Below are 233,555 nucleotides of genomic sequence, written 5' to 3'. Positions count from 1 at the left end.
TTCTATATTGACCCTATTATTACATTTGGAAAAAAATAACTAAAAAAAAAAAATCCAGTGTATATTTCAAGTGCTGTTTTGCTTATCAAGTGAGGGGACTGGAATCCTTAGTACACAGGTTTAAAGTATAAGTGGCAAGTGAGGAAACGGAGGCCCTCTGAATAAACTTCAAATGGGTATTCTGGAGTTACAACAGTTTATATAATACAGTTCAGATCAGAAGTAAAAATAAAGACATTCTGAGTTCACCAAACCATGAAATTTCCTCTTCCTGCTGGACCAGTTATTTTAGTTTGTTAAAGTCGCTGGGATGCAAATAGCTTTTTAAAAAGGAATTTATTAAGTTGCAAGTGCACAGTTCTAAGACTGTGAAAATGTCCAAATTAAGACACCAACAAGAGGTTACCTTCACTTAAGAAAGGCTGATGCCATCTGGAACACCTCTGTCAGCTAAGAAGGTACGTAGCTGGCATCTACTGAGCCTTTGGTTTCTGCACATCTGTCAGCTGGGAAGTCATATGGCGACTTTGTTTTCATTGCTAGCTTTCTCTCCTGGCTTCTCATTTCATAAAGATTCCCTGGGGGTGTTTTCCTTCTGCATTTCCAAAGGTCTGTGGCTGTGTGGGCACTAAAGCTTTTTTCAAAATGGTTCCCTCTTAAAGGACTCCAGTAAGCAACCACACCTTGAAGGGGTGGAGACACATCCCCATGGAAACCGCCTAATCAAAAGGCCCCACCCAACATTTAGTGAGGCAAAATAAGCCAGAAACAAAAGAGCAAATACTGTATGATCTCATTTAGAAAATACTTACAAAAAAACTAGGGCCTAGACTGTAAGCTGTTATCAGAGTCACATTTAGTTTGGAGTGGTAATTGATATTTCTGGATTTTGAGGGACTGGATTATATATGTATAACATGATATTTAGAGAGAAAAAGCCCATCAGATCAGAATTAAGGTAATTCAGAATACAGGGGTAAGGAAGACATTGCCTGTATTTTAGAACTTTACCTATTCTTTGAGACCAAAAAAGAGAAAGGTTTATTTTGTCCAGAACCTAAATTTTCAGTAGCATATAATCTAACTCATCGTGTCTGGATAGGTCATTTAAACAATACAAAAACAAGGCGCCCAGAATAAGAATGAGGGCCTTTAATCTTGTATAGCTTAATGTAACACCTGGATACATCCCAGAGTATATTAAGCAGATAATCAAAAAATATTGGCTAAGTCCCTTGAGGGATAGGGGAAACAATATGTAACTATTGAACTTTACCACGGGGGAAACTCCAGATACTGTGTCATACATTAAGAACACTCAAATCAATAGACTAATTCCTTGAACTTGAGGCTTGTTCTTGTGAAGCTTATGTATGTAGTGGAGAAGCTTAACCTACCTATAGATATGCCTAAGGGTCACCTCTGGAGGACCTCTTTTGTTGCTCAGATGTGGCCGTTCTTTCTCTACGCCCAACTCTGCAAGTGAAACCATTGTCCTCCCCCCTACATGGGTCATGACATCTAGGGATGAACGTTTCCCTGGTGGCTTGGGAGATGATTCCCAGGGAAGAATCCAGGCCTAGCATCGTGGGATCAACAATGCCATCCTGACCAAAAGGGGTAAAAGAAGTGTAACAAGGTATCAATGGTTGAGAGAGTTCAGATAGAGTCCAGAGGCTACTCTGGAAGTCACTCTCATACAAGCTTCAATGAGACATTGCTACCTATCATAATTTGCCAAACCATGACCAAAACCATTCCTGTCAATCCTAAAGGACACCTAGGGCAATATATATAAGATTCTACAAGGATTCCATACACTAGGATAACTTTCCAGAAACCTACAACCTCCAGATGGGTCCCTGGACCAGATAAGTCTTTAAATCTAGAGGGCCCAGCCTCTCCAGAACATCAGATAGTTTCATCTCCCTACCCCATGTTATTGATAGCCCCTTCCAACATGAAAAAGTTAGAATGGCCATAGCCCAAATACTCATACAGAGTGGGATAGAAAGATCAAAAGTGATAGTAGCGTTATACAGAGAAGGTAGGGTTTAACAAATGAATATGATTGCTGAATCCTTAAATTGATATTTCTTTTAGTCTCCAGTATCTTAGAGCAACTAGAAGTAAACACCTAAAATTGTGGAATTGTAGCCCATACCAAACCCTGAAATCTGTTCTCCAGCTAATTGTTGTGCTGTGCTTTGAAATTTATTGCTTTTTTTTATATATATGTTATTTTTCACAGAAAAAAATCGATTGTAATGATAAAAAAAAAATTTATTCTTTCTAGCCTCCTATGTTCTGGAGTAGCTAGAAGGAAAAATCTGAGATGATGGTATGGTAGCCCATGACAAACTGGGAACTGTCCGTAGCTGTTGTTGAAGAGTGCTTTGAAAATTTCTGCTTTTTTCTTTCTTTGCTTTGTATATATGTTATATTAAACAATAAGAAAAGTTTTAAAAAATGAAGGCATGAAGAAACTCAGCAAGTCCAAAGAAGGACATGACATTTGGAAAAGTAATAGTGGCTTTGCCAAGTGGAAATTGTCCTTCTGCATGCTCCAAGGTTGTAATCTCTTGGAAGTAGCTAATTAAATGGGGAGAGTAATTGTGTATTTAGAATAATCTTTCCTTGTTCTTTGCCTCTCGATACCGACTTCTTGGTCCCTCCTCTATTTCATGCATCCTCTCAGACAATACTGTCACCTGGGATAACGAAGCACCTATTTGTGAGAGTAACTTGAAATATTACTTCCTATTACCTTTTCAACAGATACTAAATTTCCCTTGGAGTTATGAAATTCTTGATTGAATTCCTTTTGTGAATTTTCTTCTTCAGATAGCTAAAGATCTGTAATGTTCTAAAAAAAATCCATAATATTCCCAGCAGCTGTTTCCTTAATTTCTTCATTATCCCAGGATATGCCTTTCCTGAACCCGAGCACTTAGATTCATAAAAGCCCTTTAATCTTATTTTAACTTCAGTTGACCTGGAATTATGTTGGTTCTACCATCGCCAGGATAACAAGCATTCTACTTGGCAAAGTAATGAAAATATTTAAAAGTGATACTCTCCAAGATTAGTGAAGCTGTGGAGGAATGACTTACAGCTCATGAAAGTGAAAAACAAACCCTATTGAATGGCACTATGTACTAGGAACCTCAAAAATGCGCATATATTTTGACCCAAATCTTTGAATTTATACTTAGAAAATAAATGCATGTTTTTGCAAGGTGTTTACTATAAAATTTTTGTTGCAACTTTCTTTATAATAGTAAAAATGCGTAAATAATCTAAATGTATACATGTCTCAGACATGGTTTGGAAATAATCTACTGGAAGGAAAGAAACATGTTGAAAATGACTCTAAAGAATTCCTAAGGGGCGGGCCTCGGTGGCTCAGCAGGCAGAGTTCTCACCTGCCCTGCCGGAGATCCTACTCCATATTATTATTATTTTTTTTTTTGGTTGTTTCTAGGCTCTGTAGCCTTTTTTTTTTTTTATATAGTTTTTTTTATTAATTAAAAAAAGAATTAACAAAACAATTAGAAATCATTCCATTCTACATGTACAATCAGTAATTCTTAATAACATCACATAGTTGCATATTCATCATTTCTTAGTACATTTGCATCGATTTAGAAAAAGAAATAAAAAGACAACAGAATAAGAATTAAAACATTAATAGAAAGAAAAAAAAAAACAAACCCCTATACCTCACATGCAGCTTCATTCAGTGTTTTAACATAATTGCATTACAATTGGGTAGTATTGTGCTGTCCATTTCTGAGTTTTTATATCCAGTCCCGTTGTACAGTCTGTATCCCTTCAGCTCCAATTACCCCTTCTCTTTTTTTTTTTTTTTTAATTAACGGAAAAAAAGAAATTAACCCAACATTTAGATATCATACCATTCTACATATGCAATCAGTAATTCTTAACATCATCACATAGATGCATGATCATCAATTCTTAGTACATTTGCATCGGTTTAGAAGAACTAGCAACATAACCGAAAAAGATATAGAATGTTAATATAGAGACAAAAATAAAAGTAATAATAGTAAAGTCAAAACAAAACAAAACAAAACAAAACAAAAACCAATAGCTCAGATGCAGCTTCATTCAGTGTTTTAACAAGATTACTTTACAATTAGGTATTATTGTGCTGTCCATTTTTGAGTTTTTGTATCTAGTCCTGTTGCACAGTCTGTATCCCTTCAACTCCAATTGGCCATTATCTTACCCTGTTTCTACCTCCTGCTGGACTCTGTTACCAATGACATATTCCAAATTTATTCTCGAATGTCTGTTCACATCAGTGGGACCATACAGTATTTGTCCTTTAGTTTTTGGCTAGACTCACTCAGCATAATGTTCTCTAGGTCCATCCATGTTATTACATGCTTCATAAGTTTATCCTGTCTTAAAGCTGCATAGTATTCCATCGTATGTATATACCACAGTTTGTTTAGCCACTCTTCAGTTGATGGAGATTTCGGCTGTTTCCATCTCTTTGGAATTGTAAATAACGCTGCTATAAACATTGGTGTGCAAATGTCCGTTTGTGTCTTTGCCCTTAAGTCCTTTGAGTAGATTCCCAGCAATGGTATTGCTGGGTCGTATGGCAATTCTATATTCAGCTTTTTGAGGAACCGCCAAACTGCCTTCCACAGTGGTTGCACCATTTGACATTCCCACCAACAGTGGATAAGTGTGCCTCTTTCTCCACATCCTCTCCAGCACTTGTCATGTTCTGTTTTGTTGATAATGGCCATTCTGGTGGGTGTGAGATGATATCTCATTGTGGTTTTGATTTGCATTTCTCTAATGGCCAGGGACATTGAGCATCTCTTCATGTGCCTTTTGACCATTTGTATTTCCTCTTCTGATAGGTGTCTGTTCAAGTCTTTTTCCCATTTTGTAATTGGGTTGGCTGTCTTTTTGTTGTTGAGATGAACAATCTCTTTATAGATTCTGGATACTAGACCTTTATCTGATATATCATTTCCAAATATTGTCTCCCATTGTGTAGGCTGTCTTTCTACTTTCTTGATGAAGTTCTTTGATGCACAAAAGTGTTTAATTTTGAGGAGCTCCCATTTATTTATTTCCTTCTTTAGTGTTCTTGCTTTAGGTTTAAGGTCCATAAAACCGCCTCCAGTTGTAAGATCCATAAGATATCTCCCAACATTTTCCTCTAACTGGTTTATGGTCTTAGACCTAATGTTTAGATCTTTGATCCATTTTGAGTTAACTTTTGTATAGGGTGTGAGAGATGGGTCTTCTTTCATTCTTTTGCATATGGATATCCAGTTCTCTAGGCACCATTTATTGAAGAGACTGTTCTGTCCCAGGTGAGTTGGCTTGACTGCCTTATCAAAGATCAAATGTCCATAGATGAGAGGGTCTATATCTGAGCACTCTATTCGATTCCATTGGTCGATATATCTATCTTTATGCCAATACCATGTTGTTTTGACCACTGTGGCTTCATAATATGCCTTAAAGTCCGGCATCGCTAGACCTCCAGCTTCGTTTTTTTTCCTCAAGATGTTTTTAGCAATTTGGGGCACCCTGCCCTTCCAGATAAATTTGCTTATTGGTTTTTCTATTTCTGAAAAATAAGTTGTTGGGATTTTGATTGGTATTGCATTCAATCTGTAAATCAGTTTAGGTAGGATTGACATCTTAACTATATTTAGTCTTCCAATCCATGAACACGGTATGCCCTTCCATCTATTTAGGTCTTCTGTGATTTCTTTTAACAGTTTTTTGTAGTTTTCTTTATCTAGGTTTTTTGTCTCTTTAGTTAAATTTATTCCTAAGTATTTATTCTTTTAGTTGCAATTGTAAATGGGATTCGTTTCTTGATTTCCCCCTCAGCTTGTTCATTACTAGTGTATAGAAATGCTACAGATTTTTGAATGTTGATCTTGTAACCTGCTACTTTGCTGTACTCATTTATTAGCTCTAGTAGTTTTGTTGTGGATTTTTCCGGGTTTTTAACGTATAGTATCATATCATCTGCAAACAGTGATAGTTTTACTTCTTCCTTTCCAATTTTGATGCCTTGTATTTCTTTTTCTTGTCTAATTGCTCTGGCTAGAACCTCCAACACAATGTTGAATAATAGTGGTGATAGTGGACATCCTTGTCTTGTTCCTGATCTTAGGGGGAAAGTTTTCCGTTTTTCCCCATTGAGGATGATATTAGCTGTGGGTTTTTCATATATTCCCTCTATCATTTTAAGGAAGTTCCCTTGTATTCCTATCCTTTGAAGTGTTTTCAACAGGAAAGGATGTTGAATCTTGTCAAATGCCTTCTCTGCATCAATTGAGATGATCATGTGATTTTTCTGCTTTGATTTGTTGATATGGTGTATTACATTAATTGATTTTCTTATGTTGAACCATCCTTGCATACCTGGGATGAATCCTACTTGGTCATAATGTATAATTCTTTTAATGTATTGTTGGATTCGATTTGCTAGAATTTTGTTGAGGATTTTTGCATCTATATTCATTAGAGAGATTGGTCTGTAGTTTTCTTTTTTTGTAATATCTTTGCCTGGTTTTGGTATGAGGGTGATGTTGGCTTCATAGAATGAATTAGGTAGTTTTCCCTCCGCTTCGATTTTTTTGAAGAGTTTGAGGAGAATTGGTACTAATTCTTTCTGGAACGTTTGGTAGAATTCACATGTGAAGCCATCTGGTCCTGGACTTTTCTTTTTAGGAAGCTTTTGAATGACAATTCAATTTCTTTACTTGTGATTGGTTTGTTGAGGTCATCTATGTCTTCTTGAGTCAAAGTTGGTTGTTCATGTCTTTCCAGGAACCCGTCCATTTCATCTAAATTGTTGTATTTATTAGCGTAAAGTTGTTCATAGTATCCTGTTATTACCTCCTTTATTTCTGTGAGGTCAGTAGTTATGTCTCCTCTTCCATTTCTGATCTTATTTATTTGCATCCTCTCTCTTCTTCTTTTTGTCAATCTTGCTAAGGGCCCATCAATCTTATTGATTTTCTCATAGACCCAACTTCTGGTCTTATTGATTTTCTCTATTGTTTTCATGTTTTCAATTTCATTTATTTCTGCTCTGATCTTTGTTATTTCTTTCCTTTTGCTTGCTTTGGGATTAGTTTGCTGTTCTTTCTCCAGTTCTTCCAAGTGAACAGTTAATTCCTGCATTTTTGCCTTTTCTTCTTTTCTGATATAGGCATTTAGGGCAATAAATTTCCCTCTTAGCACTGCCTTTGCTGCATCCCATAAGTTTTGATATGTTGTGTTTTCATTTTCATTTGCCTCGAGGTATTTACTAATTTCTCTTGCAATTTCTTCTTTGACCCACTCGTTGTTTAAGAGTGTGTTGTTGAGCCTCCATGTATTTGTGAATTTTCTGGCATTCCGCCTATTATTGATTTCCAACTTCATTCCTTTATGATCCGAGAAAGTGTTGTGTATGATTTCAATCTTTTTAAATTTGTTAAGACTTGCTTTGTTGTGGCATAATTTTATTCTTGGCCTGGTAGCTTAGTCTTTTTCTCTCCCTCCCTCGCCATTTTGGCACATCCGGTTTTTCTAAACCCCTGAATTACAAGCCTCACCGGCGAATAGTGATGATGCAGCCTTGTCTCTTTAACCCTATTGGCCTTCTCCTTATTCCTCCACCTGCCCAGCATTCGCTGCTACACGCACACTCAGGAACAACATCTCTATGGTGCCTACAGACGTCACAGTCACTCATCTGTCCTCCCTGTGTGATTGGCTACCCTCCCCTGAAGTCCACGCCCTAACTCCGCCTCTCCTCAAACTGTATATAGTCCGGGGCTCACCGAGCCTCGAGGTCTTTAGCTACTGGCGGCCCTGGCATAAGCGTCTACCAACAATAAAGCTGCCTTGCTTCATGCCTTAATTGACTCGGCCTCCGGTCCTTCAGACCCACAGTGGTCCCCTGCGCGCGCGCCTCCGACCCAAACCCTCGAGCTCGAGCCCCCTCTGCGCCTGGCGGTTCTACTCCCTGAACCCCCTCGGCAGGAAGAGTGCACCCTCGCTAGCCTAGCGGGACCGGACTCGGCAGAGTCCCACCTCTCCCCGCACTTTGTGACCCAGCATATGGTCTATCTTTGAAAATGATCCATGAGCACTTGAGAAAAAGGTGTATCCTGCTATTGTGGGATTTAATGTCCTATAAATGTCTGTTAAGTCTAGCTCCTTTATAGTAATATTCAGATTCTCTATTTCTTTATTGATCCTCTGTCTAGATGTTCTGTCCATTGATGAGAGTGGGGAATTGAAGTCTCCAACTATTATGGTATTTGTGTCTATTTCCCTTTTCAGTGTTTGCAGTGTATTCCTCACGTATTTTGGGGCATTCTGGTTCGGTGCGTAAATATTTATGATTGTTATGTCTTCTTGTTTAATTGTTCCTTTTATTAGTATATAGTGTCCTTCTTTGTCTCTTTTAACTGTTTTACATTTGAAGTCTAACTTGTTGGATATTAGTATAGCCACTCCTGCTATTTTCTGGTTGTTATTTGCATGAAATATCTTTTCCCAACCTTTCACTTTCAACCTATGTTTATCTTTGGGTCTAAGATGTGTTTCCTGTAGACAGCATATAGAAGGATCCTGTTTTTTAATCCATTCTGCCATTCTATGTCTTTTGATTGGGGAATTCAGTCCATTAACATTTAGTGTTATTATTGTTAGGATAATATTTTCCTCTACCATTTTGTCTTTTGTATTATATATATCATATCTGACTTTCCTTCTTTCTACACTCTTTTCCATACCTCTCTCTTCTGTCTTTTCGGTTCTGACTCTAGTGCTCCCTTTAGTATTTCTTGCAGAGCTGGTCTCTTGGTCACAAATTCTCTCAGTGAGTTTTTGTCTGAGAATGTTTTAATTTCTCCCTCATTTTTGAAGGACAATTTTGCTGGATATAGGAGTCTTGGTTGGCAGTTTTTCTCTTTTAGTAATTTAAATATATCATCCCACTGTCTTCTAGCCTCCATGGTTTCTGCTGAGAAATCTATACATAGTCTTATTGGGTTTCCCTTGTATGTGATGGATTGTTTTTCTCTTGCTGCTTTCAAGATCCTCTCTTTCTCTTTGACCTCTGACATTCTAACTAGTAAGTGTCTTGGAGAACGCCTATTTGGGTCTAATCTCTTTGGGGTGCGCTGCACTTCTTGGATCTGTAATTTTAGGTCTTTCATAAGAGTTGGGAAATTTTCAGTGAAAATTTCTTCCATTAGTTTTTCTCCTCCTTTTCCCTTCTCTTCTCCTTCTGGGACACCCACAACACGTATATTTGTGCGGTTCATATTGTCCTTGAGTTCCCTGATACCCTGTTCAAATTTTTCCATTCTTTTCCCGATAGTTTCTGTTTGTTTTTGGAATTCAGATGTTCCATCCTCCAAATCACTAATTCTATCTTCTGTCTCTTTGAATCTATCATTGTAGGTATCCATTGTTTTTTCTATCTTTTCTACTTTGTCCTTCACTTCCATAAGTTCTGTGATTTGTTTTTTCAGTTTTTCTATTTCTTCTTTTTGTTCAGTCCATGTCTTCTTCATGTCCTCCCTCAATTTATCGATTTCGTTTTTGAAGAGGTTTTCCATTTCTGTTCGTATATTCAGCATTAGTTGTCTCAGCTCCTGTATCTCATTTGAACTATTGGTTTGTTCCTTTGACTGGGCCATATTTTCAATTATTTGAGCGTGATCCGTTATCTTCTGTTGGAGTCTGCGCATTTAGACAGATTTCCCTGGGTATTGGATCCAAAAGTTTGGAAGATTTTTCTGTGAAATCTCTGGGTTCTGTTTTTCTTATCCTGCCCAGTAGGTGGCGCTCGTGGCACACGTTTGTCTGCGGGTCCCACCAGTAAAAGGTGCTGTGGGACCTTTAACTTTGGAAAACTCTCGCCGTCCGGGAGGTTCGCTAGCCGAAGCGGCTTGGAAGAGTTCTAGCCGGCCCAGGGTCCGAACGCAGGGAGGGTTGCTGGCCGCCGTAGCCCGGGAAAGCGCCCGTCCGAATTTCCTAGTCGGCCCGGGCGACAAGCGTGGCGGGAGGGCGCCAGTGGCAGCGGCCCGCCTGGGAGAGTGCACGTTCCCGGGGAGTCACGGGTTTGGAAGGGGCCTCCCCCGCCCGTTACCGTTCTCCGCGGCCTGGGGATTTCCAATCCAATTCTCTCAGTTGGTCCGGGGGGCCGCGCGTGGTGTGGGCGCCAGCCGCCGCGTTTCAGGGGACCGCCTCTCCAATTCTCCCAGCCGGCCCGGGAAGGGGGAAGGGAGTTACTCCGGCCGCTTGCCACCCCGCCCGGTGAAGCCCGCGCGCCTCGGCGATCTCACCCGAGCGGCTTCTCTCAGCCAGCCAGCTGTTCCAGGATGGGGTACGCTGTCTTTTTTATCTCTGTTGTGGCTTTGGGCGCTGTTCTGTATCGTTTCTACTCCCCTAGTAGCTGTCCTGGAGAAGAAACTAAGATCCGCGCGTCTTACTAAGCCGCCATCTTCTCTGGAAGTCTCCCCTACCCCATATTATTGACAGCCCCTTCCAACATGAAAAAATTAGAATGGCCATAGCCCAAATACCCCTAAAGAAAGAGAGAAAGATCAAAGGTGACGGTGGAATTATATAGACAAGATCGGGTCTCATAAATTAGTATCTTTCTGAATCAGAATATTGATATCTCTTTTAGTTTCCAGTACCTTAGAGCAGTTAGAAATAAAACCTAAAATTATGGAATCGTAACTCATACCAAAGTCTGAAATCTGTTCTACAAGTAATTGTTGTGATGTACTTTGAAATTTATTGCTTTTTTGTATGTATGTTATTTTTCACAAAAAAAGTGAAGGAAAAGTATAATAGAGAAGATAGGATTTAACAAATGAGTATGACTGCTGAATCAATATGTTGATATTTCTTTTGGTCTCCACTGTCTCGAAGCAGCTAGAAGAAAACACGAAAAATCGTGAAACTGTTACCCATACCAAACTTTAAAATCTGTTGTATAACTACTTGTTTAAAATGTACTTGGAAATATATTGCTTTTTTGCATATATGTTATTTTTCACAATAAAAAAGTTAATAAAAAAACACCTTGTGACAGACACTCCCTTTATCCAGCATATGGGTAGATGAGTAATAAAATAAAGACATGCATAAAAAAATAATAAAAATTGATTGGGAATATGGGGGAAAATACCCTTATGTAAACTATAGACAGTAGTTATAGTACTACTTTAAAATCTTTCATCAATTATAACAAATATAGCTACTATTTTTAAAAGTTGCCAAAAAAAGATATCCTCTATAACAAATTTTCCACAGAATGTAAGAAAGTTGGTGGAGTGAATAGGAATCCTGTATTTTATGCGTCATTGTTTTGTAAACCCACTACTTCTGTAATTAAAAAGAATTAAATTCAAAGGAAAAAAATGGTTCCACCCACAATTGGGTGAGTCACATCCCCATGGGAACAACTTAGTAAAAAATATCCCACCAAACAGTATTGAATCAGGATTAAAGAACATGATTTTGGGGGGGTACACAACAGTTTCAAATTGGCACACCAGTAACTTTTTGTAATTCTTGACTCTAAGTGTGGAGGTGGTCTACAAAATAAACACCTTAATACCTTGGATTTAAAAATCCAGACTTTCCATGATGGCGCTTAACGGAAGGAGGGACAATTAAAATAGGGCAAGTGAACAGGAAACTCAATTAGGAGGAATTAGTATTTCACTTAACAATGATAGTTGTGAAGGAGTGTTACAGTAATGCTCTGTGGCTCAATGTCAGCACTGTTTGTGAAATCAATTTGCTGATATCCACAAAATAGAAATTAAAATTTTCCTATCCCCAGGCTTTCCAATAAGGATTTTTTTCCTCATGAGAAAATTAAAAAGATAGGAATAAAAATAAGATTAGTGAGTGGGTCACAGTGGCTCAGTGGCAGAGTTCTCGCCTGCCATGCCGGAGACCTCCTGGGTTCAGTTCCCGGTGCCTGCCCATGTAAAAAAAAAAAAAAAAATGACTAGTTTCAGGTCCTGAATTGAATTAATGGATGGTATTTCTTTCAGTCAGTGAAATTTCTGTGCCTGGGTTTCATCAAGCCTTTCTTTTCTAAAAAAAAAAAAAAATCCATTCTTAATATAATTGAAGACCCTCACATTGATTTCTTTAACTTATTTTGCTTTGACCCAACGGAGGTTCCAGTTGAAAGCGTCCAAGCCTCTTTTCCTTATGGACAAATTCCATAAGGTACAGATAGAGTTTTCTTGCCATGTCTCCTGTGCCCAGAGAGTTCAAGGATTTTAATAGTCAGTCTTAAATACTTGTTAAATCTTGAATGAAATAAATGAGTCTTTGTGTCCAGTACATTTAATAAGTTTCTGCCAATTTTCCCACTGCATGCATTTACCAAATGCTGGTGAGGTTCTGACAGATTTTGATTTTAATCACTTTAGACAACTAAGAAACAAAGTTGGCTTATCTCTACAAGGAATGGGCTGCATTTGTCTACACAGAAAACAGCCCCAAATCAAGCTGACTTGTGAAGTAGACCTACTGCTTATCCCTTAGCCTCAAGATTTCAGTAACTGATAGTTTGCACAGTGAACTCCCTGAGGGCCCAAATCAATCAAGAGTGAAGTAGGAGAGTAAAGACTGGTAGCTCCACCTGCCCACGAAGGGTCTTGTCCAACCGCCAAAAAGGAGGAGAAAAGGAGGGGGGATTTGCCTGTTTGGGGAGCTGTGTGATAGATTTCTGTAAGGCTTCCTGAACGCTGGTGGAGTGGAGGTTGGTATGTGGACATATCACTAAGCAAAGAGAAACTGCCTTCAAATACATCTACGACAGGATTCTTTGCCTTGTAAATGAGTGTGTTTCCGCTAGGCTTTTCAGAGGTGAATGTAGACCTCGGATGAGGTTCAGAGGGCTCTCAAGTATGGCCTGCCACCTTCATGGTGAGTCATTTCAGGTATTTGTGAAAACTTGAAATGGAAGCTAAACAATGAATAAATAAGCTGTGGTTTTGATGATGGCCCCGGGCAGCTGTGCTAACATCTTTTTGTCCCCATTAAGCACTTGCCACGAACTGACCTGCATGCTCACCTGTGCCTGACTGGCTTTCCTGTTACTGCGGTGTGCCACCCTACCCTGGGATTCTGAAACTTCTGGTGTAGAGAGAAGGGCATTTCTCAGAAGGAATGCAAATTCATTCTATTTCATCTTGGCTTTTGAAGGCTTCCAAAAGTTAATATATTTCCATAGTCCATATAAAGATTAGCAAAGACAGGCTTGCATTCCTTTCTCATTATAATGGTGGAGACAGAAAATTTCACTTTCATTTAAACGCCATGGATGTCACCCTCTCTCTCACTGCAAAGTGTGCAAAAAAGCAAACAAAACAAACAGAAAATGAGGATGTTAACGTGAGGAATTGGAGTGCGAATGACTCAGTTCCTGATTTTCAGATGAGGAATTCAAGACCAGAGGTTAACAGGGTTGCTCAATAATACAAATGAAGTGAGGTAATATAGTATTTTATTCAGAGTTAGCATATATAATATTTTGCATAGATAATGAATATAATAGGGGAAAAATCTCATGGATTTCTTAAAATAAGAAATATCAGATATTTGCCAATCATATTGTTCACAGACATACTAGATTCCCGGATGCAGGCGGACATGCAGTTTTCTTGTGATAAGGAATTTAAATTCCAATAGAGGTCAATCCCCAAGCATTTAATTTCTAGCCCTTTTTTAAAAACCCAAGAAATAATGGAGATTCATTAAGGATCCAGCCTAGCACAAATGCCTCCACAAAGTATGTTTTCACATATTCATGGGCTATATGTTCTTTGTCCCTTTTCTTTTGGATTTTGTACTTTAAATGTTTAAGAACTCTCCGAATAATGGGGTAATTACTCTTTATCTGAGGATAAATTGCAATTTTTCCCCTACTTTGTCCGTTGACTTTGCTTATACTCTTTCTTTGCAATCATTCATGATTTTAAATCGAAAGTCCTGTTGATGGTGGCCAGCTCATTCTTTATATAGGAGTCAAAGTAAACGTGGCAGAATATACTTTTAAAGCAAATATCAAAACCATTGTATTACACAGAAGTTATCAATAGTTGTGTACAACTCTATTATTAAATATCCAGAAAGAGTCTGGTATTTTCTAGAGTTCATTAGCATGGCCCATAACATTGTCCTTAACAAATTTTCAGTCTGTAAAGACTGACCCATTAAAGACTACTTATTAACCTGATGAACTCTTTAAAGTTGTGCTTCTTAAACTAATTTAAATTGTGTTTTGAAGCCATACAAAAGTAAGCTAGTTTCCTTTATTAAGACATTATTTTTATTTCCATTTTTAATATGCTTTTATTACAGAACATGATACAAAGTACTGGTACTTTGAAAACATAGCTTAAAAAAATATCCAGGGCATCATTTTTTCCCAGATATTTTTCTTAAGTAACCTTGGCCCCTTTTTCCCCCTAATTGTTTAATACATTTTTAGTAAACAGAATGATTCTCTTTTCCTAGAGCAACTAAAAACTAAGATAGCATATATTTCAGTCCAATCTGTTAAAAAGCAGTGGGCTCTGGTCTATAAAAGAAAGACACATGTGTGTGTGTGTATAAATAAACACATATGAAAAAAGATTGGCAGGAAATGAAAATATTAACAGTTGCCACTGAGCTGTATGATTATATGACTCATTTGTTTTTCATATCTTCCTGACTTTCCAACCTTCCTTAGCCCATTCCATATTATAAACATTTTAAAATATGGAAGAAAAATTACCAAATTCCAAACCAGAAATCCTAGAAGACACCTTCTTCTTTGGCAATCGAAACTATTTTCTGTATCCCAAGGCCAGTCCTTTGCATTGACTTTCAGTGCCAAGAAAGAGGAGGAGGAAGTGATGATGGTCATGCAAACTAAGTAGAGGCTCCGCTAGATACTCTGAAAGCTTCAGAGCTTCTCCAAGTGCAATTTGCATCTTGTGAAATCACTTCAAGGTATTTATGACTCAGCTCTTATTCTGTGGAAATAACATGGCTCCTCTCCAAACATCAATAAATGTGATATGTAAAGGAAAGACACTAAAATAATGGGATATTTGTATTCAGATGACAGCATGGTCAACAATGGAGCCATGTAGACTTTTATAAGCTGATAATCAGGATGTTAATATTACACATGAATTATACGTTCATAAGAAGAGTTTATTGTCCTCTGATGTTGTTGCTGTGTAGGGTACAAGAAAGTATGTGCAAATTCAGACATTGAGGAGACAAGATAACTTGACCTTTACTTACTGATTCTTTTGTCAAAGAAAAAATATCAAACTGGAGCAACTCAATAAAAATAGCCTCATTCAGAAAATATACATGTTTCTCTTTAACATACTAAACATTTATTTGACTCTCTTCTTCTGAACCATGGTAGTGGCAGGTACCAGAAATCAGGAACAAATACTCTAGGAGGACCAGATGGTTGGGTCAGGTTTCAGAAAGCATGTCATCCTCCCTAAATCACAGTCAAGGCTGAGTGGGGATAGTACAAGTGGAATCCCCCTTTCAAGGAATTCAGGTCCCAGTGACTAGAAAACAGGAGCAACCAAAACCATCCTACTACCTCACCTCTGTCTCAGTCATGCCACTGGCAGGGAGAGGCTGCTGAAATTAAAGGCGCTACATCACTTTAAGCTGATGGGAAACTGCAGGTAGACAAGCACCACATTCTGGGCAGGACAGGAAAAGCACAGAGTCTCACCTTCAGGGAAAAATGATGCCGGCTACTCTTTCCTCCTGAGATGTGGCCCTGTCTGGTCTGGGAAAGTCTGACCAGGGTCTATAATACCTGAAGAGACCCTCCTCAAAAAAAAAAAAAAAAAGCTCCATATAGGCAGGGCAAGAAACAGGAAAACAAGAACTGAAAAATTCTGATCAGTTAAACAGAACCTGTGCTAGAGGTCTAGAATCAGTTGAACTGAATGCCAAAGAACAGATAGAGAACAAAGCCATCCAGCAAGTAAACCCTAGGTAAAAGAGTGAAAACAACTTCCAGAATAAACTGATTAAGGAAATCAAATGCCTAGATGCCAGCAAAAAAATAATGAGTCATACTAGGAAGATCAAAGATAAATCCCAGTCAAGGGAGCAAACCAACACTTCATATAAGATACAGGAGTTGAAACAACTAATTTAGGATATTCAAACAGACATGTAAAATTTCATTCAAAAGTCAGTGAGTTGAGGGAGGTTATAAAGAAGACATTGGGCAAGCATGAAGAACTTGAAAGTTTGTAAAACCAAATTGCAGAACTTATGGGAATGAAAGGCATAGTAGAAGAAATGAAAGAACAATCGAAACCTACAACAGTAGATTTGAAGAGGCAGAAGACAGGATTAGTGAACTAGAGGACTGGACAAATGTTCTAAAGTATGATTATGGTGATGAATACAAAATTATGTGATGATATTGTAAGCCATTGATTCTATACCATGTATGGACTATATGTAGGGAAGATTTGTCAGTAAAAGTATTTGAAAAAAAAAGATTGAGTGGGGGTGGCATATAGCTCAAGACATCCAAATGCTTCCTTGGATATGCTGCTATATCTCTTCTGTTTTCATGCCAGGGATCCAGTCCTTTTACCAATAAACAGACCCTCTGCTGAGGTCCACTAGCTCAGCTGACCCCAGATATTATCACCACCTGGATTCCTCATCCCCATCATTCTCTTTCTCTCTCACAAGACTTCCCAGTGTCATCTGTTGCTGCATCATCTCTGATGACGAACATTCTTATGTCCTTCCACACGCAGCAGCACCTTTGGATTCTGCCTCCTCACCTGTCTCACACCCTCTGCCCTTGTACTTAGCCTGGGTGAGTGGGGCTTAAACTTGGTACAATCTCTGACTCACGCCATGTCTACTAAATGTCACCACAAATGATTAACATTTTACATTATTTCCATGGAACACTAGTTAAAATTCCAATCTTGAAAAGAAAATTTCTTTTTTAATTTTGCTGCTTATTTATAGGTTGCTTCTTTTTTAAAAAAATACTTTTATTAATAAAACAACATGCAAACACACAAACATTCTTAACATACAAACATTCCATACATGGTATACAATTGGGGGCTCACAATATCATCACATAATTGTGTATTCATTACCATGATCATTTTTTGAACATTTGCATCACTCCAGAAAAAGAAATGGAAAACAAAAAAGAAAAACTCATGCATACCGTACCACTCACCCTTCCCTCTCATTAACCACTAGTATTTCTATCTACCCAACTTATTTTAACCTTTGTTCCCCCTATTATTTGTTTGTTTATTTTTTATCCATATTTTTTATTCATCTGTCCATACCTTAATTAAAAGGATATCAGACACAAGGTTTTCACAATCATACAGGAAAAGAAAATTTTAAGACACAATTCATTAAGAACTTTTACCTTTCTATTGAAAAACACAGTCAATAGGCAATGCACACAATTCAAGATATACTTTGAGACAAAGTAAGCATTTCTAAGAAGTCGAAGATAAACGAAATTTCGATAAGTTCATTCTCTCAAGTACTTACTGAGCACTTCTCATTTGCTTAGCGCTATGCTCAGACTTTTTGGGAAACTTAAAAAATGATCTCATTCACAGGAAGTTTATAATTTAGTGTGGGAAAGAAAGTACATATGAACATAACCCATGGCACTTTATAAGTGACGAATGAATGTTTGAGGAATGAATGACTAGGCAAGTGAACAGTTGCAACAGAACTGAATAGGCCAAAAAAAAAAACAGACGTGAGATGTTGCAAGGCTGTATGATTGAAATAAAATAATGGTATAGAATATTATAGGATATGTTTATAGAGAGCTTTTAATGATGGGTGAAGTGGTTGTCATTTGATGAAAGTAGCAGGATCTCAAGGTACAATTCTGAAAATATAAAGTAAAATGCAAGTTAACTTAAGAGTACTAACCACTGGATAAAGGTTATTACAGGCAATTTTTATATCTCTATATCTTCTTCAATATCTAGGTCTTCGATAATGAACACATATGTTATTCTTATAAGAAAACGTTTATTTTAAAAATCGTATAAACAGGAAGTGCTATGAGTTCCAAAGAGAGACATCACTTTAGGCTGGAGATGCTCAGGACAGCTTCTTGGAGAGTGAATTCTGAGCTGGGGTAGTGAAATTGAAATAGGAAGAAAGGTGGAAAAAGTGTTTCAGGCAAGTTGACTGGAGCAGTGAGGCTAAATCAGGTGTTATTTTAAGTATACTTGTAGAGTATTTTAAAAATGAACTCTTGTAAAGAGAACAGTCCTTACTATCTCCTATTATTTTGTCTGTTCTTCTTTGGTAGCAGCACAGTTGGCCTAGAATCAGTGTTACACACTTTTTCCATCATAGCATCCCAATTGTAGAGGAAAATGAATGCATCACCCCAAGGGCCTTGGAATCGTAATTTAAGGCAACCCAGAAAGTGTAGTGTTTGCCCATCTTATTTTATCTTAAAATCTCCTGCATTATTTGCATCCCACTCCCTTACGTATGTGTCTGTGTTAATACACAAATAAGGCTATTTTCCCTAACTAACAATTGGAACAACATTAGGAAAAATATCCTCCTAAGAAATCATGCCATTTTCATCCTGTGGCTTCCATCTCCCTTTGGTGCATTAATCATGCATCCCTAGGCATATGCAAGTGTGCATTTGAGAAGAATCAGGTAAGATGATCATTAAAGCTTCAAAAAATGTAATGACAATTCTGAACTTTCAGAAAGCAATGCAGGGCAGGCCACGGTGGCTCAGCAGGCAGAACTCTTGCCTGCTGTGCCCAAGACCTGGGTTTGATTCCCCATGCCCATGCAAAAAAAAAAAAAAAAAAAAGCAACGCAGAGTGTATTTGCTTCTGTAAAGAATATTAATAAAACAAGTTATAAAACAGAGGCAAAATATTAGGAAGTCAGATAATAAACAGAGGGCATTGTAACTTCATTTCTATTATGTGTGGAAATACATAATAACTTGTATTCTTCTGTTTAGAGAAATTTAAATTGCCTATATTTATATCATGGTTAACTTTAAAATGCCTCTCCTACCCCTCATCTTTTTCTGGGGCCCTTTCTACTGTCCTCTGTGGAATTTAGGATTTCTAATGTGTTTGTAGATATGAAATGCTAGATTTAGATCAATGCATATTTATATGAGAAAGAAGTTGGACATACAGAAAGTAACTTTCCTAACAAGTGTGGTGCTTTTGCATCTCCTTTCTACATGAAAGGTTCACGTCTTTCTAGAACATAACATGTTTTTGAAAATTCCCTGAGGGGCCTTTTTGATAGAAACTTTTAGGACTCCTGGGCATAGCCAAAGTAAGCAAAGGCCAGATGAATTGCTCTGTATGATTGAATTTAAAGAAGCCCAAGAGTCAAAATGAAGTACTCTGAGAATGCAACACGAATTCGAACAAAAGGGGAGGATATCTAATGAGCCTGGGAAAAGGGTGGTAAACCAGGACGTAAAGGAGAACTAGCCAGTGAGACCTTCAAGTATCAGATAGGACGAAGTTTGGTAAACTCTTTCTGGAAGGGGCCAGATAGTAAATATTTTTGGCTCTGCGGGCCATATGGTCTCTGGGTCTCAGCAGCAACCACTTAATTCTGTCATTGCAGCACAAAGCAATTTGTAAATGAATGGATATGGATGAGTTCCTGTAAAACTTTATTTACAGAAACAGGTGACCCACTGGATTTGACCCATAAGTCACAGTTTGAGGGCCCCGGGTATAGATGGTTACTTTTAGTTCAGTGATTTCTAAATTTCAGTTCTATGTTTTGTGCTGCTTTGGGTTGTGGTATAATTTCCCTTTTCACCCCCAACTCTTTAGGAAACATTTACTATGCAACAGCTTGTGGTGAGGCTATTTTGGGAAGGTGCAATGAAGGGCAAGTATGGTAGCAGACAGAAGTGGAGAGGGACAGAGGAAAGAGAGTAGACATAAGAGGCCAGGTGGAGTATAGAGGTAGAGAATTCAGTGAAAGTCAGAAATCAGCGGAAAAGGTCAAGCATGAGTCTCCACAGGATCTTTAAGAAATACTTGGAGACACTTGTTTTCCCTAAGCACATTTAAGGGAAGTTGGGGGACTTGGAGGCACACCCAGGTGGGACATGCTTGCGTTCCTCAAGAAAAAGAAAAGCTTACTTCTTCTCAAAGGTTCATACATAAGTACCCCCAAATATAGGAATACTTCAAAAAACACAAAAACAAAAAACAGAACTCTGTGCATAACACTAACAGAGCCACCACCCCAAATCATGAAATACCAATAAACTAAGAAAAAAAAAAAAAAGAGTTTCTAGCTCCTAAAGTATTTTTAAATATATTTAGTATAAATGATTCAGTTACACCTTGTGTAATATCATATTCAAATCCTGGTTCCATTTTTTGATATTTGAGTTATTGAAAACATTTTGAGCTTAATATGTGTATTAGATACCTGCTATTTTCTTGATTTGTTTTGCAGACTTTGCAGCTGAGCATGGCTCTCTTCTTGAGAGTTTAGATGAATAATCACTTCTTTAGGGTTTTCATTTGCATTATTGCTGATTGGCAGAAGAGAAAAAAATAGGAAAAATATCTTCAAACATACAAGTTTCAGTTGTGAACAAAAGTAGTCAGTTAATTTTCATTTTGTAATTTAGGATATAGTTTGCTACAAGTTCCTGATTTCTCTGCAAGATATCTAAAAGGATAAGCATACCAAAATCCTATCTTTCAATATGAAATAAAAACTTAGAGTAGAAAATAATACTAAAATCATTCTATATATTGCATCAGAAGTCTCTAAATTGTTTATAAACAAATTGTTTATAAACAAATTGTTTATAAACTGTGCCTTAAAACAACACATTTCATTATTTCTACAGTAATTTTGGTTAGTAAATACTATCTACCATGGCATTGCAACATGCTTCACAATATAATTTGCTTTGCACTGCAATCTTATACAAGGCTTCCTTTTCCCTCTAGCTTGCAAACATATCTTCTGTTTTATGTACAAGACAGTTAGGAGAGTAATTGTAGCTGTCATGAAGGTATAAAAAGTAAAAGGAGTATTTGGTCACTTTTTAATATTGATAATAGTCATGTGTAAATAAAAATAGTTAACATTTTATACATTAACTTAAAGCAAGACATTGTGTCAAGTGAGGTAGAAACTATCAATATACCCATTTGATAGGCAAGGAAAATGAGACCTAGGATAATTCTGGCTCAGGATCTCATAGCTAGTAAGAGACTGAACACACAGGTTTTATTGACAATAAAGCCCATGCTCTTCATTGATGCTGTTCACTGCCTGTGGGGCTACTTAATCAACACTCCTTTCACATAAATGAAATGATACATAATGCAATACCAATACCTTTAGATTTTAAGCGTGTTTTAAGTATTAGGGGTTTAAGACTGGAAATACAAAGAGCTGACTCACTTCACCACTTGCCACTACTTTGTCATTACTCACTTATTCTTTGCCTTCTCGAGGAAGTTAGAATGCAGCACTTGAAGCAAAGAGGAAGACTGTGAATCATTAGACAAAAATTGTCACAGGTTGAGATCCATGTATGAGGCAGAGTAGAGGGTTGCATAGCCAGGTGGTGTGAGCTTTGAAGGAAAGGTGATTAAGTGATTAGAGGAGTAATGTCTTGGGAGTATCTTGGGGTGAGGAAAATGTTCACCCCATCTCCCAATCTGGGAATTCACAGGGTGTGAGATAACAGGACCTCAGTGAATTTAGGTTGAATGAATGGGTTTCCAGTTCGTTAACTGTGGTTAACATGATCAGAGGAAAATACAGGAAACCTCTGAAAAGGATGGCCCTAACAGTTTTGTCATGTGAACTATCACACAAATGATGATTTTAAAGCTTTATCTGGCTATGAGACCAGAAGATTGTTTTGTATACGTAATTGGGAACTGGCTAGAGCCAGAGACAAGAGGCAACGTGTCGGGAATTGAATCATGTCCTCTACAAAAAGCATGGTCACATCCTAACCCCTAGTCCTGTGGTTGTGATCCCATTTGTAAATAGGACCTCTGGAGATGTTATCATTAGTTAAGATGTGCCCAGACGGAATGGCCTTAAACCAATGTAGCTGAGGTCCTTATAAGCAAAGGAAACTGGACACAGAAGAAAGCCATGGAGAGGAGCTGAAAGCTGGACGTCAGTGGAACCAGGAAGAGAAAGGAGAGAATATCACCATGTTTTGGGAAAAGCCAAGGAACCCAAGGATTACTGGCAGCCAGACTGCTACCAGCCTTGAGAGAGAGCAAGCCTTCTGGACTCTGAAACTATGAGTCAAAAAATTCTTGGCTTTAAGCCAACCCATTTTGTGATATTTGCCTCAGCAGGTGGGAAAGTAAGACACAGGGATAAATGGACTCTGAATGGAGATGTCTTAACAGCATTATTCTTCAGGAATCAAAGCATGGCTTAATCTAATTTAACATTTGTCACAAATTATTGAAATAGTAAATGCAAAGTGACATATAAAAAAGTACAGATAACAGCATTTTTTCCCTAGTGAAATGCCAAACTTGTGAGATTTAATCACAAGAAACACTTTCAAGTTTGTGTGGGTGGCAGGGAAGTTTTCATTAAATTTCAATGTGGGCAGATGCCTTTTTAGTAATTTTTTTTACGGTCTAATAACTCAGAAAAGGGTCAAATGAGAGGTTGCATACTGCTCTCTCAAGAAATACCAGTTCAATATGTCAAAGTAGTAAAGCAAATCTAATACAATATGAAAATCAAGAAAAAAAATATTGAAAGAGAAAGATGGGGACCAAGAGGGCAGACGGAATCATCAACAATGTGACGTCAGTCCACAACAAATGTGCTCACCAAGTTCAGTGTTCATATATTAGAACAATAAGCACCCTTGAAATCTCAGGTAAGTTTAGGATAAGTTAAAAATGTATTATTTAGCTTGGTAGGGAGTCGTAGCAGAATTCCATCAAAACCCTTTAGCCTCTGACCACCATACACCCCTGGAGGAGATCACTAACTGACCTCTGTGGATTCAGTCTCAGCATCCTTCCAACACAGCACCACAGACAGCGATGACCAGCAGATCCAAGTGAACCTTGCATGACCCACATTTGCTGTCTCAGTCCCTCTGCTGGCATTTGTGGCTGGCATTTCCCCTGCTAACGTCATTTGCTGACCACCGGGGGTTGCAGGGGTTCATTCCCACCCACCTTCCTCTCTAAACAGGGCATGCACAATTAATCTTCTTCATTTTAAAAAGCAGAAGCAGTCTGTAGATTTACTAAGAAACTGAAGATGTTCAAAAATAGAACACATACACAGAGAGAATGATCTCACCTCCTCAAGTATTTTGAAGACACTCCTGAATGACACCTGCCTTAGGCATCTTATTAACGCTCTATCTCCCCCACCCCCAGCATCCCGAGCCCTCTTATCCTGCTGTATTCCTTCTAGAGCCGTGTCCTCCCTTATTATATAACCAACTCATCGAAGTGTCTTATTAATTCTCTCTCTGTTGCCACTAGAATGCAAGCTCCATGAAGGCAGGGGTTTTTGTCTGTCAGCTTCATGACTGGATGCATAACAAGCCTTAGTAATGTCCCTGGCACAAAGAGGTGCCCTCAAAATATTTACTAAATACCACTTAAGGGAGATACCACAAAAGGAAACATTGTTTTTCTGAATTGTCTCCAGTATCAGAGATAGAATTCAGCCTGCATCCTTCCAGGCCTGGCGGAATTTGGGGTCTCCCAGAGAGTATGCCATCTCATTCTCTCGCGTGGCTTCCTTCTTTATTATGAGCACATTTATGCCCTTCTTGTGAGGAAAAGCCTAAGCTCTTGACAAAGAATAATCAGTCCTTCCCATGTAGGCACTCCTACTCAATTTATCAGCTTCACCCTCTCACTGAAGAATGGTACAATCAGCCCAATTACTTCTACGTTTTAAGTTTACTATCTCCCCAGTTTTAGTCTTGCATTATTCCTATGATGAAAAAAAATGACACTTGTGTGAATAATGATATACTCATTATCCCAAGAAGTGAAACAGGCTAAAAGCAGAACTTTAAAAAATGTTCTATAGTGGGCGGGCAACAGTGGCTCAGTGGCAGAGTTCTTGTCTGCCATGCCGGAGACCTACGTTCGATTCCCGTGCCTGCCCGTGCAAAAAAAGAAAAAAAAAAAGTTCTAGACTGGATTACTTGGATGTTTGGAAGGTTTATCTCCCTCACCTTTGAGACTGTAATTTCTCCTCCAGGCCACATTCCTGATTGCTAACCCTCAGAGAGAGAATGCCATGGGCATTACACTTTCACAGAATGTGGAAAGAAACAAGAGATATGTTTTAAGAGATGGGAAACAGGAAAAAGTAGTATATGACTTGAGGTTATTGCAATAAGACAGGAAGACCCAAACAACCATTTCTAAGGAAATAATTTTTATTACATTTTTATTGAGTGTTGTTTATGCCTGAGGATGACTAATAGGAGGAAATTAGGCTTAATTATGTGGGCAAAAGAAACTAGTTGTCAGATTTGGGAATTTGACCCTCCAGTTGACTAACTAGGAATAGGCCATAGAAGATAAGAGATGAAGTACTGGGAGACAGAATGAAGGAGATCATCTCGACCGTCTCCAAGAGAAAGAGAGAACCATTTGCCCTGGATGGCTTTAACCAGAGACTGGTACAGAAGTAGAAAATGAGAAGTCCTAGCCTTAGTTAAAATAATTTTTAAAAAAATCCCCAAATTATAGTGGTTCTTAATGAGAAACCTTAAGGAGAAAAACTTATCAGTATAAATACTTCTGCTAACATAAAGTACCAGGCTCATTACTTTTTCTTTCCGTAATGAAGAAGGGCAAAGAATGTCCACACATCAAGCCATAAAATATAGAGAACGTGAATTAGGGAGGATAAAGATTTAACTTAAATTTTAGTATCTACTAATTCTTTTTTTATCATGAAATTGAGCCCCTAACTAGCCTATTTATGAAAAGTTCTATTGTGAGCATCTACTTTTTACAAAGTTCACAGTCATCCCCTGTGAAATATCAAAACTTCAATTACGGTAAGCCTTATTGAAGAAAACTGCATTTGTTTGGAACGTTTGCTATAGACAACTGTTCCTTTAAAGTGCTAAGCTCAGTTTTGCAGGGGGCTAGACTTTGCTCCCACTGATAACATGTATCTCACTGACCTGACCTCAGTGATATTGCTATAATTAAGCCAACCAGAACAAAAGCTGCGCAGTTCTCTTCCCAGTGAAAATGGTTAGACCTTAACCATTGCATGTTTACGACACAAATTGTGTTTATAAATGATTACTCTTTTAATACCCAATGCAAGGTCTCAAATCTCCCATACTGGCAGCCTATGCTATAAGTGCCAGTGGGTCACACAGTCTCACTTTTAGTGCTACGATCGAGTCTGGGTGTAGAGGTCCATGCCTGGAATGTCTCAGCAAAGCTGGGATATCAACCCCCACTCAATGCCTTTTAAAAATTTCTTTCCTCCTACTTTTTCTTTGTGCAAAAGTCCCTTTTTAAAATTCTAAGGGTTTTTTTTGTGTGTGTGTTTTTAACTCTTTTATTTTATTAGAGACTTTTATAGAAAAATCATGCATAAAATACAGAGCTCCCATATCCACCCTATTGTTCATACCTTGCATTAGTGTGGTACATGTGCTACAATTCATAAAAAGAACACTTTTTATAACTGTACTATTTAACTGTAGTACAAGGCTGACTTTAGGGTTCACATGAAATACAGCCCTATGTTTGTTTTTTTCTGCATGGACAGGTACCGGGACTCAAACCTGGGTCTCTGGCAGTCCTATACTTAAAAAAAAAAAAGTTTATTCTAATAACATGTACACAATCTAAAAATTCCCCCTTTGACCACTGTGGTAGTTAGATTCAGCTGTCAACTTGGCCAGGTGAAGGCACCTAGTTCTGTTGCTGTGGACATGAGCCAATGGTAGGTGAATCTCATCTGTTGCTAATTACATCTGCAGTCGGTTACGAGGTGTGTCTGCTGCAATGAGTGACGTTTGACTTAATTGGCTTGTGCTTAAATGAGAGAACGCAATGTAGCACAGTTTAAGCAGCTCGGCATTCCTCATCTCAGCACTCGCAGCTCAGCCCAGGCCCTTGGAGATGCAGAAAGAAGTCACCCCGGGGAAAGTTGTTGGAACCCAGGGGCCTGGAGAGAAGACCAGCAGAGACCATCCTGTGCCTGCCACATAAGAAAGAACCTCAGTGGAAAGTTAGCTGCCTTTCCTCTGAAGAACCAACAAAATAAATCCCCTTTTATTAAAAGCCAATCCGTCTCTGGTGTGTTGCATTCCGGCAGCTAGCAAACTAGAACAACCACATTCAGATATATAATTCCATGCTGTTAATTACATTCACAATGTTTGGTAATGATAATAGCACAACATTGTGAACATAAGTTTTTTTCTTTAAGCTTTCTTATTATCATATGTATTTCTTTTCCTGGGAATCCTTCTCTACCATAATGTATGTCAAGAGCTCTCTTTATAAGAATTAATACATCTTTTTTACGCTGTAAAGCCTGGCCCCGTAGCCTCTGGCTAGAAGGCCCCCACCCAAACTAAAACCCGTAAACATCCAGGCATACAGCTGTTCAAACTCAGCCAATCAGGACCTGCCCTGACAAACAAAGGACCCTCACTGCACACGGCCTGTAGCTATGCCCACTGCACACGGCCCGTAGCTATGCCCCCAGCCCTAAAGCACGCAAAACTCCTAACCTACCACAGGAGGCCCCGTAGTCATCGTCAGCACCCCCCACTAGCTAGCCTATATCTAGCCCCACCGCCCCTAGTGGGGCGCGACTTCCCCGGCCCACACCCTGAGCACCCAGACCTGGGAACCTCGCCCCGGGACAATAAACTTTTTAAACTTGGACTCAGTTTCTCTGATTTCTCAGCCGGCTACCGTTTAAAACCTGACATACGCAATAGTTGATTTTGTTCTTTTTTTTTTTTAACTTCCCTTTTGCTTCTAAGAGGAGACAGGTACAGATATAAACATTTTCTAGGAGGACAATGGCTGAACTTACCCTTTCTTGTACTTTACAATTATCCAACAGGGAACAATGATGGATAAAATAATGAAGAACATGCCAAAGAAAATGCCTAGGTGGTAAAACAAGGAAATTAAATGCAAGGAAAATATAGCCTAGAGATTTAAGTTCTCTTAACATCTAGTCTCACTAGAGGTGCCAATGAGTTTTTTTAAATGCAGTTATCAATTCTGCATTTAAAAAACAACCTCCCACAGATTTATCTTTCAGGATTTTCCTCTATTCCAGGTTTAAACTAGAGCATTAGTTGTTTCTTATTTTAAAATATTTTTATTGAGATATCTTCATGCACCATATATTCCATCCAAAGTATACAATCAATGGCTCATGATATCATCACATAGTTGTGTATTCATCATCATGATCATTTTCAGAACATTTGCATCATTCCAGAGAAAGAAATAAAAGACAAAAGAAAAAAACCCATACATCCCATACCCTTTACCCCTCCCTGCTAGTGACCACTAGTATTGCATATACCCATTTTTTTAACCCCTTATTACCCCCTATTAGTTTTTAATTTTTTTGTCCTGATTTTTTCTCATCTATCCTTACCCTGGGTAAAGGGAGCAGGGTAAGGGTAGATGAGCAAAAATGTGAAATCACACACATTATAAAAACTATATACTTATACAATCATTTTCAAGAATCAAGACCATTGGAACACAGTCCAACAGTTTCGGGTATTTCCCTCTAACCACTCCAACATACCATAAATTAGGAAGGGATATCTATATAATGCATAGGAATAATCCCAGGATAACCTCTCATCTCTATTTGAAATCTCTTAGCCACTGAAACTTTATTTTCTCTCATTTCTGTCTTTGCCTTTTGGTCAAGAAGGCTGTCTCAGTTCCATGATGCTGGGGCCCAGCTCATCCCCGAAAGTCATGTCCCATATATTTCCAGAGACATTTACATCCCTGGGAGTCAGGTTCTGTATAGGGTGAGGGCAGTGAGTTCACCTGCCTAGTTGGCTTAGAGAGAGAGAGGCCACATATGAGCAACAAAAGAGGCTCTCTGGGGGTGGCTCTTAGGCATAATTATAAGTGACTTAGCTTCTCTTTTGCAGGAATAAGTTTCATAGGGGCCAACCCCAAGATCGAGGGCTCAATCTATTAAATTGGTTGTCCCCACTGCTTGTGAGAGTACTAGAAATTCTCCAAATGGGAAAGTTGAATATTTCCTCTTTTCTCCCCACTCCCCCAAGGGAACATTGCAAATACTTTTTATTCTCTGCTCACATTATTCTGGGATATATTGGGGCATCACCTATCCAAACCAACAAGCTCTCACACCCTGTTCAAGATTCTATGCATTATGGTGTTCAAATAAAGTGACCATACAAGTTATGGAGCATTAGTTTTACCATCACAGAATTTTGGGTAAGGGATGAGCTGAGGAGCTTGGCAACCTGTAGTCCAACAGCATCCTTTCAACAAGTGGATGAGAACCAGTACTGGGCTCCAGCTCTCCATGGGTGCCCTCTCATGAAACACTTCAGTGACAGGTTATTCTAGATACAGATCTACTAATGCCCTTTGAGGCAGTCTCTATCACAAAGCCACTCCTACTACATGGGTAGATAACAAAAAAGTTCCTGAAAACTGGTCTTTGGGGCCTTCCATTTGTGCAAATGGACACAACCACCATCTGAAGTATCTTCCCAGGTCATAAACCAAAGAGGAAGGATCATTCTCCAGTCACATTTAAATAAAGAATTTTTGACTCTGAAGAATAATCATTCTTTCATAATGGTTCAGAGATAATAAAGAAACTGCCTTAAAGAATTGCCACTCTTAAAGAATACATCCAGGTATACCAGTTTCACCACACCCCAGCCTCCACTTATCATTATTTTCTTTCTCATTGAATTTGCAATATAAGATATTTTGATCTCTTATTTTTACATCTTGTTTACACTAAGTGAATACTTACTGTTCGATGCTCGAGTTCCCCAGAAAACCCTTAAAAAAACTTACCAAGTAGGAGAGCATCACGTGAGGCTAAAAAGAAAACAAAAGCCACAGAAAATTAGTCTGATGTGGCCAGCCAGAGCTCTGAGCCAAAGGCAATTCATCCTTTTTAAAAAAGCACAGTCTAATTTTTGTCAAATATAACAAACCATTGTTTCACATACACAGTCTTATCTTGTGCAATCAATGAACCCTGATTTTTCTTTTTTAAGTTAATATTTTTGTCATAAAAATACTATAACACAGCAGAAATTCTATGAAGCAGAACAAAAGAAAAATATTACCATAATCCCAAAACCCTAAAAAATTTTGGTATGTTCCCTTCTTAGACATTTCTCATGCATCTAAGTTTTAAATATTATATAAATTTTTGCTCCCCTCACTTTCTTGATCTTCTTTTGTGAGACTAGTTCACAAAAGTCTCCACGACTTTTCTAAGATACATGGAATTTTTTCACTTCTGTCCATTACCTCGGTGAGCACAATGCAGCCTCAACAGAAAAGCAGGAAAATGCATAAACTATTTTAGAATTCAGGGTTGGGAGAAAAGAAGCTCCTAGTTTTTGACCCTGGTACATAAATATATGGAAATTGTTTAACCTCTCTAGAACTGAATAAACAATAATAAAATAAAAGAACAAGGTATTACGTTTTACTCATTAAATTAAAGACAATGAAAAGTTTATATGTGAACACCCAATAAAAACTTTTTTATTTTTTTAAATAAAAAGTATGCCAAAATTTTTTTGACGCATATGCCAAATTCGACTGAAGCTTGTGAGAGAGCGAGTCTGGGTGGAAGAGATTGAAAACAGGTGCTGGGAAAGCAGCTGCTCTAATGAAAGGAACCCTGGAGAACAACAATGAGTAAAATGGATTTTAGGACATTTTTATGAGTGTCACATAGTATAATTATTCTCTAAATCTCTAAGAGATTCCAAAAAGACTTCTCTTAGTCTTTATATCTTTCCTGGAGTTGAACTTATTTTTCTTGCATGCAAACCATATTTGCCAGTTTGGGGGCAGCACTGTTAAATGGGGCGACATGTGTTAATCGTTGTGGCCCGTTCTGGTGGCAAGGGGGATATCAGGGTCTCCCTCCCTTGACTCTGTAAGGAAGATGCTGCCATGTGGAAGGGAAACTGAGGTTTGCCAACAGATCCCTACCTGGTGATCCCTTGATTTGGACAATTTCTCAGCCTCAAAGCCAGAAGCTTTTAAGCTAATAAATTCCCACTGTTAAAGCCAATTCATTTCATGGTATCTGCTTTGAGCAGCTTTAGCAAACTAAAACAATCATCTTCCCCCTTCCCATGGATTTATAACTCGCATATTATATCTGTATGATCCTTATATTGTTATTTATAATATTTATTTTACTGGTATCTATTTTGTTCCACTTATTTATATGTCTATCCTTGTGCTATTACAAATTGATACATGTGTTATGACTTTATGTTTTGTTTTATTATCTGGTAGGATTGATCCTCCAATTACTTGGATTTTCCATCACTCAAAGCTAGATATTCAGAATTCTCTTAAGGCATTCTGCCAGTTAGCCAATGATGTTTTTGCCAAAGAAGTGAATATAATTTGATATTAAAAGGTGCCAAGTTTATAATTCAGAAATGTTATTTGTGAATTAGATTAGTTAACATATTTAAGGAATTAACTGAAAAAATCAATCTTGAACAAACTTAGCATATAACTACATATTATAAATGAGTCCTAAGAGCTGAAGGTAGGAAGTCTAGCACTAACTTGGACTAAGAAAGATTATTCACAATTATTTTACTCACTCATCCCTTATGAATGCAAACTCACTCTTTAGGGTTTTGTATCTTATACACCCTTGAGTGGCCAGAAGAGGGCTCAACATCACTTGCTTTCTTAGCTGCTGTATCCAGCTGTATCAGCATAAAACCCTGTAGCATTCAACAGTGAGGGAGATGAGATAACTGCTCCCTGCAGCTTGGACTCATGCTGCAACATTTCTTGAAGGCCTACTCTATCTGATGTGCTTCTGACCTTTTATGCTTCATGGGCCTTAAACAAATCATTTCTGCTTGATGCATGTAACAACAGAGTGATATAGACGAGAAGGGTGCAGAGCGGGTTCTGAGGAGAGATGGATGGAGCAAGCAGTATGAGGAAGCAAGGCTTGCCTGAATCTCCTTGCCACTGTTTTTTCCAGGAGAGTTAAGGGTTCATTGTATTTTCCTTGGCCCTTAGCACATAACCACAAACACTACGGTGTACTTGATGCCCGTGAGGATCAATGAATGAATAGTCTATGTGACAGCGTAGGCCCTACCTTCCTTGCTCTTGCACTTACATGATTTACAAGTGGCCAGGGGAGGGTCCCATCTGCCATCCTTTTGGCACTGGCTCTGAAAACTGCCTTCCAGAGTATACCCATCTTCACACTCCAAAGTAACATTTTCTCCATAGTGATATACTTTTGAAGTCTCCAGCTTATTCCGGATTCTGTTCATAAACTCTGGGAGGCTACATTTTACCTCTGAAATTAGAAAACCAGAAGACAATTGGTGTTTTATTGTTAACTGTTAGTTGAAAAAGCCTTAATGGAAAGATCCCAAATCTACTTTGCCCTCAACAAAGACGGAAGATGTTTTCAATGAAGAATTATTGACATCCCCTAATATCTTATGATTTAAAAATCTCTGACTTTGATTAATCGTGTAAAATAAGGAATATGGAATGAGCTGCACAGCTACTTTTTTTGTGTGTGCTGTATGGCAGGGTCACATTTCATTATTTTTCCATGTGAGTATCCCATTATTGCAGCACCATTTGTTGAAGTTTTGTTTGTTTGTTTGTTTTGCTTGTTAGTTTTTGGGGAAGTGCGTGGACAGGGAATCAAACGGGTCTCCTGCATGGCAGGCAAGAATTCTTGCACCCCCAAAATACTTTTAAATTATTAACAACTCTGCACTGGAAAATTGTAGAAACTTTAGAATTTGGACAAACATGTTCTAGCCCTGGATCCACTTGGGCTTAACCATAAGCAAACAGGAATATTTTGTTCATGCACTCTAGACATTCAACACATATTGGTATTTTGCCTCTTGTTTGAATACACGTTTCTGGTCCATTTCTATACGTGGAACAAATAAGTTAGTAAATCATGATTCTGAATTTAAATTGATGTTTTTTTTCCTCTATTTAACTTACTTCATCCCTCTTAACTCTTCCCTTGTTTTGTTTTCTTTTTCTGCCCAGCCATCAACATCTCCTTTTCAGTTATAGTAGTTGTAATAGCCTCAAAATTATTCTAAAATTTTTTTTTCCTTTATAAGAACTGACACAGTAAGGTGGTATTTCTCAAAGTATGGTATGTGGTCTTCCTACATCAGAGTCTTTTTCAAAATAAACTTCTAGATCCCACCTCAAGATACCAGAATCAGAATCCACGGGGATAGAGCTTTGGAATCTGTCTTTTTAACAGGGTTCTTGTGTGAGATTTTAAAAATTCTGAAGACGAGTGTCACTCTATAAAGCACCTTTGAACAGGACAGTTATTAAGGCAAAATGAATTTTACATAAATGAGAAGGAAGCAGTTGCCCAAAAGATAGAATATTACCCTTTTATTTTCAGGACATGAACTATCACAGTCTTAATTCATACTAATAAATTTTGCAATATTCTCTGAATCTTCACACTTTATATCACTAAAGCAAAAAGAGATGAGCTTTCAGATGTCTGCAGAGTCGCGGGAATATTTTGGGCCTTCCATTCTTGCCAATAAATAAAAAGTCACCGACCCTCCCCGGGATGGGCCTCATTTTCTATATCTCTAAAATGGGACGGTAAGGGTGACGGTAGGATTTCTGAGGCCCTCAGGACCAGGCGAGCCCTATGGTCCTGTGAGCAGGGCAGCCCTGGGACTAACTGCTCCCTAACATGAAACGGGGGGGCGGAGGGGGCTCTGAAGGCCCTCCTACCTCATCCCTGCCCTTAGCCGAGGATTTCTAAGAAGAAAAAAAAAAGACTAGAAAACAAAAAAACAAAAAGAAAAATAATTTACCTTATGGTCTTGTAAAGTCGAAAGAACCACATTTGAAAAGGAGACAGTGGTTAAAGCCTGGCTGAGACCCAGTCCTTGTCCCTGCAGACCACGTGACCTGGACTGGCTGCTGTAACTCTGTGGTCTCAGCTTCCCACTCTGGGAATCCCACTAATAATAATTCCGCCTCAGAGGATCCTTTTGAGGACAGACACAAGTAACTTTTCTAAAGACCTCAGTAACCTGCCTGGTCATAGCATATGATTTCTAATTCCTGTTTTGCAGCTGTTTAGAATATTGCCAACAAAGATTTTTAAATCACGTGTCATTTTTGCACACAAAGATAGGAATAAAGGAAATAATTCCTGGAGACTCCTTTTCTGGAACAAATTAAACTCCCACCCTTGGTCATGGGGATTACAAGGAAGTTTCAAATTCAGGACTTCCATCAATTAATTGCTCTCGAGCTTTTTTTTGCTCATGTTTGGTAGGTAAGGCACTGCCTCACTTCAGGCTTCAATTTTCCTGGCCAACAAAGTGTGCTTCTAGTCTCATGTTTACCTTTCAAGGATATTTGGGATGATTACCTATGGCCCTGTATGGTGCTTTAAAGCTGAAATATCCTATTAGTTCAAAGCCAGTAAAGCAATTAAATTGGTGTTTGATATCTGTTGCCTTACCGGAAATTCTGTTGTTTCTTTCTGTTATCAGGTAGAGTTAAGGATCCTTGAGCGGATTTCCTTTCTACTTCCTCTTCTGCTTTTCTCCCCCACCCCACCCCATTCAAAATTGTTTTCCTGTCCTTTCAGAAACTGATCCCTCAGCTATGGTAGTCTCAATTTTTTATAACATTAATTTCGCAAGAATAAAAATATCAAAAAAACAAGGCACCTTTGCAGTAATGACCAAATTGGCTCCAGGTTCCCTGGTCTGTACAGAAAATGAAGGGCTTTCCCACCAACAGGTAGCCAGGGTCACAAATGTAGTTGACTGTCATCCCAGGAAGATATGGAGATGCACTTCCAATGTAGCGTCCATTGGGGATCTTGGGAGGGTGTGGGCATGCTGGGAACAAGTCCCCACACAAACACATGAAAGGACATTGAATGAAACATTGAAGCATGAACAAACCAGCACATGCAATAATATCTCTGGCTCTTAGAGGCACATGAAGACCTATGGCAAGCAGGTCCCAGGCCACTAACTGCTAACTGATTGGTGGAAAGGCTGATTCTTTACACTCAACCTCAGTCTTTGCTAATGGTCCTCTGCATTCTCTACTAGAAGACTGTATCATCCGGGGGTACCACAGGGATGTATGAGCTGCCAATTCAGTGCTGTTGTTACCTCGGTGGAGGATGAAGCTCAGGTGGACAATCAGACACAAAGGAGCCTCTGACTGTCAGGTACTGCCATTTAAAGGACAATCTTAAACTCCACCTCTCCAGAGCGTACTGAGTTCCCTTTGCCAAGGTTAAGGTGAAGGGTTGATAAAGTGCATTGTTACCTGAGAATATTGTACAGAAAACATTCTCTACAAAATCTGAAACTCACTGATTCTAGTCACTCCCTACCTGCTTCCCTCCTCACCGTCCTCCCGTCCTCCCCCAGCAGAAAGAATCATCTGCAAACTACCAGGTGGACATACACTGGTACATCTAGTACCTGTCTGTCATCCACTCGACAGGTAGTTCTCTGACATTTATAACAAACCATGTTTGCAAGCAAAATGACCATCATTATAGAAGCAGAAAGGTTCTTGCCTAGATATTCTGACTCAGGTAGAATAGGAGGAAATAAGCACTGACCAACAGAAACAGAAAGTTCACAGCGAGGGGCAGGGCTGCTCCAAATCCCGTTCCCTTGACTGTCACTTGTGCAGTGGATGGTGTGCTCCCCAATGAGGTTGAAGGTCATCCCTTGGTCCGGGTGGGGGTCACATGTGTAAGATATTTCTTTTCCGTAGGGAACGTCTTCCAGAGGATTTCCTGAGTGTTTCCCATTAAGGATAGCCGGGGGACTTGGACAAATTATTTCTAGAATGGAAACGAGAGCTTTGAGTTCCACCAGAGTTTTAACTAAGATGATTATACAGTAATGGTGTCCTGTGACTGGTATGGGAATTGATTTTTTTTTTCTGTTAGAAAGACTATAACTAAGGTGGGTAGAATTTAAATATGCAAGGCTTTTGCTGAGACAGAACTAACTGAGGTGAGCCCTAAATTTACAGTTTAAGACACTCAACAGTCCTGGATCTTTCAGATAACTAAGTTGTTAACCATTTTGGAAGGTGATTAATTGGTTTATTCAACAAGCATGTAACAACTTTATGTTAGGCACCATAAGACTCCTAGACTGAAAACGAGGTCAAAGACAGATAGGGGGCCATTATCAACAAAACAGAAAATGACAAGTGCTGGAGAGGATGCGGAGAAAGAGGCACACTTATCCACTGTTGGTGGGAATGTCAAATGGTGCAACCACTGTGGAAGGCAGTTTGGCGGTTCCTTAAAAAGCTGAATATAGAATTGCCATACGACCCAGCAATACCATTGCTACGTATCTACTCAAAGGACTTAAGGGCAAAGACACAAACAGACATTTGCACACCAGTGTTTATAGCAGCATTATTTACAATTGCAAAGAGATGGAAACAGCCAAAATGTCCATCAACAGACGAGTGGCTAAACAAACTGTGGAATATACATACGATGGAATATTATGCAGCTTTAAGACAGAATAAACTTATGAAGCATGTAATAACATGGATGGACCTAGAGAACATTATGCTGAGTGAGACTAGCCAAAAACTAAAGGACAAATACTGTATGGTCCTACTGATGTGAACCGACATTCGAGAATAAACTTGGAATATGTCATTGGTAACAGAGTCCAGCAGGAGTTAGAAACAGGGTAAGATAATGGGTAATTGGAGCTGAAGGGATACAGACTGTGCAACAGGACTAGATACAAAAACTCAAAAATGGACAGCACAATAATACCTAATTGTAAAGTAATCGTGTTAAAACACTGAATGAAGCTGCATCTGAGCTATAGGTTTTTGTTTTTGTTTTTTTTGTCTGTCTGTTTGTCTGTTTGTCTTTTTTTTCTTTTTCCTTTTCTTTTTTTTACTATCATTATTATTTTTATTTTTTCCTCTATATTAACATTCTATATCTTTTTCTGTTGTTTTGCTAGTTCTTTTCCTAAATCGATGCAAATGTACTAAGAAATGATGATCATGCATCTATGTGATGATGTTAAGAATTACTGATTGCATATGTAGAATGGAATGATTTTTAAATGTTGGGTTAATTTCTTTTTTTTTCTTTAATTAAAAAAAAAAAAGACAGATAGGGTTTTTCAGCCCTCAAAGATCCTAAGTTCCATGGAAATTACTGAGAAGTTTCTTAAACATGTACTATTATCTTCAACAGATGTCAATGTTTCTTGATGACTCAAGGCATTATCATCAGAAACACTGCCAGATATTGAATAGTATCATCAGAATACATTTGTAACTAGAGGACTCTTTATACCCAGATTAAATGACTCCAGAATATCTTTTTTTTTTCCCCTCAGTCTTTCCTTTCTTCCAAACTCTCAGCTGTCATTATTTTTTCTTTATTTTTTAATGTATTTATGGAGCAGTTTCCTCCCTAAAATTAGTTTGATAATTCTAATCTGATGTGTATGTAGGAATAGGTATCCAAGCTTTTGTGTGTGTAAACAAAATGAGAGCCTTAATATGTTAAACATGGTTGACCTCTCATGTCTGGATTTTATCTTTCTGTTTGTATTTACTCCAAGTTTATTTATGTTTATTTTCAGCTTCATGTGTCTATGGAAGATTGGACTTCTTGGATATCTGAGTTTCATAATACTTATTGAATGTTCATATAAACATTTTATCATAATGCTCAACATTAGATATTCAGATTGATTTCCAGCAAAGTATTTTAACAAAATCCAAACTAAAATGAGCTTTTTCTCCTAATCATCAGGAGAAAGGACTTAATAAAAAGTCTTTCATTCTTTTCATACACAAAGTGGGATAAATCAGTAGTGTTCTGGTATATAGAACACTTACTTTTACCTATTAATTTCTGAGTCTTGATAAGTTTTATTTAAGTGGGTGGCTTGGAAATTTAAGGTGCCTCGTTTGTTTCAAACATTGGCTCACCACCACTACCACTGCCACTCCACCCCTTTCCCCAGCAACATAATAATTTATCCTATCACTCCATTTTACCTTCCCAGTAGCACTTATCACTATTTAATATGCCATTTTATGCATTCTAAGTGTTTATTTCCATATTTATTTCCTTGTTCATTGTCTGTCTGTGCAACTAGAAAGCAGACTCCATGAAAGCAAGATGCATATTTCCGATTCATTACACTTTGCCGAGAGACTGGCATGAGAAACCCTTCCTTAGTCAGTACTACGGACTAGATAACAGACTGAATAAATCGCTTACGTATGTGAGGGGATAGAAAGGCAGAAAATTTAGAGTTTACTCTTTGATGGCAACTCTAAAAAAAAAAGAGAGAGAATAATAAAATCTGGTGCACCTTCATGTCATCTAGATTCTCCCCACCGATTCTGCACAAAATTCACCACCTCCATTAAACTAGTAGCTAGCAGATTGGGAGCAAAACGCTTGCTGTACAAGACCTTTCTTGAAATTCTTCCAACAAAAACTGTATTTGTATATGCTAGTTAAATAAACAAAGATGCAGACAATAGGTGACCCCGTGTGGCAAAACACACTATAAAAAATATAGGGAGAGAGAGAGAGAGCGGGCAATGGTGGCTCGGTGGTAGAGTTCTCGCCTGACATGCCGGACACCCAGGTTCGGTTCCCGGTGCCTGCCCATGTAATAAAGCATATGGAGAGATATCTAGGCTCTTCAATTGTTCTTTCTACTCACGTTCACAGACAGGAACACTGCTGTTCCAAAGGGTTTCCATTCCAACCAAGACACAATGACTGACAGAATTGCCTTTCAATTGAAACCTTAAGGAAAAAAAGGAGTAGCGAATCAGCAAGCAATTCCCACCTTTCCTTCAATTCTTCACTGAGGCCTTTGCTCAGCATCCTCACCTCAGCTTCAAATACCATTCAGTCCTTCTGCTTGGGTCCAGCTAAAAGTCTTATTACATTAGGGACCAGAATCCAGGAGCTGGTGGAAACTCAGAGGCTTAAATTATTCTAAAGAATCATGGTGTCCTGTGACTGGCAAAGCAAGTGCCAGCCGTATGCTTAATTGTCCTACAGACACTATAGTTCAGCATCAATCACATAGGGGGCTGAACCCGAGCCAGACTTCTCTCCGGGCGCTTCGGAGGTCATTTTTGGCATCTCACTTAATTTTCATTAATGGCTCGTGAGGAACAATAGCTCTCCCAACTCGGCTGAGCAAAGCAGAGCACACCTGCAGAAAGAACAGGCATTGTTTTCTAGCCAGTACATTTGTAGCGGGACAAAAGGAGTCTCACAGAAGCAGAGTGGATCAGATGTTCTAGGAAAAGAAAGAAGAGTGAGGGGGTAGCCGCTTTGCAGAAAGCCACCCTGAGACATGCAGCTTATTGTGGAACCTGGTGTCCTGAATACTGCTGGTCATTATTGGTGGCAGATTTTGTGTAAATATCAGATTCCTTAGAACATATTGAAAATAATTGCTTTACTGCTCAATCTTGTTACCTCTCCTTGATGGATAGTACATGCCAAGACTGTTACATTCATATATGCACTAAATATACACCTTAAACAAGAACTCGGCCATTATGATGTCAATGTCAAAGCCCATTGCTGATATGCAGATAGATGATTTAGTCTTAGATTATGACTCCCACTATTGATTGTCTTTAAGTTTCCTGAAACAACCTTGCATGACACCACAGTGCAAACAATTTTTATCTTATACGTCAAATGTTTTCCTTGCAAGCCTTCCATAAAATTAAATTTTCCTGCCTCCGAATAACTATTTATCCATTCATTTCAGGTTCAAGTTCAGTGGCTGTATTTATGTCTGTACTTGGCATTGAGTTATACGTAGCATTTTCTCTACCTATTGATAGTGGTGCCACTGTGCCCTTATTTCAAAAATACCCTTCCAGAAGTTGATCTCCCTTGGAAGTTCTTTTCCACTTGACCAGTCCCCTTTGGGGAGTAGCCTTAAACCCTAGGAGTATCTCTTCTGGTACTCAATCCTTGTCTTCTTTTCCAGGTCACACTCACCCCTCATCACAGATGAAGGACACTTTGGCCCCAAGCTGGAGATTAGGGGAAGAGAGTACATGTCCATTAGGGAATTGATGCGGGAAGTCATCACATGAGTTCCCTAGGAGGAAAACAAAACAGGAATAAGACTGCTATGGGAGGTACAAAGAGTTTCATCTGCAAACAGATGAGCCTGTAAGTACCTTGACATCTGGGGGCTGCAGGGCTCCAGTCTCCCTGGGCTGTACAGTGCAGAGAAGCAGCGCCTCTGATGTCATAGCCGGGCTCACAGCTGTAGAAGACTTCCTGCCCAGGAAAAAAGTTGTCCTTGTCGCTTGGGATATGTTTACCGTGCAGGATTTCTGGAGGCGGCTGACACACTGGGGAAAGGACAGATCCAAATTGCTTGTTACTTATGGGGAAATATCTTTTGGTAAACCAGCCTGACAGGGAGTTAGAGAATCGTACTTATACAGTGCAGATGTTAGAAAATATCTAGTAGATAGTATCACTGTTTCACCGATGATGAAACTAAGGGTACACCAGCAAAATGGTTTACCTAAGATCCTTCAGTTAATAAATAGCAGGGCTGATTAGAACTGAGGTCTCTTCAACACCTTGTGTGTGTTTTTTCACTAAAATACGTTTCTAAGGCTACATGGAAGAAGGTTCCTTTTGCTTTTGGGTACTGGCCATCCAGTACGGGACTGTAGGTACTGCCGGCTTGTCTCTCCCGTACACTTCCTAGAAGGGCAGCCTTTCAGGCATCACCTTTCACACAACAACAAGGGATACCTTTGCCCAAGTCTCATCTAACAGGACCCCCCAACCTACCTTCCTGCACAGTCAGTCTCTCATGCACTGCCTTCGTCAGTTCCCCTGGGTTGCTCTTTTAATCGCTGCCAGGTCGAACCTTAAGCCTCCTCTCTGTCCCTGTGCACCAGCCCTGCTTCTTCCTATTCCTCTGCTAAGCCTCCATTGCAGCATTAGGCAAGAGAAATGATAGCACATACAATCCCCTAATAAAAGCTACACACTTTTTGTGAGAGATTGTATTGCTGAGAGCATATTTTGACTCAAATTTTGGCTAATACTATAGGCAGCCCAGTTGGTGTGTGCTCCAAATCAGAACCCATTTGAGAGAAAAATGAAAAAAAAATTGTTTTGTTTGGATTTGAGCAAGTCATTTCTCCTTTCCAGGTTTCAGGTTTTTCTGTAATAAGATGGGAGAATGGGAACAGAATGATTGCAATCTAAGGCCTTTTTAATCGGATGCTCTGATTTTGTCCCCACGGTTCGTTTGCCAACTGACTCCCTCTAGTGGTAGATACGTTATCATCACTATTATACATTATTGCTCATCATACATGTCATTACACATTTTCACTAGGCTCTCAGGAAGACTCTTGAATCCCAGGATTTGTCCTGATATTTATTATCTCGGTGACCTTTGAAAAGTTATTTAACATCCATAAGACTCAGTTCTGTCAATTAAAATGGGGATAAGAATATTTCCTGTCTCACACATTTGTTGTAAGTGTTAAATTAAACATGCATATAAAATGTGTTTATCACAGATGAGATGCAGGGTATACCACTACTTTTTTTTGTATGCTGTGCAGTGAGGGTCACATACATTGCATTTTTCCATGTGAATATCCTGTAATCACAGCACCATTTTGTTAAATGGATTTTTGTTGGTTGGTTTGTTTGTTTTGTTTTGTTTTGGGAGTGCATGAGTCTCCTGCATGGTGGGCGAGAGTTCCACCACTGAACTATCTATGCATCCAAACCATTACTTTTTTTTATTGTGAAAGTTAACATATATATAAAAACCAATAAATTTCAAAGCACACTGCAACATTTAGTTGTAGAACAGATTTCAGAGTATGTTAAGGGTTTCAGCTCCACAACTTTAGGGCTTTTTCCTCTGGCTGCTCCAAAGCACCATTTATAAAAAAAAAATAAAGATATTTCTTTATATTGATAAAAGAAATATCAATATAATGATTCAGCAGTTATACTCATTTGTTAAATCCTACCTCCTCTGTTATAACCTCACCTTCTTCTTTGATCTTTCTTCCAATATTTAGAGATATTTGGGATATGCCCATTATAACTTTTTCATGTTGGAAAGGGCTGTCGCTAATATGGGATAGGGGGATGGAACTAGTTGATGTTTTGGATAGGCTGCCCCCTTTGAGTTTCAGGACTTACCTGGTCTAGAAACCATCTGGAGGTTGTAGGTTTCTGCAAAGTAATCATAGTGCATGTAATCTTTGCAGAATCTTAAATAAAGCCCTAGGTGTTCTTTAGGATTGGCAGGAAGGGTTTTGGTTGGGGGTTGGCAAATCATGATAAATTGTAATATCTAGCTGAAGTCTGCATATGAGTAGCCTCCAGAATAGCCTCTCCATTCTTTTTGAACTCTCTCAGCCACTGATACCTTATTTGTTACAATTCTTTCCCCCCTTTTGGACAGGAAGGCATTGTCAATCCTATAGTGCTAGGGCCAGGTTCATCCCTGGGAGTCATATTCCATTGCCAGGGAGACTTTCACCCCTGGATGTCATGTCCCATGTAGGCTGGAAGGTAATGATTTCACTTGCAGAGGTGGGCTTAGAGAGGGAGAGGCCATATCTGAACAACAAAAGAGGTCCTCTGGAAGGAAATCTTAGGCATAACTATAGGTAGGCTAAGCTTCTTTGCTACATAAATAAGCTTATGAGAGCAAGCCTCAAGTTCAAGGGCCTGGCCTATTGATTTGGGTGTCCCTAATGTTCGAGACAGTATCAGGGATTTCCCTGGCAGTAAAGTTTAATAGTTCCAGATTTTTTCTCCCACCCCTCAAGGGACTTTGCCAATACTTTAAAATTATCTGCTCAACATACTCAGGGATGTATCTGGGCCTGATACATAATTACATACACTCATATAAGCTATACATAATTACAAACACTCATCCCATTCTGGGATCTCTGTTTGGGTTGTTTAAATGATCTGTCCAGACAGGTTGAGTTAGATTATGTGCTACAGAACCAAATCATACCTTTTTGACAATTACTGTTGTCAGAGATAATAATAAGAACAGATAATAGAACTAGTAGGTAAAAGATCATCGAGCTAGTCTCATGCTTTAGGGTATTTAGGCCAATTTCATAATCCTTCCACATGCCCACACTGACATCCACACACATTTCTTCCTTAACTCCAACAACTCCTGTCATCCATCAGCCCCTACTCCCCAGCAAAGTCTCAAGCAATCCAACTCACCCCTGGAGCAGCTTGGCAACTTGGGCACCCATCTGTTGTTGGCCTGGCATTGTACACTGCTGGACCCCTTTATGACAAAGCCAGGCTGGCAACGAAACCTCACAATCTCGTTTAAGAAAAATGAACTACTATTTCTTGATATCCTGATTCCATTTTCAACTTCGGGAGTTGTGCATTTATCAAGAGAAACACATCGAGGAGGAGGACTGCTCCATACGCCAAGGTGGTCATCTGTGTTGGTACAATATATCAACTGCTCTCCCTCGAGTTCAAACAGTTTTTCTCCATTCGCCCCAGTGTGGCACCGATAAATTACCACCATTCCATATCGAAAAGATTCTCCATTGCTGCTGTGGAAGTCTCCATTGGGTATGGCTGGAGGAGGCTTACAAGATATACCTAAGAAAACAGAGTGTAATAAAAAACAGCTAAATTTTTTTTACTATGAACTTAAATAAAATACAGTGAATCAAATGCCTTCCTAAACTGTAACTGATTACAATGATTTCCTTCTAATTGCTAATAATCACTTATTTTTACATAGTTGAAATTTAGGTATATATAATATGGGTTCTACCCATAATTATTTCATGTAAAAAAAAGCCATGCATTAATATATGCTACATACTTGTGATTTTAAGTGGATAATCTATGTTATTTTATTATAACTTGTTATTTACCTACTCCTGGCTTATTTTTTCTATTGATTATTAAATGACATTTTTGAAGGTTAAGGATGCTATCTCTGGCACTACTCATCAAGTAAAAGAGAGAAAACAAAAATAGAAAAGTTAAGGCCTGGGAAAAGAAATAATCACAGATTCAAGGGTGGTAAAATAAGCGGATGCTGCGTTCTATCATAGGATAAGAATTTAGAAAATTTTACCGTGTAGCTACACTTACACATACACACATACACACACAACCAATATTTAGTCAATTACAAGTTTATTGACCTTTAAACACTGTGCTGGTTTGAAAGGATGTCTGTATCCTAGAAAAGTCATGTTTTAATCCTAATCCCATATTGTAAAGGCAGCTGTTTCTTCTCATCCCTATTCAGTCCTGTGTGTCGGAAACTTTCATGAGATGATCTCCATGGAGATGTGACTCAATCAACTGTGGGTATTAAACTTAGGTGGAGATTAGATGGAGACATGTCTCCACCCATTCCAGGTAGATTTTTATTGGTTTTCTTGGAATCCTTTAAATGAAGAAGCACTTTAGAAAAAGCTGGAGAATGATGACAGCCAGGAGAAAGCTTCAGAACACCACAGAACCACGAAGCAGAGAGTCCACCAACCAGTGACCTTTGGAGATGGAGAAGGAAAACACCACCCAGGGAGCTTCATGAAACAAGAAGCCTGGAGAGGAAGCCAGCAGATGACGCCATGTTCACCATGTGCCCTTCCAGATGAGAGAGAAACCCTGAACATCATCAGCCTTCTTGACCCAAGGTATCTTTCCCTGGATGCCTTAGATTAGACATTTCTATAGACTTGTTTTAATTGGGACATTTTCTCAGCCTTAGAACTTCTGTAAACTAGCAACTTATTAAATTCTCCCTTTTTAAAAGCCATTCTGTTTCTGGTACATTGCATTCCAGCAGCTAGCAAACTAGAACAAAAAGAGTGGAAGTGAAAACAGATTTCCCAAAAGACAACTCCCTTAAAAAGATGCCAGAGCTAGCAATTTTTAATAGGTAATTGATAATTGCTTGGTAAGTTGAGTTTTTTCAGGGAGTATTTCTTAAATGGTAAGAGAGATACCTTGTGTAGCTTCTCATTCATTGCTTTGAAGTTTTGAAAACCAATGTTGTATTCTTTTTTATGACTATAATACAAATTCATTGTAGAAAATGTATAAAATATGGATAAGCAAAATAAAGAAAATGATAATGGTTCAGTGATGTGTTCTAACCACTTAAGGTACATCCTTTCAGGTAAGTATGTGTGCACCAATATCATATTTGGTAGTTGAATACACACACACACACAAACACTATCTATTTCCACTTGGCTGTGGTGTACCACACTCTAATTTTTCATGGTATCCTTTTTTTTTTTATTTTAAGCCTTCTATTTTGAAACATTTCCAAATTTATGGGACAGTTACAAAAATAATACAAACCCCATACAGAGAACTCCAACATCCCCCTATCCCCTTGTGCTGGTTTGAAGGGATTATATGTACTTTAGAAAAGCCATGTTTTAAACCTGATCCATCTTGTGGTGGCAGCCCTTTCTTTTCATCCCTATTCAGCACTGCAGGTTGGAAACTTGATTAGATTATCTCCACAGAGATGTGACACACCTGATTGTGGGTATTAACCTTTGATTAGAGGAAGACGTGACTCCACCCATTCCAGGTGAGTCTTGATTAGCTTACTGGGATTCTTTAAAACAGGAAACATTTTGGAGAGAGCCACGAGAACCGTGAGAGCCCATGCAGCCAGAGACCTTTGGAGATGAAGAAGGAAAATGACCCCGGGGGAGCTTCGTGAAACAAGAAGCCTGGAGAGAAAGCTAGCAGACATTGCCATGTGCCTTTCCAGTTGAGAGAGAAACCCTGAACATCACTGGCCTTCTTGAACCAAGGTACCTGGATGCCTTAGACTGGACATTTAATAGCTTTGCCTTAATTGGACATTTTCACAGCTTTAGAACTGTACACTTGCAACTTAATAAATTTCCCTTTTTAAAAGCTGTTCCGTTTCTGGTTCCATTACTTTTGGGATTCCAGCAGCTAGCAAACTAGAATACCCCTCAAATACCCAGCTTCACCAATTCCCACACTTTGTCACATTTGCTGTATCTATCATTTCATCCATCCATCCGTCAATCTATCAATACCTCTGTCTGTCTATCCATCTGTGCTGATTTGACTCTGTTATATATCCCCAGAAAAGCCTAGGTTCTCTTAATCCCTTCCTGTGGGGGCAGACCTATTGTTGAGTGGAACCTTTTACTTAGGTTATTTCTGTGGAGATGCAACCCTGCCCTTTCAAGGTGGGCCTTAATCCCCTTGCTGGAGTCCTTTATGAGAGGATAAAAGGCAGAGACATTTTGGAGAGAGCTCAGAGAAGCTAAGAGATAAGATATTCAGTTTGTCCTGGAGAAGCTAAGAAAGGAAAAGCCCTCAGGGAGCTAAGAGAGAAAGCCATTTGCAACCAGAACCCAGGAGAAAAATGCCCACAGAAACTCAGAGACATTTGGGAGAGAAGGACCAGCAGATGTTGTCATGTGACAGAGGAACCCTGGACGCCAACAGCCTTTCCTGAGAGAAGGTATCTTCCTCTTGATGCCTTAATTTGGACATTTTCATGACCTGTGTTCTTGAACACCTAATATTGCCATGTACGTTTTCTAAGAATAAGGATATTCACCTATGTATCCACCTTAAGTGCAGTTATCAACTTTAAGAAATTTAACATTGATATAAAGCTCAAAGTCGGTATTCCAAATTTTCCATATGTTCCAATAATGGCCTTTTGAACATCAGGCTCTGTTCACTTTTCTTCATTCTTTTTTCTTTCTGATCCTGAGGCTGGATAATTTCAGTTGTTTTGTCTTCAAGTACACTGATTCTTTCTTCTGCCAGGTCCAACCTGCTGTTGATTCCCTCCAGGAAATTTTCAATTTCTATTACTGTGATCTTTGGCTCTGTTTGGTTCTTTTTTTATGATTTCCATGCCTTTATGAACTTCTCTTTGTGCTCAGATATTGTTTTCCAGATTTCTTTTGGTCCTTTAAACATGTTTTCCCTTAGCTCTCTGAGCATATTGAAGGCTACTTTTGCAAAGTCTTTTTCAAGTCTAATCTTCCACGTTGATGGTTTCTAATGCTTTATTTTTCTGCTTTGCCTGGGCCATAGCTTCTGTTTCTATGTATGTCTTGTAGTCTTTTGTTGAAACCTGGACATTTTGATATTTTATATGTTATCACTCGAATTTAGACTCTGAGACATCTTTTCCTTAAGCTTATATCCAGCTGGTGTTTCGGAGATTTCCTTGAATGCCAGGAACTAACAAAGAAGAGAAGGAAGAAAAGAAAATATCTTTCCCAGTCTTTGCAGGTTGACCTACGGGAGTAACTCTCCTTCAGGGTGTTTCCAAACAATGCGTTTGGAGAATAGTTCAAGACCAAGGTTTAGGGGCCTTCCTGATCCTTTCCCTGCAGGGGTTTTGTCTTAGGGATGCACATGTGGGAATTCCCCTGTTTCTAGGAAACAGTTTCCCTACAGTTCAGACACTGCAGTTTATATCCTACAGCCAGCAATCCGTTACCCCAGGTATAAGCACAACTTCACTGTTCTCCTGCAGTGTTTTCTGTAGGAAAACTCCATGAGCCGCCTTCTAGATACAGGGCAAGTTCTGGTATAATGAGTCCCTCAGGCCACCACCACACAGTTGGGTCAGACACACATGCTCTCGGCCTGTGTACGAGGGTTGCTTTGCTCCCTCCAGTCTGGGGATCAGGGACCTGCACTGGGAACATTGGCCAGCTCTGTGCCGAGATGGTGAGGGGTGAGGGAGGGACCTTTCAGGGTGCCCAGATCCTATTGCTTTTTAAGTGGCCACCTTTGCCTTGATTTGATGTTTGCCCTGTTACTTCACTCCTTTAATTGTTTTTTTGAGTTTCGTGAAAGATGTTTCTGTCAGTACTTACAGGTTGTTCAAAGTTCTTGTGGGAGACAGAGACTAGAAGCACCTCACTCTGCCATCTTGGTCAGGGTGGGCCTCCCTCTTGTGATGTTTTTGATCCTTTCATAAAGTACTTATCATAGTCATTTTTAATAAGGCTTAGTTCTTACGTTTGCTTATTTTCAAATCATGCTGAATATCAGGTTGTTTAACATTTTCAACTATTGTAAATAATGTTGCATTGAGTGTCTTTTTAGAAAATCCCCAAATCATGGGAAAATTCCATCAATACCTTCTTGGGATAAGTTCATAGAAGTGGAATTGCTGGGTCAAACAGTAATTACATGGACATTTTTGTAAATTTTACTGTTGGCCTTCCAACCTTCCAGAATTTTATGCCCACTCATACTCCCATCAGCTTTATGTGCAATGCTGAATTCTTTAAACCATCAACTCTTTGCCATTTTGCAATCAGTTATTTGTCTATGTTTCTCAAGATTTTGGAGGTTCACTTTAAAGTATCATATAGAAAAGACAGAAGGTCAACTAATCAAGAACAAATGCAACTAAGAAGATGAGCCTGAAACAACTGTGAAAGAAGACCAGTTTAGAATGACAAGAAGTATGGGGAACTTGCTAAGGATTATAAAGCATTCCCTTTTGCTTATTGAGTAAGAACAATAAGGAAGCAAGTGGCCCATTTTTGGGGGGAAGTTGGCAAACAGACAGCTCTAATTTTCTCTATCATTAAAATATACAGGAAAGAATCAACTAGCAAAGTAGGAAAGTGGGCTATTTTAACTGAGTTCAAGCCCATAATTTCAAGTATTGCCTTCTAAGATAAAGGAAAATAGGAGAATCCTGTAGCACATGACTCCTATTTTTTAACTACCTGAGGACTACTCTGAACAACAAGGCATGGATTTACCTTCTGTAACTCCATGGATAAATCAGGACCAAATGGGGGGTTTATGGGGGAAAATATTTTCAACTCACTCTCACAGATGGGTACTTCCTTATCCCAAATGACATTATTTCCTGAGATGAGACACGTAGCAGAAGGGGAACCAATGAGTCGAAACCTAAAGGCAAAAAGTGAAAAATGATTATACTGTGCACGCATTTCTCATTTAAATCACCACTTAGAAAATAATAACAAGTAGACATTACAAATTACAGGACAGATTAAAATATGGAAGAACTGAGTAGGAAAAAGCCCCATCTCCATCTGCGAATTAGTCCTTGTTCCAAGGACAAGCTTAAATTCTTACCTCGTTAATCAGACTTTTCTCCATATTCTTTCCCGTTCCATCACAACGGAATGTATTTTCCTTATTCAATAGTGGACATTTTTGTACTTGTCTTTAGGAAGGTTTTTAGTCTATGTGTACTTTCATCCAGGAAATAAGCTCCTTGGTTATCAGGGAAGATGTCTTTTTGAAATATGTAATACCCTATAGCATCTAGCTTAGAACTTTCAAGTACTGGGTGCTCAAAAACAAACAACCAACCCAAAAACTCTTGAATGAAGGAATGAGGGAATGATGATCTTACCCTAAAGATTCAGTAAATGAAAGGCAGAGTAAGCCCACTCTGGCTTAAAATGGCTGGTCATCTTCCACTTTAAATGTGTAAGGCAGGAGTTCTTACCCACTGTGCCACAAAACCACTCGGAGGATGCCACAAAATTTGGAATAGTTAAGCATAATTTATTTTGTATTTACTAAGTAGCTATACTGTTAACTGGAGGAAATGTCACAATGAATGCTGAGCTAAACCAGTCATAAGACAGTGTCAAGTAGTGCTAAAGGTAATTCAAGTAGAGATTAAGGTGTATAATGCCTTGTCATATAATGCTGAGGTATTTACTTGAACAGTTGAGAACTGTGCCTCTTGGTTATATAAGACATGGGATCAGGCAGTAACAATTTGTGGCAGAGACTGTTGGTGGTCCCCAGAATCTAGTTTTCTCTTCTTCCTTAGTAACAGAAGCCTCTAGTTTTTTGTTTTTTTTTTTTAATTTTTAAACATAACAACAAAAATGGACATTCTTACCATATGATCATTCCATTCTTGGCATGTAATCAATATCTCACAATATCATCGCATAGTTGTATATTCATCACCACGATTACCTCTCAGAACATTTGCATCAATCCAGAAAAAGAAATAAAAAGAAAAAAATTCGTGCATACCATACCCCCTTCCCCTCACCGATCACCAGCATTTCAATCTACTAAATTTATTTAACATTTATTTCCCCTATTATTTATTTATTTTTAATCCATATGTTTTACTCATCTGTCAATAAGGTAGATAAAAGGAACAACAGATCCAAGGTCTTCACAATCACACAGTCACATTGTGAAAGCTATATCATTATTCAATCATCCTCAAGAAACACGGCTACTGGAACACAGCTCTACATTTTCAGGCAGTTCCCTCCAGCCTCTCCATTACACATTTACTAAAAAGGTGATATCTATATAATATGTAAGAATAACCTCCAAGATAACCTCTTGACTCTGTTTGAAATCTCTCAGTCATTGACACTTTATTTTGTCTTGTTTCACTCTTCCCTCTTTTGGTCTAGAAAGTTTTCTCAATCCCTTGATGCTGAGTCCCAGCTCATTCTAGGATTTCTGTCCCACGTTGCCAGGAAGGTCCACACCCCTGGGAGTCATGACCCACATGGAGGGGGGAAGGGCAGTGAGTTTGCTTGTCATGTTGGCTGGAGAGAGAGTCCACATCAGAGCAAGAAAAGAGGTTCTCTGGGGGTGACTCTTGGGCCTAATTTTAAGTAGGCTTAGCCTGTCCTTTGTGGGGTTAAGTTTCATATGAATAAACCCCAAGATTGGGGGCTCACATCCTAGTGGCTATGAATTGGTATCCCGTAATGATTTTGATTTCCATTTCCCTGATGGATAAGGATGTTGAATATTTTTTCTTGTGCTCTTTGTACATTTGCATTTTATTCAGATACTTTGCCTATTTTTTAATTACATTATTTTCATTGAAAAAAAAACAAAAAAAGATTGGGGGCTCAGCCTGTTGCTTTGGTTGTCCCCACTCCTCGTGAGAATATCAGGAATTCTCCATATGAGGAAGTTGAATTTCCCCTCTTCCTTGCCATTCCCACAAGGGGACTTTGCAAATTTTTTTTTATTCACTGTTCAAATCACTCTGGGATTTATCAGGGCATCACTCTGGACAAACCTACAAAATCTCATGCCCTACTCAAGATTCCGTGTACTTATGGTGTTCAATTAAGCTGTCCACATAGTTATATTAGAAAATGTACTGGTCAAAATATAAGTTTTGTACCAAATAAACATTTTTTTGTATAAGTACTTTTATTTCTCTAAATACAACTTCATAATACCACATTTCATTTCATTTTATTCAGTAATTCTCTATCCTCATGGCCTCAGAAGGAAATATTTTAGTTTTTTTAAAGAAAAGCTTTACATTTCTAAATATATATTGAATAAGGGAAAAGTGAGAACACTCTTTTTTGCTTCCCTCTAATTGTGTATTTAAAAGAAATTTTTTCCTTTATCAGAAAATTTATGGTTTACAGAACAATCGTATATAAAATACAGGATTCCCATATACCGCTCCTTCGCCAACACCTTGCCTTGTTGTGGAACAATTATTACAACTGATAATGGTACATTAAAAAAAATTTTTTTACTTTTTATTTATTTATTTTTTTAATTAATTAAAAAAAATTTTAAATACCAATAAACACCAAACAAACGCAAATATTCTTAACTTTCGATCATTCCGTTCTACATATATAATCAGTAATTCATAATATCATCACATAGTTGCATATTCACCATCATGATCATTTCTTGGAACATTTGCATCTATTCAGAAAAAAAAATAGAAAGAAAATAGAAAAAAATTCACATATACCATACCCCTTACCCCTCCCCTTCATTGATCACTAGCATTTCAATCTAAATTTATTTTAAAATTTGTTCCCCCTGTTATTTATTTTTATTCTACATGTTTTACTTGTCTGTTGATAAGGTAGATAAAAGGAGCATCAAAGTCCAAATAAACATTTTTTGCTTTAGTCTCACACATAAGTTAAAGTTTTAAAATATAGATTACCACCTATTTTTGACACCCTGCAGTATTGGTATTACTTTGTTCTTCCTCATGCAAAAACATTTTTTAATTTGTACATTTAGTCACTATCATTATACACTCTAGGCATTCCTAGATTATACCACCTCAGTCTTTATCGTCTATCTTTCCTTCTGATTTCATTTGTGCCCCCAGACCTCCTCCCTCTATCATTCTCACATTCAGCTTTTTTCAGTGTTCTAACAGTATTGTATTACAGTTAAGTAGCATTGTGCTATCCATTTCTGAATTTTTACAATCATTCCTGTTGTACAATCTGTATCCCTTCAGCTCCAATTACCTAATATCTACCTTATTTCTATCTCCTGATGGTCTCTATTCTTAACAACTTCTCCAAGTTCAATCACTAATGTTAGTTCATATCAGTGAGACCACACAGTATTTTTGTCCTTTTGTTTCTGGCTAATCACTCAGCATAATGTCCTTAAGGTCCATCCATGTTGATACATACTTCATAACTTTATTCTGTTTTATACCTGCATAATATTCCATCATATGTATATACCACAGCTTGTTTAGCCACTTGTATGTTGATGGACATTTTGGCTGTTTCCATCTCTTGGCAATTGTAAATAATGCTGCTATAAACATTGGTGTGCAAATGTCCATTTGTGTCCTTGCCCTCATGTCCTCTGAGTAGATACCTAGCAATGGTATTGCCGGGTCATATGGCAGTTTTATACTTAGCTTCCTGAGGAACCGCCCAACTGCCTTCCACAGTGGTTGTACCATTTGATATTCCCACCAAATGTGGATAAATGTGCCTCTTTCTTCACATCCTTTTCAGCACTTGTTGTTTTCCATTTTATTGATAATGGCCATTCTGGGGGGAGTGAGATGATATCTCTTTGTGGTTTTGATTTGCATTTCCCTAATAACCAGGGAAGTTGAGCATCTTTTCATGTGCCTTTTGGCCATTTGTATTTGCTCTTCTGAGAAGTGTCTGCTCATGTCTTTTGCCCATTTTGTAATTGAGTTGTCTATCTTTTTGTTGTTGAGTTGAACAATCTCTTTATATATTCTGGATACTAGACCTTTATCTGATATATTGTTTCCAAATACTGTTTCCCAATGTGTAGGCTGGCTTTTTACTTTCTTGATGAAGTTCTTTGGTGCACAAAGGTGTTTAATTTTGAGGAGTTCTCATTTCTTTCTTCAATGCTCGCGCTTTGGGTGTAAGGTCTAGGAAACTGCCTCCTATTATAAGATTTATAAGATATTTCCCTACATTTTCTTCTAAAAGTTTTATGGTCTTAGATCTAATGTTTAGGTCTTTGATCCATTTTGAGTTAATTTTTGTATAGGATGTGAGATATGGGTCTTCTTTCATTGTTTTGCATGTGGATATCCAGTTCTCTAGGCACCATTTACTGAAGAGACTGTTCTGTCCCAGGTGAGTTGGTTTGACTGCCTTATTAAAGATCAATTGTCCATAGATGAGAGGGTCTATATCTGAACACTCTATTCAATTCTGTTGGGCAGTATATCTATCTTTATGCCAGTACCATGCTGTTTTGACCACTGTAGCTTCATAATATGCCTTAAAGTCAGGTAGCATGAGACCTCTAACTTCATTTTTCTTTCTCAGGATATTTTTAGCCAATCGAGGCACACTGCCCTTCCAGATAAATTTGATTATTTGTTTTTCTATTTCTGAAAAGTAAGTTTTGGAGGTTTTAATTGGTATTGCATTGAATCTGTAAATCAATTTAGGTAGAATTGATATCTTAACTATATTTAGTCTTCCAATCCATGAACACGGTATGCTCTTCCATTTATTTAGGTCTTCTGTGATTTCTTTTAGCAATTTCTTGTAGTTTTTCTTTGTATAGGTCTTTTGTATCTTTAGTTAAATTTATTCCTAAATATTTTATTCTTTTGGTTGCAATTGTAAATGGAATTCTTTTCTTCATTTCCCCCTCAGATTGTTCATTTCTTTCCTTTTGCTTGCTTTGGGTTAGTTTGCTGTTCTTTCTCTAATTCTTCCAAGTGGACAGTTAATTCCTCGATTTTTGCTCTTTCTTCTTTTTTGATATAGGCATTTGGAGCAATAAATTTCCCTTATTAGCAATGCCTTTGCTGCATTGCATAAATTTTGATATGTTGTATTTTCATTTTCATTTCCCTTGAGATATTTATCGATTTCTCTTGTAAATTCTTTCTTGACCCACTGTTTGTTTTAAGGGTGTGTTGTTGAGCCTCCATATAGTTCTGAATTTTCTGACACTCTGCCTATTATTGATCTCCAACTTCATACCTTTATGATCTGAGAAAGTGTTTTGTATGATTTCAATCTTTTTAAATTTATTGAGATTTGTTTTGGTCTATTGAGATATACCAGCATATAGTCTATCCTTGAGAATGATCCATGAGCACTTGAGAAAAAGGTATATCCTGTTGTTGTGGGGTGTAATATTCTATAAATGTCTGTTAAGTCTAGCTCATTTATTGTATTCAAATTTTCTGTTTCTTTACTGATCCTCTGTCTAAATGTTCTGTCCAGTGATGAGAGTGGGGAATCGAAGTCTCCAACTCTTATGGTAGATGTGTCTATTTCTCTTTTCAGTGTTTGGCTCATGTATTTTGGAGCATTCTGGCTCGATGCATAAATATTTATGATTGTCATGTCTTCTTGTTGAATTGTTCCTTTTATTAATACATAGCCTTCTTCTTTGTCTCTTTTAACTGTTTTACATTTGAAGTCTAATTTAATTTGTTGGGTATTAATATAGCTACTCCTGCTCTTTTCTGATTGTTATTTGCATGAAATATCTTTTCCCAACCATGAACTTTCAACCTATGTTTATCCTTGGGTCTAAGGTGCATTTCCTATAGACAGCATATAGATGGATCCTATTTTTTTTATTCATTCTGCCAGTCTATGTCATTTGATTGGGGAGTTTAATCTATTAACATTTAGTGTAATTACTGTACATGTAGTACTTTCTTCTACCATTTTGCCTTTTGGATTTTATACGTCATATCTAATTTTTCTTTTTTTTTTTTTTTTTTACCTTTCCTGATAGTCTTCATTTCTACACTCTTCTGCACAGCTCTCTCTCCTGTCTTTTCCTATTTGTCTCTAGTGCTGTCTTTAGTATTTCTTGCAGAGCTAGTCTCTTGGTCACAAATTCTCTCAGTGATTTTTTTTGTCTGAAATGTTTTAATTTTCCCCTCATTTTTGAAGGGGGACAATTTTGCTGGATATAGAATTCTTGGTTGGCAGTTTTTCTCTTTTAGTAACTTAAATGTATCATCCCACACTGTCTTCTTGCCTCTGTGGTTTTTGCTGAGAAATCTATGCATAGTCTTATTGGGCTTCCCTTGTATGTGATGGATTGTTTTCCTCTTGCTGCTTTCAACAGTCTCTCTTTCTCTTTGATACCTGAAATTCTGATTAGTAAGTGTCCTGGAGAACATCTATTTGGATCTATTCTGTTTGGGGTACGCTGCACTTCTTGGATCTGTAATTTTAAGTCTTTCATAAGAGTTGGGAAATAGTCAGTGATAATTTCCTCCATTAGTTTTTCTCCTCCTTTTCCCTTCTCTTCTCCTTCTGGGACACCCACAACACGTATATTTGTGTGCTTTATATTGTCATCCAATTCCCTGAGTCCCTGCTCATATTTTTCCATTTTTTTCCCTGTATTTTCTTTTGCTTGTCAGATTTCAGATGCCCCATCCTCCAGTTCACTAATCCTATCTTCTGCCTCTTGAAATCTAACATTGTAGATTTTCATTGTTTCTTTCATCTCTTCTACAGTGCCTTTCATTTCTATAAGTTCTGTAATTTTTTTTAGGCTTTCAATTTCCTCTTTTTGTTCATTCTTTGCCTTCTTTATATCCTCCCTCAATCATTGATTTGATTTTTGATGAGGTTTTCCATGTCTGTTCAAACATTCTGAATTAATTGTTTAAACTCCTGTATCTCATTTGAATTGTTGGTTTGTTCCTTTGACTGGGCCATAACTTCAATATCCCTAGTATGATTTGTTACTTTTTGCTGGTGTCTAGGCATTTAATTTCCTTAATTAGTTTATTCTGGAGATTGTTTTCACTTTTTTTACCTAAGATTTTCTTGCTGGGTGACTTTGTTGTTTATCTGTTCTTTGACATTCAGTTCAGCTTATTCTAGACCTCTAGCTTAGGTTTTGTTTAACAGATTAGAATTTTTCAGTCCTTGTTTTCTTGTTTCTTGCACTGCCTATATGGTGCCTTTCCCCCTCCTCCTTATGTGGGTTTACTTAGGTATGATAGACTCCAGCCAGATTTTCCGAGACCTACCTGGCCTCCTCTCAGGAGGAAAGAGTCACCTGCATCAGTTTCCCTGAGGATGAGACCCAGCAGGTTGAAAGGCTTTTCTATGAAGCCTCTTGACTCGTTTTTCCTATCCTGCCAGGTATGTGGCACTTGTCTAACTGTGGATCCCACCAGCATAAGGTGATGTGATACCTTTAACTTTAGCAAACTCTCTGCTGGGTGTGTGGTTGAGACAGAGGAGAGGTTGTAGGCTGGCTTTAATAATCACTTTTCCAGATCCTGGGGTCTGAACTCCTTGAGGGAGGGAGTCCACCTGAGCTGGTTCCCACCCCTCTCCTGGAGAAGGCACAGGCTCCAGACAAACACTCAAAGAAGCTTAATACTGCCTATGCCTGGGGCGGTTGGAGCCTGAGAAGCCCTGCAGCTGAATCCAAAGAGAAGTCAAGCTGTAGAAACAAAGCCACAAAAAAGAGAAAGAAAAATCTTTTTCAGAGCAGGACCCCATTCCTCGGGTTTGCCAATCAAGAGTTTACGTTGGTACATTGCTCTGTGTATCTCCAAGAACCCCCCAGTTTTAACAAGGTCATTGACCAGCTGCAATAAAGGCTTCATTTCTCAGTTTCTCTTGTAGTTGGATATAGGCATTTGATTATGTCCTGCCCCGAGGGAGGAAAGTAGAGTGCCTTATGCAATTTCTGGAAAGTGTCTTTGAAGGTATGGCCATTTCCTTAGCTTCTTCTTCTTTTTGAGGAGGACAGAGTAGAAAAGCGGAATCAACCCAGCCGATGATCACGGAGCCGCCATATGAGCCCTGGACAGCCTACACCTGAGTTTTGTTTTTTTTTTTCTTTTTTTAATCTGAGAGAGAAGTGAACTACTGTTTTGTTTAAGGTCCTGTTATTTTGGTTTCCTTGTCTCTTACAGTTCAATCTGGTACAAACTGATATACAAACACCTCTGAAAATAGTGACACACACACAAAACTGTGATCAGGGTAATGACAGTTGAATCACTTTTATGTTTAGGTTGTAATTGACTTTTACTTAACTCTTAACGAATTTAGTGTTGGCCATTTTAAAATCCTTTCAAGTGTGCCACCAAAAAGTTTAATCTTCCAAATTTCCACGAACGTATAAGTTGAGAACTACTGGAGTAAGAAAAACAGATGACAATCCATCCACTACATTGTGGATCCTTTTGCCTGTCTTCTGTTGTAAATGTAAAAGTTGCCTGCCAGCACGAGATCAGGGATACCCTCTGACTTTTTACCTTACAATGGCTGCTCCTAAAGTGTATCACCATCTAACCTACAGCATTGGAGTAAAAATATGAAGCAGGTTGTAGCCCTCATAAGGCTGTAAATGACTGAATATTGTTGAAGATACTATGAGACACGGAAGTGGTACAGTCGTGATTGCACTGTTATTTTTTCCTGACTTGATTTCCTATTTCCCTGATGTCTTCTTTCTTTTTTTGTTTTTTTGCATGGGCAGGCACTGGGAATCAAACACAGGACTTCAGCTTGCCTGATGTTCTTTTATTGATGTTTATTCCTTAGTTCTCTAGGGCATTATAAATTGGGGTATCCCTGAAGCTAAACTATGGTCTAAGAGGATCCATGAAATTCCTCTCCTGATAAACAAAATACACACTGTGGAAAAGCATGCCTAGACACTGAAGATGCCATTAGGCAAGGAGCAGGGGTGGTAGAATGGAGTGCTGAGAAGTGGTAGCATTCTTGTCTTTTCCTTTTTTTCAGGAGACTTGAACTCTTTTAGAATGCTGGGAATCCATGGAGAAATGAAATAGTCTTAAAATTATTAAAGGTATCTCTCAGATTTGAATTTGTGTAAGGCCTTTTTTTTCTTAAGAAACTTAAAATTGAGTTTCTTCTGATTATAAAAGTTAACATATTCATTGTTTTGGAAGTCACATATAATTCAAAGATCAAAAAAGTCACTACCCATAATTCTGCTACTCATCATAGTTAATATTTTGATATGAATCCTTCCAGCCTTTTTTATTTGACAATACACACATCAGATGGGTTCAGTTATCTTTAGAAAGGGCAGTTGGTTAAACTAGATGCAAGTACTAATTTCACAGCTTTGAAAGAATTTGTAAAATATCCACCTACATTTGTCCAGAGTGATGCCTTGATAAATCCCAGAAAGATTTGAACAGTGAATAAAAAAGTATTAGCAAAGTCCCCCTGGGGGAATGGTGAGAAAGAGGGAATATTCAACTTCCCCAAGTGGAGAATTCTTGATATTCTCCCAAGCAGTGGGGACAACCAAAGCAACAGGCTGAGCCCACAATCTTGGGGTTTGTTCATATGAAACTTAACCCCACAAAGGATAGGTCAAGCCTACTTAAAATTAGGCCTAAGAGTCACCCCAAAGAGAACCTCTTTTGTTTGCTCTGATGTGGCCTCTCTCTCCAGCCAACACAATAAGCAAACTCACCACCCTCCCCCTGTCTATGTGGGATATAACTCCCAGGGGTGTGGACCTTCCTGGCAGCGTGGGACAGAAGTCTTAGAATGAGCTGAGACTCAGCATCAAGGGATTGAGAAAACTTTCTAGACCAAAAGGGGAAGAGCGAAAACACAAAGTGTCAATGGCTGAGAGATTCCAAACAGAGTTGAGAGGTTATTCTGGAGGTTATTCTTGCATATTATATAGATATCACCTTTTTAGTTAAGGTGTAATAGAGAGGCTGGAGGGAAGTGCCTGAAAATGTGGAGCTGTGTTCCAGTAGCCATGTTTGTTGAAGATGATTGTAGCCATGTTTCTTGAAGATGACTGTATAATGATACAGCTTTCACCATGTGTGATTGTGAAAACCTTGTGTCTGATGTTCCTTTTATCTACCTTATTGATAGATGAGTAAATCATATGGATTAAAAATAAATAAATAATAGGGGAAATAAATGTTAAAATAAATTTAGTAGATTGAAATGCTGGTAATTGGTGAGCGGGAGGGGAGGAAGTATGGTATACATGAATCTCTTTCTGTTGTCTTTTTATTTCTTTTTCTGAATTGATGCAAATGTTCTAAGAAATGATCATGATGACGCATATGCAACTATGTGATGATATTGTGAATTACTGATTATATATGTAGAATGGAATGATCATATGTGAAGAATGTTTGTTGTTTTTTTTTAAATTAATTTTAAAAATTAATTAAAAAATATATATCCACCTACGGCCACTACCCATATCATGATTTCCAAGTGCTTTGGGGGCTTATGTCCCCATATTTTTCTTTGTTTCTATGCCCTTATGTCCATATTGGCTGGTTCAGAGTTCTACCCACAATATTCAGCTGCACAGCCAAAGCGCTTTGTGGGTTTCTTTAAAAATTCATTAATATCCAAGTATTTCATGATTTTAGTAAGTTTACTAAAGATTTGGAGGGATCACATTTTGAAGAGTGTCTCTTATTGGTTCCTCTTTCTCTAAACCTCCCTCTCTGGAATCATATCTAAGGAATATTAATAATAAATACGCTCTCGACTTAACAGAATTGTTCTGCCTATAGTCAGCCCTTCAGGGTTCCAATTTTTTCCCCTAGTTGTTTCCCAAACAAATGCAGTTCCTTTCCTAAGAGAATGGATACAATTTAATCTTCTTTTAACCTTTACATATAGATATATTTTATACCAAAATAACTCATACTTTACATGGTTTTATAATCTCTAATAATTAGCATTATCTTGTGAACATTTCTTTCATGATTAAATATTACCCTATGATGTCAGTTTTAGTGGCTTGTGCATTGGTTATTACTTGGATAGTCCATAATCTATGCAACTAATTCCCTGTTGTTGCAAATTAAGGTGGTTTCTCATTTTGACTGTTAGAAATACCACTGCCTGCATATTCATGAAAAGAAAAGTAATGAAAAGTTCACTAACTTCAAGAGAAGACTTGAGGATTCAGATCTTAAGGGCTACACAAAGGGATAGGTTTATAGATTTGGGTCAGAGGCTTTTGGAATATATTACCAGATGACGACCCTTCACAAATCTTTAACCATCAGTGCCCTTTTCACTGAACCCATACTACTACTAGATTTCTGTCAATTTGCTAAATTAATAGGCAAAAATTGCATTCTATTTTTATTTTAATTTGTATTTCTCTTTTTACTAGTGAAGCTAAACTTTTTAATGTGTTTGAGTAATTCCATTTTTACTTTGGGACTTATATGTTCATGATTTTTTGCCATTTTTCTGCTTGGGTGTTTACTTTTTTATAATCATGTACAAGGGTTCATTTTGTATTTTTCTTCTGTCAGTTGGTTGCCTTTAAATTGTTTTTGTATGTAGAGAAGTTTTCAATATTTTTGTATAAAAATTTACCAATCTCGCCTATAACAGAAGTTTTCTTTAATGTATGTCAATAAAGGTCTCAAATCAGAAACATATTTGTCTGTATATTCATCTAGTTCTTTTACGGTTTTATTCCTAACATTTAATTTTAAATCTGTATGACTTTGTTTTAAGGCAAGGATCTAATTTATCTTTTCATATCGCTGCATACAAATGAACAATTGTAGTTTCCATGCCTTGAGATGCCATCTTTATTACTGCTAAATTCTTGGGAAAACTTGTATCTTTTACTTGGGCTCTGTATTTTGATCTGTGTCTATGTGGATCTGTGTCTCTAGTTTGCATGATATCAATTATTTTCTTTTTAAAATATATTTTAACATTACTTCTGTTTTAAAACATTTTTGGTTATAAAAGTCCCTCCTATTACTATTTCAGGAAATTTTGTTGATGACTTTCATGACATTTATAATCATCTTGTCAAAAAAGAATCCCATTGGAACTCTGATTGGGGTTACATTAAATTTACATATTAATCAAGAGATAGAATCACAAAAATTAAACCTTTTAAATAAAAATTTTATATTACGTTCTTTTTAAACTATGTCGCTATTATTGGCATTTTACCCTATTATATCCAGTTGGTTGCTATTTATATAGTGTAAGTAATCAATTTGAGGATTTATTTTTACTGGATATCATACTAATATCTCCAATTATTTCTGATAGTTTTTCAGAAGATTTTTAGGTGAACAATCACCTTCGAATAATAACTTTTTTCCTCCACACATATGTAATTTTTTTTAAGTATGCGAGGGTGTCATTGAATTAGTTTGAATTTCCAACTATTTTTGGAATAACCTCAGTTGTTCATTTTGCATTTTTAATTGTTTTTACTTAATATTTTGTTTAGATTAATGAGCTAAAGCTATAGTTTCTTTTTATTTGCAATCTTTGGCAAATTTTAGTACAGACAATTTTATCTTTATGCTCTGTAGCAGCTTAAATAATATTTGGATCATCTATTTCTGGAAGTTTAAAAGAAGTTACAAAAAGGGGCCATTTCCTTTCTGGAAGGCATTTCTGTCATGGTGGTTTTAAATATGTGCACAAATTCTTTGATACATCTCCCTTCCACCTCTTCCTTGAGTGTGGGGTGGACTTAGTGACTCAATTCTAACGAATAGACTAAAGTGGAAGTGTGGAGTGCATAGAAGGCACTCAGATGTTTTTACCTCTTTTTCAGATTGCTTATTAGGGAAGAGGCCAGCTGTGGTGTCCTAAGCAGTATTTGGGAGATCCACGTGGTAAGGAATCGGGATTTCCTGCCACAGCCATGTGAGTGAGCCTTCTTGGAGGTGGATCCACCAACCCCAATCAAGCCTTCAGATGCCAGTAGCTCCGGCCAGTATCCATGACTGCCACCGCATGAGAGATCCTGAGTCAGAAACAACCAGCTAAGCACTCAGGGTTTCCTGATAGTTGGAAATGGGTCAGATAATAACTTTGTTACTTTTATCAACCAAGTTTTGGGGAAAGTTGTTACACAGTAATAGATGGCTAATACATTCTTTGACTTGTCCAACTTATTCTTTTATATTGGGTTTATTAGGTGTTATACTTGTTTTTAAGTATATCCTGGTAAATAATATTTTTCCTATGAAACAGTGCACTTTGTGGATATTTTTAATTTATTAGGCTAGAGTTATGGAATAATATGTTTATAAAGTATAGAAACTCTTCAACATCTATGGTTATATTCCCTTCCTCATTCGTGTGCATTTCCAGATTTATTTTGTGAAACTACAACTGAGCAAGTTCTGTTTTAATTGGTTACTTTAAATAACCTGTTCCTAGATTTATTTCTTATTTCTGTTGTTTCCTTTTTGCTTATTCATTAATTTCCTTTCTTTATTAATTCCTTAGTTCAGCTTCCTTTTTATGCATATATTTTTAAACATTAAAAAATTCTCATGTAAAATGTTTTGTTCGTTTATTTGAAAAATCTCTGGTTAAAAGTATTGAAACTTTCTCTAAGAACAGTTTTGGCAACAGCATATTTGCATTAGCATTTAGAGTGAAAAAGTTAAAGTAGGTTTTAGCATTACAGATCTTTGAGCTAGACTGACATGTTCAAATTGCAACCAACCTAAACCTCTTTCGTGTGAATCTGGCAGATTAGGTAATCACTCTGTTTCAGTTTTCCCTTCTGCAAAATGGTGGCTATGCATAATTCTCACCTCAAAGGGACATTATAAAGAACAAGTAAGTTAATTCGTGTAAAAGCACTTAGAAATGGATTTGGGGCACATACACTCCATAATCATTAGCTATTGTTATTCTACACGTAATCTACATTGGCTGTTTTGATTTTCTCTTTGATCTAAGAATTGTGCATGAAGGTATTCTATTTTCCAAACCTTGAATCTTTTTATTTTTTATTAATTCCTAATTCAACTGAATTGTGATAAGAAAATATAGCCTTTTTATTTCTCCTATGTGCAAACTTGTTAAGGTATTCTCTATGGAGTAATATTGTATCAACTTTTATAAATTGTTCCTTTTAAAAAGTATACATTATCTATAGGGTACAGAGTTCAATACACACGTATCCAAGCAGCTTTATTTCTCAACATCCTATTTTTCGTACCCTTATATGCTCATTCTAAAGTCTCTGATAACTATTATGATTTTATCAATTTATGTTTTTCTTTTTAAAAAATCTGTGATTTGAATGATAACAGGAGTTGAAGTAAAATAATGCTCACAATCTCTTCATCTAACCAGGGTTTGACAAGCTAAAGCCAGCCAACTAAAAATGTCCCGCAGCACGTTTTTATAAGCAAAGTTTTATAGGAACAAGCCATACTCATTGATTTATGATTTGTCTAGGGATACTTTCACACTGCAACAGCAGGGTTGAGTAGTTGCAACAGAGAACCAATGGCCTATAAAACCAAAAATATTTACTATCCTGCTCTTGACAGAAAAATTTTGCTGAGCCCAGGTCAAAACAATCTCATTTGCTTATATTACCATCTATTCTTTGAGCACATGCTTATTTAACTTACACTTGCTTTAGTGTTTTAAAAACATAATTTCATCATCTGTGTTTATGCTTGGAATATCATGTTTGCTTTCTCACTTCCTCTCTCATCTCAAGTACCCTCAATTTTTCCAAGCTCATTTAAACACAGTTATGCATAGTATATCTCCTCCAAAAGTTATCATTGCTTTTCCAAAATGAGAACAAACACTATGTGCTTCTCTGGAAACTCTTATTGTTACTTAACGTTAAGTTATTGATACCCATCTAGGTCATTATATAAAGTCCTGACTAATTTTTTTTGACAAAATCATTAACATTGTATTTATCTTGCAATTTATTCAACCTATCCTTAATTGAAGGGCATCAAGATTGTTTGCTCTTTGGCCTTTTGTAAATAATATTGCAATAAAGAAAATTTTGTAATACTTTCCCAGAAGTCGAGTACTAAATCAGTTTGTGAGCATTCCATTTTTCTGGATGGTATTGAATTAGTTCTCTAAAGTCATTTCAATGAGCGATATATGATTTAATTTTTCCCCAAATTCTTACTTACACTTGTTTTACTCTCTTTGTTTTACCAATGTAATTATGAAAAAAATGAGATATTGCTGTTTTAATTTGGATTTCTCTATATAGTAGCAACATTCAGCACTTTTGATCAAACATTTAGTGGCCATTACCATTTTGTCTTGCCCTTGACTTTGCCTTCTCTATCCTTTCCTTCCCATTCATTGAATAGCCTGTGCATGTTCTTTGCTCCTTTTTATTGAGTTGTCTATCACTTATTTTCATGTGCTCTTAACTTTCCATCTATCTTAGCTAGTAACATGTTTTCTCTCAGTCTACCGTTTGTCCTGTTGATACAAGCTGTATTTTTGCATCCGAAAATTTGAATATGAGCTTTGGCGCTCCCATCTGTTTCTCTGTTGATACTCAGAATGAATGGCTGATCTGGTTGGCAAGGCAACCATCTTCTTTCTCCCTCAGCACTCCTTTCCTGGCCAGCCTGGAAGGTGAACCCAAGAAGCTATGTGTCTGGTCACAGTGGGATCCTTTTCCAGATGGTGGAAGACAAATCTTAATTAAGGGTATATGCTTTGCAGAGCTCTGTCTTTAAAACCCCTAAACAAGCCCTCTTCTCTCTTAGCATTTGCTTGCTCTATTTCCACCTGTTAATTAGCTGTAAAATGTCTCAGACAAAGAGAGAAGGGGCAAGTATTGGTTCACCCTAGTTTAAACCTGCTGGATCATAGGTAGAATAGGGTGAGACTAATAACCAAACACAGCTTTTTTTTTTTTTGCAGGAAGATTTAATCTCTATCTTTTCCCCTAGTTTTGCTGTGGCAGCTGGAAATTAGTACACATTTTAAAAATGGTCCCTCCAAGCTGAGGCAATGGCTTTCAGCATGGTTATCTATCCCAAGCAAAAGTCAAGAACAAGAAACCTATCAGTGCCCCAACTCTGTGTCCACTTCCATGGTTGTACTTCCCAGAGCTACTGTTTTATTTAGGAGTAGCCCTCCCAATCCCCTGCCTCAGAGTCCACCAACTCAACTATAGTACTTGCTAAGTATGTTTGTGTGAAAAGCTAACATTTTTCTTTTTACTTATTTGGTAAGCTAGTTCTTTTCATCTGGTGAATGTCTTACCAGGTTTCATGGGTACTATATTCAACAGGAACATGAGGCCCTCCCCTAGTTTATAATACAGATACAGACTCTTCCTTCTTTTTCATATTCTTTTGGTCATGTGTCTGTGTTCCAGCCACCATCTCCATCCAAAAGTCCTACTGCTGACTTATTTTTTTGGGGGGGTGGTGGTGGTGCATGCTCCAAGAATTGAACTGGGTCTCCCTCATGGAAGGTGAGCATTCTACCGCTGAACCACTCGTTTACCCTTTGTCCTTGTACTGCTGACTTTTAAAAGCACATGGTAATAGTCTAGTTCACCTGTGTAAGTCTGGGAGTTAGATGTGGTATTAGTGTCCTGGAACTCATAGTCAAGAGGTAGGGCTCCCAACTCACCCTTCATTACAAGAATAATTAATTGTTGATCCAAATTTGGTATCTGTGTTTATATGCACCATGCCATTGAAGGGCTCTCGAGGATTTCCACATGACTTTCCTAGGGGAAAGAAGCAGAATTTAAAGCTAGGTGTAGACTTCAATATCGTTGTTTATAAAGTTCAAATGCACACTTATATAGCATGCATAAACTTCTATATGCCTATATAGTTCTGATTGTTCTATAGAATTGATCACTTTGAGGAAACTCACTGTACAGCCTCAGAATCAAGCAGCTACAAAGCACTGATTAAAAAAAACACTGTCTCCCATATGCCTATATAGTGCTGATTGTTTATAGAATTGATCACTTTGAGGAAACTCACTCACTGTACAGCCTCAGAATCAAGCAGCTACAAAACACTGATTAAAAAAAAAAACACTGTGTCTCCCAATAAAGATCATTCATAGTTACAGAGTTGTGCTTTGCTCCCAGCAGCTTAAATTAAAGGCCTTAAAATTTGGCATTTCTCCCTTGTCTTTAGCTAAGGACAGTCACAGTTATCCACTTTGTGTGTGTGTGTGTGTGTGTGTGTGTGTGTGCTCTTGATTCATTCATTTCATGGTCTCAGCCAACAAGGATGACCTCCAGTGAATGGAAACTTTCCCTCTAACTCCTTTTGAACAAGCCATTCCAATGAAGTGAATATTTATTCCAGGTTCAGAGACTCCAAGTAAGAAAGGATGACCTACAAGAACACACTCTAAATACTCTGGGCGAACTTAGATGTCTTGACTCCAAAATTTCAACAAATTGAATCAGAGCCTCCAGATGTCTGACTGATCGAGAGGAGCTCCTAGTTCAGTTACTCACGTTTACACATGTTTTCGGCGCTTGTCCAGACCAAGCTTTCCAGGCAGGTGATGGAGAACAGCCTCCTGTAGTAGCCAGGCCGGCATTCATACTTCAGAGACGTCCCAATGGGAAACTCAGACTCTTCGGTCAGGGTTTCAGGCTTAGCAAAAGGAAACTGTTTGGGGGGTTTACAGTGACCTAAAGGCCAAGATCACAGGAATATCAAAATTAGCAAAGAGATTGCCACCCCCTCTGCTTTCTCTCAAATTAAGCTGGTAGGCCACAGAAATAGAGACTTAAAATAAAGGCAAAAAGATTTTCTTCTTCCAAAAGTTACTTTGGGATGGTGTGTTCCAACAACATCTACTAATCAGGAAATTTTTACTACGTGGAAGACCATTCAATGTTTTGGTCTTTCTTTTTTTTTATTTCACAAAGTGAGAGCTTTGTTCCTTGGTTTCATGTGTCCAGCCACCCATCAGGGTGCCTATGAGAATGAATCACTCACACCCTCAGTATTGGTCTTAATGCGCTCTTGTGTATTATGCATTTTACAATCTCTCTGTCTATTCTTCCCTAATCCTTTCTCAGTGGTGCCCACCATAAGCTGCCTGTCACTATAGCGTCAGCCTCTTCCTCTTCAGATGCTAAGCCTTACTTTTAAGAGCAAAGAGAAAACAGATTAAGCTATCAAAGAGCCTTCTCTAAGAAGCCACATCTTCTTTATGAGAGGGTTTATTGCTTTTTGAATATTTTCAGATTCTGAACTCAAATAACTCCTCTTTGGAGGAGAAAGCCTCCATCTGTTCATTCAATAGGCCTGAAATCTCACCAGATTGCAATATGAACTCCCCAGTTAAACGCTTTTCATCATGTGTAACTTTCCCCATTGGATTGTTCTTGCCTCTCAGGGCTCTCCTGCGGTTGATGTGATATCTAAGCCTGGTGCCACCTCCCCAAACTATGCCAGCTTCCATTCTTTGAAGACTTACAGCTGGGTCTATAAACTGGGAAATCCTCTCCAGTCCTTACGAAGAAATAGCTTCTTCCATTTTACACTCTTCCTTGGGTTGACCTTTCCTTGCTTCTTCTCACCCCCATAGAGTAAGAGTTCAAAGGCAAAGACAAATGGTCTTAAAGTACAAAAGACACATGTTACTTAGCACATTCAGCAGAAGACTAACTAAAGCCTTAGCTAACCAATATCCACTTTGCCAGGTTTGTCCTTTGCATGCCCGCCATGTACCTTTGAAAAACTTGTGGAGAGTATATATCAGTTACACTGGTATTGGTCAATCTTCATAGGCAGTTGTTTTCCTGTCATCCACACTGAATACACTATTCTTCCTGATTTACATTATCTACACCTTACTGTTCTCCCTTTCCCTCCCCCTACTCCTCCTACCCTGCGCTTTCCTTCCCATTCCACCAGCATCATTAGCATCTCACCAATTCAAAAACAGTATGGCACTGCTGGAACACATCTGTTTTAGCTATGCCATGTGCTCTCATCACTTTCACTTTTGACAAAGTTAAATTCACAAGCAAACACCACACTCCTAATAAATATAAAAGATCCTGTCTGGATATTCTGAACCATTTAAGCTATACAAGTGGGTACTGACCAATAGGAACAGAAAGTTCACAGCGAGGGGCAGGGCTGCTCCAAATCCCGTTCCCTTGACTGTCGCTTGTGCAGTGGATGGTGTGCTCCCCAATGAGATTGAAGGTCATCCCTTGGTCCGGGTGGGGGTCACACGTGTAAGATATTTCTTTTCCGTAGGGAACATCTTCCAGAGGATTTCCTGAGTGTTGGCCATTAAGGATAATAGGGGGACTTGGACAAAAGATTTCTAGAAAGAAGACAAGAGTTCTAAGTTCCATTCAAATATTAATCTGAGGTATTCTATAATAGTGGAGTGCTGTAACTGTGTGCCAACTAAACAATACCTTTTTTCTTAGGGAAAGTATGAACTGCAAAATTAACATATTTAGGCCTCTGCTGAGATGGAGCTAAACGAAACGACACCCAAATCAATGTCCATTACAAAAGTACAAAAGAAACTCAAGTATTCTAGATTCTTCATATAGTTAAGGTTTCTGGATGATTGAGAAATTACTTCTTTAAAATAAGTTTAAAATTTCTGTAAACTTATTAAGTGGAAAATCATCCATTCATTCAACAAGCTTATTTTTGAGCACCTACATTATGTCAGGCACTATTTTAGGCACAAGATAGAAATGATGGTTGACATTGAGGATCTTTGTCCTAGAGAACGTATAAAATATATTTATATGTTTACTTTAAGTCTACTGGTGATTTGATCTTCTCTAAGTGACTCAGAACTGTTATTCTGAAAATCAAAATGAATTATTATAATAATACTGTTACAATGAAATGAAACATAGTCTACACTCCTGGACATGCTCCCAAGGTCTCAAGCATGCTGTGCTTTCTGAGATTTTATTGATTATTACTTTTATTCCTCTTTCAGAAGAAACATTCATTTCTTACTTTGTACCTTTTTGAAACACCTCCTTACCCATTTTAATTCTACTGGGATTTGGTAAAAAGATACTGCAGATTGAAAGGATTATGAATACATTAATGACAGTCGAGCAGCTTAACTATTGTTTATATACTGTACTAAATGATTTTAGGTGTATCTATGAGTTTATGATAGTATTTTTTTCTTCTTTCACACTCCTAACTGTGTTACAGGGAGGTTAAGGTCATTCATTAGCACTTCCAAATATGCAAGCTATGTTTATCAAGTGCTGTTATAGAAATTCCAAATATGCAAGTTATGTTTATCAAGTATTTGTTAGAAAACATTTGTATTATAAACATGCATTTTTCCGAAGCAACACCCTCTTTATTTTAGTGAATAAATGAATGGACAGGCTAGACATATTAGCTGCGTTCTTGTATATAATTTACTATTTTTTCTGCCATCATGAAAGAAAAAAAAACTACCTTGATCCCACTTCCCTCTTCAGCTATAGTTTCATTTCTCTATTGTTTTTATATTGAAACTCCTCAAAAATGTTGCCTATGTTTGGTCATAATTGCTTCCCTTCCATTTTCCCTTGAACTCATTCCAATCAGTCTTTTGCCCCCAGCCTTCAAACGAAATGGTTTTCGTCAAGGTCATTCATTACCTCCGTGGCACTAAAGCCAATGACAAACTTTCTATCCTCATCTTATTTGACCTTTTCTGTGAAATTTAACCCACTTGATTGGCCTCCTCTTCTTAAAAGACTCTCTAGTTCAGTTCCAGGACATTTCATCTTCTAACTGTTCTCTTACCATAATGCCAGCTTCTTAGTGTTTCAATGTCCTTTGCTGATTCCTTCTATTCTTTACAACTTCTTAATGTTGGATTATCAGGCTTAGTACATAGATCTGGTCTCTATTCATACACACTCGCTAGGTGATTGCATTTAGTCTCATGCTTTCAAATAAACTAGAAACCTTGAAAACTTCTAAACATCTGTGTTTAGCCTAGGTCTTGCCCTAACTAAATATCTCCACTTGAATGGCTAATAGGAATGCCAAGCTTATATCTCAAACTGAACTTTTGATTGTCCCCTCATTCACAAACTTAACTGTCCCTCATTCTTCTTCATTTCAGTAAAAGGAAACTCTCCATCCTTACAGTTTCCCTAGCCAAAAACCTTGGAGTCACCCACAACTCGTTTTTGTTTGTTTGTTTTATAACTATATACCCAAACCATCAGCAGATCCTTTTATCTCTATCTTCAAAACATATTGAGAATTTGGTCACTTCTTATCATCTCCCTGACTGAAATCCTAATGAACATCTCTGATTAGATCATTTCAATAGCCTCTTAACCAATATCCCTAGCTGTACCTCTAGATTTGCAAGGCTATGCCTGTCTTTTGGGCCATCAGTTGCTTTTTAAACACCAATTCATGGCTCAGCCTCCCCAAGTGTAAGAGATGGGTCTCTGCACTGCCTTCATTGTGCCCACTTCATGGAAGTCATGGCAATTCCAGCATCCAAGCCCAACTTGACTAAATCTATGGGGGCTCTGGCTCCTTCTACCACTTCTTGGCTTAGATGAAGGGTCCTGTAGGAGGACATGGGTTCTGGCTTTTCCAGAGTTTATCCAGAGGGGCCAGGTAACATCTCTTGGTTGGGGCAAACAGAAGACAGGAGAGAGGGAGGATCCAACAGATGAATTGCTTGCTCGTTCTCTGCCCAATGGAGGTTTTGGTTCCATAGAGCTTCTCCAGAGATGTCCTATGTCAACCAAACAACCAGCTGTATTTTCTTGTGAAGCTTATAGCCATATCTCAGAAACACAATGCCTTTTATTAATTTGCTTTTCTTTCTTCCCTACCTCCCTTTTTATTCTCCTTTACTCTTGTTGCTTGGGATTGTACTTGTCAATAAAGCATTATAACTTAATCTGTGCCCCTGGAACTGTTTTCTGTTGAATCTGGAATTAAGATATGCTTCTTTTCAACTTAGTTCTCCCTAGAGTAGCCAGAGGGATACCATTAACAATGTTAGATCATGCTACTTTTCTACTCATAACACTCTGATGGCTTTACATCTTGCTCAGAATGAAAACTAAGTTCTTAAAGGATTGTGGGGTTGCTTTTCTTTTATCACCTCCTTCTACTCCTGTATTTTCTCACTCTGCACCAGCCCTATTAGCTTCCTAGAAAATATCATCAAAAGGTATTTCCCAGAAAATTCCAGGAACATTTCTGCCTTGGGGCCTCTGTACTTTCTGCTCCATCTGCAAGGAAAGTTCTCCTTCAATCGATTTGTGTTGGAATTAATTTACATCCATGCTCAAATGTTACTTTCTCAGTTAGGACTTCCTTGATCAGCTTATTTTAAGTGGAAACTTTATTCTTTCCCTGGCATTCCTTACCCCCCTCATGTAACATTTTTATTACATTATTCTATTTGTTATTTTTACGTAGAACTTAGTATTATTTGCGATTGCCTATGTGTTTACTTGCTTACTTGAGGTTGTTTGCTTGTTTTTTGGTCTTTGCCCCTGCACCAGAATATAAATTACATGAACACAGGGACCTGGTCTGCCTTGTTTACAGGAGTAATCCCAGCGCCCAGGATACACGGTGCTCAGAACATGTGTCAACAGAATGAGTCTATGAATGAGTTCATGCTTGAGGAAAGGTTAGGACAGTTAAATTGTGACAATTTCTTTTTGGAAGGAAAAAAAGAAAAAAATTGATATGACATCATGTCATAAATTTCTCAGCACCTTTGATACTTCTCCCCCTGTTTATAGCATAAAACATGCTTGATTATATTTACAGGATAGACCCGAAACAGCACAATGCTCAGAATTATTTCCCACGAAAACATTCTTTGTGACTTTTCCTACAAAGAGCTGTTTCTATCAAAAAGAGATAAACAAAGGGACAGACATTGGATAATTTTGTGGGGCAAAACATTCAGAACAGGAAAAAACTAGGAGAAAAATCCAGACCTTAACAGATACTTCTTCTACTCACGTTCGCACAGAGGAACACTGCTATTCCAAAGGCTTTTCATTCCGACCAAGACACAGTGACTAACAGAACTGCCCTTTAAACGGAACCTAAACAACAAAAACAGTGAATCCGTGAGTACACCATTTCTCTCGTCCCTTCATTGACAGGCTTCCAGCCTTCTGCTAAAATACAATTGAATTCCTAAAGTTAGAAGCCCAAGTCAAAACTCAGATTTTTGAGTTTTGAGTTCAAAACTTCTAGAAGCTCAGAAACAGAATCGTTTTGAAAAAAAGAAGAAAGGCAGTTTCCAGTGAGGGGCAAAACAATAATGATGGGCAAAGCTTGCAAATCAGACAGGCAATACACTGCCAACCTGAAGAGGCAGAAACAGACCAGCGCGTCCTTGGCCTGGTCCTGGCTGCCCTCTGAGAGACCCCTTTTCATTAGGAGCAGCCACGTTGTCCTTGACTGCAAAAGGCAGCATTTCCATCTTTCAGACAGTGGATCAGATGGAAACAGCTCCTGCTTTAGGTTGGCAAAGTGAAAAGCATTAGGAAAGATATCTGAGACTATCTTTGCCTCTAGAGTTGAAATGTTCCTGAATGAGACTTATGGTATCATGGTGGATTTCTGATGGGCAAAGCCAAATTACCTAGGAAAAAGACAAAAGGATGGTATCATGGTGGATTACTGATGGGTAAAGCCAGATTACCTAGGAAAAAGACAAAAGGGTGAGAAGAGAAGTTTCTTTGGATGAAATCATTCTAAAATGTCCAATGGCCTCCTGAATTGCCTTCCATACTTACTGTGGGGCTATTATTTGATGCTGTAAAGAATTCCTTGGAATCTATTGAGAACAACCGCCAAGTTGCCCATGCTTTTTACCTGCTATATGGAGCTGGAACATAATCCCATGACCATTTAAATTCAGATAAAGAGTTAATGATGTTACCAGAAACATAGCATTGGAGTTGTCATGCTCCCATCATCACAGCCTAACACTAATTAGAAAATATAAGGTTGGATTAAAAATTACTAATACTTACTCTTTTATTCCTATCCCAAATTTTACTACTGACTGATTTAAAAGTTTCTAGAAACAAATTTGTGTGTTATTTATCACATAAGAAACTTTCTCTTAAATATCAAACTTTTTAAACAATCCTTCCAGAATAGTTTTCTCTTCGTGCTTCCAAATGACTGTGCATACTCTTAATGTTCTCTCTATATATTCAAGACCTGTTGATATATTTCTGCTGTTCAGTATATTTAAAACTTTTTCCATTTTAACATGTGAATGGATCCATCTGTTTTTTGCCATACTTCTCAATTATTGTTTCAGATATTAGTCTCTTCTAGTGCTTCTTTTCCACTGTGCCAGCCCCCCTTTTTTTGATAAATCCCCAGTGCCCAGGATGCCAGCCACCAGCACTCAGTCCCTGCCCCTTATTCTGGGTCACACTCACCCCTCATCACAAATGAAGAACACTTTTGCCCCAAGATGGAGATTAGGAGGAGAGAGGACATGGCCATTAGGGAGTTGTTCCAGGAAGTCATCACATGATTTCCCTAGGAGAGAAAAAGCCAAAACAAAACAGGAATAAGACTGCCATGGGATGGACGAAGAGTTTCATCTGCAAACAAGATGAGCCTGTAAGCACCTTCACATCTGGGGGCAGCAGGGCTCCAGTCTCCCTGGGCTGTACAGTGCAGAGAAGCAGCTCCTCTGATGTCATAGCCGGGCTCACAGCTGTAGAAGACTTCTTGCCCAGGGGAAAAGTTGTCCTTGTTACTTGGGGTATGCTTACCATGCAGGATTTCTGGAGGTGGTTGACATACTGGGGAAAAGTCAGATCAATTAGAACCTAGTTCTTTCCATCACGAGATCTAAGATACATTCATTACTCTACAAGGCATGAGATCCTTATGCTACTGCAGGCTATCCAGTGGAGAGTTAATAGAACTGGTGAACTCCATTCTCATATTTCCTACAAAGGCAATCAATCCCAGTTCACAGTCTTGTCTTTCAGATGCAGATTGCCTGTGTCCAACTCTTATCTAACAAATGTCCCCTCACCTCTCTTATTGCCCTCTTATGACCAAAGTACAGTCAGATATCCATCTTTATCTGTTTTTCTCGCCAGCTGCTTTCAGTGGTAGCACAAGACTGATAGAGGATGTGGAAGAACTTTAACCTTTCTTTCTGTCCCTATGTTTTCAGTCATAACGTTTCCCAGTCTTCTGCCTAGCCAGCTATTCCAGCATAAGGAAAGAGGATAAGCCATTGAGAACAAAATCTCCTTAAAAAAAAAACAAAACAGTCCTTGTAATGAGAGGGCAAATGGCTTAAAGAGTATTGACTCAAATTCTGACCTCCTCCACACAGCTGTTTTGGTATATGCTCAGGATATCAGAACCCATTCGAATTTCAACCCAATCTTTACCTAATGAAAGATGTTTGCCATTGAGCAAGTTACTTTCACTCTCAACTTCAAATTCCTAATTACCAAATGTAGGAGGTGGACCAAAAAAGACAAACTCTGACATCTCTGTCACTATTCTGATACTATAATATCTGTCCTCATGGCCCATAAACCAATCATTCCCTAGATGGATAGATGCCCATAGAAGTATGCCAAGAACCAGAGCATTCAGGTTCTGGAATCTGACACACTTACCTTTTAATCCCTGGTTGGCCACTTAATAGCAGCTGACTTGAAAAATTTATATAACCTCTGAAAGGCCAAGCTAAGCTCTCTAATGGAAATAAGAGTAACCCTATTGCAAAGGGTTGTTGAAAAGAGTGAGATAAAACATTTAAACTGCTTATCACATGGCTGACCAAAGAGAAAGTACATGTCATTCTTTGATAGAGTTGAGAGATATTGGAGCTGGTACTTTGCCCTGAGAATTGCTCCTCATGAGACTAGCCTCCTTCCTTAGCGCTTATTTCTCAAAATGAAAACACATACACATACTTGCATGCACATGCACAAACCTCCCTTCTTAATTTCATGCTCCTTCCCATGGAAATCTACTCACACACACAGCCCACCACACATCCTTCCCCCAAAGCAAACGCTGACCTCCTGACCCACCAGCCACTCCCAGTTTGTGAGCTCCACCAAGCCTCAGGCACACTCACCCCTGGAGCAGCTGGGCAGCTCTGGCTCCCATCTGTTTTGGGCCTGGCATTGCACACTGCTGGGTCCTTTCATGACAAAGCCGGGCTGACACCTAAATCTCACCGTTTCTTTTAAGGAAAATAAGCTTTTATTCTCAGATACCATCATCCCATTTTCCACAATTGGAGGCGTGCATTTATTAGGTATAATACACTGAGGGGGAGGGCCACTCCACACGCCAACGTAATCATCTGTGCTGGTGCAATATATGGATGGCTCGCCCACGAGCTCAAACAGCTTCTCCCTTCTGGCTCCCAGATTGCAGCGATAGGTCACCGCCGTTCCGTATTGAAAATGTTCTCTGTTGGTACTAAAGAAATCTCCATTGGCGATCGCTGGGGGTGGCTTACAAGGAATAGCTGAGAAAAGGGAGAGCATATGAAACAATTTCTTAATTGGTAATTTATTAAAGTCACCCTTAGTTACGAATTTTGGCAATCAGTTAAAAAAATAACCAAATTACCAACAAGTAAATATTCACAACACGTTTGCTGTCTGCTAATTTTTGCTAACGTACAGACATCAAATGCAGATTAAGGAATCACACACAATATTCTGCTATTCTCAGTTGGCATTATTCCAATAAATCTGCCCCTATATTATCATAGTCCACGTATATCTCATTTTAAATGATCCTTTATGCTCTTTCATCATTGTTAATTCAGTTCACTCCATATAGAAAGGCATTTGGCATTGATCTATTAGTTATAAATATGGCATAGCATATAAAGTATAGCATCTTTATCAATTAGTAAAAAAATCATAATGCTCTAGCACAACTAATAAAAAAGAAATCACAAATATAAAATATCATGCAAGATAAACACAATAATCACAGTCACAAATAAAAGTAATAGAATCATGTGTCTTACTCAGAGCTAATAGTTTCAAAAATGAAGATGTTCAAGACGAAGAACCAATACCGACTCAAGGAAATGCAGAAAGTTTGAATAGCTCACTAATTTAGAAGTGAAAAATGTATTATAAATGCCAGTCCTAAAAAGATATGAGGCCAAGATTGTTTTACAAATGAATTTAATCCAATTTTCAAGTAACGGAGAGTTCCTAGGTACTTTAAACAATTCCAGAGCAGGTATACTTAAAAGTAGACAATGATTTATTTCTTTAAACCCTCAAGAAAATATTTTAAAAGGTGCATATTTATTGTAGGAAGTTTATAAAATATGGGCAAAAAATCAACTTTAAATCTATTATCTAGAAAGAACTGTTAATTATTTAAGGTATATTCTTTTACAAACACATACCACATACATATTTGTCTAAAATATTTTTGTTGACTGAATATTATTCTGGACTAAGTGTTTCCATTTGGAAGAGTTGCCTTTCCTGTTTGATGCATTATTGAATTTAGACCTTTATTTATTTTACCAGAACTCATGCCTTGTCCCTTTCAGTAGATTATTTCCAAAGCAGTTTGGGATATGCTCCACATTTAGATTATTTTGATTTTTTCATTATTACAGGCAATAAGGTTGCTAATACCTGTGGAGCATTATTCTTGCAAAAATCCATGTCGTTTTTTTAAAGAGTGAATCATAAGCCACAGCACTGACCAGTTAAGGGGTTTCATTCAATTGAAGTTTTTGGTATATATTGTACACTGTCCTTTTAGAAAGTTTGTTCACGCTTTTCATCCTACAAGCTGTGTTTGAAAATGTTGATTTCCTTACTCCATCACCAAACCCAATACGGTATTATTTTTACATTCTTAGTTAATTTTCAATCACTCATACGGATATGCTCCGCAAAGTGTAGGAAGCTCATCTTTGAAACAACTCGTAGAAATGATGGCAGGTTACTGTTCAGATCAAGAATAAGAAGGAATGGAGAGTTCCACCCCTTAAACATAAGCCATGTTAGCAAGGGTTAGCAGAGAGAAAGCAGGATTACTTTAATTAACTTTGTATTTGTTTACTCCACTAACTTGAATAATCTTTAATTTTGGAAGATTTTAACCAATATAGGGGGAAGTTGAGGTTCTGTTTCAAATGAGTCGATGACTATAGTTTCAAATAGATTATACCTTAGAGTAAAAGAAAAAAAGGAAGCCCTAGAAGTTTGGAGCCTTGCGAGCATTTCAAAGGACATGAGCATTTCTTCTAATACGAGAAAGATACTATTTCCAAGAGATGAAATTTATTCTCTGCAATTCACGGGGTCATCTTTAGGATCAGCTTGCATGATAGATTGGGAAAGAGATTTCAACTCACATTCACAAATCGGTGCCTCCTCATTCCACACGACAGTATTGCCTGAGAGGACGCAATCAGCAGATGCTGAACCGATGAGTCGATACCTAAAGGCAACAAATGAAAAATAATTATGCTGTACACATTCCCTCAACTTCTTTATAGCATGCATAGGTGTCAGTTCTGACAGACTGCTGTCTGGGAGAAGTTCCAGAACTAGCCTAAACATTGCTTATTTTATCTGATTTTTTCTTAGTTTTTTCCTTTCTTTTACTATCGAAAGAGATATTTCCTTTCTAATTCCTCATGACACACACTGATTTTTTTCTCTCTAGGCTTTGTTGTGGCCCCTGCCAGGCACCAAAACAAAACACCATATTTGTCTACCTGTTTGATAACTTTTGGTTTAATTTCTTTTATTTTCTCCCATGTTATTATTTCCATCTGTGGTGGTTTGGGGGCTATGTGCCCCAGAAAACATGTTCTTCATTTCAATCCCTACCTGTGGGTGGTGCCCCATTGTACATAGGACCTTTTGATGAGGCTGCTTCAGTTAAGGTGCGGCCCAACTCAGTCAGGATGGGTCTTAATCCTCTTCCTGGTTTCCTCGTTAAGCAGAATAAAATTCAGACCCAGAGAAAGCCACTGGAAGGCTTCAGAAGTCAATGGAACCAGAAAAGCAGGCGAGACCACCATGGGCATTGCCAGATGACAGAAAAAACCAGACTCAGAATGCCACAGTCTTCTGGGAGAAAGCACTGAATGGATGAAGCCTTGATTTTGGACTTTTCCTAACCTCAAAACCACGAGTTAAAAAAAATCCTATTATTTAAGCCAATCCATAGTATGGTATTTGTTTTAGCCACCAGGAAGGTGAAACACCATCTCTTTTTTTCCCTTTCACTCATTTGCATTTTCCTGATATACATAGATAATTATGCATTGTGACTGCTTATGTCATCTTTCTTTCGGCATGTGCCTTGTAAATACCATAAGATTTGATGCTTTCAATCCTATTTAGAAGCCTTTATTTTTCAACAGAGATTTTATTATTATTATTATTTATTTATTTTATTTCTTTTCCCCATCCCTCAAGAGACTTTGCCAATACTTTTTGATTATCTGCTTAAAATACTCTAGGATGTACCCAGGCATTATATTAATATATACAGGATTAAATGACCTCTTATTCTGGGCTCCCTGGATTTCAGTTGTTCAAAAGAGCCTATACAGATGGTTGAGTTAGATTATGTGCTACAGAAAATCTCATTTCTAGACTGGTAGTTAGTTTCAGGTGTCAACTTGGCCAGGTAAAGGTGTCTAGTTCTGTTGCTGTGGCCATGAGCCATTGGCATGTGAAGCTCATCTGTCGCTGATTGCTTCTGCAGCCAGCTAGGGGAAATGCCTGCTGCAATGAATGATGTTTGATTTAATTGGCTGGATGTTTAAATGAGCGAGCTTAACACAGCACAGCCTATGCAGCTCAGCATACCTCATCTCAGCAGTCTCAGCTCAGCCCAGACCTCTGGAGTTGCAGAAAGGAATCACCCCAGGGAAAGTTGTTGTAACCCACAAGCCTGAAGAGAAGGCCAGCAGAGATCCCTTTGTGCATTCCCGTGTAAGAGAGAACCTCAGATGAAAGTTAGCTGCCCTTCCTCTGAAGAGTTATATATTTTTAACTAAATAAATCCCCTTTCATTAAAAACCAATCCATCTCTGGTGTGTTGCACCTGGCAGCTTTGGCAGACTAAAACACAGTCCAAATAAATTTTTCTTTCTTTGGTCTCAAAGAGTATGTGGGATTCTAAAATACAGACACTGTCTTCCTTACCCCTGTGTTGTGAATTACTTTAACCCCAACTCTTTCAACAGAGTTTAAAACTCATACTTAACTGAAATAAATGGTATGTTTGATCTTGTTTTCGTCACCATCATTCCTTAGACCACTTCTTTCATTTATTTCATAATGTCCAGTGATTAAAATGTGGCAATGAATACAGCTGCATCTGCCCCAAATGTGCCAGGGCTTATTTATGGCAGTAGAGAGAGACACACATTCCTTGCTATTCACTTTTTGTTCCTCTCTTTTGGTTTAGCTCTTTTAGTTGTCCTTGGAATTTGGAAAATATATATCCTATTTTTGTTTCCTCAGAAATTTCATTCCATGTATGTGTGTGTTCAACATACATGCAGACATATGAAATTGCTTTTTTTTTCCAGATTTAGTGTCAAAAAATATACACTCTACCGATCTCATATGTAATATAAATCTAGCCTATTTTATTTACTGTATCCCATTTTTTAGTTTTATATATTCTATGACCTTAGAGATTATTCTTCTATTGTGATTATATTGCCAAATTTCATTTTGAAAAATTAGTTTTGCCATTGTATTTAGTTTCATAACTTTATTTAAAAAAATAATGGCCATGAATTTTTTTTAAACTAATGTCTTTGATCCCCAGACCATGTACCCCCCCAAACAAAAACAAAAACAAAACAAACAAAACTAGTGTCTTTCCTCATTGGTATTTCTTTTGTATTTTTAAACTCTTTTAAAATTACTTCTGCATCATCTGAGTTTCTCTGTCTTTCCCCAGGAACCATACCTAAGTGATGTTATTTCGGGGACCTTGCTTTAATGTACTGGTGGAGCCTTGTCATGTGAATATCTTGGCTCATTGGAAATGCTATTTTCTGTAATTTAGTGTTGAGAAGGAGAGATAGGATATCCAAATAAATAATTTCTTTTCTGGTATTATATTTTATTAATTTTGTTTCTGGATGATGGAATTTTTTTTTCCTATCCCTGAAATACAGAAATTTCTCTATGATGGCAAAGCCTTGTTCATTTTACCTTCTGTAATTTTTTGTTACATGTATTTTGAAGTATAATGCTGTCTTGCATAAATCTTCTCTTTCTCTCTCTCTGTTTATTTTTTAATGAATTCTGGAAGAATTTGGTAAATTCTACTTCTTACTTTTTGCTTTAATATTCTGCAATCTGCAATACGACTGTCATAGTTTTTTTTTTTTACAATTATGCTTTTTTATCCATATGCAAACTTTCCTGATGAATGGTTTCACAGATGTAGCATACACCTCGATTTTTAAAAAATATGAACAAAAAGTTTTTCTAAAAGTTTTCCCTATGTCCTGGCGGTAACTCTGTTTTGTAAGAGAAACTTCCTTCTGCTATGTTTTCCAGATTGGTCTCTTTCATATTCATTTCTTGTTACATCATAAATTCAATGCTTTCTCAGTTTTTTTTACTCTTGAGAAGTTTATTCTTATTTAGTAATGTAAGATGAAAAGGGTACAGAGAATTTAGAGAATGCATTTTTAAAATGCTTAGGCAACAAGAGAAAAGAAGACTTTAAACTCATTCTAATTTTACCTAGTTAGGTTGTAGGTACTATGGTTTGTGAGGTTTAGGGTGGGAAACACACAGGGACCTCAAGTGTCTTTTCAGTATTTTATGTAGCAGCCCAAATTTAGCTCATCATCTCTAACTGGCCAATTTGCTCATGTTTATAGGAAGATTGAGGCAGGGCCTTCACTGTGTGCTGAGTGAGGGTGGAACCTCTCCCTGCTCTGTGAGAACACTATGCAGAACGTTTTCAAAGGAGGCTGTTACCATTAAGATTTGTTCTCTCAAACAGCTGCTTCATGGCCCTCCTTTTCCCCCAGCAATGTCTACTCTGGATTGGGGCTGTTTGTGGGGTTTGACTACACTCTTCCCTCCACCTTGAACCTCAATTGATTTTCTTCCTTGGTGGGCCATTCCTTCCCATCTGGTCAATGCTTCACTTTTCTTGGATGCACTATCCTGGTTTCCAGCAATGGCACAGATTTTTTCTTAATCTTATCATACCTTTGTTTATTTCACTTGGGAACTAAATGCCAATGTTCAAACCCTTTAAAAGTAGGTAGCAACAGCCTAGATCTCCTTTCTGAGATGTGGATAGAAGGTTGTGGGACTCATGAATCAAGAGATGTTGCTGCCAACTCACCCTATATTACAAGAATAATTAATTGTAGATCCAAGCTGGACACCTGTGTTTATTTTCACCATGCCATTGATGGGGTCTGGAGGAATTCCACATGATTTACCTATGGGAAAGAAACAATTGTGGAGTCAGGTAAAGTAATCTGATCTTTGGGGAGTGCATGAGGTCCTGACCTGTCCTGACCCAACTGCAACTCCTGAAAAGCATGTACAGCTGTGGTGGTTTCAAGATTTTTCCACCTTGAATAATATCACCAGACAGCTTCAGGATCAGTTATCTGCTAAGCACCTCTTTAAAAAGACCTTTCCTCCAATCTATTTCATCTCCACTTTGCATCTGTCATCAAAAGGTAATGGTCAAGGGGGTTCATTGATAGTTCAATGGTAGAATTCTCACCTGCCGTGCAGGAGACCTGGGCACAGTTCCGGGCCCATTCACCAACACCAACACCCTCCCGCCAAAAAAGTGAACAAAATTCCCTGTGCTATATGTATCACATACCTGCCTCTATTTATGTGTATAGATATAGAAATGCATATATGTAGGGAGACATATAAAAAAAGTGTAATGTGTTGAGAAAGGGTTGTGGGAAGCTGGTGAAGTAGGTTGCTCCAGGACTCAGTTTTCCAACAAAATAACTATTAAACAGGTAAGAACTGTCTGAAACAACCATTTTGAAAATCTGGAGCCCAGAAGAACTCTGTACGGTATTCAGGAAACAGCAGGAGGAAGAGGCTGGTAATATAACAGTAAATAAGAATGAATTGCTTTCTCTCACAGCAGCTGCTGGTGCCTATCCCCCACTCTCTCCTCAGGCTGTCCTGGTGTCCAACCCTTGATGAGTTCACTGGTGACAGAAATCCCCTTCTCCAAGACCAGAGGTAGACAAGGCCAATTACTGATCACAGATTTTGATTAGTGAATTCAGATTACTGGGGGCCCATCTGTGAAGGCAGCTATTGTTTCAATCCATCTAGGAAAAAGGTGTTGGAAGCCATTGTTTCAACCCTCCCCTGACAAGCACAGTGGTGGTGGAGACTTAAAAACACTGTATCTCCTCAGGGCTGTGGGGGACAGTTAGTTGAAGGGATGCATTTGCTAGGCAGGTCAGGAACGCTCAGGAGCCATTTGAGAAGCTCTTGGCACCCTTTCTGATCACCTCCCCAAGGGACTTTGGAGCCAGTCTGTGCCTCCTTTGTTGGTCTCTGGCCTTGCCTTGGCTGGGAAAGACTGACTTGGGAAAGTCCTTTCTGCCATGTCCCTTAGCCCAGAAATTGCCATCATGTCTCAAAGCAAAAGCAGCTTGAGACAACAAAAGGAGTATAAGAAATTATAGAGGTAGACAGGCCAGGGCAAAGGTCTACCAGCTTCAAAAAGAGGAAGGTCTGTCTCCTGGGAAAGAGGGGGGAAAACCAAACCCCTGTAAATAGGGGAACTCCTAAACAACTAATAAGCAAAACCCAAGGACAAGACAGATGACCAGAAAGACAGGGAAAACCCTGCACACAATATTCACTTTGGACAGACCTTGCAGATAGGACGGCTGAAGTTCAAGAAAATCTCGGTCTTATCGCCAGCTGGTTGCAAAATCAAGAAATAGACAGCTCAGGGAATAAATTCCAAAGTTAACATCTTAAAATATTAAAATATACAGTGTGCAACAAAATATTGTAAGATAGACTAAGAAACAAGAAATGATGGTCCATCCAAAAGGAAGAGGACAAAATCTAAACAAAGCCTTTTGCAAAAGATCTTAAAAAACGCTCCAGGAGTTGAAGGAAAATACAGACAAACCATGATAGGATATAAGGAAAACAATGAATGTGCAATATGAGTCCTATTATAGAGATAGAAATTTAAAAATGAGTTGAAGACCACAATAACTAAATGAAAAACACCCAGGAGGGTTTCAAGAGCAGATGGAACTGGAAGAAGCAAGAACAGGTAAACATGAAGACAAGACACTTGAAATGTGTCATTCTGAGGAGCAGAAAGAGAAAAAGAAATATTAAAAGTGAAAATAGCCTAATTCACCTCAGGGATACAATCAAGCTCACCAATATATGCATTACGGGGGTCCCAGAAGGAGAGGAAAGAAAGAAAGGGGCAGAAGAAATATTCAAGGAATTAATGATAGAGAACTTCAAAAACTTAGCAAAAGATGTGAATATGCACATCCAAGACATCCAGTGAATACCAAATAGGATAAACATGAAGAAAAATACAACACATCATATATTGATCATACTGTTGAATGCAAAAGAAAAGGAGAGAGTTCTTAAAGCTGTAAGACAAAACGATGATTATATCCAAGGAATTCCCGATAGACTGTGAGTTCCAGCTTCTCATCAGAAACTATGGGACAAGAAGGGAGTGGGTCAAAATAATTGAACTGTTGAAAGAAAACAATTACCAAGCAAGAAGTTTATATTTGGGGAGACTTTCTTTGAAAAAATGAGGACAAGAATAAGACATTCCCAGATAAAAAACTTGAAAGGGTTATTCATCATTAGACCAGCCCTACAAGTAATGCTAAAGGGAGTTCTTCAGACTGCAAGGAAAGAGCATTAGACAGTGGTTCAATGTGGTACAAAGAAATAAAGGTCTGCGGTGAAGGTAACCATTTGGGTAGTTATCAATGCCAGTATTATTGTAGTGTATTGTTAGGTATGTAACTCTGTTCTTACTTCCTGCAGGGACTAAAAGGCAAATGCACAAAAAGTAATGACAAATCTGTATTTTTGGATATAAAATATAAAAAGATGTAAATGGTAACAAGTACAAAAAAAAAAAGGCGGGGAACAGGGTATATGTGTATGAAAGGAAAAGTATATGTGCATGCTATTGAAGTTAAGTTGGTATCAACTCAAATACGATCGTTATATATTTAGGATGTTAAATATTAATGTCATGGTAACCACAAGGAAAATAGATGAAAAATAAAGAGAAGGCACTCAATATGGGGCAACAAAGAAATAAACAAAAAAGTAAGCATTAATGGAAGAATTGAGGGAAAAAAACAGTATGACTCACAAAGACTAAATAGCAAAATGACAGAAGGGGTCGATTCAACAAGATGTAACAATTATAATATATATGCATCCAACAGCAGAGCCCCAAAATATGTAAAGCAAATACTGATAGATCTGAAGGGAGAAATTGATGATTCTATACTAGGAGACTTTAACCTACCACCCTGAGTAATAGATAGAACACCTGGTTGAGAAGACCAATAAGGAATCCCAAGACTTGAATGATACTCTAAACCAACTAGACCCAACAGACATGTATAGAACACATCACCCAGCAAAAACAGAATACACCTTCTTTTCAACTGCACATGGATGACTCTCCAGGATAGCCTGCAATGGAATGAATCTAGAACCAATATCAGAGAGAAATGGAAAATTCACAACTAGGGGAAATTAAGCAACATACTCTTAAATAACTAAAAGGTTAACAGGAAATCACAAGCAAATTTAGGAAATATTTTAAGATGAATTAAAATGAAAATACAACATTCCAAAACTTAGGGGATGCAGTGAAGACAGTACTGAAAGGGAAATTTATACTCCAAATGCTTACATTATGTGCTGGTTTGAAAGTATTTTGTACCCCAGAAAAGCCATGTTTTAATCTTGATTCAATCTTGTGGGGGTAGACGTTTCTTTTAATCCTGATTCAATATCATAGGTTGGAAACTTTTGATATGACTCCATCCATTCCAGGTGGGTCTTTTAAGCCTCAAACTAATTAAATTAAACATCACTCAGTGTGGAAGGCACTAGAATGGCTGCTATCAAAAGAAAAAAAATAAAAATAATAAAATAAAAAAATAGAAAATAATAAGGGTTGGATAGGATGTGGAGAAATAGGGACACTCATTCTTTATCATTGGCAATATAAAATGGTGCACCTGCTTTGGAAAACGATTTGGCTGTTCCCCAGAAAGCAAAGTTTAGAGCTGCCATATGATGCAACAATCCCACTACTTGGTTTATGCCCAAAATAATTGAAAGCAGGGACTCGAACAGATATATGCTCACCGGTGCTCATAGTGGCACTACTCACAATTTCCAAAAGATGGAAGCGACCCAAGTGTCCATAAACCAATGAATGGATAAATAAAATGTGGTATATACATACAACGGAATATTATTCAACTGTAAAAAAGGAATGAAGTCCTGATGCATGTGAAAACATGGATAAAATTTGAAAACATCATGTTGAGTCAAATAAATCAGACACCAAAGGGCAAATATTGTATGATCTCATTGATTTGAAATAATTAGAATAAACACACCTATAAAGTCAGAATCTAGAATATATGTTACCAGGGTACAGCATGGGGATAAGGAATATGAAGTTAAGAATTAACACGTACAGAATTCCTATTTGGAATGGTAGAAATGTTTTGGCAATAGATGATTGTGATGGTAGCACTACATTGTGAATGCAGTTAACATCATTGAAATACATTTCTGAATGTGACTAAGAGGGAAATGTTAGATTGTATATATAGTAGAAGAATAAAAATTTTTAAAAATCCATAGAACTACCTACACAAACAGTGGACCCAAAGTTAAACCATGTAGTTTAGTTAATGGTACAGTTATAAAACTATGTTATCCTCTATTGTAACAATGCAAAGTGTTGGCGGTGGCATGATGTATGAAAATCCTGTATTTTACGTGATTATTCTGTAAACCAAAAACTTTTAAAATAAAGGTGCAAAGGCCATTTATGACCTTCTATCTTACCCGTATATTTCAAAGTTCTCAAAACCAGGGGTTTTCTTCCCACATAGTTGTTCACAGAGTTTATATCTGTTCACAATTTTTTTTTCTTCCTAAGTCATTCATTATATACTTGTAGTTATTGAAGGAAGAGCCCTCCAGGGACTAGAGACTTTCCCACACATACATTTTAAACAGTCATTCTCATGAAATGAACATTTCAAACAATAATCAAGGATGTCCTGTGATACCAACTCTTATATTTACCTCCTGAACACTATTTATCAAACATAAGTTCCTTATCTCCAAATTTTGAAAGAATTGAATAAGATCCTACAAATGCTTTCACATGTTGACACAGAAATGCTTTAATGCAGGCTTACTCACGTTTACAGACACTGCCAGCACTTGACCAGACCAGATTTTCTAGACATGTGATAGAGAACGATCTCTTGATGTACCCAGGGAGGCATTCATACTTTAAAGATGTCCCAGTGGGAAACTTAGTCTCGTTGGTTTGGCTTTTTAGCTTAGCAAATGGAATATGATTTGGGGTGTCACAGTAACCTAGAGGCCAAGAAATTAGGAACATCAGAGTTAAAAAAAAAAATACCCAATGTCCTTTCCCTGTCTCTTTCTCTTGTTAGATTTGATGCCAGAACAAAATAAATTTTTTACTATGCAAAAATAATTTCTTTCCTTAGATGCCACCTTGGGGGTGAGGGGATTTCCATTAGCATATGCCCATTAGCAAATATACTCTCCGGCAGATGATTTTGCTATCTGGTCTTTCTGCTTGTATAATTCATTGGAACGATAGCTCCAATTCAATCTCTCTCTATTTTAAGGAGCTAGAAAGTGTGCCTATGACCAGTTTCCATCTTTCACACCTGGTCTCCCTGTGCTTCAGTGCATCAAAACTCCAAAGGAAGGGTGGGTAATAGTGGCTCAGTGGCAGAGTTCTCGCCTGCCATGCCGGAGACCAGGGTTTGATTCCTGGTGCCTGCCCATGTTAAAAAAAAACACAAAAAACCTCCAAAGGAAGGCTCACGAGTGTATGTGAAGAACTCAAGATTTTCTTTGGCACTGGGCAACAGCCACCACTTTCCTTAGTTTCATTCCTAAGCCAGCCATTTCAAAACGAGGAGAAAACAAATACCCATCTCCTTAAAACAAAAACAAACATAAACTAACTACAGTCCTCATTATTAGAAAACATTGTTGAATCAAGTTCTGGCTTCAATTCCATGCCCTTATGACCTATTAGGTTCAAGGAGTAAAAACTCAATTTGCATTCAAACAATATAAAATCGGAAAAATATATACACTTGCAAAAGTAGAAGTTATTTCCATTTAGTTTTGGCAATACTTTCTCTTTAAGCTTCCATTTCATGTATCTTCCACTTCCTTTCTAATTATCTGCCAAATAGTAAAGGCGATACTGGAGGTAATTCTGCACCCAGAGAATATTCCATAGAAAGATTTGCAAACCAATTTCTCGAATCTTGACATAATTGACTTTTCTAAATATAAAAACTTGATTTATATTTTTAAGATTTTTTTCACAGGAAATTTATCCATTTTTATTGCCTGTTTCCTTTATATCTTAGAGTTTGAATTTTGCCTCTACTTCAAAGCGTTCATATCATGACTAAAGTTACTATCACCAAATAACACCTGAATATGGTTGGAGGTCTCTGGACTAAAATCTAGCAGATAGAATTAGGGCTGTAGTTTCAAAACAAGGTTGTGATGAAAAGAAATCATTGAATGTAGGAGAAGACTGCTTCTCTCTGCTGAGTCAATAGGTCTGGACTGTTTCTGTGTTTGTAAAGAGGACATTGACAATTCTGATGTGCACGCTAAGTTGAAGCCATGGTAAAAGCCAGAAAAACTAACACGTGGGCATTCTTTTCCCTTGAGAATTGCTCTTCTCTCTCATAGTTCCTCAGTGATCATCGTGTTATGTCAGGACTATCATCTCTTCTACCATCTGTTTTCTGCTTTCTGTTGCTTCCCTATGGAAGGGTAGCTTAGGAAGGTAGATGTCTTAAGAAACCTCCAGACCTTATAAATAAACAGTCCTTTGTTCTGCACATTTTGCCTTGAGTTCATATTGCTTTGCCTTTTCTTTCCACCAAAGTGGGATAAAATTTGTGTGAAGTTAAGGGGCATGTCATCCCTATTTTAATTTAGAAATTAGCCCACGAAGGCTAAGGGAATCTTTGTGGTTTGTCTACAATGAAGCCCAATTTTCAAGAAGAATACAAGGTCATTCTCTGGCTAAATATGTAATTTATGTCAATTTTGCTAGGCTTTGTTCTTTGCTGGTCTGTGCTTCCATCCAAAATCTGTGGAAATAGAATAATTTATAATAACTAAGCTCCATAGGTATTTATTTTTTAATTCCTATGCTTTGCAAATATTTTCCTACTTTTTATAATTAATGACCTTTGCACCACCACCCCCACTGCCTCCTTTTCTTTTTACCCCTTCATCAGCAAAGGTCATCAGAATCTTTTATGTTGATGTTAAAGGCAATTTTTACTAGTTTGGGATTTTAATTGTGTCGACTGCACAAATAAACACCACAATGCAATTACAGAAATATGGAGAGTCTGGTTCTGATATGCGGAACTGATTTGGGATGTGAGGTATTGTGTCCTAACCTGGAAGTCCACAGCGAGGGGCAGGGCTGCTCCAAATCCCGTTCCCTTGACCATCACTTGTGCAGCGGATGGTACGCTCCCCAATGAGGATGAAGGTCATCCCTACATCTGGGTGGAGGTCACATGAGTACGTGACTTCTTTTCCAAAGGGAAAGACTTCCAGCATTGTTCCTGTATGTCTTCCATTACTTACAGTCGGAGGACTTGGGCAAAAGATTTCTGGAAAGAAGGTGAGAGCACTAAGTTCCACTGAAGGAGATTTCACCAGAGGAATTTTTTACAATATAGGGTGCTGTGATTGGTGCTACTTAAAAAACCCTAAGGAGCGGACAGTGTAAATGCATCAGGGCTCTGATGGAATGGGCTAAGTGAGTGAAATGAATTCTCAATCAAAGGATACTGCACAAATACAAAAGAAATTTGTGTATCCTGAAACCTTCAGTAGTTAAATCATTTGGCTGATAAAAACTTATGCTTTTAATTAATACAATTTCAAAGAAAAAAATAACCATTTTGTAATATATTTCATTCATTTATTCAATTTATATTAGTTGAGCATTTATTTTATTTCAGCCATTCATTGGAGCCCTGGAAATATAGTGATAAGCAGCATAGATAAAGTCTTTGTCCTCCAAGAAACTTACATTCTAGAGAAATATTTCTAAAATTTATTCCATGTATACTGGTTACCTTAAATAGATGAATCGTTTTCTTGATAACATTGATAATGATCATTGATATCAATCTTAACAATACTGCTATCACAATAAATTGAAACAAAAATAGGTTATCATAAAAACTCTAAACAGATTCAGAAAATTTTGCTTTTCAAAATATCTGGACCTGTTTATGGTTTATTTTCTGTCTTTACTTTCCATCAGGCTTCAAATTGTTACTTCTTTCTGATATCAGCTGTGGTTTAGAATAGTCCTTTTCTCACTTCCAACTGGCATTTCTGATGAAGTTGGGGATTTGGAAGAAGTTACTTCAACTGGCAAGAATTGTGTAAAATAAGGGACTGCTTGGATAGTCCAAGCAGTGACATTTCTAGTGCAGAATAACATGGAAGCAATTTATCAAGTTCCGTCAAGGACTATCGTGTTAATTGGATAGCAGAGTTCTATATACAAGTTAAGTTTCTTATCAAGTTTTAATATAAAAAGCATCACAAGATGTCTGAGTAGATTTTAGCAACATAACCATTTTAATAAAATTTGGTTGTATTAGAAAATATGTTTTCCAGTCTTTAGGTTTACTGATGAAGCAAAGTCCTATCTTCTATTGTGGAAAATACAAATAGGTAGACTAGGAGAAATCAGTAGTGACTCTATACATATTAGATATATTTATAAAATCTGCTTATTAATTTCTGATTCTGTCAGCATCATTTGTTTAGCTGCATGTTTTGAGAGTTTTTGGAGATTTAAACTGCCTATTCTATCTAATACTACTTTCTTCTTTATCTTCATGTCTGCATTTATACTGGTTTATTATCTCCACAGCATTTGATTTGTTTCATGTCCATCTTCTATTTGAATATAAAAAACATGGAGACAAGATATTAGCCCAACTTGTTCACTGCTGTATCTCCAGCACCTAAAATAACATCAGGCACATAGTATGTGCTCAATAAATAATTGCTGATTGAATGAATGCATATTTAATATTTATCAAATAAATAGAAAAATTATAGAGTGGTTATACATTGAGTGCAGAACAAAAATCAAAAAGAAAAAAAGAAAGGAAGGGAAGAAAGGGACAAAGAAAGGAAGGAAGGAGGGAAGAAGGAAAGTGGAAGAAAAATTTATCAAAGCTTCACATTATTTAATCTCTCAACCTAAAGACAAACTACCACAGGACATAACAAATTACAGACCCTGACCTGATGGGTCCCAAAACACATGATTCACACGCGGATTCATAATAAAGTACTATTACAATTAGCATTTCGAGATCAACAACTCAGATTAAACAACAGAAGAATCACAAAAAGAGAGACCATGAGTCAAAATACTAAACAGATTAAGGGGAGATATTGGACTCGAACTGTTATTCAAATAGTATTGAAATGTGATTCCTTCTACTCACGTTCACAGACAGGAACACTGCTGTTCCAAAGGGTTTCCATTCCAACCGAGACACAATGACTGACAGAACTGCCTTTTAATCGGAAACTAAAGAAAAAAATTTTAGGTGAGCTGCTTCAGCCACAATATCATTTAGTTCATAATTTGAGACCCATAAAAATCTCAGTGTTTTGAGGAACTGAAACCAGCAGGTGGCAATAGTGCTTGAGGTCACATCATTCTGAAAAAAAATCACAGCCTCTGGTGAGGGGTAATGTAGACTGGCAGAACGCTGTAAACGAACACAAACAGTCTCAGCTTGAGCTAAAGAAGGCAGCACTGGCAGAGCTACCATCTCCTTGACCCAAACCAAGAGAAGCGAATCTCTCACCGATCGTTTATGCATCGTCTTCACTGGAAACCCGGTCTTCTAATGCAACATCCTCCTAAGTCTGACTGTAGAGCAAGAAAGTTTGCTCCCAAGTGGATTTGAAAAGCAGAGAGTATCTGGCAGGAGAACAGAAATTTGTTCTTTTTGCCTCTCTATGTGTGATGGCTTTAAAGGAGCGTGTTGAGCTACTAAAGAGTGAAGTTGAATAATTTAGGGGAAAACGAAGGCAAACAAGAGGACTTTGGATGAAACCATCCAGAATTCTCAGCATATGGCATCCTGATGGCCTCTCACACCTCGTTGGTCCTTAACGGCTGCTAGTATTGGAGACTGTCAAGGATCCTTCAGAAACTTCAGGATCATTTGCTTGTTGCCCATCCTTGTTATCTTACACAAAGAGTCTTGCACACCTCAAAGATCATTGGTTTAAATAAACAAGATTTTAACTAAAACATTCATACCAGCCAATTGCATAGCCCATTCCTAATTAGATGATACATAATTGGATAAAAAGTGTTTATTCTTATTGTTTCACTCTTATTACAAATTTCACTATTGATTGTTTAAAAGATCTCCTGAAACAATTCATGAATAATCCTAGCTATTTATAAACTTTGTTACGTTTCAGATTTTTCAGGGACTCTTCAAATTACCCTGAATTCTTTCTGCTGGCAAAATATAATTTATCCTTTCACTTAATATATCACCTATATATTCATGACACGTAGTGCAGTTGACTTTGAACCTACCATTTAATATGTCCTAGTCTTTCCTTCATATATGATGTTATTAATTCCACCTGTTCTGTTTTCTTATTTCCCATACACACTCCCAAAAGATAATCTCCTTGATTATTATTATTTTTCTTTAACCATACCAGACTCCCCAGTTGGATAAGCTCATAATCCCAATTTCAGTGTGCAATGAGCCAGGTAAACTCACACTCACCCTTCATCACAAACAAAGGACACTTTTGCCCCAAGCTGGAGATTAGAAGGAGAAAGCACACGGCCATTAGGGAACTGTTCCGGGAAGAAGTCACATGATTTCACTGGAGGCAAAAACAAAACAGAAGGCATCATGCTTGCATTTGAAGAATAAAGACACAAGATACAAATTTCAAGTTAGATGAAAGTTCTAGGCACCTTGACATCTGGGGGCCGCAGGGCTCCAGTCTCCCTGGGCTGTACAGTGCAGAGAAGCAGCTCCTCTGATGTCATAGCTGGGCTCACAGCTGTAGAAGACTTCCTGCCCAGGGAAAAAGTTGTCCTTGTCGCTTGGGGTATGTTTACCGTGTAGGATTTCTGGAGGTGGCTGACACACTGGGGAAAGAGGACCAAAGTACTATTAATTGTGGAAAAATGACTTTCCTCAATGCTAAACTGGCCAGAGGAATCTCAGTATAGGGTCTATACGTAAGAAAAATAGCCTCTATTATTGATGAGAAAACTGAACGGAGAGAGAAAGGGAAGCATCTTGCCAATAGTCATATAGCTGGGACATTGCAGAAATGTGACTGGAACTGAGGTGTCCTCAGTTTTTTCATTTGATTTCATCTAAAACAAATTCTTAAAGTTCATCTAAAACAAGTTCCTTCTAGAATGTTTTCCTTATCTTTCCTTATCACCCAGTACACAATCATTAGGACTGATGAATTCTTATGCCTTTATATTTACTTTTTAGAAAGGCATCACCAATGTACAGTTCTACCTTTTAGGCAATAAGGACTGCCAGCACCCAAGTCTCATCTGATGGATTCCCCAACACCTGTCACACTCTGGGGTGCAACAAACAGACTACATACATCTATTCTCAATTCCTTTCAATCTCTCTCTCAGTGACCACCTGGCATGGGTTGGTGGAGAGATGAGTCACCTCTTTACATTCTATATAGCAAGATACTCTTTAGTCATTCATTTCATTCCAGTGAGATGGGCAACCAAATGAAATCTTCTAAAAATCTGATAATCATCATATAATGAGAGTCCATACTGCATATTGTAACTTAGTCTTTGGCTATTACTTTATAAAGTTGGTTTCAGGGAATCATAACTCATTTGACTCCTAACTAAATTATATAAAACTGTAGTAAATTGAAAAATCATTTGTGTTTCACTTTTAGCAACTCAGTATCCCTCTCAGGTTATCAGTTTTCTTGATTATAAAATGGGGGAGTTAAACAAGAATAAATGACCCCTTTAAGGATGTTGTAAATACTATGATGCTATAATATCTATTTTCAGGGCTCCTCACCCATTGTCTCTCTTGACTAATAAGTGCACTGTGATGGGATATTTAAGTGTGTTGCTGGTTAAATTTCTGCTGACTCCCAGCTTCACCCTTCTGTAATCTCCAATGCTGATAGGGCTGGAAGGCTACAAACTACAATTCTTTGTTGTTCTTGCCAGCCGGGTTCTGGCTATGTTCTGCCAAATCAAAAGTCAAGAAGGTGACAAGAGCTGTTCTATTTCTAAAAGCACCTCAGGTAGTGGCAGTGTTGGCAGCAGCCAACTTCAATTCTAGCAATGTCAGTGACTCTGGCTCCAACAATGTCAGCTGCAGATGGCAGTGGTGATGGCTGCAGCGGCATTAGGAGCAGTTGAGGATGTGCACGTCGGAGACAGGGACTGGCAGTGTTAGCAGTGACTATAGATTCCTATGCTCAGTAGTCACAGCCCTCTCTGGTCTCTGGTATCATTGCCTTCTTCCTTTTGCTCCTCCTGCCTTCCATCTTTCTAAACTATTACTGCATGAAGCCCATCACTTCTGGAAATATCTACAGTGCTTTTTATTTCGTGACTGGACACTGACAAGAGCCATGGCTTTGGAGGCAGATAGGCCTGGGTTCCATCTTCAGTCTGCAACTTAGAAGCTGTTTAATCTTGAACAGGTTACCTAACTTCTCTAAGTCTCAAGTTTCTCTGTAAAAATGGATAAGAATAGTAACTATCTCATAAATTTATTTTCAGGATTAAATGCCTGCAAAGCTTTTAACATATCACCTTACTAGAGAAATCACCTACTATGTATTAGCAATGATTATGCTCATGGATAACTGATAGATGACAGAGGCAGTGCTATGTTCATCTTTCCTTGCCCACATTTAGCTTTGCTTCTCAATTTGCACACATATGCACACCCATGCCCACAAATGGACACCTTGATTTCATGTTCCTTCCCATGGAAATCTACTCACACACACAGCCCACCACACATCCTTCCCCCAAAGCAAACGCTGACCTCCTGACCCACCAGCCACTCCCAGTTTGTGAGCTCCACCAAAGCCTCAGGCACACTCACCCCTGGAGCAGCTGGGCAGCTCTGGCTCCCATCTGTTTTGGGCCTGGCATTGCACACTGCTGGGTCCTTTCATGACAAAGCCGGGCTGACATCTAAATCTCACCGTTTCTTTTAAGGAAAATAAGCTTTTATTCTCAGATACCATCATCCCATTTTCAACAATTGGAGGCGTGCATTTATTAGGTATAATACACTGAGGGGGAGGGCCACTCCACACGCCAACATAATCATCTGTGCTGGTGCAATATATGGATGGCTCGCCCACGAGCTCAAACAGCTTCTCCCTTCTGGCTCCCAGATTGCAGCGATAGGTCACCGCCGTTCCGTATTGAAAATGGTCTCTGTTGGTACCAAAGAAATCTCCATTGGCGATCGCTGGGGGTGGCATACAAGGAATAGCTGAGAAAAGGGAGAGCATGTTACATAACAGTGTATTTAAACAACAAGGGGAAAGAATCCAATGAGTCACTAAACTGCAAGTATTTTTATATCCATTATTTACTTGTAATCTTTGCTAATATGCAGAATGGTTTTTAAAAAGTTGGGCATATATACATTATATATAATATACAAATACGCCCATTTTTATGCGCAATATAGCTTATATTCTACCTTCAGTGCTTATATTATTTCCTGTAAATATACATTCATTAATACAATACACATTCTTTTCATTTCAAATAGCTCTTTTATCATATTATAATAACATTGTTTACACTTTCCCCTACTCTTTTCCATTCATTTCTCATTATTAACTGAGTATAGATTCTTAGAAAATGAAAATCATATGCTAAAAGAAAAACTGTTAGAGAAGATACAAATACATAGTTTTAGGAACTAGAAATGGAGTATAGTCACACATGTATGAGAATATTTATGAAATTGATATCTACTGCATGTTAAGTATTTTGAAAGTCTAGATGACATGAATGGAAATATAAATTACCAATGTTCAATTAAGAAGATACAGAAAGCTAGAATGAGACAAGAAAGTTGTAAAAAAATTAGTTTACAGTTGTTATAAAGAAAATTTCACAAATAAGTTCTATCAAACTTTCAAGTTACAGATACTTTCAAATGTAATTTCAAAACGTGTAAAAGATAGAATGCTTACCAACTCATTTTATCTATCCCTACCAGTGTTCAACTTTATACTGGTAGTCCTAGCCAGTTTAGTAAATTAAGAAAAATGGAAATTAGAAGGATTTATAATTACAGGGTGGTTTTGTACAGTGTTCAAGGGGACTTAAGGTCATTTACCAGAGTTTGGATATTAAAAAATATGTAGGATTAGTGATAGAAATGAAAATATAGATCTAGATCTAGATCTAGATCTAGATGTTTCAATAAAATGAAATCTTGCCACACAAGCTGTTTTGTCATCTGATTTTTTCATATAAAATATATATAAATTATATAAACATCTTTATGTATCAAGTGCTTCTCTTTGATATTTGTGTGTGTGTGTGTGTGGCTAAATAACTTTTCAATGCATAGATGTACTTCTAATGCTGCATGGTTATTTTTATGTTTCTTAGGAATGTTTTTTTATCTGTTGCATGGGCAGGTACCGGGAAGTGAACCTGGATCACCAGCATGGCAGACGAGAACTCTGCCTGCTGAGCTACCGAGGCCCGCCCCTTAGGAATTCTTTAGAGTCATTTTCAACATGTTTCTTTCCTTCCAATAGATTATTTCCAAACCACGTCTGAGACGTGTATACATTTAGATTATTTGAACATTTTTACTATTATAAAGAAAGTTGCAACAAAAACTTTATAGTAAACACCTTGCAAAAACATGCATTTATTTTCTAAGTATAAATTCAAAGATTTGGGTCAAAATATATGCCCATTTGTGAGGTTCATAGTACATAGTGCCATTCAATAGGGGTTGTTTTTCACTTTCATGAGCTGTAAGTCATTCCTCCACAGCTTCACTAATCTTGGAGAGTATCACTTTTAAATATTTTCATTACTTTGCCAAGTAGAATGCTTGTTATCCTGGCGATGGTAGAACCAACATAATTCCAAGTAAACTGAAGTTAAAATAAGATTGAAAGGCTTTCATGAATTTAAGTGCCCTGGTTCAGGAAAGGCATATCCTGGGATAACAAAGAAATTAAGGAAACAGCTGCTGGGAATATTATGTATACATTTTTTAGAACATTGCAGATCTTTAGCTATCTGAAGGAGAAATTCACAAAAGGAATTCAATCCAGAATTTCATAATTCCAAGGGCAATTTAGGATCTGTTGAAAAGGTAATAGGAAGTAATATTTCAACTTACTCTCACAAATAGGTGCTTCGTTATCCCAGGTGACAGTATTGTCTGAGAGGATGCATGAAATAGAGGAGGGACCAAGAAGTCGGTAACTGGAGGCAAAGAACAAGGAAAGATTACATTCTAAATACACAGTTACTCTCCCCATTTAATTAGCTACTTCCAAGAGATTACAACCTTGGAGAACGCAGAAGGACAATTTCCACTTGGCAAAGCCACTATTACTTTTCCAAATGTCATGTCCTTCTTTGGACTTGCTGAGTTTCTTTATACCTTCATTTTTCTTTATTTATTATTAAAAAAATTTTTTTTATTACAATCATTCCATTCTACATATATAATCAGTAATTCATAATATCATCACATAGTTTCATATTCATCATCATGATCATTTCTTAGAACATTTGCATCAGTTCAGAAAAAGAAATAAAAGGACAACAGAAAAAAATTCATACATACCATACCCCTTACCCCTCCCTTTCATTGATCACTAGCATTTCAAGCTAAATTTATTTTAACATTTGTTCCCCCTATTATTTATTTTTATTCCATTTGTTTTACTCGTCTGCTGCTAAGGTAGATAAAGGAAGCATCAGACACAAGGTTTTCACAATCACGCAGTCACATTGTGAAAGCTATATCATTATTCAATCATCCTCAAGAAACATGGCTACTGGAACACAGCTCTACATTTTCAGGCAGTTCCCTCCAGCCTCTCCATTTCTTGACTAACAAGGTGATATCTATTTAATGCATAAGAATAACCTCCAGGATAACCTCTTGACTCTGTTTGGAATCTCTCAGCCATTGACACTTTATTTTGTCTCATTTCGCTCTTCCCCCTTTTGGTCTAGAAGGTTTTCTCAATTCCTTAATGCTGAGTCCCAGCTCATTCTAGGATTTCTGTTACACATTGCCAGGAAAGGTTCACTCCCCTCGGAGTCATGTCCCTTGTAGAGAGGGGGAGGGCAGTGAGTTTCCCTGTTGTGTCGGCTGGAGAGAGAGGACACATCCTAGCAACAAAAGAGGTTCTCTTGGGGGTGACTCTTAGGCCTAATTTTAAGTATGCCTTCATTTAAAAAAAACTTTTTTTATTGTATAATATAACATATATACAAAGCAAAGAAAGATAAAAGCAATATTTTTCAAAGCACTCTTCAACAATTAGCTATGGATAGCTCCCAGAGTTTGTCATGGGCTACCATACCATCATCTCAGATTTTTCCTTCTAGCTGTTCCAGAATATAGGAGGCTGAAAGAATAAATATTTTTATCATTATAATTGACTTTTTTGTGTGGAAAATAACATATACAAAAAGAGCAATAAATTTCAAAGCACAGCACAACAATTAGCTGGAGAACAGATTTCAGGGTTTGGTATGGGTTACAATTCCACAATTTTAGGTTCTTACTTCTAGTTGTTCTAAGATACTGGAGACTAAAAGAAATACCAATTTAATGATTCAGCAATCATATTCGTTTGTTAAACCCTACCTTCTCTGTATAATGCTACTATCACTTTTGATCTTTCTATCCCACTCTGTATGAGTATTTGGGCTATGGCCATTCTAACTTTTTCATGTTGGAAGAGGCTATCAATAACATGGGGTAGGGAGATGAAACTATCTGATGTTCTGGAGAGGCTGGGCCCTCTAGCTTTAAGGACTTATCTGGTGCAGGTACCCATCTGGAGGTTGTAGTTTCTGGAAAGTTATCCTAGTGTATGGAACCTTTGTAGAATCTTATATATTGCCCTAGGTGTCCTTTAGGATTGGCAGGAATGGTTTTGGTTAGGGTTTGGCAAGTTATGATAAGTAGCAATGTCTAACTGAAGTTTGCATAACAGTGACCTCCAGAGTAGCCTCTTGACACTATTTGAACTCTATCAGCCACTGATAACTTATTTGTTACACTTCTTTTCCTTCTTTTGGTCAGAATGACATTGTTGATCCCACAGTGCCAGAGCCAGGCTTATCTCTGGGAGTCATCTTCCACACTGTCAGGGAGAGTTTCACCCCTGGATGTCACACCCCATGTCGGGGGGAGGGCAATGGTTTCACTTGCAGAGTTTGGTTAGAGAGAGTAAGGCTGCATCTGAGCCACAAAAGAGGTCCTCCAGAAGTAACTCTTAGGCATAACTATAGGTAGGCTATTTCTCTGCTACATACATAAGCTTCACAAGAGCAAGCCTCAAGATCAAGGGCTTGGCCTATTAATTTGTTATCAAACATTAGGGACACCCAAATGGTAAAGTTTAATAGTTCCATAGTATTTCTCCCATACCTCAAGAGACTCTGCCAGTACTTTTTAATTATCTGCTTAATATATTCTGGGATGTATCCAGGAATCACATTAAGTTATATAGGATTAAAGGCCCTCATTCTTATTCTGGGCTCCCTGTTTCAATTGTTCATATGAGCTATCCAGATAGGTTGAGTTAGACTATGTGCTGCAGGAAATTTATGTCTGAACAAAATAAGCCTTTCCTCCGTTGGTCTCAAAGAGAAAGTGATGTTCTAAAATACAGACAATGCCTTCCTTACCCCTTCGTATTAAATTACCTGATTTGCTTCATTCTTATCTCTGAATACCAGGTTATACATATATAATACAGCTTCTCAAAACCCAGAAATAATAATTACCATGCCAGTCTAAATGTGACTGCTACAAGAGCTTACAATCTGGGCCCATTATATTTTAAAAGCATTTTCTAAATGAGACCATACAATAATTGCTCCTGTTTCTGGTTTATTTTGTTTCACCAAACGCCCCAAAGCATTATTCACAATGTTGCATGCCTCACAACTTTGTTCCTTTTGTAGCAGCACAATACTGGATCATATGCATACATCATTGTTTGCCAATGTAAGTCTTCACCAGTGCATCTTTCAGTCATTTGCATTCATTAGTCATCATGTATAACGCCCCAAATCCACAGTCTATCAACGCTCTCAATTTTAGATAGTTTCATTGTTCCCAAGAGACAGATAACCAATAAGCACACCCTCGCCAAATAGGAAACCTAAACCTCCCCTTAATTCCTGTCCCTCACCCCCAACACTCCTGGCGTTGCTGTGGTACTACCAATGTTTCCTGTTAAACACACCCTATGGCATGCAATTGCAGATTTTAACCTAAGCCCTGAACTTAAACATTTTTGGTACAAGAATCACACCTTTGAAGTAGTTCATGCTAGAACTTATTTGTGCATGCAGTGTTAATCAGTGGAATACATGGGTCTATACAACCCCTTTCAATCATTTTCACCTTCAATATGGTAACATTACTTATAGACCCACTAGTGAAGCACCTTCACTTCTATCTTTTCTCTTACATTTGAGTTCAATCGCATTAGCTAACCATTCACCCATCTCTAGCATCTATGTATCTCTAAGTCCCCTGTATTAATATTATGAGCCTCCAATTTCACCTTTACCATGGTCATAAAAGTGGAATCATACAGTATCTATCCTTTTGTATCTTGCTTATTTCACTCACATTATGTCCTCAATGCTCATCCAACTTGTCAGGTGCTTCAGGACCATTTACTCTTACTGCTGCATAGTATTCCGTCATATGTATATATCACATTTTGTTAATCCACTTGAGTATTGATGGGCACTTGGATTGTTTGGATCTTTTGGCTCTTGTGAATAACGCTGCTATGAACATTGGTGTGCAAATGTTTGTGTCACTGCTTTCAGTACTTCTGGGTATATATCATGTAGTACTATTGCCGGGTCATAGGGCAACTCGATATTTACTTTTCTAAGGAACTGCCAAACTGTCTTCCACAGGGGCTGTACCATTATACAGTCCCACTAAAAGTGCATAAGTGTCCCAATTCCTCCATATCCTTTCCAACATTTGTAGTTTCCTGTTTATTTAATAGCAGCCATTCTTAGAGGTGTGAGGTGGTATCTCATTGTAGTCTTGATTTGCATTTCCCTTATACCTAATGAAAATGATTGTCTCTTCAAGTGCTTTTGAGCCATCTGTATTTGCTCTTCAGAAAAATGCCTATTCACATCTTTAGCCCATTTAAAATTGGGTTGTTTGTTCTTTTGGTGCAGTTTTTTTTTTATTAATTAAAAAAAATTAACTAAAAAACATTTAGAAATCATTCCATTCTACATATGCAATCAGTAATTCTTAATATCATCACATAGATGTATGATCATCATTTCTTAGTACATTTGCATCGATTTAGAAAAAGAAATAGCAAGACAACAGAAAAAGAAATAAAATGATAATATAGAGAAAAAATAAAAATACAAAATACAAAAAATATATATAAAAAACAAACAAACAAACAAAAAAAGCTATAACTCAGATGCAGCTTCATTCAGTGTTTTAACATAATTACATTACAATTAGGTAGTATTGTGCTGCCCATTTCTGAGTTTTTGTATCTAGTCCTGTTGCACAGTCTGTTTGTTCTTTTACTGTTGAGTTTTATGATTTCTTTATGTATTAAGGATATCAAACCTTTTTCTGATGTGTGATTTCCCAATATTTTCTCCCTTTGAGTTGGCTGCCTCTTCACCTTTTGACAAAGTCTTTTGAGGGGCAAAAGCATTTGATTTTGAGGAGTTCCCATATATCTATTTTTCTTTTGTTGCTTGTGCTTTGGGTGGAAAGTTTAGGAAGCATCTCCTATTACTAAGGAGATACTACATTTTCTTCTAGAAGATTTATGGTACTAATTCTTATATTTAGGTGTTTGATCCATTTTGAGTTAATTTTTGTATAGGGTTTGAGGTAAGGGTTCTCTTTCATTCTTTTGGCTATTGATATCCAGTTTTTCCATGCCCATTTACTGAAAAGACTATTTTCTCCAAATTCTGTGGTTTGGGGGCCTTGTCAAAAATCAGTTGATCATAAATTTGGTGGTCTATTTCTGCATTCTCAATTCAATTCCCTTGGTCAATACTTCTGTCTTTGTGCCAGCACCATGCTGTTTTAACTATTGTGGCTTCATAAGTTTTAAAATCGGGAAGTGTTAATCCTCCCACGTCATTCTTCTTTTTAGGATGCTTATAGCTATTCAGAGTCTCTTTCCCTTCCAGATGAATTTGGTAACTAGCTTGTCCAAGTCTTCAAAGTAGGCTGTTGGAATTTTGATTGGTACCGCATTGAATTTGGTTAGAACTGATATCTTAACCATATTTAACCTACTTATCCATGAGTAGGGAAGGCCCTTCCGTCTATTTAGATCTTTGATTTCTTTTAGCAATGTTATGTAGTCTTCTGTGTATAAGTCCTTAACTATTTCCCTAGTTAAGTTCATTCCTAGGTGCTTGTTTCTTTTAGTTACTATTTTGAATGGAATTTTTTCCTTAATTTACTCCTCATATCATTGCTTGTGTATGGAAATGTTACTGATTTTTGCATATTAATTTTATATCCTGCCACCTGGCTGAATTTGTCTATTAGCTCAAGTAACTTTGGGGTAGATTTCTCAGGATTTTCCAAGTACAGTATCATATCATCTGCAAGTAATGAAAATTTTACCTCTTTCTTTCCAATTTGGATGCCTTTTAGTTCTTTTTCCTGCCTGAGTGCTCTAGCTAGAACTTCTAGTACAATGCTTAATAACAGTGGTGACAGAGGGCATCCTTGCCTCTTTCCTGATCTGTATTTGCAGGACGGATGTGGAGCAGGATGCGGGGCATGAGGTGGAACACAACAGTACAGTGATGCGTTGCAGCACAGGTATAGGCACAGGTTGGGGACACCACGATGGTGCCTGTGAGTATGGGTGTGGGTTGCAGGGTTGTGACATATAATGCTGTCTATTCACTTTTGCTAGCTACAGGACCTGTAGTGCTCCCTTTGTTTCATTCCTGATATTGGTGATTTGTGCTTTCTCTCTGTTTATGTTTGTCAGTCCTGCCAGATGTTTATCAATTTTATTGACTCTTTTTTCCAAAGAAACAGATTTTGGTTTTATTGTTTTTTGGTATAGTTTTCTCATTTTCAGTGTCATTGAACTCTGCTCTCATCTTTATTATTTCTTACCTTCTATTTTCTTTTTTTCCCCTCTTTTCTTTTATTTTATAGCCCACTTAAGGTAGAACATAGATTATTGATTTGAGAACTTTCTTCTTTTGTTATGTAAACATGCAGTACTATAAATTTTCTTTTCAGCATGCTTTAACTGCAACGCATATATTTTGATATGTTGTATTCTTTATTTTCATTCACTTCTATGAATTTTTAAGATTTCCTCTCTGATCAATGAATATTTAGAAGTGTATTATTTAACTTCCACCTGTTCAAAACTTTTCCTATTTTCTTCATGTTATTGATTTCTAATTTGATTTCAATATAATTGGAGAACACACACTTTATGATTTCAATTTGTTTAAATTTTCCAGGTTTGTTTTATGACCTAGGATATGGTGGATCTTGGTGAATGTTCCATACACACTTGAGAAGAATGTGAATTCTACTGCTGTGGTGTAGATGTTCTATAAATGTCAACTACAAGGGTTGATGGTGATGCTCAGTTCTTCTCTATCTGCCAATTTGCTGTCTAGAGGTTCTAGCAATTGCTGAGAGTGAGATACTGAATTTCCCAACTATAACTGTGGATTTAACTACTTCTCCTTTCAGCTTTATCAGACTTTGTGTCATGTATTTTGAAGCTCTGCTGTTTGGTGCATACAAATTTTATCTTATCAGTCCACCAAGAAGATACAGTGAACTTATCTTCTTGTTAGGTTGGTATTTTTGTCATTATAGAATATCTTTCATTGTACCTAGTAATTTTCTTTGCTCTGAAGTCTACTTTGCCTGATATTCATATCATCCTACCTGTTTTTTTATGTTAATTTTTAGTATTAACATTTTTTCCCTATCCTTTTACTTTTGGTGAACGTATTTATGCTGCCGTGTTTGAAATAAGTTTCTTGTAGACAGCATATCATTAGGTCATTTTTTAAAAGTCTATTCTTCCAATTTCTGTTTTTTAATTGGTGTATTTAGACCATTACATATAAAGTAATCATTTGTTAGGGCTTAATTCTACTGTTTTATTACTTGTTTTTTGTTGGTTTCCTTTGTTTCTCATTCTTTTGCTTCTCTTTTCTTGTTTTCCTGTGGGTTATTTGAATGAGATTTCCTCTTGTTTTGTTTAAACCATTTAAGCTTTATATAATTTTTGCTAGTGGTTGCTCTAGATATTTCCATACACATAAATAATTTATCACAGCCTACTGGTATCAGTGCTGTACCATTTTGAGTGAGGTATTGAAATCTTACCTCCATTTAGGCTCCTTTATTTCCCTGCTTTAAAAATAAAATTGTTGGGTGGGCCACGTGGCTCAGTGGCAAGAACGCTTGCCTGCTATGCCAGAGGACCCGGGTTCGATTCCCATTGCCTGCCCATGTAAAAAATAAAAATAAATAAAAAAAATAAAATTGTTTCAACTATTTCCTCAAAATACACTTAGCACCACAAAACTGATGTTTGTTACAATTTCTTCCACAACCATAAAATATGACTTAAGAAAGTCAGGAGGAGAAAGATAATCTAAAACATTAGCCCATTCTATCTATTTTTTATTTCCTAAGTGAAGTTCCAAGCCTTCTTCTGTTACTGTTTCCTTTCTGTTTACAGAGTATCCTTTAACTGTTTTTTTAAGGATATGTGTACTAACAACAGATTCTATTAGTTTATTTTATCTGAGAATGTCTTTATTTCTCTTCATTGCTGAAAGAATGGATAGATTTTATTATGTCCTTAAGTTCACTGATTCTATCTTCTGTCATCTCCACTCTACTCTTGAGCCAATCCAGTGACTTTTTTTTTTAATTTTAAAAAACTTTTTACATGGGCAGGCACCGGGAATTGAACCCGGGTCTCTGGCATGCAGGTGAGAACTCTGCCTGCTGAGCCACAGTGGCCTGCTCAATCCAGTGACTTTTTTTTTTCTGTGTATTTTTTTAAATTAATTTTTTTAATTAAAAAAAATAACAACAAACAGACACAAACATTCTTAACTTATGATCATTCCATTCTACATATGTAATCAGTAATGCACAATATCATCACATAGCCAATCCAGTGACTTTTTAATTTTGTATGTTCTATTTTTCAGGTCTATAATTTCCATTTGTTTCTTGCAGTTGTCCAGCTGTGCTTGAGAATAGGCAATTACTTTTATTATGGGATTTTTAGACTAGATCATTTAGCCTTGACTTAAAGTCATGTTCTCCAGTCATCTCTCTTGGCAATAAAGACATATATTTTGTGTTCTACCCATCTGATTCCTCAGTTGGTCCAGGAATCAGGTGGTGAAGTGATACATTATTTATAGAAATCTAATAAACCAAAAAAATATATTATGAACAATTTAAAAATTTTTATTGGCAGAATAATAATTCCACCACACAAATGGATCGTAATTTACATAAATAATTCCCTATTGTTGAATAGTAAGATGCTTTCCAATTTATTATACTTTTGTGTTTAGATCTAAAGGGCTTCATAAGAGAAAACTTGGATGAGTATAGAATATTTTAGGGCAGAAACAATGTGAATTAGTGTTGAATGTTAGGGGAAAATATTTCTACTCCATTCATGATATTTCCTTCTATCCTGTGTTCAGTTCAAACCAAAAATCTTGGAATCATCCTGACTCTTTTTTTTTTCCAGACTCAACATCTGGTCCTTCCACAAATCCTGGCATCTCCACCATTAAAATATATCTTGAATGCAGTCAGTTTTCACCACTCTCACACTAGCCCAGGGTTTCCCAATCTCAGCACTATTAACATTTTGGACTGGATAGTTTTTTGTTGTGGGGAAGATATCCTGTGCATTGTAGGATGCTTTGCAGCATGCCTGGCCTCTATCCTAGATGCCAGTAGCATCTTCCAGTTGTGACAAGCAAAAGTATCTCCAAAGATTGCCCAATGTTCTCTAGGGGCTGTATCATCCCAAGTTGAGAACCACTGCTTAGCTTTGGTCAGGGCCATCTCTTACCTGGACAAAACAAGGCCTTTTGCCTTGTTTCATTTGCCCTTTAACAACTGATCTTTCATATGACAGCTAAAGCAATTCGGTAAAAATGTAAATCAGATCACATTGCTCTCTTGCTTAAAACAGAATAAATTTTGAAGTCCTTGTTGTGGTCTGCATAGCCTTCCATGACCTGGCACTGGCTACCCTTCGGATCACTTTTCCTATCATTTTCTTCTCTTCACTCACTCTTCTGTTGATGCACTGGTCTCTTTACTGAACCTTCTGAACTAAGAATATTCCTCCAACTAGACTTTTGCGCTTCTGTTCTCTTCCTCCAGAGAGTCTCCTGGCTCAGTCCCTCATACTGTACAGGTCTCCAAACTTTATTCCCTAGAGTTATGTTCTCTAATTACTCTCTATATAATAACACCTCCATTGCCCCCATATAACTCTATATAAACATATACAACACAAATATATAAATGCATAAATTAATATTGTTTCTTAGATCCAGTGTACTTTTGAATATATTTACAAATTCAGATTTATAATGTTTTCTTAGATCCTTATGTATAGAGGGAGGTAAATGCTGTGATTAAATTTGAATTTTTAAAGTGTACAAGTTCAGATTTCCAGGGTAAGCTCTAAATGAATAGAAATAGAGGCTATAATTTCCAAACTAGTAGAGGAAAAGTGTAATCAGAATATAAAACATAATCAACACAAAAGAAGTATAGAGAATGTGAAAAACAGTACAAATAAAAATAAAAACAGTACAAATATAAAGTACAAAATAAGATGGTATGATTTATTTTAAAGTATTAGTAATTGCATTAAAACTAAATAGATTAAATTCTAGTTATAAGGAAAACATTGTCAGACTGGATTAAAAAATCCAACTACAAGCTGTTTTTTAAGAGACTCATCTCAAGCATAATGATACAGCAAGGTAAAAAGTAAAAAGATGGAAAAAGTTACAGTATGCAAATAATAATCAAAACAAAGCAATGTGGTTATACTATTGGCTTTAAGTCTATATCGAGTAGACTTTAAGCTAAAAAGCATTAATAGAGAAAAAGAAAAACCCTGCATAATGATAAAAGTTTTAATACTCTAAAAAGATACACAAGTATCAAACATGTATGTACCTAATCATATAGCCTCAAACATACAAAACGAAAGTGGACAAAAATGAAAGGAGAAGTTGACAACATTGTTTCTATAAGAGTTGATACTCCAAGTCAGTTTTAGTTTGAGTGTGATTTCACTCAAGTGCTGAATGTATAATAATTTCAAGCACACATTTATGAAAACTAGTCCCGTACTATATCATAAAGGACGTTTCAAATAATTGGCATCATAGAGAACACATTCTCTAACCACAAGATAATTAGTTCAAAATTCAATAATAAGAAAAGATGGGAAAAACTTCATCTATCTGAAAATTTACAATACTATTTAGAATAAAATTTTAAAAAATCACCAAGAAATTGGGAAAAAAATTAGAACAATAGTAATAAAAATATGGTGGTTCAAGTTTTATGGGATGAATTTAATAGAAATTTAGAGGATAATTCATAACCTTAATTGCTTTTATTAAAGAAGTATGAAAGCTAAAAGTTAATGAGTAAGGGGAACTAGAGCCCAGAAAAAGCAGATGGAAGAAAACAGTAAAGAGCAGAAATGAATACAGCAGAAAATAAACATAGAATAGAGAAGATAAACTAAGCCCAAGATGTTTTTTAAAGTGACTTCTACAATTGACAAATTTCTGATGAAATGGATTAAGAAAAAAAGGCAAGACACAAAGTATAATAGTAACAAAGAAAAAGGGTCTTAACTGTAGAGACAGAAAAATAATTTTATGCACTAATTCTGAAAACTTATGTGGAAAATTCCTAGAATAATATAAAACTTGGTTTATAAAGAAAGAGAAAAAGTTAACCATTTTATAATCATCAAATATTCATATCATTTATTTAAAACTTTTCCCAAAAAGAAAATACAGATTCAGGTGTTTTTACATGTGCATTTTAGCAAATAATACAGGAACATATGATTACAGTCTTGCCAATTTCTTCTTTCATTTTTGTCCACTTTCGTTTTGTATGTTTGAGGCTATATGATTAGGTACACACATATTTAATACTTGTGTATCTTTTTAGAGTATTAAAACTTTTATCATTATTCACGGTTGTTTTTTATTTCTATTAATGCTTTTTAGCTTAAAGTCTACTTGATATAGACTTAAAGCCAATAATAGAACCACATTGTTTTATTTTGATTATTACAAAATGGAATATAATAGAATGGAAAATATGAGAGTGCTTTGTGTAGTAAGGATAAGTACTTTGTGACATGTTAAACATATTTTAGTTGAGTTATAATTCACAGACCATAAAATTCACCCTTTTAAAGTGAATAATTCAAAGGTTTTGGTATTTACATCAAGTTTTTGCAACCATCATCATCTAATTGCTGAATATTTCATCATCTCCAAAAGGAACCCAGACCCATTACAGTTACTCCCCATTCCCTCCTATCTCAACCCCTGGAAATCATGTACTTTTTGCCTCTATAAATTTGCCTTGGCATTTATACGAATGAAATCACACAATACTTTTTGTGTCTGTCTTAGCATGATGTTTTCGAGGCTTATCCATGTTGTAGCATGTATCAATACTTCATTTCTTCTTTTATGATCAAATAATATTCCATTATATGAATATACCACGTTATGATTATCCATTCATTGGTTGATAGATATTAGGTTATTTCTACTTTCTTGGCTATTATGAATAATGCTGTTATAGAATTTGTATATATGTTTTTTGCAATGGACATATGTTTTCAGTTTTCTTGGGTACATACTTAGGGTGAAATTGCTTGGTCATACGGCAATTCTGTGGTTGACTTTTTGAGGAACTGTCAACGTGTTTTCTGCAGTAGCTGCACCACTTTACATTCTCATCAGTAGTCTATGAGGGCTCCAATTTCTCCACATCCTCATGAACACTTTTTCTGGTCTGTTTTTTAGCTTATAGCCATCCTAGTGGGTGTGAAGTGGTATCTCATTGTGGTTTTGATTTACATTTTCTACTATGATGTGCAGCATCTTTTCATGTGACTATTTGCCATTTGTATATTTCTTTTTGGAGAAATGTCTATGTAAATCCTTTGCACATTTTTAGTGGGTTATTTGTCTTTTCATTATTGAAAAGAGTTTTTATGTATTCTGGATACTATAGATCCTTATCAGATCTATGAATTGCAAATAGTTTTCCCTGTTCTGTGGAGTGTCTTCTCACTTTCTTGACAGTGTCCTTTGAAGTGCAAAAGCTTTTAATTTTGACAAAATCCAATTTATCTATTTTTCCTTTGGTGGCCTGTGCTTTTGGTGCTATATCTAGGAATCCACTGCATAATACAAGGTCACAAAGATTTACACCTGTTTTCTTCTAAGAGTTTTTTTTTTTTTTTTTTAAGTTTTAGCCTTACATTTTGGTCTTTGATCCATTTTGAGTTGATATTTGTATATGGTCAGGTAGTGGTCCCACATCAATCTATTACATATGGCTATCCAGTCGTGCCAGAACCACTTGTTGAAAAGACTGCTCTTCCCCCCATTGAATTATCTTGGCACTCTAGCCAAATATTTAACTGGCAATAAGTGTATGGGTATATTTCTGTATTCTCAATTTGATTCCATTAACCTGTGTATCAGTCCTTATGCCAGTACCACATAACTCTGATTATTGTAGTCTTGCAGAAAGTTGTGAAAATGGGGAATTATTTTGCAAGTTATTGTTTGGCTATTCTGGGCCTCTTATCTCTACATATACTTTTAGGATGAGTTTGCCAATTTCTGCAAAAGGATAAGGGGATATTGGATTTTGATTGCGATTGTACTGAATCTGTCTATCAATTTGCGGAGTATTGCTATCTTAACAATATTACGTCTTCTAGTTCATGAATACAGAATATCCTTCCATTTATTTAGGTTTTCTTTAATTTTATTTTAATGATGTTTTATAGTTTTCAACATACGAGTGTTGAATTTCTTTGATTAAATTAATTCCTAAGTATTTCATTGCTTTTGATACTATTATAGGTGGATTTTTTTTCTCAAGTGTTTTTGGATGTTTACTGGTAGTGTATAAAATGCAATTCAATTTTGAATACTGATTTTGTATCCTACAACCTTGCTGATCTCTTTTATTAGCTCCAATAGCTTTATTGCGTGTGTGCATTCCTTAGACTTTTCCATATGTAAGATTATGTCATCTGTAAATAGACATAGTTGTATTTCTTCCTATCTTGACACCCTTTATATCCTTTACTTGCCTAATTGCCTTATTAGAACCATGGAGTATAATGTTGAATAGAAGCGGAAAAAGCTTTTGTGCCACTTCTAAGTTACACAAGTATGCATATGATGTATGTATTTGGTGTTTAAGTGTATATGTGTGCATATGCTTAAAAATGTATCTTAGCTGTAGGTGATGGTAAAATAAAGTTTGAAAACCATTGTCCTAGAGAAACATTTGCACACATGCACTAGAAAACATATATAAGCATGTTTATATTAGGAATGCTTGTGGTAGCAAAAACAAGAGTGCAAAACAAACTAGAAACAATCGAAATATCAAACAACAGAAGAACAAATAAATAAACTGTAGCACATTTATACAAAGGAATGCCATTCATAAGTTGGAAAGTAATTAACTGCAACCACATGGATGAATGTCATAAGCAAAATAGTAAAATGAAAAAGCAATTGCAGAAAGTACATATAATACCATGTCATTTATATGCAGTTCCAAAACATGTAAAGCCATAAGTATTGGATTAGGACTATGTGTGGGAAAAAATGGTAAAGAAATGCACGGGCACGAAAAGCACCAAATTCAGGAGGGTGGTTGCTTGTGGAGGAGGCAGGGAATAGAAATTAGGAGGGATGCACAAGATGTTTCAAAGGTACTAGTAATGCTTTTAAAGGTGCTGGTGTTACACTGGAGTTCCTCTTATTGTTATTTTCGTTTTTTACAGGTTATTATTTTGTAAGTACTGCAAGTAAGCAATACTTAATAAAAATATAGCAAAAGTAAAGCTATAAAGTGCTTCTTATATACGTACTTCTTTCCTAGATTGGTTGTCTCCCTCCAAAATAAACCAGGAATAAGCCCCACAGCAAAATTCCTGTGATGCTTGCACTTTGCCCATTACACTCAGGAGAGGTGCCGTGGCAATTAAGACGTGCCTGCTCACCACATCTGCTCCATGACCCCAAACAACAACATGTTTCTCAATTCTCTCCCAACCACCATCTCCAGATCTCATTGCTTCGACATTTGGATATTTATTTGCATGGGTCTACTTGTGTTTTGTATCATTTTGCTTCTTTGGAGAGCTGCTCCTTCCCATCTAGTGAATACCTCACTTGGTTTAGATGTATTAATTTGGCATGGCCCCTTATTTCCTAGTTTTCAGTATGGAAAAATGTTTTTTCTATTTTTAAAAATTTGGTTAGTCTTTCAAGGGGAGTTAAATGTCTGAATTCAAGCCACCATCTCTACTAGAAATGTTACTGCTATTTTTTAATGAGTAGGTAGTCTAGCTCTTCTTTCTAAGACTATGGCTTAGAAATTGGTATTATGACTCTAGAATTGAGATCCTAAACAACGCAACTTCCAACTCACCCTTCATTACAAACATAATTAACAGTTGATCCAAACTGGACGCCTGTGTTTACATGTACCATGCCATTTGTGGGTTCTGCAGGAGTTCCACATGATTTACCTACGGGAAAGAAGCAGAATATTGGGACTGTGTGTATAATACTCTGAACTCCTGTTGCTGAATAAAATACCAATCTAACAATGGCTTACAGAATGCAACTCTAGTTCTCATGACTCTGCAGAACGTGCCACCTTGAGGAAGCTCACTAGACTGCCGCAGGATTAGCTACCTATTCCCACATCCCAAAAGACCTCCCCTCAAGATCTGTCCCATCCTCACTTTATGTTTCCTGGGAAAAGGAAAATTTCATTTATTTCTGAAGTGCTAAAATCTGTAATTCAACAAGTGTAACTCAAAGTTCTCTAAACCTTGGAATTTCTCCCTACCACATTATTCAAATGTACTTTTTTTTTTTTTTTTGTCCTGAGTCATTTATTACTCAACTTTGGTCACTGAAGCCTTCTAGCGAATGGTGAATCCTGCTTTGTGAACTTGTAATCAAGATGTCAAGAACTCAAAGCAGTAAGACTATAGGATCTGCAAGAATAACTTTTACATGGATTCTACACCTTGGCAAATTTTTAAGTCTTTTTAGTTCCAAAATTTCAACAATTTGAATCAGATCCTACAGATGTGTGACTGACACAGAGAACCTCCGACTTTAGAAGTACTCACGTTTGCAGAAGTTTTCGGCACTTGACCAGATAGAGCTTTTTAGGCAGATGATAGAGAACGACCTACTGATGTACCCAGGGCGGCATTCATACTTCAGAGATGTCCCAATGGGAAACTCAGACTCACCGGTCACACTGGTAGGCTTGGCAAATGAAAATTCTGATGGGGCCTTGCATTGACCTGAAAACCAAAACCACAGCACCACCAGAGTTAAGTGCTTCCCCACTTCCTCTTTCTTTCCAAAATACTTCATAGATGTGATTACGGATAAGACCAAAGAAGGGAAAGGACACTTTAATAATGGCAAAAGGAGTGTAGCTAGTTTATAAATCAGCTTTATATCAGCATCTACTCATAAAAATGTTCTTGCTTCTTTGAAGACTATTAAGCAATATCTGGTCTTTCACTGAAGGGGAAACTTCACTTCATAGTTTCAAAGTTCAGTCAATGAGGAGATGACTGTGCTCAGGTTCACCCATCCCATCCTTATTTACTGCTCTCCAGGATATCAGGATACACTCATGCACTTCACCACCCATCTTCACTCTTAGGGTTCCATCCAGACCTAACAGGCTTATGTGAGAAGACTTTACAAGCTGCCTCTCGGGCCCTTGATAGCAGTGGCCTCTGTTATAAGTGTGTTGCCAAGTCAATCATTTCAGCACAAGGGCAAAACAAAGACCCAACAACTAAAGCTGCACTTCCCTTGCTGGAAGTACCTATTTTCTGATGCATTTATGGAATTAAATACTAGACTCAGTTACTTCCTCTTAAATCCTAGTAAGTTTAAGTGAAAGGAATAAATATACCCTTTAGAGTCCAGTAATGTGTAATTAAGAAAAAATATTTGTTGGGAAAATATCATTTTACTTTGGTTTAGAAAAATTTTCTGTTTTGTTTATTCTACCTACATTTCCCACTAACTTATTTAAATTATGGAGGGTGGATTGAGGTCAGAGGTCATCAATTTTATTAGTCTTTAAGGAACCATATTTTAGCTTTATTGATTTTGCTATTATCTTTATCTTTATATTCCCGAGTTTACTTTGCTGTTTTTTTTTAATTATTATTACTTGAAATGATTACCCAGAGTGGCATTCATACTTCAAAGATGTCTCAGTGGAAAACTCAGACTCATCATTCACATTTGTATGTTATTTTTTTTTTCAACTTTTTGTATTGTATAAAATAAAGCTCATTAATTTATTTTAAGCATAAATTTAGCTGCATTCCACAAATTTTGATGTCATATTTTCATTTGTTTCATTTTAAAATAATTTATAATTGCCATAATGATTTCTCCATTGTCTCACGGTTATTTAGAAGTATTTTGCATAAATTACAAAAACTTGTGAATTTTTTAGTTGTATATTTATTATGTGTTTCTAGATTAATTTTACTGTGCTTATGAATATATTCTATAAGATCTTAAACTTTTGAAATTGGGTGAGGCTTTTTTTTTAATTTTTAATTTTTTTTTTCTTCTTTTACTTTGGGTGAAGCTTATTTTATGGAACAGCATATGGTCAACCATGTAACTATATTGTATGTACTTATAAAAAATGTATGTACTACAGTTGTTGAGTGCAGTATTCTGTCTATGCCAGTGAAGGGTGGTTTGTTAATCACATTTGTTCTAATCATCTAGATACTTACTAATTTGGGGGAGTCTGTTTATTCTGCTAGATACTGAAAGAGTTGTGCTAAAATATACTATTTGATTAAACATTTTCTTATTTCTTCTTCTAATTCTGTAAATATCTTGCCTTTTTATTTCGAGGTTTTGTTATTAGGCTCATACAAACTTAAATTTATTTATTTTAGGGTAGATTGATCCTTTTATCATTTTAAAATATATCTCTCTATCTCTAGTAATGAATCTTGCCTTAAATTCTACTTTGTCTACTTTATTTGTACAGCAGATAAAAAACAAATAGTAAGATAGTAGATTTAATCCCCAATATGTCAATAATTATATCAAATGTAAACACATAATGAAAATTTTAAGACAAAGACTGTTATAGTGCAATATTTGCCAAAATAGCTTTCTTTTGGTTAGATTTTACATGATATCCTTTCCAGAATTTTATATACATCCATTCTGTTTCAGTGCGTGTATATATATATACACATATATATATACACACACATGCTTTCCTTTTTGCCTGCACCATATAGTTTTTAATATTATTATTATTAATTTTTTCTTTTTAATCTTTATTGTGGTTGACATTATGTACAACACAACACTTCCTATTTCAACCATTTTCAATTATACAATTCAGTAGTGTTAATCCCATTCACAATATGGGGCTACCATCACCACCATTCATTAAAAAACTTTTTCACAACCCCAAACATAAGTGTCTCCTTTTTTTCTTAAACTTTTTTTTATTGTATAGCATAACATATACACGAAGCAAGGAAATAAAAAAGCAACAGTTTTCAAAGTATTCTTCAAAAAGTGGTTACAGGACAGATCCCAGAGTTTGTCAAGGGCTACCATATGATCCTCTCCTATTACTCCTTCTAGCTGCTCCAGAATATAGGAGGCTAGAGGGCTTAGATACTTTTTTTATCATTACAGTTGACTTTTTTCTTTTTTTTGTGAACAATAACATATATATATAAAAAAGCTATAAATTTCTAAGCACAGCAGCACAATTTGTTGTAGAACGTATTTCAGACTTTTACATGAGTTACAAGTTCACAATTTTAGGTTTTTACTTCTAGCTGCTCTAAAATACTGGAGACTAAAAGAGATATCAATTGAATGATTCAGCATTTGTATTCATTTGTTAAGTCCTATCTTTTATGTATAATTCCACCATCACCTTTGATCTTTCCATACCTCTCTTTGGGGTTGTTTGGGCTATGGCAATTCTAAATTTTTCGTATTGGAAGGGTCTGTCACTAATATGGGGTAGGAAGATGGGACTATCTGATGTTCTGGAGAGGCTGGGCTAGATTTCAGGACTTATCTGGTCCCGGGACCCATCTGGAGGTTGTAGGTTTCTGGCAAGTTAACTCTAGTGCCTGGAACCCTTGTGGAATCTTATAAATCACCCTGGATGTTCTTTAGGATTGGCTGGAGTGGTCCTGGTTGGGGGTTGGCAGGGTATGATAGGTAGCAAGATCTACTTGAAGCTTGCATAAGAGTAATCTCCAGGCCTCTTGACTCTATTGGAATGCACCATATAGTTTTAATTTTTAATTTAGTAAGATAGAGGTTCCCAGACTTATTCAGGTCACAGAATCCTTAGATTATTTATTTATTTATTTACTCTGTGTCTGCTTTTTATCACTTAGCATAAGGTTTTTAATAATATTTATTTTTATTAGAAAAATTATAGGTTTACAGAAAAGTCATGCAAAAAATACAATGATCCCATATATCCCTCTATTGTTGATACTTTGCATTAGTGTGATATCTTTGTTACAACTAATGAAAGAATAACTATAGTCCATAGTTTACACTACGTGCATTTTTTTTCTTATATGCCACTCTGTAACAGTGTCATACATTTATTATAATTCATGAAAGAACATTCTCATACTTTATTAACCCCAGTCCACTCTCCACAACAGGGATCACTGTTATACAGTGCCTTGTTTTATTTTCTAACTTTCATCCTAGCAACATATACAACCCAAAACTTCCCCTTTCAACCCCATTCATATACATAGTTTAGCATTGTTAATTACAGTCATGCTAATGTGCTAACATCATCACCATTCATTTCCAAACCTTTACAATCAACATAAATAGAAATAAGCAACATAAGTAGAAATCAGCTTCCCATTCTGTACCCCCAAACTGTCTCTTGGTAGCCTATATTCTAGATTCTATCTCTATGAGTTTGCTTGTTGTAATTAGTCCATATCAGTGAGATCAAACAATATTTGTGCTTTTTGCCTGGCTTACGTCACTCACCAAATGTCTCAAGATTCATCTATGTTATTGCATGCATCAGGACTTAATTCCTTTTTATTTTTAATATTTTTATTGAGAAATCTTCAGACACATACATTCCATATATGGTGTACAATCAATGGCTCACAACATCATCGCATATGTTTGTGTGCCTTGTGATGTCACTGAAATCCCTGAGACACTGCTCAATTTTCCTGTTCTTTTCTCTACCTGCTTTTTCAATGGCACAGTTTTGACTGTACTGTCTTCTAGCTCACTGATTCTTTCTTCTGAGGTTCAAATCTGCTGCTATATGCCTCTAGCGAATTTTTTTTTACTCTAGTGAATTTTTAATCTCTATTATTGTGACTTTTATCGCCACAATTTTAATTTCTGTTATTTTTTTATACGTTCAATTCTTTTTTATGTTCACATACTGTTTTCTTAATATCCGTCATCTCTTTATACAAATTGTCCTTCTCCTTGATTTAGGAGGTTTGTTTGGCCATTTTGATTATTTGCCTAACTTCTCAGTCTCTTTTGAAGTTTTCATTTGTCCCCTTGACTGAGCCATATCTTCCTGTTTCTTAGGATGACTTGTGATTTTTTTGCTGATGTCTAGGCGTCTGATTCTCTTGGTGGGTTAACTCTGAAGGTCCATTTCTCCCTCCTGTCTAGGGTTTTATTGTCAATTGGCTCTGTATTGAGGATCTTCTTTGACATTTGGTCTGACTTATTCTAGGCGTTCAGAATAGCCCATGTTTAACTGTTCGGATTTGCTCAGTTCTTCTTCATCTGATTCCTGCCCTTTACAGACTGCGAAATTTTTAAGATTGCACCTCTGTGCAAATCGTTTTACCTCCAAGAGAGTTTCCTTTTCTCTATTCCTTCTCTGGGAACCTTGATCTGTCCTGTTGTTTTTGTGGAGACTTTTTTTCCCAGCACCTATAATTTGTTTACATTCTCTCTTTCACTCAGTGACCTATTTTCATTGCATTTTTTAGTTCTGGGACCTGTCCTCTCTTAGAGCTATTCAGTTTTACAGCCTCTCCCCGCCTCCCTTTTTATCCTATGAGCCTCTCCTGCCTCCTATATCTTCCCTGTTAGGGGATCCTGCCCCCAGGAGCAAGATGGGGTCGATCCAGAAAGGCAGGTCCTTCAGAAAAGTCTGTTCCACCTAAGGTGTCCAGCTGACTGAAAGTAGATTGGTCATAACCATTTGTATCAGTCTTTCTATGGTGATCTCTCTCTCTCTCTCTCTTCTTTGCTTTCTCCCTGTGTGCCTGTTTGTCTGCAGTGCTCCTCAGGGGCTCACGCTCTGCCCTGGGTCTCTGCAGACTTAAGCCCCAGTGCCTGGATATATGTGGAGTTCTAACTTGATACTGTGATTCAGTTTCCAGTCTCTGTCCACGGTGAGAGGGACCCTGGGCCTTGTTGTGAGTGGAGGGGAGAAGAATTGGGAACTGACTGGTGGACCAGGATGGACTTCTCCTAAATGAGGTTTTCCTATTTCTTCAACTCAGCATTTGGGGAGTCATTCTCCAGTCTCGACCATCCTCCAGAGTTCAAAGCAAGTGACTTAACCTTTGATTCAGTAAATCTCTGGGGAGGCTTTTTCAAGAGATGTTTATGTTTCCATGCTAATGACATCACCAGCACCCTTTGATTCTTAGTAATTATTTCACAGCATCCCAAGACTAAAAGAAATACCTAACAACACTATTTATTGAATAATTAGGTTCAAACAACTTAACAAGTCGGATGATCACCACAATGACTTATTGACGGAATGTAAGCCTGCTGGGCACTGCACAACTTGGGATCAAACTGGAAGCTGCCACCTCCTTTCAGATCATACATTAGTTTTCATGTGGCAGTTTTTTTTTTTTAAATCACGGCATCTGGTGAAAACCCAGCTTGACATCATCAAGAAGTATAAAATGCAATCTAATGTTCAAACCATTAGCTACTCTGAGTGAGTAGTTTGTATACTGTTTTGAAGACATGGTATATTGCTGTGTTTTCATTGAAGAACATTTTTAAAATCCTACAAATATCCCACAGTGTCCCCAAGAGTTCACTGAGAACTTGACCCTCAATTAGGGAAATGGGGCAGCATGATCACCTTTGTCTTTACATTGGAGTTGTCTGTTTTGGGGATTAAACCTACATTTAACTAGTTGTGTTTTTTTCTCTTACCTTTTCTATGTCCTTTACTCTTTGTACTTGGTCTTCTTGTTAATGATCAATTATATTTATTGTTTTAGTCTTCTATTTTCTTGCATTAGATCACTAGATATACAACATTTTACTCTTTCTTTTAAGATAACTTTCATCCTTAGCATATTAACATATAATTAGCATATTGTAATTTCTTCTATGGTGCAAGAATCACAGAACATGCTATTTCCATTTATTTCCCTCCTGTCTTTTTTTACTCTCATTTAAACCCTACATATATTTTAGCCCCCACTAGTCATATTTAATGGACACACTGCAATCTGTTTGTTGTGCTGTGGGGCTGTGCTACCAAGGTGGGCCCTGATGGTAATGGACTCCTCACCACACTTAGGAACATTTTGAAAATGTAGAAATGTGTGTTAGGCTGAATAATCCACTCCCCGCAAACGATATCCATGTCCCACTCCCTGGAACCTGTGAGTTACCCTATATGACAAAAGGGCTTTGCAGATGTGATTAAACTGTGGATCTTGAGATGGGGAGATTATCCCAGATTATCTGAGAGGGCCCAATGTAATCACAAAACTCCAGGGGAGGCAGAAAGATAACAAAAACAAAAGGCACGGGGGTGACAGAGCAGAGAGATGGTGAGAAATATATTTGAAGATGACACATTGTTGACTTTGAAGATGGAGAAAAGGAGCCAAAAGACAGCCTCTGGGAGCTGGAAAGGGCAACAAATGCAGATCCATTCTAGACCTCTAGCCTCTAGAACTGTAAGAGAATAAATTTCTGTTGGTTTAAGCCAATACCTTTGTGGTAATTTGTTATAGCGGCAATACATAATGCATATAGTGTTAAAAACTTTGGATTCAGAGTGATCTGGCTTATCACCAACTGTGAGATCTCAGACAAGCTGCTTAAGTCTCTCGGAGCTTCGGTTTCATCTTCCATAAAGAGTACGATAACATTTACCTAGCTGGCTTGCTGTGACGGTAAAAAGGAGTACAGACAAAGCACTTGGTAGTACACAAGAGGCACTTGATAAATTGTAATTATACTTTTTATCCATAGAAAAAGGAGAATGCCAACAGTTAGATTAGAATATCCTGCAAAAATAAGCATGACCACTTTGCTTACAGGAGTATATATATATATGTTTTTGCTCCAGAATGCAGAGCTAGTTTGGAATGAGTCTATTTTGTTGGTAAAGCCCTGGGAGACCTCTGTGATGAGCGACCTCAGGGCTCTCCTGAATGAGTGTCTGAGAGTCAGCCTGGACTTCTCTGTAACTGAAGACAGAAGAGCTCTGCCATGGGTCCCACAGGACTACTGAACATAGGAGAGTGCTTGAAGAAGATGAGCCCAGCTAGTCTTCAGGCCTGGATGTGTGCTAAATACCTTTTTTTTTTAACGTGGTTAACTTAAGAGGTCCTTTTCTTTACTTCCTACTTAAGCAGAAGATGAGGGTCTGAGGAAGCTCACACTGCTTATTTGTTGTTCTCCAATATTACACAGCCTTATATCTGTCAAGATAAAAAGATTTCCATCACTCCTCTCTATGGTTTCTTACATCCTTTTGTAATCCATCCATCTTTCTGCCCTATTCTTTGGCCTGGGCATTGTATTACTACAAATTGATTTGACTTTCTAGAATTTCATATACATGCAATTATTTGGGCAGTATTTTTTTTGGGTTCTGGCTCTCACACAGCATACTTATTCTGAGATTCATACAGGTTGTTGCATATAGAAAAATGGTTTCTTTTATTTTTTGCTGACTAATAACTGTTTGTATAGACCTTGTTTTTTTTATCCATTTACCTGTTGGAGGACATTTGAATAGTTTCCAGTTGTTGGCTCTCACAAATAAAGCTGCTATGAAAATTCATGTACAAGTCTTTGTGTACAAAAAAATGAAGCAAATAAATTACTTCATTCTTTTCTTGGATAGACACCTAAGAGTGAAATAGCTGTGTCATACAATAGGCACATATTTGACTTTTTTTAACAAACTGCCGATCTGTTTTCCAAAGTGGTTGTATCATTTTATCTGTCTATGAACAATGTGTGAGAATTCTAATTGCCAGCCCTTGGTAGGGTATTTTCAGTTTCAGCCATTCTAGTGGGTGTAGTGGTATCTTGTGATTTTTGTCTTGAATGGCATAGTCCAACTTTCAGATACTCATGATTCCAATCTTCCATTCAAGGCAGGTAATTTATTCTGTGCTGTAAGTTCAACTTGCTCATTATAATTTCCCTGTCTTAGTGTAAACATAGACTTTCATCCCAGAGAAAAATCTGTTCCCCATTCTGCATATTTTACTCTTTAATGAACGAAACTGCAAATGTTCTGCATAAGCATCTTTATAAAGTTTTTAGAAGAGCATGGGGCTGCCACTGGGGCTCAGCAGGCAAAGTTCTTGCCTGCCATTCCAGAGACCCAGGTTTGATTCCTGGTGCCTGCCCATGCAAAAAAAAAAAAAAAAAAGGCGTGGACTGTCAAAAATATATTTTCATAAATTACATACATACAGTAATACATTATATATGAGAATATAAATGTAAAGAAATGTGATGCCAATGAAAAAAGCATTTTAAATGTAAATGTCTTCTTTATCATGATGCCTTAATATCATTACCTACAAACTCAAGGGACAAAATACAGTCAGAGTGAGTTCTTCTGTTAACAATAATGATTGTAAAGCTGTATATCAACTAGTCTGCTTGATACTTTCTAGGTTTTCGTTTTTGTCAACTTTGGATTAAATGTCTCTGATAAAGAACTTGCAGGAAATTTTTTATGTTACCTATTCAATCTTAAAAGATATAAATATATATATAACGTAATATAAACCTTACATCTACTTATCTGAGCTTATATCACAATGCACAGAACACAAATTGGAACTCCCCTTTTTTTCTGCCTTGCAACCTTCAAGCAGCATAGCAGGGATTACACAGTGACAAAATCCTGACATGACACCCAGGTGAGGGCGCCAGATTCCACGTGAAATTAAATACATACTAATAATGCTTAGTGTACTACATTATATATACGAATAAATATTCTGGCGAATCATCTGGTACAACTCTCTTTTGGATTCATTGTTTAAGTGCTGCTAAAGCCATGCTCCTGCTCAGCCATTCTTGATCACTAGAACTGAGATTTCTCCCTTTTATGTCATCCTTTAGGCTCATTCCTGTTTAACTTCTCACATGGGTTTTTCCAGGTTGTGAAACACTGTCACTTGCATTACCTCACCTGTTTTTCACAATAACCTTTTCAGATGTCATGATGACAATTATCTTTATTTCATACATGTAGGCACTGAAGGTAGGGATAATAATCGACTCGTTGTGTCCAACTAGTAAGTGGTAGAGGCTGGAAACAGGATCCTGATCTAATTAAGGTGACTTCATAAAATCGGTACACCCTACTTCTTCCCTGTGCATACATCCTGAAGACATAGCTCTCTCTCATACTGACTTAAACTACAAAATGCTGTGCACACTGTATACATTCCTTAACATTTTCTTTATTTAAATTACTTTGGTAAGTAAAATTTTGGAAAGCTTCATTTAGGCTGTTTCACATTTGAATGTTATTGTGATAACTGCAGTAAATACTTATTACAATTAGTGCTTGTGATTGGTCTATAACGGTGATTCAATAACATGGATAGAATATAACGATTTTCCAATAAGGGGGCCAGTTATAAGAAGCACAAAAATTTCCAAGCATTGCCAACAGATTTTAAAAATGTACTTGCATGTTTCTCTTTTGAAAAATAAGATTTAAAGTTTTATTGCATCTCTCTCCACCTGACAGGTTAGTTTCTGATGTCTAAGGAGATAGAATGTTAGTAACAACTGTGGAAACTTTGTTTTCCTTTTCCTTACTCTCTTAGGAGAGAGAGTACAATCCAATAATGAATACAAACTTTCTAACCACAGACCAGAGGAAACGGGGTTGTCAGAAAAGACGGGGCAAGAATAATCAAGATTGTCATTTCAACTGACTGGGCTTCCAGTAAGTTCAAGCAACCAGGAAGAATTTTGGGGAGGTCAAAAATAAGAAGAGTTCTCATTGAAGATGAGAACCTAGTTGTCTTTGACGTTAAGAGGAAGGAAAGGAGGATGTGGCCTCAAAATTCCCATAACAGGCTTTATTTTGAAGTAAACACATTTCTAAAATCTCTGGTACCTGCAACTACAGCTACGCCAAGAATTCTGGAGCTCCACAGGGTTTTTAACTCCAGCGCCTGGCATGGGATCTGTCTTAAACCAGACGCTCAAAAAACGCACGTTGTTGCTGCTGAGGCTGGGTTTGGGGTGCCCGAGCAGTACAGCCCCAGGCAGAGCAGTTTTCAGATGATAATTTGGGGTCTGGCCCAAACATCCTCGTGAGCAAAAGAAGGTAGTGGTGACGGGGACAGAAATTGATAAAGTGACAGCCACTGTTAGACACTTGACTCGTTTTATGCCATTCAAGTGGCAACTCCATGAAGTAGCGATATCAGTACAGGTGTAGCAACTCTCCTCACATTAGAACCCAGGTTTGTCTAATTTTCAAACCCCTCTCTTTCACCGTGGTCCGCGCCACATCTTGCTACAGTCGAACGGGGCGGTTAATATACAAAGTAGGCTAAGACAAAGAATTTCGTGCAACACTGGCTCAGCATCTGCGCCCCCCTCTGCGCTGGGTGTAACATAACCACCTGCGAGACTGGGGGACTCAACTCTTACCCCGTCTTCTGGTGACGCATCGCCAATGGAAAGCAATACCTTAGCACCCGGGCGCCCAGCACGCCGCGCCCGCGCCCCCGCCACCTCCCCGAGCCCGCGGCGTTCTTACCCCATGCCCGGGGCGGCGCGAGCAGCACCACGGCTACGAGGAGCGGTCCCCCGGGGCAGAAGGAGAGCGAGCCGGCTGGCGGCGGGAGGCGCTCCGGGTTCCTCGGAGAAGAAGCCCACATCCTCCACCATAACATCTGGAAGGCGGACTGAAACCGCGAAGCAAACGCAGCAGGTAGAAGAGGGAACATTCGCCCTGCTCCTAGCCTAGGATCTGGAGAGGGCGGTGAAGTTCCGGGACAAAAAGGCTTTTGACCACAGCTTCCTCTTAGTGGGCAAAGTCTTGTTTACTCCTCATTTGCATTGTTCTTCCTGAGTCTTGTTCCCAGAGACCACCCTAGAGACCCAAGTGCAAGGGCTATGCTTGAACTCCTGGCTGTATTCCGTGTAGATGGACAGGCTGCTCCAGCTGAAAGGGGGTGGGTTGTCGCAGCTGAGCTTCCCTCCATTCTTGAGTGACATTTCTCATTTTCAAGAATCCGTGTGGGTTGGTCAGCTGATAATTGCCTGCTCTTTGATGAAGCCACAATTGCTGGCGCGGCGTACAGTATGCAAGAAATATGAAGAAGCGATGTGTTTATTGTAAAATTGAGATGTACCAAACCTTGTTAAAAAAAAAAATGTGGGGTTTATTGACTTATCAACCATAGCCCAAGTGGTGTATGAAAGTAGGAAAAGGAGTGAGTAAGGGCTTTTTGCAAAGAAAGACTTGATTGGAATTCCTGCTTTGGCAGTGTTTATTTCTTCTAAGCTTCATTTATTAAAGGGATGGGAGAAGGGGTGGGAGAGGGATGGTTAAATTAATTACTTGTGAGGCGCAAATGCAATAAGGTATGTAAATAAAAATCTCAGCACATTGCCCAGCCCAAAGCAAGGACCCTTTTTAAATGGCATGAATCACTCACTCTTTTTATTCGGAGCATTTATGCAGTGTTTGCTGTGTCTCAGGTCACTGTGAAGCCTGGGTACTCAGTGGCAAAAGCAAACAAACAATGCAATGTAGCCTCTGTCCTTGTGGAGCTTATAGTCTATGGGGGCAGTTGGGCAATAAGCAAGTAAATACAATGATAGATACTTACAAATTGTGCTGAGTTCAATGGAGGAAGGGAACTGGGGTGCTGGGATCCCCTCCTATCATTTCGTTTTATCCACTTTCATAGGCTGGGCAGATCAATTTTAGGTATGGTGATTAAAAAAAAGCCTATTTTTGAAAGAGGTGACATTTAATCACCAGAAGGACCTGGTTGTCCATGAGCTGGGGAAAGGCACGTACGATGGCTGTGAAACTAGAAAGAGCTTGCTCTGTTCTAGGGAACGACGTAAAGTGAAGGTATTTGAAGCACATTAATACGATTGTTAACATCATTATATATTAATATAATTGTGCTAATGATTGTGGTCAGGATAATTATTATGGTCAGTGTCGAATAAAAGAAGACCAAGGAGGAAAGTGAGGAAGATACAGAATTTGGGAAAAGGACGCCCCTAGGCAGAATACACACTTGAGTAGTGTCAGGAACACGGAGAATCTTGACAAAGCCAAAAAGAAATGATAGCGAGGTGGAAAGTGACCGCCACTCTTCCCAGCAAGTTCCTGTCGGTCAGCCTCAGTTTTCTCTGTGAGGGAGAAAGGAGTTTGTTTACTCGTTAAGAATGAGGAGTGACAATATTGAGGGTGGTAGAATGCTTGAGAAAGGGAAATGTTTACAACAGCCTTTGAGAGAAGAGAAATGTTTGGGGACGAGAGCTCACTAAGGATAAGTAAAAGAATTGCTTAGCAGCACTGGAGAAACCAGAAGCTGAATATAACGCATGACAGAACCAATTAACGGAATCAAGCTCTTTGTGAAGAAGCCTTGAGAGGTGTGTGCATGAGAATAAATGAAAGCAGGTGTGGTAGTTTGTATGCACTCCAGAAAAGATATTCTTTTAATCCATTCCTGTGGGTGTAGACCCATTGTGGGCGAGACCTTTTGATTAGGTTATTTCAATTGGGGAGTGCCCCAGGGTGGGTCTTCAGCCTCTCACTGGAGTCCTTTATAAGAGGGTAAAAGTCCCAGAGAAGCTGACAGAGGTAACCATTGAAGCCAGAAGCTGGAAACAATGAAACCTGGGAGAGAAGGCCCAGTAGATGCTGGCCATGTGACAGAACAGAGCATGACATGACAGAGCATAGCATCTGATGACTTGATCTGGATATTTTCTTGGCCTGAGAACTGTAACATTGTAAGTTAATAAATCCCCATTATAAAAGCCAGCCTATTTCTGGTATATTGTACTTCATCAGCGTTAGCAAACTAAAACAGCAAGTTTTTGTTGAGCCTGCAATTGGGACAGATGTGCAGTCTCATTAGAAAGTCAAATTTGAAGTGGAATGTTCAAATAACCAAAATGGCTGTTTCTAGACTCAAGGCTGTGCAGTTATCAGGGTATCAACTGATACCTACTCATTAAGAGCTACTACTGATTTGTAATTTTCAACTCCTAGGGGGTGTAAATTATGTATTACATTTCAAAAACATTTTTTCTCCATTTTCATGAGGTGCATATTTATTTTGCCTCTGTTCCAGACACCAAAAGAAAGAAAAAAATCAGAATCTTAAATTTTGATTTTGGGTGACAAATGCAAACATTCCTTGAGGGTTCTATTTATATTGCCTTTCAATGCAGAAGCCAGAAACCGTATGGTAATGTGGAGATTGTCACCATGCACCTAAGCTTTTGGCACTTCCCCAGTTTTCCTGGCACCGTATGAACTTGAGATTCTTCTATAAATCAATGTAGGGGAGGAAAAAAACCCAAGTGATGACTGAGATTGAATTTCTTCTCAGACAGGTGGGTGGTGGTACACAGAAGATCATATATTAAGAAATGGTAATGCCTTAGATGCGAGTGTGGTGGATCAATATTTATAGCATTATGCACTTCTCACAGATCTGCAGCACCTGCTGTCAAAGACCGCTCTTTCTCCTTTTAGAAACAATTTTGTCCTTTTGGTCCAACACCCTGAATTTTTCCCTAAGTTTTCAGATTTCTTTTTTCTTTTTTAGATTTATCTTTTCACCCCCTTCCATGTAGGTATTCCTCTTGGCTCATTCTTTGCCCTCTGCTGCTCATCACAGCTTACTTGGGTTTTCTTTTCTTTTCTTTTTTCTGTTAACGGAAAGAAAAAAAAAAGAAATTAACACAACATTTAGAAATCATACCATTCTACATATCCACTCAGTAATTCTTAACATCATCACATAGATGCATGATCATTGTTTCTTAGTACATTTGCATCGGTTTAGAGGAACTAGCAACACAACAGAAAAAGATATAAAATGTTAATGTAGAGAAAAGAAATAAAAGTAGTAATAATAGTAAAAAAAAAACAAAAAACCCTATAGCTCAGATGCAGCTTCATTCAGTGTTTTAACATGATTACTTTACAATTAGGTATTATTGTGCTGTCCATTTTTGAGTTCTTGTATCTAGTCCTGTTGCACAGTCTGTATCCCTTCAGCTTCAATTACCCATTGTCTTACCCTGTTTCTAACTCCTGCTGGACTCTGTTACCAATGACATATTTCAAGTTTATTCTCGAATGTCCGTTCACATCAGTGGGACCATACAGTATTTGTCCTTTAGTTTTTGGCTGGACTCACTCAGCATAATATTCTCTAGGTCCATCCATGTTATTACATGCTTCATAAGTTTATTCTGTCTTAAAGCTGCATAATATTCCATCGTATGTATATACCACAGTTTGTTTAGCCATTCTTCTGTTGATGGACATTTTGGCTGTTTCCATCTCTTTGCAATTGTAAATAATGCTGCTATAAACATTGGTGTGCAAATGTCCGTTTGTGTCTTTGCCCTTAAGTCCTTTGAGTAGATAGATTCCCAGCAATGGTATTGCTGGGTCGTATGGCAATTCTATATTCAGCTTTTTGAGGAACCGCCAAACTGCCTTCCACAGTGGTTGCACCATTTGACATTCCCACCAACAGTGGATAAGTGTGCCTCTTTCTCCGCATCCTCTCCAGCACTTGTCATGTTCTGTTTTGTTGATAATGGCCATTCTGGTGGGTGTGAGATGATATCTCATTGTGGTTTTGATTTGCATTTCTCTAATGGCCAGGGACATTGAGCATCTCTTCATGTGCCTTTTGGCCATTTGTATTTCCTCTTCTGATAGGTGTCTGTTCAAGTCTTTTTCCCATTTTGTAATTGGGTTGGCTGTCTTTTTGTTGTTGAGTTGAACAATCTCTTTATATATTCTGGATACTAGACCTTTATCTGATATGTCGTTTCCAAATATTGATTCCCATTGTGTAGGCTGTCTTTCTACTTTCTTGATGAAGTTCTTTGATGCACAAAAGTGTTTAATTTTGAGGAGCTCCCATTTATTTATTTCCTTCTTCAGTGCTCTTGCTTTAGGTTTAAGGTCCATAAAACCGCCTCCAATTGTAAGTTTCATAAGATATCTCCCTACATTTTCCTCTAACTGTTTTATGGTCTTAGACCTAATGTTTAGATCTTTGATCCATTTTGAGTTAACTTTTGTGTAGGGTGTGAGAGATGGGTCTTCTTTCATTCTTTTGCATATGGATATCCAGTTCTCTAGGCACCATTTATTGAAGAGACTGTTCTGTCCCAGGTGAGTTGGCTTGACTGCCTTATCAAAGATCAAATGTCCATAGATGAGAGGGTCTATATCTGAGCACTCTATTCGATTCCATTGGTCGATATATCTATCTTTATGCCAATACCATGCTGTTTTGACCACTGTGGCTTCATAATATGCCTTAAAGTCAGGCAGCGCGAGACCTCCAGCTTCGTTTTTTTTCCTCAAGATGTTTTTAGCAATTACTTGGGTTTTCTTATCAAAGCGCTTTGGTTCTCTGGTTACATCCCCAAGTCAATTATTTCTATCAGACTCTATAGCCATATACCATTCTGTCTCCTGGACACTTCTCCCTGAATGATTCTCAAGCTTCTCGAAATTTCTTGAATCCCCGAACTGGACTGACCATTTTCTCCCCAGTCTGCTCCCCTTCCTGTTTTTTCATCTAAACAGACTGCGCAGTCTTCATTCATTTACTTGAGCCAGAAGCAGGTGAGTCAGTGACCTACCACATCCAGTACCGTGGATCCTACCTGGTTAATACAGCCCATCTCTGCCCTACAGACTGCACCGCCGCTGTCTCAGTCCTGCCTCCTACCACTTCTCAGCTGGGTCACCACAGTTGTTTCCTAACCAATTCCCTGCCTTCATTCTGGCTCCTTTTGGATTTGTGCTTTACACACTACTAGAGTGATGATTCCAAAGCACGCTGTACTTTGCTCCTTAAAAATTTTCAATGATGCCTCAAATCATTCACGGTAATATTTGAGTGCCTTAGCATAGCATGTAAGAACTTTCAGCTCTGGTAGCATACTACTTTTCAAGACACATCTTGTCACTCTCCTCCCTCCCACACTCCTCTTCTGAATTCCAGCCACACTGGAGTTGGTATTGTTTTCCCCGACTCACTCTCCCACACACAAATATCCAGCCTTCGGTCAAGTTAGATTCTCTTCTTGGAGTTCTCATAAGACCTTCTGCTTATCACACTGAATTTCCAGATTTTTTTTTATCAGTGCCTGGTTGTGTCAGTCTCCTGCCCAACCTTCAACACCCTATAACTTCACTGAGGACAGGGGGTAATGCCGGACACAGAGCAGATACTCGATTAATAATTCTTTAAAGTATGCTTCCTGAAGCAAGTTCTAGGAACTACCAGTCCCAATTCAGTGTGGATGAAATAGGAAAGTGATGTAGGAGGAGTCTAAGGAGGTGGCAGGTCGCAAAAGGCCAGGTATCCCAAAGGCAATGAGATGCTATTGAAAGATTTTGAAAAAAAGGTGTGACTTAATCAGATTGGCATATATACATATACATAGATATACATGCATATACATACATACATACATATCTATAGTATAGAGTGTTCCAGGAAGAGGCTAGAAATATAGGGTACTTTATTGATGATGAAGCTGGACTTTCAAAAGGGCATAAGAAGAGGGCTTTTGATAGAGGAAATGGTTGGAAGATGGTCAATATCACAGGAACTGATGGGACTTTCTGGGGAGAGCATGTGGAATAAAAGAAAGATCAAAATGAAAACATGAATTACATTCATTCAGGAGTTTGTAACCTTTTTTCTGTATCACCGACCCCTTTGCCTGGTCAAGCCTATGGACCCCTTCTCGGTATCGTGCTTTGTCTATATGATAAAGAACATAGGATTACAACGGAAATCAATTATTTTTTAAAACAGTTCTAGTCATGGACTCTTAGGGGTCTGTGTCCCCAAAGACCAGAACATCAGATTTATGGACTGGTAGAAACGAAAGAGTCACCCTAAAGCTAGAGTTGGGCATAATTGTGTGGAGAGTGGAGTAATTCCAAAGATCAAGTGCTGCAGGGAGGGAAATAGGATGAGTGCTGAAGATATATTGTAGCAGATATTTCAGTAAATGTTTTAGCGCGTTTCTCCTCCATTCATAATTCATGGCAGAGTAAAGACACTCAAGGGGCAAAACTATACTCAGTGCAGCTTCACTAATGGAGACATGCATACAAAGTCCAGCAAACCTCTATTACCTAGAACTTATAGCCGTAGCTCATACAAACATTCCAGAAACTTCCTTACTTCATCTGTCTCTCTGAAGTGTCACTAATTGAGAAAGCGTAGTAGTCCAAAGGCCAGCTATGTTTCTTAGTTTTCATTAGTTTCCATTAGGCTATCTTCCAAGACTGAATTGCAAGAAAATCTACTTTTATCATATCACTTATAACGTCCATTTTTTTAAATATCTGAGATAATTCTTTCAAGGATCTGATATTATCCTTTTAAGTTATTTGCAGCAGAGCAATGGAGGAAGCTAGAATGTAGTGAGCTGAGGAAAAGGAAATAGGAGAGGATTAAGTTCCCAGCCTTACATCACTTGCTATCAGAATACACCTCTCACTGCTACTTCTTTTTGCATTTATCTTCTGTCATCCTGGTTTCTCCCTCATTCCTTGATATTTTAGCTCCTGACTCACAGCCATCTTCTCCACTATTATTCCTGTCATAGTCCTTGGTGATTTCAGTATCCATCTGATGATATTTTAAATGTCCAGTCTTTCAGCTCCTTGATCTCTTTTCTGCCAATTACCTTGTCCTCCACTCAACTCTCCTAGGCCTTGTCATCAGTGCAACTCCTCCACAGTCTTAATTTCAATCATCCCAGTCTCCAACTACCTCATTTTATTCTAATTCTTCCCTAGTATCTTGACTCCAAGATCTTCGTATCTATCCATACCTACAGCCTATTGATCCTACCAACAGAATAGATGGATCTACTTCTCCAACTTATTCTTTTGATGTCCTCTCTTTCATGCTCACCCAGATTACATTCATGGTCCATCATGATATTCACTACCTTCCGTAAACTTTCAGTTCCCTTGACCATCTCTCACCTCATATTCACCTGACAAAACAATAATCCTGGTTAGATTCCATTGTCTGCTACTATGCCCCTATCTATGCAGCTATATGTGACTGGAGGAAAACATAGTCTATGATGAGTCTCACTTTAATGATCACTTATTTCAAATGAACCATTATAATGCCTGGTATTTCTTTTATATTTGCCTAGTCTACTTACTCTTCCATTACCTAAATCATTATTTCATATTTTCAGTCTGGCATTGAACTCCTGGTACCTCTTTCACTATTCTCAATCTCTGTTTATAATTAATTGAGAAAATACAAGCAATCAAAGATAATTTCCTCTACTTTCATCATCACTCTACATAGATATCTGTATCTGGCCTATACAGTCTCCTTATCTCCTATTAGTATGCTTATACTGCTCACACTCCTATCTAAAGCTAACCTCTCGATTTGTACACCAGATAAAATCTGCTCTCATTTGTTCTAGACCATTACTCTGGGAATTCACTCTTTCCAGGATCATCATTTCCCTACTCTCTAGTGGATTTTACCATCAGAACGCAGGCAAGTCATTTCTCCAAATGCAATAGACATAGTCTCTATTCAGTACTTTTTCCCACTTAATGTTCCTTTTGCTTGGAATACTCTGCACACATAGCTGCTCTTTGGCCTTCTCAATGAGCCTTCCTTGACCAGTACTTAAGATTGAAAATCTATTCAGAACTTTTCCTCTTTCCCTGCTTTATATAATTTTTAATGTTATGTTCTTCATTTTATTGCCATTTGACAATCTGCTTATTATCTCTCTCTCCCCACTAGAATAAAAGCTGCATGAGGTCATGACTGTGTATGACTGTCAGTTTATCACTGCTGTATCCCATGACCTAGAACAGTATTTGATGTTATGTTGTCTTTCCATAACTATTTGTTGAGTGAGTGACTGTTGGGCCAATTAAGGTCAGCCACTTTTCCAGAAAATGTTGTGGTAAACAGAAAGGAGATAGTTTAAAAGGGAAACATGGATGTTTTCAGGGAGAATTGCTCTTTTCAGATGGCGGGTATGGTGAATACCTGTTGCTTGAGCTGGACTCTTTCCCCTGGAATTGGTCCTTGATTTTCGCTTTGTGGAAAAGTCTGTCCATGTGGTTCATAGTTTTCTCAGCCTTGGCATGTTTGACATTTAGATGGGACAATTCTTGGTTTGGGGTGGAGTTGGGGCTATTCTGTGCACTTAAGGTTATTTAGGAGCATCCTTGGCCTATACCCACTAGATACCAGACATTTCTGACTGTCTTCTGGAGGGGAAAACTCGAGAACCACTGAAGTAGACCAACCCTACCCCCAGTTCCAAGGCTGAGAGGCAACTTAAACATTGTCAGCAGCTCATTCTAATGCCCTGGTCTAGTGGTTACTTCAGACTGGAGCACGTGACCCAGAGTGGACAAACAGAACTAATGAAGGGGTTACTGGACAAGAGAAGCTCTTTGTGCTGGAATGCTAAGTTGAGTGGATGCATTTGGTATTGCTAGAAAATATTTTGCAACTTTTATGAGAATGCCTGCCAGAGAATGAAGCCAGCAAGGCATAAAACAGAATCAGGGGATGGAACAGATTTTTGAGGGCATGATTTGAACATCTGATTCTCATTTTGCCTGGGCCAACTCTATCCTTGGCCTTTTTTGTTATACAATATATTAACATTCTTTTTGGTCTAAGCCAGTATGCAATGGGTTGCTATTACTTGCAGCTGAGTGGGTCCTTGTCCAGAAGGTTTGTAGATGAACAGAAGAAGCCAGTGATGGGAGAGGGTATCAATGATGGAGCAATGCCCTGGAAGAGGCAGAAAGGGATGAAAAAAGAACAGCAAGTTCATAGAAAATGGTAGATAGACATGAAATAAGGATGAATGAGTACAGTTAAGCTTGGAGGTGGAGAGAGAAGGTGTTGAGGGAATTACCTTTTCATGGTTTGCTAAGAAAAGGAGGGGTGATGGTAGAATAGGGAACCTTAGTTAAATGAGCAGATAATGTGGTGAAATGAAAAGGACACTGAATAGGAATGAATAAAAGATACTGAATAGCATAAACAGTGTAAGAAGGTAAAGAGAGTAAATATATGGTATCTAGTAAACATTTTTTAAATAGCTAAAATGTTGGGACAGAGAAAACACACCTGGAATTAAGTATGAGTGGGAGAGGGAGAGAGTGTTGGGGGAAAATTATAAGAGAAATTCTTGAGGGTGAAGGAGTTGAGTTTGTGGAGTTGAGAATTTGGTTAAGATGACAGAAGATGGAATCCAGAATGAATAGCTACTAAGTAATGAAATCCTAAACCCTAAGACTGTGCAAGTTATTCAAGAGTTCACTGATTTCAGAAAAAAAAAATTATATAAGGCAACTGCTTTTTTAAGGATAAAGTTTATTAGAATGGTTAATAGGTACTTTGTTATATGACGTTTTTACAAGCATCTGGAACTTCTAACAACCGCCAAAAAAAAAAAAAAAAAAATTCCAAAGCTTGACTTGTATATGAAAAGTTCTGAATTAAAACTTGACTCCTATAATTTCAAAACAAGTTTGGGCAGGTAACTTGTACAAATCGCAGTTACTGAGTGATCGTGGAAACTGGAAGTATATATTATGAGAAAAACTCAAACCAAGGGGGGCATTAAAAGGGGAATATTCAATCATGTCAGAAAAGGAAGCTACTATTATAATAAAGGTAGACTTCCCAACCAAAGCAGTAGGCCCAGGATAATCACAGGAATCACTGTTTTATAACCCAAAGTGCCAATTCCTCTAGTATATGGTAAGAGTATATGAGGACAGAGGTAAGGAGGACAGCTCTGTTAACATCGTCTTTAGAAGCAGTTGTCACTTTCAGAGCCATCTAACTGCAGCCACAGCTTGGCTCCAGGCACATCACAGGTGAGGCTTCAGAAAGTCCTTGAGGAACAAGGGGCAGTGAAACCAGGCTTCCGTCTTTACCAAAAGGCAAAATGTCTTTGTTCTGCTTGAGAATAAGTAAAGAATAAGTATATATAGGATGTTAAAGCTTATGAAATCATTTCAGTGACTTGAGGCCATACAAACAGGCTTGTTGATTTGGGTGGCTTCTTTCCAACGATGTACAGTTAGATTCCAAGCAGGAAGGTGCACTGAGATGAGAGATAATTTCTGTTGAGGAGGCAGCATGAATAGCAGCTGTGCAACACAAACTTTAATAAAAATGTTAACATTTTTTCTCGCTCTTCATATTGATAAATAATATAAATTTTATATACTATATATAATTCATTCTTTGTAGAAATTATATATCATAACGAAATATTTGTCATTCTCTATAGAAATTATAATGGCTGTACCCAATCATATCATTGATTATCATACCATTAAGAAGATCTTCAGGTAACATAACCTGGAGCAAATAACAACTGTCATATTGGCAAATGCAGATTAAAGCAAATGAGGAAGAGATGGAAGCAGTGCTCTCATTCTTGGTCATTCATGTCTTCATTCAACAAATGTTCATGCGATAGCTTTACCTTGGACCCCCCTGGGTTGGAATTAGAGATCAGGGACAGGGTCTCCCCCTTTTTCTCTGACTCACCAGTAGCAAGTAAGCTTTCCTTCCTCATGCCATGACAGTTTTTCTGTACTTTGTTTATGGTACTCATTCTGCTATGTATGAGTTTATTTTTCTTATTAAAGTACATACCAAGAGGGCAGCAGTGGTATGCCAACTATTAAAATGTTTGGTGTGCCATCTCGTCATCTATCTCACTTGACCTAAACCACTTGCCTCAACACTGACCCTTGACCCGGTTAATAAGCAGCTCTGGAGCATAAACTCTCCCAGAGCTGTTTGTTTTAAATTAACCAATCCTTGACTCCAGGGAGAAATCTACTAACCTCCACCTCTGACTACAGTAAAGGCACAAGCCCGTGGATCCGTCTCATTGCCGGTGTGTTCTCTACCTGCTTGGTTGAGCCACCTGAGCTGATGGCATTTCCCATCGACTCTCATGGCACGCCTCTCTCTCTGGGACCTGTGAGTACCAACCAGCTTTCCTCATGCACTATGATTTCCCTTTGTGTCACGCCTGATGTCCACCTGGACCCAAATTTCACATCCAGCTCAACTAATTGGAAACGAGTGATGCAAGGAGCGGCAAGTGTGGATCACAACCATGGGACATGAAACATAATGCTTTTTGGCTGCTCTTGCCTTCAAACTGCTTTCTCAGATAGCTAACACTATCTGGGAAGAGTCCGTGGTTTGCTGACATACGTCCACGCTGCTTTGTGCCATTGCCTGTTGCCTCTGCTACGTGTTGCCATAGCCCTTCTCCCCAAATTGGAGCTGTCAAGAGGCGTCTGCCCCAGGAACAGCAAATGGCCAGCTGTTCTACAGCAAGAGGAGACACCCTGCGGTTTTTAGCTCTCTCCTGAATGGGAGAAAACTGGCATTGGGTGGCACCGACCCTGAGCAACACTGGCTACATTACAAAGGTCCTGTTGCAATTCCTATGGTAGGAACCACAGGCAAGGCAGGAGGCGGGCATCCCCTGCCTGCAGCTTTGACTTGTGAGTGAGGTGGAGCTAAATGCACGGGAGCCAGGAGGGAGTGTGCCAGACCTCCCAGTACCAGGGCAGCAGCTGGGAGATTACTGTGGATAAGTTAACAATTGCGATGTCCGGTTACTAAAGACTTGTTCAATAGTCATAACCATACATATTTAGTACTTTGCTTATTGATGAACATAAAATAAAGGAACATTTGACATGTAAAGTTACGAAAATATTTCCATTTCATTTGATACCGGTTTGTCTTCTGATTAGCTTGCTGGGTGGTATGGATCAACAGAATATACTTGTCGTGTTTCTAATTGAAAAGTTCCTTTTTTCGGGCTTGTGTTTGTATAATAATTCCTAAGTGGAAAAAGAAACAAAAACGAAATCTTTACTCATTGACCATGAATACTATGATGATGTAACAGTTGTTTACCTACCATGATTCCCAACACATGGATTATCTCACTTTATCTTCCTAAATGTCCTATGAAGTAAACATTATAACCCCCATTGTTTTAGAAAGGCGCATACAGCATGGATGTGTTCAAGTCAGAAGCTAACACTTGGTGGCTTTACCCCAGATCCAGGGCTTTTAATGACTAAATACTATGACTCTCAAATAGAAAAAAAAACAAAACTTGAAAAGAAGCTTTTATTGTAGGATTTGACCATAAATTTACCCTTTTGAGACAACCTTTTAATCCTCTTTAAAAGGAATCTTTTTGATTTGAGGTTTAACTTAAAACCATCATGTAGTCACATGGCACTAAAAGTTTTAAATGATTTTCAAAAGGATGCTCTCACTTTTACCCTTTGGAAGCACATACTTTTCTGTGCTTCTAAAACCACTTTGACACAAAAGTGAAAGATGATAAAATGTGATTACACTATCATGTAGAGCTAGGAAATAAAGTAGTACATATTACTGGGGAAGGAAGATTGCAGCAAAGGTCACATAGCTTGTCATTCACTACTGTATTTAAGAGGTTAGTTTATAGAAAGATAAAGCAATATATATATTAAGAATATTATAAAATATAAATTTGAGGTCAATCTCAATGGCTCAAATGGCTTGAAGAAATAGTAATTCTTTGGATACCTTTTAAAAGTATTTAATAGGTTTTTAAGTACTTTGTAACTATATATTCATTTTAAAATAATGTATTATTTATCTCAATTATAACAAAGTGTTTACAGTAACCCAAATGTTCTATAATAACTACAGAAAAATAAATTGGATGGGGTTAGAAAATGGAAAAAAATGAATGATACTTAGGAATTTAGATTAACATATTTGTTTGGCTCATATCAAAAGCTTAAATATAGCTTTTGATATAATCAAGTTAATACATTTAATAATTATACTGGAACATTGTTAATTATTTGAGCTTGCAAATAAGCATTCCCAAAGTTTGCAAAATTTCCTACACATGCAATGCTCTGATAACATGAAGGAAAGAGACGGAGACCATATTTTCTACTTACTTAAGTTTCTAATTACTCTTGGTTAAAATTATCTTCTAACTTCCTGTGAGGAAGGACCATAAAGATGATATCCCTACTTTTTTTTTTTTTTTAGCTCCTTTTCTCACTTGAATTCTGCGAATCTACTCTCTTCTAGATTCCATCCTACCTCTGACTGTTCCTACCCCTCCAGCCTTTTCAACGTCACTGTCTGTGCTGGTTTGGAACTGTTATGTACCCCAGAAAAACCATTTTCTTTCATCTAGATTCAATATTGTTGGGTGGGATCTTTTTGATTAAGTTATTTCCATGGAGATGTGACCCACCCAGTTGTGGGTGGAACCTTTTGATTAGGTGGTTTCTATGGAAATGGGTCTCTACCCATTCAAGGTGGGGTCGCTTGCTAGAATCCTTTTAGAGGGAACCATTTTGGAAAAAGCTTCAGAGCCCACACAGCCAGACCTTTGGAGATGCAGAGACCTTTGGAGATGCAGCTTCCCCTGGGGAAGCTGTTTGAAGAAGCCAGGAAAGAAAGCTAGGAGATGTTGCCATGTGCCTTCCCAGCTGAGAGAGAAACCCCAGACATCACGGGCCCTTTCTTGAGTCTAGGTTTTATTCCCTGGATGCCTTAGTTTGGACATTCTCATGGCCTTAGAACTGTAAACTTGTAACTTAATGAGTTCCCTTTTAAAAAGCCATTCCATTTCTGGTATATTGCATTTCAGCAGCTTTAGCAAAACAAACACTGTCCCTCTGAGGTCTTTTCTCATCCCTGTTTTTTGCCATTTATCTTCTTTTTTGTTCATGGAGTCAATTGTGATGTAAGTGTCACATACCTGAGTCCAGGCTCCTCTCCCAAGTTTCTATCTCATGTGCCTCAAAGGAATAGGTCAGAGCTGAACTCATCATCTTTCCCCAAAACACTGCTCTGTTCTTCATTCAGTGAACCACGGGGTCCACCTAGTCCACACGATTTATTCTATGTATGAATCATTCTCCCCACATTCAGCAGGTTATCAAGTCTTGAAAACCTATCTTCTTAATATGGAAGCTACTTCTTATATTTTTTCCATCCTCTTGGTCCCTTCCACTACTACTTTGATTGAGACCCCATTTTTTTAAATTAATTAAAAAATTAAAAAAAATATAACAACAGATACAAACATTCTTAACATATGATCATTCTGTTCTACATATATAATCAGTAATTCACAAAATCATCACATAGTTGCATATTCATCATCATGATCATTTTTTAGAACATTTGCATCAATTCAGAAAAAGAAATAAAAAGGCAACAGGGAAGAAATCATACATATCATACCCCTTAACCCTCCTTTTCATTGATCACTAGCATTTCAATCTACTAAATTTGTTTTAACATTTGTTCTCCCTATTATTTATTTTTATGCTGTATGTTTTACTTGTAAGGTAGATAGAAGGAGCATCAGACACAAGGTTTTCACAATCACACAGTCACATTGTGAAAGCTATATCATTATACAATCATCTTCAAGAAACATGGCTACTGGAACACAGCTCTACATTTTCAGGCAGTTCCCTCCAGCCTCTCCATTACATCTTGACTAACAAGGTGATATCTACTTAATGCATAAGAACAACATCCAGGATAAGCTCTCGACTCTGTTTGGAATCTCTCAGCCATTTACACTTTATTTTGTCTCATTTCACTCTTCCCCCTTTTTGTGAAGAAGGTTTTCTCAATCCCCTGATGCTGAGTCCCAGCTAATTCTAGGAGTTCTGTCCCACGTTGCCAGGAAGGTCCACACCCCTGGGAGTCATGTCCCACGTAGACAGGGGGAGGGTGGTGAGTTTGCTTGTTGTGTTGGCTGGAGAGAGAGGCCATATCTGAGCAACAAAAAAGGTTCTCTTGGGGGTGAGTGTCAGGCCTAATTTTAAGTAGGCTTGAACTGTCCTTTGTGGGGTTAAGTTTCATATGAACAAACCCCAAGATTGGGGGCTCACCCTATTGCTTTGGTTGTCCCCACTGCTTGTGAGAATATCAAGAATTCCCCACTTGGGGAAGTTGAATTTTCCCCCTTTGTCGCCATTCCCCCAAGGGGACTTTGAAAATACTTTTTTACTCACTTTTCAAATCACTGTGGGATTTATTGGGGCACCACTCTGGACAAACCTACAAAATCTTATGCCTACTCAAGGTTCCATGTACTTATGATGTTCAATTAAGCTGTCCACATAAATTTTCTTAGGAACTGCATTAGTCAAAATATAAATTTTGTACCAAACAAACATTTTTTGCTTTAGTCTCACATATAAGTTAAAATTTTAAAAAGTTAATAACCATCTATTTTCAACACCCTGTAGTAATGACATTACTTTATTCTTCCTCATGCAAAAACATTTTTAAATTTGTACACTTAGTCACTATCATTATACACTCTAGGCATTCCTAGATTATACCTTCTCAGTCTCTATCAACCATCTTTCTTTCTGATTTCATTTGAGAACCCCACTCTTGCACCATCTTCTGAAAATGCAAATCTGGGCACATTATGTCCTTGCCTAAAATCCTACGGCATAAAGACCAAACTTCTTGTCCTAGCCATGATGGCTTTTGATGATCTACTACTTTCTAGATTTCTTAAATATGTTAAATAGAACATTAGTTCTGTGGGATGCTAAAAGCATTACATGAGGAAAAGTGTTCTATAGTCCAATTAATTTGGAAAACTCTGGTTTTCAAAAAAAAAAATCAAACAGCCTTCTTTGATTTAACTAAATATCCTAATGGTTATCCTGAATCAGGAGGAGAAAAACCTGGTATGCAGTGTTTCCCAATCTTATTTGGCCATAGAATCCCCTTTCCGCTGAAGCCACTCCCAAAGCCAGAGTTTTTGCGTGGCACACACTCTAGAAGACACTGTAAGCACATCTCCCAACAGAAACCGTGGCCCAGCCTGCCTTGCTCAGGCCTTCCGAGGCCTAAACAAACTGCTCAGGTTCATAGATTCTGTTATTACTTAGTTTTGATGTATGACCAGTAGAAATGATGTAGCAATAATAAATTTTAGAAAATATAGTTTCCTACTTAGAAGACTTGATAAGTCATTGAAAACCTACTCGAAGTAATAATTGCATGACAATAAGCTTTCCTAGATAGTTTTGAAGTTAATTATAAAACATGGCCACAAAAATAATCCTACTTAAAAAGAGTAAGAAAAATAAGATACTTAGAAATTTATACGTTCTATATGCAGTGAACCATTTAATGAGAGATGCAAAGTAACAACTTGAATCAGTCATGCATCTCTCTGGAAGGGGATATTGAATATTTTGAACAGGTTACCTCTTCCCAGTAACATCTGTTGGGTTAAGGTACTTCCCATCAAAATCCAAACATTTTTGGGGGGTAAGGGATGGAAGATTCTATAGTTTATCAGTGAAAAAGGACAAAAGAAAACTCCAAAATAGTCTAAAGAGGGAGAAAATGGAACTCAAAACTATTATAAAGCTATAATTGTAAATAGAGTACTCCTGGCTTATAGAGACAGGAGATCAGTGGAACATAATCCATGTCTCAAATCTATGTCAGATATCTCTAACATCAGTTCCAGTAAAGAAGAATTGAATGAGGAAACTATCTGGTAAAGGAACCTTTATATAACGAAAGTAAAGGCATGGTTTACTCAGAACAGGTGTCGGAAAAAGTGACTGTATAGAAAGAAAAGCGCACATGTGGTTATGTCATACCATAGCAGAAAATAAATTGCAGGTGGATTCAGATGTTTAAAAAGTAAATGTAGGAATATATCTTATTTCTGGATAAGAAAACATTACATAGCAAAACATTGAAATCCAGCAGTTATTTAAGTAATCATGAAAACAAGACCTGACTGGGAGAAAATATTGCTTGAACAAATGGAAAGGCCTATTAGGTTTGTGAGTGAGAGAACACTATAGTAAAATGTAATTTTCTCACAAATTAATTTACAGATTTAAAGGCAGTCACAGCATGATTGCTTTAAGGAAATGACAGGTGAGTCTAAAAGTCACCTGTAAAAACAAAAAGAGAACAGAGGGGAAAATTGTAAAATATTATAGGCAGGTGATTCTTGCCCTACCAGACACTCAGGTAGTATTAAGCTATGCTAATTAAATACAAAGTGAATTGTGATGGGAGATCAATGAATCAGGAATAGGGGTCCAGAAACACAACACATCCAGATACATTCATTATTTGATATATGAGCAAGTTAGAATAAATTGGAAAGGCACTTAGCAATATTTATCAAGTATCTTAAATACTCAGACACTTTCTTATAATTTTAAGAATCTATCTTAAGGAAATAAGTAGAGGTAGGAAAAAATTTATTCAAAGGTGTTCCTTTTAGCTTTATTTATTATTAAAATAAATGTTCCCAGTGCCTGTCCATGTAAAATGAACAAATGAATAAATTAACGAGAAAGCAACCTAAAATTTTCACAACATAGACATGTATATTTTTGAATAAGAGATTATTAAATAGCTAAAGACAACATGATTTAAAGTCATAAGAAATACATGCATTAGGCAAAATTTAAAAATTACGATAGGAAATTATAATACAAAAATTCCAGTTTAGCAATAGAAAAAGAAAGAATAAAGAGAAAATATCAGATGGGAATATACCAAAATATTTGCAATATGACAATTGGGATTTCTTTTTTTTTTTCTCTTCCAGATATTCCAAGATATCTTATTCCAATTGTCATCATTGCAATATTCATTTCGTATAGCATGTGCTTCTGTGTTGAGTTTCAGGCAAGAAGGCAAAAACTTTTGCTACATTTTGGTCAAGGATACATTTGAACTTACCTTTCTCTGGGTTTTAATAGCATGCACGAAGTAACAGTAACCAAGAGGAGAAGAAGTACTGAACCTACAGATAAACCTAGAAAACAAAAAGTGAATATCACCTGCCAGCAAAGCCTGGTCTATAGTGTTCTTTAACAGATTGTGGGAACTTTCCCTAGTGGTGGGGACAATATTACAGGACTTTCACCATCACTTCTCAGCCATAAACCCTGAATTTCTGCATATTCACATTTGGCCTTAGGATTTGCCTGATTCGATCTTGTCTACAGTTAATCTAAAGCATTGAACACATGAGTACAGGGCTCCATTCAGGTGTCCGTGGAGCTTTCCTGTTCCTTTCGGTTTCATTAGTAACATTCTTGTCACTGAGGCAAAATTAGGGGCACAGACCCCAGCTCCCCTGTTTCTAGAGAATATACGTTTGACTCTCCATTGTAAAATATATTCTGCTACAGCACTGAATAAACCAGCCTATTATGATCATACCAAATATCAAGAGTTAATGAAAACTGGGCGGGCCACAGTGGCTCAGCAGGTAGAGTTCTCACCTGCTGTGCTGGAGACCCGGGTTCAATTCCCGGTGCCTGCCCATGCAAAAAAAAGAGTTAATGAAAACTGATCTTTCAATTAAATAATTGGACATAGCTGGCTGTTTTAATCATTTACCGAACTTTATCTAAAAATGACATTTTTAAAGTGTGAAGTGCACACAAAAATACCGTTAAAATGTCAAAAATTATAATTGTCAATGAATTAAAGTGAAAAAAATAGTACCCACATAGGATGTAGGGCTCTAATTTTATATATTTTTATAAAACATCATGAGAGGTTTTCTCAAGTATTTAAGGAAACTTACCAGTAAGGAGAAGAGCAACTGAGCCTAAGGAGAACACAAAATCATGGAAATATCAGTCTAGTCACATAATTCAATATAGCCCAAAGTTAGCACTCAGCTCCCTTCTGAATCTATTTTAAAAACTTATTGGAACCCTGGTTATACCCACTTTATCTGCATTTCTTTTATACTAATTTACTACAGTTTTTTTATCACTTTAAGTAGATGGCATAGGATAGTTGGTTCACATATGGAAAAACCCAATCTATCCTAACTTTATGATCAGCGAGTTCTCAAGTTAGAATGCAAATATTAACTATTATAACAGGTTAGCTACCATATGTTTGGAGCCCCCTGCCAAATCAGTACGGACTTTTACTTCAAGATTCAGCAATCAGGGAAGTCTCAGCAGCAACTCCTTTCAAAATGTAAGGTTTTAGTTTTGCATCTGTGCTCCTTTTACGTTAGTGCTCCTCTCTATTTTCTGTTAATTATTTCCCCCATCCTCAGAAAGTTTTGCTTCTTCTAGGCCAGACCGTTGACTTGAAATTTTTTCTGTTATTGGTCCACTGGTCACAGACCTATCTCAATTTAAAACCCAGGAGTCCCCAGCCTTGAGGTGGACCCCATCTCTTCTCTTTGGTCAGCCAGGTAAGGGTTGCACTTTCCCACTCGAAGCCCTTGCACTTACGGGATTTGCACACAGCCAGGGGAGGGCTCCAGAGCTGATCATCCTGGCACTGGCTCTGGGGACTTCCTTCTAGAGTATACCCATCTTCACACTCCACGTTGACAACAGCTCCATACTGATACATTTTCCCAGGCTCCAGCCCCTTCTGGATTCCATTCATAGACTCTGGGGAGCTACAGTTTACCTCTGAAATGAAAGGAGACCGATTGAAGCTCTGTCTCATTTTGACTTTTACCAAGGTAAAGAACCTGCCCTTAATGGAAAGATTTAAGAAATCAATGTATTTCATTCTCAATAAGCAAGATCTTGCTGAAATAACATAAGACAAGATCCTAGGCTCTTTTAGTGTCAGCTACATAGCTCAATCACGTTTAGGTAACTTAAGCCAGATTATTTTCTTGCTTTGTGTTTCCGTTTCTATGATGACAGTGTAGGATAATTTCAATACCTTCTTAGAGAAACGGTGAGGACTGAATGGGTAAATATTAAGTATTACTCTTACTCTCCAAGACTTCATAAGTGCTTATGCTTCCTCGTTTCTTCTTTCATCTTTTCAGTATAGGGGTCAATCATGTGAGCTCTTAGTTTGAATTCTAACTCTAGCACTTCCCAACTGTGGGACTCTGGGTAAATGACAGCCTCTCCAGGCCTCTGCGACCTTGTCTGTAAAACATGGATAAGAATGGAACCAATCTCATATGTCCCCTAGGAAAATTAAATCAGATAATGCGTGTCAAGTGCTGTACACCATGTGTGGCATATGTAAAAAGTGCTCAATAAATATTAGATTACTACTTGTTTTTCATATGTATTGTTTATGATAACAAAACAACACTTTGAAACTTTTATAAAATATTCACCCATAGTCCCACCACCACTCGGAGAAAATATACTCCAAAGATCACTGTGCGTTTGTTAGTATTTTGTCAAATGCATACTGAACCTAAATGTAGCCCCAGTGTAAATACAATTTGTGCTTTAGTTGTTGCATTTACATAAACACCTCAACTTTTTATATTAAATGACTACATATGTGGCCATGCACCAGATAAAACATAGCCTAAGCCATTTTTTCTTTTTCTGGGGTGTTGAGATGTCTTCCAATCAATATTCTTTTTGGCTATTTTAAGTCGATAGTACTTGACTGGATACCTAGATAAATCTATTTGGAGCTCAATTTGACTTAAAAATAAGAAAAGAAAATGGACAGTGTACCTTTACAATAAGGGGCAGGTTGGCTCCAGTTTCCCTCATGTGTGCAAAGAAGGAGGGCCTCTCCCACCAGCAGGTAGCCTTGGTCACAGCTGTACAGGACTGACATTCCAGGAGAAAATCGAGCAATGTTTTCACCAGTGTGTTGGCCATTGGGGATCTCAGGTGGATGACGACAGCCTAAGGAGGCTTAGATACCAATAGAAAAGATTCAGCACAGAGGAAGGCACTATCTCTGGTTGTCAGGACTAGAGAAGGAAGGCATACAACAAGCCAACTAGCTGGTATCTTGAAATATCCATTAATTTCACCCAGACCTAGGGATCTGGATTTCCTATCTCTATTATATATAACCAAAATAAATTTATCAGAAGTAAGACAATGAAACATCAGTAGAGGCAGCCCACAATTTTACTCTATCAGCTAGCAGTAGTCTTTTCTTTGCCCTTTAAATAGCAGCCAGGCTACAGTCTAAGGCTCACACCTTCAAATGTGTATAGGACACAGGAAGTGAAGCAGCTCAGGAATGGCAAATCCTTTTAAAAGTGGCAGTCATTGCTCCGCCCAAGTTGCTGATGCTTTTCAGGAGAGCAAAGGGGCTCTTATTGTCACATGTGCTCTCTATTTATCTTGGACTGTGATGGTGGGTTTCAATTAAAATAAGACTACTGTGCTGGACAGACAAAACAATTCCGCGAGCTGAATTCAGTGCTTGGGTCACCAATTGGTGGCCTCAGCTGTTAAAAATCACTAACAGGAATAAAGCCGCCAAATGATATATACAAGTTCCAAGAAAAACAATTCAATAGTTTGGTGAAGGGCAGCTTCACTTTCCAGGACACCCAAAGTTCTCTTTCTGGCTGGTATGATAGCCTTAAATATAAAATTATTAAGCAACATTACTACCAAAAATTTGCAAAAAGAAAAGTTTGCCCATTTTTCTTCCAAATCCATAAAAAAAATGCTTTTGGGGACTCTTGATTTGGAAGTTAACCATTAACTTTTCACGACTTCCACATGCTTGGAAAGGAAAATGTAAAAAAACGAACAAACAAATCAGGTAAGTAAGGACATGAGAAAAAGCATTTACCTTGTGCCATAACCTAACTGTCTCAGTTTCTAGATGCTTTCTCTTTAGGCACAATGGCAGGTGGATATTCATAATGGCAAGTGGATATTTTTCTTTATTCTGTGCAACATTCAATACTTTATCCCTTAAGTATATCTTACCCCTTTTGATACAAGTTGGTACACCTGGAACCCATGTATTATTGGTATGACACCTAATCAAGTGACTGCCATTCATGATGAAGCCGGGATTGCAGGCAATATAGATGATGTCGTTGTGGGAATATGGAGAACGAGTTACATTTAGCTTGTATCCATGCTTGACTTCGGGGTTCGGGCAGTGAGTCACAGGAGGACGTTGGAGGCACTTTGGAGGAGAGCCACTCCAAGATCCGCGTCCTTCAGCATCACTTATGCACTGTAAATTTTTCTCTCCCTGAAGATAGAATCCTCGGTCACATTCATAAGAAACTTCTTTTCCATATAGAAAGTGTTTTGCCATCATACCTGTGTGCTTCCCATTGAGCATCTTTGGTAGAGGTGGGCACTGAATAACTGCAGAAGAGATTTAGGGGATTCTCCTTCAGCTAGTACATCAAGTAGGGAGGTCTCCATTCATGTACAAAGGAAACTATGCAGCTGTAAGCACTTCACATAATCAGAAATTTGGAAACTGGATTATGCTTTTTAAAAAGAGCTTTATTAATTATCTAGTATGTGTAATGCATAATAATTCCAAAAAAAATCAGAAAACATAGTAAAATATTAAGAGAGAAAGAAATATAGCTATGTTCCCAAGGCCTAGAAATACAGGCTATACATCTTTTTTATCTTTAACAAAATTGTCAGAAATATGGTCAATATTTTGTTCTTACTTGACAACTTTGTTTCCCAATACCAATACTGACCAAACATGAAGACTATTTCATCCTATTCATACTGAGGAAAATGCATAGACTGTTGAGGTAGCTGTAGACTAGCTCTTCAGTGGCCTGCCCTGAGCTAACCCTCCTACTACCACCATCAAGTTATCTTCCCACTTACCTTTACAAAGTGGAAACTTCTGGAACCAAATCCCCTTTTCAGCATCTTGACACTTCTGATAAGCATATCCAGTCAGCTGGTACCTAGAGATAAATTATAATACAGTTTCTCTTCCCAGTATCACAAGTCTGCAACCCGGCCTCCTCAAACCACAATTACAGAGGTGCTTCTAAATAAAAACATTGGCAGACAACAGTTAAAATTCTTGGCCTCCCAGGAAAACAATAAGAAAACTAATTTAGACTCATTGTCACACATAGCAAAGCCATTTCCATGTAACGAAAGGACTTCAAACTCTGTGATACTAATTAGGCCTTTGGAACCTCATAGTCTCGGTGAGTGAGATCATGAAGAATCTCTAACTCTCTAAATCTCCCTTTAGAGATTCATCAGGATAAACTGAGAGGAGTTAATGCACAAAAGGTAGTAGCCCTTTCTCAGAATGAATCATCGCATACTCACCCATCTTGACAGGACATATTAAATGGCACCACAGACTCATCCAGGACCTCTTTAAATTCTCTCACAGGCTTACATGATGCTTCTAGAGGAACAAAGTGGGAATTACTGATAGATACTTCATAGCAAAGAGAACGACAACTCTGGAATTGAAAGTACCTTCACACCATGGGGCAGAAGGTCTCCAAATTCCTGAAGGCATACACTGAATGGATTTGTCTCCCACAAGCAGGTAGCCAGGGTCACAGGTGTAGGTGACAGTCATTCCAGAGACAAAGAGGACCCTATCCCCACCTGTGTGTTGGCCGTGGTGGATCCCAGAAGGTGGCTGGCAGTCTGAAGAGAAAACTCCCCACATAAATATGAACAAACAATAATTTATACCAAAGAACGTTACATATACAACATTTGACAATGGACAACCTGAAACTTTTACGCCAAAGACGACAAAGCTCTAATGTATCCCTGAATGCTTTCTACTCTTTTGAAGAAACCAGGCACTATTAAAAAGGTCCTTTCATATTTACGCTGAACATATCACAGACTCAAGGGAACATTTACACAAAGAACATACATGACTCACAGAGAACATTCTATTACAGAATGGAAGGAAAAGGAAAGCAATCTGTGCCCCTTGCCTTTTTTCCATAACTCTAGTTTTGGGCGGAAGGAAATAAATAAAAAACTCACTCTTACTCACTCATTCACTCTTTCTTGCTCCTTGAGTTCTTACCTTTTTCACAAACTGGTACTTCAGGTTCCCAAGTGTTATTGGCTTTGCAACGAATCTGACTGCTGCCCTTCAAAGTAAATCCATTATTACACTTGAACGTCACAGTGTCGTTGTAGAAATATGGGGCTTCCCTGCCAGCGATCTTGTATCCATTTACAACGTGAGCATGTGAGCACTGAACCGCGGGGAGGGAAAGTTCACAGAGAGGAGCAGGGCCACTCCAGATGCCCTGCTCTCGATCATTGCTTAAACAAAGGATGGTGCTCTCCCCAATGAGGTTGAATTTCACTCCACTCTCCGGCCCGGGTTTACATGTGTAAGTGACTGTGGTTCCGTATGGAACATCTTCTGAGGAGCTCCCCGTGTGCATCCCATTGAAGATAACAGGAGGCGGTGGGCATGTGATTTCTGGAGAGATTAAAAGATACCGTAGAACTCTGTTGCAGTATTAGACACCAAAGGATGGACATGAAGCTATCTTCTGGAGGACATAATTGTGATTATATGAGTTATCTCAAAGGTCATTATGCTTGTAAAATTCAATTTAAACAGATTTCACAGGGCAGATTTTTTTTCGCAATGGAAATCTTTGTTAAAAGTGAATGTGTTATTCCCAGGGCTTGCTCATGTAAAAAAAAAAAGTGAATGTGTTGATCGATATCATATTGTGAGGTGGTAGAGAACAGTAGTAAATTACCAATTGAAAGAAGAATTTTTTTTATAACCAATAGTAGAATTAAAGGCATGGGGGATAGAATTATGATATTTTGAGTTCCATCTTTGTGCTGAAGTGATATGATAGTTGATACAGTCATCCAACAATGTTTATTGTTAATTGAGCACCTACTTTGTGACTAGCAGTTTTCTCATCTAGGAAGTAGAGACAGTACCATTTAATTCTAACAACTTGGAAGTCTGTCTGCTTATGCCAGTTTCAGAGATGAGGGACCTGAGTTTTAGAGAAGCTAGGTAAATCTCCTAAGGTCATACAACTATTAAACAGAAGAAACAGAATCTGAATTCAGATCCAATACCAATGTCCTTATTCTCTCAGTATACTCAAAATTAAAGAGGGTGACTCATATACTCATAGCCATCATTATTCTTATCATCCTAAATCAGGAAAGACAATCAGTAGCTGAGTAAATTTAACTTAAACTGATTACTACACTTTGAAGTAGAAAGAGGTTGACAACAGAAAGACATAGCAAAACTCTGCAACTATAACTATTGAAAAAGTTAGCAAAACAAAATCTAATATTCTTACTCTCATAACATGGTAAAAGAGAAATAGCCCAGAAAATGCATAGCTCTCACATTATTTCATGCCCTCTGCCCTTTTTGCTACTCACCTTTACAAAGACGAATCTCCATAAACCAAAGAATTGTGCCTTGACACAGTTGATAAACACTCTCATCTAACCGGTACCTAGAGACAAAAAGTCATGTCATTTTGCCATCTTATGACCAGTAAGCAAGAGCTGTTGGCTCAAAAGCAGACTCACCACCTTCAGGACAAGCAACAGGAACAAAACGCAGCCAGCGGCAGTGCCATCTATCTACTGCATGGGCAGAGTTTCCATGCACGGAAAAATAGTATTATCAACAATTCCATGAACACATATCAGGGAAGGGCCTTTAGATAAATTCCTAAATAAAGGTTGCAATGTGCACTGAGAAGCCAGACATGGGTCAGGCTGAGATGGCCCTCACTCACCCTTCATCACAAGAAGAGGTAACATCTGGTCTAATAAAATGATGCTGGGGTTTTTTAAAGACTTTCTCTCCTATAGGTTTACACTCTGCAACTAAGAAAAGAGACCAGGATAAGGAATCAGCTCAAGGCAATCTCAAATATCAACAAAACATCTACACTGGAAGCCTGGTACCTTTGCATTGGGGAACTGTGGGTTTCCACACCCCCTCAGAGGTACAATGTATGAATTCTTCTCCCACCAGCTCATAGCCAGGATCACAGCTATATTTTATGGATGTTCCAGGGTCAAAGCGGACCATATATCTTCCTTTGTATTGCCCATTGAGGATTTTAGGAGGTGCCTGGCACTCTAAAGGGAAGGAAAGGGGAAAAAAAAACACTTATTTTTGTTAACAACAAAAAAAGGAAACTAAGCCAAAGAAGTTGACATTAGGGCTACAATTCCATTCTGTTGCATGGTGCAGAAGGCAACTCATAGCCCAGTTTGGGTAATTTTAGGTCAGTGTTGCTCAATCTGCTTGTCTTTCCTGCACTTTGGCTGCTGTAGATTTTGTTGTTTGCAGTCCGTGCTGTAACTGCCCTCCTTTCTCTTCCCTTCTCAGGGAATCATCTTGCACGCTTTTAACAAGAAGTGTTTTATACCCTGGGGTGGGGCTTTGCTGACTTCCTTTTTAAGACTCACTATCGATACAAACAAGCACTCCCCGCCCCTGAAGAAACAGGCATCATAGGAAACCCTCATGCTTTTTCCCCAAAGACAATCTCACAAAATGAAACAATGGTAGGGGCAGAAGAGGAGTTAAGAAAGTCCTCTTTGCAATTTTTACCCACTATATTTAGTATAAATGAAGGGAATGGGAACTGGAGAAGACCTTGCTTAAGTGTATATACCCTTCCTCTAACTTTTCAAAAGGAAGAACCAGTAGCAACTTTTGTGAACATTGGAGCACCCACCCTTTTCACAGACTGGTGCTGACACATCCCACGTCCCTCGGACAGTACACCGGATTTGCCTGTTGCCCTTTAAGGTGAAACCAAACTGGCAAGCAAATACCACAGTGTCGTTGTAAGAGTACTGGTCTTCCTGCCCAAATAATATATACCCATTTAGGATTTGTGGTTGTGGGCATTGAACTGTGGAAATGGAAAGTTCACAGCGTGGGGCAGGGCTACTCCAGATTCCAGTCTTCTCACTATTGCTGATACAACGGAGGGTGCTCTCCCCAATAAGGACAAACTTCACTCCTTCTTCCGGGTCAGGGTCACAAGTATAAGTGACAGTTCTTCCATATGCAAAGTTCACTGAAGTACTGCCTGTATGTCTTCCATTGCGAATGGTAGGAGGTGGTGAGCAGAGAATTTCTAAAAAAATTACAGAGACATATGACAAGATTGTGGGCGTATTGCAAACAAAGAATGCATCAGATGTTGTTTGGTATCACTCATATCCTAGGTTCAAGGACAGTAATATGTGAATTCCTAATGAATCCATCAAGGCAGATAAAACAATATAATTTTTTAATGCTATCATTTTTAAACTTCATTACTGAGTATATCTACTTTGTTGATCCTTAGATTTTTTTTTTTTACAAATAAAGTGTCTGTTATGTGACTGATGTGCACTCAGTTATGAGAAGGAAAAGACTGGGAACCCTGTTTTAGTTGAGTAAGCCAAGACTAGAAAGGTAAAGAAGGATAATTCCCACAAGACCATGTCCTTTTAAGATTTCTAGGAGAGATCTTAGCTCTACAAAAGTCTGTCCAGTACTGTTGAAACCGAAAATTTTAATGAAGCTGAGAATTTCGTGTCCTTTTGAACCTCTGACCAAACAACTAGTTGTAAACCACAGTTTCCTTTACTGACCGTCACATACTGGCATCCTGGTCCAAGCAGCGCGCTGACCAGCAATTACACACTGGCTAGAAGGCTGGCCTCGTAACCGATACCTGGAGATGGAGGATTGTAGGTGTCACCCAGAACTGTTAGGCTGTTTGTGCTGCAGAAACCCCAATTCTTAAAATACAAGACAAATTCACTTAATTTGTTCATTTGTGTGCACCTATGCTTTTCATAGGAATTCTCTCTCATGACCTCACTCAGGCTATCCAGGCAGTCACAGAGGAGGCGTCTACAGGTTTCACAGTTCACGCCAAGCACACATAAGTCAAATGAATTCATTCCCACAGGCCCAACTGACACTCACCCTTCGTTACAGGAGAAGTTCATCATTTCGCCAACCCGAAGACTTAGAGGCTCCTTTACCTGCCCATTGGGAAACTGTCTGAGGGGTTCGCATCGCGCCTCTAAGGAAGCAAGCCCAAAGATGAGCAAAGCAAGGCAAATAACAGAACGGCCCGAATTCTTAAAGCGGATTGTAAATGTAGGGTACCTTTGCATGTGGGAGGGTCAGCACTCCAGGCTCCTGAAGACAGACAGTTAATGGTTTTTTCTCCAAGAAGCAAGTAACCAGGTTCACAGCTGTAAGTCACAGAAGATCCTGGAGCAAGGGGACCGCCGTCCTCCCCTGTGTGACGGCCGTTGGGGATCCTGCGAAGTGTTGGACACTCCAAGGGGAAATCTTTATGCACGTAAAAAAAAAATGCCATCAGGTTTAACATTCATCGTGACCTAGATTCTAACTTAGGAGCCACATCCAAAGAGTAACAAGTGATCTGTGGTACCAATGGTCATTACTTCCAACTCAGCGTTTTAAAGATGAACCAGTTGTGGTTTATTGGCATCCATTTCATAGTCTGAGCAGTGTGCTAGTTTTCATTTTTATTTATATCTTATATTTGCCTTATTTAATTACCAAAAAAGTCCACTATTGGCCATACTCTTACCATAGCCATAAACCTACTCTGCTCCAGAAATGCCATGTTATCCTCTGGGGGATTATCCTGCCAGCCATTTATAGTTTAGTTGGGTCATATATATGATACACATACAAACACAAATATTGTACGTAAGTGTGCATGCCCAAGATATATTATTCAACACTTTGCTTCCTTTGCTTAATAATCTGTTTATGAGATCTTTCCATGTCAATATATATAGCTCTACCTAAATCTTTAGAAAGGCTTAACTTTTTCCATAGTATGGCCACTCCATTTTGTGACTGTCTTAAAAAAAGACCTTCCCTATATCCAAGATTTATATATATGAGTACATATATATATATATGTATATACACATACACATATATACACTTACACACATTATATGATGTTTAATCATATATATTTTGTAACAATTTAATAGTTTTTCAGTACTTTAATCCATCCTCAATTTTATTTTTATTAAGAAAAGAAATACTTAATTTTGATGTTATTATTTTTGTCAAATATTGCCAATCCCTGTAACTGTATAATTGAAATTCAGATTTGGATTCCAGCAGCATCATAAACCAAATAAAATGAAACATTTACAGTAGTCCAGATTTCCCACATTATCTGATTTGCAATGTTTATTGCTTGGGAGGTGACTTGGGAAAATAGTGGATTGCTTTAGAAAGTGGTTACAGAGACTCCTGAGGGCAGGGCCCTATCATTTGAGCCAAACTGTATTAACAGCTATTTATAGATGAGTTTTACATCCATTGAGTGTGTGTGGGGTTTTTTTTGCCATTAGAGCCCACATAATTCTCATTGTAACAGTAATGCAGACAAATAGTCTAAAACCATCGAACTCCCCTAGCCCCTACTAAATTTGGCTCCCACCCTATGGAACTCCTTATTCCATGCAATTATCAGATATGTTCAATTACATTTTTCTGTATATTTTAAACTCTTTTGCTCAATTGATGTTTGTCGAATGAATGTTCATATTCTTCTAGGACAAAAAAAAAAAACAAAAACAACAACACAGGAACCTTTAACTTTCGCCCTTTCCCCGGCTTCCTTTTCTCACCCTCCTGGTTCACACATCCACGTGGCTCCTTCTGCAGAATGATACACAACTTGATCTGCACAAAAACTCAAGGACCCCCTCTCCACTCAGTTCTATTCTTGTACTCACCGCTCTCACAGGTCGGCAGAGGGGTGGGCCCCCAGTTCTTATTTCCTTGGCACCAAACGGTTTTGTTTCCTTTCATGGTGAAGTTGGCAGAACAGGTAAATGTTATAGCATCACCATGTCTATAGGGTGGTTTAGAGTCTTTATTTCTGTAACCCCCCAGTACCGTGGGCTCAAGGCAAAACACATTTTTTTTGTAAACTTCACAGACAGGGGCAGCTTTATCCCAGATTCCATTCACATTGTCTTTAGTTACACAGAAAAGGACTCTCTCTCCGATGAGGCGAAAGGTGTGTAAACATGTATACATGACCACGGTGCCCACCGTGACGGTATCAGGAAGACTGCTTGTCCGACCATTACTGATAGGAGGAGGAGGGCCACAAGAAATTCCTGAAAAATAGAAAAGGAACGATGTGGACACCCTGATCATGACCACTGAGCTGAAATATATATGTATAGTGCAAACTGCCACAAAGCAACAAAAAGATTCAAATTTAGATAAGAGATCCAATGGAGGTCATGTTACTTCTTCAGAGACAGACCTGGACGTTTTATTTATTTATTTATTTATGGCATGGGCAGGCACCGGGACTTGAACCCAAGTCTCTGGCACGGCAGGTGAGAATTCCGCCACTGAGCCACCGTCACACCACCCCAGATATTTTAATAACTGATTTCTTACTCATCTTCCTGCTGATCCCCAAGCTCCTAGGTTCTTATCTCTCACTCGACCTTCCGTAAAAAAATTCAGTACAGGACTAAGCACAATCCTGACCCCACACTAACAATGAAGCAACGTATGGAGCAGTTGTGAGTGGAATCAATTTTAATAATGAAACAGAAGGTAAACTTAGCACATAAAATAATGTTAAAGGCATTTATATTATATAACAGGTAAAGACATGGCAATTACCTGCTGATTGTATGTGGGGAGGCACCCTGGACAAATGAAATTTCGGTCCGGGAGACCAGATTTCATATCCCCACTGTCATTCAATGGCTGTGTGAACTTAGTCTTACCCTCTCTAGGACTCAGTTTCATGATACCATTCAAGATATCTCAGAAGATTGTGGTGAGAACCCAGGGAGATGAAGATACATGAACAGAGCACATACGAGACCCGGAACACAGCAGTTACTCAATGCCTGTTTTCAATGCACATCTAGGGCTCCAGGCAATGTGACCACATTCAATCCTGCTAGTACAGATACTGCAGCCTGACTACAGGTAATTTTTCCTCCCTGGATGCTGGGCCCTTTTGAAAAAGCCACTGAAATAATGACCTCATACTCTTCATGTACTTTCCACATAGGCATGAGGGATACTCATTGTCTATAGCTGCTTTGGAACATCCACATCCTTCCTGAGTGAGTCTCAGAATCAAGAGAAAATCACCAACCTCCAGAACTTCCTGTTAATTTCCACTTGACTCCAAGAGGAGCGCTTCACTAGAAGGAACTGGCATAAGACACAGCCAGACCTTTAGGACATTAGTCTATACTCACTTATAGTAGGGGTAACTTTGGAAAGCCTCAATAAAATATTTAGTCAATTGAATAAATTTAGTCAATTGAATAAATTATTTATATAAAATAAATATATAAAATATTTAGTCAATTGAATAAATTTAGCTAGCACTTTTGTTTATGTTTTTTAAAAGATAATTGACTATTTAATGAAAAATAATAGTGCATGGTACAATTTAGAAGTAAATCCAATTTTAGAAGTACAACATAAATTTTTAACAATGACATAGAGGTTGTGGGGAGAAAAATGAAAGATACATCATGCTAACAGTAATCAAAAGAAAAATAAACATTAGATTTCAGAGCAAGGAATATTATCAGGAATAAAAAACGTCACTTCTTAGGTTAGTGGAGTCAATTTATCAAAAGGACATAAAATTACTAAATATTTATGTGCTTAATAACATTGCTTCAAAATACATGAAGTAAAAACTGATAGAACTGAAAAGAAAAATGGAAAGAATTCATGAAGACATAGATTTCAGTATCCCTCTCCAAATAATTGATGGAACAAGTGGACAGAAAATCAGCACGAATACAGAAGTCTTGAAGAAAACTGTCAACCAACTTGAATTAATTGATATTCATAAAACAAAAAACAGGTATGCAAACATTCTTAACAGCTTTATTTGTAGTAGTCCCAAACTGAAAATAACATACATGCGCATCAAAAGAGAATGCAGAAACCAATTATATTATATGCATATAATGGAATACTACTCAATAATAAAAAAGAATGAACTATTGATGCATGCAACATGAGTGAATCTCAAAAAAGTTATGTTGAATGAAAGAAACTAGACAAAAAGAATAAATACTTCATGATCTCCTTTATATAAAACTCTAGAAAATGCAAACTGATCTAAAGCGGTAGACAGCTAATATTTAAAATATATAAATCACTCCACCAAATCAACAGGGAAAAGACAGATAATCCAATTTTAAAATGGCAAGAGAGTTGAACAAACACATCACAAAAAAGAAAATCCAAGTGGCCAATAAATACTTGAAAAGACACCTCACTAGTCATTGAAAATTACAATGAAATACTACTTCGCCCATCAGAAGAGCTAAAATTAAAAAGGCCAAATGTATGTGAGGATGTGGATGAACTGGCACACTTGTACACTATTTGGAGAAGTATAAGCTGCTACCACTTCTTTGGAAACTTATCTGGCAGCATCTACTGAGCTAAATGTACACATGCCATATGACTCAGCAATTGCACGAGTATGTGCACCAGAAGACATATACAATAATGCTTATAGCACCATCATTTGCAATATCCAAAAAATGGAAACAAACCAAATGTCCACCAACAGTAGAGGCATAAATGAACTATGGTCTAGTCACACAATGGAATGCTAGGCTGCTATGAAAATGGATGTGGATGAATCTAATAAATACAATGGTGAATGAAGGAAACCAACAAAAGGATACATAATACAGGATTCCATTAATTCAAAGTTGAAGCTTAAGCAAAACAGCCTATGGGTTAGAAGTTGCCTTTGGGGAGGAGAGGAGCACTGACTGAGGAGGCAGTGCCTGCGTGACTACTCCGTGGTAATTCAACGCACAGACACTTACTATTCTGGGAATTCTTTTCCAAGTATTTTACTCTTCAATTAAAAAGTAAGAGAGGTAAATCTGCAGATCTGGATTTAGGAATAAATTTATCAATATAAGTTGTGCTGAAGAAAAACATAAAGACCCATCTTAACTTAGGGAAAAAATCAAAACATGAATTCCTCAGTTCAGTGGAAGAAGTTCAGGATGATGGAACTCCAACCTCAGAAGCATTTGCGCATGTAACCAGTGAAACTGGAGCACAGGAAGCTCAAGAAGCTGGAGTCGAACACCTGTTACAAGACCAGGCACTCTTCCCAGCGCATTACAAACCAGGTCCACGGTTTGAAGGGACTGAACGCCAAGCTTCTGGGTATCAGGAGCTACTTGGAGGTGGCCACAGGCAAGCTGCCCATCCTCCACCAGACCATCTATCAGCTGCAGGACGTCTCCATCCTGCTGCCGGACCTCAGCCTGCAGGAGTCTGCCAAGGTGTTTTACCTGAAAACCAACGACCAGATGGTGGTGGTGTACTTGCCCTCAGTGGTCCGTTTTGTGGTCACCCTGCACAACCTCATCAACAAAAAGACTGATAAAAAGGATCCTTGGTATTCCGTACGCGAAGTTCATTTCCATTTCAAAGGAAAGCACAGCAATGCTTACTGCAAGCACCTTGGACATGAGATGCAGATTCCTTGGATTCAACCGAGTATTCTTCTGCAACTAAATCACCTACACCATCACCATTATTGGGGAAAATATCTTGGGGTTTTTCCATCTTCAGCCTGTGCTTGCTGCTCTGACCTGGCACTGCCATGGGGCCAGATGGACAGACGAACGGATGGACAGAGAGGCCTATGGCGTTGGGGGCGCATGGCAGCATAGACCCCACTTCCACTGGGTTTTGTTTTTAGAATTTATTTTATTTTTGAATAATGAATATTCCGGTGCTTCAGAATTCAAAGAATTCAGAGGATATACTGGCAGAAACCTTCCTGACAAATGCCCATCTGTGTTTGCTCTCTTGTTCTACACAAATGGCTCAGCTAGCACTTTTGGTCTGCATTCCACAACACACAGGAGAGTGACATGAATATGGCCAAAGCACACACATGAACACAATATTATATTTGATGAATGCATGGGAACACACCAAAAATCAAGGGGCAAGGTCCATAATTTGATTATTTCTGTTTTCTAGTCACATTCACAGACAGGCAACTTATTATTCCACAGTACTATTATTCCTTCTGGGTCACACTGACTAGAATATTTGCCATTTAACTGGACCTTAAAAAAATAACGGCTGACAGATTGTCACCAGAACAAACCAATTCCCCGTTTCATGGAATTAATCAATTCTCTCAAAGATATGGCTTTCATGACCACTATTTTTAAGCATTTCTGGCTTAAGGAAAAAGTCTAATATTGCTTGTGACTCTGCTCAGATAGGGTGTGATTTCAGACAAGTGGAAAACATAAAACAAAACAAAAAAATCCTAACAATTATATTCCTTTTTTGTATTATCCCTTTCCAAATGTCAAGCTTCTTTTGACAATCTAAAAGGGGAGAAAATAACATTATTTCCCAGTAAAGAAAACGTCAAATACCTAATTCTCCAAGTTTACCCTAAAACTCCTTTTACTGAACCCCCATCATTTATTTATTTTCCAGAACAGAAGTCTGAACTTTTGAACAAAAGCTCTGCTTTCTCAAATGATGGAGGGGCAATTCTCAGCTTTGGCTGGCAAAGCAAATACACACTTGGAGAACGCCAATAGGATTTGGCTAATGATGGAATTCTTAACAAAATGGAGAGAGAGGAAAAATTAACACTCTTTAGAAATCACACATTGCAATCATATCCAGCTAAGTCTCAGGTCCCGTTACCTCACACTCATCACAAATAAAGGAGACCTCTGCCCCAAGCTGGAGATTAGGAGGAGGCACCACACAGCCATTGAGAAGCTGGTTTGGAATGGCATCATATGATTTCACTGGGGAAATAAAAGAGACAAGGCTGGCATATGAAGAGGCGTGTGTTAGTTTTAAAGCTGCTGGACTGCAATATACCAGAAACAGAATGGCTTGTAAAAAGGGGAACTTACTAAGTTGCAATTTTACAGTTCTAAGGCATGAAGTTTCCAAATTAAGGCACCAACAAGAGGTTACCTTCACTCAAGAAAAGCTGATGAAGTTTGGGGTTTTTCTCTCTTAGCTGGGAGGACAGATGGCAATATCTGCTAGCTTTCTCTCTTGGCTTCTTGGTTCATGAAGTTCCCCCAGGGGCGTTTTCCTTCTTCATCTCTGAAGGTCTCTGGCTGTGTGAACTCTGTTGGTTCTGGTTGCTCTGTCAGTGCTGGTGGCTCTAAAGCTTTTTCCAAAATGGTTCCCTCTTAAAGGGCTCAAGTAAGCAACCCCACCTTGAATGGGGGGAGACATGGAAACCATCTAATCAAATGTTATCACCCATAATTGGGTGGGTCACATCTCCATGGAAACAGTCAAAGAGCTCCCACCCAGCAATAATGAATGAGGATTAAAGAACTTGCCTTTTCTAGGGTACAAAACAGAAACAGTTACATTTCCTCAAGATGGAGTAGAGTACCAGGCACCTTCACATTTGAGAGCTGTGTGGCTCTAGGTTACCACAAATGTACATTGCACAGGGTTAGTTCCAGTGAGAGTTCAGCCAGGGTCACAGCTGTAGGACACTTTCTATCCAATTGGAAAGAATTCCTTATCCTTTTTTTTATAGTTACCATGATGGCTATGTGGAGGTGGTGGATACCCTGAGAAAACGTAGGATCAGAAGTCCTTTTATTCCTGAAATAAGAACGATCTTCTCTAAAACTTAAGCAAGCTGAGGGTTGGTAAAGGCGGGAGGAAGGTGGAGAGGTCACCTTTCCTAAGGCTAAGGCTCTTTTGGGTGAGATAGAGTGGGGCTAATATGCATTATTTTTTAGACATGATGAACCATGCAACTATCTGCATTCCCTACTTTGATCTATCCCAAGAAACATACCCACTTATCATTTTCCATTCATGCAACTAAAAGACATCCTTTCACCAATAATGTAACCAAGGGAACCACACTTTGTCTAATATTTTCACCATCAAAATCACTCTCTTTCTTCTTGCTCCCAAAATAAGGTTGATGGGTTTCTGTGCCCTGTAGAAGAGGCTCCCATTATTGACAGGTTTTCAGTGTCAGACATTTCTCAGTAAGAGCAGGGGGATGGAGATAGTGGGAGGGGATGGAGATCAACCTACATACTGGCCTTCTTCTAAAAAGGCTACATTTTCCATATGCAAATGTATAATATCTATACATTTTGGATCAAATTCTGGCCTCCGCCAAATTTGTCCAAATCACAAGACCAATGGGATTCAGAATTTATTTTATCTTCACTTAAATCAAATCTTATTTTTATTGTCATAATTTTATGAAAAAATCTGATCACTGGCTTTGTATTACGTTTTTAAAGTGTCTTCTAATTTCTCCTATATTAACACAGTAACAGTATAATTAGACCTAGCACTGTATCAAAAACATAAAAAATTTCCCACCTCTTCAACATTTAGATAATACTTTCAAAGTTTATTTTCAAGTTCTCCAATCAAGAAATCCAACAACCTATATTATGTTCTTCCTCCTCATTCCAAAGGTGCCATTTATCTATCCTTCTAAAAACCTCAATTTCTAGGTCTACAAAGTTTCAGCGCAACTCACCCATGAAGCACCCTGACAGTGGACGATTCCATCAGCAGTTTGGTTGGCATCATGCTATGTTGCTGCTTTTTTGTAATAAAGTCAGGTTTATAATTAAACTTCACAGTGTCATTTGAGGAAAAGGAATATCTAAATCCAGATTCCAAAGCTCCATGTACAACTTCTGGAAATGGGCATTCGATTGCAGTAATACACCGAGGGGGAGAGCTACTCTAGATACCAACTTGATTGTCTTTGCTGGTGCCAAATATTGACTTCTCATCTACAAGGTCCAACAGCATTTTTCCCACTCTTTCCAGCCTGGTACTTATAAGTCACCACCATTCCATAGTAATAGCTGTCTCTATTATAACTGCTGTAAAAGTCCTCATTGGAGACGGATGGGGGTAGCGCATAAGGAATAGCTCACAAGGGTGCATGAGAAAAGACAGAATTTAAATTATATATTTTCTGGGAATCTTGTCTTCACTCTTGCAAATCAGACCTCAACTCAGCCTACAGTACACCTATATTACTGAAATTCTGTATCCTAATGTCATATGTGGACCAAAACTGGAAGTAGCAAGATTGAAAGACACATTGAAATGACCTGATGAAAACTCAAAAAGCTATCAGCTGGTCACCAGTCGCCATCTTCAGAAACACAGGACCTATTACAGGAGGTGCCTACTGTGGCTTACATTTGTGAGGAACGTAGTTGGCAGTGTGTGATCTCATGGTTTATTTTTCATTTAAGCATATACTCAATACAAAACAATGTCACCAAAGGAGAGTAATCAAAGGAAAGGTGGTGGGATGGGGGGTTGGGGGTGGTACAGGGGCATGCAAGAAGTGGAAAATCATAGCTCTGTGCCCGGAATTACCTAAACCAAGTGTAATCCTCGCGGGTACTCATTTTGATGTACAGACACCAAATTTTCCTCTAGAAGGGGACAAAAGGATTTTCAAAAGGTTCAATAAGAAGATCATTTTACTCACATTCACAAAAAGGTATTGTAATCCAAGATTACAATATTGTCTGAGAGAACATGTTGCAGCTGTGTCACCAATGAGTGGATTTCTAGACAGGGAATTAAGCGATCATCCCGCAGCTAGGTTAATGTTTTAGAAAAGCCTAGCTCTTTCTGCACAGAAAGAATGGCACAGAGTAGAATATCATGAATGACAGGTAGCCATGATAGATTAAGGTCTCATACAAACAAATCAACAAACTAAAGCCAAATGAAATTACCCCTGGTCAGTAGCAACAGAGCTTTAAAATTGGGAGAAGAGTAGCCCAAACTTGTTTCTTCTAGGGATCTTGTCCAGTGCCTAATACTGAAACAGATCAGGGAGCTCATTCCCTTTTTGCTTATTTATTTTTAAGGAGAGAGGGCAGTTACTCAGGTATGTTTTGGAAGCCTGCTGAATTTTAGTTGGAACTACTGTTCTAATACCCAGGTACCTGGAGACGCCCTTGGAGACCTCCTGCCAACTTGCCCTTCATAACAGGAATACGTAATTGCTGACCCAAACCTGATACCCACGGTTATAATCACAGAACCACTGAGGAATTCTCTAGGACTCTCACAGAATTTACCTACAAGGGAAAACAAACAAAATAAAACAGGATTTTGCATTGGGATTCAGGAGGGGGTTTTGTGTGTTTTATGTGACATCCCAACCTGACTGAACTTGCTGACTAGCCTACTTACATACATTCAAAGAAATCTGTGACATTTAGAAAATCTCTACCTTCCAAAGCATCAGTTAACCCCAAACACTATTTGTTTAAAGCACACAGTCTATATGTCTGAGCATGATGCAAACTTTATTTCAACCATATCTTATAATCCTTGTTTTCATTTTCATGTTCTGTCAGTGGATAGCATCATCTACTACATCTCTGGGCTAAAAGACCTCACAGTTATCATTTCATTTGTGTACTTCCTTCTCTCACCCCTGTCCATCCCTTCCCTTACATTCATTTGGCTATCAAATTTTAGCAACTGGACTCTAGAACTCTTTCCCCAAACTAATCATTCCGACTTGCTGCCATCTCTCTTTGGACAACTGAGTAGCATATCTCTCCCGTCTAACTCTGGTTTCCCTTTGGTTCAGTACATCTGCTACAAAGTTGCACATGTTATTTTTGAAGCACAAATGTGATCATGCCACTCCCCACATTTAAAAATGTACAATGGCTTTCCATGGTTTATAAGACTTTATAGTCCAACACAATTAAGCTCCAACCCACTGAATCAACTGGCATTCCTCAGCAAATGCCCAACGCTACAACCACACTGACTTTCTCTATTGGCCATGAGACATCTTGTTCTTTCCTATCACTCTGCTTTGGCACAGGCTTTCCATCTGCCTGGAATGCCTAGATTTTTCTAATTCTCCTAAATAAAATTTTATTATTTATTCCTCTGTGATCTCATAACACTTTACAAATCAGGGAAATTACATCACAGCAAAGTTTTCTTTCAAGTTAATCTTTACAACTAGATTAGGAATCCCTCAAAAGCAGAGACTATAAGGTTAATTATGTTTCTCTAAGACCTATAATCTAGCCTATTACTACATACCTGGTAGTCACTCAAAAATATTTCTTGGATTGAGTGGAGGAAGAGTAATATTCTTTATCTACAGACTTCAGTCATCACTCAAACACAGTATAAAGACCAAAGTTACAAAGATTAAAGGATAAACAGGGCTGTCCAGTCTGCAATAATCAACCCCCATATTCAATGTTTTCAGTAGTATGAGGAAATGTGGAAGCTCCAGGAGCCTCCTTCACTTGAAACCAATTACTAATTTACTGATCTTTTGCCTTAGAAACAACTAGTTTTCCTATACAGACAAACTAATAGACCAAAAGATGCTTCTATTATAGAATTATTCATGTTTACGGAGTTGCTGAGCATCTGACCATGTGGCAGTCTCTAAGCTGGTGATAGAGAATGACCCTGATATACCCAGGATGCCATTCGAAGTCCCAAGATGTCCCAACGGGAAACTCAAATTCATCAGTCTGAGTTTTAGGCTTAGTAAAATCATAACTTGGCAGGAATTTACACTGACCTGTAGACAAAGAACACAGGAACATCAAAAGTCTAAAATTTCCATTCTGCTTTTGTTTTTTTTTTTTCACTGATTATCCTAACAACTTTAATCTTTAGAATGTAAGCCTAAAATGGGGCAACATTTTTTCTGGGACAAATTAGATATTATACCCCTATGGATGACTATTTAGAGAAGTAACCACAGAGGTTCAAATCCTTTTTTAGCAGAGATTTCAGAGGAAGGGTTGGAGGGCATACTTTTTCATAAAATTCCAGAAAGATCCTGAGGTTGTCCCATCTTCTTAAAACTTTATAAATAAAACTGGAGTGGTCTTCTGGGATAGCATAGAAAACTACAGTACGTTAGAGATCTTGTAAACTCTGCACATGTGTGAGCCTCTAAAATTGCTTTAATGAATTAAAATAACTATCTTTGTCATTAAACCTTTAGGGTTCTAGAGAGAAGACAATCTGTTTATACAAAACTTTATTTTTTCAACCTAGTAGAGTGATACATTTCTTAAGGGAACTTGTTAAATACTTTTTGGCGGGTACTAGATAAAAAGAGCTAGTCATTTCAGGACAGTTTCCTATTACTTAAAATAATAATTTTAATAATGAAATAAACTCATCCTAGCAAATGGGTAATGAATTGTCACACCCATATACTTGAGGATGTATCTGTAAAAGTAATTTTCTGGGTAAGAGAGATCAGGTTTTGGCTTCCCAAATATAGGCACAAGGTATAAGAAGTCAACTGTTCTTCCTGGGCAAAAGCCTTGGCAAAAAAGTGCTAAGCTGCGAAGTCTTCCCAGAATAGCAGTATATCTGAATATCAAACTTATAAATCTCAGTCTTTCTCAAACAAGTCAGAGAAGAGTACAGGTGACAGTCAAAGAATAAACATGGACTAACTTGACACAAGAGCTTCCTCTGCTTCCACAAAGTTGCTTCCACCAACTTCTGTTGGAGAAGTTACATAGACTATACTCAAGAACGGCTATCACTGTTGGGATACAGATCTCACGGCAGTTCCCATTCTATATATTTCCCCAACTCCTTTAGTTTCCTCTGTTAACACCTGCTAATATCACCAAGCGCCTGTTCTGTGAATGACTGAAGGACTCCATAAGGAAAATCACAGTTGGCCTCAATGAAGGCCAAGTTCATGATCCTGTTATTACTTGTACCAGTTAATCCTAATCAAGTGATTTATTCTGCAATCACACATTGTGAATACACACCATACCCCACTGTCCTCATAAGCTGGATAACCAACTTAAATTCATAAGATTTAATCAGCAGTGAAGAAGACCAGGATGGAGCCAAGATGTAGAAGCAGCAGAAAAAGAACAGTGCTTCATAAGATGGCCTTGAAAACTGAAAGGAGACAAAAATCACATTTTCTGAATGGGGAAATACTCATCTCCATGATGATACCAATACCCTCTCATTAGTAATGAAACTGCCAGAATTTCAGGTCACAAGTCAGAACTTCAAGAGGTCGTGTATTCTTCTATCTCATAAAAAGGAAGGTCAGTTCGTGAATCATTTTCTTGAGGGTCACTAAATCTGTCCACACCTTTCTAATATCAGGAGTTAAGTCAGAGTAATAACTGGATCTAAAGTAGATGTCCTGAAGAAGACAGTAACAATACATTCACACATATCTCTCTCAAACCAGAACAGAGATACATTTAACTATTTAATTCCAAGCAACTTGATCTGGAATGGCTTAGAAGAAATTGATTTGCATTGAATGAAGGAAAAATAAATAGGATGATGAAAATAAAGCCAAAAGGGAAATCAGAAAGCAGGTAAGAAGAGAAATTATCATTGACAATGAGAAACATTATTATCAAATTCTTTAGCCCTGCGTTTCCTGGCTATTTGATAATTCATTTTTCTTCGTTTTTTTTTTGTTTTTTTTTTTTTACATGGGCAGGCACCAGGAATAGAACCTGGGTCGCTGGTGTGGCAGGCGAGAACTCTGCCACTGAGCCACGGTCGCACCGCCGGTTATGCATATTAACCGCATAACCCATAATGATGGGTTATGCAGATTAACCAAGGTGCTATCCTAAAAACAAACAAACAAAAAACACGAAAAAAAAAAGCTTAAAATATAAAAAAGATACTATCTAAACATAGGAGATGCACCAGTGAACTCCACTCTCAAGGAATTTGTATTTCAATAGAGGGGATGCACCATAAATAAGCAGATGATGGTATACAGGAAATAAGCAGTGATATATCAAAACATAATGCAGGGTGGGCCACGGTGGCTCAGTGGCAGAGTTCTCACCTGCCGTGCCAGAGACCGGGGTTCGTTTCCCGGTTCCTGCCCATGTAAAAAAAGAAAATAAAAAAACATAATGCAACAGAAGAGAGGACAGGGTACTATGCAACTTCAATTATAATGAGTAAGAAAATATTCTGAAGAAGTGATATTTGAATTGTGACTGAGGATAAGAAGAGGCCAATCAGCAAAACGCTGGGTAAAACATTTTAGGTAGAGGCCTAACAGCAGGGATGGATTTGGTATGCTTCAGGAATAGACAGATGGCAAGTGAGGCTGGAATTTAGTGAGCAAAGCTGAATGGTATGAGATAAAGTTAGAAATCTCAGCAAGTGGCGTCATCTAAGCCTTCTTAGGCTAGAGTAATTTATTATGCTGAATGGAAGTCATTGGAGAAGTTCAGCAGGAGAGTGACATGACCTGATTTACATTTTTAAAAGAATAATCTAGCAATTGAGCAGAGAATAGATAGGATTGCTACTTTTAGAAGCAGGGAATGAGTCTGGTCTAGAAGCTATCATAGAATTTCAGGCATAAAACAGGCTTGGTACATAGGAAGGCAGTGAGAATTTGGAATACATTTTGGAAGTAAAGTAGGCAGGACTTTTTGTTGTATTAGATATGGAGCTCAGGAAATAGGAGAATTCAATATTGACTTCATGGTTTTGACTTGAGCTATCTGATTGATGGTAATACCATATACCAAGATGGAAGTGTATATGTGTGTATATGTGGGCTCAGACTTGGTATATTTAGCACATTCACTAGGCATCAGATGGAGATGCCAAGTAGGAAGTTAGATGTATAAATTTGCAGCTCAGGAGAGAGGTCAGTTCTATAGACAATAAGTTTGAATTATGAACAGATCAATGATATTTAGTGATGAGATCATCTAGGAAGAAGGTCTGGAGAATGACAGAAGTGGCCCTCAGCTGAGCCCCAAGACCTTCTCATATATAGAGATAATGAAGAAGAGACTAAAAGTAACAACAGAGGTATAGAAAATGGGGTAGGTGTATCTTATTTTGGAAGGTAAGAGTGGAAACTGTTTTAAAAAGGAAGAGATGGTCAGCTTGCTGCTAAAAGACTGAGAAAAGTGAGGATAGAAAAGTGACCATTGGATTTGTCAGCATAGAAGTCAGTGGTGGCCCTGCCAAGGGTAGCTTCAGGCAAATGGTGCGGACAGAAGGCTTTCTGGAGTGGGTTAAGGAGATAAAGAAACATGAGAAAGAAGTCAATGGAAAGTTTTGCTGGGAAGGATGAGACAAGGGGCATAAAAATAGAGCTCCACTAGGGTTGTGAGATGGTCCCTCCCCTCATAAAGGATATCCTGGGTCATATTTAAAAGCTGGCCGAGAGTAGCCAACAGAGAGGGACAACTGATGACGGATGGCACTAGACAAGGAAAGTCCTTTCAAAGGCAAGAGGTGATGCATACAGAAAGAGGAGTTGGCTTTGGTCAGGAAAAAGATACTTCTTCCACTGTTACAGGAGGAAAAAGAACATACGTATTTATCAGGTTACTAGTTACACGCCAGTGCTAGGGATTCAGCAGGCAACAAGACTGGTAAAGGTCTGGCTGTCAATGGAATTTGTATTCCAATGAGGAAGCAGGCAACAAACAGGTAAGGAAACGGAGTTGTTGACAATAGAATGCTACTGTGTCACAGAGATGCAGGACTGGGATACAGGACTACTTTAGGTAAAAGTCAGAGAAGAGAGACATAAGCTGAGAACTGAGAGTCCATAAGGAGCTAGGCAAGGGATGATCTGCAGGCAGTGTTTAAATCAACAGAGGGAACACCTAGTGCAAAGGCTAAGCAAATCTGGCTGTATTCAAGGTAGAGAAAGAAGACTAGGGTGGCTCCAGCAAAGGGAGTGAGGGGGTAGCATAGAGAATTTCAGAGAGAGGCAGAGGCTTTGTAGGATAAGGAGCTGGATATTATTCTAAAATGATGGGAAGTCCTTGGGAAGTTTTAAATAACGAAGAAACCAGATGGAGGTAGGTTTATAGATCAGGTGATTGGAAAATGAGGGAATTCCTGCTTATTTTGTTTTCTCAGGGTAAGTTAAGGTGAGGCTGTCAGTATGTGGGAGATTTGAAATGGTTTGTGCAAAAAAGATAAACAGAGAGACTCTAAGAAGGAAATTTGCTTCCCACATGATCTTGCCCAAAGCAATGAGCTCTGCAGACACTTGTTTCAGAATCTTCCAGAGAGCTTGTTAAAACTTCAGCTCCCTGGGCTGCACTTCAAATCTATTATTCTCTGGAGGATAGGGTGGGACCCAGGAATAAGCTTTTTAAATAAACACCTCAGAGTTTCTCCAGCATGCTCAAATGCAGGAACTGGCCAGAGCTGAGAGGTGGGTGTGAGGTGAGCGCACCAGAGGAATAAAAATCGTGAGGGGAAGTGGGCTAGGCATGAGCCAGAGTCACTGGGGTGTGAGACAGGCAAGAAGATGAGCAGTGCTTATGGGGGAGGAGGCGGCATGAAAGCAGGAGGGGCATGTTTAGGTGAGAGCAAACTAAAAAGGGCTTCAAAGGCTGAAGAGAATCAATCTTTATCCCACACAGGCAGGAGGGAACCCTTCTAGGTTTTTGAGCAAGGGAGTAGAATAATAACTTTTTTCTTTTTTTTAATTTTGGCTTTTGCAATTGGAAAGGTTAAGGAGACTGGTATCAGAGCCATCTGTAAGAGAAGAGGTTGTTACGCAGCTTAACACAATGCTTAAGTTTAGCATATTGGTGTAAGAATGATAAAGAGACAAATCAAGCAAGCAAATCATCCACAACAGGTGAAAGGTTCACCTGGCCTTTCCCATGTCTAATGTGAACTCACGGGGCAATGGTCCTGCTCTGGTAAAGGGTACTACTTAGAGAGGGGTGATCAATCAGCAGGGCGGATGAAAAATGTGATTTTCAATGGATAATTTCCTCTTCGAAATTTGGAAATGGGAACGGGATGCTGGTGAGTGGTCAGGTGCGGCGAGCAGCCACGTGGAGGTGTTGAGAAGGTTGTGGCTGTGCATTGGTTCAAAGGGAGATATAACGTAGAAAATGGGAGCAGAGATGAAGCTAGGCTCCGGGAAATGTTTGGTTAAAGGTCGGGAGAAAGTTAACTGTCAGGAAGGCAGACAGAGTAGGCTGCAACAGAACCAATATATACAAGATTCCAGACAGCTTAAGCACTGGTTCCATAAAAGAGTTCCGCACAGCAGCCTTACTATGGAAATTTAATAGTTAAAACTAGTAACTGATTTTCATTTGCCTCATTTCATCTGACATTCGGGGCAATTCAGTGAGGTGGTAGGATTGCTTGACACTAGCTTCATTTCATCAGTGAAGAAATTGAGGATGAGGGAGCTAAAGACTGGCCTAAAGCCATCCAGTTATTGAGGTTTGCAGGTAATAAAGCAGGAATTCATTTTACCCTTGACGTCATTAGAAAATTAGACCATTTTTCTGCCAAGAGACTCTAATCTTAACAAAATATGCTATTTAAAAATTAAGCCCATCCGAAAAAGAAAAAAGTTAAATGTTGAATGAGATCCCCTGGAAGCGCTCCTCATTATGACAATAAATAATGTGGAAGAGGACTGTAGTTGTTATTCATGTCTCGGTATTTCCAAATAACTCGAGATATTTAACGTTTAGGATCTCTTTACCAATATCACATGAAAGTTGAGAGAGGGAGAGAGGGAGAGGGAGAGAGGGAGAGGGAGAGAGGGAGAGGGAGAGAGGGAGAGGGAGAGAGGGAGAGGGAGAGAGAGAGGGAGAGAGAGAGAGAGAGAGACAGGGACAGGGAGACAGACAGCATTCTTTTTATTTAGGGAAGGGAGAGGGAGGCTCTGCTCGGAGGTCGGTGTAAACAGAAGCACCGCGTGGCCGAGCATGCTGCCGGCGTGTTTGCCCGGCCTAGGAACGGGTTTCGCCGAAAGTAGAGCGCTCGCAGCCTCCGAGATCCACACCGGGAGCCGGGAGTCCAGAAAGGACAGAGCCAGCACGCAGCCGGCCACACCGGGCATCATACAGGGACCAATCTGGTGCAGCCTCCAGTTCTGGTGGTCCCAGCTCCCGGAAGAGCGAGGTGGGGAACTCGGGGCTAGGAGATCTCCGTGGGGGACGCGGGGAGGGAGAGGATCTCACAAAGGTAGCCCGAGGCAGGCAAGCCTCTCGCCTTCTCGCCTTTGACTGCCTGGCAGCGCCGCACAGATGCTTTCCCTGCCCCAGACGCATCCCTACCTCCGTGCTCCCCCTCCCAGCTCACCGAAGACCCCTGGAGCGATGAGAGCCAAGACAACCCAGAGCGGGCCCGCGGCGCCCATGCCACTGCTGGAGCTCCAGCGGCGCGATGCGTTCCGAGCCCCGCAAGCCTCGGCAGCTCCGGAAGGACAGAGCAGGGTAAGAGGCAGCTGCCAGCAACAGGAGGTGGGCTCTTAAATAGCTTCTGGTACCACGTGCTAGGTTTGCGCGCACACCTGCAGGCTGCCGGGGGACTGCTTGGAAGAGGCGGGGAGTGGCAAGTGGCGGCAGTAGGCGGTGGGCGGGAGGAGGAACTCCGACCGAGTGTTTGGCTCAGATTTTCTCTCTTGCGCGGTGGCTTTCCAACTTTTGTGGCCGCGTAAGCCGGTTAACCCATTTATATCTCTCGAGAGCTGAAACAAAAGTTTCACAGGACAGAACTCGCCGTTACTAATCTGCAGGCTCGCTATTCTAACTTGGTCTGTTCTATTTTTTTCTCTTAAAATTCTGATTTGGATCCATTAAACTGATTTCAAAACCTATTAATGCGTGCATTCCCGTTTTGGAAAAATACTTAGAGAAGAAACTTGTGAACAGCAGCACCTCTGTTATGTCTTTTGTATTTTGAAGTATTTCTATAGAAAGTTGCAGAATAGTACAAAGAACTCCCATATATCCATCTCCCCAAATGTTAACATTTCCTATATGTTTTTACCATATACACACATATAAATACGTGATTATATAATTATAATTACTAATAATGTAATTATATTGTATTAAATATGTAATAATTATATAATTAAAATTGGAACTGTTTGAGATAAATTACAGGCATGCCACCCCCTTCTCTAAATACTTTAATGTGCATTTCCTAAAATCAAGGGCATCCTCTTACATAACTTCAGTGCAATGAGTAAGACCAGGAATTTAACCTTGGTTGGATATTATTATCTAAGCCACAGCTGGTATTCAAAATTTGCCAATTGTCTCAATAATGTTCATTACAGCAAAAGGGAAATAAACTTTTTTTCCGGCCCAGGTTTAATCCAGAACCACGCGTTGCATATAATTGTCATGTCTTTTTCCCCATTTTAACTGGAAAAAGTCCTCAGTCTTTTTTGTCTTTCATGATCTTGACATTTTAGAAGACAACACCACACTTAATTTTGTAGAAGGTCCCTTAAATTTGCTATCTATTGCAGCATAACAAATTACTCTTAGGCAAGAATAAATATTTTCTAATCTCACACAGTTTCCGTGGGTCAGGAATTTGAGAAGAGTTTTCTGGGTGATTCAGGCTTGGGGTCTGTCATGAGATTGCACTGAAGAGATCAGCCAGAGCTGCCGTCATTTGGAGGTTTGACTGGGACCCAAGGATCCACTTCTGAGATGCTCCCTCACAGGCTGTTGGCTGGAGACCTCAGATGCCTGTCCTGTGGTCCTGCCATAGGGCTGTCTGAATGCCTCCGGGACATGGCACCTGGCTTTCCCCAAAGCCAGAGAGAAATTTAGAATATGCTGTGCTTTTTATGAACTCACCTCAGAAGTCACACTGTGTTATTTCCACAAAATCCTCTTGGATGCACAATCAGCCCTTTTCAATGTGGAAGGGCACTACATGTGGGTGGAAATAGAGCTAGGAGGGGTAGGGACTGTCAGGGGCCATTCTGGAGGCTGGCTACCAATGTGGGTTTCTCTGGTGTTTCCTCATTGTTAGCTTCATGTTATGCGTTTTTTGGTAGGAATACCACAGAGCGACTGTTTGTCTTTTTAGTGCATCATAGCAGAAGGCATGTGAGGTGTGTATCCTATTACAGGCAATGTTAACGTTGATCACTCAGTGAAGGTGAAGGTGGTATCGGCCAGGTTTCTCTATTGTAACTGGTTTTATCTTTGTAATGAATAAGTATCTTGTTGGGAGATGGTTTGAAAATATGTAGATATCTCATTTTCCATCAAATTTTCACCCACAATTTTTTTTATCATCACAATTGACTTTTTTTCTTCTTTTGTGAAAATAACATATATACAAAAAAGAAATACATTTCAAAGCACATAGCAACTATTAGTTGTAGAACAGATTTCAGAGTTTGGTATGGGTCACAATTCCACATTTTTAGATTTTTTACTAGTTGATCCCAGACACTGGGTATTAAAAGAAATATCAAAATAATGATTCAGCAATCATACTCATTTGTTAAACCCAACCTTCTCTGTATTTTCCCACCATTATCATCTTCCTCCCACTCTTTAGGGGTATTTGGGCTATGCCTATTCTAACTTCTTAATGTTGGAAGGGACTGTTGATAATATGGCATAGGGGGATGGAACTAGTTGATGTTCTGGAGAGGCTGGCCCCTCTGCATTCACTACCTATCTAGTCTGGGGACCCAATTGGAGGTTTCTGGAAAGTTACCCTAGTATGTGGAACCTTTGGAGAATCTTATATATTGCCTTAGATGTTCTTTAGGATTGGCAGGAATGGTTTTGGTTGGAGTTTGGCAAGCTATTATTGGTAGCAATGTCCAACTGAAGCTTGCATAAGAGTGACCTCCAGAGTAGCCTCTTGACTCTATTTGAACTCTCTCAGCCACTGATACCTTACCTGTTACACTTATTTTCCCCCTTTTGGTCAGGATGGCATTGTTGATCCAATGGTGCCAGGGCCAGGCTCATACCGGGGAGTCATATCCCATGCCCTTAGGGAGAATTTCACCCCTGGATATAATGTCCCACCTAGAGGGGAAGGCAATGATTTCACTTGGAGAGTTGTTCACCCACTAATTTTAGTATCCATTGATGATTCTTCCCTGAATCAGTTATTACTATCATGGCTGTCAAATGATATTTTCGAATTCAATAATTTATTCTATATTCATGAGTTGACATCCTAATGTTGAGGAAGAACTTTCCCTTCTCCTCCATTTACATTTATGTATTTATATCAATATGAATTTTATTCAGTGGGTCATAATCCATTATTATCATTATTTTGATGCTCAGATTGTCCCTGATTTGGCCAATGGGAGCCCTCAAAGCAACTCCAGCATCACTTTAACCTGTTGCTATTATGTGTTAAGCATTTCCTTTTTCTGCCATAACAAGGAGCCCCAGGATCACCTTGTACTTTTCTAGCCCCAGTCCTGAAACTTGCCACTTTTCCAAGGAATATTGGTTCCTTTCAGTGAAGAAGGATACATAGAACCAAGATCTGGATGCTAAGTGTGTATATTGCTGCTGGAGTATCCTTGCTTCCACACCCTCCCAGCAGACAGAGAAGGAAAAATACCTGTGAATGTCTATTCCTATACCTACTTAAATCTATTTCTCTATGCATTGATATCTAAATTATGTTTTCCTATCAGGACTTCCAATTCCAATCCGATACCACAATATTCATTCTGTCCTTCCCTCTTTTCCTATTGGTAACTCCCTTCTCACAACAGTGAGACTCCCACGTACCATTGTCCATACTGTGTGTATCTATTTGCTCAGTCCTGGAACACACAGAAAGTAGCTTTAGAATTGCTTACCCATACAATGAGGAAAAGCAAACCTACCAGCTTTCATTGTTTTTGTTTTGTTTTTAGCCTGAGAGTATAAAAACATCATTGCTGTGTTCAGAAGTTACTTGGGATAATTATTTCCTTTCAGTGTGGGTATGTTATCATTCAAAATTTAGTTGGATTCGTTTGTTTCTCTTTTTATTCCATTTAGTTTTCCCCCATGTTTCTTGATGTTTTTTTTTGCATAGACGAAATATTAACATAGCTCCAAACGCCAGAATTATATAAAAAGGTATGATATAAGGAGACTCTCCCCTCCAAGTCTGTCAAAAACAGTCTCCTACAAGGCTCTTCTCAAATTCCAGATGGAATTCTAGCAAGTTAGGTCGATTAGTGCATTGTGAATGATTGCTGTACGAACCACTGGTGGACTGCATCAGACATGCCGTTGGTCGTGAGCACAAGGTCCTGCTGAGAGATTTAGTTCTAGAGAAAAATCTGTCCTTCCTAGATGAAGACCAGCTCCGTGCAAAGGGTTATGGCAGAACACCAGGCTTTATTTTATAAGTACCAGTTGTAATGCTTTGACCCTTAGCTGTAGAAGGGCACACAATTCACTTGATTGGTGATAAAGCCTCGTTTGATGAGGCCTACCTGCGTGATTAGTTCTGGAGCTATTGGAATAGATTTGGGCCATGTTTGGCCATCTATTGATATGGACTTATCCATGAGCTGGACTGTAACTGGGAGAGAGGCATCCTGCTCAAAGCCTGTTTCTCCATGAACATTGTTACCTTATGCCATAGCTTAGCTTCACCCGGATGACCCCAGAAGAAAAGCTAGCAGGCAAAGGTGAATCCGGAAGCAATTTTCTTTTCCTGCAGTGTAAACTCCTGGCAACATCTGCCATGAACTTCAGCTGCACTCTTGCTGACCATGGTCACACCACTACCTCTACAGACAAACATAGCAAGAGTTTCTGTTTTCCTTCATCTTTTGCTGATTAAACAGCCAAGAATTACAGACAACCCGCTCATTATCAGCAGTTCTGTCTCTGTCAAACAGTTAGATTACAGGCAATCATAATCTTCCTTCCGGATGTTTTCTTCTTGTATCATGAGCGAAAGGAAAAGTATGGGGACTGTAAGGTGTGATTTTTCAATTTTCTTCCCAGTTACTGAATTACCCACTTATTTTTTTCTAAGCCCCCATTCATAGTCTCTCCTTCTCCTTTCTCTTCATGTACACTCACAGATAATCAGTGTTGTATTACAGTCATGGAATAATCTAGCACAAACCTAGAAAAGCTGAAGACATGAAGTCTGAAACTAAATTTTTGCTCTCATCTGCTGGGCTGCAGTATGGTAGCATGTGTTGTGTGCTTGTTTTGCCCAATATTTGCAGTTTCCTGACTTGTGTGGCATTAAGCCAAGCTACCAAAAAGAAAAATTTATGGGAATTTCTTCTTTTTATAATACCTATTTGAACACCAAACACTTTACATTTACCTAATTAAAAAGTGTTAGTTACATTGTGTCTGGTAACCACATTAGTTCTTTGGATTAGGGGTTAGGGGCAGACCATTGAAGCTTAGTGCCAGCATTGACCAGTTGATTGGTAAACATGTCCAGTTGTTAGTATGTTTGTTACCCAGTGTTTCCATGAGCAATATTTTTTAAAAGCACATTTGGTACACTGCTTGCTATATGCATGTTGTACCTAAAAATTATATAATGTTGAAATAATTTAGGCAATAGAAATGTTAAGCTTTAAATAAAGAATAACCAAAAAGTAAATAAATAAAAAGGAAAATATATGATTTGAGAAGTTTCACTTCTCCATCTCTTCTATGCCTACCCACTTCCTTTCTATTCCATTTGCACCTATCCCTCCATCAGTATCTATGTTTGTTTGATGCTGTTATGTACCCCAGAAAAGACCATGTTTTTTAAAAATCCATTCCTGCGGGTTCCTTTGATTGGGTTATTTCAAATGAGATGTGACCCACCTCATTCAAGATGGGTCTTAATCTTTTTGCTGGAGTCCTAAGAAGATGAGACACATACAGAAACTATGAGTTGAAATTCAGAGAAGCATGCAGAGAAGCTCACAGAAAAAGCCCCAGAGAAACGGAGAGGCAGGGACATGTCAGAGAAGCTAAGAGAGAGAGAAGCTAAAAGAGAAAAACATGCAGCCAGAAGCTGGAAGCAGTGAAACCCAGGAGAGAAGCACCAGCAGACATAAGCCATGTACCTTCTCATGTGACAAGTGTTCTGGGTGCCAGCAACCTGATTTCGGAGTCCAGTATCATCCTGTTAATGACTTGAGTTGGGACATTTTCACAGCCTAAGTTCTGTAAATTGTAAGCCAATAAATCCATACTGTAAAAGCCAGGTCATTTCTCGTATATTGCATTCTGACAGCTTTACCCAACCAAAGCACTACCCAATTTCAGTAGTTTCTGATTTATCTGTCTTCTTTCTTTTTGACCAAATGAGTAGACACATGTCCTCTTATTTCTGTTTATTTATTTCATAAAAGCATGCCATAGATACTTTTTGCACTTTGATCACTCATTTAACAAATATGCGAGAATTCATTCCACATAAATTCAGAGATATTCCTCATTCATTTTTACAGTTGCATAGTATTTCAATGTGTGGATGTACCATATTTTTTTCAACCATTTACCTATATATGGACATTTAAGTTGTTTCTTTGTAATATTTTATAATTGCAAGCAATGCTGTAAGGAATAACCTTATGCATATGGATTTTCCTCTCGTTGGAGACGTATCGTCAGTGCAAATTCCTACTGGTGGGATTGCTGAGTTAAAAGGTAAACACAGATGTAGTACATAGAAGTAAATTCCCTCAATGAGAGTTGTACCAATTTACATTCCTACCACCAATGTATGAGAGAATTTGTTTCCCCAAAGCCTCAAGAACCAAATGTGTTGTCGTATTATTTAATTTTAGCCATATGATAGATGAGAAATTATGCATCAGTATAGTTTTAATTTATATTTCTCTTATTATGAGTAAACTCAAACGTATTTGCATAGGTTTAAGAGTCATTTAAAATTTTTTGTGAATTCTTTCTATTAGTTTTTGGCTTGTCCCCATCAAGTTTTAAAAATTCTTTATACATATATATTATATATATATATATATATATATATATATATTAGTATTAGGATCATTAGTTCTTTATCTGTGATGTATTTTGCATATATTTTCTTCCAGGTTTGCAGTTTTCTTTTGACTTTGTTTATGATGATTTTGACTTATTAATTTTTTAAAATTTTTATATAATCAAGTTTATCAGTCTTTCATTTTCTGTGGATTATGAGCCTTAATCTACACCCAGGCTATAGGGTCTTTCATGTATGTTTTTTCTTACAGTTCTATGGTTTCATTTATTTTATCGTTAAATTCCTGATCTATTTGGTATTGATTTTTGTGCTCTTTCTGTGATTTCCAATATACATTCTTATGCAAATCAAAGCCTCCTACCTACACCAAAAACTAAGTTCTTGGCTGGTAAGTGCGCTTGCTCAGTGTCTTATATCTTACTGGGAACCTGTTAAATCTGTTCCTATTCTGTCAGAAAAAAGAAAATCACTCATTTCTGCTCAAACTTTCTAATCATTTCCTATCTCATTCAAAATAAAAACTGAAGTCTTAACTCTGGCCTACAGTCCCCTCCATGATCTGTTCCCTTTAACCTCTCTGAATTCATCTTCAGCCACTTGCCCTCTCTTCTTTCCCCTCTGGCCACACAGCCTCTGTTTTCTAGAATGCAGTCCTTGTGCTCTGACTGTGCTGTCTGCCCTCTGGGATCTTGTTTGCTCGGCCTGGGATGTTTTTCCCTGGATATCCAAATGGCCAATCCCTCATTTCTTCCCAAATTTCACTCAAAAGACACCTTCTTTGGGAGGTCTTTCCTAAACAACCTATCTTACATTTTTTTTACCTGCCCTTCCTTTTATATTCCTTTTCCTGATCTATTATTTTCCTCTTTAGCACTAAACACTACTGAACACATTATATATTTACAGCTATCTTGGTTTTGTTTGTCTCTGTCCAGTGTAAAACCCATGAAGGTAGGATGCTTTTGTCTGTCTATCTGTTTTTCCTTGACCAAACCCTTAGTTCCAAGATTATTGCCTGGTACATAGTTGACACGCAATAGAAATTTGCTGAATGAATAAATACATGAATTCAATGGGGAAATGGAGATTCTGTGTAGGTTGAACACCCTGGCCTACAGTTTAGACATTAGAATGCATTGGAAAGATGCTGTAATTATTTTATAATAAAGAAATCCAGAAGAAATATGGGTTTTTGCCAAGGGGGCAACTAAAAGTATTTTAAAAAGGCCGAAACTGGAGCAGTGAGTTAAAGGCATACACAAAAGGCAGTTGCCCTGAGAGCAAATGTCAATTTTTCAACAATGGGGAGACTAAATTTTATGTAGGGATTTGTACATGATTGGAGATTTGACCTAAAATTACTGAATTAATAATAAAATAATTAATAAGAAAGCAATTAAATTATTGATTTAACCTGGAAGGGGTTATTGTGGTCTTCTACTGTCTGACAGAAAGAAACACTGCCCTCTTTAGAGGATGTGCCCTTGATGGAGGCTGTCAAATTTTTCACAGGTTAAGATAAATCAAATATAAACTCACAGACAAAAGAGTTAATAAAATGCAACAGCCAGGGCGATGTGACGGTGGCTCAGTGCAGAATTCTTGCCTGCCATGCTGGAGACCTGGTTTGATTCCTGGTGCCTGCCCATGCAAAAAAAAGAAGAAAAGAAAATAATAAAATGTGACAACCAAAAAAAAAAAAAAAACCAACCCTTTTAACTAAACAACCCTTTTAACTAAATAGAATTAAAAAGAAACTTCCTTAGCCTGATAAAGATATTTGCAAAACCCCTACAGCAATTATCATTCATTCTAGTGAAATTTAGAAGAATTACATTTTAAATTGGGCTCATTTTAAATCCAAAGAAGACAAGAGGCTTACTAAAAGTGCATATCCAACAATAAATATAATAAAATATGTGAAGAATTTTTAAGGAGAAGATTGTAAAATGTTTTTTTATAGAAATTGAATTAGATCTAAACATATGAATAAATAAGCACACTCATGGAAAGGAATAATTGGTAAAGAAAATATATCAGCTCTCTCCAAACTGATCTGTAGATTTCATGCAATTTTGGTAAAAATGTCAGCGTTTTTGAAGGAACTTAGCAATGTCATTCTTAAATATATAAGGACAAGCAAAAAGGCAAGAATAACCAAAGAAATACTTGATGATAGTTATTCTATTAGGTATCAAGACTTATTATAAATTCTTAATAGTAAAGTGTGGTATTGGTGAATAGATACACAATTAGATTAATAGAAAAGAGAAAGACCTCATGTAAAGAAAGTAGATATTCGATTTGGGTAGCACTAAATCTTGAAATATTAGACTGTTCACTAAAATACTGTGGAGACAGTTATACACAAGGAAGTTATGAAATTGGATCCTGACCTCATACATTAAATCAGTTCCCAATGCATAAAGGCTTACATGTGAAATGTAAGACATTAAAACATTCCTAAGAAAATAAATGAGAGTATTTCTGTATTTTGGGGTAAGGGTGTATTTCTTATAACAGACATAAAAATGGAAAAGATTGATGAATCCACTGTATTAAAAATATTATCAAAAGATACTACTAAAAGAGTAAACTTACCTAAGACATTTGCAACACATAACTTAAAAAAAGATTATTATGAAAAATAAAGAGCTCCTGAATATCAATTAGAAAAAAATCCTAGCAGAAAAGTAGACAAAATAATGGAATTCTATTTTCAGTAATATTATATCGTAGCTTAATTGGGTCAATCATTCCACTTAAAATAATTCTCAGTACTGGCATGTGTGTGTGTGTGTGTATAAATATATATGTAAATATGTAGCACCGATTAAAAGACAGAGAAGGAGAAAGAGAGAAATCAAAATATCACCTTTATTACTAATAAATCTACACCCCTCCCCCAAGCTCAATGGACACTTAAATGCAGATGAGAATGCATCTTCTTGCAGAGAGCTGTTTTGCTGCAAAACTATTCTATGTGCTGCAATTAATGTAGACTCTGGACTCCAATTCTGCCTCAAACACTTACCAGTTGTGTGATCTTGGGCAATTTTAGGTAATTCCATGAACCTCCATTTTCTTGCCTATAAAATACGTCCAATAATTACCAACGTTTTAGGGTTATGATGAAAATTAGAAATAAAGTATGTGTTTGCTGCCTTATAGGCTCTTAATAACGGTACCCGTCATTATCTTCAAACATATTCTTTTAAGTATGGTAGTTAAGCTTTCTCGAATATACCTGTTTTAGTTTGCTAGCTGCCGGAATGCAATATACCAGAAACGGAATGGCTTTTAAAAAGGGGAATTTAATGAGTTGCTAGTTTACAGTTCTAAGGCTGAGAAAATGTCCCAATTAAAACAAGTCTATAGAAATGTCCAATCAAAGGCATCCAGGGAAAAATACCTTGGTTCAAGAAGGCCGATGAAGTTCAAGGTTTCTCTCTCAAGTGAGAAGGCACATGGCGAACACAGTCATGGTTTCTCTCTTGGCTGGAAGGGCACATGGCAGACACGGCGTCAACTGCTAGCTTACTCTCCTGGCTTCTGGTTTCATGAAGCTCTCCGGGAGGCGTTTCCCTTCTTCATCTCCAAAGGTTGCTGGCTCATGGACTCTCTGCTTTGTGGTGCTGCAGTATTCTCTACTCTCTCTGAGTCTCTCTGAATCTCCCATTCTCCAAAATGTTTCCTCTTTTATAGGACTTCAGAAACTAATCAAGACCCACTCAAATGGGTGGAGACATGTCATCCCCTAATCCAGTTTAACAATCATTCTTAACTAAATCACATCAACCAGGGAGATGATCTCATTACAGTTTCAAACATACAGTATTGAATAGGGATTATTCTACCTTTAAGAAATGAGATTTATATTAAAACATGGCTTTTCTTAGGGGGCATACTTCCTTTCAAACCAGCACAATACTGCAGGGGAAAAAGAGAAAATCAAAGTTTGCCTCCTCTGTTCTACTTTTAGTGAGACTTTCCCTGCGTTACTTCCCAAATAAAGTAGCAATGAGGCACAGGGGGTAAGACTCAGGTTCAGAGAACAAACTACCTGCATTTGCATCTCTGCTCTGCCACTTGCTGGCTGAGCGATCTAGAACAGTTTACTGACCCTTCTGTGTGTGCTTCATGCTCCTCAACTGTAAAAGAAAGATGCTTTCCATCATATCTACCATTTAGGATTTTTATGAGTATTAAATTAGGTAATCCTTAGTCAGTGTTTAGCACCCAGAAAGGGCTTAATAAATATTAAGTGCTATTTGCTGTCAAGTGCTGCTTGTTACCTAATAGTGAAAATTGGTTTCCATTGGCTCTTTTTACTTTCCCATTCACTTCTACTTATGACCAATATTGTACATGTGTGCATCAATTGGAATCTCCCTCTGCACATGGGTCAGTTTCCAAAAGTAGTGTGTAAGGCAAAAATCACAGATACTCAAATTTCCCCTTGAAAATACCCTTGATCCCCTATAAAAGTACTCTGTACTTGGTTTTGCAATTATAACTCTGAAAGGCAATATGAATGTATAAATTTATAATGCATTCTGTAACTTATAGTATAGAATAAAATATATATGCATATATTTATGTAAACATAAATATATGCATATATAATCAGAATATATAAATGGAATTATCACGGAAAGAAAAGTGAGAAAGTTGTAGTTTGGAGGTATGGGGGAATTTGAGCCTTGATTCTGACTGACTTTTGGGTCATTGGGAACAGAAATGCCTGGCCAAGGTAGGGAACCTGAGACCATCCCTCCCACTAGAGTTGATACTTCACTAGGCTGAACCCTCAAAATAATAGTGTACCTTTAACCTTCCAGCCCCTAGTCCCAGGAATAGGATAAGAAGACAGGAAGGGAAATCAGCCACCCAGCCAGCCAGCCAACCAACCAACCGATTGACTGACCAACCAATTAGCCAGGCAGCCAGACAATCAATCAACTGAAAAAAATATGTCCTTGAGTGGTTGAAATCATAAGCCAGCCCACTGGCTGATTTGTTGCCCAAATTGACATTACCTGGGTTTAAAACCATCTGTGTTGTGAATTCATTTTGAATTAAATTAAAAAGATGATCCAGATTCATAATACAACAGATTAAAATAATAATAATAATAAAGTACACAACCACCACATAAATTGGTGGGGAGAAAATGAAACACAGGTGTTCTAAAGTCTTTGAGTTGTCAATGATTAGGATAAAGTTATAGTTTAACTTCAGGGATGATTAACTTTGCATTTGGTGAGTTTTGGGGTAAGTACTAAAAGTATAAAACAAAGTGTATAAATTTTCAAATTCCCAAATAGTTAAAGGAGAAGACGAATGGCTGATAAATGTCTCAATCAACTTAAAATAAATAAAGAAAAGAGAGAAAAAAAAAGAAATATAATACAGGGAGGATGATAGAAATACAAATAAGTTTGAGATACAGTCCCAAATGTTAGTAATTACCTTAACTATAAACAAAGACAAATTTCTCAGTTAAACTAATCTAAACTAGTTATTCAAAATCCAAATGGATATTGTCTAAAAGATGTCTATAGAAAAATCTAAGGATACACTGGTTACTCACATGCGAAAGAATGAAGTAGGACCCTTTCCTCACGCAATATACAAAAATTAACTCGAAATGGATAAAAGACCCAAATACAAGAGCTAAAACTTTAAAACTCTTAGAATGAAATATAAATGTTAATCTTCATGACCTTAAATTTAGAAAAAAATTCTTAGACACGAAGCCAAAAGCACAAAGCAACAAAAGAAAAAATAACTAAATTGGACTTCATCAAAAGTAAAATCTTTCATGCTCCAATGACACCATTGAGAAAGTGAAAAGACAACCTACAGAATGGGAGAAAATATTTACAAATCATTTATCTGTTTAGGAATTGTATCTAGATTAGTAAAGGACACTTACAACTCAATAATAAAAACACAACCCAATTTAAAAATGGGTAAATGATCTTAGACATTTCTCCAAAGAAGACATAAAAATGGCTAATTCCACTCCCAGTTATCTACGGAAGAGGAATGAAAACATATGTCCACACAAAAACTTGTGCATGAATGCATCAAACCAACTCAAATGCCCATCAATAGGTGAAGGGCTGACCTAAATGTGGTATATTCTTACAATGGATTATTATTTGACGATGCAAAGGAATAAAGTACTAATATATGCTATGACTTGGATGAACTTTGAAAACATTGTGCTAAGTGAAAGAAGCCAGTCACAGAAGTTCACATATTATTTAATTCCATTCATATGAAAGTACAGAAAAGCGAACTCAAGAGAGACAGAATGTAGGTTAGATGCTGCTTAGGGCTGAGGGCAGTGGAGGGATGGAAGGGTGAGGAGGGAGGGTGATAACTAAAAGGTATGGAATTTATTTTTGAGGTAATGAAGTTGTTCTAAAATGGACTGTGGCAATATTTGCACATAGGGAATTATCTAAAAACCCGTGAGTTTGTATACTTTGAATGGGTGAATTGTATGGTATGTGAATTATATCTCAACAAAGCTGTTTAAAAATACTCCCAGCTTCAGTTCCAGGACCAAGCACCCCACCTCCCCACAAAAAAACAAAAAGAAAACCTGAGGATACAGAAAATTTGAAAGTAAACAATGGAACAATACATACCATGCTAATACACTAAAAGAAATATAGTGCAGTCATAGCAATTACTGACATAATAGAATTTAAGGCAGAAGCATTACTGGAGATAAGAATTATAAAGGAATAATACATTCAGGTGATATAATGATTTTAAATTTACATGCTTATAATAACATAGCTTCAAAGTGTATAAGGCGCATTTGATAGAATTACAAGAATAAAAAGACAAATTCCAAGTTCTGATGGAGACTTTTTTTTTGCTTTTTAAAAGTTTTTTTTATTCTAGTAACATATAAGCAAACTAAAATTTTACTTTTTAACCACATTCAAATATATAATTAAGTGACGTTAATTATATTCACAGTGTTGTGCTACCATCGCCAGTGTTACCAAACAGAAGTTCTGTACCAAGTAAGGATTAATTTCCTATCTTCCCCCAACCCCAACCCCAGGTCCCTGGTCACCTGCATTCTAGTGTTTAACTCTATAAATTTGCATATTCTAATTATTTCATATCAGTGAAATAATTTTGTGACTATGAGATCATACACTATTTGTCCTTTTGTGACTATCTTATTGCACTCAGTGATGTCATCATGTTCATTCATATTGTAGAATGCTATTCCATCGAATGTATATACCGCATTCTGTTTATCCATTCATCAGTTAATGGACACTTGGTTTGCGTCCACTGTTGGGCAAATTGTGAGTAATGCTGCTATGAACATCGGTGTGCAAATACCTGTTCTTAGTCCTTGCTTTCAGTTATTTCGGATATATGCCTGGGTTCGAACCCAGGTCTCCAACGTGGCAGGCGAGAACTCTGAGCCACTGCTGCCCACCCCTCATTGTAGCTTTGATTGCATTTTTCTGATGACTAAAGATGTTGAACATCTTTTCATGTGCTTTTTGGCCATTTGTTTGTCTTCTTTGGAGAAAAGTCTGTTCAAGTCTTTTGTCCACTTTTAAATTGGATTGATTGTCTTTTTGTTGTTGTTTTATTCATATATTCTGGATATTAAACCTTTATTGAATATGTGGTTTCCACATATTTTCTCCCATTCTGTAGGTTGTCTTTTTACTTTCTTGATGATGTCCTTTGAGGTACAAAAGTTTCACATTTTGACAAAATCTTTTTCATCTATTTTTTTCTTTTGTTGTTTGTGCTTTTAAAGTGTAAGAAACCATTACCTAACACAAAGTCCTGAAGATGCTTCCCTACTTTTCTTCTAGGAATTGTATAGTTTTTTTTCTTATATTTAGGCCTTCGATCCATGTTGAGTTAATTTTTTAAAACTTTTTAAATTGTGTAATACAGCATATACACGAGGCAAAGAAAAAAAAGCAATAGTTTTCAAAGCACCGTTCAACAAGTAGTTACAGGACAGATTCCAGAGTTTGCCATGGGTTACGATATCATCCTCTCAGAGTTTTCCTTTAGCTGCTCCAGAATATAGGAGGCTTGGAGGAGTACATGTTTGTTTGTTTGTTTTTTACCATCACAATCGACTTTTTTCTTCTGTTTTTGTGAAAAATAACATATACAAAAAAGCAATAAATTTCAAAGTACAACACCACAATTAGTTGTAGAAAAGATTTCAGAGTTTGGCATTGGTTATGATTCCACAATTTAAAGTTTTTACTCCTAGCTGCTCTAAGATACTGGAGACTAAAAGAGATATCAATTTTAATGATTCAGTAATTATTCATTTGTTAAATCCTATCTTCTCTGTATAACTCCACCATCACCTTTGATCTTTCTGTCTCTCTCTTTAGGGGTATTTGGGCTATGGTCATTCTAACTTTTTCATGTTGGAAGGAACTGTCAATAATGTGGGGTAGGGAGATGGAGCTATTGGATGTTCAGGAGAGGTTGAGCCCTCTAAGTTTCGGGACTTATCTGGTCCAAGGACCCATCTGGAAGTTGTAGGTTTCTGGAAGTTACTCTGGTGCACATAACCTGTGTGGAATCTTATATATTGCTCTAGGTGTTCTTTAGGATTGGCTGGAATGGTCCTGTTTGGGATTTGGCAAGTTAGGATAGGTCGCAATGTCTAATTGAAGCTTGAAAAAGAGCAACCTCGAGAATAGCCTCTTGGCTCTATTTGAACTCTCTCTGCCACTGATACTTTATTAGTTACACTTCCTTTCCCCTTTTGGTCAGGATGGAATTGTTGATCCCACAGTGCCAGGGCCAGACTCATACCTGGCAGTCGCCTTCCACGCCGACAGGAAGACTGCCACCTCTGGATGTCAAATCCCACATGGTGGGGTGGATAGCAATGCTTTCACTTGCAGAACTGGTGTTACAGAGCATGAGGCCACATCTGAGCAACAAAAGAAGTCCTCCAGAAGTAACTCTTAGACATACCTATAGGTAGGCTAAGCTTCTCCATTACCTGAATAAGCTTCACAAGAGTAAGCCTCAAGATCAAGGGCTAGGCCTATTGATTTGGGTATCCTTAAAGTTTGACACAGTATCAGGGGATTCCCTGATGGTAAAGTTTAATAGTTCCATATTTTTTCTCCCATCCTTCAAGGGACTTTGCCAATACTTTATTATCTGCTTAATATACTCTACGGTGTATCCAGGCATTACACTATTGAGTTAATTTTTGTAAATGGTGTGGAGTAGGTGTCAACCTTCATTCTTTTGCATATGGAGATCCAGTTTTTCCAGCACTATTTGTTGAAAAGACTATTCTTTCCCCATTAAATAGAGTTGTCATCTTTGTCAAAAATCAAATGAACATAGATGTGAGGGTTTATTCCTCAACTGCCAATTTGATTCCATTGATCTATATAACTATCCTTTTGTCAGTACCATACTGTTTTAATTACTGTAACTTTAGAATAAGTTTTTTTAAAAACTTCTTCAGGGTCTGTGGTAATGATCCCTTTCTCATTTTTTATTTTGTTTATTTGCATCCTCTCTCTTTTTTTCCTTTGTCATCCTTGCTAGTGGCCTATCAATTTTATTGATTTTCTCAAAGAACCAACTTTTGGTTTTATTGATTCTTTCTATTGTTCTTTTTTTTTATTAATTAAAAAAAATTAACTAACACAACATTTAGAAATCATTCCATTCTACATATGCAATCAGTAATTCTTAATATCATCACATAGATGTATGATCATCATTTCTTAGTACATTTGCATCGATTTAGAAAAAAAATAGCAAGGCAACAGAAAAAGAAATAAAATGATAATATAGAGAGAAAAAATAAAAATAAAAAATACAAAAAAATATATTAAAAAAACCCAACCAAATAAACAAACAAACAAAAAAACTATAGCTCAGATGTAGCTTCATTCAGTGTTTTAACATAATTACATTACAATTAGGTAGTATTGTGCTGTCCATTTTTGAGTTTTTGTATCTAGTCCTGTTGCACAGTCTGTATCCCTTCAGCTCCAATTACCACATTTGGGGAAATCGCAGGGGTCAGCACATCCGGAGTGCAATGGATAAGCCTCGCCCTGGGAAAACCACCTTCGTGATCACGGTATCTCCCCTGCCAGGTAAGTTCAATTATTCTTTTGTTCTCCCATCATTTAATCCTGCTTTAATCTTTGTTATTTCTCTTCTTCTATTTGCTTTAGGGTGAGTTTGATGTTCTTTCTTAAGTTCCTTCAGCAGTTAAGTCCTCGATTTTTCTTTCTTTCTTTTTTTTTTTTAACTTTTTTTAATTGCATAATATAACCTATTTACAAAGCAAAGAAATAAAGAAGCAATAGTTTTCAAAGTGCTCTTCAACAAGTAGTTACAGGACAGATCCCAGAGTTTGTCATGGGCTACCATACCATGATCTCAAATTTTTCCTTCTGGAGGTTGTAGGTTTCTGGAAAGATACCCTAGTGCATGGAACCTTTGTAAAATCTTATATATTGCCCTAGGTGTTCTTTATGATTGGCTGGAATGGTTTTGGTTGGGGGTTGGCAAGTCGATGGAAATTTTAATTTATCTATCAATAACTGATAGAATAAGTAGATGGAAAATTAGCAAATATATTGGAGATTTGTACAACACGATTAATGTGTGGCATAGTGGTCTTTGGAACTTTGTATCTGATAAAGACAGAACACACTTTTTCTTCAGGTACACAGGGCTAATTAGCACAAATTGATCACAGTCTAGATTATAACGCAAGTCTCAAAAAGCTTTGGCAATTGAATTCAAGCAGAGTGTGCTCTCTGCTCTTAATGTCATTAAACTAGAAGTCAGTAACTTAAAGATAGCTAAAAAGGGGGAGGGGCAGGGTAGCGCAGTGATAGAGTTCTCGCCCACCATGCGGGAGAACCGAGTCCGATTCTCTGACCCAGCACTTGCTAAAAAACAAAATCTAAAAGTTTGAAAATTAAGTTAGACATGCTTAATTATACATGGATAGGAGGGAAAAAATCCTACTAGAAACTGATGTGTACTAGTATGGTATTTCCAATTGAACCATAAGGGGAATGTCATATATTAAAATTTGTGAGATGCAGTTAAAGGAGGTTCTAGAAGGAAATTCACAAGTCTTACATGAACATATTGAAAAGAAGAAAGTCTGAAAAAACACCCATCTGACGAAGTTAGAAAAAGAAACCAAGGAAAGTAGAAGGAAGAAGATACTAAAAATGAGAGTAAAAATCGATCAAATAAAAACAAACAAGAATTAAGTTGGGCTTTCAAAAAAAAAAACTCTAATTAATTTGACAAATGTTCCATGAGAGTGATCACAATTAGAGAGAAGGATAAAAACTAATGATGAATATTAGAATGTAAAAGGGGTCATAACTGCAGATGGATCAAGAGCTGCTCAGTTGTTGAAATCCAGAACTGCCTAGCCAAGAGCTTCCCAGTCTGTGATTCACTCAAAGGTATTGTCTATGACTATTACCAATTTAGGAACTTTCAAACCTCTAGAGAGTTATAAGGAGATTGACCAGGTGTCCTAACTATTTCTTCCTATTCCCACTTCCTTGAAGCAAAATCATATTCATACTCAGGTTACCCTTACATTACAGGCTGTGGATGGGACCCTTACTCAGGCACAGGGCAGTTGTTATCAAACAATTGGGACCAAGTTCATCTGCAAGTTGTGACATTGAACGTTGATGTTCTTGTTAGGAATAGCCTAACAATCCATGTGTAGAGTGGGTGCAGGGCATAACGGCACTCACAGATAGCTACAAGATACGAAAACCATTCTCCATGAGATCTGATTTTTCTCTTCTTAAATATCGTTTAAAATATCTGCTAAGGTTTCCTTGGTGTGACTCTTAATAGAGTTAAAAAAAACTCCTGCAATGTTTTATTACCTAATCAGCTTACATTACTTCCCTTGGAATGTGGGCCTCTTGGATGCAACTTAAAGTCAAATATAAAAAAAAAAAAAAAGAAAGAAAATTGATTCCTAGAAGTATCCTGGAAAAAAAATCTGATCAGTTAATCTAGAAGGAGAAGAGGAACTGCTCCTTGTGGGGGTTTCCACACTGGCTTGGGAATGTGGAGTGTGGGGCTCTCAGTAGTGAAAGAGGTCCATTTAGCAGTTTCATGAAGAGGAACGTCCTTTCGCCTCTGGAAAACAGAAGCAATGCAGTAATGGAAGCAGTAGAATCAGCGTGTAGGTTCTGGCTAGTCCTCCCCCTTCCCTAGCTACTTGATTATTTTAGTGAGTGGTCGGATTAAAACCAGCACCCCTTACAGAAAAGTACTTCAGTATGTTTCTATTGCATAATGTTAATCAACGATCTGTCCATGAAAATGGTCAAACATCTATTCGCTACTCAGAGTCCTGAAACCAGTGGGGGTGCTGATGGTGATGCTGGCCGTGGTTGGGCCTGGTGGCTGAGGGGGTGGGGGACGGGAACATTTACAGGGGCTTTCCAGCCATTTCATCACCTTTTCTGTTTCATTGCAGAGAAGTCAAGGCAGAAAGACATTTTGCTGCCATTTGAAACCGCCTTCCTGCAAAACTCATGGATTTGTGTATTGGGTTTTACCTCATTTAACCTATTTCAGAGCCTCTGTGTAGAAGGTACTGAAACTTGATCACCCACAATTTTCAGGGGTGGGTACATGGCACCTGAATGTCACCCCTGTCGCCATCGGGAGCGGAGACCAATTGCTGTCATTTGGGACATCCTCTCTCTGCCTCCTGAGGTGGCTAAAAGGGCAGCGAGGGGCCAGTAGGTAGTGGAAAAGGGTGTTCTTTCCCCCTCCTTTCAGACTTCACCCCCCTTTCTTAAAAGCTGCTTTGTTTTTGTTACTTGAGGTTTATCCAGATTTCTGTTAAGAAAAATCCTTTGGCTTCAAGAAGACACAGGGTTAGTCATGTGTCATTGCCCGTATTCCTACTTCTCCCTGACATCTGGAGAAGTTCTTTAGTCACTCTTTCTTGCCTGGAGTTCACTTTTACAAGACCTTTAATGAACTACTTTACTGGTGGTACTACATTGAATTCCAAACACCCAAAACATAATTTCATAGAAAAGAAATTACTTTCCCTAGTTTACCAAGCAATTCAGTATTTAAAAAAAAGATTTTCACTGAAGATTTGAGGGTTGAGGAAAGATACTATGCCAAGTTATACAGATTAATAGTATGTAATTTAAATATATGTGTAAATTTATGAAGAAGAAGGAAAATGTGAGACTTTAAAAAAGCATTTCTAAGGCCCAAGAGCATTTGGTATTCTATTAGGAAGCAAAATATCTTTTGTAAGTTGGAGTTCAATTTGTGCATTCAGAGACGTTAGAAATAATTATTCTCAATATTGGTATTACAACAAAAGCAATCAAATGAAGCAATTTTGAATGTCATCAAAGTCTATAAGCTGTACAATTAATAATTAATATGACAAATAGTATAAATAACCCACTAAAAATTTATTTGTAACAGGAATAACAATATTCATAAAATGTACATAAAGTTGAGCCAATTTTAACACATCTGCAAAAGCTCCAATTAGTATACTTACTTGAGTTCATAGGGTTTGAAGGTTAAAATAAAAGCAGTTTCTCTAAGTCCAAAAGCAATAAAAATGACAGCAACAATAAACACAACAAAACCTTTCCTTTATTTTATAAGCATTTTCAAAGGTCTCCTTTCAAATGTCTTAGATAATTGTGTAATACAAAACAATTTAAGATCATGCTATTCACACATATGTCTGGTAGAAGAATTAGATCAGTGATAGTTAATATTTTTGCAAACATAACAATAAATGAAAAGGACAAAAGTTCATCAAGGGTCTTCGGCTTGTAATCACAGGACAATAGGAAGTAATATACTGAAGTACAAAACCATATAATCTCACTTTGATTTTTGTTAGTTTGGGACAAAGATACATAAAATCAGTGGTGAAAGCATGTAGGAAATTCAGACAGCCTATCATTTCCAATACTTTCAGAAATCTCCCAGAAAGTCTATAAACATTCTTGCCAGCTAACATATAATTTTTGTTTCCTTTGTTTTTTTTTTTGCATGTGCAGGCACTGGGAAAGGAACCTGGGTGTCTGGCATGGCAGGGGAGAACTCTGCCTGCTGGGCCACCGTGGCCCGCCCAATATAATTTTATGTGGTAATTAGTAGCCATTTCAAGCCCCACTATCAGTTATGTAGCCATTAAAAGAAAATAAAATCTCCCTTCCTTCACAAATTTTAGAAAACAGTTTATTTCATTCATGCATTAAATAATGCATGAAAACATTAATGAACCACTGTATCTGTATGCTTTCACTTATGTTATTAATAACCATTTATCTTGTGACACTTTGAACATTTACAGTCACCATAAATTACAAGTAATTAATAATACCCTTGTATAATGTTAATTGCACATTTAACAATTTTACTCCTCCAAAACATTTTGTATAAGAAATGGAATGAGTAATAAACTATGGCACTTTTCAGAGGGACTGGAGATGGAGTTTTCTCTGAGGAACTTTTACTTTACAAGCCACACTACCTCTGATTGGTGGTTTTGTAAGCATCACAGCAGTTCATGAAGATTTGTTTATGTACCTTGTACCTTGAGAACTGAGACCCCTCTGGTAGACACAGCCTCATGTTGGGGACTCAGGCTGAATTCTGGTCTCTACTATAGCTTTTAGGGACTGCAAAACCATAATCATCCCATACAAAGGATCTGCTTTAGATCCTGAGCAGAAGTTTTATTGTTAGTTTATAGCTGCCTTCTACTGCATTAATTCTGATTTTTTTTTTTTTTGCATTGCATTACTCTCTCTTTTCCCCTCTAAGTTTAGTTAGTTCAGCTGTTAAAAATTCATTCAATTGTCAAAAAGTTTTGCATGATTCTCCCATTTCTTTTCACTTCAATCTAATGGGAAAAACTGGTTTCCCACTTTCAACGAGAAGCAGTGCATCACCCAGTTTCTTCCTAGTATGGTGTATTTTCCACAGCTAATCTTATTTTCAGTCCTTTCTTTTCCTGGTCTCAACATTCTTTGGATCTGTATTTAATGCCTTATGAACTATTTCCTGCCAGCATTACTGAATTACAGGAGGAAAGTCTTGTAGAGTTTTGAGTTTTTATCAAGGGGCTTAAGTGTTTTTGTTGTAATGTTGATGAAATGAATGGTTATCAGTGATGGCTGTAGGATTTACCTCTCCAAAGCTTGGGGTCAGCGGTGGAGAATTGTGCTGACAGCATCCAGGTTGACTTGAGCTCTTTTGAAAACGCAGTGGTCACTACTTCACCACAGCAAGTCTTCCTAAGAGACTTTTATTTTGAGAAAAATATATCTAGAAATTCCACATTCATATCAAGTGTAATTCAGTTTATCTCATGCTCTCTTTGGGTTATTAATGACTGGAGGGTCTGCGAGAGAACATTTGCACTCCACTATCATATGCTGCTCTCTTTTGTTGCAATTTAAGAGCCATGTTCCCATGGGTTCCAATACTGGAGGAGAAATTTTTTCTTTCAGGGAAATCACAGGCAAGGCCATTTCTGATACTTTAAATGTTAATATCTATTTGCTTATTTTCTTATTTATTCATTGTACAAGTATTTATTGAGCATACAGAATGTGCCAAACATATTCTAAGTGCTGGGGATATAAAAAATGAGCAAAACAGGCAAAAATCTCATTCTAGGGTATTCAAGTGATCCCAAAAGTTTATTGCAAACCTCAAATCTCTGGGAATAACAGAATTATTCCATACATGTTCCAGCTTCCCCCAAATTTCAATATCATTGAACCTCATGTCATTTCTGGGAAGCATTTTTATGTTGTGATGATGATAGTGCACATCCTCTCAATTCATCAGACCCATATGGGGCAGAATTTATCTGGTAGATGAAATGGATTTCATAGAAACCACAAAAGGTCAATTTAATTTGCTCATAAAAAAGAGGAAATCTTTTCCTTAAATATTTTCTATTTCTTCATTCCGAACTTCTTTCATTAAGCATCTAATTGCACACATTTTCCCACTTTCTGCTTTTATGTAACAATATGTTTATCATATACTTCTCAGTAATTTGTAATAATTCATGATTAAATGACTTTTTAATTCATTCTGCATTTTCAGTGATAAATGCATTTCTGAAATATTTTACCCTGAAGAATATCATAAATTTCTTCTTTGCTGATTAACCAAGGATCGATGGTCCTTGTTTCTTGACAAGAGAAAACTGCATAGCCAATAAATATATGAAAAACTACAAATTAAAACCATAATGAGATATTATTTTACACCCGTCAGATTGGCAAAAATTTAAAAATCAGATAATGCCACCCATTGATGAGGATGTGATACAAAGGAAACTTTCACAACCTGTCGGAGGAAACTAAATTAGAACTATTTTCGAGAATAATTTGGCCCTATCTACAAAGTTAAAGATGCACATATGCACTGAACTAACAATTTCACTTCCAGGTATATACGCAAGAGAAACTGTAGCATGCATGCTAATTTTATGCAAACTTATAGATTTTGTGCATCAGAGAAAAAGTTTGAATTAAAGCTACATGCATCAATACGGATAAATCTCAAAAGCGGGCTCTTCAGCGAAGTGGCAAATTTCAGGCTACACGGAGACTAAAGCCATTTATATAAAAGTCACATTTGTGCAAAACTGTACCGTGTATTGTATATGGATGCATTCAATTTTCAGAGAAGTATAAAATGCACATGCCAATGATGAATGCCACATTAGGATAGTGTTATCTCTAAGAAGAGGAGGGAAATGGGATTGAAGAGAGTTGTTCAGGTGGCTTAAACTCATATCTGTAATTTTAAAAATCTGAAGCAAATCTTTAAAATGTTAAGATTTAACAAAATTTGGTGTTAGGTTCACACTTATCTGTTTTTTCTCTATGTTTAAATAGTTTATAATAAAAAGAGAAAACATACATCAACAGAACAGAGGTGGTTTGCAACAGAAGGTAGAAAACCTGGGGTCAGAGACAAGAAGTTTGGCAGCGTCAATCCAGTCTTGTCCAGAAAGGCAAACACTAAACTTCCAGGGCTGTGAGCATCGCCTCACCAGAGAAGTTTCCTCATTAAGTCACTCCAGAGCCTGCATCAGTGGCTATACATTATAATCATGTGGAAGGTTTATAAAAACAAAACATAACTCGGGTTTACTCTCAGAGATTCTGATTTAATTGGTATTAGAGGAGCATTAGTAATTTTTAAAAGTGATTCTGAATTAAAGCCAGGATTTAAAAGCAGAGGCTTGGGTGAGATTGGATGAAATACCCCTCAATACGCTTTCCTTGTCTCCTTTCTCTGATTCGAACTTAACAAGTGATCTCCTAAGCACTAGACCTTGATACAAAGAAAAGAGGAGAGGCTCCATGTAATAGATACGAATCTACTGATCACAGGAAAAATTATACAATTAATTAAGTGTGGGTCTCTCCAACAGAGAATTATCTATTCTCCATAGGCTGATGAAAGCTAGTTTCTGAAATTGTGAAGTCAAGAATTAGACCTTGGAATATGAGGACCCAAGTACTAACTTTGAGAAATCTGGTCTGGATGACCAGCCCGCCTGATTTTCTCACCATCTCACCCTTTCCTTCTATCTGATGATGTCACTCAACATAAAATCCTTTGATTTCTCATTATCCTCAAAGCCCACATATCTTAACCTGGCTTATAAGAATTATGAGGATCCGCCAGCTTCTGCTCTGCCTTTCTCTTAGCACTACTGAATTGCTTGCAGTTACCTCTGGAGGCACCAAGACTCTGAGCTTTTGCCCTTGAACCAACTGTTCCCTTGCCTTGAATATTCTCCCGACAGCTTTTGCATTACTCTACTTCCACCACCTCTCTATTGGTCAGTCCCTACTCAATTCTCGGGGTTCAACTTAGACCTTACATCCACTGTGGATCCTTCTTTACTCCAAAGATTAGATTAGTGCTTTTAGTAATTACCTGCTCTAAATGTTGGCTTCAGAAGAGAGTACACAGTGGACACTAAAAGTTTACATTGACACTTCTATCAGAAAAGAATAGTTCTCTCTTTTTTTTTTTTCTCCAGGGCCCCCATATTGCAGAAGTTGGATGAATAGTCACCCAATTCTTTGATGAACTTCACCTGCTCATTCAGGTAAGGTGTCTCAAAAAAGTCAGACAAGTGGAAATCGTTTTTGTCAGTGGCCAGTTTGTGCAGTTCAGCAGTGACCAACTCACCCTTTTTTCCAAGTGTTACAAACTCCATTGCATTCAGCCCACTCTCCCAGTCGTCTAGTCTGGTTGCTTCATATCCTGAAGGAAGATACAGCCATGTTGTTGATTCTGCAGCTTCATAAGTTTCTCTGCATGTTCCCTCTCCTCATGAGATTGGGAAAGAAAATGTTTGGCGAAATTTTTCAGAGCCACATCATCACAGTCAAAGGAGTAAGATATCGCCAGGTAGAAGAATAGTTCTCTTCTATCATCTCAGTTAGGGATTCATCCCTTTCCTAACCATACATAGTAACCTTCCTTTGCCTGAGCACACAGTGCTTTCTCTCAAAATTTTGGGTCTTCTGTTTTTATCTCTCTCTGAGCCCAGCCCCTCCCACCACATTCAGACATTTTTAGTTGGCAGTTTATCTTCTCTAGGCCCTATGCTCAGTCTTGGGCATAGCCTTAACAAGGATCATTAGCTTCTACTTATCCTTTGGGTCTGGTCTAGTCCTCACTTCTTCCCAGATGTGTTTCTGATTCCTCAAGCCCAGGCCATATGTGTCTCCAGGGGATCTCTCAGAACTATGGATTGCCCCATACCCCACAGTTTTCCACACTCTTGAATCACCTGTTTCCTTATGTAAATTCATCTTTAGACTTTGAAATCTGTGAAGGAAATCTAGTTTGTTTACCAGCATATCCCCAGTACCTTGGCAATGTCTGGTATTAGAGTGGGGGCTCAACAAATATTTGTGGAAAGAATATTATGTTTCTATAATAATGAGAAAGGATTTGGAATTTTGAAGGTGTCAGTGGTATATTTTTATATATATGTATATATGGATTTATGCAATTGACAGCCAAGAATGTGGAACCAGGGATTTGGAGTAGACAGAATGTGAAATACAGACTGGGTATTTGCAGCACAGAGAAGATATGTAAAGTGATGAATAACAATGACTTCTCTGGATAAATGTACACGAAGAGATAAAAATAGAAGCCCAGGGACTTGCTTTGGGGGATATCCTTTTCTTAGTTTGTAAAGGGCTGTAGTAGATGCCGCTACAGTCATACGTGCCCCTTGGTGCTTTACCTTCTCACACCTAGGAAATATACTGCAGACCCTGAGACTCTGCCTGAAGTCTTTCTTCTCACCGTGGGGACAGATTGGGCTGGTGCAGGGCAAGTTGGAAATACTGAAGAGTCATGTTCTGTAAAGCAATCCTCAACAAATGTTAGAAGGGGAGTTGATGGAAAAACTCCATTGCGATAAATTTGAGGTGTGTTTCTCACTGTTCCTTGGAGATCCTCAGTGGGATTTAAAGTCTGTTTCACTCCCTTATGTCCCTATTAGCATTTCCTTGAATCACCTCCCAAATGGACTATTTGCATTCAAATCTGCCTCTGGGGGAACCTAAATCAAGATAGGTATCAATGAAAGAAGAGGTAAGGGTGATTTTAAAACTTAGAGCCTCAAGATAAGTCTGTGAAGTAGAGAAACTTTTAAAAAAGAGAATGTCCATAATTATGTCTAAATTGCATTGGGCCCTCAGGGTAGAATGGACAACCCAAAACAACTGCTTGAGGGCTAACAGTGGTAGAATCCTGGGAGACAAAGAAGGACTTTTGTTGGGAATACTGAAAATAAACACAGACTTCCTTGCTTGTGGCTCTGAAGTCATCTGTTCTGGGAAGTTGCCATTTGTCTCACATAAAACCCAAATTCTAGATCTTTTCAATTTCTGCAGCTCTACCGAACTGATTTGGAGTTTGGAGCTCAACTGTATTGTACTAGCCAAATGCTTTCTGGTCCATTTTCTAATTCTACAGTTAAAAAGAGTTTAACCAAAAAATTCAATTGTCCATTCATTCTGATAAAGTCATTACACAATTGCAGTACATGTTTTCCCTTCTAGCTGCAAAAACATTTAGAACATGGAATGATTAAAAACACTAATATAGACTTGGGGAATAGAGAAGGATCCCCAGTGGATGAGAACTCTAAGTTGAAACTGGGAAGAAAGGTAGGAATTGGCCAAAAGGGGGATGGTGGTACTGGTATTGGTAAAAAGAAGTTGAAAGAATATTCTAGGCAAGGGAATAGCTTGTTCAAGGGCAGCAAATCTCCATCCTTCCTAATGATTTTATGATATGGTAAAACGAAATTTTATTCACTGAGCTCCTTCTACCAAGCCCCTAAGTTTACAATATATATGATGTTTTAGTTTTTTAGGCTGCTCAAGCAAATGCCATGAGATGGGTTGACTTAAACAATGGTGTGCCGGTTTGAATCTGGTGTGTATCCCAGAAAAGCCATGTTCTTTAATCCTTTTCAATATTGTTGGGTGGGAGCTTTTTTGATTGTTGCCATGGAGATGTGACTTACCCTATTGTGGGTGGTAACTTTTGATTAGATGGTTTCCATGGAGATGTGTCTCCATCCACTCAAGGTGGGAGTGCTTACTGGAGCCCTTTAAGAGGGAACCGTTTTGGAAAAAGCTTTAAAGCCATGAGAGCCCATGCAGCCAGAGACCTTTGGAGATGAAGTACCAAACACCACTTGGGGAGCTCCATGAAATAAGAAGCTGGGAGAGACACCCAGCAGACTTCACCATGTGCCCTACCAGCTGAGAGAGAAACCCTGAACATCAGTGGTCATTCTTGAGTGAAGGTAACCTCTTATTGTTGCCTTAATTTGGACATTTTCATAGCTTGTCTTAATTTGAACATTTTCATGGTATTAGAACTGTAAATTTGCAACTTAATAATGGTAATTTATTAGCTTACGGTTTTGAGGCTAAAAGAAAGTTGAAATCAAGGCATCAATAAGGCAATGCTTTCCCTCTGAAGATTGTAGCATTTGGGGCTGGTTACAGTGATCCTGGAATCCTTAGGTATGGCAAGGCATAGCAGCATCTCCTGTTCACGCCCTTCTCTTCAGGGTCACCTTCTTGCCTCCTATGGCTTTCTTTCTGTCTGAAGTTTATTCTCTTAAATCCTGTACTAGAGGATTAAGAACCATCCTCATTGGGCTGGGCCATGCCTTAACTGCAGTAACCTTATCAAAAGATCTTACTTATAATGGTATTCTGGTTTGCTAGCTGCCAGAATGCAATACACCAGAAATGGAATGGCTTTTAAAAAGGGGAATTTAATAAGTTGCTAGTTTACAGTTCTAAGACCGAGAAAATGTCCCAATTAAAACAAGTCTATAGAAATGCCCAATTAAAAGCGTCCATCCAGGGAAAGATACCTTGATTCAAGAAGGCCGATGATGTTCAGGGTTTCTCTCTCAAGTGAGAAAGCACATGGCGAACACAATCAGGGCTTCTCTGTCATCTGGAAGGGCACATGGCAGACATGGCATCATCTACTAGCTTTCTCTCCTGGCTTCCGGTATCATGAAGCTCCCTGGGAGGTATTTTCCTTCTTCATCTCCAAGGGTCACTGGCTCATGGACTCTCTGCTTTGTGGTGCTGCAGCATTCTCTGCTCTCTCCAAATCTCCTTCATTCTCGAAAATGTTTCCTCTTTTTTATAGGACTCCAGAAACTTTTCAAGACCCACCCAAATGGGTGAAGACATGTCACCTAATACAGCTTAACAACCACTCTTGATTAAATCACATCTCCAGGGAGATGATCTGATTACAGTTTCAAACATACAGCATTGAATAGGGATTATTCTGCCTTTATGAAATGAGATTTTGATTAAAACGTGGCTTTTCTAGGGGACATACATCATTTCAAACCAGAACAAATGGGTTCATACCCACAGGAATGGATTAGATTTAAGAACATGTTTTGTTGGGCACAAACCACCACATATGAGTTCTCACTTTTAGCCAATAGTTCAAATTAACTATTTAAAAGAAATCCTCATTTCTGGACAACGTTTTTAAAAGTTAAGCACATAAACCACTCTTCTTGAAATATTTTGTGCCTTCTTAATTTTTATCCAAAGGCAAAAATAATTTTCTTAAAGTTATTCTATTAGTTTCTTATTGCTACTGTAACAAGTTACCACAAACTTAGTGGCTTAGCACAAGTGTTTTCTTTCAATTCTAGAGGACAGAAGTACAAAATTGTTTTCTTTGGGCTAAAGTCAAGTTGTCAGCAAGGCTGGTTCTTTCAGAGGCTCTTAGGAGAGAATACATTTCTTTGCCTTCTTCAAGTTTCTAGAAGCCTCTGTATTCTTTGGCTTTTGGCTACAATCTTCAAAGCCCATCACTCCAATTTCTGTTTCTGTCATCACATTGCCTGCTCCTCCGACTCTGTCTTCCTGTGTCCCTCTTATAAGGACCTTTGTGATTACATCAGATCCACCCAGATAATCAGGGAGAATCTCCCCAGCTCAAGATCCTTAACTTGATCATATACATAAAGTCTCTTTTGCCATATAAGGTAACACATTCAGGTTTCAGGGATTAGGGCATAGATCTCTTTGGGGGATTATTATTCCATTTCTCATAGTAAAAAATAACACATTGTTTTATGTTACTTTATTTCTAAAGATGACTTTCATATCAGTTATTTCTTTTAAAGATCACACTCCCATGATATTTGCATCATTTTTCACTTATCCTAAGTCTTCACCTTTTTTTCATGTATTTCCAATAGGCACATAAAATTTTCCAAACTTATATTCCAAACTTTACTTGGCCATTGATGAACTTAGTTATGATGCTTGTGCTGATTTGAAAGGATGTATGTACCCCAGAAAAGCCATGTTTTAGTCCTAATCCCATTTTGCAAAGGCAGCTGTTTCTTCTAGCCCCTATTCAGTACTGTATGTTTGAAACTGTAATTAGATCATCTCCCTGGAGATGTGACACAATTAAGAGTGGTTGTTAAACTGGATTAGGTGGAGACGTGTCTCCAACCAATCAAGAATGGGTCTTGATTCGTTTACTGGAATCCTATAGAACAGGAAACATTTTGGAGAATGAGAGAGATTCAGAGAGAGCAGAGAAGAATGACATAGCCATAAGAAGCAGAGAGTCCACCAGCCAGCTACCTTTGGAATTGAAGAAGGAAAACGCCTCCCAGGGAGCTTCATGAAACCAGAAGCCAGGAGAGAAAGCTAGCAGATGACGCTGTGTTCGCCATGTGCCTTCTCACTTGAGACAGAAACCCTGAACTTCATCGGCCTTCTTGAACCAAGGTATCTTTCCCTGGATGGATGTCTTTGATGGGGCATTTCTATAGACTTGTTTTAATTGGGACATTTTCTCGGCCTTAGAACTGTAAACTAGCAACTTATTAAATTCCCCTTTTTAAAAGCCATTCTGTTTCTCATATATCGTATTCCGGCAGCTAGCAATCTAGAATGTTTGAACATCTAGAGTTCAAACTCCAGATGTTGAAATGTTGAACTTCAGTCCAAACATTGACTGACAGCTAGTTAGATTTTAGGTTTATAGCATTTCTATGAAAACCTTATTTTATGATAACTTTTTTTTTATTTAACATGTTGACCAAGTCCTTATATCCTTCTTATGTGTGTCATAATTTTGTCTTCTAGACACCAGTTTATTTGAATACTCTTATAAAATTCATTCCCATTTAAATATTAAAATTCCCTATGATATTAAATTATTTTAGTGTCAAAAGTGTGATGCCACTGTGGGGAAAGAAGGAAATCCAATGCCTTTTTTTTAAAAAGTCAGAATAATATTTATTCATACGCTCAGTGTTTCTGGGGTTGCAGGACTCGGGTCCAGCAGGGGACATGGTTATTGGGTTGGTCTCCTCCTTGGCAAGGCCTTGCCTTTGCACACTCACACACTTGCACACTCATGCCTACCCACACCATCCTTCTTTTTAATTCATCTTAAGTCTCCTAATAATAAGTATAATTGCTGATTATAGTAATAATAATAAAATACCTGGATATTGGGTAGCAAGAAGAAAGATCTTTGACTGAAGGGTGTAGCCTATCCCCTCCCGCCGCGAAGGCCCAGGTCCCTGCAGAGGGGAGGGGTGCACCCTGAGTATGTGATCCGTTGGAGGTGACTGGGCTGGGGCCGCTGAGCTGGGGGAGCCTGGCTTGTCCTGCTCCCATCGGGCCCCTCTTTTCTCAGAAAATAAAGCGAGTCCCAGGTCCACAACAATATCTACCAAAAAATTAAACTCTGTCTAGGTTTCATCCTCACCCCACCTCTGCCCAAAGAGTCCATGATGTTTTCTATGCATCTAAACCTTTTTCTTTTTTGCAGGATCATCCTCTTGGTATCAGTAAGTTGTTGGCTATTTTCCTATTTCTTACATTCTATTTATGATATAAGCAGCATCTCAGTAACTCTAATGTAGAGATCCCAGATTAAAATTTCATCCCACTAATCAGAATTAGGCCTCCAGTTCCTTTCTTTTACTCTTGAATTGCCTCAATCATTGGGTTCCCCCACTAGTGACTCATAAGTAGATGCCTTCTGCAGGCAGAACAAATCACCACGTGGTTTTCAGTGTCTATTAACTGTTAATTACATCACCACTGCCTCCCTCCACTTATCTGGGGCTACTTGTCTTGAGCATGGTGTCTGAGCTAGGTGCACTTGAGCCTTCTTCTACTGCAGCCTGGAGGCTCACGTTCGAGGCCCCGTTCTACCAGTAGCGAATGAAACGACTTTGGACAAGTTATATTCCAACTCCAGACCTTTACTTACTCATTTGTTGAAAGGGGTATTGAACTCTCTCGTCTTTAAGTTATGCTTCAGCTCTTGTAATTTAGGATCTGAGGGCTTTCTATGCACCATTAAGACTGGCGTATTGAACACGGGCCTACAGCCTCATCTGCAGGAATTCTGTCTTTATCTCAGCATTTTCAGTCCAGCTAGCCTTGTTCTGAGGAAACAAAATTACTCTTTGAAGTTCTCGTGCCACATGTTTCAATACACAAAGTGGAACCAGATTCCAGAAGTGGATAACAGATAATCCATAAGCAGTTCCTGAGCGTAACTGGCTGACATCAATGCTGACTAAGGGACATTTGTACTTCGGGAAACCTTTCATCATAAGCAATTTTTCAATATGTTTTTTAAATGAGTGGCAATCAGACAGTGGAGTTGGATATTTGGAAAGATCCTTTGCTCCCTTTGGAAAATCCCTGTAACTGGCCAAGAAAGACCGGTGCTTTCTGCAGGATGATAAGAGAGTATTTATTATATTTAACTCTGGGACCTCTATAACATCTGTTCTTAGTTAATCAAATGTAGTATTTGTTTTTATGTTAATTCTTCCAAATTCTCTTTCAGATAATATCATTTGGATATTTATGGACATTAACTGCATTAATGACAAATTAATAAACATAAATTAACTCTTACCAAACTGAATATTTCATTAGCCTATTTGGCCTATAGCATTATCTTTGGGATTATAGGGTTTAGAGTTGGCAGAGACTTTTAGAAATGACATGGGCCAGGGGTTTCCGAATGGCTGGTTATCACAGTTGCCCACAAGTGTGTAAAGCTCATTCCAGTCCAAGGAACTCAGGACTGAAGGACCTAGGAATTTATGTTTTAAACGATCTCTTCAGGCGATCATTTTTATGCACATAGTTTGGCAATAATGCATAAAAAACGTTTAGAGGCCCCTGAACATTTCAGTCCTCGGCCTTATGCAAGACTCTCTGCTTTAGTATTTCCTCCAAAGAGCTCTACTAGCAACTTGTTGACTTGAAATTTGTTAAGACATTCTCTCCATACTTGTTATGGCACAAAGACAAAATTTACCTACCTGCTCTTTTCACCCACTGGCCTTATGAGTCCCGCTATTTGGAGCTGTACAGAAGGAATCTGACACTACTTTACATATTGGGTATCAGCTTCAATGTCCTTGCCTTCTGTTGGCCAAGTAGCTTACTTTTTAAATTCATTACATTACGGATTCAAGCTCCTGTACCATTTTCTTCAGTCATTGCCAGATACAATCCAATTTGTTCATGCTCTTTCCAAAGCAGGCGCCCTCCACATTGTGCAGTGTAATCAACAAAAGGACAGATAAGATTATCACCTGACTTTTCCTGAATACTGTTGTATTACTGTTGTCCAAAATAACATGTGATTTATGCTGTTCCATCACGTTATTAACTCATACTGAGTCAATTAAATCCAGAAATATTAAACTTCATTAGTTCCCACACTGACCTTCTACATTTGAACAGGAAAAAATTTTAAAGTTAACAACTTAATACCAGTATTTATAAACACTGGTTATCATTAAATTAGTGACGATACTTAGCCAATTACGCTTAATTAATGAAGTACCAGCATTTATAGTTGTACTTGCAACATTTCTTTTTATTGGATTTGACCTAATGCTTTCCTAGGTCAATATTATATTGGATCTTCATTCTTTCAACCAGCTCTGGCTATTCATTTGTATGTCACATCAATCTCAGATTTATTACTCGTGCCTTTACTGATTCTTCCAAATCACTGATAGGGCCAAAGTCAGGATTCTATTTGGGGTAAACTGTCAGTTTCTAGGAATAACCATTTTATAATAAAAATAAAATGAGTTTAACTTCAGCACAAGCTCATAGATCATGCAGGTGACTGACAATAGTGTTTTATAGCGTTGGACGATGTCTCTAATCATATGGACTTTAAAAGGATTTAATCTCCTCTACCTAGAATTGGTGAGTCTTATTACTATTTTAGTCTAGATACTCTCTGGTTGTTCTGGCTTACATAATTAAATTCACTTCCTTTCCCCGTATTTTTTTTTCTTAAATTCTCATAGGAGTTCCCATAGGAAATAGGAACCAAGGTACGTTGCACTTGCTTTTCGATTCTTCTTTTTCTGGGTTTAAGAATGTTTCTGATAAAAAACAAAACAAAACTTTGAAAGTTGGTTTCAAGTTTCTGATTATTTTTTTATTTAATAATAAGCCAATATTAGGAATAATCAGATAACTTGAAATAAGTCTAAATGTATGGTTTTAACCCAAAATTAAAAAGTATTTTACTTTATGGCACTTGAAGATATAACTAGTAAAAAAAAAAAAGTTAGCTTTAGAACTCCTATAGAAATACGAAGACGCCTTGTCTAATCAAAAGTTCCTTTTATCTGACCTTATAAATTACTTCCAATTTTTCTTTTTATTCTCTATGGCCATTTATGCAGTTTCCTTCATCATCTCTAACTTAGATTTCTACAATTGCTTCTCAAGATATCTTTTTAGTCTCCAAAGCTCAAATATAGAGGAGAATATAAAGAACGAGAAAACTTTGAAATCAATATTACAAATAATTATGCATTACAGTAAAGTTTATCATACAATTATAATATAATAATGTTAAAATAAATTTACTGTAATCTAAATGTTACCCTAAATAGAGAAATCTTGGATCAGGCGCCTTTATTTAAGACAACCAAAAGACAAGTTAATGGAATTGTCTTAATGTTCTAAAATTACTCAAAATCCATAAATTAACTCCAAGAAATGGCATTTGCTTCCACTTGCTTATAGTTTACTGCTCTATCTTCCAGCACTCAAGATGGTTTCTTTGAAATTTTTAGCTTCCGAAGTTTATATTCAGTTGTTAAAATTCAGAGGCAGTGGTTCCCACCCTTGGCTAGTCATCAGAATCAGCTGGGAAGGTTACTTAACTATACAGATTCCCACGGGTCATCTGAGACCTATTGAACCAGGTTATCTAAATTTGTAAATTTACAAAACTCCAGATGATTCTGATGATCAGCCAAGGTTGAGAACCACAGCTTTAGGAAACTCTGGTAAATGGGTAAAAGAAATTTGAATGCCATTGAGAGGAAGTATGCAACCTAAATATAAATTTTTACAGTTGCTACCAGCTGAGGACATGTAAATAAAGTCTATGAGAATGGATTCAGAGACTGAACATGCAAACCTGTTCCTATTGAACTTTTTAAAAAATAATATAAACCCCAAGAGCAGGTTTAAAAATTCCAATTGTCATTATATTGATAGTGAGGAAAGTTAAAACTTAGCATTTCAAATGGACATGTCCAAGAACCTATTCTTGGCACCATCTTAGACGTCTTTATGTCCTAATATTGTACCACTTCCAAAAATCACTAATTCAAACATCCTACTCTCTGTTCTAAAGCCTCTCTACATTCAGTCTAATCAATTAACTTCCTCCTGACATTTTTTTTTACCTTATTAGGACCTTCTGTCCCCATTCTCTTTATCCAACTGCCCATTCTTTTTTCAGTTCCTTCCTTAATCAGTTGAGAGACTTTAAACCCTATGTTCAGTAGCATACCTGCCAGTGCACGGAATGGCTGTCCATTTTCTTATCACAAGGGTTTAGAGAACTCCAAACTTGAATAACTCCCACTTCTTTCTCTGCATCAGAGAACTGCCACGGAAAGTCATAACATAGGTCATAGTGGTGGTACTGTAAATTCAGGGAAATCACTTTCAAATGGGTCCTCCAACTTGCATGGTAACTTCATAATTTTTTTCTTGACACTCCTCACCCCTTTAACCACATTTCCCTTTTTCTGATTTCCTACTTTATTCTTAGTATATGAACTTGCCTCCTTATTCTCTGAGATCATTGAAGTCATCAGAAATATAGTCTCCCAATACCCTCCTATAAATCCTATGAGCCTCCATCTGCATCCATCTTTTCCTTCTTCTTATTATCTATTCCATGCAAGGGCAATCCTTTCACCTGTCTCATGTATTTTTTTCTCTCCTGATTTCTCAGACACATTATTAAATAATTCCTCTTTCTCCCCTATTTTTAATCGCTTCCTGACATTGGATCATTCTTGGCAAAATTTAAACATGCTAAAAATATTTTTTTTAAGTTTTTTTTTTTTTTGAATCCTTTATACTCAGACCCCTGTGGTAGTTTGGAGCTTTCTGTATCCCAGAAAGTCATGTTCTTAAACGTAGTCCATTCCTGTGGGTAAGAACCCACTGTATGTAGAAACTTTTAATAAGGTTACTATCATTAAGGTGTAACCCAGCTCAATCTGGATGAGTCTATCCTGTTACTGGAATCCTTTATAGGCAGAATGAAATTCAGACAGAGAGAGAGAGAAAGCCACAGGAAACAAGAAGCTGAACTTCAACTGAACCCAGAAGAGAAGAAAAAGACCAGGAAACACTGCTGTGTGCGCTGCCATATGACCAACCAAAGACCGAGGACCATGAGCAGCCAGCCTCAGAATGCCAGTCTCTGGGAAGAAAGCATTGCCTTGAAGATGCCTTGATTTGGACTTTCTTTTAGCTCCAAAACTGGGCGCTAATAAATTCCCTTTGCTTAAACCCTTTGCATGGTATTTGCCTGAACAACCAAGGAAACTAAAATACCTCTGTCCCCCTACCACCAGCTGACAAACTTTCTCCTCACTTTCAGAGGTAAACTTCTTAACCTCTTAAAAGAGTTTTAAGAGCTCTATACTTTTCAATACCTTCTACCAGTGTCTCACTTACTTTAATCTGGCTTTTTCCTTTTTCACTAAGGTTTAACATCACCTCCGTGTCGCCAAACCCAATGGGTATTTTTCAGATCTCAGGAAAATAGAATGTGGTTAAACATAATTCTTGAAACACTTGGTTCTGTAGGCTTCCAAGGGACTATTGCCTACCTGTTTCTGACCTCGCTCTCTGGGACTCATATATGTAATATTACAAGCTCATGCTCCTCTCTCTGGCCACTGAATGTCAGAGTTCCTCATGGCTCAAACCTGGGCTTTCTTCACATTTTATCCCCACAGGGTCATCCATCTTCTACAAACTATATATATAGACGACTTAAAAACTCCTAGATCCAGCTCACAATTCTCTGCTGAGCCTAGACCCTTATATGTCTTATTCAGCATCTCTAAGTTGACATTTCAGGTACAATATGTCAAATATTGAACTCATCTCATGGCCTTTCCTCCGAAGTTTGTTTCCTCTCTTCAGTGTTTCCAATTTCAGTGAACAGTATCATCACATATACAGTTGCGTACCTCAGAAATCTCAGATCCATGCATGATATTGCTTTTTTTTCACACCTAGTGTTGATCCATTTTTAAAACCCATCTGTTCATCCCTTTTCACACTCAGTATTTATCTATTTTTAAATCCATCTGTTTATTTAATTCAAAATATCTCTTAAATCCATTAATTCTTCATCCATATCTTCTGTCACCAAATTCCAAGCTACCATCATGTCTCACCTAAAATAATGCATGAGTATTTTGTTTCCTTCAACTCTGGTGCCTCCCCTATTGTAATCCATTTTTTATACCACACAAAAAGTCTTTTTTTCCTTCAAAATAACATCTTCATTTTGTTCTTCTCTGCTGGAATTTTAAGTCCCTAATTCTTGTTGAAAAGATTGTTTCCCATCCCCCACCATTTTTACCAATCTCTCAAGCCTTAAAATTTGTAAAGGCTTTCCTTTTTTTTTTTTTCCTTTTGGGTGCATGGTCCAGGAACTGAACCCTGGTCTCCTGCATGAAAGGTGGGCATTCTAACCACTGAACTACCCATGTACCCCTTTTCCTTTGTTTTTAAGCTAAAAATCACAATCCTTAATATAATCTACAAGAAGCTGCATTGTCTGGCCCCTGTCTGTCTTTCTAGCTAATCTGTGCCCCTATCCTCCTAGTTTTCTCTCTGTTCCTTAGTCATACCATAGAGCTATAATATTGTTTGGAATGGAGGGGTGAACAAGGTTCCTATGGCCAGACGAACAGGAAATTTATATTACTGGCCTTGCCAGGTAAAAGCTAATTGCTTCCCTTTCTTAACTAACTGGTAATAAAAATATTTGCTGAATCAGCAGTTGCATGGCAAGTAAGAGGGATTATATTGATTTGTTTCAACAATTGAAATAATTATTTCATTAAGTTAATAATACTACAGTATCATTGTCATGACGATTTCTTCTCTAAACAGTTTAGGTAGGTGAGTTAAATGAAGATGTTGAAAGAATGATTGTAAGAATCATAAGCTCTGAATCCTTCAGGTCTTTCCTGGTAGCACTAATCTGTACAACTAATCCAGGAAAGTGGTATTGTTTGTGGTTTATACTTTTGGTAAATAGAGGCAGTTCAAGAGGCTTCCATTTGGCCTTTCCTACCATAGCAGCTCTCAATTCACACACTAGGGAAACAATGTTTGGATTCTGCTAGTTGTTATGTTTATTCTAACTATGCATTCAAAAATTGGGAAAATAACTATGAAATGTGTTCAGGGACTACATGACCCCACTTTAATTTGCATCTGAGCTCAAACTCTAATCATTCATTTATATCAGTCAAAGGAACAACCTTGATCAACCAATGGAAAGGCTATCTGTAAGTCAAATGATTCTGATTATTGCTTTGACCCTGTTGCTAATTACAATAACCCCACCCATTGAATCTCTATTGAATAAGCACTACCACTTAGTCCTTACCACTTCAGGATTCAATCATCTCCATTAAGGCAACTTTTTCAGTGACAGAATTTTCCACTGTCATCTCTGTTTTGCAAGAAAATAAAATCTATCACAGAGGACTTCAAAGGTGTTGAAATCCCTTCTCCAATGTATTTCTCAAATTCTTGGAAAGGCAGTATCCTCTGAACTTTCTCTTGGGACATAATTGTGTGGCAGGTGAATAGGTTGTACATAATCTACTTCAAATTCCAATATCTCTTAGTGTTAGTGTTTGAATAATAAGAAAAACATATACTTACTCTTTTAGTTATCATATCAAATGGTCTTCATTCCTTTCTTTCTGCCTAAAGAACTCTGTGGTAGTCAGGGTTCTCTAGGGAAGCAGAAGCAACAGGAGAAATCTGTAAATATCAGTCTCTATAAAAGCTTCTCACTCACTATGGGGATGCATGCATCCAAACTCCAAGAGCAGGCCATTTGCCAGCAACATGTGAATGTCTTCTGTGAATTTCCCAGGACAGACTGGCCAGCTGAAATGGAGAAAGAGATTGTCTACTATGAATCCTTCTTTTAAGCCTCTGGCTGATTAGATTAAAATGTCACTGGCCCCTGTCTATCTGCAGTGGGCAGGAGGTACTCCTCTTAGCCCACTGCAAGTATAAACAGGCATAGATGAAATCCACATACTGCTGATTTAGGTCCACAGCAACAGAACAGCTGGGCACCATCACCTGGCCAAGGTGACACCTGGACCTATCACAAACTCCTTTAACATTTCTTGTGTAATCTTGAGATTTTTCCAGTTTAGTTTACGAGAACTGGCACTATTCCTGGCCTTCTATAAACACCACCACACTATCCCTGCTAATTCTTCTGGGTGGCTCCTTTTTTTCAGAGTTACAGGTATTTTTCTCACATTGATTGGTACTCAGCTGAATACTCTAAGGGGGCCTTCTAAAAATTTCCATAGTTCTTTTTTGTGTGTGTGCAGTTCTCTATTCTCTGTCTCTCCGTTCTTTGAACTCTACCTGCCCTTGCCCCCTTGTTCTCGGACTCTCAGCATAGTTTCTTCAACTCTGAGAATCTGCTGGACTCCACTTGCATTCTCCCTTTTCATGCTATGGCCTGAAATATTTTCAGCACAGTAAGGTAAGGCAATTATAGGGCTTATCTCATTTGTTCCCCATATTATGGGGGTCACTTCCTTGGTTGTCTGATGCCCAGTATCTTCAATACCATTGTTTTATGTTTTGCCCATGTTTTTGGCTGTTACAGATGTTGAAGAAAATTCAGTTGTTGTTCTCCCATCTTTGCTGGAAGTGGAAATTTCCTTAGAGTTTGGATACCTTCCTTTATACTATACCAAGGAAGTTTTTGCATCTTAATTTTATTCAGGATTGGTCCTCATTTAGTCTAGGATTCTGTCAACCAGTGGAGCAAGCTGTCAGTGCCTGTCCGAGTTGCTAAGTTAATACATTGTATCCAGAATCTCTGGTTAGTGCATCCATGTTAAATACAGCAAAAATGTGACATTTTTTCCACCTCGACAGAACACTGTTAGGACACACTCCCATTCATATTTCCCAAGTTTCTATGGGCACAAATTGAAGAAAATCTTGAAACTCTTTTCATATATATAATACGTCCCCCCAGATTACACATGCACCCAGACCTGGGAACTTATAGAATGTGAGAAGGTTATGAGTCTAGAAGCAATGAGAGCTGGTAGAAATGGGTCTTGATGAGGATCAACAATCCCCTATTGGATACATTCTCGGAGAAGTTCATTAAATTTCTTAGATAAGGGGAGATAAACTTATTTGGACAAGGGAGCAAAAGCTACTTCAACTGGCAAAGGAGAATCAGCAGACTTTGGATTGATTTTAGGATTTAGACCCCATGGAGATGTGGGAGGAGCTGAGGAAGGGAAGGTCTAGAAAAGGAAGGTAATCAGAGGATTAGAGAAACAGTCACTATTAGTTCTTCTAAAGCACTGATATAGATGGGCAAGTCCGAACTTGAAAGGAAATTAAAGAAGCCAAGTACAAGTGCCGTGGAAGTGGTACTTCCAAAGAGAAGTCCTGAAGAGGTCAAAGGAAGCTGTTGCATCTATGGGTTTGCAATCAACTGGTGGTGGCCTGGGACAGGATGACATCTGGGAGGGTCTCAAATGAGAGCTTCTTTATTGCTTCAGTGTCTCTCCTTGTGGAGTCAGAATGCATCACCCTCCAGGCTCGAAGACCAGAGCTTCAAGTGTCCTGAGTTTAATTGGGGTTTCATTTTGTAGGCATGATTGATGGAATCAATACACATGCACTTAAATTCAATCTTCAATCTCCTTCCTATCTCAGAGACCAGGGAGGAGGGGCTGATGCAAGGTGGCTTAAAGCCCCATTCCCCTGATCACACGGTTGGTCTTTCTGGTGGGGCCTGCCCCACCCTAAGACTCCCAGTGTAGTTTGCCCCTTCCTGCCATTTGTTAGCATATGAACGATCAGGTATGGTCCAGGCCCGCCATGAAGAATAAGAGACACTCCTATTACAGAAAATTCCCTAGATTCAGAGGTTGCTTCCCCAGGAATTGAGGACAAAGACCAGTCAAGTTTTTCCTTATACCACATTTAGTGTTTGGTCTTGGTTGTGTCATTAGAAGTTCTTTAATCACTGAAAGAGTTTTTGTCTTTTGGGGTTCCTAAAAACAGAACCACAAATTCCAGCTAGAATCCATGACTCAGAAGCATCTTGGAAGCCTTATTATTGAGTGCATTTCTTAATAAGGAGAGTGTATCGGTTACCTATTGCTACTACAATAATGCTGTGTAATTCACCTGTGCTAAAATTCAATGTCTTATCAATAAAATTTTTTCCCAATGTTCTCATGTTTCTGCTGGTTGACTGTATTTTAGCTGACCTAGCATGGGCTCAGCTGGGTGACTCTGCCTGAGGAAGAGTCAGCAGGGTTTGTCTCCAAGCTATCAGTTGGATTCAGGTCTGCCCCACATGTTTTTATTCTAAGGCTCGGGCTGAAGGCATGGCTACTTAGAGCTGATATCAAACAAATATGGAGTTCTCTGCCCCATGTGTATAACAGCCAATCCATGATACTGGGGTTTCAAAGAGAGAAAGAATTTACTGTTAAGCACAAAGATCAGTGGCCTCTTGGTCCAAAGATCTGTCTCCCTGTGTCTATGGAGCTTAAAATTTGCATGAATTCAAATACGGGGAGATGGAAATGTTACCCTTACATAACGAGTATAAGCAGCTACAATTTACAAATGTAAAGGAGCGGAGCTATGCTAAGCTAACTATTACAGGGACAAGTCAGTGGTTAGTTATGAGCTGACTCATGTGCCTTTATTAACATTTGTGGGTTGCCTTTGTTTTTACACGACTACAAGCATACAGGACAGGGCCAGTCCCAAGGTTTTTATAATTTGCAATTCAATAGGTTTCCATAATTTCAGGTATTTCCTTTTGGCTATTACGTAATATACTGGAAAGTAAGAGGAGGGCATCTATATAATGACTCAGTCATTATAATTATTTGTTAAATCTCAATTTCTCAGTTACAGTCCCTGCTATTTCCATGGCAGATTTTCAAAGTGCAATGGTGCAAGCCCAACTACGGAAGCACATCTAAGGTTCCTGCTTATATGAAATGTGCTAAAGTTCCATGGTCAAAGCAAGTGAATTGGCCAAGTCCAACATCAATGGAGAAAGGAGACTATACTCATCTACAGTGGGAAGGGAATATTTGCTAAATTATTCTAGATCAAATAATACTACTTATAGAATTGATCCTAGAGAAATAACCAGAAGTGTGTTCAAGAATTAATAAGGCCTGCATTTATTGTAAGATAAAAACAAATACAATGTCTAAATACCCATAAACAGGGGATAGTGAAGAAAAAGGATATATCCAAGAAAGGTTATTGTAGCTGTTACAAAAAATAATATGGAAAATACTTTTGCAATATTGAGAAGTGAAAAAAGCAGCATGAAGCAAGATAAAAAGAACTGTCAATTACAAAACCAAATTTCCCAGTGGCTGCTTCAGCATTTTAGAAGAATGACAAAATTCTTCTTGGGGAAAAACTGCTCTTTTGTTCAGGAAAGTTCAGTGAAGGGTTTTCTGGATCTGAAAGAGAAGGCCACAGACCAGCAGAGAAGGAGAGATTTAGAAAAAATCAGGGGTCAAATTGCTCAAGATAAAAGAGACACGAGTTTTCAGTTTTTGCACTGGAGACCTAAAAAAGAGAATGTTGAAGTACTTGATGAAGGAAGAAAGAAGAAACAAACAAACAAAAAAGGCTCAATAATGTGGCTGGAGGCCAGGAACTAAGGAAAGGTTACTTTTGTAGTGAAAATGAACGTCTTTTAAGTTCAAGAGAACACCTGATCTTAATTTTTAATTTTGCGTTGCATTTATTTATATTACGTGATATTTTTAACTAGAAGAAAAGAGCACGATAAACTCTCAAAATCTGGTAGCATTTGGATTAAAAATAATAATCACTTTACCCATCAGTTAGAGACCTCAGGTCCAATGGTCTAATTGTTGGATTTATGCCCCAGGTCAGTGCAGTTTATTGAACTTGAGCAAGAGTGATGCCTGCTGGTTGTTTTGAAGGTTTCTTATTTCTTTTGCAAAAATATCCCTCTGCTGCAGCACAATCTTTATAAAATACTTTTTAAAAACCTTACATTTTTCAGCAGCGTTTTTGGTGTTTTGGAGAGTGCAGGCATGGGGGCCAGCTGATAAGAGGAAATGATAACAGGAAAAGTCTGATGGGCTTCAGTGGTTAGGACAGTTCTGTTCAAGAGAGCTTTCCACAGGCACGGAGCATTCTATAACCGCACTGTCTAATATAATAGCCACTAGTCACATGTGCCTATTGCGTGTTTAAAACGTGACTAGTGTGAGTAGGGACTGAATTTTCCGTTTTATTTAAATTTAATTAATTTAAATTGAAATAGGCACACACAGCTAGTGACTATCCCGTAGGATAACAGAGTCTAGACAAAGTCAGGAACAGTGGGTGCAAATTAAATAATCAGAGGAATGTAAGCGTATTCTCCATCATTCAGAAAATTCAGAACTACTAGAGAGGGCACTGGCCTTCTGTAAATCCCATGGGATAGAAACGTCAAATATTTCATTTAGTGATTTAACAAAAGGTGACTCTAGAATACTGAAAGCCTTGGAAACGCTCAGGTGATAGATATATTTTATGAGCATAGGGTTGTAAAATGCATTTTTATGCTTAGAAAAAGGATTGGAAGGCCATGTATCAAAGTATTAGCTTTGGTATGATTATGAATAGCTCCTGTTTTTTTCTTTACACATTTTGCATTTCTCAGATCTTATCCAGAGGCATATATACATTTCATTTTGTTTTTGTTTTAAAACTGATTTTTTATTTGTCTGGATATTTTGAAGTGTTCATGATCCACGGCCTCCAAATATCCCTGTTTCCTTCCCGCATTCAATTGATGAGGTACCCGATAGTGACTCTTGTGTCTAATCGCGTCTGGGAAGATATGAAATGAGCCAGAAAGCAGAAGTTGTCTGCAAGATTTCCGGTCCTTTGTTTAAGGGTGTGAAGGGTTTGCAAAAATTTTCATAGAAAATTTGGGGTTTGGAAGAAACAGAAGGGGGGTGGTGGTACCTTTCCCCAAAGGTAAAGTTTAAGTTTGAGGGGGAGGGGTTGTGCATTTCACAGTACAGGGGACTAGGGTGGACTTTCTGGTAGGGCTGGGGTCTTGCACAACCTCAGAGAAAAATGGCTGCATGCAACACCCAGGGAGCAGAAATTATAAGCCCTGGGTTTTCCTTCCTTACCAGAGTGTCCTATTCTCTGACAACTGTCAACCCTAAAGGTGTCACACAGTAGCAGGATTATTCTGTGTGGACTAAAGAGCCCAATTCCCAGCACCCTGTGTAAGTCCCGTGGTCTTCAGTATAGCCCTGGGGAGGGTGTGTAAGTCACAAGAAGGAATAAAGTGAATTTTTTTTACCAGCTGTGCAGGGAAGATTTTAATATTTAAATTAAGTTGTTACACATATTTTTTAAAAAAGAGATTCAATGTGAAGAAAGAGGCTAATATAAGCCCCCTCTTTTTTTTTTTTTTGTATGCTATATGGCAGAGGTCACATTTCATTCTTTTTCCACCTGACTAATCCCATGAGGCAGTACCATTTGTTGAATTTTTGTTTGATTGTTTTTTGGGAAGTGCATGGGCTGGGAATCCAATCTGGGTCTACCGCGTGGCAGGTGAACATTCTACCATGGAACCACTTTTGTAAACCCCTCTTTGATGAGGAAAATAGGAAGGAAAAAAGTGAATTTAGCTTTAAAAAGGAATCCAGTTTGAATAAAAAGATAGTACGAAGCAGTTGCTTAGGACTTGTTCTTATCAGATGCAAGAAGTAGATTTTCATCTAAATATTTGTAGGATTTTATGATTCACAAAGCTCATTAGCTAGATGACTTAAGTTTGCAGTTTTCCATTGAAGTTGTCCTTTTCCTTCTCCTTCTCATGGGTTTATCCTCCTGTCTCGGAGGGCCAGACCTCCGATATGTACAATCTGTCTTTACCTATTTTTAAAATAAATACATTCTAATCCCAATATTCCTACTTTCCTACTTTTTACTACTACTTCGAGATTGGTGAAATTTTAGATTGTATGAAATTGAAGTCTTAAATATGATTAGCATAGGAGCTAGTGAGAGTTCATGTATTGTTCCTGTTAATTACCTAAGACGCTAAAACAAACAAAAGTTCCAATCAACACGTATTTTTTTTCCCTTACCCTCTCTTTTTCTCTCTTTTATTTTCTAATATTATATGAACTCACTTTACTTCTGGTCTCTGGAAAAGCAGGTTTGTGTCAATTTTCAAGATTGCGTTGGCGTGTAAAAGGCTTATTTTAAGAAAAGTACCCATAAGACTTTCTAATTCTAAACACAAAGTGTCAATCTGTCTTTTCTATTTATTCTCACATCCTTTATGTCTTTATGGATGGCGATTTATTTTTTATTTATTTTTTTATTGGGGATTTATTTTTGCAACATTTGGATAAGTACATTCTATGTGTCAGTTGTGGGACTTTCAGATCCCCCAAAGATTTAGATAAACTTCCTTCAATCTATTTTACCCATTTGCCCATTTCACCACTTGGGCAGATCTAAGGTTCATTCCATGATTATAGCAATTTATGATCTCAATTCTTCCTGTCTTCATCTGCATTCACTCCTACATCTACAAGATATAGGTTTTGCCCACTGTTTTGACCTGGTCCAAAATTCTACCCCCTTTCAACTTCTCCAATAAATCTATTCACACCTTCATGCCTCTTGCTGAAAAAAATAAATGATTCACTTTTATATACTGCTCACCCATATACTTTATGCTCTGGCCCCAAGCACTCTTTGGGACAATGATCTAACATTGCCTTTTAAAAACTATGTAGATGCCAATTAGGAAAAAGAAAATCCCTAATTATGATTCCCAATCTAGGCATCTCATTGAAATCTCATGTGAAAATTTAAATTTTTAACATTCCAAACTTTCAGGACTCACACTTAGAAATTCCGATTCATTGAGTCTGGGTTAAAATCTGGAAATAGGATTTTTATAAACTCCTGGTGTATGTCCAATATATTCACCATGCCTTGCAACCATTGCCCTAGACTACAAATGAGTAAAGTCTTCCAATGATTTAAAAATAAAAAATGTTATAAATCCTACTTTTAATTCATTTAGTTGATATAAATTTAAGACACTTCCTATTTTGACCCAGTACATTCTTAAAAATATATCTGCAAGTCAAATGGGCAGAATTTGATAAACTGCTTTCATAATCTAAGGAATTTTCCCTTCAAATTCTATGCATAATTTAGACTGTGTAGCAGTGGCACAAAAATTATTAATATATCAATGGAATAGAATAGAAAGTCCAGAATAGACACAAACTTAATAGAAATAAGTTATCGCAAATCACTGGAGTACATATAGACTTTTTAATCAATAGTATTAGCATTGGAACAACTATATAGCCATCTGGAAATAAGTGAAATTAGATTTATTCTTCACATCGTACACAAGAATAAACGCCAAGCTGATCAAATATCTGAGTGTGAAAATTAAAACCATTTAAGTACTAGAAGGAAACATGGTTGAATTTCCCCATTACCTGGTATAGAGAAAAGCTTTCTAACTATGATTATCTATTTCTAACTATTGAAATGCAATAGAAGAAAGATCGATAATTTTACTATATAAAAATTTAAAATAAGACTGTTGCATGGCAAATGCACCATAAGAAAAGTTAGAGACTAGTGACAAAACAGGACAAAATATTTGGAACATATATCACAGATAAAGTGTTAATGTAACTGATTTTTAGGAACTGTTAAAAATTGAGGAAAAAACAAAAATTCTATAGAAGGTTGTGCAAAATCCATGAACAAAGAATTCGTAAAATTTTTTCACATGAATGGAAAGAAGAGAAGCCTTAACAAAATTGAGATGTCTGACCCACAAACACAGAACTGCTTTCCATTTATTTAGATCTTATTTGTTTTCTCTCACGAATCTTTTGTAGTTTCAGCATATGTCTTGCGCACATTCTGTTAGATTTATTCCTAAATTCTTAACGTTTTTTCATAATATTGAAACTGGTAATTTAAAAATTTTCAGTTATTAATTGTTCATTGCTAATCATGAGAAATAGATCTTTATAAATTGACCTCGAGTCCTGGCACTTGCTAGATTTTGTAGCTTTTTTTTGTAGGTTCTTTGAGGTTTTCTTGTACATAATTAGGGAAAAGAGAGTTTTACTTCTTTTCCATCTATATGCCTTTAATTATTTTTTCTTGCTTTATTGCAGTGGCTAGGGCCTTCAGGGAAATGCTAAAAAGAAGTGGTGAGAGTGAAATCTTCACCTTGTTCCTGGTCTTAGAGTGACATGATTTAATATTTCCATCCTAAAATATGATATTAGAGCAATATTTTTCTTGCATATCCTTTATCAGGATTTCCCTTCTGTTCTAAATTTATTGGGAATTTTTAAAAAATAAGAACTGGGTATGGAAATAAGTGCTTTCTCTGCATCCATTGAGATGATTATATATCACTTTTAGTTATTATATTAAATGAATTACATTATTTGATTTTCAAATATCAAAGTGTGATGGCTTGAGTTATGTATCCTAAATTTAGACATGTTCTTGGTTTTAACTGGAGTTCCTGTGGGTTTGCTCTCATTGTAAATAGGGTCTTTGAAGATGCTGTTTTTAGTTAATGTGTAGCTCTACTAAAGGACATTGGGTCTTAATCCAAATTATTGGAGTCCTTTAGAAGCAGAAGATATTCATTAATAGAGGGAGAAAGTCACAAGGGAGCCATAAATTGAGAGTCTATAGAACTTGGAGGAGAAAGGAGAGGACGTCACTACATACATTACCATATTATAGAAAAGCCAAGAATCCAGAAAATACTGGCAGGCGACCTCAGGAGGAAAGAGTTTTCAGGGAGAAAGCATCACCTTGCTGATACCTTGATTCTGAACTTCTTCCAGCCTCAAAACCAATACTTCTCTGTGAACCAAGAAATTCCCATGGTTTACACCAATCCATTGAATGGCACTTGTTTTAACAGTTGGTAAACTAAGATATAAAGCAATCTTACTGTCCTAGGTCATGATGCTCTAGATCATAATGTATTATCATTTTTATATATTACTGGATTCTGTTTTATAGTACTTTTAAGGTTTATCACAACTGTGTCTGTGGTAGATTGATTTTCTTTTCTTGTGATGTGTTTATCAAATTTTAGAGCCAGGGTAATTTTGGCCTCATAAAAAGCGTAGGGAAATGTTCCCTTTCCCTGTACTTTCTGAAAGAGTTTGCATAAGGTTGGCATTATTTCTTCTTTAAGTGTTTGATAGAATTCACCAGTAAAGCCATATGACTTGGAGTCTTTCGTGTTTGTCTGCATGTGTATTGGGATGTGGGTAGGAGTTAAATTCTGAATTTAATTTCTTTAAAAGATATAGTGCAAAAAAAAAGATATAGTGCTATTTGTTCTTTCTATTTCTTCTCGTATCAGTTTTGTTAACTTCCTCTTTAATAGTTTTTCTCTGATTTTAAGTTTATTGGCATAAAGTCTTTCATAATATGCTTTATCATTTTTTAATGTCTTTTGGATTTCTGGAACAATCTCTTTCATTCTTAATATTGAAAATTTGTGTTTTCTTTCTCTTTTTTTCTTGATAAGTTATATAATAGTATATCAATCTATTGATCTTTCCAAAGAACCAGCTTTTCATTCATTGTCTCAACTTCCATGCATTTCAGATCTTATATTTATTATTCCCTTATACCTACATTATTTGGATTTTATTTGTTCTATTTCTAGTTTTTAAGTAAGAAGTGTTTATCACTGCTTTTAAAAGCTTCTTTCTTTGTTGGTATAAACATTTAGAACTATAAGTCTTCCTTTAAATGTGGCTTTTGCCGTGTCCCATAAATTTCAATATGATGTGATTTCATTTTCATTTAATTAAAAATACTATCTAATTTTGCTTATAATTCATCCTTGCCCTTTAGGGTTTTTAGATATCTTTTAAAAATGCAATATTTAGTTTACTTCTTAAAAAATTAGACATCATATAGACTATATGATTTGAATAGTTACATTTACTGAGACTTTATATATGGTCTGTCTTGGTGAGTATTTCATATGCATATGAAAAGAAAGCATATTTGGTTGTTATTGGGTTGTAGTGTTCCATAAACTTAAATTAGGTCAAGTTGGTAAATATCTTCTTTTCAAGTTTTCACTATCTTTACTGGTTTTCTTTCTGTTCTATCACTTAGTTAGAATTTTAAAATCTCCACCTATAATTGTTCATATCTTCTTATCCTTCTTTTACTGACAGTTTTTGCATCAAGTGCTTTGAAATCCAGCTGCATTCATATTTGGGATTTTTATATTCTCTTGATGAATGGACCCTTTTGGCATTGTGAAAAGCTTTTCTTCAAACATGGTAGTAGTCCTTGTCCTGAAGTCCACTTTTTCTAATATTAGTGTAGGCACTCCAGCTTTCATATGTCATGCATTGCCATACATCTTTTCCCATCATTTTTGCTCTTAATCTCTGTGTTATATATATATATATTTTTTTTTTTAACATGGGCAGGCACCGGGAATCGAACCCGGGTCCTTGGGCTTGGCAGGCGAGCATTCTTACCTGCTGAGCCACCATGGCCCGCCCCTCTGTGTTATATTTAATGTAGGTTTCTCATAAACAGCATATAGTTGAATATTGCTTTTATTCAATCACAGTCTGTCTTTTGAATGGAGTTTTTAGATTACTTATTTAATGTAATCATTGATATATTTAAACTTATTAGCTTGCTATTTGTTTTCTCTCTGCCCTCTCTTCTTGTGTTTCTCTTTTCCTGTTTTCCCAACTTCTTTTGATTGAATTTTTTTATAATTTCATTTGATCTCATTTGGCCTAATTCCTATACCACTTTATTTGTTAGGTATTACTGTTGATTTTTAAAGCATTACTTTTGATTTAAAAATACATATCTTTAACTTATCACAATCTACCTTTAATAATATTATACAAGTTCATATATAGTGCAAGAACACTATAAAAATATACTTCCACTTCCCCATTCCCAACATTTATGCTTGTGTTGATATACATTTGTTTCTACAAATGCTATACACCTTACAATATATTATTATACATTTGCTTTAAACAGTAAATAATCTCTCAAATATATTAAAAACAGGAAAAATGCCCTTCATATTTATCCACGTTTACCATTTTCAGCATGTTCTATCTGTAGATTCAAATTTCAATCTGGTGTAATTGTCCTTCCTTTATAAGAACTTCCTTTAACATTTCTTATATTGCAGATCTGCTGATGATTAATTCTATCAGTTTATATTTGTCCGAAAAATTCTTTATTTTATTTTTATTTTTTAAATGTATGTTCACTGAGTAAACAATTATGGGTTAGCAGTTTGTTTTTTAGTATTTTAAAGCGATCTACCCTCTTTTCTGGCTTTGTATAGTTTCTGATGAGAAGACAGTTGTATTTATTATTTTTGTTTATCCATACATAACATCTTTTTTCCTATAGGTATTTTTAAGATTCTCTTTATAACTCATTTTTTTCTTTTTGTGAGACATATATTTTTTCATGTTTTTAAAATTAATTTATTTTTTATGATAAATAACCACATACAAACACAAACATTCTCACCATATGATCATTCCGTTCTTGTTATATAATCAATAACTCACACTATCATCACATAGTTGTATAGAGACATATATTTTTATTTCTCTTTGTATGTTGCTGTGGATTTAAGTTACCATCTGGTACCATCTCCTTAGTCCAATGCAGCTTTGCTTAGTGGTATGTTTGGCAGATGTATTACATTTCTATATGTTATAGGAACAACAATGGGATTACGTAAATACTTCTTGTTCAACTGCTTTTTATATCAGTTGAAAGAAGAAATATGAATTTATACTGTCCTTTTATATAATTATCTCTTTTTTATGTGTGCTGTATGGTGGGGTCACATTTCATTATTTTTCGATGTGAGTATCCAGTTATTGCAGCACCATTTGTTGAATTTTTTGTTTCCTTTTTGGGAAGCATATGGACCAGGAATCAAGCTCAGGTCTCCTGCATGGCAGGTGAGAATCCTGCCACTGAACTACCATTGCACCCCTATATAATTACCTTTACCAATGGTTTTGTGTGTGTGGATTCACGTCATGGTCTCGTGCTGTCTGCCTTCAGCCTGCAGGTCTTCCTCCAGCATTTCATGTGAAGAGGGCCTGCTAGCAACAATATTATGTATTTGATGATACACTATCTTATATTACTTTCTTCTTTAAAATGGCTCCCTTTAGCTCTCTGAGCAGATTTATGTTGGCTATTTTGAAGACTTTGTCTGTTAAATCTGACCTCTTGTCCCCCTCACAGGAAGTTTCTGTGGTCTGCTTTTTTCCTGGGTAGGGGTGTCTTAGTTTCCCAGATGCTAAAGCAAATACAATATAACGGAGTGGCTTGAACCATGGGAATTTATTAGCTCACAGTTTTAAAGCCAGGAGAAGTCCACAACTGAGGCATCAGCAAAGTAATGCTTTCTCCCCAATGCAACATTCTAGGGCTGGCTTGGGTCCTTGGCTTCTCTGTCACAGGGCACTGTGCATAGAAAGGTCTTCAACTTTTCCTTCTGGGTCCTGCTGACTTCCAGCTTGGGACCTCGCCCTGTGACTTTGTCTTCTTAAGGCTCCAGCAATAAGACTGAGAAGCCCAACCTTATTCAGTTGGGTCACACCTTAACTAAAATTAGCATCTTCAAAAGGTCCTACATATAATGGCTTCACATTCACAGGAAAGAATTGAGATTAAGAACATGTCTTTTTTTTCTGGAGTGTATAATTCAACCTACTACAACAAGTCATTCTTTGATGTTTCTTTGCATTCTCATATTTTTGTTGTTGTTGTTGTAAACCAGATATTTTATTGATTTATTTTTTGCGTTGGTAGGCACTGAGAATCGAACCCAGGTCTCTGGCATGGTAGGTGAGAACTCTGCCTGCTGAGCCACCGAGGCCCACCCATAAACCAGATATTTTAGATAAAGTAGTAACTCCCAGATATTGGCTTCTCCTTCCTCTCTGGGGTTTATTATTGTTGTTTTCTGGTTAACTTAATTAGTCACTGTGTGGATTATTCAAATGAAGTCAATTTTTCCCACAGTATAAAGCCTCTGATGATGCAGTCTTGGCCATGCATGCAATCACCCTGGAATGACAGTTCTTTCAACAGGGCTCTTTTTGACTCTTTCCTTGATCATATCCAGCCATTATGTGCCATTAATTTCCAGCAGATTGCTCTATTGTTCTCAACAATACCCTGGGGCGCATTTTGCTCCCTAGTTAGAGCTGATGAAATTTAGGCTCTCTTGCAGGGTTATTGCTTGTGGTCAGTGGTTTAGGTTTGTTCTAAACCCAAGGAAGGCTCTTTCTAGCTGTCTCTTTACCTTGTTCCCTCTGGTAAGATATCTGGCCTTTGACAGTGGCTCACTACTCTCAGAGTGACATCCCTACTTTAGTTGCAAGGTGCTTGCTGGAAGTAGTAGCTTCTAGTCTTCTTGACTTGCCTTTCCCAGTAAGGAGCTTCTAACTTAGGTCCATTCAGGCATCCAGGCATGGGCCTCTCAACTGGGTCCTCTCCTACAAGGTTTCTTACCTGACAGAAGGAGTCTTGATTCAAGAAGGCCGACGAAGTTCAGGGTTTCTCTCTCAACTGGAAAGGCACATGGCGAACATGGTCAAAGGTTCTTTCTCATCTGGAAAGGTACATGGCCAACATGGTCAGGGTTTCTCTCTCAGCTGGAAGGGCACATGATGATACATGGCATCATCTGCTAGCTTCCTTTCCAGCTCCCCGAGAGGCATTTTCCTTTTTCCTCTCCAAAAGTCGCTGGCTGGTGGACTCTTCTGCTTCATGGTGCTGTGGCATTCTCTGCTCCCTAAGAATCTCTCTATACCCTGTTTTTAATCTATTTTATTATGTGCCCTGCTGTGTTATTTTTAAAGTTTATTTTGCTTGGGGCTTTTTGGACTTTTTTGATCAATGGATTTGTGATTTTCATTAAATTCGTAAAAAAAAATACCAGCTATTCTTTCTTAGATTTTTTTTTTCAGTCAAACACATCCCCTCATTCTCTATTCATTCTTTCAGTATTTTTCCCTATCTTTGCTTGATTTGTTGCAATTTCCATTAAGTCTTCAAGTTGAACTATATTTTCTTTTGCAGCATCTAATCTGCTGTTAATCCCATCCAATGTATTTTTCATTTCAAACATTGTATTTTTTTTCTCTCAGAGTTCCATTTGGGGCTTTAAAAATATGCTCTATTTTTCTCCTCAATGTGTTAATATTTTTCTCTACCTTTATGTATACGTGAAACATTTATAACACCTGTTGTCTATAATTTGAATATTTTTGCTTCTTTGCATATCTAATAAGTTTATTATTGTATGCTGGATATTGTGAACTTTATGTTGTTGCTTGCTGATTTTTTTTTAAAATCACTTTAAACTTGTTGGAATTTTTTTGTTTTTAAGCTTTGCTGGAGTGGTTCAGAATGGCCTTTGGCCCAGAGTTAATTTAGCCCCAGTATTAAGTTAATACCCTTCTAGGATACTGCTGGATGCCCATATGTTATGAGGTTCTTCTACTCTAGTGAGTGAGAAAGCAAATTATTCCAAGCCCTATTTGCGTTCCAAGAATTTTTTGCCTATGTCTTTCTGGTGATTGTTTCTGTCTTAAGATAGTTTCTTCTCATACTTTATGTAATCAGTATTTGGTCAAACATTTGAGAATACCCCTCTTTAGATCTCTATGTATCTCCCTTCTCTTCTGATACTTTCCCTGCAAATTCTAGACACTTTGGCTATACTAGACTGCAATCTCAGTATCCTCAATTTGGTGATACTACAGGGTTCTCTTTGGATTTTCCCTCTTCTCAATGCATCCTGGTAACTGTGTGCAGGCAGTTAGAAGTTCCTGTGATAAAGCACAGGCTGTTTGATTCTCTTTTCTCAAGGATCTGTCCTGTGTGGCCTTTTGTACAATAGCTGACTCAAGGTGACCCTTAGACAGATTTTCCAGTCTCCTTATGTGTGTTGTTCTCTCTACCCTGGTAATCTCCCCTGAAAATTCCAACCACTCCGACTCCCTGAAGTATGATCTGTCTCTTAAACGCTATGAGATCATGGTGCATTGCTTGGATTTTTCCGCCTTTTCTTGTAATCCAAAATGCACTTTTAGCCAAAGAGCTAGGACAAATGTGTGCCTCAACTAAATTGTTTCTCTTATTTCAAGGCTCAGAGACCTGCTCTGGTTGTTAACTAGTGTTTGAAAACAGTTTCTTTGTATATTTTATCCAGTTTACTTGTTGATTATGATAATAATGAAAGTCTGGTACTAGTTATTGTGCCTGGCTGAAGTGGAACTATGAATTGTTATACTTTTAATTTTCATTCTTTTTAAAATATGGCTGATCCTTTTCACTCTGTCTTGCTCTTGTCTTATCATTTTTATCCTTCTCTTTGGACATTGTAAACATCCTTAATTTAAAGAAGTTTTCCTTGTTTCGATTATCTGTATTTCTTTGAATAATTTCTCTAGTTTATTTCATGTGCTCTCCCTACCCTAGTGCTTTCTCCTCTTGTGGATTGCAAATTTTTGCAGTGAACTCTTCTTCACTGGAGTTGTTTCCACAGGAATCGAGTATACTGGTTTGTGGAGGTTTCTTTGCAGGGCAGGAGCACATTTGACTCTGCCAAGGCCCCAAGGGTTTCAGTTTTTAGAAGAATTTATCAGTTGGGGTTTTCCACACAAACAGGCTAATGCAAATTCTTATCCCCTCTAACCTGAGCATGGTTCAGAGATAGGTTTCTTATTTCTTTTTCTTTTTACTTCTCCAAGGTTACAAGGACTTGTAGTTTGCTGCCTCACTGACTTAGTGGGCAGAGTTTTCTTGTTAAAATTTCATGAACTGGCTCTCAGATTTATGGGGTGGCCCATTTCCAGGTACCAGCACAGCTCGTGACTTCAGACTCAAATTCAGAACACTGGTGTGGGTTAAAACCATGGTCCCTTAGGATTTATCTCATTCTGATTCCTCTATGGGTCACTGGGTTGAGCTCGTGCTCACTGCTTGATTTTGAATATTCTTTTCATTTCTCCTACCTGAGGATTTCCCTTTCTTAATTTCCAGCTTAATTATGCGTTTAAAAATGTTAATTTGTTTTATTGTACTAAGTTTTGCTAATTATTTGGCATGGGGTGGGAAAGCTTCCAAAATCAGCCTGGTCCATCCTAGTACAGTGTTAAGTGTGTCACACTGCCTATGAAGCCCTACATTTTCCTAATTCATAGGCGGCATTTAATTTTTTTAAGAGTATATTATTTATCTCATGTGTGGTTCCAAAAGGAATTGGAGGCAGCTTGTGTGTGACTATAGTGTTTATTCAATTCATTTAAATTCAATTCAACTCAAGTTCACTTCATTGAAAGGAAACCAGTGGCATGGAGCAAGTCAGTGCTGTGTGTGCCCTCCAGGACTTCTGGTGGAAAGCCAGCCTAGTCTAGTGTTGAATAAGTATTTATTGAAAAGAACGTAAGAAGCTTTTCCCCCCCCAATGTCTGTCGTCTTTATTGGTAGTTCTGAATAATAATGATTACAAAGGAGGTTCATGACTATTCAAACAGTAAAAACCTGCCAGCTATGCTTCAGACTATGGTTTCACACAAAGCAGGTGAAGAAATATCAGAAAGCCTGATTTTTTATTTCTAAAATTTCCTAAGAGCATATGGCAAAAGAAAGGTAGAAAAAACCCACCAAAGGAAGAATATACATAAATAAAGAAGTGTTTCTTACATCAAAGGAGTTCAAGAGTCACAAAATCTGTGGAAGCTTGGTTAATCAAATGTTGATTTAATCAGTATAAGACTGAAAGAGCTTTAGATCTATAATAAAAAATGCAAATTTTTGGAAGGGCAAATTTTAAAAACAGCAGCCAGTAGAAAAGGTGGGGAAAGGAGAGGGAAAGTTGAGCAGGCGCAGTGGGCTGCGGGGGCGTGTAACTGACCACTCACAAGGAGCTTTTAAACATTTGATTATGAACTTGTATTTATTTAATTCCAATTTCTTTAAAATGAAATTTAGAACAAAATTCACCTTTTATTATTTGACTCAAGATAATTGCTAAATATTTAAGTATGTAAGTTATACTAGTAGCTATCTATTATTTTTTCCATTAGTCTGATCAGATAATATAGCATAAAAAAAACTCAATGAAAACTAATACCTATTCAAATAAGCAACACTTTAGCTAGAGTGGGATGTGACAAAGTAGATCCAACCCCTTAAAATTCATCTGTCATATGAAATTAATTCAGACATACAAAGATGTACAGAGAAGCAACCAGCATAAGAAATAGAACTTCACAAATGAGGGTGGGAGTCAGAGAGGAATGGGTACTGGTGCTCTCAGGAGGCTATTATGGGATCACCATGGGGCAGCATCGGGACTTTGGGGCCATAGCAGAGTGGGATGCAGAGGCAGAGATACCCTGTTATGAGGCAGGAGCTGTAGGAATTCTGAGACTTCTTCATGCTTGCAGTTCCACAAGGGGTGGGTGTCTCTCAAAGAGCTTATGTCATGTGGGAACTGAAAAGGCCTTTGGCCAACCTCCTAGCTGGAGAGTTCAGAATTAGTTGGAGATACTCCATCCCTCCATTCTTTAAGAAAATCCCTAGAGACCCACAGCTGGAAATTCATAAAATTGGATTGTCCCAGACTTCCCTGAAGGAGATAGGACTTCTTATTGTCTTCTGCAAAAGAATGACTCATTTGGAAAAGTTGGGACTCTGAACAGTCCTTTAGGGGACTTTTTTTAAGGAGGGGTCATAAAGAGCATGGCATTAATTTGAGAAGCTTGAGGAGTACAGCAGGGGAATGATTGATTTGGGTGCTTTATTTGGCTATCAGATTCATAGGGAACTTCTCTCCAGGAGAACAGAGGGCCCCTGGAGAGCATGTAGTGAAGGGTGAGAGCAAGTTTTAGGGTGAGAGCAGGTTTTAGGAGGGCAAAGGCCTCAGCTTGAAGCAGGACTTCCTTGACGGGCTCTGTTGCCTAATTGAAGACAATGAACAATGTTCCAGCCCACAGACAATTCCTTCTTCAGGGAGAGGGTCCCAAAGAGCATCGCAAAGAAAAGCCTCTACCTGTATATTGACAAAAACTTAAAGCACCCAAATATCTGCAATCTCCATGAAACTTTGATCCAGATTGGAGTTTATTAAGTAAAAGAAAAAGGAAGACCAGCAGTGATAATGATGAGTCCCCAGAACCAGATACAGACAACTTTGAAGTTGCGTGTCTATCCTTTTGGCACTTATAAAACAAAAAACTTCCTGTGAATAAAATGTTAGACCTAAAGGAAAGAAGGGACCCTTTCTTGGAGGAACTTGGAACCAAGGTTGCTTCAGTTCATTTTACAAAGACTCTCCTGCAATGACTGTTCTTAGAGTTGATTCACTCCGTTATCAGGGATGGCTGAAGTAAAGATAAAGTATCCATTTCTAGCTCTGGATTAAATGATGCAATTTATACAGTTATACAATTTTGAGATTCTTTGGTTCAACTCATTCAATTCACAGGAGAGGGAGTTAAGGTCACCTATGAGGTGATACCAGCTACAGCTCAGACACTTCTGGGCTAGAGAGAATATGCTCAGAGTTGGCCTGTGACTTACACTAAAGCATACAGTTAAGATAATATTGACCTCAGGTTAGGAAATCGCTTTCGCAAATATCAGGGGCAAAAAGAGTTGGCCACCAGCCTGAACTTATTTATGGCCTGTGATACAAAGAGTGGAAAATCTAGGTTTCCAAACTCAATTTTAGGATTTGTATATGTCCTAAAATAAAAATCTGAGTCTGATTGGATTATTAGCTACAAGTAATTCTGGTCCCCTTCCATTTTTCAGTAGTGGCGGAGAAGGAGAACAGTGAGTTTGAGATCACATCCTTGGGTTTTGTATGTCAATATTCTTTAAAGGTGTGCATGGAGTTGGGGGAGGAGGCAGAAATGAAGAGAAATTGGAGATCATAGAATATATACTCAGAATCTACTTTTCTGCAAATACATAAAGTAGGTATTTAAGGTACCCCTGAACTTGTCTAAATGTTTTGAAACCTTGATAGGAGGAGAAAAAAAAAATGTGACTTGGCTCTTCTCTCTTTCCTCTATTTCTGTTGCCTCACAGTTTTATACAGGTCAGAATCCTTTTGATGGGAAAAGAGTGCGATGGGAAAGAGAAATGTAGTGGAAAAAGATCTTCTTTAAGGGAAAGAACCCAATTTACTCTTCTTTATAACAAATTTAACAGCCCCAGCAGGTCCACTTCTCATACATAGGGCCTTATATTTCCAAACAACAAATACAGACATTTAACTCGTTTCTTTTTCATTTTTTGCATTATAAACAATATTTGTTGAATTGTATAGAGTATTTTCCTAGTCATTCTTCTAATTTATGGCAGGAAACTTAACTTAGAAATGATTCAACCTGTAGTATTTTAAGAAGATGGCTGTAGGAGTGTAATGGTAGAAACATATACATCTGACTAAATTGTATTTATTTAAGACCTCTCAAATTTCTGGAGATTTTTTTATTTTGGTGGTCAGCTAAATTCAGCCTGATGTTTATACTTCTATAAAATATTCCTTTATCTTATTAGGCCATAAGCATCTCACATTCTGAGACCTCATTTTTCTCTTTATTATGTGAGTTTACAACTTATATTCCTATGGGGTTTAAGCATTTATACAAATATTAGCTCACTTTATCACAAGTGGAAATGGGGGCAAGTCTTACAAAAAACAGTGAACTTGGAATCAGGAAATGTAGGATAAATTCCCAGCTCTGTCATTTACTTATTTATTGATGTTGGATAATTTATAAGTCTGTTTGAACTAGATTTTTCTCATCATAAGCAGGGAAAATAAATATCTATCAACCTCAGAGTTGGGCGAAGGATTCGATGAGACAGTACGTGAGGTGCTATGGGCTTGGCAACTGTTTTACTGACATTATTACAGAGAAAGAAATGAAGACTGAGAAAGATTCAGTTCATAAATAAAGGAGAGTCATCGGTGTATAAATTTTTTATTTTATTTTTTTGCATGGGCAGGTACCAGGAATCAAACCTGGGTCTCCAGCATGGCAGGCAAGAATTCTGCCAGCTGAGCCACAGTGAATACATTTTATACCTAGGATCCTTTCATATTTAAGAAGGTTTGAGGGCTACAAGTAAGTGTAGTCTAAGCTCTAAAGATTAGGTACGGGCAGAGTTGATGAAGTGTCCATATAATTGACTCCATCACGTAAATAAGAGCCACCAGCTTCTCAGGTACAGATTTTTAAATTACAATTTTCATTTCTATTGAAAAAGGACCTCTTGTCAATTTTTCTACAACCTGATTTTACTAATTTGGATGGAGGAAAATTAAATTTAAATTGAAATTATCACTTAGCAGAAAATGTAATTTCCTCCCTATATAGCAATGCAAAATAAATTGTGGTGAGCTTGATGATGTACACCAACTAGAGTGATTGCTATTTATTCAATATGTCAGAAGTTTTAGTGTCGTACTCACTTTACCTATTCTGCAAATACTTAGAATATATTTCTACCACTAGATGGAGACATAGTAATAACAGACCAAAACCTGCTTTGAGCTGTTTAAAAGATAAAAAAGCACCTTGCCCTTGCCCTCCAATAGTTCTAACTCGAAAGGGATATCTACATTAGAAAATGCAGTATGATAATTTTCTTTGATAGCTTAATTTAATATACTGCTTAAAATTTTAATATTTCAGAAATATGAAAGATTGACAAGTATGCCATTTCCATGCATAACTGAGAAGTTAGGATTTAACAAATGATTATGATTACTGAATCATCATATAGATATTTATTTTTACTCTCTAGTATATTAGAATAATCAGAGAGAAGTACCTGAAGTTATTGAACTGTAAGCCAGCTGCCTCGATCTTTGATAATAATTGTATAAATATATGCCTTTATTTTGTCATTGTGAAAACCTCGTGACTGTTCCCCACTTGTATCCTGTTATCCTTATGACCACAGAAGACACCCCTAATGTTTATTAATGAAGGACCTTGAGTCAGCCTAGGACTGACCCACTCAAATTCCTAAACTATCTTGCTGGATGAAGCCGGATCAAACCAAGACTGGCTTGCCTGACATGCGCTGTAGCTTAAACTTTAAACAATAAGGGACCTATTCCTCATTATAATTCTAAAAATGATGCCAATAATATCAAGGCCGCCATTTTCTTACATACATTAAGGATGTAATCAGTCTGCACATGCTCAATAATTTTAGATCATCTCTAACTCTGTCATCTCCAGCCATTGAACTCATCCAAACACCGACCCATCTTTAGATACTATAAAACTACCAGAATTACTGCAATTTAGGGAGAGAGATCTATAGGTCAACAGGCCATCAGAACTGCTTCTTACTTAGCAGCAAACTCTTTCTTTGAAACCTGTTGTCTCAGGAATTGGTCAGTTGAGTACATCAGGCAGAGAAACAACCCCACCCCCAATTTTTATCTGTAACACAAGTACTTTCTGGATGCCATATTAATACCTCAAATCTCTGGGATTGGACAGAGAGGACAGTAAAATGAGACATTTCAGTTAAAATGAAAGCATAAAGTAACACATCTGTAGAGTTCTTAGGATACTATCTTAGCTTTCTCCCTTTTTAGAGAATGATAGAAGGCCCAATAAATTACAGAAAACTTTTATATAGCACTGCTTTCCATCTTAAAATTCAGAGTTCGTTTTACAGAATATGCCTAGGTGGATGTATTTGTTTAAGCAATTTTGCCTGAAATTCTGTGACACTTTTCACTATTTAGATTAAAGACTATCTTCAAACTAAGGAAAATTTCATCCATTTTAATTATAATTACTATTTGAAATGAAAATGCTTTCTGTATATTTATGTACTTTTGTATCTGTACATTTGTATCATATATATATATATACATTTTTTTTTTGCATAAGCAGGCAACAGGAATCAAACCCAGGTCTCCAACATGGCAGGCAAGGACTCTGCCGCTGCACCACCATTGCCTGTCCCACATATATATATATATATATTTTTTTATTGCTTATTTTTTTTTATTAATTAAAAAAAGAATTAACAAAACAATTAGAAATCATTTCAATCTACATGTACAATCAGTAATTCTTAATAACATCACATAGTTGCATATTCATCATTTCTTAGTACATTTGCATCGATTTAGAAAAAGAAATAAAAAGACAACAGAATAAGAATTAAAACAATAATAGAAAGAAAAAAAACCAAAGAAAACAAAAACAAAAAACCTATACCTCACATGCAGCTTCATTCAGTGTTTTAACATAATTGCATTACAATTGGGTAGTATTGTGCTGTCCATTTCTGAGTTTTTATATCCAGTCCCGTTGTACAGTCTGTATCCCTTCATCTCTAATTATCCCTTCTCTTTTTTTTTTTTTTTTTAATTAACGGAAAAAAAGAAATTAACCCAACATTTAGAGATCATACCATTCTACACATGCAATCATTAATTCTTAACATCATCACATAGCTGCATGATCATCATTTCTTAGTACATTTGCATTGGTTTAGAAGAACTAGCAACATAACCGAAAAAGATATAGAATGTTAATATAGAGAAAAAAATAAAAGTAATAATAGTAAAATCAAAACAAAACAACACAAAACAAAACAAAAACCTATAGCTCAGATGCAGCTTCATTCAGTGTTTTAACATGATTACTTTACAATTAGGTATTATTGTGCTGTCCATTTTTGAGTTTTTGTATCTAGTCCTGTTGCACAGTCTGTATCCCTTCAGCTTCAATTACCCATTGTCTTACCCTGTTTCTAACTCCTGCTGAACTCTGTTACCAATGACATAATTCAAGTTTATTCTCGAATGTCCGTTCACATCAGTGGGACCATACAGTATTTGTCCTTTAGTTTTTGGCTAGTCTCACTCAGCATAATATTCTCTAGGTCCATCCATGTTATTACATGGTTCATAAGTTTATCTTGTCTTAAAGCTGCATAATATTCCATCGTATGTATATACCACAGTTTGTTTAGCCACTCTTCTGTTGATGGAGATTTTGGCTGTTTCCATCTCTTTGCAATTGTAAATAATGCTGCTATAAACATTGGTGTGCAAATGTCCGTTTGTGTCTTTGCCCTTAAGTCCTTTGAGTAGATACCTAGCAATGGTATTGCTGGGTCGTATGGCAATTCTATATTCAGCTTTTTGAGGAACCGCCAAACTGCCTTCCACAGTGGTTGCACCCTTTGACATTCCCACCAACAGTGGATAAGTGTGCCTCTTTCTCCGCATCCTCTCCAGCACTTGTCATTTTCTGTTTTGTTGATAATGGCCATTCTGGTGGGTGTGAGATGATATCTCATTGTGGTTTTGATTTGCATTTCTCTAATGGCCAGGGACATTGAGCATCTCTTCATGTGCCTCTTGGCCATCCGTATTTCCTCTTCTGAGAGGTGTCTGTTCAAGTCTTTTTCCCATTTTGTAATTGGGTTGGCTGTCTTTTTGTTGTTGAGATGAACAATCTCTTTATAAATTCTGGATACTAGACCTTTATCTGATATATCATTTCCAAATATTGTCTCCCATTGTGAAGGCTGTCTTTCTACTTTCTTGATGAAGTTCTTTGATGCACAAAAGTGTTTAATTTTGAGGAGTTCCCATTTATTTATTTCCTTCTTCAGTGCTCTTGCTTTAGGTTTAAGGTCCATAAAACCGCCTCCAGTTGTAAGATCCATAAGATATCTCCCTACATTTTCCTCTAACTGTTTTATGGTCTTAGACCTAATGTTTAGATCTTTGATCCATTTTGAGTTAACTTTTGTATAGGGTGTGAGAGATGGGTCTTCTTTCATTCTTTTGCATATGGATATCCAGTTCTCTAGGCACCATTTATTGAAGAGACTGCTCTGTCCCAGGTGAGTTGGCTTGACTGCCTTATCAAAGATCAAATGTCCATAGATGAGAGGGTCTATATCTGAGCACTCTATTCGATTCCATTGGTCGATATATCTATCTTTATGCCAATACCATGCTGTTTTGACCACTGTGGCTTCATAATATGCCTTAAAGTCAGGCAGCGCGAGACCTCCAGCTTCGTTTTTTTTCCTCAAGATGTTTTTAGCAATTCGGGGCACCCTGCCCTTCCAGATAAATTTGCTTATTGGTTTTTCTATTTCTGAAAAATAAGTTGTTGGGATTTTGATTGGTATTGCATTGAATCTGTAAATCAATTTAGGTAGGATTGACATCTTAACTATATTTAGTCTTCCAATCCATGAACACGGTATGCCCTTCCATCTATTTAGGTCTTCTGTGATTTCTTTTAGCAGTTTTTTGTAGTTTTCTTTATATAGGTTTTTTGTCTCTTTAGTTAAATTTATTCCTAGGTATTTTATTCTTTTAGTTGCAATTGTGAATGGGATTCGTTTCTTGATTTCCCCCTCAGCTTGTTCCTTACTAGTGTATAGAAATGCTACAGATTTTTGAATGTTGATCTTGTAACCTGCTACTTTGCTGTACTCATTTATTAGCTCTAGTAGTTTTGTTGTGGATTTTTCCGGGTTTTCGACGTATAGTATCATATCGTCTGCAAACAGTGATAGTTTTACTTCTTCTTTTCCAATTTTGATGCCTTGTATTTCTTTTTCTTGTCTAATTGCTCTGGCTAGAACCTCCAACACAATGTTGAATAATAGTGGTGATAGTGGACATCCTTGTCTTGTTCCTGATCTTAGGGGGAAAGTTTTCAATTTTTCCCCATTGAGGATGATATTAGCTGTGGGTTTTTCATATATTCCCTCTATCATTTTAAGGAAGTTCCCTTGTATTCCTATCTTTTGAAGTGTTTTCAACAGGAAAGGATGTTGAATCTTGTCGAATGCCTTCTCTGCATCAATTGAGATGATCATGTGATTTTTCTGCTTTGATTTGTTGATATGGTGTATTACATTAATTGATTTTCTTATGTTGAACCATCCTTGCATACCTGGGATGAATCCTACTTGGTCATGATGTATAATTCTTTTAATGTGTTGTTGGATACGATTTGCTAGAATTTTATTGAGGATTTTTGCATCTGTATTCATTAGAGAGATTGGTCTGTAGTTTTCTTTTTTTGTAATATCTTTGCCTGGTTTTGGTATGAGGGTGATGTTGGCTTCATAGAATGAATTAGGTAGTTTTCCCTCCACTTCGATTTTTTTGAAGAG

The 233,555-nt window shown here is 37.7% G+C and overlaps 2 protein-coding genes, 1 long non-coding RNA gene and 2 pseudogenes across 6 annotated transcripts; 2 read left to right on the top strand and 3 right to left on the bottom strand.

Moving 5' to 3' along the window:
* Positions 1-20,473: 20,473 nt before the first annotated feature.
* On the bottom strand, positions 20,474-123,173 carry CR1 (complement C3b/C4b receptor 1 (Knops blood group)). Of its 2 annotated transcripts, XM_077157654.1 has the most exons (30): positions 122,709-123,173; positions 111,757-111,936; positions 111,042-111,141; positions 96,378-96,463; positions 94,089-94,487; positions 91,934-92,110; positions 91,737-91,839; positions 90,420-90,505; positions 88,332-88,550; positions 86,050-86,229; positions 80,930-81,029; positions 76,938-77,023; positions 74,667-75,065; positions 73,183-73,359; positions 72,988-73,090; positions 71,543-71,628; positions 67,647-67,874; positions 66,040-66,219; positions 65,187-65,286; positions 48,356-48,441; positions 42,718-43,116; positions 39,648-39,824; positions 39,463-39,565; positions 38,153-38,238; positions 35,029-35,256; positions 34,112-34,285; positions 31,528-31,713; positions 29,199-29,222; positions 27,193-27,268; positions 20,474-20,662 (listed from the first exon to the last, which is right to left on the bottom strand). In XM_077157654.1, the coding sequence occupies exons 1-30, from the start codon at positions 122,896-122,898 to the stop codon at positions 20,560-20,562; spliced, it is 4,821 nt and encodes a 1,606-aa protein (XP_077013769.1). In that variant the 5' UTR covers positions 122,899-123,173; the 3' UTR covers positions 20,474-20,559. The 2 variants fall into 2 exon arrangements, with proteins under 2 accessions (XP_077013769.1, XP_077013770.1); XM_077157655.1 differs by lacking the exon at positions 86,050-86,229.
* A 9,408-nt stretch (positions 123,174-132,581) lies between these two features.
* CR2 (complement C3d receptor 2) lies at positions 132,582-169,512 on the bottom strand. Of its 3 annotated transcripts, XM_077157656.1 has the most exons (20): positions 169,270-169,511; positions 152,829-153,218; positions 151,201-151,389; positions 151,015-151,114; positions 150,675-150,757; positions 149,765-150,172; positions 148,983-149,159; positions 148,811-148,901; positions 148,446-148,522; positions 147,094-147,501; positions 146,520-146,696; positions 146,364-146,445; positions 145,902-145,984; positions 145,020-145,412; positions 143,793-143,978; positions 142,578-142,763; positions 141,908-141,931; positions 141,052-141,127; positions 134,999-135,107; positions 132,582-133,333 (listed from the first exon to the last, which is right to left on the bottom strand). In XM_077157656.1, the coding sequence occupies exons 1-19, from the start codon at positions 169,325-169,327 to the stop codon at positions 135,014-135,016; spliced, it is 3,282 nt and encodes a 1,093-aa protein (XP_077013771.1). In that variant the 5' UTR covers positions 169,328-169,511; the 3' UTR covers positions 132,582-133,333; positions 134,999-135,013. The 3 variants fall into 3 exon arrangements, with proteins under 3 accessions (XP_077013771.1, XP_077013772.1, XP_077013773.1); XM_077157657.1 differs by lacking the exon at positions 146,520-146,696; XM_077157658.1 differs by lacking the exons at positions 132,582-133,333; positions 134,999-135,107; positions 141,052-141,127; positions 141,908-141,931; positions 142,578-142,763 and adding an exon at positions 142,810-143,240 and having other exon boundaries at positions 169,270-169,512.
* On the top strand, positions 169,354-173,652 carry LOC143680277 (CDAN1-interacting nuclease 1 pseudogene; annotated as a pseudogene).
* Positions 173,653-185,948: 12,296 nt separating this feature from the next.
* On the bottom strand, positions 185,949-186,076 carry LOC143681974 (U1 spliceosomal RNA; annotated as a pseudogene).
* A 2,386-nt stretch (positions 186,077-188,462) lies between these two features.
* Positions 188,463-199,446, top strand: LOC143679027 (uncharacterized). Its single transcript, XR_013173522.1, has 3 exons — positions 188,463-188,569; positions 194,051-194,119; positions 199,105-199,446. It is a non-coding gene; the product is annotated as an uncharacterized LOC143679027 (long non-coding RNA).
* Positions 199,447-233,555: the final 34,109 nt, after the last annotated feature.

Source organism: Tamandua tetradactyla, chromosome 4 (genome assembly GCF_023851605.1).
Source record: "Tamandua tetradactyla isolate mTamTet1 chromosome 4, mTamTet1.pri, whole genome shotgun sequence".
NCBI classification, from domain to species: domain Eukaryota; kingdom Metazoa; phylum Chordata; class Mammalia; order Pilosa; family Myrmecophagidae; genus Tamandua; species Tamandua tetradactyla.
This window is presented reverse-complemented; position numbering and strand designations above follow the sequence as displayed.

Coding starts and splice junctions, on each gene's coding strand:
- CR1 (XM_077157654.1), bottom strand. CDS start 122,898: ATGTTCCCTCTTCTACCTGCTGCGTTTGCTTCGCGGTTTCAGTCCGCC. Junction 73,091..73,182: donor TGCTGCCCCCAGATGTGAAG/GTGCTTACAGGC, acceptor TTTCTCTCCTAG/GGAAATCATGTGATGACTTC. Junction 67,875..71,542: donor CAGTGTTCCTCTGTGCGAAC/GTGAGTAGAAGA, acceptor TCTTCTTTCTAG/AAATCTTTTGTCCAAGTCCC.
- CR2 (XM_077157656.1), bottom strand. CDS start 169,327: ATGGGCGCCGCGGGCCCGCTCTGGGTTGTCTTGGCTCTCATCGCTCCA. Junction 153,219..169,269: donor CATCGCTCCAGGGGTCTTCG/GTGAGCTGGGAG, acceptor TCTATTTTTCAG/GAATTTCTTGTGGCCCTCCT. Junction 149,160..149,764: donor AGCACCAGTCTGTGAAAAGG/GTGGGTGCTCCA, acceptor CCTTCCCTTTAG/AGTGCCAGGCACCTCCTAAA.